The sequence below is a fragment of the Sporothrix schenckii genome (genome assembly GCF_000961545.1).
Source record: "Sporothrix schenckii 1099-18 chromosome Unknown Cont47, whole genome shotgun sequence".
NCBI classification, from domain to species: domain Eukaryota; kingdom Fungi; phylum Ascomycota; class Sordariomycetes; order Ophiostomatales; family Ophiostomataceae; genus Sporothrix; species Sporothrix schenckii.
Window position 1 is genome coordinate 5,187,215 of NW_015971148.1, and position 264,159 is coordinate 5,451,373.

Below are 264,159 nucleotides of genomic sequence, written 5' to 3' on the forward strand. Positions count from 1 at the left end.
TGTGGAAACGACACGTAGTAACAGAATGAAAACGACAAACAAGACGATAGCTTTGCAAAATAGGCAAGAATACGCAAAACACACTCCTCGTAATGATAGAGGAAAGAATGACACCACACCACAATAAGATCGGCAATATCGGATTAGCCTTTTACACAACGGTGCGCATTATCATCTGCAGCGCGCATTTTTACATGGGCTTTTTGACTTTGAATTTGTGCAACGTCTTGGCAGCTTCTGTGCCCGTTTTCAGTCATCGCCAAGCTCGTGAAACTAGTCGTGAAAAAGACAAAACGGGAGAGGGATACGAGAGGAGAGGGAAGTAAAGTATCCGTACCATGATCTCCCCCTCCACCCGGCACTCGGCTGCCCGGTATCCACAAAAACGCCGGCGCTCAATCACTGCGCACCAAACAGAAGAGATTCAGAGTCAGACCAAAAATCGGTCAAAAAAGACCGACACAAGACGTAGCCGTAATCTCGGAGAGGGGAAGCAGACACGCAACAATAAAACGAACAGAACAAGAACAAAACGGTTGTCTTGCATGCCCCCTCTTTGGAACCAATCTTTGGACAAGTACGACACATTCCCTACGGAGAAGGTTCTTTCTTTTGGTCCTTTCTCGCTGAACCGAACGCGATTGCTCGCGTCTATAAGCCAGACTTGTGCCATCCACAAGTCCGGCGCGTCTGGGTCAGGTTGTGGGTGTTTGCCATGTTAATTTGCACCCAGACCGCACGGAAGCACGACAATAACATGGGCATGCTCCATGCTGGATAAGACAGACACATAAATCACTTGATATGCTCTGTGCACCCTATGCCTTACTCGGATACGATTTACAATATACGTTATATGCAGTGCAGCCAGCTACCCCCGAATGATGCTCAATGTGTGGCAAATCAATGCCGATCCATCCAGCGGAGTCTCCCTTTTCGTATTTTCTCTCACCGAATATCGTCTTCCGTTTCTGGTTATTCGCCGCTTGCCTGCCGCTTTATGTGGTGAGCCAAAGTGCGACTGGTCTTGTCGTCTTCACGTCTTGTCGTGAAAAAGGTTCGCAATGGGTGTGTGGGCGATGTATCCAGCAACGTCGTACGGCACAGATACGGTCGTTACGAGCAATATGGACTTTGCACAGCCCAGTTGCAATTTACTATTCCACTCTAGCGGGCCGTTCATTTGAAAGGGAAAGACCGTTCTTCCGAATACAAAAATATGACGTCTATTTGTAAAAACACCAAAATGGAAGGCCCGGGAAGAGGAGCCTGCCTCCAAGGGCTTGGCCTCAATACGTCGACATACATCCGGTCGCAACTCTTGGCATGATGCATCGCCGGGAGCAGCAACAGTGTATATACACGAGGCAAAATAGGCTCTGTACTATATTCGATACTACAAAATATCGTGATTACGTCGCACGGCCTACTCTGTTATCTGTAAGGGCATAATGGAGTCTTACACCTTACGGTGAACCGTGAGGATATGCTTCAGGCAAAGACAAAAGATGCACGGTGATAGACAGTGGGAGGGCACGAAGGTAGGATGGTGGCTAGACTCTTCGGCCCTTTTGCAACGCGAGGACGGAGATGGAGATTAAGTCGGTACTCCGTACGACCAACAACGTATATTACATTGGGCTGATAAAGATGAGAATGGCAACTGTGTTGAAGGGTGGGTGCGACGCAGTGATTCAAGCACGCGACGTACTGGATCTGGCTTACGTTCTTCGATTTCTGTTCTCCGCTTCTCTGTTTTCCGTTTCCTGTCCGTTCACCCGTCTCCGCTGTCTTTGCCCTTGTCCAGAAAGTACTGTCATCTCTGGTTCATGGTTCGGAATGTGGATGCGGATTGCGTGCTGGAGAAGAAAGAAAAGAAAAAAAATAGGCGGAGAGGATGACCAAATGAAGACACTTAGCGGTCTGTACGAAATATTGATAATCGAGATGAGAGGGAAAGGTAACGAAGAGGATGGTCTAGAGTCTGGGCCCTGTAGAAGCTTTCAACGATGCGAAATAGGGCTCCAGTTTGCCATGTGTCCTTCCTTTGTTCGTCCCCGTTTTTAGTAAAAACAAAATCCCTTCGGAGATGAAATCAGGACTTTGTAGATACACTCCGTAGGCTTTGGAGAAAGTGGACATATGAAAGTGACCAAGGAGGTGGACAAAAGGAGAAGACAGGACGACTCCATGCAGTTGGGCGTCAAGTCACGAGATACCTGAATGCCTGCAACTTGAACAGTTCTCCTCTTGACACTTCTTGGCTCTCTGTGCCAAGGTGCAAGCAACGATGCTTCTCTGCAAGGAGCATGTGAACAGAAATGCAATGAACTGCACCGCAACAAAAGACAGAGGTTGCCGTCGCAAGATGTGATGTGAATGTGATGCACGACACTCTTCAAACGGAGTACATTGTAAGTACTCCATATTCCAGGAAAAAGGGGCGAGGGCGAGACGCCAGAGGGACATACGAAGGACATACGACGACCATGATGCAGAGTGGAGAGAGAGGGATACAAGGGCGAAGGAGCAACAAAAATAGAAGCAAGATGGGACGCGCATTACGTGTTTTATGGTGACCATTCCAAGCCATTGCCCCGTCATTCGTGCTGGCGTCATCGTGGCCTCCGTCTCGTCCGCCGTCCAAGCCTAACCGCCAACGTGGATAGAGTTAAAATTGGCGATGACGACGCCTTTGCCCTGAATCAGGGGAAAGGAGAAGACGAGCACGGCCACCACTGGAGGTGAGCAGTCTCTCCCTCCACCTCAATACATCGTACACTCACCTTTGCCATCTGGTCGACGCCCAGAGAATAAAGGAGCTAGCGGGCGTCTACTGGTATGTTCCTCGCCAGTCGATGGCACTGTTGGCTGCTCACCCTGTATCTGAGGCGTCGTCACATGTCTCTCGTTACGAGGCCGTTCGGTGGGCAAGCTGCTCCCGTGGAATGGCCTCCGACGGCGGTTGATTGCCAAACAGCATCCGCATCCGTCTGGTAAATCCGTATCTTCATTGTTCTCCCTGTAACTACAATTCTGGTACTGGACGATCGGTTCTGGACGCCCGGATTGACTGACGCGGCCTCTTCTCGTTGCCCTTGATCCTGAGAAGTGTACCATCTCCTCAAAGAAGAACAGGAGATGTGAGATGTGATCTGCATGGGGTCGTCGCCATGGGTCGTTTGGGCTTGAGCTGTTTGTGACTACTGTACGGAATCTATCGTTTCCTGTGACACTCTTGGACACTGGTTCAATTACTCTTTATGAACACACCCCAAACGGCGTATGGTGCTTGTCCTCGCTTTGCATTTCCCTACGAAGTGTTTTATATTTGCTTCATTTATCGATGACCATCTGCCTGAGAAGAGTTATGTCGTCATTTCTAATTTGTTTCGGTGCTGTCTGTACCGGTTTCCATTGCCAAAGGGTTGCCGTCTACTATACAGTAATGAAAGTGGGTGAGGCATGTACATGCGAATGCAAATGCCAATGCGGAACGGAAGAGGCTCTATTGTGCCTCCCGTCTTTTCCTTCCGTGCCCACTTGTCCCATCCCTTTTGGGCATATATTAATATATTAATTGCATGCGTAATTGCACATACTCAATAGAGAGAAGAAGAAGAAGAGAACAAAAAGCTCCGAACCGGGAAAGCGGAGATTTGGAGAGTAATTCCAGGCGAGAGATCAAGACAAACAGTTGGCCGATGCAGTGCACGTACGGTTGGTTGCCGCCGAACAAAAAAAGGTCCTTTGGTCCCGGGCGCGTGCGGTGCCGACAAAGCGTGACCTCGTGAGAAAGTTCGAAATTGCAAAGGGACTGGATGTTTGCACTCGATAAGCGAGGAGCAACGGTGCGTCTCGCCCGAAAGGAATGAGAAGGAGAGGAGGCGACAGAATGGTTGACTGGACTGACTCGCCGTGCACTCCATTCATCCTAATGAATGCAGAGTAGACGGGGGAAGGCGGACACAACGGACGACGGCTCCAACGGGCGTAAAATGCGAGTTACCAAAACGTCTCGACTGTGTTTGTGCTCTTCTGCCCCCTCCCTGAATGCCTGACAGGTCTGTTTGGCGCTGTTTGAGGAAGGTTCATTCGTCTGTGGTGGCACAGGTCTCGCTTCGTGCAATGCAGCCACCCTTTTCTCTCCCCTCTCTGGCCGCATTCTGTCTGAGTACCAACATCTTGTCAGATCTCGGGGGTCGCTGATCGTGTCCGGTTCCCAACTCCTTCCCGTCTCCCGCGCCCGTCTCATCCGTTGTCTCGATCGACTCGCTCGCGAGTCGTCGATTGCTGCCGCGTCCTGTTCCGGCCGTGTAAATGCTTCCCTTTGGTCGATCCCTTTTCGAGGCATGCCAACAGTCGGACAGACCATGTCGTGCGTCCGTGGCAGGTACATTTTGAGTGTGGCGTTTTTTCGCTTGTTTTTGTCTGTATGCTGTGCTACCTCCAGGTTTCTTTCTTTTGAAAAAGACAATATAAAGTCTCCGCGCACGTTGCACAGCAGGAACGAGGCGCAACGGAACAGAATAAATTGGCACAGGCCAGACGGGGACATGACAGGTGAGAAATTGAGTTGAAACGCTCCGTTCTGTCGACAAAAGCCGGCAAAATACGCAGACAGCCAACGACATGCTGCAGTTCGAGGCCACGGCAGAGGACGATACACGTAGTTGCATTCTCTGCTGTCAGCCGCCGACCGTCTGCCGCCGGCCGCTGGCCGCCGGCCGTGTTTTGTGTTGTGGTCGGTCCCTCGTCAAATAAGGCCGTAAGGTTCGGGACGGTTCGGGCAACTCTGTTTTCTTATTCTGTCTCTTTCCGGCCTCTCGTCTTTTCGTTATTGTCCTCGCTTTGTACCCGTCGTTTCCCGTCGTTTATGTTTCAGCCTGTCTTCGTCTCTCGAACCTGTTGTACAGAGACACTGCAGATGTGGCGGAGAAGAAGACGGAGAAAGAAAGAAGGTCTAAAGATACAGCGAAACAAAGAAATAAAGAGAGAGTTTGAAATAGGCAACGACGTACGAAACCGTGGCCAACAGCACCTGTTAACCGCAGGCTCAGTCTCACCGTTTTTCTTTTAATTTTCCTTGACTCTCAAGTTCCTTGACATCAAAGACAAAACACAGACGACCGGCACTCGGTAGATTCGACGCCGATGCAGCGAGAAGACGCGAGCTGCCAAGACTGCCCAGAGGCGAGATGAGAGGAGATTGGGCGGGATGAAGGATGAAGTGGGGAGGGTATCTCGAAGCCGTGAAAAGTGAAAAAGAAAGTGACAATCGTCCAAGGCACGTCACACGGGATACATGCAAGACAATACACAGAAATACCAGACAAATGCGCATGCGCTCATGCACGGCATTTTCTTTTGTCTTTGGCACGGTGGCGTCGATGTTGTCACGTTTTCCGTTGACTGTCATGCTGTACTATTGTAGCACTGTTGTGTGCTTCTCTCAATGACTTGCAGCGGATGAGGAGAGTCGCGTCCGAGCTCGGGCGGTTCGAACCGCTGGTGCAAGGCAGTTCATCGTTTGCTGACTGTAGCCCATGTGTCCTTCCTAACAATCGCACCGCCCGTACCACCGGGGGAAAGCCACCATGTCGCGGACGGTCGGCACGCCTGTCAGATAGCAGAGGAGTCGGTCCAAGCCTACGCCGAAGCCGCCGTGCGGAGGGCAGCCCCAACGGCGGAGGTCGACATACCAGTCGAGCCCGTTGCCTCCGCCAGACGAGGCGTCAGCCTCACCTACTTCGCCGTCACGGTGTCTTTCCTGCTCCGCTGGTACTGGCATCCCCCGGGCCCGCATGGTGGCCACGAGCTGGTCCAGCCGATGCTCACGCATGGACCCGCCGGCGATCTCGCAGAATTCAGGCACCAGCAAGTCAAAGCAGTCGACCGTATCGGCCGATGCGTCTGCGGATCCTTGTGCGTCCGTGGGCAGCATGTAAAATGCCTTACTGGCGCGCGGGTAGTGGGTGACAAACACAGGTGCAGCCTCGGGCCCGCCGACGACGCGCGCCAGGTACCGCTCGTGCTCCGTCATGAGGCCCATCTCCCAAGCCGGCGTAAATTCGAATGTGCCGGTCGGCGCGTCACTCAAGATGCGCAGGGCCTCGGCGTATGTGATGCGCGGCCACGGCGCGGCCGACAGCAGGCCCGACCAGCGCGTCTCGAGATCCACTGCGTCCTCGTCGTTGTCGTGGGCCTTGGACTTGGCCGACGAGGCAGCCGCCACCAGTTCCGTGTACGGCCGGCCGCCACGGTTCTCGGTGGCCACATGGCGCAACATGTCCTCCACCAGGTCCATGACGCCGTCCAGCCGGTCCACAAAGCTCATCTCGGCCTCCAGCATGTAGAACTCGCTCAGGTGCCGCGGCGTGTCGTTCGCTTCGGCGCGGAATGTCGGCGACAGCGTCCAGACATTGCCGAGCGACTGCGCCAGCGCCTCCAAGTGGAGCTGTGTCGACACGGTCAAGTACTTTGGCGAGCGGAAGAAGTGGCTCTCTTCATTGTCGGGCGAGGTCTCCGTTGTCGTCGACGACGACGACGACGACGGGCCCGCAGTCACGGTAAACACCTCGCCCGCCCCCTCGCAATCCGACGACGTGATCAGTGGCGGGTGCGTCTGCACAAACGCCCGCTCTGCAAAGAACCGGTTCAGCGACGCCACCACGTCCGACCGGAACCGCAGCAGCGTCGTGTTCAGGGGGATGCGCGGCCGCAGGTGCGGCAATGTCCGCAAAAACTCGGGGGTCTGGTACTTTTTCTGGATCGGAAACGTCTTGGCGTCCGAGGGCCCGGCCACCTGCAACGCCGTGACGTGCAGCTCATGGCTCTGGCCGGCACCGGGTGACGGTGTCCAGGCGCCTTCCAAGCGGACGGCAGAGCCATTGGTGATGGGCGCTTCACCCACGTTCGCCCCCGCTGATGCGGCCAGCAGCTCTGCCGGCACTACGGCCTGCATGGCTGCCAGAGACGACCCGTCGCCGAGCGTGACAAAGGTGTACTTCTTCATCGTGCGCACGGACCGGACGAAGCCATGGACAACGACGCCCGGGACGGCTTCGGCCGGCGCCCATTCGAGAAAGCCGGCGACTGATGTCGGGGTGTCGGAGGCGAGAGACGATTGTGCGGCCCGCAGACAACGCTGCAGTGAGAACGAGCAAGAGAATAAAAGCGGCTGCCGGGATCGTGCGGAAAGGCGTCTTGGCCGGGGCCGGGTAAAGGTTGTGGAGGAGGACGAGGACGATGAGGGTATTGAGGTTATCGTTCGTGCTGCGGCTGCAGACGAGCACGCCGTAGCTGCAAAGGACGCAGAAGATGCCCCTAGAGGGGCCGTCCGTAGTGTAGAGGAGATCCGGGTCCGCATTGTGCCAACTGGTCAGAACACGAAGCTCAAGAGCTGCCGCAGATGTGTGAATCATCAGTCTGACGTTTTGGCAGCTATGATGCATTGGTGGTACTTTCCATAGCGCAAGAGCTCCAAAATTATTCTGCCGTGTTTTTCCGCCTTGCGTTGGCACATCGGGCAGGAACGATAGGTTGGTGCTTGCAGCTATCCCCTGGCACCTGCCCAATGCGAACGCTAACAACACGCCAAACGCGCCTTCCTAGTTGTGACACGACACGGCACGTTCCGTGAGGCCTTCCCGTCGCGAGCTTGACCTGACAACGCGGGAAAGCACGTCGGTGACAGCCATCCCATCTGCTGACAATGCCAAATGCACAGTATCTTACATTCTCATCTTTTTTGACTCCTCCCCCAGCTTCCTCGGCTCCCTCTTTCCTTGAGAGGTCTCACGGCGGACCCGCCACACTGCCGCGCGGTATGTGATCGCCCGCGCCAAGTGGCCGGGTAGCAACGCCCATGGAGATCCCATCCGATCGTCTTGCCGTTCGTGATGTTTCTGGGGAACGGCATATGTTGTCTGCGCTTTACTTTTCAGCTCACTTGGTAGTCCAATCTACAGCGCTAGCCCCGCTTTTCTTGCTCATGGTTCCATTTCTCCGTTTGGCGAGCCGCGTTTGTTGCCTGTCAGCCTGCTTTGCTTGCCTTGTCATATTGGCCAATCGATCGGTAACTCTAGGATGCCTCCGACGTCTGTCGTGTCTTGGACGCTGGTATTCGCATCCTGATTGTTTAGAGGCTCATGGGCATTTTCAGCCGTCGATATCCCAGGGTAGAATGTATCTTGAAGGCGTATTTTGTACAATGTAATGCTACAAGCTCACCTTTGTGTCCTTCGCTTTTGCTCGTCACATGCCTCTAGGCCCCACCAAGTTACCGGATCGTGTCTGTTCCGAGCTTGAGAATGTCCCGGCAGACGACCCAATTGGCCAAGAATTGATCAAGTGGGCGGCCGTTCTATTCCCATTCTATCCCTTTCCCCTTTTCCTCACGCCCCTCCAATTCTGTTATCAAGGTATTTTCACTTTTGTTCGATACATTCCATTTCATGGCTTCTTTTTTTTTTTTCGTTTTTTTTTTTTTTTTTTCCTCTTCCAACATACGACTGTATCGAAGTGGTATGTCACATTCCAGGCAGTGCTGGTTTGCCCGCTCCATGCAACCTTTGATCTAGGCTACGACAGAAGAAAAGAAACGCGGAAGAAGAAAAGCATAGAAATGCTGAGAACGATGGCCTGGTCTGATTGATGAGCACGCATTTGATTGTGCGATCAGTTATCAGAAGATACTGCCCCAAGAATGCTGTGAGCATAGTGTGGCTTCTTTGTTTTTCAGTCGTATTCTGATACGTTATTATGCAGTCCCTAACACAACGTATTTTTAGACATACCTGGGAACCCTCTTGCAAACAAACGTGCTTTCACTTGTTTCTGATTTCTTTTTTACATTGTAGTTTCTCCTCCCTTTACGCTCATTCTCACCCCACACAATTCTCAGCTGGCCTGACCAAACGTGACCCCACTGATAAACGCCTCGCAAGTCGACTCGCACGAATCATGCCCGTTCGCAAGCTCATACCGTTTTTGGAACGGCAAAACTTCACAGCTTTATTTCTACTCTCGTCCCCTTCCTTTCAGATGCAACAGAACATCCAACGTCTATTGTTTGTCCCGTTGATCGCGTTCGTGTCGGCCCCGGGGCTGCAATCCGTCCCAACCGGTGAGAAATGGTCTGTCTCGCCCGGTACCGTCGGTGTCAATAAGGGCCTTATTTGCCTGTGCATGGGTTTGAACTTCTATTCCTGGAGTGACTTCCGTCCACTTAAAGATTGTCACTTCTATTGCTACAATTCAGCCGGAGTCGACAGTGTCTCTTTGACAGTGTCTATCAGTGGCCCCTTCCCCTCGGATTTTGTTCTGCTCTGACTCCCAAGAGGTGTAATCACTCACCTTTCCCTGGCTGTTTCGGCTCGGCATGTTTGTTGCCCAGACGCTCAGCTGCCTCTGCTCTGCGTCAGCTGCCTCCGAATGCGCTCGCGACATGTTAACTTACTCGCCCGGCCGTTCAGAAAAGTTGCGCCGGAGGTGAGGAAGGGAGAGACCCTTGGTTATCGTGTTTTGCTTTGATCTCGCTTTACCTAACTCTCTTCACCTCGCTCTCGCTTTGCAGCCCGCGCATTTGTAGCTTTCTGTTATGACCCTCTCCAACGACTGTTTTTTTTCCAACGTCTTGGTCTCTTACCACAACCATCGTTCTCGCTTCGTTCGAAACAGGCCCACATTATTCCGATTGTAGAGCCTCCTTTTTACCGTTTATCGCCTCCCCTTATTTGTCGTCGTCTTTTCCACCCCATCCCTTTACATACGAATCCTGGTCGGCGTTCGGCTGCTTTTATAAGCTTTGCGAAACGCTCGATCTTTTGTCTATGAAGTAGATTGCCAGTTCAGATTGCAATGGACGAGATCGCGCACTCTGCGGCTGCCGTGTCCACAGTTGTGGAACAGGTCAACAATCCCCATGTGCTGTACCTGCTCTAGCCAAAACGCTAGATTCATATAGCCAGAAATTCACAGCAGTAAATCGTACCGAGAATTTGCAACTCGAGCTAGCTACCCCATTTACTTCGACCCCTGCGGTAGATCCCTCTGTAAGTGAAGCAGCTCACCAACCTTGCCAGCTGAAAAGTGTGTGGTGGAAAGAGGAAAGAGATTAAAGCAAAAAAGGATGAGCTAGAATGAGGCACACTCCACTAGAAAGGTTGGGAAAATTTGTAAATGACGGCGCATTTTGTAACCATCTTTTCCTCGCGAAAGAAATGAACGGAAGCGCAGCTGGGAAAAAGAAACGAAAGAAGGGGAAATGTGGTAACCCGCGTTCCTTGCGATCGACAGAAATAGGGGAAGTGGTAAAGGAGGAGGGGGGGGGAGAACAGAAACAAACAAAAAGAAAAGCTCAAGAAAAATAAACGTAGGAATCCCGAACAAGAAGACAAAACGAACCGGCCGGTCACAACACGTTTACTGGTAACTTGCGAACCCGGGACATTGGGACGTCATGCGTCTGGCTCGATCAACATCAGCAATGCGACATAATATTCAAACCCATATGAGAAGAAAAAAACATCCAACAAGAAGCCACCAACAGGACCAGCTGCCAGTAGCCGCCCCAGGGGTTCGACTTCCGGCCGACTAGAGCGTTGTTTCTTGTTTTCCCAGCGTTGTCCGTTTTATGTCTTCCGATCTTATTTTCACACCTTCCATCTTCTCCTGCACATCCCTTTCGTCCCATGCACCCAATCCACCCATCCCCTCCCTCCCAGCTCGTCCTCGGCCTAGCGCCTCGCGGCCACAGCATTCCTCGAACGGCGGGTTCACCATCGCTTGTCCTGTTCCAGCGCAAGAGTTCAGGTGTGTGCCGTTCGTGCTGTTCACTAGCCCGTGTTTTTCAAGTGTCTGATCCTCTTGAGATCCGGCGCCTCGCTCTCTGCCCCTGCTTGTCAACTTCTAGTGTCCCTTGGTGACCCTTGTCTTGTCCCATCCAGCTGGAAATCGGCTACCAAGCATCGATCGTCCCCCTGCACCCCACAGCTTGAGAGGCTGTGGGTTCTGTGAAAATCTGCGGTCTGTGGTCTGTGGTCTGTAGTTTGTGGCTCTGTGTTTCTGTCGTGCTGTGGTTCTGTAGTTTCGGTTCGTGGGATGACAGCTGATATCTCATTTGAATCTCCCCCCCCGCTTGTCGTCCCTCGGTTCTTTCCCGTACGAATGTTCAGCGAGATACCCTAGTTTAGACGTTGTTCCTACTAAGAGAAGGAGGGCTCACTAACATTCTGGTCGCACAAGATGTCAACCACTCGCTTGTAGACCGCGAACCGTTTACAGACAACCCAGACAGAGACAGGCGGATAGAAAGACAAGGCTCACGTCGAGAAACAAATATGCAAGGGCAAAGACCTAAAAGAGCAGACGAAAAACCTCCGAGCTAACGGTCCTTTCCCGACGCTGAGGCCGTATGTCGTCTGCCACCGTTCATTTGTCGTTTAACGTTTGTCGTTCTTCGTCTGTTCCTGCTCGGTACGATGCTATTTCTATATGACAACGTCCTCGGCATGTCTGTTTTTCTCGTTACGGGTGATTACCTTGAAGTTCTCGTACGGAGGAGCCCTTGATATTCCGAGCCAGGTGGAAAGGCGGCCTCCCTTTCTAAGACTGCCCCCTCGCTTGACTACGCAATACAGACAAAATCGAGCTGGACGCCGGAGGCAACATGGACAGATAGACAGATCAGCCTGACCCGATAAGTTTGGAGACCTGGGAAGAACAGACACACACAGTGCGGAGCAGGAATGCACTGATAGACGGTGGCAGCGTTGTTGAGGCCAGAAGTGCATCTCTTTTCCCATTCAGGTCTTCTTGCCAGCTTCGGTCTCTTGCTTCTCGGCTTTTTCTTTTCCTTTGCCGTTTGTCTTACTGCCCTCACAACACTTTTTTTTATCCTTATTTTCGATTTTCTCATTCGGGCTACCTCTTGCTTTCTTTCTTTTTCCTGTCTTTTTTAAGCTCGCTCACCCCCCCCCCCCTCCTTGTCTCCCTTTCACGCTCTTGTCAGTTGTCAGTTTCTTTTTCATCCTTTCCATCAACCTTCTATTATGGCGCCGTTGTGCCTGTAGCAAAGATACACACCCCTCCTCCACACGCCGTCACACATTTGTCATTCTTTTTATTGTCTGCTTTCTCTTTTGTCTTGCATCTCTCTTGCTTCTATTGCCAGTTGACTGCCTTGTCTTTGCCTGGCTCTATCCGGCTTCGTCCGTTTCTTTGATATCATAGAGGAAAGGATCATCTCCAGGAACGCCTCGTCCGCTCTATAAAGAGTCACCAAGAGCCTCGTCCTTTCCTACACTCGCCACTTGCTCATACTCCCATACCATCTTCTTGACCTGTCACCTATCGCCCTCTCGTCTGCTCGCCTTCACAATATTTCCTCTAGTTTTACTCTTCCCTCTTGCATAGCAATGCCTAGCTCAACGTCCAAGTCCAAGCCGAAGGCTTCCGAGGTGGCCGCCGACACGCGCCGCAACTACATCCCGCTCATCAAGAACAGCTACGCCCACATCTACAAGACGAGTTCGATCCTCTTCCCACAGCCTCTCGTCGAACTCTCGCTGGAGGGCTTCGGCCGTCCCTTTGGGCGCGTGCCCATTTTCTATGTCCGCGACGGCGACCCGGCGTCGGTAGCCATCGACTGGGCCAGCCACATGTCCAGCGACGCCGGCGAGCCCGTGGTCGTGCCGTTCATCTGCTCCGCAAACGACAAGCGCCCCGGTGGTGACTGGGAGACGGGCGTGAACGGCAGCGAAGAGCGCCTGTGCCGCCGGAGCACGTTGTCGGCCACGCTGGCCACACCGGAGCCCGGTTCGGCCGGCAGCTACAGCCAGACCAACTACCCGATCCCCATCGAGGGCGGCATCCTGTCGGACGAGGTAGTCATCTTCCGTGCCCCGCACGACCGCTACGAGAAGCTCCCGCCCACCGAGTGGGGTGTACTGCCCGTCTGCTCGGTGCCACCGGTGCGGTGGCCCAAATTGACGCAGATGGGCACCAAGTACTCCTTTGCCGAAGAACGCGACATGGTCAAGCGCAAGCTGCGTGCCGCCCTGTACATCTGCGTGGCCCGCGGCTACACGTCCGTTGTCATTGGCGACTTCGGGCTCGGCAATGGCTACCGCAACCCGCCCCAGGAGATTGCCGAGCTGTGGCGCGAAGTCATTCTGTGGGACGCCGACCTCCGGGGCCGCCTCGAGGCGGTGGCCTTTGTCTTTGATGATACGCGACAGAGCACCCACCAGCTCATTCTCGACGACCTTTCCAAAAAGAGCCGGCACGGCAAGGCGTCGTCTTCCAAGGGATCGTCCTCATCGTCTTCCAATTCCTCGTCCTCCTCGCCCGCCGATTTCGACATCTTCCAGTACGTCTTCAGCAGCGACGAGATCGAACGTGCTGTGTCGCAGCCCGACCCACGGTATGACCTCGAGACGCTGATGAGCCCAATGTAATTGAACAGTGGCGGTAGCCATGTCTTCTCTTTTCTTTATTTTCTTCGTATTTTTTTTTTTTTTTTTTTTTTTTGGCAGGGACGGCAATTCGGCCGGGGATATAAATAAGCAATGTTCGGTGGCACGTTTTCCTTTTCTTTCACAGGGAGTACATTTCGGTTAGATTCAACGGTCTGGAATATAGGATTGTTTCGTTTTATAAACTTTGAATTCTTTTATTTTTATTTTACCCTTTTGACATTTGTTTAATTTCCCCTGATTCCCTCCTTCATGCCTGCCTTTGCTCGCTCCTTCCGCTTTTCATCAATGTCGGCACGGCGCGCTCCACTCGACATTACTTAGGATGATTGACTCTTTTCAGATGAAAAGTGCACACGAAACTGCCTCTTTGATAGCACGAAATATTTTGCCGAACTATTCTTACTTTTGAACACGAATCGCATACTAGACAGAGCATGATCGCTCCGGACTTGTGGGTTCTGTAAGCTGTCTGTCGAATAGGAAGCGCACCGTTTGTTTGTTGGAAGGGGCCAGATGCAGAAGGAACGAACAGGCAGTGACCAAACGCCGCAACACTAACAATGAGCATCCAATCGCATCCAGCAATTGCCTGCTTCTTTCTGTCCGCCACTCAATGTCTGGAATAAGAAAAGTAAGGAAAAGCAAAAAGGAAACAAAAGTGGACCGTCGCTGGGTGGGCACTACGGGTTAGTAGCCGCTGCAGGGCAATTCAAATACAACAACAGGCAAGGCAACAACAGTTTGTGAGGCTGTCAGAGGCCGAGCCCGTCCCAGCGTGCGCATTTGGCAAAGTGAAGCGTGCAGAACATTCCGATGGAAACGGAAAAGCGAAGACAGACTGAGAAAATGCATTCTGATATCACTGTAGCACTATATCAAATATAATGGACCAGCCGATGAATCCATGGTGAGCATCGACGTGAGCAAAACACAGACACACTGCTTTGTGCGGTGGACTGAAGAAAAAAAAAGGGAAGAGCCTGGTCTCCGCATCAAGGCCCAGCTGGGTCAAGGCCGGAAAGTCGGAACGCCACAACTGTACAAACGGAACACTGCAGGCTTCAGACCAAAGGGAAACAAAATAAGGAAGACCGGGTAGGAGCCGAGACGAGGCGAGTGCGAAGCGAGAGCGAGACGAGGCGAGAAGACAGGGACGACAGGCACCATCCTCTACCAGATTCGCGAGGCGAGACGGGCATATGCCAAAAGCGGGAAGAGAGGGCGAAAGGGAAATAGTAATACGTAGTTTGCAGGCTCGGGCAGTGTGGCTAGAAGAAGGGCGGCCTTCAGCTGGGTAGTCTGTGCTTGTCTCTCTTTCATATTCCGCCCTCATCGTTGGTCGAGGTTGTGCGGCTGCAGGTTCAGCCAAGCCTTCGTAGCACACCCTCTTGTTCCGTACGGAGTAATTGTTTTGGAGCAGCCTGACAACCATCCCACGCTTTTCCTGTAAGTACACACCCACACCAAGTGATCTGATGCCCATTGTGGTGCCATTATTCACCAAGCAGGGTGCAGCGCTCATCACATGCCGGAGAGAGTGCGTCGCAGAGTTGTAAAGGAATGAACGAGAAGGAAGGCAAAAGAAAAAGAAAGTGCGCGGATCCGATGCCAGAGAGAAAGCCTTCTTACTATACGACGTAGAGGGTGCGAGACATGATACATATATTCAAAAAGAGAAAAAGGATGTCACCGAAAATGCGTCGCCGTAGCCGCAAACCACGGAGAACCGCACGGCTCCTCAACAAGGAGAATAACCGTAAATATGCTTGCCGTGGATCTGGTACTGCTCCTCAACCGGGTGGGGGGATTTTCCGAACCTGCAATGGCAGTCTGCAATGGCAGTCTGCAATGGCAGTCTGCCGAGCCTGTGAACAGATCAGAAGTATAACTGGGAAGATGGGATCACATCGGGGGACGGACTGTTGCATCTGTTTGACGGCGTCCCCGTACAGCGTCCCCAGTGTGCCAACAGACGCCTGGTACTCCAAATGGGATGGTATGGAAATGGGAAACAGAGCTGAAAAGCCATTTGCGCAGCTGACTTCAAATTGTGACGTGTCATATCGACAAAGACTGGTTGGTAAAATCCAAAATATGAAAACCAGTTGGAGAGAACGAGATCCAGAGAATATGCTGATCTTTATTCCCGGAGTGTTGGGTCAGGCAATCCGAACCAAGATCTATACCGACAATTATTTTTTTTATAAAAAAAAAACAGCCACTGCCTTTCGTTGTTCGTTTGTCATCCGTCGAACCCGCTGTCTTTACACAGAAATGGCATCGTCCAAAGTGCAAAAATGGAGTGCATTCGTATGATTGTATGAGTGCTTTATTTACATTTCGCATCCCTTATTGCCCGTTTTTGACCTTCTCACACCACCCTTTCAGGAGAGTAAGTTCCAAATAGGACGCATGGGCTTGAGGTATACTTTGAAAACTGCGAGAATAGGATGAAAATAAGCAAGCAGGATAAACTAGCTTTTTGAAAAGGAGACTGAGCCTCTTTTGTAATAAAGGCATCTTTCGTCTACAGCAGCACAGGAGTATTGTTTGTTTCTGGATATTAATAGTCGCTGTGTATCTGTTTTCTCGTCACATCACATCGTTTTCGGTTGCTCTTCGCTCTTTTTTTTCCCCGGGCTGTTGACTGTCACATTTTCTCGTCAATACCCAAAAATTCAGCGGTCGCCATCGCCCTGTCCATCCCTCCCCTTCCCCGTTCCCTTCAACCTCATCATGGCGTCTCATTGGTGCCATTCCACGACAGCTTTCAGCTTACACCCTAAAGAGGTTTCAGCCGTATCCCACCACCTCTCGTTTTCTCTTTCCACATTTAAAATTCCCAAAACAATTCATGTGTCGTTTCTCTCATGCTTCCTTTTTCTGGTCCCCATGTAGCCCCAATGGTACCCTGACCCTTGGTCATCCCTGGCCGGTGCCGTTGTCTGGAGCATTATATCCGTACGATTAATATACACCCAGATAGGCGGGATTTTTTGGGGCACAAAACAATCTCGCAGTGTTACGACATCCTTGGCCTTTGGCTCCCTATTTGACACACATGTGGCTAAGATACCTCCTTAAATACAGAGGAACACAAGCATATTCGATAGTACGGCTTTATGCGTCATTTCGGTCGCTCTGACACTGTAGTGTGTGTTTCCCATGTCCCCCTACAGTGGGAGCCGTTTTGGCGCTCGCCGTTGAACGTTAGACAAGTTGTTGTATCGTTGTATCTGCAGACCTGGCACATGCGTCGTACTAGCATCTGTTATTTGCTAGGATTCCTTTACCGAACCAACAGTGCAGCATCGACCCGTCAGGGGTGCGTACGCTCGTGGTCTTAAAATGGGCTGGTACGATATCGAACTGGTTTGCGAGGGATGGTTCGTCCATCCCTATCAAAAGAAAATAAAAAAAGAGGCAAAAAGAAACAAGCATGAACGTACGGCCTCTCACCACCCAACAGACAAAAAAGGGCAGGCCAAGCGTCAGCTCATAATGACACACGGCCACGGTGGTCGGCGATGAGAAAAACGCCGCGAGCAAAGTCTTTGGGTGCGAGACACACCCAAAGGGAACCAGGATGCTGCGGCTGAGGTAGGCTGGATGCAGCGCTTGTTTATTTTAACTTTTTATTTTCATTTTTTTGATCTTTCTTTAATCCTTCTTTCTCCTTTCCCAATTTCGGTCTTGCCGAAAGTTGACCAACAGTCAACATGCAGGATCAGCAACGGGATCAGCATTACCGGGTAACGTCCACTTGCATTCCCCGGGAGCCAATGACGGCAGCAAGGGCTCTGCATCGAGCGTGTTCCATTACCCTCTGGACCTTCCATGAACTGATGGGGCTCGTGCAAGATATGGACTCATATATGCCTGGCCCTTGATTTAGTCCATCCGTTGGTCCCTTTTGCTGTCAGTCAATGGAGGTTAGCTCCTCGGTCGGCAAACCAACTGTCTCTTGCGTTGCATGTGAAATAGTTCGCATAGAGGCATACGTGGGCGTGGGGGACACCGTGGGGTCCGGATCATTCCATTTGTTTTTGTCTCTGAATTTTTATATGTCCACCCCTTCTGTTGAATTCTGCAAACCCGACTTTATTACTTTACCATCGCCTTGATTTGATTAGGTGGTGGTGGGTGTCGGGAGCCAATTCCATAAAAAAGACGAGTCAAGGGGAGAAAATAAAAACAATATTGTGCAGCTTTCTTTCCTTTTTTATGTTCTATCTTATTTCGGAGGTCGAAAGGCTGGGAGACCCGGGCATACCGCACATGAACGGAGCATCCGACTGGTCGGCTTCCCGCTTGTCTATCCTGTTTATGTCATCATGGTGCCAAAGCGCGCATCATGGAGCTATTTCTGTCTTGTTTGGGGGCCCAAAATGCCTTGCCTGGGCCTATTATCCCTTCCTTGTCTTCGTTTTGTTTGTCTGTCCTCCCTGCCATTCCCTCAGGCCTGAGATCTCAGCTGCATGTCAAGTCCCAGTGTACGTTTAGAGCTTAAGAGATTTCTAAGTAAACATCTAAGATTGTGGAGGAGGTGGACCCTGTTCGACATTGGACAGTATCATACGACTTACAATAGGTGCGTGTTGTGTAACCATCTTGCCGCTTTTCCGCTCTACCTTATCTGCTAATTGTTGATTTTTGACTTCCCTGACGTTTGTTCTGGAAAATCTCGTCCGTCATTTGAATATGTATCTTATTGTTTTATCGTAAAGTATGTTGCCGAGTCGAAAAAAGCAAATCAGGGGCAGATAAAATGACATCTGGAAATCAAATGGACAATAGAAAATGAGGACAAAAAAAAAAACAGACATGATACCCGCGACACAAACACAAAACGGCCTGTGTCTAACTCCTCTTCCACTGCACCACCTCTTTTGTATCGCCTCCTTTTGCGTCCCGGAACGATGAAAGAAAACAATGCTTCTCCTACCCAATGTGAATGAAAACTGCAGTTTTTTTGTTTTTGGACATCCCTGTCTACACCCCCACCCTCACCCCGTTTTGTCGAGTGTTCCCTCAAAAGTATGCCGGCCGAAGACCGCCAAACGAGGAGCCTAGCACACTCGAGGCTTCACTGGACTCGTCCTTTCGTTTCTGGCCACCAAGCTGGGACATTGTTAGTAATGCAGAGAAAAAAAGACGGACAGAAAAGACGACGACGAAGAGAACTAAGAACTGAGAACCGAGAACCGAGAACATTACGACGTTGTACATACCTCCATCTGCACGCCCTTGTGGATGTGCACGAGCCAGTCCACATAGCTCTGGGCCTCATTGTTGCGGTCCTCCACCAGCATCCGCGCAAACTCAAACTCGGCGCCGTCCAGGCCCTGCCGCGCCAGCTGGATCGTCAGGCCCTTGGACCCGCGCAGCGTCTTTAAAAACTCAATCATGTTGCGCACCTGCGCGTTGAGGTGCGTCTCCAGCACGGGCAGCGACGACATGTACGGGTCGAGCGACTGCAGCTTGTCCTTGTCCTCGCCAAACAGGTCCTGGATCAGGTTGGGCGAGGTCTGCTTCTCGAGCCAAATCAGGCACTGCTGTCCATTGTCGACCAGGTAGACGCCGCCCGGCTCGACCTTGGCAAACGTGGCGCGCATCGCCGGCGGCATGCGCAGGTGGCCCGTCTCCGGGTCGGGGAAGCCCTCCTCGGGCTGCAGGTTGTGCAGCGGTAGGATGCGCGGGTAGAGGTAGAGGCTGAGCTCGAGCGCGCCCATGGACCGGAGCATGCGCAGCTCGTGAACGCGGCGGTCGCCCGTCTCGCTGCCGCCCTTGAACGCGCGGCACTTGAGCAGGCTGAGCATGTACATGCAGAACTCCTTGAGGCGCTCCGGCATGATCAGCTGGCTCGGCGGTGCCGAGGCCGAGGCGTGGTGCTTGCGATAGCCGGCCAGAATGTCAATCGTCTTTTCGGTCAGCCAGTTCCGCGTGTCTTTGAGGTTGGCCGACGTGGTCGCGAGCTTGGTGGCTGCCTCCTTGGCCAGGATGCCGTACACGGCGTCCTGGTCGACAAACTTGAGGCTCTCGCGCGTGCTCTCGCTGACGCTCGCAATGATGTTGCTGCAGCGCACGCGCCGCTGGCCGTCGGCCGTCGTGTACAGAAGCGCCGACTGGAAGTGCGCGTCCAGCTTCGTATCCAGCTTGCCATCGTAGCTAAACGTCACGCCAATGGCCTTGTCCGCGTCAATGGAGCCCACCTCCAGGTCCGCGCCCAGCGTGTGCTGCACAAAGTTGCCGTGGTAGTTGGACACCTGCAGGCCGTTGGAGCAGCGCACCTTGATGAGCGCCTGAAAGCCCGTCTCGCGTGTCACGGCGTTCTTGACCTCCATCGACAGCTTGGCGTTGTCACGGCCCGCGATAAAGTTGGGGTAGTAGAACGCCTCGCCGCCCGTCGTTGATGACACGTGGCCGATCGTGGCCACGTCGAGGTAGCCACCGGCGGGCGCCGCCAGGAAGAAGTCGATGCCGATGCCGGCCGACGTCATGCGCTCCGCGGCCTTGCGCCAGCCCGGGTGCTCGGTGGTGTACAGCTTCTTGTCCATCTCGCCACCGGTGTGCTTGCCGTCGTCACGCATGAAGAGGCGACCAGGGCCCCAGGTCGACAGCGAGGACACGGCGCAGACCACCTTGCCGCCTGTGGCCTCGAGTGCCGAGATGGCTGCATTGAGCGTTGAAAGGAGCGCCGGCTCGGGGTTCTTGATGGTCGAGAACATTTGCGGCAGGCGCGTCAGGAGCGAGGTGATGACGGCCTTGGACTCGTAGGGGTCGACAAACAGGCCGTCGCTCAGGGGCACAAAGGGGTCCTCGATGTCGGGCATGATCATCATCTGTGCCTGTTCAAGACTGGACTACAATGGTGTTAATGCGTGAAACGCGGATGGATCTGGTACTTTTTTCGGCATGGTTGGGACTTACTGCCACGTTGTAAAAGTGCACCTCCTTGTCGTACGTGACGAAACCGACCCGCGCATTTTGCGGGATGCGGCGCTTGGGCTCGCCGTTGTCGTCCACCTCGTCCTCGCCGCCATACAGCGCGCCCAGAATGCCCTCGCAAAAGGCCTCGAGGAAGCCGCGGTTGTACGACTCCTGCGTGACGTCGATCAGGAACAGCCAGCGCAGACCGACAGGCTCCTTGGTCCAGTACTCCTTGGGCACCACAAACTCGACGGTGCCGCGCGATAGCTCGGGCCGCTGGTCGCGGTCGCCGCGCACGCCCTGGGGGGAGGTGGCGCAAAAGTACTCGGGCGGCGTGTCGTTGGGGTACGTGCACAAGTTGCAGACAAACTTGTTGCCGCCGGACCGAAAGACCATGAACGGGTTGATGTACGCGCGGCAGCGCCGACACCGTGGCGGGCCAGACTCGCCAAAGTCGAGCACGGGCACGGGCTGCTCGCCCGCCTGCAGGGGCGCCAGGGGCTGCACCAGCAGACCGAGCGGCAGTCCGGTGCTGTGGAGCGCCTCGGCGGTGGAGGGGATGTTGTTCATGGTGAGACGGGTGTACTTGGGCGAGGAGTTGCCCTGGTCGTAGGCGACAAAGGAGATGGCGGCAGGCGGCGGCACGTGGCGCTCAAAGGTCGGGTAGACGTTGGTCAAGAAGTGCTGCTGCAACGAGTCGCGCGACAGAGGAACGCTGGGGATATCGTCGGCGGACACCTTCTGGTGGCCGGATGCGGGCACCATGGCAGGCACCGATCCTGCCTCGGCCACAGCACCACGGGCCCCAAAGCTGGCCGGGTCGGTGGGGTTGGCGGGCGTAAAGGGGGCGTTGGCAGCGGCCGGAAACTGGTTCATCTGGGGTGTGATGGGCCCGTTATCAAAGCCAGGTGCACCGGGAACGCCTGGTGCGCCTGGTGCGCCTGGTGCGCCTGGCACAGGTCCTCCGGACATGGCAGCGGCCGAAAAGCCCATAGACGAGCCCACGGGTGCCTCGACATGGTGATACGCGTGCCGGTCCTTCTTCTTCTTCCGCGTGGTTTGGTGGCCGTCGGGACCCAGTGTCATGCCACCCATTTGCGCTGCAAGGCCACCGTCCTCGGCACCTGGCCCGGCTGCTGCTTGCCCAGCGACAGGTGGCGGCGCACCAAAGCCCTGCCCGGCCGGCGACGGTGTGCCCATATACGGAGCTTGACCGCCATAGGCAGGTTGTCCCAGACCGGCTGGTGGCACCCCATAGCTCGGCTGACCTTGCTGAGGCTGCCCATATGCCTGCTGGTACGGCTGCTGCTGCTGCTGCTGCTGCTGATACGGCTGGGGAGCAATTGGCGGGACAAAAGTCGGGGCTGCGGGCTGTGTCGTTCGGCGGGGGTCGTTGGGGTCGAGCTGCTCGCCCTGGCCGAGAGCGTGAAACATGGCGTAGTCGGCCATGGCAGCGGCAGAGACGGAGGCACTGTCGTGTGAGGCCGACGACGTCGAGAGGTCAGGACACAAAAACGACAGAGAGGGACACAGGAGAGATCGGGAGAGCGGGCGATCGGGAGCTATGAAAGCTCACAAAAAGAGGGTGGAAAGACAAAAGACAGAAGAGAAAACAAAAAGCTCAACAGACGGTCGACAGACTTGTTGGAGCCGGTCTGTCCATGCTACTGAAGGAATTGGATATCGCGAGACAGTCGTTGCCGAGGGTAAAGTACGAAGCAGCTCCTCTTCTCTTCGAACAGCCTGGCCAAGCGCGGTGGTGGTGGTGGCTAAAATGTGGTGGTGGAGCGGCGCGGTGGACACGTTGCTCGCAGAAGCCCCTTTAGGCCGTAGGACGTGATAGTGGTGTTTTTGAGTCTGTTAGGTGGATTGGGTCAACGGGTTAGCGGACTGCCAGTGGGGGAAAGAGCGACTGAACGGCGCAAGACAAGCCCCTGACTTCAGCGTGGGCGCGCCTGCCTTGCGAAGCAAAAAAAGAACAAAATGGCTCCTTCCAGCAGGGGCAAGTGGGGTCGTCCAGCGATCCAATTCAGGGACGAGAATGAAGGAAGGCGCGCCTGGGGCCTGGCCAGAGCTGCGCTGTTCTGGACACATGTCGTCCCGAGGAGTTAATCCGCTCCGGGCGTTTGGGGCGGGAAGGCGCGCTGGGACGTCACAGCTGCCATTTGCCTGCGCTGGTGAGGCTGCGGCAGAAAATGCGCTAACGCAGAGCGGCGACGCGATCTGCCCATGAAGCTTCACGTCCATCGTCCTCAGCGAACCACCATTCAACGTATCCCAAGCCACAACGCACGCATACATCGACACCACATCAACCGGCTTTATCCGTCGTAGTGCACCACAGAATGAGCTGGCGGTAACCCGCACCCCGCCATGTTCACGTTCTGCCCCCTGCAGGGGGCGCGGTCCGAGTCGACAGCCTCGCAGTCGCTGCTGGAGCTCGATGGCGGCGTCAAGGTGCTCGTCGACGTCGGCTGGGACGAGTCGTTTGACGCCGAGAAGCTGCGCGAGCTGGAGAAGCAGGTGCCGACCATTTCGCTGGTGCTGCTGACCCATGCCACCGTGTCGCACATCGCCGCCTTCGCCTACTGCTGCAAGAACTTCCCCCTGTTTGCGCGCATCCCTATTTTTGCCACGAGACCCGTCATCGACCTCGGCCGCACCCTGCTGCAAGACCTGTACGCATCGACGCCGCTCGCCGCGGCCATCATCCCCCGCACGTCTCTGGCCGAAGTCGCCTACTCCTACGAGCAGTCCACCGCCGCCGAGCACAGCCGGTTTTTGCTGCCGGCGCCGACGCCCGACGAGATCACGCGCTACTTTTCCCTCATCCGCGAGCTCAAGTACTCGCAGCCACACCAGCCGCAGGCCCCGCCCAACCTGCCGCCGCTCAACGGCCTGACCATTACCGCGTACAATGCCGGCCGCACGCTGGGCGGCACCCTGTGGCACATCCAGCTCGGCCTCGAGTCGATTGTCTACGGCGTGGACTGGGGCCAGTACAAGGAGAACGTGTTTGCGGGCGCGGCGTGGATTGGCGGTGCCCATGGCGGCGGGTCGGAGGTCATGGAGCAGCTGCGTAAGCCGACAGCGCTCGTGTCCAGCAGCCGCGCGCCGCAGGTGGACCGCCCGGGGCTGCGGGACGAGCACCTGCTCGAGACCATTCGCACCTGTGTCGTGCGCGGCGGCACCGTGCTGATCCCTGTGGACTCGACGGCGCGGATTCTGGAGCTCGCCTACTTCTTGGAGCATGCCTGGCGCCACGCGGCGGCGGGGGGCGGCGGGTCCGGCGACGAGAACCTGTCGCGGTCCAAACTGTACCTGGCCGGACGCACGTCCGGCAGCCTGGTGCGGCACGCGCGGACGCTCCTTGAATGGATGAACGACAGCATCGTGCAGGAGTTTGAAGCCGTGGCCGACGGCGCCAAGCAGGCGAATGGCCGCGGCAGCGGTGGTGCTGGAGACGATGGCAAGACCAAAGAGGCCGGTCCGTTTGATTTTCGACACATGCGGCTTCTCGAGCGACGATCGCAAGTGGACCGCGTTCTCAGCCAACCTCCCGCATCCGGCGGCGGCAAGGTCATTCTCGCCAGCGACGCCTCGCTTGAATGGGGCTTTTCCAAGGAGATTTTACGGAGAATCGCCGACGACCCACAAAACCTGGTTGTCCTGACAGACGTGCCAGGCCGCCTGGCCGACGACCGGCCGCCCTCCGTGGCGCGCACGCTCTGGGAGTGGTGGCGCGATGGCAGCAACCCCAACGCCGAGGACGCTGGCGACCGACTCGTCCACGGCGCGGGCCGCCCGCTCGAGTTTCGCGACACCCGCAAGGTGGCTCTCGAAGGTGCCGAGCTGGCGCTCTACCAGCAGTGGCTCGCCACGCAGCGCCAGCTGCAGGCCACGCAGCTCTCAACAGCCGGCAGCGGTGGCCTCGGCGTCAGTCTACTTGGTGAAGGCGGCGCGGGCCATTTGGGGGGTGGCATGGCGGCCTTGCTCGAGGACGGCGCCGACGACGTCTCGTCGGAATCGTCGTCGGACTCGGACGACGAGTCGGACGGCGACCGCCAGGGCAAGGTGCTCAACGTGTCGACGACGATTGGCCAGGCCAGCCGCAAAAAGGTGGTGTTGCGTGACGAGGACCTGGGCGTGACCATTCTCATTAAACGCAAGGGCCACTACGACTTTGATGTGCGCGGCAAGAAGGGCCGCGAGCGCATCTTCCCAGTGCCGGTGCGCCGCAAACGCAACGACGACTTTGGCGAGCTGATTCGGCCGGACGAGTACCTGCGCGAGGAGGAGCGCGAAGAAGAGGCGGCCCATGAGGCCACCGGCGGCAGAAACAGCGACGGAGCGACACTGCTCCCCGAGATGCTCGGCCGGAAACGAAAGTGGGACGACGTCGGTGTCTCTACAGGACGTGGCCAGGGCGACACCAAGCGGCCGAATCTGGACAACAGCAACCGCAACGGACACCACCGGGGCGATTCGACCGATGGGAAACGCCGCGGCCGTGGTGGCAACGGCAGTGACGACGAGGGTGGCGCCGCCGATCACGACGGCGGCCTCTACGACAGCGATGTGGACGGCGACGACGCCGACGACGCGGCCGAAGCGGCCACGACGGCCAACGTGCTGGGCCCGGCCAAGCTCATCTCCACCACGGAAACGGTTCCTGCGTGGTTGCGCATCGGCTACGTCGACTACTCGGGCCTGCACACGGCACGCAACCTCGAGATTCTGCTGCCGCTCGTCGAGCCGCGCAAGCTGATCCTGGTGGGCGGCAGCGAGGCCGAGACGGCTGCGGTCGCCGCGCACTACCGCAGCGTTGTCAGCACGAACCGCGGCGTCGCCGAGACGGACGTTGACGTGCTGCTGCCGCGCGTCGGCGGTCCGGCCGTCGATGCCAGCGTGGACACGCACGCATGGGTCGTCAAGCTGGCCGACGCACTGGTCAAGAAGCTCAAGTGGCAGAATCTACGGGGCCTGGGCATCGTGACAATGACGGGCCAGCTGCGACCTGGGCTGGCGGCGCTGCCGCCTGCTGCTGCCAATGCACCGGCCGCAAGCGAGGAGAGCACGGCCGATGCGGACCACAACCAGGACGCCGACGACGCGAGCAGCGCAGGCGCCAACAAGCGGCAAAAGACCGATGCCAGCGGAAGTGCTCTCGCGGTGGCCGCACCCTCATCTGCACCTTCGTCCGCCGCGCCGGGAGCCGCTCCCAACGCGCAGCTGCCGACGCTGGACGTGCTGCCGAGCAATGTTGCTCTGGCGGCAGCACGCGCCGGCACACAGCCCTTGCATGTGGGCGAGCTGCGGTTGGCAGACCTGCGGCGTACGATGCAGGCGTCCGGCCATACGGCCGAGTTCCGTGGCGAGGGCACGCTCGTGATTGACGGGTCCGTGGCTGTGAAGAAGACGACGACGGGCCGCGTCGAGGTCGAGAGCATTGGCCTGCCGTCTGACGGCGGCCCGGCGACCAAAGTGGGCGGGACGTTCTACGCGGTGAAGCGGATGATCTACGACGGGCTGGCCGTAGTAGCGGGCGGGTAATTGAAAGACTATGAAGGGCATTTGTACCCGGATGGGTTCTTTTTGCCGTGTAATACCAGATGATAATACCAGATAGTACCATGGTGTAGGATATGAATGCTATATCGAAACGTTTTATTTCTATATATCGACCACGATCCTGAACGGAGTTTTCCATTGCTAGTATGTGCTTTTTGTCGGCCTCTACTTTCTCATTTTTTTAACGTGTTCTCGAGAGGTGAAACAAACGCTAGGCGCGGTTTCTGTGTCGTGTTTCTCATGTGGCACGTACGCTCGAGCATAAAGTAAGTCTCACTTTAGACATTACGAGAGGCGGCAGGTGTCCCTGTACATGAGGCACACGAACTTTACCTGCCGATCGTGTCCGACGCTCAACTAAAGGTACCATTGGCGATGCCGTGCACGCCTTTTCGTGAGGCTGTCTGACTGGTGGCTTTAAGCTGCGTGTGAGCCGCGCTGCGGTTGCGTACATTCTTGCCTCATGCAGGTGCTTTTTGATTTTCGTTCTTCGTCCACAGAACCAGCACCTGTCTCCTTGTCCACCCCTGCTGGCATTTGGCCTTTACAGCCCACCCATGCTATTTGCATCTTCCCGACGATACGGGCTGGCAGATCATTAGCGATCATCAGCAAGCGTCGCATTGCATTTATTGTTTTTCTGGTTCATGTGTTATTTCTGGCTGTGCTTGCGTGAGAAACTTGCTGTGGTGGTGGCCGTGCCCGGGGATTTCATGATTGGCCTGTGCCCTGCGGGAGACAACACAGAGAAATTGGATGTTATGAATTCCAGTCCCCAGCAAACATGCCGAAAGCGACAACTGATCACGGACGGTTGCCTGAGACGCAGGGAGAGCAAGAGGAGCGAATTAGACGCCGATGCAGAAATAATAAAATAAAAACGTTGCAGGACGTGCGCAAGACAGGAGTACTGTGTACATGTACGGAGTATGCAGGGCAGCGAGAACAAGAATAGAAACGTTCTCATAGAATACGACAACGAGCGCGAAATCGGCCAAAACCACTGCACACACGCGTATTCTCGTCCGACTCTCGTTTGGGGTCTAGGGTTTTCACACTGGAGCCACCCATTTGATTGCTTGGCAGTTGTCACGGCTGGGCCGGATTGGCTGGGGGAGCGCTCGGCAGGGGCTGACCGGGAAACGGGGTGCCTTGACAGCGAAATGAGCTGTGGGGAGCATCGGGGAGGGCGCTTTACTGAAGAGGGCGATTGAGGTGACAGGCGGGACGTTCGGTGGTCGATACGACGCCGAGAGATGAAGAATGATGGGCGAAGGGGGCTTTTGGACGTTTGAGAGGACATGGGGGAGCACCTGCTAAAGGATCATGATTGAAATGAAGAGACGTGGCAGCGCAATGTGGCCAGCACAGCATGAGACAGAGACGATGTATCTTACATCGTACAAAGACACGCAAACAAGGAATATCGAATGAGAAAACAACGCAACACGATGGGACAAACAATACTGACTACTAAGCCCGACATACTTGCATGCTCGTTTCTTTGCCAGCTCGTATTGACTCGGATTGCCAACACGCCCCAGGAACACGCGAGAAACATGGCCAAGCGAACAAACGCGTCGCGGCTAGGATCCCACATTCGGCAACTGTGCAAAGGACGGGGCGTCGGGGACTTGTTGGACCACGCCAGCCCAGCCCCCTGTTGTATCTCAAATGTACGTAGGTTGTACCTGGCAGACAGTCGTGACAGTGAAAGCCGTGTGTCGCTCTGCCGACCGAGCTGGGCTCCTGGGAGAGCCACTGGAACCACTGGCTGAAGAGTAAGTGGAGAGTGATGACAGGGGACCAAAAAGACAGTGAAGATAGCTCCAGGGCGCCCCTAGCCCGATTGAGCTGGGATCCATGGAGCTGGTGGAGTGGGCGAGGTGACGGTGGCAATGAAGGGTGAGAGACGAAAAACAGAAGAAAAGGAACACAAAAATGCGATGCAAGGGATTGAGGGAAGAGGAGGTATAACAAGAATGGGACAGAAAGCGGAAGGTGCGAGTCGAGACAAACGATAAACACGAGATAAAAGCAAGGAGGAAGGAGTGACGGAGTTGGTATGGGATGCTGTTGAAAACGGCAACAGCGATCAACGCGACGGGAAGGAGACTGTTGGTTGTCGTGCACGGCAAGAAACTGCGATAAGGACACGCCGAGCAGGGAAGGAACACAGTGCACAGCAAGCTCTGGAGCCTGTAGCTTACGATGTATTTCGTAGTATGGAACAGAATTTGGCAACGTGCTGTCATACATCGTCCTCGTTTCGGGAGCTTCATTTCCTCCTGTCCCGCGACCGCAAAGTATCGCAGGGCGTAATTGCATCGTATGGTGCGATGGCATCAGCAAGTTTGCGGGAAGCACCAGCGCCCTGAAGTGTCTCACACTTTCCTCCGCACCACTGCGCACTGTGATTGGCGGTCTGCGCCTGCCTTTCCAAGCCAGGGAAGGAACCCACAGTGGTGGCCGCAGCCAAGCCCAGCCCAGCCCAGCCGCCGCCGACCACAGTAACTTAGTGTGGCTCTGCCCTGGGTCCTTTTTGGCTGGCGGGCCAGCATTGCGTTTGCCAACTTTTCCGACTCGCCCTTGGCTTCCCTGCCCTTCCATGCTCTCTCATTTCCCGCTTTGCTGCCGTCTGTTGCCTCACCTCCCCCCTAAAACGCAAACCTGTGATAGTTGCGAGCCTGAATATTGCCAACCCGCACACTCTGTGTACGACGACGCCGACAACGCCGACGACACGCGAACTCGCTCTCTCCTTTCCTCTCGCTCCTCAGCGTCTTTTGTATCTTCACCTGCATCTCCATCGCGGCCGACCATTGTCCATCGCCGCCTGTAAATCTCCGCATCCAACGCTTTACCATTGTCGTTTACACATCGCCAGAGTATCCATCCGCCGTTGAATTGCCGGCCATCGACAGAAGCCACGCTTCGCATCGAGCTGACGACGTGCCTGCTTGCCATCGACTTCGGCCAATCTCGTCTGGGTGGCTTTCCTCGGCACGCAGTGCGTGTCCGCCTTGACGATCAATCGACAACGTGCCCAGATAACTTGCCTTGCGCTTTGAGCCTCTCGCCGCGACACCATGACGACGAACCGCTGCCGTCCTTAGCTTCTTCCTTGTTCGTCTCGACCACCCTCGTTGCGAGTGTTTTTCTAGGGGGCCCGACCTTGATCCCCAGACCCTCCTCGGCCGTCAGCGCCATAACGAGTCGTCTCTACGATTTACAGAGAGCCGCCGACCACATCATATTTCCGACGTAGACAGGGCCTTTGAATCGGCAGAGGATAGCGTCCCGTCATCCGGCCTTCCTGTTTGCTGCGATGCCCTCCTTTTCCCGCGACGAAGAGAACCGCCCAGTCCTGACCCAATCGCTCGCTTCGGCGACGCCGACGACCGCGTCGAACGCGGCACGAGACGGCCCGGCCACGGTCTTTGGCAAGGCCGTCGACTCGCGCATCACCAACCACGCACTCGTGTCTGTTGACGGCAACGCTCCGGCTGTCAATGGCCGGCGCCCTATCCGCTACTCTCCTCCGCCACCGACCTCGCCGCCTCCCTCTCCGCCGTCTCGGCTGGCTTCCCGGCCGCAGCTAACCGATGCCCGCCCTTTGTTCTCCCGTCGTAAACGATCTTCCACGTTCTCTGACACCGACGACGACGACGACGATACCGACTCGGCCGCCTCGTCGGCCGACATGAACGGCCATGGCGGTAGTACGCGTCGCGGCGGCGGGAGCAGCAGCGTCGGTGCCGCCAGCTCCCAGACGACCACAGCACCGCCCGACGAAGACCTGCGTCTCGATGGCTACTATGAGAAGGACGACAAACTGAACGGTGGCAACGACGATGGCGAAATGGACAATGTCGACGGCCGCACGGCCTCTCTCACAAGCTCGAACGCACCCACAATACCCGAACGAGCGCCGCCGCCTCCTCCCCAGCAGACAACACCACCACTCTCCTCGCAGCAACTCGCCCCCTCTTCACCGTCTCCTCTTCCCTCTGCTCTCCCGACACAGAATATGAACCGGCCTGAAGCCCCCTCACAAGCACCGCCACCGCCCCCAAAGCCAGAGACGCTCTCACGGAAAACAAAGCCGCTTTCTAACGGGGGTCCTATCTCCGTCCCCAACCCGATGGCCGACCGCACACGCATCGGCAATCCCCACCCCCAGAGCCAGTCGCTGCCTCCTGCTCAGCACCAGAATCAGAACCAACCGCAGAGTGCTTGGACAAACGGAACAAGCACCGAGGAGAGCGAATTGACAGACACGAGTCCAGACGACACGTTGCCCCGGCACTCTGTTGCGTCGACTGGTGCTAGCTCCGTCCAGCCGTCCATTGCCGACGTCTACAGTGGCCGCCAGGCAGGCAGCCGGAGCAGTGACGTGCATGCCTCATCCTCGTCCAATGGTGGTCTGTCGACGGCCGCTGCAGCAGGGCCTGCATCTGCTTCGGCATCAGTACCGCCCACAACCGCCACGACCGCAGCCACGCCCGAATCGACCTCAGCCAGCCAGTTTTCTGCCCAGAGCCCAAACCCACAGCTTCTGCAGGCAGGACAGCCGTCTATTCTGCCGCACAGGTTCTCTTCGCCACCTGCCTATAACCCAGCGGCTGGCTCGTCGAGCTCTGTTGCTGGCACGCACCTCTCTCCGACCGCTGGCCTGAAGCACCGGCACACGCTCGAAGTCCCCAAAGCCACGCCAGCCAGGAACTCGCGCGAGGGCATTGACTCGTCTGGTGTCTATGCCTCAGGCCGCTTTTCGCCCACAGCGGCGGGCGGCGTAGGCAACGGCAGCATCAGCAGCATTGGCGGCCGGAGGGCGTCGTTGAGCCTGGTCCGTAGGAACACCCGGTCTCTGCACTCGGACCTGCCGCGCGACGAGGTGGTGCCCGACGAGGACGCCCTTAGGTGGGCCGAGGCCTACCGCCAGAAACGCGCCAGCAAGAAGCGGCGCATGGAGCAGGACGACGACCAGGTCCTTGTCGGCACCAAGGTGGACGAGACGCACCAGAACTGGGTGGCCGCCTACAACATGCTGACGGGCATCCGCGTGTCCGTTTCACGCACCAACGCCAAGCTCGACCGGCCTCTGACGGACGAAGACTTCCAAGCGAAGCAAAAGTCCACCTTTGACATCGCCGGCAATGAGCTGGTCCCCTCGGCCAAGTACGACTTCAAGTTCAAGGACTACGCACCGTGGGTGTTCCGCCACCTCCGCCAGCTCTTCCACCTCGACCCTGCCGATTATCTCATGTCTCTTGCCGGCAAGTACATTCTGTCGGAGCTCGGCTCGCCCGGCAAGAGCGGCAGCTTTTTTTATTTTTCGCGGGACTACCGCTACATTATCAAGACCATCCACCACTCGGAGCACAAGTTCTTGCGCAAGATCCTCAAGGACTACTACAAGCACGTTACCGAGAACCCCAACACGCTCCTGTCGCAGTTTTTCGGGTTGCACCGCGTCAAAATGCCATATGGACGCAAGATCCACTTTGTCGTCATGAACAACCTGTTTCCGCCGCATCGCGACATCCACCAGACGTTTGATCTCAAGGGCTCGACAATCGGCCGCGACTACCCCGAAGAGCTGCTGTCGGACAACCCGCGCGCCACGCTCAAAGACCTGAATTGGCTGCGGCGGCACCAGCACCTCGAGCTGGGCATCATCAAGAAGCGCTTGTTTTTGGAGCAGCTTCACAAGGATGTCAAGCTGCTCCAGCGTCTCCAGATCATGGACTACTCGCTGCTTGTCGGCACACACGACCTCCGGCGCGGCAACGACGAAAACCTTCGCGGCAAGATCCTGCAAGTGTTCGAGCCGCGCGGCGAAAAGCAAAACGCCGACGGACTCGGTACGCAGTCCGTGCTGATGCGCACCCCTAGCAAGCTCGAGCACCAGCGCAAGACGCGCGAGCTTCGCCAGATGCTCAAATCCGAGCGGCCGATTCCAATTGGCGAGAGCAGCAACAAAATGCCAGACGAGCTCGACGACAACAAGCAGTCCATCTTTTACAAGGACGACGGCGGCTTCCAGGCCACACACCTGGACAACACAGCTGCGGAAGAGGTCTACTACCTCGGAGTCATTGACTGTCTTACTCACGTAGGTTCTTTTCTCTTTCTTCTCTCTTCTTTCGTCTTTTGTTTCCTTCACCTGTTGTTTCTCTTAAACAATTTCACTGACACATCTCCCCTCAGTACGGCATTGTCAAGAAGATTGAGCACTTCTGGAAAGGCCTATCGAACGACGCAACGCAAATATCGGCTTTGCCACCCCAAGAATACGGTGACCGGTTCCTCAAGTTCATGTCGGGCATCACCATGTCGCCAGAAGATGCGGCCCGCGAGGCGCAAGACCGTGGCAAAGCGGCGGGAGCCGACGCAGCAGCGGCCTCGTCTTCTGCTGCACCAAATGCAGACACAAGCGGTCATGCGGGCGACGGTCCCGGATCCGGATTTGACGGCGTGGCCACGGCGAGCGGCCGCGATAAGGGTGTAGACGCCGCCGGCCACCATCTGCACGGTGGTTGGTCAGGCAACCTACGGCACCGCGGAGGCGCCTCCGGCAGTGGTAGCAACCATGGTAACAGCAACGGTAACAACAGTGGCGTCGACAGCAGCAACGTGACGACGGCCCACCGCGCAGCTGAGTTTGAGGCCCAAAAGGCCTCAGCAGCCAACGAGACCGAAACAACACAAACTACGGTCCCCATTGGCAACGGCACGCTTTTGCCTGGTCTCGTGGCCGGCTCCTCCAGCTCCAGCCAGTCGACACCGGCGCTGCCGTCTCTCCCGTCTCTCCCCTTGTTGCCACCCATGTCCTCGGTCCCGTCCATGCCGAACTCGCCGCCACCACCACCCCCGCATAACGACCGCCGCGAGTCCATGCAGCAGCCTGTCCTGCCCATCGTCGACGAAGCCAACGAGAACTCGTCGACGGGCGGCCGCAGCCACAGCAGCCGATTTAGCAGCCACACGGCCGCGAGCGACGATCGGCCGGCCACGCCTGCCAAAGACAAAGACCTGCCGGTGAGGCTCAGTGGCGGGAGTGCAAGTGCGGTTGGCAGCCATCGAGATCCGAGCCCGCCCACACCGCCGGCAACCGGCTACCTGAAACCCGAGAGCGCGGATAGTGGCTACGGCGTGTCGGGCACACGGTCACGGTCGGGGACAGTTGGCACGGTGGGTTCGGGCCGCAAACTGAAGATGCAGCTGAGCCGGGACAGCCTCGACAAGGAACTGCCGCCGCTGCCGAAACTGGACGGTGCAGCATGAGAGGGGACATGCGATCGAACTGATTTTGAAAGGAAAGGACGGTTGTCCCTGGAGAGGTGAATATTTTTTTTTGGAATACGCGGTTGGATAGTGGTGATGAAAGGAGACTTGGGTCGGACCACCCTTTTCTCTTTTTGTGCTGCTATTTTCTATTCTTCTCATTTCTGTTTGGGTCATTTCGATTTCCTTATTTTTTGTGCTTCTCTTACACTCCCTCTTTGTCATGCCGAAAGCCGAATACATCTCCCTCCATCATGATACCACTTTACATTTTTCTCTTTTCTCTTTCTCGTTTCTCCTTTCTCTTTTCCCTCGTTTTCTTCCTCATTGCCTCTCTTGCCCTAGTTTCATCTTTTCCTAGTGTCAATTTCTTATGTCTAGTCTTTCCTTCCCCTTGTCTCTTATAAAAGACCCAGCTGCATAAACACACGAGCCTCCTTTTCTATCATTGTTTTCTTTTTTGCGGTTTCTCTTTCTTCTGTTTCTTTCCTAATTGCGAGAGCGGCCCTTGTCACGTCCTCCGTTTTGGCTCCGTCTAGCTTAACCTCTTTCTTACATAAAAAGACCGTTTCTTTCGTCTTTATACTTGTCTTCTCCTAAAACCTATGCACGTCGTACAGGCGTGTTTGTGTTTCTTCCTCTATACTCCAATGATTGGTACTTTGTATGTGCTTGTCGTGAGCTGGCCATGTACCAATTTCTTGATTAGACTATGTTGAAGAGAACATCGACCTTGGGTTCCCTCATATAGGCGGGATAACAACAAGGCTGGAAGAAGAGGCCGTGTGTTTTTTCCACCGAGGTGCCGGGACCTGCAGATCACACTTACATTATTAGAGCTCGCAATATAAATATCATCACCAAGAATATCATACTTTTTTCACTAGAGTTGAATTGTTTTGTTCATGTGGCGTGTATACTGTGTACATCCTTATGCGTTTCATACCATGTCTTCCACCTCCGTCTCATGCACGTTCCGTGCCATTTCCCTCCATTTCCGCCTTTTAACTGAATACCCAAGGACAAATAATATACAAAGCTGCGCCCTTCTACCAAAGCCGGCTGTTAGACCAGCCCCACGCTCTTACTTCTTGTTGGCTGGCACCGAGTCGCCGGGGCCGTTGTTGATCTGCACCTCAAAGGCGCCCTGGGCCTTGAGGGCCGCCAGCCGCTGCTCCTTTTGGTGGTTGGCCAGGCGGTACTTTTTAAAATGCACGACCTGCCAGGTTAGCATCGACGGGAGCGAGATGATATACGACCAGGGACACGACAAAGACGACGAAAAACAAGGGGTGCATGGTGCCAAATGGTGCCAAATGGTTCCGAGGGTTGTTTTGCTTACCCACTCCGCGGCACAGTCGCGGTCCATCTGCTGACTCTCCTTGGCGCACGACTTTTGTGCAGCCGCAGCGCCGGCGGGATCGAGAGCGTCGTAGACGTTTATGCGGTCGAGGCAGCCAAAGTAGAGGTCACGCGAGTCCCAGCACTTTTTGCGCTCCGCACGGGAGGGGACGGCGGCACCGGAGCGGATGGCCTGGGCGCGGCGCTCTTCTTCGGTGGCCGGTGCTGAGGAGCCGCCCCAGAGCGAGGAGATGCCCATCGTGCAAGAGGGTTGGTGTGATGGCAGATGAGGTGAGAGATGAGAGAGGCGAGAGGAAGGGTGAGAAGTGAGTGGCAGGACGTTTCAGGGGAGTGCTCCTGAGAGTGTCCCAGGTTGATATGAGGGTCAATTACAAGGCGAATATCAGTGCCTGTTAAAGCGTCATACAAATGCTTGATTGTCGTCTTGCTATTCGGTTCCCGGGGTTGAAGTAAAGTGGCAAAGCGTGCAAAGTTGGACTGACGTTGAAGCCGAATGAGCTATTGCAATGGAGCCAGTGAGCTGATGTAATTGGGATGGCGTTGTAAAGGCTCCGAAGGCGCATCGAACGGCCGCTAAGGCGTTTTGTTAGGGCGCCCCTCCTGCCTATTCGGACATGCGTCAGCGAGGGGAAAGAGCGCCAGACTCTACATATTTTTACAGACTGAAGGATATTACGAGACGCCACAAAGAGAGTATGTGAGTGCCTTTACTATCGTGTATAATCCACCACTCGCGGCATAACTAGGATGGCGGACGCTTACGAGCTGCCGTCACCTGTCATATAAAGCTTCATGGCTATGAAAACTTTAGCGATTTAATCGTTCAGATGTAATGGCAGAAAAAGGCGGTGAAGGATAGCTTCTGCTGCCAACCGCACGTTTACAGGGGCGATCCGGCCACCTGGCGAGCTTGGTAACAGCGGTGCCAGGGGTTGCCAGACGCCTAATTTTACCAGTCTTTCAGAGGGCTGCCACCAACCCAAAGTTGCCCCAAACAAGGCAACATCATTTTCGATGTCCGTTGTTCCTGCCGTTCCCAGCCATTCCGACCAAGGACAACAGCCAGACGACGCATCGGGTTTCTCTGCTTTCTCCAACCTCATAATTTCTCTCGCATTTCTCGACGACCAGCAATCTACGATACAGCGGTGTTCTAGTGGATGACACTTTCTGATCCCTTTCTTTCCAGACTCCCCGTTTCTTTTGCGACGTCCTTGACTGCCCCCTTTTCTTCCTTCCGACGACTTTGGCGTGGATCGCGACATCCGGCGCGAACATCGAAAACCGGCACAACGACAAATAGCCGACTCCAGAAGCTGGACTCGAACTGTGGTAGACTTGTTGTGTCTCTCTAGAGTCTCCATCGACGGCAGCAGCACCCACTTCCACATCTGACGACACCTTCCCACTAGAAACAACCCGCGATACCGTCAAGCTTCGCACTTCTTCTACACCGACGCTGCGCATCCCGTGGAGCACAACACACCCTCCGGGCGCGGCCCTTTACACCGTCTTGGTGGCCAGCACTGTCTAGCACGTTTGGCCCAGACACCCCGCGCACGACGCCCTCACAGAGATTCGATGGCGCGTCGTCGCCGTCCGCGCCGCTCCGGCGCTCTCGGCGAGCTGCCGCCGCTCAAAATCCTCGCACAAATCGCCATCATCCAGGCCATACTGTACGCCAGCCTGACGGCCCTCATGTTTTTTACCGAGCGCGTCGCCGGCCGCGACTTTTCCTTTAACCTCGTCTTTGGCTGGAGCGCCATCCGCGGCGACACCACCGACGGCTGGCTCACGGCCTTTGTTTGGTGGCTGGCCGCCGGCCTCGTCGGCGCCGCCTCGATTGTCTACCTTGTCGGCCGCTCCAAGCTCGTGCTGGACTTTGCCGCGACGCTGCACGCCGTCCACCTCTGTGTGGTGACGCTGACGCACTCGTTCCCGGCGAACCTGGCGTGGTGGGCGACAATGGCGGTGTCGACAGGGACGGCGCTGGCGCTGGGGACGTGGGGGTGCCGGCATCGGGAGCTGCAGCCGATTTCCTTTGGCGGAGCGGCCGGCAACGGCGGCGGTGGCGGCGGCGGTAGCGGCAGCACAACGACAAACGGTGGTTCGAATGGGGGCGGGGTCGGCGCTTCTGCGGCCGAGGGCGACGAGGAGCAAGGGTTCTCTCGCGGTCGCGGCCGGGGAAGAGGCCGTGACGGTGCCGGCGAGTACGAGATGGTGCCTTTTGGGAAGACGGGCGAGAACAGCCGGCAAGATTAAACGACCAACACTGGGAATACATGGTATAGACGGGGCTTTTTCTGTTTCTTTTCATGATGCTTAGGCTTTTGGGGGACGGCGCTTTTTATCTTTTCATCTTTTTTTTTTCTTTTCTTTTCTTTCGTCATGTCACGGCGGGCCATGGATTTGCACCTTGTTTTCTTCCTATACGTTGTTTTAATGTCACTTGTTTCTTTGCTCCTTTCACGTCCCCTTAGCCTCTCACCAATGTTCTTTTTCGTACAGTATTACCACCAGTTACAATAGCGAGCTGGACAAGATATGAGGCGTTCATTCCAGTTTGTGTCATGAACTTGTTAGAACAGCTATCCAATAGACCGGTCTACTATGTACGTCAGCGTCTTTTTCGTCCACGTTACGTTGAAGTCACAGTCGGCGCGAGCCTCTGTACCAATAACAATTAACATTATATTATCTTTTCCATTCCAAGACTCTTCTTATCGTCGTCCAAGGTTATTCTAGGTAGGCTCATGGTTAACCACACCTACAGCCGGCTGAGACAGGTGACAAAGCTCCGGCCGTCATCAAAGCTGCTCTCACAACGTGCCCATGAACGACGTCGGTATGAAGCAGGAACCTCTGTGGCGCCGTCAACCTCAGAAATGGCACCCGCAGTAGGTGGGCCGGATCGGCACGAGCATCGAACGGTGGTGGTTGCGGCCTGAGAAGCTGACTCCGTAGCATGGGACGGCAACTCAGTCCCTGACGTCAGGGAGAGGGAGACGAGTTGGATGAGAGACGACGGCCAGTTCTCCTCTTCCTCCTCGTCGAAAATCACAGGTGCCTCCATGTGGCCGTATCCAGAATCAACCACCGAGTTGGGCGGTGCCGACACCCCGCAAGCACAGCAGGGAGGCGGCGAGGTAGCCACGCCTGGGCCGATTTCGTAGTAGCTGCTGGCATCGCCAATGTTGTCATTGTCAACGTTGGAGGCAGCACCGTCGCCCGTGGCGGCCACTGATCCTTCTTCGCCGTACATGTTCTTTGGTCGCACCCAAACGCGGCCGTACTGGGTGACTAGGCGAGGAGCCACTGCCGCCGCGGCAAATGCTTCTGCCTCGACGGCCAGCTCTGCTTCTGTGCCGGGCGGTCTCGGCCCCAGTGTCGCCGCTGCTCTCGCGCGAGCCCGCGCCTCCAGCTGCTGTTCTGCAGTGCGTACCACATCATCGCCATCAAGTGGCACTTCTTCGCCCGTGGCTACCCCGGGGCCGTACACGTCCACAGACACCGATTTCTGAGCAACCTTGGCCTCCTGTTCCTTGAGCGCTTTGAGGGCCTTGCGCTGAGCGGCCTTGTCTTTCTTCGTCCGCTTCCGCTCCATCCGCTTCTCGCTGCGGGCTTTGGTCATGGCCCACTCCAATATCGTCTCGCGCGGGCTAAGGAACCACTTCCACTGCTGCGGGATGTCGGTGCCGTCTCCCACAAGTTTGTTCGCCTTTGCGTTTTTCTTGGGCGCTGTGGTCGCAGCCGGCGGGGCAACGGGCACTACAGCGGCCGGTGCCGTCGTTCCGCCCACGTTGCCGCCAATGTTGGCCGTCAGGGAGATTTGGTGGGTTGCGGAGAGGTCTGGAGACAGCCGCTGTGTGATGCTTGTGGTCAGGCCACTGGCTAAGCCACCGGTGGCGCCAAGTGTTCCGGTGGTGCCGTCAAATGAACTCTCCCATAGCTGCTGACGCGCGGCCTGGTTTTGGCGCCACTGGAGGCTGCCGGCCCAGCGCTTTGGCCACGGAACGGAGACGCCAGCAATGGTGCGGCGGCCACGCGCTACAGCACGCTGGCGCTGCAGCCGCTCGTGGATGGCGATGTGCAGCTGGGTCACCTGGGGATCCATGTTGGTGCTGCTGGCGTTGTTTCCATCTTCATTCTGCGCCGAGCCAGTGCGATGGTCTTGAGGAGCTGTGCTCTCAACGGTGTCGTCTTCGTCGGCAGACAATTCGTCAGAACCGGCGTTCTGTAGGTCCTGTAAAGCGGAAAGAGCTTCGCGTTGTTCTGAGGAGAGGGGGCATCGAGCAATCGATTTAGGAGTAGGATCCGGTGCGGGTGCAAGGACGGCTGCATTGTACCCGCAGTCTATCGGCGCCGTCTAGGCACCGTCTAGAGACCGGTGTTGGCGGCGTTTTCCTCTTCGATTCGGAGTTCTCGCCAGGGCTGGCATGTTTGTTGAGGAGTTTTCGGTAGACGCTCTTGAAAGCCGATGCACCCACTCTGTGACGTTTTTGGCCCGGTCTGCGGGAGTTACCACTCGGGAGAGGGCGGAGGCAAATGCGGCGGTAGGCACCAATGGTGGTGATGGTTCATGAGAGGTCATTTTGCGTCAAAAGGGGGTGAGAAGGTAATTAGAGTTGAACGTCGTAGGGAGAAAAGAACGCGATGCAATGGCAGAGAAAAGTAGCGAACGGAAGATAATGAAGATAAAACCTAAATGATAATGGCACTCTGCAATGCAGGCCTAGGTCGGGAAAGTGCTCTCTGATTATTAGATTTAGTTTAAGAGTGTGATGTAGATTGATATAGTGCATAGATGAAGACGAAAGGGAGGCTAAGCATATTAAACTAACTGGCGATGATGGTGCCATTGTTTACATGACAGTAGTGAATAGAAACGGGAAGGCGCAACACAAGCGTCCGCACCTTCCTTGACGGACAGTCCACATTCTGTCACATGACGGTATTTCACTTTCGCATAAGAAAATGACAATGCCACACTTTCTTTTTCTTTTCAGACTTTGATTGATGTATCTAAAGTGTGCCCAAATTTCTCGGTACAAAAGAACAGATGAGAATCGAAGATATGCAAAAACGATTACAAGAACGATTAGAAGAAACATCAAAGGCCGGCCTGTACAGAAGGTGCCTTATAGAAATCATACAGCGTGGAAGCAACGGCTTTTCCAAGAGAGAAGCAAAAGAAATAGACCAAAAACCCTCATATCCTTTTACAGCTTCATGCCCGTGGCCTTGGCCACGCGCAAGCTCTGGCGCATGCTCAGGTCCAGCATAATCTCCTCGGAGCCACCGGGGATGGCGTAGGCGCGCACGTCGCGGTACAGGCGCTCGACCTTGCCGCCCTGGCCGCCGCGGGAGTAGGACAGACCACCGAAGATCTGGCTGGCCTCGCGGGCGCAGAACTCAAAGGTGATGGTGGACTGGGCCTTGAGGGAGGCAATGGCACCGCCAAGGCGCAGCATGGCCTCGGTCTCGTTCATGGTCTGGCACTGGTAGATCATGTTCTCGAGCCAGTTGTAGCTGGCCTCGATCTGGCGGGCCATGTGGGCCAGCTTCATGCGAATGACGGGGTGGTCGATGAGGCGCTTGCCAAAGGTGCGGCGCTTGTGCGCGTAGCGGACCGACTCCTCGTAGCAGACGCGCGAGAAGCGCAGGCACTGGATGATGATGCCGATGCGCTCGTGGTTGAAGTTGGTCATGATGACGCGGAAGCCCTGGTTCTCCTTGCCAATCAGGTTCTCGACGGGGACCTTGACGTCCTCGAACGTAATGTAGGTGGTGCCGCTGGACCAGACACCCTGGCAGTCCATCTTGCGCGTGGAGACGCCGCCGAACGAGCGCTCAATCAGCAGCAGCGAGACGCCGTTCATGCCCTCGCCGCCCGTGCGCACGGCCGTCGTGAAGTAGTCGGACCAGATGCCGTTGGTGATCCACTTCTTCTCGCCGTTGACAATGTAGTGCTTGCCGTCCTCGCTCAGCTTGGCCTCGCAGGTCAGGTTGGCGACGTCGGAGCCCGCATCGGGCTCGGTAATGGCCAGGCAGATGCGCTTGTCGCCGTTGAGAATGCCCGGCAGGATGCGGTCCTTGAGGCTCTTCTTGCCGAACTTGACCAGCGGCGGGCAGCCGATGCCGAAACCACCAATCACGTTCCAGACGAAACCACCCGAGCCCGAGCGTGACAGCTCGTCGGTCAGCAGCATCTCGTGGAAGAGATCCCACTTGTCGGTGGGCACACTCTGGACGCGGTTTTCGGTGTAGTCGTTCTGGTACGCGGTACCCAGCAGACCGGCGAGGTAGCCGCGGCGGCCCATCTCCTTGTAGATCTCAGGGGGCACCAGGCGGGCCTCATCCCACTCGGTGACATTGGGCTCGATGGCGGAGTCGACCCACTCGCGCACCTCGGCGCGGAGGGCAGCGTGGGTCTCGTTGAAGTAGGGGGAGCGGTACTGCAAAAAGTTAGCAAGCCATCCGTCAAACAGCAGGGAAAACATGGATGGGGTGGACTCACGCTCTGATACCAGCCAGGGTCGGCAAAGGGGATGATGCTGCCGAATGGCTCAAGCGGCTCGACTTCTTCGTGGGACGCGGCGGGCTTGCTAGCCTCGGCCTTCTTCGGGGCGGGCGCGGCAGGCTTGGGCTTGGGCGCCGGGGCGTCGGCCTTGGGCTTGGTGTCGAGCGAGCCAACCAGCAGCTGCGGCTGGTACTTCTTCAGGATGCCCTCGTTGTGGTACTTCCAAAACTGCTTGGACGCATCCTTGCCGGCGACGCGGGCGAGGATCTTCTTGCCACCTAGAAAATGGACGTTAGTAAGGGGCATTGCTGCGGACGTTGTGCGCATTTCAACGCAAGTCGAGCTCATAAACGAGAGAGCACATACCCGGGTGGTCATCCTGGAACTTGGTCAGATCGTAAACATCGCCGTCGACCGTGATGTACAGCGAGTCGGGCTTGTTGTGCGAGGCAACCTCGGCCTGTGTGAACGTCTTCGACATTGTGAAGGTCGGAGAGAAGATGACGATGTAGAAGAGGGAGGAAGGGTAAAGATGAAAATGGAGAACGAATGGGTATATGGACGGGAAGAAAAGGTCGAGGAAAGACAATGAAAGAGATGAAGGAAAAGAAGAAAGAAGGAAGACTTGAAATAAAAGGATCTGTTGGCTTAAAGGGAAAAGGGCACGATGGCAAAGTAATCGGGACGGCGTGGTCGGCAACTTTCTTGGGCCGCCCAAGTGCACCAAGGCCGATCACATGCGAATGAATGAGCTATTGAAGAAAGCCGCTGCAAGCTTGTGTTCTGTCTGGGCCTGTCGCGCTGACGGAAACACAGTGTTGAAGACAGTGCGCAGTGCGATCACTCCTCGACACGTTTGGAGAGTGTGGGGTGTAAGCGTAATTCGCACACCATCATTGGCTGTGGCCCGTGGGGTCCGGGGCATAGCAGCGCCTAAGCTCCATACAAAGCGGCTCCACGGTCCACTAGAGCGCCAAAACTGCACCGTGCGAGTGTGGGATTAGTGTACGTGCTCCAGGCCCAAAAGGGAAACCACGCCGCTGTCGAGGACACGCTGTGGCATTTTGCTGTTTGCAGCGAGATCTGCGCACACCGAGGTGGCAGGAGCAATGCACTGGAATGTGTGGGGTGCACGCAGTGATAGTTTTCTGTACAAGCAGGAACGGTCTTCAGAGGGCTACAAGCGGAAAGAGCGACTGGTAACATGAAAACTTTCACAGCAGAGAAGGCGCAAACGACTTTCGCAACAGGGAAAGGGAAGGAGGCCAAAAAGCCGGGGTACAAAGAGAATCATGGTGAATGTCGTACATTTGCCTGCAGCAAATAAAACATGTCATTGAGAACGGCAATCCAAAGACGGCGAATCAGACGCAATGTAAAGACATTTCCCTGGCGCATGGAATGAACACGGGCGCAGCCAGCTTGGGCAGTGCCAAGCGCATGTGATGCTCAGAATTTCAAGGTCGTATGCTTTCGCCGGTGGCTCCTTCCCACAAGGCGCTGATGTCATTTTGTCTCGAGAAGATCGCATTGGCGTCGTGTGATTGGGTGGGCCTGCCGAGGCACGCCACAGATAGTCTCGTGGCCTTTGGCGTGTCTGCCGTAGATTTTGGTGGCAGGTGTCAGGCTGTGCCAAACTGTGCTCCAAACCACACCAAACTACTGTTGTACACCAGTCCCCAAAAACGTTCTGTACCACATTCGATAGTACCAGGCCTGTCTCTATCCGTCAGCAGTAAATATTCCATGTGATTTTCCCTATCCATAATGTATCCCCGACGGTGGAGATCCGCCCTAGAACAACGCCAAATGCAAAGTCCCGTGTGGAACCAAAAATACCAAAAAATGAAGAGAAAGGAGACGGGCATAACGGAAAAAAGAAAATCAGCATAGGCCATGCAATGATGGATGACCCCTGACTATCACAAGGGACCCGGCCCGCCTCTGCTGCGCTTTGGTGTATGTCTTTCGTCGCTGCGTGGGCGACCTCATCTCGGCCTTCCCCACGCCCCTCCTCTCTGATGGACCAATACCCCAGGCTGTTCTTTGGGTTCTGAGGCTTCCAGGCCAAGCGTCCAGGCCCAGCTTCCATGTGCCGTTCTTTTGTCATCATCACCTTGCTCATCTTGCTCATCTTGCTCTACGTGTGCCTTTACGCACCGCCCCGAGGTTTTGCCTTGGCCTTGGCCTTGTCCTTCTTTTCCTCCTTGAGCCGCTTCTTCTTCTCCTCGTTTTTCTCGTCCAGCTTGCGCTTCTGCGCCTTGACCTCCGCCTCCGTCTTGGGCACCACCTTGAAGAACCCCTCGAGGCGCTGCTGCTGCGTGCCCTTGAGATTCTTCTCGAGACGCGCCGCGCCCGACCGCACACGGTCTTCCGAGAAGCCCTTTTCGTTGACCAAGAACTGCACGAGGCCGGGGATGTCCGGGCGGTCCCACTTGAAGTCGCACAGCGGGTCGTCGGCGGCGCGCACGTCGGGCTTGAAAAAGAGCTCGCGCGCGTCCTCGTAGGGCCAGTCCTCGGGGATGACGAATTTTTGCTTCTTGTCTGACTTCATGAACGCGACGACCTTCTCGAGCGAGCCGTGTTCGCGAATGAGCTTGAGGGCCGTGTGCGGGCCGACCTTGGGGATGGGGTCGAGGTAGTCGCAGCCCAGCAGAATGCACAGGTCGACAAACTGCGGGCGTTCCATGCCGAGCCCCTGCATGACCTTGTCGAGGTGAATCTCCTGGATCGGCTCTTTGCGCTGCTCGCTGAACGTCAGGTGGCGCAGCAGAATGGGCGTGTTGAAGCACAGCGTGTCCATGTCCTCGCTGGCGGCGGCGTACACCTTGCCAGCGCGGGCCAGCTCGGCGCATTGGGCCTCGGCCTCGGTGGGCGCCACGAGGAACGGCACGCCCATCAGCTTCAGCAGGCGCTGGCACTCTTCGTTGTGCTCGCGGGTGACGCGGACGGTGCGGCGCGAGAACTTCTCAATGTCTTCGGCCGTGCCCGTCTCCTTGGCTTCCTCCAGGCCCTCGGTGGCTTCTTGTTTGCGCATGTAACGGCGCGCGAGCTCGCCGGACTTGAGCTTGGGCGGCGCGCCGTCAAAAACGTAGAGTGGCTTGATGCCGTTGTCGACCATGCGCAGTGTGCGATAGAACATGCCCATGAGATGCGATGTGGTCTCGCCGGCCTCGCTCATCAGCATCTGGCCGTCGGAGCGCACGGCTATCAGGAAGGAGTAGATGCTCATAGATCTAGGGGGTGTGTGTTAGCGATTGTGTGTAGCGTGTACATGGAGGAGAGAGTCGCCTCGTTCGGTCGTCGTCTCGTCGGGTCGGAACGTACGCATCCTGTGACCGTGTTAGCTACTGCCGGGGCCTCTCGTTTCGAGTCCCATCGCCTCCCCTGCGCACTCACAATTGCTACTTTCCGGCCAAATTGGTTCTTGATCTCCCCCTCCTTGACGGCATCGGGCGCCTCCTCCTTGACAATCTGGAAGAGCTGTTTGATACCCATGGTGGCGGTCAGTACGTGATGAGGGGAGGAATCTTGTCGAGAAGACGAAAAGACACAAGCCGACGATGCGCACGGCCGTGTATTATTTCGTGGTCGTAGCTGTCGTGGGTCGTATCCCGTAAATATGCGCAAATGGTGGTCGGACGGCGAGCTGCGTTGCTTTGGAAGTGTGCGTTTGCATGCAGCTAAGATACTGCAAGTGACGAAGCGGGCAAGAGGCGTGCAGTGTGGCACATGCGCCTGCTTCTTCGACGCGTCCATTGCGCGTTATGGCGTGAAAAAGTGGGGCATCAATTAAGACGGACTCTTTTGCGCCTGCCTTTGCTGTGGCGATTTACAGGCTGTCCAGCGCTGTATTTTAGCGTTACAGTTAGTTACCTACTGAAGACCGGTGCCGATACTATGTGGAAAGCCACAGATTTTACCTGACGATATTATCATATGTCTCCTTAATCACAGCTTTTATTTTCTATCTATCTAAAAAGAATCAAAACTCATGCTGCTATCAGAGATGTTGTTCCAGTAGCAGTGTCATCGCTGTCTAAGTGACAATCGCTCCTTCCCCTCCACAAAATGCTGCGTCCTAAACACAAAAGTGTCAAACGCACTTTCCGCCGAATATGTTGTGTTCAAATGTACCTGCCAAAATCATCCAAAACTCCTAGCAAATGCGACGAGAGCCAAACATCACACGTTCCTTCCTGAGCGAGTGCTCCTTCCATGTCCCTTTCTAAGCCCCCTTTTTCTCACTTCTTTCGTTAAATCCCACTCGTAGGTCTCACTGCTTCACCTTTCACCTCAACACCTCTGCCACCTCAGTCTCAGCGACCTTCAAATACGACCGGCCTTCTCGTCCGACACTGGAGAGGCCGGTGGCGTGCGCAGGTAGCTCTGGCACAAAAACGCGGTCCCGAACAGAATGCCCAGCCCACCCAGGCCGAGGCCAAAGTACTGCGCGGCACGGTAGCCGACCAGCAGGTTGTCGGCGTCAAAGACGCCGGCCTCGACGGAGCCGGCGATGCCGAGGGCCAAGGAGATGGCGTAGTTGACAAATGTCACGACAAGGCTGGCGGCGATGCCCTGGTGCTCACGGCGGACGCTGTTGCTGACGAGGATGATGGCGGCCGGGTTGGACATGTCCATGCCAAAGGGCATGATGAGGATGCTGAAGAAGGGGTTGAACCAGTAGAGCTGGTCGGGCGCGGAGGTGGCAAACAGCAGGCTGCCGACGAAAAAGGCAAACATGCTGAGGAGCATGACCCAATGGGGCTTGACGCCGCGGCTGAACAGGACGCCGGTCAGCAGGCTGGCCAGCAGGCCGGTGACGGGCGCGGGCGCGAACGCGGCGCTGGTCATGAGCGGGGACCAGCCGCGCAGGGTCTCGAACATCTGGACGGCATAGTAGACCCAGACGGAGAAGCAGCCCCAGCCGGTGGCGGTGCAGCCCAGGACAAAGTTGGTGGTGCAGCGCATGGCGGCGAGCGGCACGAGCGGGCAGACGGCCTGGAAGGCCTCGACGTAGAGGAACGCGGCAACAAAGAAGAGGCCCAAGATGAGCAAAAAGTACGTGTAGGGCGTGGCCCAGCCGACAATGGGCGCCTGGTTGAACGCAAAGTTGACGAGCACCAGCCCGGCGACGCCCAGCAGAATGCCCATGCCGTCCATGCGCACCCAGAGGCTTTCCTGCGCGGTCACCTTCTTCTTGGAGAAAACGGCGTCGTCCGCGTCGTCGTTGTCGTCGTCGTCGTCGAGACGGGAGGTGTCCATGGTGTGCATGGTGTCCATCGTCGCCCGCTTTGGGTTCAGCTCCTGGACGTTGACCTCGTCGGCTGGCAGCACCAGCATGCTGACGGCGGCCAGGGCCACACACACGGCGGCCAGCGTCCAAAAGGCCCACGGCCACGAGGCGTAAATAGCAAACAGCGACGACATGACGGCGCCGGCCACGAAGCCCACGGGTGCCGAGGCGCCAAAGAGGCACATGACCAAGTTCTTGCGGGGGCCGGGCGGGTAGGCGCGGCCCAGCATGGCCTGTCCGTTGGGCACCAGCATGGCCGGGCCGATGCCTTGCATGGCGCGGCAGACGATGAAGAGGGTGGTGCCTCTGTGCGACGTGGCCGCGTCGCCGCCGGCGTGCTGGACGGCTGGCGTGAACCCCGCCAGCAGACTCCAGGCGGCAAACCAGACAAAACCAATGACAAACACGCGCCGGTGGCCAAACAGGTCGCCCACGCGGCCCGCCGGGAGCACAAATGTGCCAGACGTCAGGCCATAGGCAGCGGTGTACCAGGCAATGTTGCCCGGGCTGGCGTCGGGGAAGGAGCGGCTCATGGCTTGCGCAGGAACAAGGGCCTGGGCGATGCCGGCCAGCATCAGGACCTGCGACAGGCACACGACAAGCACAAACAGCGCCTCGTGCAGCAAGGAAAAGCCATGCGGGGCATTGGGCGAGGGCGTTTTGGGCGGGGGGCGGCGCAGGGAGGGCAGCCGCCGCAGGCTGCCCGCGAGACTGCCGCCACCAACTAGGCTGTTGCGCGTCACGGGCCGCGTGGTGTACCGGCGCGAGCCATCGTCGCGGATCAGCGACGCGCGGTAGTCGTGGTCGCCGGAATCGGAGCGGACATATGTGTAGCGGCCGATCTGCAGGACAGGCTCCGGCTCGTGTTCGGCTGCAGCTTCGGTTGCGGCTGCGACTTTAGCGTCTCGTTCGCGTTCGCGATATCGATCCTGGGCCCTGTCGTGCTTGCGGTCACGCCCCCGCTCGACCTCGGTGGTTTCGCCGGCCGTGCCGTCACCGTCGTCCGTCACGCCGCCCGGGGTGACCGGCGTATAGGAGGCGTCACGTGGGATCAGCTCACCGGCGTGCGCGCCGCCCTGGTAGGAGTGGGTGCGCTTGAGGCGGGAGGCAGCCTCGATGAGGTCGATGTATGAGGACATGGAGGGGCGGTGGCCGCCGGCGGGATTGCTCGAGGACGACGGCCTGACGACTGCGGCAGGAGGTGGGACAGGCGGAGCCACGGGAGGTGTCAGGGTTAGCCGCCGCGAGGGCCCGGCGCCTGGGGAGTTGGGAACCTTGGGCATGAGGGAGAAGCTGGCGTGGGAGGCACGCGAGGTGGATGGGCGCGGGATCGATGCCGAGGCGGCGGATGCAGCTGGTTGAGCAATAACGTTGTTGGCTGATGATGTCGACGCATCAGCCGCTTGTTGCTGTTGTTCTTGCTGGTGTAGTTGTTGTTGTTGCTGCTGCTGTGACTGCTGCTGGAGAGCCCGTGGCGGCTGCTGCGGATCGTTTGAGAGCGGGTGCATCGCAAGCGGGCCGGGCAGCTCGACCAGGCGGATGGTGGAATTGTTGAGCATGACGGGCTGAGCAGGCGCGGGGGTTCGTGCGAGTGCGGGTGCAGGCCCGGACCCGGGCGGCATTGTGGCCGCCGTATCGGGGTTGACTGTATAAAACTCAGACAGGGGCACGGAAGGCATGCTGGCGGTCGTCCCGCTCATGTGAAGATGCGACGCTGCATTGTTGTTGTGGAACGAGACGGGCGGGGCCGGAGAGCCGGTGCTGCTGCGGGCGGCGCGGTAGGTGTGGTAGGGGTTGCGTGGGCTGAGTTTGGTGTTGGGATGGGAATTGGGGTGCGGCAGGGACTGGGAGTGCGAATGGGTGGGTGTGGTGCTGTTGTTTCGATGGACGGACGGCGGATAGGCGTGGTTTATCTGTGAAGCACTGGCGGCCGAGCCTGGCCTGGGCACCGCCGGGGATGGAGGGTAGACGGTGCTCTGCGGAGCAGCGTCGGTCGAGGGCGGACGGTACGGCTGGTAGGTGGTGGTCTGTTGCTGATAGGACACGGCCCGCCGCCGGCCCGACGCGGTTGTACGGTGGGAGGCGGCCGAGGCGGCGCGGTTGGCGGCGGAACCGGAGATTGTGTTGGGACTGGAAGCGAAGCCAGAACCGGAACCAGACCTAGACCCTGAACCAGAGCCCTCGCTACTCTGAGAACCCTGGCCGGAGGTGTTTATGTCCTGCTGGTGAAATTGCTGGCGGAACGACTCGGTGGCAGCAATCATGGCGTCGGCGGCACGCTGCATGGCCTCGGTGGCAGACTGGAAATCGACGGTGGGTTCGGAGGCGACGGGCAGTGGCGTGGACCGCCGTCTCTCGCGGAAGGACATCTTGTTTCAACGTGTGTCTGAGGGATGTTTTGTTTTGGTTCGTTTTGTTCCGTCTCAACAATCACTGGTCAAGGTTCAGGGCAAGTGTGCCGAGCCATATCAGAGATACTGTGACAAGAAGGCGAGAGAATGCGGAAGATGGAAAAGAGAGGACAGAGAGAAAAGGGAAGATGCTCGGTTGCCGAACCCAGGAAGGCGGATCTTTTATGATGTGCCGCCTGTGGACTGGGACGTGCAAATACGGACAGCACAGCTGCAGGACGAAGGCAGCAGAGAACAACAAGACGGATCCCTGCCACCTGCTCCTCCGAGGCGTTGGCCGGGCGGTCGTGCTGAGGTTGGGTGTGCTGCACAAGTCTTGTCCGTGACACAAGCAACAGCCAGTCTGGTTGGATGGAGGCTGGCGTCGGAGATGGACAGGAGAGGATGCGAGGAGAGTAGAGAAGCCACCTTACAAGAGTGGAGATGCAAACGACTGTGGGTTGTCTGTTTATGTGTTCGCGACGTGAGCGAGCCACGAGCCTGTGGCGTTGGAGGTTTGGTGGCCGGATTCTGTGTACAACGGGCACGGTGGGCGGGCACGACAGGATGCAGAAACGAGGGCGTGAGAGGAGGCGAAGATGGTGATGTTGCGAGGGGTGTATGTGTGTGTGTGTGTGTGTGTGTGTGTGTGCGATGAGGTCTATGGTCTTTCTTTGTTCATAGGGTGTTCCCTATCTGGCGTCGCACTCGGGGCGAAACGAACGACTGCGGCCGTTGAAGCAGTTGGGCGATGCAGGCGAGAGTTGATGCGAGTTGATGAGCGATGTGAGAGTCGGCGAAAGGATGATATGAGAAAGGTCATACAAACGTTCACAAGATCGATATTGCACGGGCAGAGATTGGAGAAAGGAAGGCCGGCGTCTCTCGAAAAATAGGCAAGGCTGAGGAGCGACGTCCCTGTCCCGGCCTCTGATCGTCACGTTTCCTCCTTGTTCTTTGATTTTCTTTCTTGCTTTGCGTTGACAGTCGACCAACCATCCAGACGAGAGGATCTACGAGGGACCAAACGGCCCAGCTACAAGTGTCCATTGGCCGACGGACCGGCCTCGGGGTGTCTTTTAAGCGGGGGCTGTACGGGGCATGGACAAGAAAGGGAGAACCTGGAGAGTGTCAGTGCAAGTGAAGTGGTGCTGGCCAGGCCTCTTGATGGATTTGCAGATGTGGTGGTGGTTGGTATTCCATGGTAAGACATAGGGCTCCGTGCATCGTGGCGGTTCCTACACTCCTACTGTCGTCTGTCAGTAAAAAGGCTGCAGCGCAGGGTGTGGCTCTGCCTGGAGTGAGACAAAAATGTGACGACCCACGGGTCCGAAAACAGTGTCTTGCGTGTCCTGGCCGACTGAGACTCGGGGACTTGGATGCACGCCCTAGCCCCGTTCTGGATGCTACCAACCACCGCCAGATATTTCGGGCGCACTCGCGGAGAGAAAGAAAACGAGTGAGAAGCAGGTAATACCTTGGAATTTTCTTCGTTCTTCTTTCTTGCTACTTGTCTACTTGTCTACTTCCCGTTCCACAATCTCTCCACGGCTGGCCAATTTATGGCCACAAGTCGACCTTGGGGTCTTCTATCCTCGGCTCTTCGTCCGTCAACCGCGTTATGTGTATTGTCCGTACTGTACGACAGACGTCCGTGCTCCGTACAGTCTCACTTGGTGTTCTGCTTCCGCTCGGGACAGTGCATGCGGCTGAGAGCCAATAATAGTGACGGGCACGAGTATGACCACCGAATAAGGAAAGACAAAACAGGCGACGTCGTCGAGGATGGCGAGGATGGTGACGACATAGAGGGTATACAAGTGAGTAGCGTACATTGTATGTCACAGACGCGTGGCTGGCGATGCTCCCATTGATCCTCACTCCTCCACCAACGATCGACTCAAGGGTTGGCGTTGCGGCTGAGTGGCCGTCGATCTGCTCGTTTCCCGAGGCGCGGATCACCCGTTCTGGGGTTGCGCGGGACATCCTTTGTGTAGAAGAGTGATAAAAAAGGAAACCTTACCAAACGAAAGGAAAACCAGAGTGCCTCGGCGGCAAAAGCAGCGATGTCCTTGGGTCGATTTGTGCACGTAATCGTTGCTTGGATGCATTGTGCGCTTTGGCCTCCTGGAAGAACTGCGCCGCAGGCCATCGTTGTGTGAAGCTTAAAAGACAAAAACGTACGGCGCAGTGTACAGACGTTGGCCGTCCGTCTTGCATTTGCATTCCTGCGGGTGTTGTGCAAGACTTGGAATTGACCATGACGAGAAGAGGAAAGGATCGTCGCCGACAACTGTTACTAACCGCAAGGCGACAGCACAGCATCTGCGGCATCTACCGTGCATCGACAGTGCATTGACAGTGCATTGAAAGTGCATTGAAAGTGCATCGATGCGAGACGGCACATCTCCCCCAAACGAACCAAAGAAGTCCTAAACCTGGTTGACAAAAACTATAAAAAAGACTGCCTCACTGTATCACGCCCAGTGCTCCTCTCGCGGCCTGCATCCGTAGTTGCGCTCGTTTATTTTTGTTTTCTTGTGTAGACCAATGCCGTGCTCACAGCGGTCCACGATGCGAGGAGGAGATAAAAAAAGAAAACAAAAAAAAAGCTGACAAAGTGACAAAGAAAGAAGAAAAAAAAACAGAACCTTCCCCCCCCCAAAACACGCCTCGTTTTTGGTAGACAGGGAAACCACTGGACCGGCGTGGCAGAGCAATTTCGAATTTGGCCGAGAAATGGATCGACAGGTGGGATTGGCTTTGGGACGTTCCCTCGCCGTCATATACAGCCTTTCCTATTTCTGATTTCCGTTTCCATGTCTCAGACGCTTTCTATTGTGTACCGACCCCTCGGTATTTTTAGCAACGACCACTCTTTGTCATCTTGATGGCGAGGCGAAAGATGCAAGGTGACCATTAAAACGAGTTATTCTTGCATCCCTTCCGTCATGATAATTTTTTGTGGATGTCGTGATTGTTTACTTTCTATGTCTGTGAACGAGAACGCAGCAAAGTACACTGAGAGAGTCCAGCAATTAATTCGCACATGTGAACGAGACAGAAAATGAAAACGGAACAAACATGCATAAATAGGCGCATCTAGTGGGCATGGTGTGTGTGGTTGGTCATTTTCTTCGTACGACGTCGGCAGAAGGAAGACCACAGGACACAACACACAACACAAACACACGTCAGGCCAGGGGCAGATGTTTCTCGTCCTTCTTGGTAATACCGTTCCTGTCCTTCGATTGGTGTCTCGGACATCCCCAATATTGAGACACGAGCTCACGAGCTCACAAGCTCACGAGCTAGGGGAGGTTAGAAAGTACGATGAAGAAAAGCAACGCAACGCGCGAGGACGGACTGCACGACTGCTGCCAATAACGGACAAGTCATGCGCGCTACCCAAAATGCATTGACCGCCTTGACGAAAACACCTACTACTCTCTCGGCTTCTAGACTGCTCTCCATCGGGAATTGTGCAATTGGTAGCATCAAGTGTGGGAGACACAATGCGGAAGCATCCAGCAGCAACATAAATGGTCTTCATCTTCACGACACCGCTGCATCTGAAACTAAATATAAACAAAGTCACGTTCAGTACGGACTCAACCACAAGCACAGCAGGGTCCTTGATCCTTCCCGCCTATGACTTGTTTATTTTCTGTCGTTTTGAAAGGGCCAACCACAGCAACCACAGCAACGCCTCGTATATGCAGCTCCGACCCCTTCGGTACTTCCATTCGTATAAACCCAAGAAAAGTTAAACGAAAGGCCGTGGAACAAAGAGGTGACCAAATATTGATTGACTGCAGCAGACATGCACATGGATGGCTGCTCAAGTTGCGGCTGGATACTTGGGTGTTGGGGGGGATATGAAAGCAATAGTATTGTTGTATATCTTGGTATATGTTTCTTTCTTTGCTTGGAGCTGGCCCTCGGTCTTGCTCACTGCGTGTATTTCTTTCTTGTGCCGACACGAGGAGTCAGCCCCAATCCCCAGAAGCATCAAAAAGCTTCCTTTTCCTTCTTAGCTCCCTGTCAAATGCAATCGCAGGCAATACACAGAAACGTACAGACCAATGTCTCCTCTAACCAAAAAGGACCAAATATCAAAATAAATATATAAAATTACCAAAAACGCCCTGCTGTATTTCATAACCCCCTGTGACTCCCTCCTCCAGCCAGGGTACTTGATGCAGCAAATTCAAAATGACAAATAGACAAAAGACAGAAACCAATGAAAACAAATGCATCGTACAAAATACTGGCATGATATGCCAGATCAACGGCTCTCGGTAGATGTCTTGGGGAACTCGCCGGGAACGTGCAGGTGCGACAGTGTCGTCCCGCTGCTGGTCGTTCGATCGGCCAGCGACGGCCGTGCACCTGCGTTCATCGACTTGGTCGGATCAGCACTGCCGTTGCCAACAGCGGTGAATTCGGCCGATGGCTGCCCCTGCTGTGAGTTGGACCGGTAGACCTGCTGCTCGCGGGCGACGCCGGTGGAATAGCCGTGGTCACCAGTAGCGCCGAGAGCGGCACCACCAAGAACACCACCTGCCACACCGCCCGGCACGGCACTGCTGCTGTCAAAGGCCTTGCCGCTGCCCGTTCCCGTGGCGGTGCCCGTGGCGGTGCGGTCGGCCGAGGTCACAGCGTTGTTGGTGTTGTCTTTGCTGTTGTCGCTCTTCTCGTTGATATTGACAAACATGGGAATCACGGGCGCCACTGTGGCGGGGGCCTGCTGTGCTTGGGACGCCAGGGCGGCCTGGGATGTGCCCGCTGCCGGCTGTGTCGACTGTGCCGGCTGTGCCGGCTGTGCTGGCCGTTCTGTTGGAACAGATCGCTGCTGCTGCTGCTGCTGCTGCTGCTGCTTCTGCTGCTGCACCAACAACAGCTGGTGGCGCTGCTGCTCTTGCTGCTCACGCAGGCGCTGCTGGTCCAGGCGGAGCTGCTCCTGCTGGTCCCGCAGTTCTTGCCATTCGCGCTCGGTCTGCTCCTTTTGCGCCAAAAACTCTCGCTGCTCTTGCTGCTGGCGCTGTTGCTGCGGGGCATCGTAGGCAGACTCGGCACCGTAGGCGGCACCAACACCCGCCAAAGCCCCCGCACCGGCTGTGACACCATACGCACCGTAATTGCTATTGTAGTTGTTGTCATAGTTGTCCGGCGCCATGTCGTGCTGTTGACTGCCCGGGACCTGGCCTGCCGCAGCGATCACGCCGTAGTCGGAGCCCGGCGCGAGGGAGACGGCAGGGACACCCGCCGTCGCCGCCGTATCAGAGGGGCCCAGGTGGCCATAGGTGGAGTCGGCAGCGGTGGCGGAGCCGCGCTGCGAGCCCGAACCACCGGCGCTGGTGGGTGAGACTGGAATACCGGCGGCTTGCACCTCCAGGCCCCGCTGCGCATTTACCTGGAGGTCCGACGGAAAGCGACCGCCCTGGGATGGGCGGCGGGAGGGGCCGGAGGACGCCGCTGACTGGGACCGATACTGGGAGGAGACACCCGTAGCCGGGGTCTGTATCTCGTTCGCAGTGCCACCAATGATGCCAGGATCGGTCTGGTCCACCACGGACGCCTGCGCAGGGGGTGCGCCAATGCCAGCAGCACTGTTACCCGGTTGATCGGCAGGGCCGGCGGTTTGGCCGGCCGTGGCATCCTCGGCCGCTTTAGCACCGGCTGCGGCTCCCGCCATGGCCGCCGGCGAGTTCACTGCAAAGGGCTCATCGTCGTCCTCGTTGACGACACCGTCGCTGCTGTAGGTGTGCTGGGACGCGCGGCTGATGCTGCGGGTGTGTTGCATCTGGTGGCCACGGGCAAAGTTCTCCCGCTCCTGTGGGGTCTTTTCGGTCAATACGTACAGGTCGTCGAACCAGGCCATCATGGTGTCGAAGCTCTCGGCGCGGAAGACCCAGGTGTGGCCGCGGTGCAGCCCCCCGGTCTGGCGGCCCTTCAAAACAAACTTGCTCGACGAGGCGCCCTCGTTGGAGTGCGAGCCCAGCTTTTGCTCCGGGAGGTACAGGGACATGACAGGTGCCTGCATCTTGTCGGCAGACTTGAACTCGTGCAGGTGGGTGGGCGAGAGCACGTACCACCCCGCGGTGTAGCTCTTGAGGTACTTGCTTTTGCGCTCCAGCAGACCGGCGCGGATCTCCTGGCAGGCAAAGTGGTTCTGGCCGGGGTAGGTAAGGAACTGGAAGGAGCGGATGGGAATGTCCGGGCCGATGAACTGGTCGCTGCCGCGGATGAATGTCAACCACTCCTGGTCCTTGGGCATGGCAATGGGCCCCTCGCGCAGCTCCTCGGTGGTGTTCCAAGTGGCGTCGGCCTCGCGGCGCAGGATGCCCACATAGGCGTTGTAGGACTTTTGAATCTCGCCCACGACAATGGACTCGAGCTCGCGGCCCGACTTTTCCAGATTGAGGAAGGCTTGGTGCAGGTAGTTCTCTTCCTGGATCTGGCGCTCCAACTGGCGATCGGCCAGAAGGCGCAACAGGTACGGGTCCTGGCGGCCGGTCGTCACGGACGAGTCGAGCTCGGCCTGGCCCAGGTTGTCCTGGAGGTTCTTGACGGCCTTCTTGGTGGCGTCCATCTCTTTGTCGACGTTGTTGCGAAAGTCACCCGAGATGTTCTTGATCTCCTTGATCTTCTGGCTCAGGTCAGTGCGCAGGCCCGTGAGCGCGAGGATGACGTCCTCCTCAACGTCGCGCGCCTTGACGGCCTCGGCAACCGCCTGTTTGTGGAAGTTGCGCAGCGTCTGCGAGGCATCGTCGAGGCCACCGGTCGTCATGAAACCGGGTGGGAGAATCGTGCCATTGAGCGTGGTAGCCAGTCTCTGCACGGACTTGGCGCGCTGTTCGTAGTGGTTCTGGATCTCGCGGTGGTAGGAGATGAGGTCCTTGAGAATCTTGCGCCAGGCTTGGAAGCGGCCGGCGAGCACCTCGGTCGGGTTGCCCTTGGTTGGGACAGGGCAGTAAAAGGCGCTGTTGGACTCGTCGCCGTCGCTGCGGCTCTGGAGGGCCAGGCTGCGCACGCTGCCAGCCTTCATGCTGCGACGGCTGCTGCTGCGGTGCAAGCTCGACGCGCGACGCAGAGACGACTTCTTCTTGAGCGTGTTGGACCGGGTGGGCAGCTGCGTGCTGGTGCCGCTGACGCCGCTACCGCCGCCGTCGCTAAACGCGCCGCCGTCTCCGTCCAAGATGGAGCTGCCGCGCTGGCTCGCATCCCAGTTCTCGTTGAAGCGGCCGTTCACCGCGGCCATGGTGCTGTGGTTGTGGTTGGCGTTGGCACCGCCAATGTCGCTGGCGCCTTCGATGGCGTTGCTGGCGCTGTAGAAATGCTGTTGCTGTTGTTGGGCGGGCGAGTCGCGGCCGCCGGTTGCGAGGGTCGAGGAGGGAATGTGGTGGGTTTGCGATGCGGGCGTCGCCTGGGGAGCGGCGGCCTGCGCGTTGGCCAAGGTGTTCTGGTAGGTCTGGTTGTCGTCGGGGGACAGCGCGTGTTGGGTGGAGGGCATAAAGTTCTGGCTGTCGGTGTAGGGCGAGCGGGCGGGCATGTGGGACGGCGCGGCGTACGAGTGTGGTTGCGCCTGTGCAGCTTGCAAGTACGGCTGGTTAAAGTAGCCGCTGGCGTTCGGACCCGCGCCCAAGGAGTTTGCGGTTGCTGTCGACGGGCCAGGCGCACTGCCCACGATGGGACCCGCGCCTGCGCCAGAGCCACCTGGGTGGGCCATTGCTGTGCAGGAACGGTACGCGGCGAGCAATTGCGACGTAATTGCTCCACAGGCAGCAAAGTAAAAGTCGAGAAAGCGACGAAAAAAACGACAAAACGACAAAGCGAAACGGAAACGAAATGACGACCAAAACAATAAACAGTAAACAGCAGCAATTGACGAGCAACGGCGCGCCGGTTCCCAAATATAGATTGCTTCAACGAGACTGGAGAACGGAGCTTTTGGGTGTGGTTCGTTTACCGGGAAAGCGAAACTGACTTCTGCCTGGGCCGCCCTGCGTTCGAAGGAGTGTTTATTCGGTTTTGCAGGGGTCGTGCGGAGCGAGAGACGCCTCGAATTCTCCGCAATACTCGTCAGCTTGCAATGGCTGATTTTGCTGTGTCTTCGGGGACGAATCGATTTGTCGAGCAATGGCAATGTACAGCTTGAGAGGCGGTCAAAGGGTAGCAGGCAAAGTGCACTTGGGACCAGGAAGAGAAACAATAGAAAATGGGCGAACAAAAGTCGCTCAGACGGGACGGATGCCAACAGCGCGGGAAACAGCCGAGACACAAAAGGAAGAACGAAAACACCGACCAGGGTGTGCGAGGGTGGATGACGGCAGAGACGGTCGACGGTGGGTGTTCACGAAAAATGAGAGAAAGGGACGGCGAGACGCTGCGTCAGATAGAATGTCGTGTTGTGGAGTGGAGGAGGGAAGACGAAGAAGGCAAAAAGGGGGAATCGTCGACAAAGGATAGGGAGAATGGAATACAAGTACAAAAAGGACGGAATTGGCCTGCAAGGGGAGGAACGACGGAAGTTTGAGAAGAAATCGGGAAAGGGCGTAAACCAGAACGATACGAAGACACCAAGAGGGGCTATGATGTAAATTGAAGGCAAGAGCTCTTGGAGCAAGTTGTGTGGGTGGTGGCTTGTATGTCGTATGTGAGTGGTGCAGAGGAGATAGGGTACCTAGGTACATATCCCGAGTAGTGTGTGCGCCGTGTCTGCGTAGGCGCGGACAAGACAAGTTCTCGGGCAAGAGCGATGGGCAGATGTGGGGTTCTTTAGGTCTAACAGCCCAACAACACTTGCTCGCAGAGAAGGCGCAAACCGTCGAGAAAGCTGGAGATGGCAATGGTTGCTGGCGATCGCAGTTGCTTCTTTTGCTTGTGCAAGCTGTGCTGGGCGATCTTCGGATGGGGAAAGAACGACAAGCAGACCAGCTCCACTTACCCACCAAAGCTCGGTGCAGTCCAGCAAGTGCCCAGCAAACCGATGTTTGGCATGCCGACGAGCGTATTGGTTTCTCTTGAGTCCTCTCAATCGATCGGCTGGGATGTTGTCCCTCGTCCGGGGAGCTTAGCGCAAAAGGCAGACGAATATCTCGTCGGCGTTACCTTTTATTCCCTTCTTGATAGTTGGTTCTGATTAAGCGGACTTGCGGGGGGTTCCTTCTTGTACGACTTTGGGGGCATTAGGGCCCATAGGCATAGGCCCAAAGTCTACTGACTGGGCCTGTGGGTGCCACTGAGGGGTCAGAGGGTCCAGCTCTGCATCCACTAAGACCTAATCCGGTCGCTGCGCCATTGAGAGAGAGGCCATCACTGACGTCTTTTTGCTTTTCTTTTGCTTTTTGCACACTCCGAGAGCATCCGTGAGGTACTTACGACCAGGCCTGGGAGCTCGCTTTTGACGATCGCATGCAGGAACAGGTGAAAAGCACGAAAAACAACAAGAATCAAGTGACTTGGCGCTTTTCGTTGACCCGGATCCGCCATCATCCGGCGACTTGATGTTGATAGTCGTTTTCCTCTTGTGGCTGCTCACGACATTGCTGCAGACACGCTATTGGCGCGCGATGGCAACAGGGCGGGTCGCCGGCCTGCGAAAGCCCACAATAAAAAGGACGGAAGACCAAGGAAACAGACGAGACAGAGAACCACTGAACACACGACGACAAACCAGGAAAAACACACAGCCACTGTCAATGACGTTATTTTGCGACTTGTTTTCGGTTCTCGTCGCTTTCTCTCTTCTCACCACAAATGTCCCCATAGAGCAGAGTGAAAAAGGCCCAAGCTTACTTACATTCTTCTTACAAAGAGAAGAGGCAGAAAAGCCAAGTTACCGTACGGATCCTAATGCTCGCGATCGGGGTAATTTGACCAGAGAATGGTCCACAGCTGCATCTTTAGAAATGGGAAACAAGGGGACGATGCCCGTGGAATACGACTGGCATCAGGTCTGGCCGTTTTGGGGAGTTTGTGGCAACCGGCAGGACATCGACACAAGAGCCATGGAGCGGCCGCTCTGCGTGTGTCAATGTGATACCTACCGATTCGAACAATGAGCATATTGTCTAGAACATCGCATCCTTGTGGCCCCGTCTTGTTTCGGGTGCGACCCGAGAACCCTTTCTGTCCTTCCAAAGGCTATGACCTCATTTTCAATATGGAGAACGTGCAAAAACGACGATCGTATCAGGCACAGCCCAACCAGCCTAGCTGAAGAACAAGTTACGACCAGACGACGTAGCACGTAGTACACACTAGAGGCAGTGCCCTATCCAATAGGCGTCGTGGCGTATAAAACGAACCAGGAACTACGACGTACTGCAACGCGAGATGGTTCCATGTTCCGTCTTGCTCGGCTCGGCCACTCCCTGCGAGGCCAGTGTTGCCAGTCAATCCAGCGAATGCTCATCCTTCTTGTCGGGTTGTTCTTGGCAGGCTGTCGTCGCCGACCTGCGTAATCATTGTTTGGCGGCTTTGACGGGGGGCGAAAATTGGAAAGGCCGCGACAACCATAACCATAACCGGGTTTGGTATTGCCGTCATAATTTGCCTTGTATTAGAAAGAAAAGGAAAAGAAAAGAAATGTCCTACGGCGGCGGGTGGCCTTGCAGCCTTCATTAAACCGAGACAGCAAAGAAGCACCTGCGTTGACGACTGCCTGTTTTTACTGGCGATGTGACCGCGACTTCACAATATGCATTCCGTCAATTGTAGCATCAATCGGTTTGGTCATCCAAGACTGCTGCAATTCGTGTGATTTTCTGTTGATTGTTGTTTGATGAAGCCCTACTCCCACCTGCCCGGATACAAATGCTGCCCAAACCAAACCACGAGCACGTCAACACAATCAGACCAAACCAGGCTGTGCCTTTTCCGTCCCGTCTAATACCAGTCATGACAAAACAAAACATAAAAAAGGTCCCTCGCCTCAAAGGACACACAAGAAATGGCATGTAAAACAGCTGCCTCTTCGTTTTCTCCTTAAACGCCGTCACAACAAGATAATCGGGCAAGGGATAATCCGTCGTACAAAAATGCTCCGCTCAAAATACAAAAGAAGGGGCCAATAGAAACCAACAGTACCGACAAAAAGGGACAGCACACAAGTGGTAGCACGATGCTATAAACCCTCCACAGAAAGGATATTCCCATCCCATTCAACCGTGTCCACAACCGGTGGGTTGGACAATGCAATCATAATGTCATAGGGCAGCCGCCTGTGCCAAAGCACAAAATGGTTGCGCAGAACAAAGAAAATGATAAACTATAAAAATGAGGTAAAGGAAAGAAGAAAAGAAGAGGGCAAGGCAACGTGCCCTGTTCTCTACCAGACAGCTGAGTAGCACTAGAGATCAATAGCCATGCTGGTCGAGAACGGCGAGCTCGTGTCGACATTGCTGTCCGCGGCCGCTTTGGCCGTCTTGGCTGCCTTCGCTTTCGTCGCCTTGGTGCCGTCTTGTTCGGCCTTTTCACGATCGCGCTGCTCCTTCTCGACCTTGGTCATGCGAGGACGGCGGTATGTGGTGCCGCCGCGCGAGCCTGGTCCGCCGCCACGCCCCGTCGTAGACCGGCCAGCCGCAGAACGACCAACGGCAGACCGGGCACCGCCGCGTCCTCCGCGGCTGCCGCGGCCGCGCTTTGCGGGTGTTGTGGCTCTGTGCAACGTTAGTATGCTTTGTATAGTAAAGAGACTGTAAAAAAATAAAGAAGAAACACATACCCTTCCTCAGGCTTCTCTTCCTCGGGAACAAGAGGGCCAGAGTACACGAAAAAGCCATCACGACTGGCGGCTGCCTGCTCTTCCCACAGCATCTCAGAGTCGTCAACAAAGTCGTCGTCGCGGTCGTATTCATCCTCCTTGAAGGTCCGCTTCTTGCGAGCAGGTTTCGCGGGCGCATCTTCGATGCCACTGGCATTAGCCGTGGCGTTGCCATTGTCAGCGCCAGCACCGTTTTCCTCGTTGCTGCCTTCGTCGCCCGACTGCATGTCGTCCGTCATCTCGTCGCCTGATTCGCGGCCGGAACCGTTTCTCTCGAGGGCGGCTGAAGCGGCGGCAATCCGCAGCTTGCGATCCCGGTGGGCAGCTAGACGCGGGTGCAGCGCATCCCAGCCGAACTGATTTTCGGCCAGGCGCATAAAGTTGATGTACGTGTTGCTCTCGCCCTGGACTAGCGGGATGTGCAGCACAATTGACGGAACAACGTTTTCTTCACCAGGCATCGCCTTTCCAAAGTCGAGAATCGACCGCTCCGGCTCGCTGCCGGCAAGCAGAGGCGAGGCGTCCGGAACAGCGAGAGCACCTACAGCGTCACCCTTTGCAGCGGTGAGCTTGGGAGACGAGGCGGCACTCTTCTTTCCGCCCCGCTCTTGCTGGAGGATGGAAGCAAACTTCTTGATATGCGGGGCATTGTTGGCAGGCGCCGCGGACTCCGTGCCGGACATCACAACATCCTCTGAGTTCGCCACCGTCTTAGGGTCCGATGCCTTAGATATGGTTGACGTTTCCGGTGAGCTTGGTGCGGAAGCCTCTGTGGCAGCAGCCGACTTGGTGCTAGCTTTGCCGGCAGCCTTGGCAGCACTCTTTGCTGTGGCCTTGGCTGTCTTAATGGCGGCCTTGGCAGCTGCAGCAGCTTTCTTCTCTGCCGCCTTTTCGGCCGCCTTTTCAGCCTTTTCAGCGGCTTTCTCGGCCTTTTCGGCGGCCTTCTCAGCGGCCTTGGTCGTCATAGGCTTCCCAGACGCCGTCTTGGCCGCTGTAGGAACAGGAGGTGGCGGAGGTGGCTTGCTGGACTTGCTCAGTCCTTGTGCGTCTTTCTTCGCGGCCGACTTGGCATCCGCAGAAAGTGCTGCATCCGAAGGCGGTCTCGAAGCATCTGCCAACGACGATATCGTCGCCATAGGGGGTGCTGCCTCTGACGATGCAGATTTGGACTTCGGTGCGGCCTGAGGAGAAGGCTTTGTAGAAGATGAAGGCGTTGGCACGGCGAACGTGCGCATCGGAGGTGCCGGGGATGGCGATGGAGGAAGAGAAGGGACGTTTTCTCTGTACCGGGAAACTGGTGGGTTATTCGAGGACGTCGTAGCAGCAGCGACCGACATGGAAGGCGGTGAGTGTTGGCTGGCTAAAGCAAACTGTCCGACAGGTGAGCGATGTGTCGAGGGTGCCGGGTCGACGAGACTGGCAATTGATGGCGATGCGCTAGCACGGTTTGTTGTGACATGTGACGGGGCACGCGGAGAGCCCAGTGGCCCAGTGCCGTAGGGATCGCGCGACATCATTGTCTCACGAACTGGGTCGTACGTCGAAGAACGCACAGGGTCATAGCTTTGTCCGATAGATCGGACAGGCGTTGTAGATGTAGTCGCTGGCTGGGATGGGCGCGGTGGCGAGTCGTCGGCATTTAAAATGCTCATCATTGAGCTCGGAGGATGCTCCCGCTTCGGCATTTTGTCGATCATAGTCAATGGCGGTTGGCGCGGTTGCTGGTGTAGAATAGCAGATGGGCCAAGAGAGCGTGGTGCCGGGCGAGAGTCAATGTCCATGCGCATGGACGTCAGCTCGTGCTTAGGCTCGAAGTGCATGTTGGCTGACGAAGACCGCGAAAGGCCCGTCGAGCCGACAGTTTCGTTTGCATCGGAGCCAGTTGCGCGCTTCTTGCGAGCCATAGGTGGTGCGCTCGGGTCCCGAGGTTTGCGAGGCCGCTTTAGCTTGTCGACACCGGATCCAGAAGCAGTCGCTGTTGCCATTGCGGGATTTGTTCCGTCTGCTGCCTTTTTTGCGACGGTGGTGCCTGGCTTCCGGCCGGGCTTTTTCCGAGGCACGCCATCTTTGGTAAGGCGAACGCCTTCTAATGAAAAGTCTTGAGCCTGGCCGCCAGGCTGCTGTGGGCTTTGTTGAGGGACCATTTTGAAGCTGGCTGCAATGGGGGCGTTGAAGGAGGTGCGTCGTTGATTCGGTCTTGGGGGCGAGCCGGGCTCGGACGGGGAGCCGGAGGGCAAGGAGGATAGGTCGGGTGAAGAGCTATATTGGGCTGTGGACATGTTCAAATCGCGGATGGGGGTGGCCATAACCGTGCAGCATCTGCCGCCTCGCAGAGAGCGCTCTGCGCAATCGGAGACGCGACACGAACAGCTACTTTGGAGCTGTGTGCGGCTGCCTGGGCGTCGCCAACGTATGTGGGCAGAAACCAGGAGCGTTGGTGTCTTCCTGGCCAAATACAAGCATCAACGAGAAAATGCTACAAATTGGCGGTCGGCAGCGGCCTGCTTGCTCCGCTGGGGCGCGACGACGAGACAAGTGCGCAGATGGCGTTTGGAGTTTGGCGTTGGTCGAGATTTGGCGATCTTAGTTGTGGACCAATCAGGATTGACTATTGCGCTAGACAGGTTCGCGGTTTGGCTTCGTTTCAATCGCTATTTGGCAGCTTTCTCGACCCTTTCGTTGTCCAAAAAACAGTTGAAAAACGCTGTTCTTTAACGATTGCGAAAAGGAAAGGGTCAAAAACACAAATCGTCGCACAATAAGAATAAAAGAAGACGCGTGATACTATCGCTCAGTCAATGAATAGGGTATGTAGTGATAATCGTAATTGAAATTGGCGACAAAAAAAATCCCAGTGCAAAAACCGGTGGTGGTTGCGGGTAGACACTGGTGTGTCTATTTCGGGAAATGTGGTGGTGCAAATCGACTTGCGAATAGCTTCAAAAGAGCGGGCAAATGTCGCTTTGTTGGTGTGGTGTGGGAAAATGGCCAAAAGCAACTTCAACGTAGTAGCGTGGCGGGTGGAAATGGCGTGGAGCAGGTGACGGAATCCGACGTAGACGAATTGCGGCAAACGAATGGTGACGTTTTGGTGATGGTTGCGATACAGAAAAGGGTGCGAATCGATGAGAAAAAGAAGCCAAAAGAAGAGCGAAAGAAGGCAAAAATCGATCTTTTGGGCAGATTTTGGGTGTGTCGATGGAAAGGAAAGTTGGTGATAGTTGTGTGGAAGAGAGAGAAAGAGAGAGTAGGAGCGAGGGAAAAGAAATGTGGTGAGAGGGGGCCGAAAAAGTCAAGAGGCAAGGGGACAAGGGAAATTAAAAGAGAAAGCGCGAATGCGAAAGGGGGCACGAGTCGGGAATGGCAAGGAAGGGACGTGGGGATGAGCTTCGTTTTGTGAGAAACGAAGGCATGAGCGTCGAGAAGAAAGGGAAGGAAGGAGCGGAGCACGGAATCCAAAAAGAGAGACAAGGAGAGCCACAAGACGGACGAGAAAAGAGGGCACGACAGAGTAGAAAAAGAGGCAAAGGCAATGAAAGGAGAGGCGGGAATGGCGGTTCAGCTAAGAAGATGGGCGGAGGCAAAGAAAGACGATGAGAAAGACAAACAAGCAGCGGAAGGAGCGAAAGAGCGACCACGGCTAGGACGACGGTAAGAGACTGATGAAAAGGCAAGAGCATCAGAAACGGGGATGGAAAGAACGAGGGACAAGAAAATCGGGGCACATCCCAGACTGCATCGACCAACAGGTGACGAAAAAGACGAGCAAAGGGAAACAAGACCATCATGCGAACAAACGGACCAGGGCCAGGCGAGAGGGAAACACGCATGCCGCATCCGCGGTCTAGACATTAAGACAGGGTGACGAGGGGGTACCAGTGATCAGAAGTGATCAGAAGCGCATCGTCTCACGGGACATGCGTCAGTTCACTCTACGGGGCAAGACATGCATATTGTCAGGCAGCGGGCAGTTTCCCAAAGGCACGTTTTTAGATTTCCGCATACGCAGGGGCGCTGCAGAGGCAAGACCATCAGCATCAAAAAGTAACGAGCCTGGGCACAAAGGAAAAAAGACAGTCGTGCACGAACAGGGGTGGAGAAACATGGAGGTCGTAAAAGGATCCATAGCAAAGCACAATAAAGCTCTGTTTCGTCCGGCAATAGGGTGATTAAAGTGCGTTGGTAGGTGGGTGCAGTTCAGTTGTAGGATAGTTCGTTGTTGGGTAACGTGTAATGAATGTTGTATCTTGCAGTTATTGTCGACGGAGTATATTTTGTGTGTCAGTCCTCAAAGCCGCCAAGGCCACTCGAAAAGGAAAGAACGATGCGACAGGGGCGTGTCATTCGACAGGGGGGGTGCGCAATACCTAAGGTTGATGCCAGGCCGACACTAAAATGGGAACAAAAAACGACAGCCGAGCAGGCAAGGCAGGATACCCAAGTACCTCAAGGCGGGAAATACGGAGGAATCTACGCGGAACGGGGCAGGCACGACGTGTTCTGCAGAAATGAGGACTGTGCAGTGGGCAAAAACAGGTGCTCTGGGGGAATGTGAGGGGTGTGGCTGCAGGGCATTGTAGGTATTAATATGTGGTGCATATATTTCTGTTTTCGTCAATTTTCCTATTTATTTTGTGTTTATCTTTATTCCACGGCCGGTTCCAGGAGACCAGCCGACGTGGGGAAGGCGCGAAAGAAACGTCGTGTCCAGCCCAGGCAATGGTGGTTGTTACCGAGGTACTTGCGCTACCGTGACGCAGTAGCAGAGGTACATTGCGCGGCGAGTACCAAAACCTATCCCTTACCCGCCGTGTGGGCCCGTGCCAACCGCGTCTGTGCAAGCGTGCGGCAGGTTTGGACAGGGGTGCGTCTGGATTGGCTTCTCCAATTGTTCTTTCCTTCCGCGCCAAATTGCGGTACGTTTGATGCGAGGCAATCAGGAAGCCACGATCAAGCCAATATTTGTCGTCGCTGCTTCTGTGCCTTCCAATCCGGACCTTATTTGGGGCAGCGATTTCCTTTTCGGTTCGGATGGCCGATTACGAGCGATCTACCCCGTAGACAACGATCGTTCTCTATATTCCACGTGACCTGGCTTCAAGGTGGCATCTGTTGAGAGTGTTCCGAAAAATGGCGCATCCATCACGGTACCAAAAGCAAAAGGACATGCCCTAGCGAGCTAGTGTGCGACCATCAAGAGACTGATACAGAACTTGAAAGCTGAAAACACATAGTCACGGAGTAGGCAAAATGGGACACCGGGAGCAGCCCCTTATCAAAACGAAACACAGAACGTCACGGCACTCTGTGATTGGCTGCTCGGCTCCCCCAACTTGGGACGATTGGAGAATCTCTGGCCAAGGCTGCTGATGTGGATCGGCGCTAATGCACAAGCTGACGCAGTTGGATCACGTGTTTCTGATTTGAGCCACAACCTTAAACGGGTGGCGGTGCAAATTTTGGCGTCAAGGACCCCACTTTATGACGGCAGCCTTCTCTTCTGTGACTTTCTGAAGGCCATCGCAGGAGTGACGAAGAACGCACTCTGCACATACTGCGACAACAACTCTGCGCCCGTATCGCAGCACATAGTCACCATGGACGGCTCGTTGCGCGTTCTCGACATTCAGGAAAAGGAGGTCGGCGCCGCTAAGCCCCCCTCGTTCCCGACACCACGATCAACGGGCTTCCCAGAGCCGAAGAAACGGGCGCGTTTTACCTCTGCGTTCAAGCAGCAGCGGCAGTCCGCCGAGGCTGCTGTCGCAGCCGGGATTTCTGCAGATCCTCCAAAGGCCACATTCGGTCCGGCTCCTCCCTCGTTGTCCCCCTCTCCCTCGTCCTCTTCCCGTCCTCCTGCACCGAAACAGTCGAAAGATGTTAAAGATGTTGGCACCTTTGACGAAAAGGCCGGCATCGACCGCGAGAACCGTGAGATGCTGGCCAGTATGGCGCCCGACGAGATTGCCGAAGCTCGGAATGAGCTGCTGTCGAACCTCGACCCGGCGTTGCTGCAGATATTGCTGCGGCGTGCCAACCTCGACGACGGCAGCAATGCCGGCTTGCCAGGCGAAGTTCCGTCTCAACCAGAGCAGGCAGCAGCACCACCACCACCACCACCAGAGATCCGAGTAGAAGAGAGCAGTACGTCTACGGCTGTAGAACCCAAGGAGCCTACCAAACCCAAGAAGAAGGTGCTATTTGCCTCGGTCGAGGATGCCGAGGAAAAGGATGACACGCCCGCAGCCCGCAAGACAGGCGACGAGGCGCTTTTCACAAACGACGAGAATGTGCCAGCGGCCAGTGACCTAGCACCGATTTCGTCGGCTGAAAATGCCCATGACCACGACCACGACCACGACCACGATCACGATCACGATCACAGCGGCCCCGGCGCCATCCACTTCCCTCACGCGCCGGCCATGCCGGACCTCGATCCCAACGACCCAGACTTCCTCGAGACCCTCCACGCCAAGTATTTTCCGAACCTTCCTGCCGACCCCGCCCGTCTCGCCTGGATGGCGCCCCTCCCCACCGCCGACAGCCCTGCCGACCGCGAGTCGCCCTACTACCCAGGCCAAGAGTCGGTCGCCGTGTCGCAGCTGCGCTTTGATTTCCGCGGCCGCCTGATCCCGCCCAAACTCTCGCGCAAGATCCCCGTCTCCAAAGGCCTGCACCATCACGGCGTGGCCCCCGAAGCGGCCGGCTACACGATTGGCGAGCTGGCGCGGCTGGCGCGGAGTGCGGTGCCGTCGCAGCGGTGCGTGGCGTTCCAGCTTCTGGGGCGGCTGCTGTACCGGCTGGGCAAGGGGGAGTTTGGCGGGGGCGGCGGAGAGAGCGGCCGCGAGGGCACGGGCTCGGCGGTGGACGAGATGACGAGCGATCCGCGGGTGCAGCTGGCGCAGGGCATCTGGCGGAGCTTGTCCGAGGGCCGGGTGTTGGAGACGCTGCGGGAAGCCGCAAGCGTGGAGGAAGGGCAGGGCCACCGAGGCAGCCGGGCGTATGCGATCGAAGCGATCTGGCTGTACGAAAAGGGTGGCTGGAAGGAGCGGTGGCAAGGTCGGTAGAGCAGGATGTGACCTTGTAAAATGTATAATGACCACACGTATGATTGATAAAAGAATGATAGATGCAATGAATTGAAACAGTCATATATATACTACAGATATATTCTGGAGTTTATTACGCTGTAGGGCTTTATCCTTTAATATGAATGGTTTTATTCTTTCATTGCCATGCTACGATAGAAAATAAGCAAAATAATAGGATTGTTGAAGAGTTGTACGGCAAAACAAATGGAAAGCTGGGGACCAAAACGGGAGACAGAAAACACCGTGCTTTTCAACAAGAGAAAAGGAAATAGAGGAAAACAAGAAAAGGAAATGGACGACACTATACGCCATCCGTTTTACTCTAGAACAGCCCCAGCAAATCACCATTGCCGCCGCCTCCACTCGACTGCTGCTGCTGTTGCTGCTGTTGAAGCTGCGCACCGGGCGGTGGAGGTGCTGTGGCACGGCCAGCACCGTTCAGGTCCAGACTGCCGAAGCCGCCCAGGATGTCGTTCATGCCAGGCGGCGGTGCCGGCGAAGAGGCGCTGGCGGACGGTGCATCAAAGAGGCCCATCATGTCGGCGATGCCACCGGGGCCGGCGGATGGCGGTGGCGGCGAGGCCGACGGCGATGCAACAGAAGGACTGCCGGTGCGGTCGGGCGTGCTGGCGCCGCCAGCCTCGGCGGACGCCGGTGCGGCGCCGTCAAAGTCAATGTCCAGCAGGTTCTCGACGTTGCTCTGGGGCGGTGCGTGGCCACCGTTGGCGGCGGCGGCGGCGGCAGCGACGGAGGCGGCAATGGGGTTCTCGGCGGCGTCCTGGCGCTGCTCCTGGATGGCGGCACGCTGGATCTCGTCGGCACCGAAGCGGCCCTTGCCAACAAACGACTCGGGCGGCTTGTGGTAGACGGACGCCAGCGTGGACAGCTCGGCGAGCAGCGATTCCAGCAGGGCCGGGGGCAGGGACGTCATGGTGGTGGCGATGGCGGGCTTCTGCGACAGGACAATGGACTTGGCGACGTCCAGGTCGCCCGACAGCAGGCGCCAGTAGACGTAGGCGCGGTCGCGAATGTCCGGGTTGTCGTTCTCGGCGGTGGCCATCTGCAGGACGCGCTGGACGAGCGACTGGTTGGCGCTGGGCTTCTTGAGGAACAGCTTGACGACGGCGGTCAGGATCTGCAGCTGGGTCTGGGTGAACTCCTCCATGAAGCCATCGACAAACCCGGTGAGGATGTCGTCGGCGTTGCTAATTTTCTCGGCGTACTCGCCGACAATCCATATTAAGGAGCCGCGGGCGTTGGGCTCGTCGAGCTCGTCAATGTGCTCGACAATGGAGCGGATGACGCCCTCGTAGCCCGGGTACTTGCGCAAAATGTCCTTGATGACAATGACAACCTCCTGGACGACGTAGTTGACGTTGGTGGCCATGAGATCGACAAGAGCGGTGACGCACTTTTCGCTGGCGTTTTCAATCTTGATGGCGACCTGGCCAATGGCCTTGATGGCGCGGCGCACAAAGTCCATGTCGACCTCGAGCGCGTACTCCTTGAGCTCGGCCAGCAGCTGCTCAAAGTTCTTGTCGTTGGCGATGCGCACCATGATCTCGAGCTTCTGCAGCTTGACGTACGGCGGGTCGTTGTACTTGCAGAAGAAGACGCGCATCTCCTTGCTCAGGATGTCGGGCTTGGCCTGCAGCAGCAGGTCAATGTTGCGCAGGGCGACGTACTGCACCTCGGGGGCGCTGGCGACCAGCGTGACGAGGGGCGGCGCCATCTTCTTGAGGTACTGGCGCACGAGCTCCGCGTTGATGGTCTTCATGTGGATGAAGACGACCTTGACGGCCGCCAGCACGACGCTCGGGTTGACGTGCTGGAACTGCGGCGCGACGCGCTCGCAGATGTGCTCCGACTCCTTGACGTCCTTGGGCGGGTAGTTGGCCAGGGTGCTGAGGATGGTGACGCGGCCCCACTCGGTGCACTCGTTGAGGGCCATAAGCAGCTTCTTGAGGGTGGTCGGGGTGACGACGAGGGCGTGGGTCTCGGGGGCGGTTTCGGTGATTTCGGACAGGGCCTGGACCGAGTTGGCGACGACCATGGGGTTGGGATCGCCGATGAGCTCCTGCAGGATCTCGAGGAAGCCGTTGTCGATGCACATGGACGGGTTGAGGTCGAAGAGCTTGGCGACGCAGATGGCGGCGGTCTTGCGCACGTACGGCGACTCGTCACGCAGGGTCTTGCGCAGAGGCTCCTCCATGTAGTCCACCATTTTGTCGACGCGGATGCAGCCCATGGTGCGAATGGCGAGCGCGCGGATCAGCGGGTTGGGGTCTTCGGAGTCCTGCACAAAAGTGTTGACGGCGAGAATGCACAGGTCGGGATGTGATTTTGCGTAGTTCCTACAAGGTTAGAACGGGGAGGCGGAGGGAGAGGGAGCAGGGCGCGACGTACATCAGGTACAGGTACACCAGCTTCTTCTGGTCCAAGTCGCTCGTTGCAATGTTCTTGAGCACATCGGGGAACAGCGCCGACACGTCCTTGCCGAGCGTCATGGCCATGATGGTCTTCTGGATGGCCTCCTTGCGCTCAAAGGCGTACTGCGAGACCAGGCCGGCGCGCAGCTCAAAGGTCTCGCCCTTGCGGGGGACGGCAAACGCCCCGCGTATACGGTTGACGGCCTGCATTGTGTGGTGGGAGATGTGCGGAGTCGAGACAGGGAAAGGAGAACAAGACGAGAGGCACGTCGGGAGATTCGACGGCCGGTGGCGGAGAGACTGAAATCAACGAGCAACGAGGTGGGCGGTCGAGGAGGACGGCGAAAAGGGGGTGAGGCGGGACGTCGACCGCCGCGGGTACGTGTCAATGTGCGCTCCCACAATCAATGTCGTCGAGGTGTGGGACGAGTGTCGTGGTGGCCGTGGAAGAATGATGCTGCCTGCGAGACAGGGGTGGGTTGTGGATGTGGTGGTGGTGATTTGGGTATGGTGACTTTGTGTGGACAGACAGGACACGGTGAGGTTCCAGAGGTTGACCAGACTGGTGGGCGACAAACTGGTGTCCAGGCCAGGGCCGTTGGCGGGCAGGGTCTACGCTGATTGGGCCTTATTGGGGGCCTCGCCCCTCACTGTCGTACATCGTCCACCAAATGGTCCCCTGAGCGGAGGCCCCTGGAGCTCCCCAAGTTTCTTCGGCGGGGTGCATTACACGTGACTGGCTTCGATGAGCTTTTGCCCCTTCACCGTTCTTCGACTCAACAACATACAACGCACCGCTCCAAGGAGACAATTGGCGCCCAGCAACATCCTCTCTCAATGGTATGGTTGCACCTCTCCTTGGATCTATACAGAGCACAGAAGGCTAACCCGCGCAGGCCAGCTTCCCCAACCTGCGGCGTCTCTTTATCGAGGCTCGCAACGACGACGAAGAGCGCGAAGTCTCCCGCAGAGCAGTACGTGGACATGTGGGCAGCGGTGGTTTTGCGCGTGTACGCAGAAAGACGACTGACGCTCGTAGTTTTACAATGCGGTCCTTTTCATGGGCTCGGTGGCCGTCTTCAGCTTGTTCGCGCAGCGGATGAACGCTGCCAAATGAGAGGCGACGGTACGCCCAGGCACTCCAAGGCACTCTTTGCTTTTCCTGTCGTGATGCGTGAACACTTGGCTGTATTACTTGCTCGATCTTGGGGCCAGAAGGCCTGCCGCAAATGAGCACGGCCACGAAACAGCCGATGGAAAACAAAGATGGAAGAAGTACATAACGCCACATACCATGCCGCCCATCATCCGTCACTGGTCATTTTTGTCGCTTTTGAACGAGACATTCTCCGCCTTGGACACAGAGCCTCAATGAGCCTGGCCATCACCTTCACTCCGAGTCGCTCTCGCTTTCGGATCCCAGGAACGTCAGGTCGCCGAACCGACTCCTCCTGGCCGTCGTCTTGGGGGCATCGTCGTCGTCGTCGTCGTCGTTGTCGTCACCGTCATCTCCGCCGTCATCCTTGTCGCCGCTCTTCTTAGAAGCGCTGCCCTTGTTGTCGGCTTTTGTCTCAGCATCGTCATCGTCGTCACCCTGCTCGTCACCGCCGCCCCCGGCCTCGTCGTCCTCGTCTTCGGAGCTCGTTTCCTTGAGCGACTTCCTAGGCGCCCGGCTGCGCGAGGGCCGTCCGCTGCTCGAGTGCAGACCCCAGCTGCGGTCCATCTCCTGCACGGCCTCCAGGTCTGCCTCGAGCTCGCGCCGCTCCTTGATCTCGCGTGCACGCGACTCGGAGAACCGGCCGTCCATGCCAATGTCGCGCAGCATGCCCTTAAGGTGGCGGATCTTGGCTTTGGTGTCGTCACCGTACTTGCGCAGCTCAAACGCCCAGATCTTGCGCAGGCCGCACTTGACGAGCTGGCCCTGGAGCTTCTTGACCTCGGCGTCGTCGGGGGAGACGCCCGCCGCCGCCGCCGCCGCGGTCGCTCCCTTTTTGCGCTTTGCCGGGGGGTCGTCGAGCACCGAAGACAACGAGCTGTCGGAACCGTTGTCGCCGTCGTCATCGGCCTTTCGCTTCTTTGGTTTCGGTGCCGCCTTCGACTTGGATTTGCCCTCGCCCTTCTTCACCCTCTGCCTTGGCGGGCTGTCATCAATCACATCCGACATTTCGCTCTCGTTGTCGTTGTCGTCCTCGCCATCGTCCTTGCCGTCGGCACCGCCACTCGCGTCCCTGTCGACGTCTTCGCTCACGAGCTCGCTCAGCGGAGACGATGCACCGGATTCGGCCAGCGCTGCAACCGCCTTACTCTTAGGCTTAGGCTTGGGTTTCGGCTTAGGGTTAGGCTTGGCCGACTTTTTGTGTTTGCTGCCGCCGACTTTGGCTTTCTTGCGCCGGCTGGCGCTCTCCCCTTCAAACTCATCGTCCTCGTCCTCGTCCACGCTGGCGCTGTCGCTGTCGCTGTCGCTGTCGCTGTCGCCACCGTCGTCGTCTGATGACTGTGCATCGCTAAAGTCGTCGCTCGCGTCGTCCTCGTCAAAGTCGTCTTCATCCTCGTCCTCGTCCTCGTCGTCGCTGACAACCTTCCTCTTCTTGCTGGCGGCCTTTTTGGGTGGGGGCCGCTTTGCTTCTTTCTTGACGGGTTGGGCTTTGGGTTTCCGTTCGGGTTCGGCAGCGGGCTTCTCCTCGGCAGCGGATGCCGGGCCTACAGTATCATCCTCGGCGTCGAGCAGCTTGTTCTGTACATTGTATATACACGTTAGCAATCCAGCGACCATTCTTTGGAACTTGTCATGTGCCATTCCCACAAAACCACAAAACCACAAAACGAGGTGGACGCTACGCACTGCTGCTGTCTGGATTATGTCCTTGCTCTTGGCCTTCCACTCGTCCGACTTGAAAAAGCCGTCGGCGAGGCCCAGCTCCGCCTCGACCTGCTTCCGCACAAAATTGACCGTCAGGTTGCTGCGGTCGCTGCGGAAGACGGCGTCGGCGGCGGCCACCAGCGCCTTTTCGAGCTCATCGGCGGATGCCATGATGGCGTGTGGGTGGGTGGCGAAACGGTTGAGAATTGGCCGTAGTCAGCTGACAACCAAAGGTCGTGTAAGCCAATTCAATGCGTCCAGAACACGTAACAACGTCACCATGCGTCGGGGGGAGAATAACTTCGTCACAAAAATACAACTTCAAAATGCAGCGTCGCAAACCACAAACCACCCTCGACAAGGTGGAGACGAGAAAAGGCGGAGAAGGGCGGGAGACAATTGGAATTGGGACCGGAAAGTCGCGTCGGCGCGCGACAAAGGAAGGCGCGCCCTGGCAAAACAGACCTGGGATGAAATGGGAAAGAGCGGGGCCATCGTCAGACATTCGAGGAAAGTGGCATTGACGAAGCCGGACACGTGACTTTACTCGAAGTCAAATTTCAAAAAACAAGACTTTCAAAGAACAGCAGCTTCACAGCAGCTTCGACAGTTTGTCATACCATGGATCTTCCATTTTAGGATGCATGTGATGAAGCTGATTGTCGGTCACTTGGCCGTGTCTCGACAGCTGGGGCCATCAGGCTGGCCGGGTCTGTGGCTATAAACATATGCAGTAGAGTCGCAGTCCCGGGATCTCGCATCAATATAGAACCTAGAAACCGTGTAAGTGCGTCGCAGCAGTGCCAGAGTCTACAGGGAACTTTCCGAGTATGTTGTTTGCGTGTTGGCTTTGTCTCTGCCTGTTAGTTTGCAAGTGTTCGTGGTATGTCATTATTGAAGAACGTAGCAGTTATTGACTTGAATGATTCAACAACACAAAAATAACAAATAATCATAAATACAAACATAAAACATAGAAACATAAAACTAAAATTAACAAGATTATCTCATTGCCTCACATGTCCTCTCTCCGCAGCATATCAAAGTGTCCAATCACTCGGGTGCAGTTCCGTTATCACAGAATTCGCTAGTTAGCAATGAATGGTCGTCTGATACAACGAGTCAACGGGAGGATGCGTGCGACGACAGCCAACCATACTCCAGTGACTCCAGTCCGCGTATTAGCTCCCTCCCTGTTTCTTCTTCTGTTATTTACTGTGCTCTCTGGTATCTTGGCGCGTTTGCAACGGCTCACTGTATGCTTCAGTGCGACTCCGGTGACTCACTAATAAAACCAGTCAGACAGAGAAGAGGCCAAGCACCAAGGCATTCTCTGTACGGAGTACGACAAAACACGCCATAGTCCGTCTTGTATCATACAAAGCTTGCGGAGTGCCCTTTGCGGAGGTTCTCAAGGCTTAGACGACAGATGGGGCGAGGCGGTGTTTGTACAAAGTGGGAGGGGGCGGTGTTAACTGCAGGGCCAGTGGGGAGAGTAGTCTTTAGCGGCCAATGACAATGGCCTGTGCCATTTTATGCTGAAAACGGAAGACAACAAAGGGATGCACACAAGTACAACAACACAAAGGCCTAACAAAAACGATGCGACTTCTTTGAGGGAACGAGCTCATTTTGACGCTATCAATCTTCACAATGCATCTCTTCTATGGTCTACGGCGTACGGAGTGCCTTGTCTCATTCCTGAGTATCTTTATGTTTTCCCTTCATGAACCCCAGTGACTCAACATGGGAATCCGCAGTGACCAAGCATGGTAGGCCTCCACACTAGACGTCACGATAGCAAGCACGCATTGGCCTTGGTCTCCGATCTGACCCAACCATGAGAGTGGCACAAGAAGAAGAGGGCTCTTTTGAACTGAATGCTCTCTCCTGTTATTGGCAGACTTAGTGGAGCGAGGCAGAAAGGCTGGTGGCATGAAAGGAGCGACTGGAAGTTGTGTATGCATCGAGGAAGGGAGATGGAGGAAGTGATGTGGGATGGATGAACTGGAGCGTGGCTGCCCAGCCAAACTTTTTTGAAATAAATAAATTCAACAGGCCCTTACTATCATCAACTTGTATTTACGTCTCGCTTGTTTATTTATGGTATACCAGCTCGAGCGTTGTCTTTGTCTGATCCCTTTGTCCTGTTGTCTTTGCGAGCCACCTGGTCGAAAACAGCTTTTTGATACCCCCCTTGCCTTATTTTGGTTCCCCGGGGAGCCGTTCGAGGCGTTCATTATTTTTTTTGCTTGATATTTTAATATTTGGCCCAGTTGAGCTTTTTGTTTGATCGTTCATCAGCATATATACTCTCGGCCCAGTTCTTCCCGTCGTCTTGCGATTCCATTCCCGCCGGCACTGTTTACACCCTCAGCTATCATGCATCTCAGACGCCAGGCAATCACTCTTCGGCGAGAGCCAACGCCCCCCAAGCCCCCCGAGGGCTTCTTCCGACTGCCGTGGGAGTTGCGGCAGCATATTTATGAGCTCAGCCTGATCGAGCTACCACGGTGGGAGAAGATTCACAAGGCCGACTGCAGCCTGATTGCCTCAGATGTACGTCTACATAAACGTGCTTTCCACCCGCCTCTGTTCAGCATGTAAGGCTAACCGTAGCAGCTGTACTCGTGCGAGCGGCCACCCTTTGTCGACAAGGACCTCATCTACTCACCACTCGACGACTGCAACTGCGCTAAGCGACATAGTCTCAATGTCCTTCTCGCCAACCGGCAGGTCCACCGCGAGGCGGCCCCTGTCCTGTGGTCGCGCAACGTGTTTTGTTTCCACCGGGGTGGGCATTTCGTCAACGACGTGGGCGAGAATCTGCGGCCAGCGCACCGCCTGATGCTGCGGCATGTGTCGATCTTGATGTACACAAACGACTCGCTGCCCAACGAGAACGAGAAGTGTTTCACCCAGACATACACCAGCGATTTGTGGAATACCATCCTGCAGTGCAACAGCCTGCGCACGCTCGAGGTCAGCCACGTCCTGTGCGGTAAACAACAGGCGGACCACTTCAAGCGTCTGCGAAAACAGCTGCCCCTGCTCGAATCGTTCCATCTGACCACACTCATGGGCTACAAGGTGTGGCCGCGGCGCGACCAGAGCGAGCCCGTCCGCCGCCGGCCGTCGCCAAGGGAGGCGGCGACCGGCAACAACAACGGCAACAACAACTCGACAACTACCGCCGATCATGCCTTTACCCCTTTCCACGACGTCACACCCGCACCGCCACCGCCACCACCAGCCGAGCACTACTTGGTGCTGAACCCAAACGTGGCCGGCTACGACTACAGCTACATTCGTGACGTGTCGCGGACGTTGTGGTTCAAGGCGGGTCTGGACGTCGACGTCGACGCCCTCTGTGACGCCCTCGCCACAGGGCCCGGCGCCTACACCGACCTCCTACGGAACTTCCGCACCAACTTCCTCGTACACTTGCGCTTCGCGCTGGCCCGGCTGCCCGAGGCCTGGGCGCGTGACCACCCGCCAGGCCGGCCGTACCAGCCGCTGCCCCGCCGCGCCGTCGACCAGCGCGTGGCGCCCAACTCCAACTCGGACAACCCCCGCCTGCCCGCCTGGGACCCCATGCACGGTGCCTCCGTATACAACCCCAAGGCCATCCGGCTCGTGTCGGCGCGCATCCCCGCGCACATGCGCGACGCGCCCGTCCACCAGGCCGTCACGCTCCGTGACGGTCGGTCCTTGTCCGTGCAGATTATGGGTTTGCCCATCAGCAACGCCCTCCGGATCCAGCGGTTCCGGGAGCGCCAGCGCATCGCGCACCGGGCGCACGCCGCCGGGACGCTGACGGCCCGCGAGGCGGCCGCCGAAAAACTGGACCAGGAGCGCCGCCAGGAACGCCGCGCCACCAAGGCAGCCACGCTCCTGCACAATAGGTTGCGCGAACTGAAAACGGAGATGGACGACCGCTGCAGGCGCAACATGGACCGCGAAGCGGCGCGCAAGACCGATGCGCGCGTGGCACGGGCGGACGCGCAGGCACGTGCAGCAGAGCAGCGGGAGGAGGTGCTCGCGCAGCGGCAGGCGGCACGGAAACGCGTCAGCTCGAGCTTGAGCCACATGGACGGCAACGGCGACGACGACGACAGCGACGACAACGACGAATCCAGTGGCAACGAGAGCGGCAACGAGAGCGGCACCGAGGAGCACAACCGCGCATTGCCTTGGCCGCGGCAGAAGCAGGCCGAGGCGCGAGGGGTCAAGAAGGGCCCCAAGAACGAAAAGCAGGGCCAGCGAGTCGGCTCGAAGGCGTCGCGAGACCCGGCACGCGCCGAGATTGCGTACTGGATGCGGAGCGGGGAGCTCAGCGACTGAAGTGGTCGCGGTGTTCCGTACCTCTGCTACATGAATAATGTCAAGAGGCCATGTAGTCTTCATTTGTTTGTTTTTGTTTTTATTTCTATTATGTATTATTAATATTTATTATGTATGATTCGTCTTTCTTAGGTCTACTTTCTCCTACTCTGCCGGTCGTCAGTTCTGTTTGAGCCAGCCAACGCAGGTCCACAGATCCGCAACACGGCACACGGTCGCGTCCCGGGATTTCAAAGTAAATCTTTCAAAGTTTCGTGTCATACTCTTCTTTCGTTTCTTTGTACCAGCGAGTACGTCGTACTGTAGTATTCGGCATACTTACTTTGTAGCACTCGGTAATTGACCTTGAGGTCGTGCCTGCCCTCGTTAAGGCAGGAGCCAAAAATGGTCCACACAAGCCAAGAGATACCCGCTGTTAGCGGCAGTTGAGTGCCTTCCCCTGCCTTCTGTTTTTCTTCCACTCGTCCCTTTATTGTGGTAGCATTGCTCCACCCACTGCGCTGTTTCTCAGGCCTTTTGCTTTCTTTTTGTTTCGACTGACCAGTCCGCTCCAGACCCAACAAATCAGCAGCGGCGGTCAGAAAGGAATTCTGACCTCAAGACCCTAAAAAGACCCCTGCACTTTCTGCGCTGTTTTGCTTCTGCGCAGCGCACCGCGTACCTGCCTTCCCGGGCTGCCGCCGCCCGCCCTGTCGCTCTTTTCCTCGAACAGTCCGCCTCCCTGTCGGAAAGCGTGTATTACCTGTCGTGGCAGGAGGTCACTGACAGCACCACAGCACCTTCCCCGAAGCAATATTCTCCAGAGGCATTTAGCGATAGACAGCTCCACGACCGCGAAGCTCATCCAATCCCAGCACGCTACGCCAGTCGTTGTTTCCATTTCCTGAGCCTCACAGCAGGCGCCCACAGTGTGCCAACCTCTCGGTCTTTCCTTCCACTAAACTGCCCGCGCCCTCCTTCCTCTTCTTCGCACCTTCGGGCTTGGAGAGAAGCTTCCTTCTTTTCGTCCATCTCCTTCGATTCTCCCATCCTCTCTTTTTATCTCTTTCATCCATCTCTCTCCTTTTCCGCCATCGTCGCCCTTCATTCATGCCACCAACGATACGAGGCGCATGTTCTATCCTTCCACGGTCCCTATTCCGAGGTAAGAAACAAAGCTTTGTGTCAGCTGCTCCCACTACCCCATTTGGCCAGGCCCTCCCGACCTGTTGGACGTTGGTCTGCCTGTTAATAGGACCTATTTTGGTTTCTGTTGGCGGCCAGACTGCACACTGCACAGCGCAACGCAGCACTCAACACGCCAGTCCATGCCCGCTATTTCTGTTAGAACGCTGCCTGCTGCAGATCTGTGCCGCAGCCCGCCGATTCCCTGCTAGCCGAGCTTGTTTGCTTCCACAGCTCACCATTCTCCCCAGTCGGCATCCCCTCAGCGCTGCTTCTCAACTTCTTTGTTGAGGGCCAAACAAAAACCCAGTTCTTACCTCGCTGTAAACAGTGTTGGCTAACCTAGACTTGCAGCCTCATCTTGACATTACTGCCCAGCTCGAAATACGGGTGAGTAAGAGAACAAGAAGCGGCGTATCTGATCACGTGATCACCTTTTCCACGTAGAAAGTTCTCCTCTCGACGACAACCGACGCCGACAAACTTCACTTCACCATCCCAGCTACGTCTGTGGCCGCTCACCTTCAAATCCGGCACCTGCACCGGAACATCCCACCCTGACCTCTCGTCCGGACTGCAGCAGCCTCCACACCCATCTTCCCGTCTCCGACACGGCTCGCACGGTCCAACCTCCACCTACCGGGATTCCCGGGCGACCGTTCGTCCACCATGCCTGCCATCATGGACGATCCGGAGGCGCCCACCATCTATCGCGTCTCCGGTGTCGCCCCGTATCCTGACCCTGCGAACCCCGTGCTGCCGCCCAACGTCGCCCCGCGCCAGGTCACCTTGCGCGATCGCCAGACGGTCGCCACCATCATCCCCTTTGCGTCGCGCACGCACGTGCCCCCGTCTTTGCTGCTGTACCTGAGCGACCAGTTCCGCAAGGAAATCGAAGGCGGCGACACCTATCCAATGATCGACCCGATGCCTTTCGAGAAATTTGCCAACTACTGGTTCCAGAACTTTGGCGCCATCATGCTGCTCGGCCGCATCGAGCACGCCGAGGAGGTCGTCGAGGGCCGTGACTGGAGCAAGGAGTGCCTCGGCAGCTTCTACATCAAGCCCAACTACCCGGGCCGCTCCAGCCACATCTGCAATGCCGGTTTCCTGGTGACAGACGCCTCGCGCAACCGCGGTGTCGGTCGCCTCATGGGCGAGACGTACCTGGACTGGGCGCCCAAGCTGGGCTACACCTACTCCGTCTTCAACCTTGTCTACGAAACCAACGTGGCGTCGTGCAAGATTTGGGACGCCCTGGGATTCAAGCGCATTGGCCGTGTTAAGGGCTGCGGCAATCTCAAGAGCTATCCGGGCCGTCTGGTCGATGCCATCATCTACGGTCGCGATCTGGTACAGGGCGGCGAGAACGACGATCTCGTGAGTGATGACCGCTTCGACAAGATCAAATACTACCTCAAGTACGGCGAATATCCCAACGGGGCTGACCGCGCCGAAAAAAGCAGACTCCGTAGTGCCGCCACCACCTACAAGCTGCTTGACGGGGACGTCCTCATGCTCAAGGACAAGGAGGTGGTCTCGAATCCGGAACGCCAGTTCGCCATCTCCCGCGAGATCCACATGCAGCAGCACGCTGGCATCAACAAGACCACGGCCACCATTGCCGAGCGCTACCACTGGACGCGCATCAAGGACACCGTGTCGGACGTCATCCGCAATTGCGCCCACTGCAAAGACTCGTCCAAATCCCAAGGCGCTGGAGCTCTTCCGGCCACCGACGGGGCGTCTCTTTCCATCGCTAGCACCGGCATGAACAACATGAACAGCATGAACAGCATGAACATGAACAGCATGAACAACATCGGAATCAACAACTCTTCGTCGTCTTCTTCTACACCGTTGCCGACAACCAACGCCCCGCCAATACACTCGCCCTCTTCACTTGTCGACGTCATGTCGTCGACATCCACGCCCATGGAGCAAGATGGCAAGCCCTCCGACGACCACTCGCACAACAGCCCGTCCTCCCCGCAACCTCCACCGCCTCCCCCACCACATCCTGCCTTCACCGTCACCCCGGACAGCTACAAAGGTATCCGGGGTCCTGTGTCTGCCATGTCCATTGGCCAGATTCTGCGCGCGCCCACCGAATCTCCAATACCGCCCCATGCGGCCCTGCCTGGCCACAACCCAATGCTGCAGGACCAGCCGCGCGGCGGCCTCCACCCGGTACAGCACCCTTCCCACCACGCCCTCGACTCTATGATACCACTTCCCAACCCGCACCCTTCCGCCTTCCAGCCCATCGACCCTAAAATCATCAGCCAACCATCACCACCAGGTCAACCCCACCAACTCGGCCAGCACCACACCCAGTATGCGCATCACAGCCACGGCCAGTCTGTACATCCGGGTATGAGTGGTGTCGGCGGTACCGGCGGTGGAGCCGGGGCCACGGGCCACCATTCCCGCCACCAGCTGAGCCAGCAGTCCGGCCATGCGGCGCTGGGTAGCCAGCACCAGAGCCCGCACCATCACGCAGGCATCGTTCACAACGATCCATTTGCTTCGTTCCATGACACGGACGGCCAGAGCGCACACCATCAACTCAGCCACCAGCACCATCACACGACTGACGCCTTTACGTCGTTGCTAAATGCGCCCGATGACGATGACATCGTTGGTAGCGACAGCTCCGGTATCGGGCCCGGCGGTGCTGGTGGTCCGGGCGTTGGTGGTGGCAGTGGTGGCCCTGGTAGTGGTGGTATCGCTATACACCACCAGGCGCATGGCGGCCAGGTCACCGACCACAACGCTCACACGCATGCCCACTCTCACGCCAACCCGCTTAGCCATGTACAGCAGTCGCAACAGCAGCAGCCGCAACAGCAACAGCAACAGCAACAGCAACAGCAACAACTACAGCAACAGCAACAGCCGCAGCAGCCACAACAGCAGCAGCAGCAGCACCATGGCCATCTGGCTGGTGGCGGCGGCGGCGTGCACGATGCGCGTGGCATTGTAGGTGTCGGTGTTGACGACGACGAGGCCGAGCGCGAACGCGAGGCCGCCGTCTACCGCGACCTGGACATGCTGATTGAGCCACAAGACGAGGATGACGACGATGCGAACCTCGACCTCAACAGCAGCATGGGTGCCCACGCCCAGGGTCACCTGGGAAGCCTGCGCAGTCACAGCAACAGTATCAGTGGTGTTCTTGGTGGTGTTGAAGGCCATGGCAACCCAAGTCATAGTGGCAACATCACTGGTGGTGGGAACACGGGGAACACTGGGAACAACAACGGAAACGGTGGCAGCGCCCACCACTTGCACGATGACATGAGCAGCATAATGAATCACGACATGAACGACGACAGCAGCATGCATCACAGTATGAACCTGGGAGGCGGCCCACATCACGAGTCCATTGTCCACGACGACATTGTCGACAACATTGCTGGTGTCGTGGACGATGTCAACATTAGCGACAGCGGCCACCCGCAGCACCAACAGCAACATCTCTCGCAGCAGCAGCAGCAACATCCCCAACAGCAGCAGCAGCAGCAGCAGCAGCAACAACAACAGCATCACTCCATGAGTCACCGGAACAGCTCCGCCAGCCACAGCAATGCCATCCTCTTGACGGACATTACCAACAATGATGACAGCAGCAGCCATGTCAGCGCTAGCGCCAACAACATGGACAATGGTGGCAGCAGCACCAACAATGGCCTGCGGCCCGCCATGGACTTGGAGCCTGACCCGGAACCCAGCCCTGACGGCACCGGCGACGCCAGCATCAACCGCTTCATCTCCAAGATGGACATTGGCCGCCTGCTTTCGTCGGCCGAAGAGGCTGCCCGGGGCGGCGACGGCGACGGCAACCTTGACGACGCCCCTGGTGGTGCCCTTGCTGGTGGACCGAGTGGAAATGCTGGCGACAGCGGTGGTGTCGACCCCAGCAGTGGTGGACCCAAACTGCCCGACGGTGACCGGCTCGAGGACGTTCAGTTCAGCGGTCTACAGGGATAGTTGACAAGGGGAAAAATAAAATAAAATAAAGCGTCTCATTGAGACAATCAAAAATGAACAAGACAAGCGAGCGGATGGCATTTGCAGCGACATGTGAGGTATGGAATTTTTTTTTTCTCTCGGAATCTATCTTCGTCTCTTTCTCTTCTTGTAAAAGGCTGGCACCTCTGCTCCTTTCATGGATACCAGATTGTTACGCTTTTATTTTTCTAGACTTTCCTTGTGTCATACCTCCTTGTTTTCTTGCTTCAACGAATAATGTGTTCATGTCCCTGATTGGATAGCTATATGTTTTTGACACATGAGCATTTCCTTTTCCGTGGATCTGCGATTCTTAGCACATATTTACGTTTTGTCCTTTCTCTATGCTGTTAGGATACAATTGCACATTTTTACGTTTTGGATGAGCTTCATAAAATACTCTATTTTGAACATTTTTGAACATTTGATACTTTTTTGTTTCGATCTAACCTCCCCTCCCCCAAAAACAGTAGGTATCACATCTACAATACATTGCCTCCCGTCCATTTTTGTCTTTTGCCGAAGAGATTTTTTTGGGGTTCCCCTTGCATAATAAAAAAAAGAGTGACCGTATGAACACCACCTCCATATTTTTTATTCTATCAATGACGGGTACAGCCGTAGATTTTGCGCATCCTCCTCTTACACATAGTCTCCAGCCCTCTCTATAGCCGCCACGTTCTGCCAACTCTTTTTCTTTCCCCCCTTTTTCCTCTGTCACGAAGCCGCCCCTATTATATTTACCGCATCGGCATGCCCCGGCCACGGCCCCGGAGCGCCCGCTGCGCCGCGCCCGGCGGCAGCGCCCGGCCGGGTGCCTGTGGCTGGGCGCTCTCCTCGTTGCGGATGGTCTCGTCGACGCTCAGGATCAGGCAGCTCGCCTCGGTGGCGGCCTGCAGGGCGTTGATCTTGACGAGGGCGGGCTCCCAGACGAAGCGCTCCATCATGTCGGCGACGCCCTCGTGGACGAAATCGACGCCGGCCCAGGTGTGGCCGCGGTGGCGGTGCTCGACGCGCAGGGTGTTGAGGATGTCGGTGGCGTCGAAGCCGGCATTGTCGCAGAGCTGGCGGGGGATGACCTCCATGGCCTTGGCGAAGCTCTTGATGATGGCCTGCTGCTTGTGGGGCACGTTCTTGTCGGCGAACTGGTGCAGGTAGGCCGAGACCTCCATCTCGCAGGCGCCGCCGCCGCCGACGATGCTGCGGTTGCGAATGGCGCGCTTGACAATCATGATGGCGTCGTGCAGGGAGCGCTCGACCTCGGCAATGAACTGCTCGGCGCCGCCGCGCAGGACCAGGGTGCAGGTGCGGGCCTCGGGGCAGTCGGCAAACAGGTTGAAGCGCTCGCCGCCAATCTGGCGCTCGTCAAAGACGCCGCAGGTGCCGAGGTGCTCGGGCAGGATGTCGGAGCAGGTGGACTGCACGGTGGCGCCGGTGGCCTGCACGACGCGCTCCATGTCATCGGCGGCGACGCGGCCGGCGCAAAAGACGTCGCGGTCGGCAAAGTACTGGGTGGCGAGGTCGCCAATGGGCAGCTTGGAGAGGACGACCTTGGCGCCGGTCTTGTAGACGGCCTCGAGCTTGCGGTAGATGATTTGCCACTCGGCATCGACTATGGCCTGGTACTCGGAAACCTGCTCGACACGGACCTCAGCGTTGTCCTTTTCGGCCTTAAGCTCGAGCTCGACGTTCAGGCAGACAATCTTGGGCTTGACAAAGGACTTGGGCTGCTGCTCGAAGCCGGCATAGCTGAAGGTCTTCTTGAAGGCGACACCGTCCACATAGAGCGAGTCGGTCAGCGAGCCGCCGGGAATCTTCTTGATGCCTATTAACTTTTCGTCGAGATCGTCCTGGTCGAGGGACAGCACGGCGTCAACGACCACTGGAGGGGGGGTTAGTACCGGGGTATGAAACTATGGCAAAAAAAAAAGAAAAAGAAAGAGAGAGAGAGGGAGACAGGAGGAAGAGGCTGTGGCAGACGCACTCTTGGTGAAAAACTCAGTGTTGCGCTTAATCAGCTTGCTTGTCATGGCGGTCGCGGCCAGCTTGCTCAGGGTCTCGCGGCGGTTGGCCTCGTCCGTGTTGACGGCAATCTCCTTGATCTTGTTGACGGCCATGGTGCAGGCCCTCCGCAGGCCCTTGATGATGACCTGCGAGCTGACGCCCTGCTCGACGTGCTCCTTGACCTCCTTGAGGATCTCGCCGGCCAGCACGACCACGGACGTCGTGCCGTCGCCGACCTCGGCGTCTTGTGACCGGGCAATGTCCACCAGAATGCGCGCGGCCGGGTGGACAATGTCGAGCAGCTTCATGACGGTGGCGCCGTCGTTAGTAATGGTCTGGCGGCCGTTGGCGTCGACCATGAGCAGATCGCCGCCATAGGGGCCGAGGGTGGACTTGATGGTGGCCTGGACGGCGAGACAGGCGTTGATGTTGGACACGATCTGGCCCTTGCCCTGGGAGGTATCGGTGCCTACAAAAAGGGAGGGGGGAGGAAGTCAGTCAGCGATGGGCCAAGGCAAGACAAAAGACGCCGCGCAAGGGCCTCCAGGGGCTAGCTCACCCTCTTTGAGGACAATGATCGTGGGTGTTTGCCCTCCGAACGACATCGTTGCAGAGGCAAAAGACACAACGGGAAACGAAGGAAAGACGGCTGTTGAGACGAAAGAGAGTGACGAAAGAGAGTGCGGCTAGTAAAAAGAACAGACGGAGAAGCAGAAAAGGCAAACGGCGGTCGCAATGCCTTGCAGAATGGCCGGACTGCTTCGAAAGCTCAACAAGGCAAGCTGCGGCGTCAGGACTCCGTATGCCGTCGTCTCGTCCGAATTCCGAATTCGACCTGCTGTTTCGCGTCTTCGCGTGGATGCTGCTGGTTCGGCGGCGAGCGTCGTGATACTATCGTGCAGTGCAATTTGTAAAGGATGTTGTTCGCGGGGCGTTGGACGGCTGTTGGTACTTGTTGCTTGTCTGTCTCTGTCTGTCTCTCTAGCCCCAAAGCTTCCGAAGATTTCGAGAAGCTCCCATTCGAAAAATCCCAAAAATTGCCATCCCACCTAAAATTCCACCCACAATGCTGCCGCCTAGGCGGTCTAGGCAGGGTCGAACCAGTTACAGCACCCACAGGCACGCTTGCGCTGGCCGCTGCTTGGCCCCCTATTTCGCGCCCCTCTCTACTACGATTAGCAACCACTGGCGCCGCCTTCGAAGCCCCGCACAGTTCGTGATTGTAGATTACCAGCTTATAGTCACGTGTGTATGGGGCTCGCAGTTGAAGGCTGAGTAATCGGTTTAAGCCAACGAACCCCTGAATTCATGAGATGTTCACAATGGCGATGCAATGGCGATGCAACATATTATTGATTTGTATCTTTTGCATAAGAACGATTCCCCTGCATCTTTCTCAACTCTCTTTGCATTCGTCTCAACGCAGTGGCTGCATCCGGGATATTCATGTATACCCGAGCATCTGCTCAGACACTGCCACGATATTCATGTGTACCCGAGCATCACGCGGGAGACGCTCCTGTCCATCGGGCACTCTTCCCATCGGGCGGCATACAGGGATACCGGGTCGATGACAAGGTCGCGCAACTTGAGGCTGTCGATGGTGCTGTAGATGCAGAAACTGCCGCGGAGATTCCTTGACAACCCAGGTAGCTGCTCAAACCGGACGGCCAGCGGCGTCACCTTGCCTTTGCGCGCCTCTGCCACCTTTTTCCAGGCGTCCCGGGCTCTCCGTGTCTACATGTCCCTCATATTGACGTGGCCCAAAAACGTCACAGTTGGGCTAGGATGCGCTTCGTATCGAAAGATGCTCGCATGCGCTGTGCACGTCTGCCAGATCTCCAGGGTCTCCAGATTGGGCATCTCGTAGGCCGCCCTGCCGGCGAGGACGACAAGGTCCTGCGAATTGCGCAGGCAGGTGGCTTCTCGGGCGTCTCGTTCGTCCACGGTCTCTGGGACCAATGGCGGTACCGGCAGATAGTCCACCTCTTCTTCATCACCGTCATCCCCCGGTGTCTCATGGCCTGCGGCGTGAGCATAGAACAGCGAATGATGCATTTGATCGAACTGGGGATGATTGGGGTGAATTGTCATATAGGGGCTCATATTAATGACAGAATCCAATGACCTCGGACGCTGGTTTCGACGGCGCTCTTGCTAGGCGCGCGTGTGTTTGGGTCACAGGAGGGGCGTTGTCAAGGCCAGTGTCTTGAGACGAGGCCAGCACCGTTGGCCTGGGCCTGCGCTTGGGCTGCTCGGACCGCCTGGTTCAGTCGGATCTGATTCAGTCGGATCTGATCCAGGCCCGTCGTTATCGTCTTTGGGGAGACGGGTTTTTAAAAAATGCCAAGCATCGGCCACGAACGCGGCCGACACATGCTCCAAGTGGCGGCTGGCCCTGAAGAAGAATTGGCTCATGGCTTTGACTGCTGGATCGTCGGGGGTATACGCCAGCGCGAACTTGTATCCCGTCGCAGTGTGTGAAAAGTCGATATTGACTGACTCCGGCACAGGAGCGCCGGGGGGTGTATGGCTCAGAAAGACAGACAACGTGTTGAGCGTCTTCAGTTGAAGGCCCTTTAACTCATGGAGGATGTGGAGGACGTCGTTTCCGAATGTCTGCCATTGCTCTCGTTTTGTGCCCCCCGTGCCAACAAAGCCCAGATCGCAAAAGTGCGGCTCCAGCCGAACGCAGACGACGTTGCTGAGTTCCTCCCGGAGCAAGGAGCTTATACACGCCGGACTGATCTGCCGGAGCGGTTGACGACGCGTGATGAGGGTTTTCACATTGGAAATCTTTGGCAGCTTTGGGCGCCCGCCCAGCTCGTCGAAATCAAACCCCAGTGGACTGGTCCTGCCCACAACCCGGTTGGATAAGGGGGGAAGCGTAATCGCGGCCTCGCGTGCATGGTAATTAAGAATAGGCAGCTTGTGGTGTCGATGAAGCGCGTGCGCCCAGTATTGCGGGTCCAAATCTTCTTTTGTTTGGAATGGATAGCTCGGGTCACACCGGTAAATGTTGAACTGATGCTGGTTGTCGCTTGGAGATGCTGCACTCAGCTCCAAGGTAAGGCCCAGCTCTGTGTCCTTGTTGTTGTCGGTGTCGCTTTCAAGGCCAACGGCACTAGTTTCAAAGGTGGCCAAGACCCGGAGCAAGTCGTACACTCCTCGTGTAAAAATGCGGTCATTTTGCTCCATTGTCTCCAATGTTTCGTGTTGTTCACATGTTTCACAGGTGTATGTGGGGAGCAGCACAGTGAGACGGAGGTGTTTAATGTAGCCGAAGCGCAAGCCGTTGGATCCGCGAGCCACGTTGGCAAACTCAGGAATGTCCTGGTCCGAGATGTACATGACTTTGTACAAGATCCGCTCCATGCAGTGTTGGAACTGTCGCGAGACGACAGAAAGAGCAGCGAGGGGATAGAGAGAGCATTGCGTCCCGCGTGGAAGGTCGGGATGCTGGGTTCTCTTGGCCCGGTCCCAATCGGCGACCAACTCGCAGATCATCATCACCAACTCAGGCGGCAACGTGTCTAGAGATGCCATTATGGCGTCGAGGAAGGGAATCACGTTCGGGGTGGCAGAGAGACGTGTAGAGTAGGAGAATACTGATGTTGACGTAGTGAATCGATGTCAATAGTCGAACGGCACCAATACGTGTTATCCAATATTTGTTTGAGAAGGCATGGTAAGGGGAAAAACTAGATATGAGGAGGGCGACGAGCGAGAGAAATAAAAGGGGGTGAACAATTTGTGGCTAAGATCAAAACACGGAAGGCACGATACACTTGCACAACTCAACTTGTTGCTATGCACGATTTAGGAAAGAATAAGAAGGAGCTGAGAATGAAAGTAAACAGAGCAAACAGAAGGAGCGTTTATATCAACAATTACGTAGCCTAGGGAGAGCCATATACAGTTTACGATTAATGTGTGAGAGTAAAGGAAAGACAAAATCAATGTCATAGAGAAATACAGGAAGAAAAGAAAAAGAAAAAAAGAAAAAAAAAGGAATGGCATGACTTAGGACGTCCAAAAAATCGATCCAGGCAGGGATCGAACCTGCAATCTCTTGGTTCGTAGCCAAGCGCCTTGCCATTTGGCCACTGGACCTTACTGGTTTGTACTTTACAATGTTTCAACATGTTCAGTATATAAAACACCATTATGTTTCATGGTCTGTGCACCTTTTCGGCTAAGTTATGCCTTTGAATGTCTAGCTGGGCTTCGCATTTTTTCCAACACTGTTTTCTGTTGTGTGATCGAGCCTTCTCTTGTGGACTAGATCTGTAAAGGAAAACTGCGACCTGGCAACACCCCGGTAAATGGGCAAGAACGAGTATACGTGAGGTCATTCTTTTGGTCTTCTCGTCTTTCTTTCCCATGCAAATTTAATAGAGAGCAGGTCGTCACAGCGCCCAAACAAAGAAGAAAATATGGCAAGTCGAAACGGTCACTGTAACTAACTTGGGCAGAACCACCAGAAAGGTAAAGGACCTGTGGCTGGGCAATCGCGTGCGCACTGCTACCTGCCTTCTTCTGGAATCCATTCTCTCCCGTTTGCAGTCTTGGAAAGCACAGGTGCCGAATTCCTGTTTCTCTCATTACTGCAGAATTGTCAACACAGCCGTCTGGTATGTTGCATTACCGTCAGAATTCGAATTTTTCCGGCTCCACAACTCGCCAACGCTTCCACCTGTATAAGCTCCAATAGGACCAACAATTTTCATCAGCAGCTCAGGCGGCTTCCGCTGGACCAATCCGGACCATCGAAAGCCCGTATAGCTCAGTGGTAGAGCGCAGCACTCGTAATGCTGAGGTCCTTGGTTCGATCCCAGGTGCGGGCAAATTGCCTAATTTATTTTTTCATTTCACGACAAAAATGCTCGACAAATTGTTTCTGTGTTTTACGTATCGTCACAACTCAGGTTGAATTATATTTTATTTTTTAGTGCTCCTGGGTCTTATGTTTTTCATCTATTATGCTTCATGCTGTGTACTCATGCTGTGCAGAACTCATTATTCCGAGACAGGTCGCCTTTTCCCTATAAAACAAAACGCCAAAACAACAAATACAATAAATCATCCAAAATGTGGGCAAACCGTTATCCATATGCAGTCCTGCCTTTCCGTCCATCTCATGTACACATTCTTTATGATTGTACCTGCATGTACACCTCACACCTGGGCTCTACAGCCCACCCATGACCTCCATCACGACATCGCTCAGCATCCGCAGACCGTAAAACGTCGCCACATTGCTGTACACCCGCAGCCGCCGCACCACCTCGTCGCGCCGCACCGTCGGCCCCCACTCGCCCGAACACGTGCAGTGGTCCATAAAGTCGTTGACGCGCAGCGCGCCGCACCGCCCGCACTTGAGGTCCTGCACGGACCACGCCAGCGCCTCGGCCTCGACAGCGGCCACGAGCCGTTCTTCGAGCGCGATGCGGTCGTACTCGGCCTGGCAGAACGTGCAGGTCCAGGGTTGGGGGGCCCCGCCGCCCTGCGGATCGGGCAGCAGATCCTCGTCCCGGCAGAGGTCCAGATCGCGCGCTGTGGTGCAGTTGTCGCAGCTGACCTGGGCCAGCTTGAGGCTCTCCGACGGGTTCTGGAAGGCGGCGTCGCGGCTGAACTCGCGCACGTCAAACAGCGCCAGCAGCTCTTTGCGCAGCAGGCGGGCCTCCATGGTAATGTTCTTGTCCAGCGACAGGACCTGCATGAGCGACTTGACGAGCTCGAGGATGGGGTCGCGCGATGCAACGGCCGCGACGACTTTCTTTGACGACGACGACGACCGAGTGTCCCTGTGGGCAGGCATCACGAGCGACCCGGGCAGCACTGGGTAGTCGTAGTCCGAGGCCAGCTCGGGGTGCAGCATCTCCCGGTTGCGTGTGGAAATCAAAGCGGCAATCTCCTTTTTGAGAGGCCGCTCAAATGACGCGCCCAGCAGCGCCTTGCCGACACTGCCATCCGCCACGTCGCCGCTGCCACCGTGCAAGACGGCGGGCGGAAGCTGGGTGAGCCGCGGTTGGCTGCCGTGCTGCCCGTTGGCCGCGGGCCGCTTGAGCGCGTGCATCAGCTGAACAAACTCGACGACCCAGTCCGAGAAGACGGACTGCAGGCGCACCGGCAAAAACGTCTTCATCTGCCAGTGCATAATCGTCTCGAGCGGCTGCTCGGCCTCGACCTGCGTGCCGTCCGGCAGCGTCACGAGCTCGCCGAGGCTGCCGCCGCCAATGGTCTGGCAGGCTTTGCCGCCGTAGTTGTACTCGTCGTACCACACGAGGTAGTCCCAGTACTCCTTGATGTCCATCTCGATAAAGCTAAACAGCGGCCGGCTCTTGATGCTCTTGATAATGTACTGGCTGTATGCATAGGCATTGGTGACCTCGGCCTTGGTCGTCTGCAGCAGCAGCCGGTTGGCGCTGGCAAAAATCACCTGCGAGCCGACGCGGCGGAAGTCGGCCATGAGCTGCTGGAAGGCCTTGCGCGACATCATCTGCACGTAGTAGTGCAGCGCGCGGTCGTACAGGAACGAGTCGGGGTTCTCGACCCAGCGCACGAGGTTGTTCACCACCAGGTCCGCCATGGCGTTGCCCCGGCAGGCCTCGGCCCACCAGCCCTTGACCATCTCACGCAGGACGAGGATGCTGGCATTGGAAAAGGCATTCTCTGCATAGAGCGTCGACGCGCCACCGTCGGCATCGTCACCAAACGCCCCGCCTGCGTCGGCGGCCGGGTTGAAGGACACGGCGGCGTCGGCACCCTCGAGCTCGTTGATGAGCGACGACGTCAGGATCGTGTTGATGGCCAGATTGCGCACGTCAATGTCGATGCAGACAGACGCAAACGTGCCGGGGTTGTTAATCTTGGGCAGCGACACCGTCTCGAGCGGACCGGCTACGTCGTCCTTTTCGTAGCCTGCGTGGTCGGGCCGCGGGCTGCCGGACCACCAGAGCACGACATTGTTGTTTTGCAGCCGGCGCGCATAGGCCACATCAATGAGGAAGCGCGGGTCGTCGCGCTCCAGGTTGCACACGGGGACGTCGCCGTAGCGGGCAAGGCCGACCAGATGGAGCACCCATGCGCCGAGGGCCAGGTAGTGGTTGACGAGGCGGCGGGCGACCACCGGCTGCCAGCCCAGAGGCGGCAGCGAGCTGTCGAGCGGGTCGTACTTGAGCGGCAGCACGGGGAACTCGCCCAGCACGGGGATGTCGTGGACGAGCATGTTGCGCTGGGACGACTGGACGACGAGAATCTGCGGGCGGCCAATCTCCTCCTTGCGCATTTTCTTGACCACGTCACCAATCTCCAAAAAGGCTTTGCGGCGCGTCGTAACCTGCGTGACCTTGACAGTGAGCGCATCCTGGTACGGGAAGCACTCGCGCCACGTGGCGGCTGCCGCGGCCGCCTGTCGAGCGGCCTCCTTCTCGGCCTCCGAAGACAGGGCCGCCAGCGCTGCAGGAGTGGCGCCCGCCTGGGCCTCGGCCTCGGCGTCGCGGCGGCGGGCCAGCATGTCGCCGTACAGCTTGCCGACGTTGGGCATGTCCTGGACGCTGTCGCGGTTCTTGTGCAGGACGACGACATGGGCCTGGCTGTTGGTGGTCGAAAAGAGACCAAAGATTTGGCGCTCGCCAGAGCTAATGTGCGACAGGTGGATGTAGGCCATGGCCGAGGGGTCGAGGTACGGCCGCAGCGTCTTGGGCGGACGGATCAGGCCCGTCAGGTCGAAGCCTTGGTCCAGGCCTCTGCCGAGCACGCCCTGTTGCGACTGGTCGATGGTGCAGCGGTTGCCGAGCTGCAGGAGGGCGCGGACATTGAGGGGTAGCTGGCGCTCGTAGACGCCCTCGACGCTGGGGTGGTTGAAGAGCAGCGCAAACTTTTCGGCTTCGGCAAAGTAGACGTCTTCGGGCACCGTGAGCTTGAAGAGGTAGACGGACGAGTGGCCGTTGGGCAGGGTGTGGCTGACCTGCTCGACCTCGCAGCCGGGGATTTCAATGTCGGGCAGGTCCTTGCTCTTGAGGTTGAGGAAGACCTGGCGGTCCACTTTGATCTTGAGGTGGTGGATGCGTGCGTCAATGAGCACGTAGGCTGCCACGATGCCGGGGCTGTCGGTGGTCTTGAGCTGCAGCAGCTGCCAGGTGTTGCGGAACGTGATCTCGGCGCGCTGCTGGAACGACTGCTGGATGCTGTTGGCCTTTTGCTGCATAACGCCGCCGCCGCCGCCGCCGCCACCGCCACCAGCACGGTCGCCAAACAAGTGCCGCCGGCGGACCCGAGCCTGCTTCTGGATGGCCCACTTCTTCTTCTGGTACTCGAGGAAGGCAATGTAGTCTTCACTGGCAGACGGTGCCACCTTGGGGAGCGTGGAAAATGGGTCGAGCGACGCGGCGTCGTCGGTCTCCGGGGGCGACTTGCGCTTTTGGGCGGCCGTCGGCGACGATGCCGGGTTCTTGGCTGCTGCGGTCTCCTCTTCCTCAATGGTCAGCATCTCGGCCACTGCACCGGCCGTGGTGGTCGGCTTGATCAGTTTCTGGCTCGCCGAGAGCGACCCAAAGTCCTCCATGTCCGCGGCGGCGCCTCCTCCGGCGCTACCCGTGAGACGCGAGTTGCTGCTTAAGTTGGTAATGTCCTCGAGCGGGCCGGTTTGTTTGCCAAACAGGTCGGTGAGCTTCTTCTGCTTCATCTTGTCGTCCTTGATGTTGATACGGCGCTGCAGCCAGTCCGGGTGTGCGACGCGCGGGACGGGGTTGCGGATCTTTTGCAGGGCGGCGGGGATGGTGATGAGCTTCTGGATGACCGAACCCAGACGCTCCAGGTAGTAGTCCCAGTCGAGCAGGGCGCGGGGGTCCGTGTCCTGGGGCTCTTCCTTCAGCCACTTTTTGAGGTACATGCGCTTGGTGGGCTCGTCGGCCGAGAAGATGGCGACGGGGACGGCGCGTTCCGTGACGGGGGCGTTGCGGGGGCGGGCGCAGATGATAAACTTGCAGTTGAGGCCCTTGTCCTTGACCATGCCCTCGCCCAAGAAATCGGCGAGACGGCGGGCCGTGGTGATGGACGTGGACTTTTGGCTGCCGTACTCCTCGAGCGTCTTGCTCATGCTGCGATTCTCGGAAATCAGCTCCATGAGCTCCTCGTCGGCGAGTGTGGCGCCCTTGCTGTGCAGCACATCGAGCCAGCGGTTGGCGATCTTGGCGACGGAGGCGTAGCACTCGGCCAGCGTGGAGCCGTCGAGGAAGAACTTGAAAATTTGCTGCTGGAAGATCTTGATGAGCTTGAGCTCACCACGGCGCTTGACCTCGAAGCCCTTGAGCTCGGCCAAGCTGCCGTCGTCGTTGAAGACGGCGTAGCGCTTCTTCAGGTTCTTGTCCTCTTCCTTGGACGTGGGCAGGACCATGGCTTTGTAGGGGCCGTCGACCTCGAAGAAGATGGAGTTGTCGCTGTGGGTCTCGTACCGGAACGTTTTGCTGTCGACGAGGGTTTGGTACTGGTGGTTGGTGAAGCGGGCGTGGACGAGGTGGTTGAGCATGACGCAGGGGTACGAGATGGTCATCTTCTTGCCGTTTTTCAGCTTGAAGGCAAAGTTTTCCGGGAAGGTGGCCGGCAACATGCACCAGATACCGTCGGTGTCCAGCTCCAGAGGCCGGCCCAGCCGCTCGACCAGCTCACGCGCCATCTGAATAATGTGGGCGCCCGTCAGACAGGTCACGCCAGCCATCTCCATGGAGTACCAGCGCGAGCCCTTGCGCATGACGTAGCCATAGAAGGAGTTGAGAATCACCTTGTGGGCCAGCTGCAACGAGTCGAACAGCACAATCATCTTCTTGGCACTGTCGATTTCCGCGGCGGCAGCGCCGGCCGACTTGAGCGACTCGGTCTTGCCCTTCCACACCTTGGCACGGCCCTTGTAGTCGTAGCGGCGGTCACGGAAGTCGCGCACGGTGTTGATGTAGAAGGGATTCTCGCGCTGGCAGATGATGGCCTCGCGGGTGATGGTCTTGGAGTCGTGGATCTTGTGGTAGACTTTCTGTGAGTACAGCTGCAGGCGCTTGCGGACCAAGCTGGCCTGCTCGTCGGCCGACAGCTCCTGGAAGGAGCGGGTCTTTTGGGTGGCGTAGGCGCCCTTGCCGGGGAAACGCTCGTTCTCGAGGGCGTGGCGGATCATGTTGTACTCGTCGCGCTTCGCGGGGATGTACTCGCCACGCCAGGACCAGGGCATGCGGCGATCGCACGTCTTGCCGGGCCGGTTGAAGTCGCAGGTAGCACAGTCCTCCTCCTTGATCATGGAGTCGGGCTGCAGACGGTTGGTGGTCATGATGTTGGGGTACATGGAGGCAACATCCAGGTGGTAGATGAGGGGCCGCTCGCTGCGGTGGGGCGTGTCGCGGAGGTTCTGCAGCTGGGCGACGATCTGCGCCTTAACCTCGTCGTAGTTGGTGACGTCGCCCATGGACTTCTTCTCTTCGACCGTGATGCTAAACTCGAGGGCGGCATCCAGATCGCGAATCAGCTCGTCGCAGGCGGTCGGGTCGACGGCAAAGTTGACGGGGATGTCGGCGCGGAAGACACCGGCCTCGATGCTCTCGACGTGGCCGCCCACGTAGGTCTCGGCGTCCAGCAGATGGCCCTCCCAAAACGATTCCTTGGGCGATACGTGCTTGTTGGGCAGCACAATCTCCTTCTGGTAGGCCTGGACCATGAGCAGCATCTCACAGAGCGTACCGGTGCCTTTCCGCAGGACCTCGTCGGGGCTGAGTGGCAGAATGGTGCAGAGCGAGAAGATGAAGGGGTGGACGTATTTCATGTACAGATAGTAGGTGGCGACGGCGTCGGACACAGAGTACTCGGCCAGCGTCTGGGGCCGTTCCTGGGCATAGGGCAGCATCAGCTCGGGGTCGAGCTCGTCTGGGTCGTAGCCCAGCTTGGCAACGGTGACGGCCTTGAGGCCACGACTGCCCTGCGGCAGGTACGAGTCGCGGTTGACCCAGTGGAAGCAGTCCATGTGGACGGAGTAGTCGCACTTGTACTGCTCCTCGCTGTCGCGGCGCCAGCCGATCTCGTGGTACATGTCGATGCCGTTGGCGCTGGCGCGGGCCTCGACAAACGGCCAATCGAAAAAGTCACCGTTGTACGTGGCGATGACGGTCGGACGGGCCTCCTTGACGTGCAGGAAGAAGCGTTCCAACAAGGCCTTCTCGTCGGGCTCATTGAAAATCATAAACGGACCGGGGTACTCGGGCCGCGGCGTGTACTCGAAATCGGCAATGTCCTCGGAGACGATGTCGCGGTTGGTAATCAAAAACCCCTGGCCATCAATCATGTAGGAGATCATCATGACCTGGTCGATGGTGGCGTCCGGGAACTTGAGGGGAGACTTTGTGGTCTCGATATCAAAGGCCATGACGACCGGGTCGGCCATGGCGAGACGATCCGCATTGCAGGCGACGGTGGTGACGCCGTGCCTGACGTCGACCGTGTACCACTTGCCGACACGGATGTCCATGTCGATGAGGACGCGGACGTGGTAGGGCACGTCGTACTCGCGGATGTCGACGATGTAGTCGCTGGCCTCGGCGACGGACGTGTTGGTGCGGCGGGCCTGGTCGTCGGCGTGGGCGTTGCGCGAGTCGTCATCGTACAGGTCGTGGCCGTAATCGTAGCTGTCGCCGTCACCACCGCCACTGTCACCGCCGCCGCCGCCCAACATGGACGTCGACCCGGCCACTTCGGCGTACGTGTCCATGGCGTTCATGCCCTTCTTGTTGGCCTCGGCAATGGGCATAATGTCACGGCGCACGGCCATGAGGTTCTGGACGTTGTCGAACCGAAGCTCCAAGAACGTGCGGCGGTAGCCCAGCAGGTGGTTGGGCATCTGCAGGTCCTCCTTGTCGACGCGGCGCACGCGCTTGACCAGTCCACCGCCGCCGGGCACGCGCTTGCACCACTCCTCCACTTCGGTCTCGTGGCCCTTGCGGACGGCCACCAAGAAGTACGGCTCGTACTCGATGGTGGCCTTGAAGGTGGTCGCGTCGGCGTCGGGCCCTGCGGCCGCGTTGCCGTCTGGGTGCAGGTCGATAAAGTAGAGGTCCACGGCAGCGCGGCCGCCGCCGCCCTCGACGCGGTCGTCCTCGATGGACGTGGGCTCGATGTTGACGAGCCAGCCCTCGCGTTTGCGGCCGCCCTCGTAGCGCGGGAAGCCCATCTTCTCGTCGATGGCGTGGGCGAGGCGGGTGCGTTCCCATTTCTCGTCGGCCGAGGTGCCTTCGTTGCGGCCGCTGCCGGCGGCAAAGGTGCGTTGTGGGCGGGTGCCGCTGCCGCCATGGTAGGCCTTCTTGGCGCCGCCTTTGCGGAAGCCTTTTTGTGGCTGCCGCCGTAATGTTGTGTTGGGCATTGTGTGTGTGAGAGGGAGAGAGAGAAAGAGGGGGAGAAGGGACAAAGGAGAGCGACGGGACGAGGATCGAAGAGGTCCTCGTTCAATCTACTCTGTTGACATCAAGAAGGGGGTTGCCAGAGTGGGAGGGAAGGAAGAGGAAACAGAAGCGGTCGTGGATCTGTGCAGGCCGAGCTTCTGTGTGCTCGCCGTGTCGGCTCGTTCGTGGTCGTGATCGTTGCCGTTCGTGGATGTCCGCAGGGGGTATCGTGATATCTTGAGGTATGGAGAAGATACAAAGAGATCCAGAAGCGGAAAAACAGAGGGACACAACAGACACGCCAAATCCAACGAAATACAGAGCAGTACAAAGGGCAAGAGGCATTGGTCGCTGTTACTTGTTACGGTGCGTAATTACTTGGCGGCGCCTTCCCTATTCTGCTGTTGCGCGTAAAGAGCCTGTTGCCGCAAGGGCAAGGAAGGAGCGACGAGACGACGCGTTCGAGGTCCCCCTCCTGCACCAAAAGACGCGTTTTGATCGTGGCGTGGCCAAAAAACAGCGGGAGTTTAATGGCTTAATTAGTGCACCTCGCGTGCGCCCAAGTGCGCTGAAAGACAGCGCTTGACACGCCCTGGAACCAACACGCGTCGGCCACGGCCCGTTAAAGTGGTCGTTCGGCGCACGGACCAGCAGCCAATAGAGTCGCTGTTTGTTTCCCCTGAGCTCCCCTCACTTCCAAATGCTTCTGACGTCGTAAAGGCGAAAAAAGTGGGGCCGTTTTGGCTGGACAGTTTTTTTCCAACTACACCGAAATCATCGAAATCACACGATCCACGATTCGAGACGATCATGACGATGTCACGAGCCGGGCGAGATACACACATACCACACGAGCACACACGAAGACAGCACACGAACCTGGACTGAAAAAAACAACCAATTGGTCTCTCGCCAAACCAGTCTCTCCTCTATCAACCTCAACCTCTCTACCCACTCCGTCCTCCTTCGTCCACATGGCCGGCGACGCTTCTTCAGCGCCGTCACCGCCACCGCCGACAACGGCACCGACGGCCACGTGGGGCGCGCAGCACTTTGACAAGCCGCCAACGAGCGAGGAGCTGCGGCCGTCTTCACAAACACAGGCAGAGTCGGCACAGTCGGCACCACAACCGTCAACGGCACCGGCACCACCCGTCAAGCAGACGGCCTCCGTGTCCGACGCCGTCAAGACCATCAAGGCCAGCGACTTCCTGACTGTCTACCAGATCCCGTGCGCGCGCGAGGGCTTCCTGACGGGCATTGGCGGCGGCGCCGTGGTGGGGGGGCTGCGGTTCGTGCTGGGCGCGAGCATCCCCAAGGCGGCCAACTGGGCGGTGGGGGCGTTTGCGGTGGGGGGTATTGTGGCGTTTGAGGTGTGCCAGGGGGCGCGGCGGGCCGAGGCAGCCAAAATGAAGCGGGTGGTGGAAGTGTACGACCGGAAACAGGCGGAGCTGCGGCGGCGGGAAGCGGACAAGGCACGCGCAGCGGCGGCGGCCGCACGGGCGGAGACATTACGGTTGGAGGAAGAGGCCAAGGCGAAGCGATGGTACAAGTTTTGGTAGATTGTGTCACGATGTCGACGAAATTGAACAAAAAGAAAAAAAGGTCTAGCTCAAAGAAGAGTGCGTAACAGAGGTGCCATTGTACAAGGCATGCGTGAATGATTATGTATTCGCATATTCGTTTCATGTGAGCATATTGAAACAGTAGTACTGGAAAAGACAGTAGATACAAAGGAGTACTCTGTAATGGAGTAGTCGTGCAGAAGCGGAATGGAAAGACAGAGAAGAAAATGAACGACGGGTCCTGGGTATCAGTATCGACACAAACAGTATAGAAGTATGTACGTGTAGAGGAGCCGCAGCATGGACAAAGAGGTAGGAGCAGAAACAAAACCCAACACCTAATCATAAGACGTGTCTCGTAAACCAAACAGCACGCAGCAGTAAAAATAGACAGGAACCAGACGTAAACCAAGTATATACATGTGCTACTCATGCGAGCTGGAGAGGCCGCCAGAGTTCACGACGACATGATCGACGTCGGACTCGGCACGGCATCCGGCTCCTTGAACCGGATGGTGACCGGGCCGGTCTCGAGGAAGCGCACGCGACGGACCGAGGGGGAGGCGGCGGGGGAGGAGGACGGGGGCGGCGAGAGAGCCGCCGTCGTCACGGCCGTCGTGTGCGCTCGGGGCGTGTGCGGAGAGGCCACGGCCGATACCGAGGCCATGTCGTCGAGGGACGGAAGGGACGACTGTGAGGAAGACCCCGACCCGGCATCATCAAGTTGTGCCTGGGTGCCGGTCTGGCTGGCCTGGCTGGCCTGTGAGGCCCGATTGGCCCTCGTCCGCTGCCAGCTGCGGCGCGCCCGCGCCTCGCGCTCTTCCCGCTTGCGGTAGGCAGCAAGCTGCTGGCGGCGTTTGAGGGCGCGGGCGTGGGCCATGGCGGGCGTCGGCTTGAACCCGATTCCGTTGACGCCGGTGCCGTCGTCGTCGGCGTCGTTGGGGTCGTACACAGTAATCTCGTCGTCCTGCCAGGTGAGAGAGGCGCGCAAGGGGTCGGTGATGACGCGGTTGGTGTCACCGGCAGGCGGTTTGGCATCCTCGCTGCCGCCATCCCGCCTCATGCGTTTGTGGAGCGGCTGTTTGTCGACAGCGGCTTCCGCTCTGGCGTCGGTCCCAAGCCTGGCCTCGACCTGGCTCGTTGTGCCCCCAGCAATGGCCAGGCTGCTGAACCGGTTGGCCACGTGCGTGCGCGGACTGCTACCGCCACCGTCGTGCGGGTCGAGGGCGGCACGCCCGGCCACAAACGGCGCAAAGGCAAGACCGGCGGTCTGGACGAGCGGGAGGTGGTATGGCGACACGCCGTCGGCTTCCGGGCCAACGACGCTGCCGTCTCCCACAGACGGTGGTCGTGGCGTGATAAAGGAGAATCGGGATGTCGCGGAGGAGGCAGCGAGAGGGGGGGAGGAGGAGGCAGCGCTGGCCGGTGGAGATCGCGGAGCAGCGGTGTGGAGGGCGATAGTAGTGGTTCGAGGAAGGAGAGGTCGTGGCGGTGGGGGTGATGGTACGTCCTGGCGAGCGTGCGCGTCGTCGTCGTCGTCGTCGTCGTCGTCATCGTCGTGACGTTTCCTCTTGGCCGTCGTGGATGCGGGCACTGGCGGCACCGCTGGAGACGAAGTCATGGCTATCGAAGTGTTGGTGGGTGATGGTGCTGGTGACGGAAGAGGAAGCACGACTGATGCTGCGTCTGCTGCCGGGGGGAATAATGGTGCTCTCGCGGCCGCCGTTACCGGAACAGGCGGCGGAGAGCGTCGCGGGTTGGGCATGGGCAGCCGGACGGTTCGTGGGCGCGATACTGTGCAGCGCAGGAGAAGTTTGACTATGGCTTCGCGTCCGTCGAGAAGAGGATCTCGCAAAGAGACGTGGTCTGGGAAGCGGCCAGCGTGAATGCGGCTCGGTGAATTGTTGAGGTTCACAGGACGTGACAGGAATGGCCTGGCCAGGCCCCCTTGTAATTACAGTGTAACTAGGGCAGCAATACGCTGCTGTGGGGTCGTTCTAGGCCGCGTGCGGCAGCCGTGCAGGGCAACGATGAAAGGACTATGGGGACGACTGACAAAGGAGTATGCAGATGTGAAAGTAGTCAAACAAAGGATGAAGAATTCAGTTTCACTCCTTTGGATGCACCCCACGATGCACGTCGTAAAAGCGCTCGTGTGCAGAGTCGGAGGTCGTGCGTTTCCGTGCGTTTCCCCCTCTTCCGATGTGCGCAACCCTCCCACGCCGTCTCGATGTCGGGCTGCCCTCACATGTTCACACGCCCGCTTTGGTTGGTCCACAGGCGTCTGCCGGGAGTGAGCGCGCTCCACTGGTCTCGCTGCGCTGGCCCGCCCCCATCCACTAAGCGGCGCGAACGATAGTCGTGCGCACATGGCCTAACACTCTGTAATTACTACTTCTTACGGAGTACACTCGTGCCAATGTCGACCCTCGGGACGAGGGCTAGAGGGGCAGCAGGGTTCCAGGACCCTGCCGTCGCCTAACAGCGTATTATGGCCTCTCCAGAACACGTCGTCTTTGGGCGGGGACGACGAGGAGCCCGACTGCATCGCCCCCGGGCGAGATGCGCTGGATACACGCCCAATCAGCACGACGTACGTAAACCGAGTCCCAGCATGGACACGTGGAAACTCATTGTACATGCAATGAGCCGGCTGGCTTTTCGTCGTCGCTGCTCCAAAGTCGTGCCGAGAGCGGTGGTGCCCAATTCGTGTCTACCCCGCAGTAAGGCAACCATGATCCCGGCTCGCTGGATTTACAGCACCATCGGCCAGTTGCGCAATCCGGTAACCAAAACAGTGTCATATGATGTTCAACCCCAACGCCACCAATAGACGCGAGTCCGACGTACATATTCCGTGCGCCATGCGCTGCAACGGCTCCCCAAGACGGAAAAGAAAAAAAAAAGAAAAAAGAAAAAAGAAAAAAACGTGAATTTTGCTCGGTAACACTGTTGGTTGGCATGGGTTTAGGCAAATTCCCTTGTAACCAGGTCTCTTTGTGTCTGTTCTGTGTCGCCAGGATATCCAAAATAAACCATATACAAAGATTGACTAAATACGCAGACGCTTTTTAATATTATGTACAACGCTTTACCCAAAATTAAAATATACGAACCACTGGCCGCTTCCAGGAGTACGTTTTCGTCGTTGTTGACTGTGACTGTAGATTGTCGACAATGTCTTACCGCCCTCTGCACGGACACGACCCCCGCTCAGTGCTCAGTTCAGCAGGCTGTCAATGCTGCCCACACTGCTCGGCCCTTTACGCCGCTGGACTTGGCCGGTGAACCGCCCCGTGTGGCTGTAGCTGTCTTCCGTGCCCGTGGCCGATGCGCTCACACTGGCGCCTGCCGTGCTGCCAGCGGCACTGGCACCGGCGACACTGCCGCCCGCCACACTGCTGGCGCCCGTCGCACTGGCCCCGCTGGCACTGCCGCCTGTCGTGCTCGGTGGCGCGGGTGGTGCACCAAACAGCGACGACTGGAAATCGCCAAACCATGCCCACCACTCGGCCTGGTCCTCCTCGTCCGAGCCCGTGAGCTCCATCATGTCCATGTTGTCGTTGGTCATCATCGGCTCTTCGTCAACCGTAGACGGCCGGCTTCGGTCCGGAAGGTCGCCGTGCATGTTGAGGCCGTCGACGTCTAGGTCCATCTCGACGGTCGGGTATACGATGGGCCCGGCCGATTCGGACCCGCTGTCTGGCTCCGTGTTCATGGCCTCGGGCACGTTTCCAATCAGGTTGCTGATGGACAGCACAGTGTTCGCTGTCGGGGGAGAGCGGTTGACAGCAGATGGGCCCGACGGGGCGGTTGGTGCGCCGTGACCGTGACCATGACCGTGACCTTCACCCTGGCCTTGGCCTTGGCCTTGGCTTCGCAGGGCCGCCGCCGCCGCCCTCTCCTTCTCCCGCTCCTCCTTTCTTTTCTTCTTCCGCCCAGCCAGATCCAGCACCTTGAACGACCGCAAACGCACTGCGAACGCGTCAAAGATAATATTGCGCACCGTGTACCCAAGAGGATGCGGCACCGTCCGCACTTTCTGGAAGCGGCCAGCCACGGCGTCAATGACGTCGGCAAATGCGGGCAGCGTGATACCCTCTGGCACTCCGAACGGTTTGGTGTTGCCACGGAAGTAGGCTGTCAGTTTGGCAAGCGTGAGATCCGCGTGCACCAGCTGCGTAATCACGGTGACGGGGAACTGGTGGTACAGGCTGACGGGCAACGTCAAGTACACGTCAAAAAACTCCTTGGCAGCAATGTAGCACTGGATGGGCATGTCGCCCTCGATGGGCGCGGAGCCGTCGTCCGATTCGCGGCTGGGTGTGCTGTGTGCTTTAAAGGGCGTGGTATTGGCCGACAAGCTCAACTCGTAGATGTAGATCTTGGTTGTACAGTACCCGAGATGGATTTTGACTGGCAGCCGTGTTAGTTGCGGGACAAAAAGATCAAACAGCGATATTGAAACGTTGAAACTTACAGTCCTGCTGCATGTCGTAGGATAAGCTGTTCCAGATTTTGTTCAGCTCGCCGACAAAATTCTCAATATGCGTGCGCACAGGGACCAGGAAGCGGCCGCCGCAGAGATCCGCGTCCCGCTGCACCTGGAGGACTCGGCTGATAAGATTGTAGAAGCGGACAGTGATGGCGAGTTGGAAGTCGGCGGTCACCACAGCTGTGATAGCATCAGACTTTTGGGACTTTTCGTAAAAGGCCGTCTCAAAAACCCGGCAGGTGTCTTCCAGCTGCAGCGTGTAGTGCAGCGGCGTAAACATAAGGATCCCGTCGGACATGGCATGCGACAAGATAAAGCCACCTGCCAAGGCACGGCGCTCTTCCAAGGTGTGTCCCTCGTCCGGGGCGACAATGCTAGGGCCATGCATCGTCTTGGAGACGTAGCGGTCGAGCGGCGAGCGCGCATTCGTTTTGGAGAACATGAGCTTGTTGAGACCGAGGTCGGCAATCAGGGCCATGGTGATGTGGATCAAGTTGGTGAACTGCGGCAAGACAAAGTTCTGTGAGATAAACCAGTTCACAAAGATGAGGAGGCCCTGCAGCATATGCAGTGACTTGCGGTTGTTCAGAAAAACTTTGTCGGTAATGTAGTAGATGATGGCACGGGCCAGGCAGTTTTGGCGCTCAAAGTCGTGGTAGCACGTCACACAGACAATGCTCAACCAGACCAGTGGTTTCTCGGATTGCAGATCGGAAACCTTGGTGTCGGGCGGCGTTGGTTCCATGTAAGGATTGAACTTGCTAAAGGCGTCCCGGTAGAAACGTAGGAGCTCTTCGGCTTCGCGCTCGTCCATGTTGAATACGGAGTCGATGAGGACCTGGTGCGCGTTCGGTGCGGGGGCAGCCGGTGCAGCCGGTTCTTGCGGGTGTCCACCGGCGCCCACCGAGGACGTTGGACTGCCTACAAACGACGTAGCGCCTGTGCTACCGCCAAGGCTCCCGGGCGGCATAACCGTGGCCGATGAGCTGCTGCCGGCATAGGAGTTCTTATTGTTCGGATCGACGGACGGTGGCGATGCGACAGGTGGCGGGGGAGGTAGGGAGAAGGAGGGTGGTGGCGGTGGTGGTGGTGGTGGCACCAAGGGCAGTGCGGCTATTGGTATTGATGTTGTGGATTCGGCCTTAATGCCGGTCGGGGGTTTGGTGCCATTGGCGTATTGTTGTTGTTGCTGCTGCTGCTGCTGTTGCTGCTGTTGTTGGTGGTGTTGTTGGTGGTGGTGTTGGTGCATGAGGAGTGACGACGGCGGGCCGGGTATGACGGAGGCTGAATGCATCGTCGATTGCGGTATGCCTGATGGCATTCGTTTCAGCGGCGGCTGGCTGTTACCACCGCTCCCTCTGTAGCTTGCGCTGCTGCTTGCACCACTTGGCGTGGGCAGTTTGGAGAGCGAGGGAATCCGGCTCGCAGGGAACGACGAAGTCTGACCTGCACTCGAATGGCCTGCCGGGGTGGCTGCCGGCCTTGACGGCGAACCGGTCGCACCGTGGGCACCAAAGTTGCTATGGGTGGTTCGTGACGGCGTCGCCTTTTGTTGGGGTGAGGCGGTCTGTGGCATCACGGAGAACGTGGAACGACTCGTTCCAGGTCTGGGGCGGTTAGTACTTGCTGCGGCAAACAAGACTCGCGCTCCAGGGAGAGTATATCTTGGGGGTACGTACTTTATGGCTCCAACACGCCGCTTCTTCCGCGGGCGCGTGGGTAGGAGACAATCTCGGTTGAGGCGCTCACATCGCTGGCACCGGGGAACGGCCGGCGTGCCTTCCAGGCCACCGGTGGCCGAGGAACTGGCACGGGAGGAGCCAGCAAGGTCGTTGCTGGTGCTGTTGATAAAGTCGAGGCCGTCGACAAAGCCGTCGACTCCATCTGTCTCATCGGAAAAGACACATTTGGCTTTCGCGGCAGAGCAGCTGAGGCATGCGCGATGGCCGCCAGGCGGCACGAACTTGACGGTGTCCATTCTATGTGTGCGTAGTGGTGCTGTAACGGAGATGGTACGAGGTAATATGACTTGGTGAGGGTGAGGGCGCGACGGGAGCGCACGCGGGCGCGGTGGGACGAGGCCCGGGGGGGCCGAAGAGTGAGATGCGCTCCCTAGATAAAGGGGCGGGAGCTGACGCAATTCGTTGGGAGAGTATATCTATGCCTGAATACAAAGCCGACCGACGGCGGCCGGCAACCTCTGGACATTAGACGTCATCTGGTACACGTTGTGTATCGGCGGTTGTTGCGATGGCGGCGGTGGCGAAAGTGTTAGGGCTGGTGCGCTGCCGCCCAAGGCCGGAGAGAGGACGGCAACTTCGGTAGCGATGATGAAATGGCCCCCAACGGATAAGCGATGGAATCGTGGAGAGCAGCAAGGAGGGGGCGGGATGTGACGACGTAGCGAGGTTCAAAGGCTGCCCGCGACAGTGCCGGGATGTTGGAAGCAAGCAGTGAGGACCGAAAGCAGTAAACCAAGCGGTGCTCAAAAGAAGGGAGGAGGGTTGGCGAAGAGAGAAGAAAATGAGGACACAAAAGTACGTCACAAAAGAAGAGAGGTGGGAGTGCGGCACCGGCGACGGAGTGCGACGAAGAAGAGAAGGGACGAGAAAGAAAGACAGCGAGGAAAAAAGAAAACTGGTCGGGGTAGGTCAGGACGCAATGGGGCGTGCGCGGCGCAAGCGCACGAGCAGCAAAGGCGGACCACAACAAGAGGAACCACCGGACACAGACCAAGTCACGGACCAGGAAACACACGTTTGGCCGAAACACCAAGACACCAAGACACCAAGCAAACCAGGAGGGATGGAGGGTCAGGGCCGGGGCTTTGCTGAATGCGGGAGACGGGTGGTAATGATACAAAAAAAAAATATGCAAGCTAATATGCAGGTGCGGTGTTATTGACGTCTGTATCGGGCGGATTCCCGAAAAGGAAACAAAGGGTTTGTGGTGTGTGGGCGACAGCGGCGTCGGTGAGGTGCGCAAGTGTGGGAAAATGTGGAGGGGCGTGGATTTGGGGAGGATTGCGCGGCACAGAGCGAGAGTGAAAAGAGTACATGTAATTCGTACTTTGTCGAGTACCTTGCGTGGCGTTGGCGCGACCAAGGCAGGTTGCTGGAGACAAGGGGAGGACGGGGTGGAGAAATGAAGCAGCGCAAGGACCAGCAGGGAAATAGGAGCGACAGAGAGACAGAGGGAGGCAAGTTTGACAAAAATAAAGACAGACGAGGCACAAAGGCAGTAAGTGCGTAACGTGACGGGCTCGAAAAAAATCTGAAAGAAAAGGCTTAGAGAGACCAAAAGGCGTAGCGGGCAGGACAGGCCAGGCTCGAAGCTCGAAGCTCGAATAATGAGACAAACAAGGACAAAAAACGGACCAAGGGACCTGGGCGGATCTGGTCGGCAAGGTTATGAGAGGTGGACGAAGAACATGAGAGAAGAAAAGGAGGAAGAAGGCGAGGCGACAAGATGTGAAGCGATATCGATAAAATGGGCAAACGACGACTGTGCGAGGCAGCAAAAAGCAGAGGCCCTCCTCCGTACTCCGGTATTCCGTAGAAAGAGTAGGCAGGAAAGAAAGCACAGGGCGGAAAAAGAGGCACCACTTTCGTCAGAAAAAAAGCCAACGTCACAGAATGCGGTTAGGAACCAACGCGATGCGTGCAGATGACTGGCTGAGATCTCTAGCTTCCCTGGGCTTGGACGGCTAACGGGGTGGTGCCAGTTGATGGATTGGGGGCGAGGGAGCGGAGAATGCTGCTCGGCAGACCTGGCGTTGGCGAATTGGACGAAATGGACGAGTTGGCTTGTGCTTTTATTAGGCTGGGCTGCATCTGACGCTGTCCTCTGGAAATCTCCGCCGTCGTAATCTGTGCGGCGGAGGATCGAGGGTCTGGGCCCAGGCTGGTAGGAGACCAGAAAGGAAACAAGAGGCGCGAACCGATAGGGATGCGCTGTGGGGAGGACGAGGGCGTGGGGAGGCGAGTGTCGAGATGCGACGTAAAGAGCCGGAGGAGCAGGAGAGGTGAAAAGGAAATTAGGAGAAAGAAAGAAAAAAGTCGAGATGAATTTGGAAAAGGGGTTTCGATATACCGTATGGAGCACGGGCAGGTGTCGAGACGGGGAAAGAGCGACGATGGGTGACTGTGAGCAACAGCGTGATATTCCTAAAGCGGCGATGGATTGCCGCCTGCGGGAAGGAGCGAACTACGAGAGAACAAAAGGGAGTGGCCAGCAGCTACGCAGTGACGTCGCAAACTCCCCAAGTATGAGGGGCGAATGGCAGAAAAGGCAGCCGCGCCCGTTTTTTTTCCGATGGCGAGTGGATGTCAACGGCGATGCAAGTCTACAAGGAGGCAGGCGCGAGGGCGCGACGAGTGGCGCTTGAAGAAGGAACGAGACAAGACAACAACGGCCAGCCAGGAATGGAGACGAGAATGGACAAGGTCTGTGATCGCGCGACACCTCTTAACGCGCAATCCATCCAGGCGCAAAGGTACTACTCCTTACTGCAGGGCATTATGACTTTTACACACGCACAGTTGGTTAGATGTGATTGGCCTCACAGCGACCACTCACCTTCGGACCTGTCTCCATCTCGTGTCCTCATATGTTCCTTCCGGTTTTCCATCGTACGAGGACCACGTTCTTGCCCCAGTTGTATCTTCCCATCTCAAGCTGGCAACTTCCCCTTTTGGTAGTTTGCCTTTCGTTTAGGTGCCTGGCTGCAACTTGTGAGCTGGTCCAGTTCTTTCTTTCGTTTTTTCGTTTTTTCGTTCTTTCGTTCTTTCGTTCTTTTTTCCTTTCTTTTTTCTCTTTTTTTCTTTTTTTTCTTGTTTTGGTCTATGGAATTTTTGCCCGTTTGCCACTTCCAGTTGACAGCCTCGACGTGTTTGAACAGCCCCTCTTTCTCTAATTTTTGCCAGTCACTTGTCTCTTCTTTGCTGTTTCGTCCCTATTCGCCTCACCGGAGCCCGCTTGGCACTCTGGCCAGGCCCAGGTCGGAGTCCATAATAGTGCCCCCAAGGCCTTACGGCCTCTTTCTTTCTTTGATTGGCAAACCCGGCCTGCTCTTTCCTTGAGGCGATGTAGCCCAGTCGATCGATTTGGCTCCTTCCCCATCGTTTGGGTTTTGGCGCCGTGTTGGCCCCGGCCTCTTGCCTTTTCTCCCTTGGAAGGCAGTCTGTTGGAGGAAAGTTTGTCGTCTAATCGGGCAAGTCCAGTGTCCGGTTGTCCCCTTAGTAAATCCGGCCTGCTGTGAGGAAGCTACGACGTGGCAGGCCCACCTTTCAAGCTTAGGCGTCGTCATTCCAAATATCTCAAACCGAGCTCCAAGGCAACGCCCAGCAAGATATTGGACGACAAAGAAAAAAGAGGGACGCAAAACACACAATCCGAAACAGATGCCGAAAAGGCCAAAAAGAGAGTCCAAGATATGCCATGCCCACCTTCTACGCAATCCCGAGGCTGTCGATCGTCGACGGCAACATGCTCTTGGCCTGGCCTGTGCTCTCGTTAAAAACAAAAATTATGTGCCCCCGAACCGGTACGCATCCTACTCTAGCGAACAGGAAAAGATGTGTCACACGGTCTTGGGCGGTTGGCAACTGGCGCCTTTTGTCGCCTAAACTTGGCACATCTTGGGGGCCAAACAGGTCCAACTGGTGAGCTAAGCCAATAGAGAAACAAAGAAAGGCGTATGGCGAGCAAAAGTCGTTACGGTGTACAATGTCGAGATAGTGTTGTATACAATTCTTGCAGCTTGTCCACCAGCCATGCGACCGCCACGATAACCAAAGAGGCACACAGTCCACACGTGGTGGTTTCCCTCCCTCTTTAATTTATTTTGTTCCTTTTCCACTGCTCGCGCGGGCTTTTGTTGTCCCTGTCGTGTTATTCCTGTTGTGGAATGTGATACAGTGCGTCTCCTCCAGAGCTCTCGCATGTTTATGCCCGATGCAAAGAAGCCGCACATAGCAAATCAGTGGCTTCGGTTTTCTGCCACAGCATGGGCTCGAGGCTCCGTCGCAAAAAGTGAATTCTGTCGTGCATACGTGGTACAAATTCGAAAGCTACTCGTTTATCCGATTACTCGGACTGTTGACTGCTCATTTTGTTGATGACGACTCGTATTTGTTTTCCTTTCCCCCTCCCCCTTGCATCGTAACTTTCCAGCGTCGTCACACACCTCTTTCCTCCAATCCTGCACATCCCCTCCTGGTTCTGTTCCCATTCCGCGCCTTGGAGTGCTTTCATGGCGTGCTTCAGAATCTGCAGCTACAGCTGCATCCTACCTTGACGGGAGGGAATTGTCGGCCGTGTTTTTTTTTTGTTTTTTTGTTATTTTTTCTTCTTTCTGCGTCTGCCGTTCTTGTCTTTCAATATGCTTGCCGGCATACCAGGGTGGTCTTCCGGCAAAATGGGGGGGACCCTTGCTCGTCCTTTACTGTCCAATAGAAAATGGCACGAGAGCGCATCCCTAACAAACCCAGGACCCAAGAAAATGGAATTGCAAAGTACTTGTTTCTCATGTATGCCGAATGAATGACTACTCCGTACGGCGTACTGCATTGAGAGAAAAAAGATAAAAAAGCGACCAGCACCTCGAGGACCAGTTGTCAGAAGTGACAGAATGTCTTGCCCCAACCAAAGCGGAAAAGAAAAGAGTCAAAAGGATGTGCGACAATGTCGCTAGTCCTTTCCGGTATCTCACCGCTTCGCCTTTCATTGGATACATGCAAGGCCTTGCATGCACGACCTGCAGGACTGCAGGGCCGTTCTTGTTGTTGTTTCGCCTTTTTCACTCTTGCCCTTTGTCGACTTTTCTTCGCCAGTACTTCGTATGCACCTACCTTGCATAAGTGCAAACGCGATCTGCAGGCTATGAACATGGGGTCTGGTTCACACCGAGGCGATAATGTGGGAGGAGGGGGCTGGGGGGGGGAGAAACGGGAAAAGAATTCAAAAAGGAAACAAAACTAAACATAAATCGAGCAACAAAAGCAAAAATATGCATGTCGACGGTGTCTCACCAGTTGCATTCTGGTCTGACGAGGCATTTGCAGCGGTCCATGTCATGTCGGGCCCGTTTCTTTCCGTTGTACATTGTCCGTTGTCCGTGCTGACGGGCAAACGAGTCCTCCGCTCCGAACAGCCCTCGCTTTTTCGTTTTCGCCAGGCTCTTCGTCTGGGCCTTTCTCGGCCTTTATCGCTTTGCAGATTGTCCAAAATGCCTCTTCGCTGATGCATCGGCGATTCGACTCGTCCCAGACCGACCCATGCCTAGTTTACGTCGTTCCATCAAAGAACCAGTTACAGCCAACCCGAGAGCCCACAGCCCACGTTGGCCCTCCACTGCCCCGTACCATCCCGTCCGGGACTGCCCTCCCATCGTACACTACTACTCAGGTATTGACCCTCTCGGGTAGCTTCCCCGTTGTGTCCTCTCTCTACCCCCACTCCGCCTTCGGTTTTTATATCATACGTTTTGTGCGCAGGTTTTAGACCGTCTGGATGGCCGACTCGCCCTGGGGATACAAGCAACATCGGGTGGCACTGAATCGAGAAGAGGTAGATACAAGGGAGACAGAAGAAAACGAAAAAATCAAAGGACAAAAGAAAACCAGCCGAATAGGAGCTCAGCTGCCCTTGTCAAGCTCGTTTTTCATGTCGTCTCATTTTCCGGTCCGTTTACGGGTCCGCCGAGAGTCCGGTGCATCCCTCTACCCGTCCTTTTGTGTCCCTTGTTTGTCCCTGCCTTGTCCCTTGCGTCATCCCAAACGACTGGAAGACTGCGGTCTACCCTTATTTGCTCATGTCTTGTAAACTGTCGGGAAAACTTGAGGGATACCAGGATATCGTGACATTTTTTGTCTCCGGCTAGTAAGACTTCGGTATCACCCAAAGAAAATGCAAGGTCGATGTTTGTCTTGTTCTCCCCCTGCTCCATCCCACGAGGCCTATGTTGTTATTCCTGAGAGAGGATCATTTCTTTTGAAGGGGAAAGGGTGTTTTGGTCATAGTCTGGATTTTTGGTGAAAATAAAAAAATAACAGTTATAATAAATAGCATATAAAAAATGACGGAAAACCCATGGTTTGATTTTATTTTTATAGATTCATATGCTTTGGCAACAGGTAAATAAACCATGAGATTCGATAATGTTTAAACTCTGCCAGATGTCTTACGCTGTAATCATAGCCAAAAATGAGATATTTTACGACACCAATTTTTTTTAAAAAAAATATATGGCATAGCTTAGAGTGTTTAACATCGATACTTTCGTTACAACGAGGCTGTGCCGTGAAGCTCTGCATCTATCGTCCTGGAGGGGACCAATTGCTTGTCTCATCACGGCCTTTTTCCCTACAGGTATTACTCATATCGAGACAGAGCCCCTATCTATGTAGTGACATGATACAGTGCGTCACGCCGCTGGAGGAACAACAGCGCGAGCAGAGCCAGGCAGACGGTTGGGCTCATTGCCCATTGACACATCGTCAGAGGCGTGGCAGCATGGAGACGGGACAGATTCTACGCCCAGATAAGGACACGATATGGCGCGGGTTGGGGGTACTGCTGCTGGTACTGGCTGATAACCAGCTTTGTTGTTGCTGTCGTTGGTCGTTGCTTGTTGGCAGCATTCGTCCCGGCGTAGCGTCGTCGAACTAGCAGTCATGTTTTTGTCGTGGTGACCTGACCCAAAGGCCACAGGGGAAACAACGTTAGGCCGCGCTGTATCGCTGCCACTGTCGCGTGATCGAGGATGTCAAATCGTGCTGGTGGTGATCGTGACCGTGGTCCAGGCTGACAGGGGCCGTCTTGTAAACCCCACAGCTGGATGCGCCCATCGACTGTGTTTCTCACTTCCTGTCTTCTGGAGACGTGTGAAGGAGAAAGACAGAGAGCGACACAATGGACATGGATTCGGCCACGGCGAGGCCGTATCGGGGATGGTATAGGACAAAAAAAAAACGATGCACAGGAATGACGAGGTGTAAATAGGCACGATTGACCACAAACGGGACGAGCCGTGAGGGTGCGCGGGAGACAAATGATTGTGAGTGCACGCACGTCGTCGAGCAACTGCAAACATGCGTGTGGTAGTGGCATTTGGATTGAGTCACCGTACAACGTAAGGTAGCTGTGAATATGATGTGGGCGTTATGGTTTCAATTCCCATGTAAAATGTCAGTAGGAACCCATATTGTAGGCAATCCAGCAACGAGCATCAGAAATCACGACTGTCCACTGGGCGGGCAGGGCTAAAAAAGAATTTAAGAAGTAGTATTTGAGGTTGATTTTGTCTTTTGTGCGGTGTTTTCGTCTTCTCCCACATAATGGTGGCGGAGAAAAAGAGGACCCAAAACAGTAAATAAAAAAGATTCGAATGGCGACATTTCGAAACAAAAGTAAAGAATATAAAAGAATACGGAAGAACGACGGAGAGATACGAAAGGAGAGAGAAACAGGCAAAATAGGAAATAGGTCAATTGAGAAATAAAGACGCCCGCCAGAAAAACAAGTATATCAACACATCGACCCATCGGCAGCCCACAAAAAGAAGCCATAACAATAGTTTGACTTTGTATCAATAAGGAGTGTGTATATAACGCAGCAGGAAATAAAATCAAATCGCGATAAGGGAATGGACGAGGCTGCCGAAATGTAATGCCTCGGAAAGTGATGTAGTAGGGGACGTGGTTTTCAAAGAAGTCGAAAGCCGAATCCAGTCATCATAGAACCCGTGGGGGTCGGGTGGCCGGTAGTCGAAAGTGTGGTGGATAGAGAGAAACGAAGAGAACCCAAACGCCGAGTATGCCGATGGTAGGACAGAGAAGTAAAGAACAAACAAAAGTTCGTGCGTCGTCGTGACTCAGGCAAGTGGCTGGCTCAAGCGTTGGTGACCTGCGTTGCTATGTTAGCTGTGTTCCTTGTGAAGCATATTAAATAGTAAATCGTCACGGCATCATCGCAAGGGTTACGGGTTACACGTACTCGGAGAATCCTTCTGGAGTAGTCTTCGTTGTCGGCGATGCTGCCGTCGCTCATGCGGCGCTGAGACATGACGGGGTCTAGCCGGGAATCCGAGATACTGTGGCTGCCCGTCGTGCTCTCTGCCTTGCCGCTGCCGCCGCTGAAGAAGGCGTTGACAGCAGCGTTGCGGCGGTACTCCTCCTCGATCGCGCGGTTGCGGCGGCGACGGATAATGAAGATGCCGGCGCCCACGGCAGCAGCCACAGCAACAACGCCAACAACGACACCGGCAGCAATGCCGGCCGTGTTGGTGCTCGACTTCTTCGATCCGCTGTTATCGGATTCGCTCGTCTGCGTCACAAAGACGGTCTGGCCGCCGACCATGGTCGTCGAAGCAGTTGTGGCGGTCGAAGACGACGACGAGGACGACGAGGAAGAGTCGTTTGCGTAGGGAACACCGTACAGCTCGAGACCGGTGTTGTAGACAGTCCAGTAGCCAGTGCCGCCACAGGCGTCTTGGCCGAATCCTGTGCACGGCGCGTTGCAGTACTTGTCGTCGACGAGCGTGGAGTTGGGCGGGTAGCTGTCACCACAGTAGCACTTGCTGCCCTCGGTGGAGGCGGCGACGGCCTTGCCCATGGCCTGGCAGACGGTCCCGCCACATGCGCCTCGCGAGTTGAAAGGCTGGGATGAGTTGAAAACGAGGTCACCGGATGACGAGAAGCAACCCTGGACGACCGGCTGCATGTAGATGGGGGACGACGACGGCTGCTCGACACCCATCTTGGTTGCCGTGGCGGCAACAGCCGAAGCCGCGAAGCCGGCGACAGAGATGCCGATTAATGCAATGGACTTCATGTTGGTACAGTTTGGTAGTGTTTTTTTTTTTGCGTGAATTGGAGTGATTGTAGGTGATCGTTGTCGAAAGTGTCGAAATAGCGATGCGCCTCTTCAAACGTAGAAGAGAGTCCCTGTCACGATTCCGATGGTGAATACGAACGGATGGGAGGGAGCGCCGATGCGTTGGTCCTGCCACGATCGACTTTCGAGATCTATGGGGAAAGGGATTGTGTTCTTGTTGCTGTCTCTTTCTGATGTCGGAGTCAGCCTTTCAATTGTCGGAGATGCTTCGTCGTGGCCGTTTCCTGTCGATGCTATCCTTCACAGGAGTGTCGACATTGAAGAGCCCAGTCGATTTGCTGTTATCCGCCTCGAGATATTCTCAGTTGTTTCGTTTCGATGATCGTCGACGAACGTGCCGCGGATTAGCAGACGCGTTGTGTTTTGTGTCGGGAGAAATCCAAGAATCAGGGACGAGCGCGGGATCGTAGGCTGGTTCGATGAAAAGACGAAACAAGACCGAAAGAGAAAAGCAGAAACCGAACGAGAAGAAAGAAAAAGAGCGTATTGAAAAAAGGAGAGACGAAATGGAGGTTAAACGAGTGGCTTGTCCGAAAACAAATGGCGATGGTGTTGGTGGGTGAGTGAAGGTTTTCGAAGGGGACGATGGGAAGAATGAGAGAAAAGGGGAAGGGAGGGAAAAGACGAGAGAGAGTGAGAGGGAAAGGAGAATGGGGGAAGGAGAGGGAGGAGAAAGAATGGTTGGGTGGGGAGCAGGGGTGTGCGGGCGTGGAAGGAAAGAGCGAGAAAACAGGAGATTGCGAAGAAAATTGGGTGAGAAAGATTTTGCTGGTAGGGGTGCGGAGGGCTGGGCAGGCACCACACAGCCAGGCCAGGGGGGGAAAGAGCCAGGCAGGACCTGGCCAGGCACGCTGGTTTCTGCTCTGGTTGGAAGCGCAAGGAACCGTCTGGGAAGGGAAAGAGTCTGGCTCTCTGGGTTGTGGATAAAGTGTGGATGACTACTGGGGAAGGTGCGACTCTGGGCTGTTACGGTGTGGGTCGCCCGTTCACAGGCTTCATTCCTGACTGGCAGTGCGATAAAGAGGCGCGTTGAGGGAACAAAAAACAGAGACAAAGACAGTGCCTACACGGAGTACTGAGATACATTTGCGAGGCATCTTACAGGGGAGTGTTTGCGCCATGGGCGATGGGATAGTGAGGAGAAAAGCGAAAAGCGAGGCACAAAAGGGAAATTGCAACTGTGGGTACCGCTAGCAAAGCACTTTCTAGCGATACGACTGTCGTTGAGTGGGCAGGAGCGACTGGGTGACGGGGGACGCGGTACCTGGCGCTGCATTGCACTACTCGGGCGTAACGCAGGTACGCACCCAGCAGCACGCGCTGTCCCTGCACAAAAGCGATGTTTTATGCAAATTGTGAGCTATTGAAAAGGAATTAATGTGTACAGCCACCAGGCACAGGGTTGCAACAGGGGGCATCCCGTTCAACGTGAACGGGGAGTTGGGGAAGCATTCGAAGGGTATGGGCCAATGAGAGCACGGAAAAGTGGAGAAGAATCGCCGATCCACTGCTATCATTGGCTGGTACCTGAAAAGCACTAGCAAGGAAATGGGAAAGAACGGGACATCCCCCCTTTTTCTTGTGGTGGAGGGTGGATGTTGGCGGGAGAGCGCGTTGAATCAAAACAACCCAAAAGGTGTGCTCCTCGGTAATTTCACAACACAGCACAGCAGCATAGCACGAAACAGAGACACAGGCGGTGACAGCGAGCCAGGGTGCCTGGCTAAGCCCGGTTTCGTGGTATCAGGCGCGGGAGATGGAAGACACTGTCGATCATTTGCACGGTGCGAATGAAAACGCAGGGAGGCAAACGTCGTGTGCTGTCGGTGGCACTGCGCCAAAAGATCTATCTCTCGGCTTCATACCTGCAAACCTACAATGCTGCAGTGCTCACAAGCACAGCCGGCTGTGCCTGAAGCCTGTGCCACGGACGATACGGCAGGCCAAAGCGACGACCACGGAATTCGCTTTATCAGAGACAATCAGCCGAGATGAAAGAAATGACCTGGCGGTTGGATGAAGTTGAAGATGAACGGCGACACAGGATGAAGACAGAACCCTGACGGACGTTGGCAACAAAGAGGCACAAACAGCGTTGACAACGGTGAGTCAGCGGATGATGAGAGTGACAAGCACACCTTGAGGCACCCAAATGTCCCAAATGGACCGCGATGCCCCCTGAAGAGGCAAAGAAATTAATCGAGGCAAACCGCGCGGCTTTCGCTCTTTTCGCTTTGGAATCCCATTTACTCCCTACCTCCTCCGCGGAAACGAAACGCGCACCGTACACGGTATTATTCGTACTGAGTAACGACACGGCCAAGAAGTGGATCGTCCGGGTCCCTGCGCACAGAGATCAGCAGCGAGGTTGGCACCCAAAAAGAGAAAACGGGAAACACCAGCGGCGATCCGAGATGAATAGTGGGCAGGCCCTGTTTTTAGGCAAAGCCGTTTTCTCGCTGGTGAGTCCTTGTGTCCCCTTGTCATTCGTTGGTTGCTGGTGTCCCGTTGACTTTGTCTTCCCGTCAATGAAGAAAGTCACGAGGACGGTCTTTGTCGTGCCTTTCGAGAATCAGGCTCGACAACCGTAATGGTTTCCAGCATACGATGCTCGGCATCTAGGGAGAGGAGCAGAAGAACGCATGGGCAGATGAAGGGAGACAACAGATCATCTCGCTGAGGGGAAAAGTGAGTACGGAGGATGGCCATGCTCGACGAAGAGGAAAAACTTGCAGACAGTGCCAACTCCGCATCCGAGGCACCGTCCTGCCGGCGTCGTTCGCCGGCCGCACATTTCATGAAAGTTGCAGGGAACTGCAGCACAGCCTCTGGCGTCCCAAACGATTAAATGTGTGCTGAGCCCAGGCCGCGGTCAAGCTTAAACCCCCCCTTCCCTTCTCACAGCCAAGTCGAGCTCGCGTTCACTTTTGGGTTTCGTCCCCAGGTCCCCCTGCAGCTTCTCCTTGTCCCCTGGCCGAAAACGAAACACAACTTTCCAAGAAACAAAGTGAAGGCACATGCAAGCACAGCATCCTTGGATGAGGTCATACAAGGGAACAAAGTGGCTAAGAACGACTCGAAACGAAGCCATGCAAAGTATCGACAGTCGATGCGTTGTTTTTGTCTTTGTCCCCCTCTTATCTCCTGGTTACTTGACTTGCTTTGGATGCCTCTTTCGGCAATTTAGCCTCTCACTTGTCTCGATGCTCCCTTTCACAAGTATTCTGGCCGCTTTGAGTCGCCTGCCCTGTCCCTTCTTTCTTGTGCCGCTTGCATTGTTCGTTTTTTATGTTCTGTTTGTCCTCTCTATGTGCCAACGGGCTGCCAAGGTGTGGAACAGGTTTGGTTCGGATTGCTCAAATGCAAACAAAAAGCGATCATCAGTACATCGATTCGTGCATTTTGTTTCGTGGCACAAAGGTACAAACAAAGACGGGACGGCCAGCGGGCTATGACCTGCTGGCCGATCTGGAGTTGAGAGTGATGCGAGGGAGACGCGTTGTTTTCGGCCCCCTCCTCTGCCCTCCCGTTCCGTTTCCCCTCAGGCATGAAATGTGCCACTTTACGCAGTCTGAGCGTGTCCTCGTGCTCCCTGGCAGTGCTACAATGCGACGTACATATGTACAGCAAAGTTTGGGCGATGAAAAATGGGTGCGATGCCCGATCGACACTGCATCGCCTTCCCAGTTCTCTCGATACGACAGCAAGCATGAAGAAGAATACCTGCTTCTGGACGCGACGGTAATATCCAAGCTGCAGCACGCCATACTAGTATGAGTATCGGTGCGACATACACATATATACTTGTACTTGTCCATATTCACGTCCACATCCACGCTCACAACTACCACCATATCGGCGTTCCATCCAACGGCGTCATTTGCCCAAGATGTGTTTTTGTTGCCCGAAATAGGACGTCTTGAATAAGACCCGCGATCCTTCCGGTGGTCTTTGCTGAGAATACGAGAAAAGCAACCTTGGTCGTTTGCACGGAAGACGGAGTAATTACGGAGTGAAATCTGTGGGAAGCGTGCCTGCCATCCCACCGTAGCCTTTGGCAGTTCCAGACGCTTCGGAACCAAAAAGCCCTGCAAAAGAGTCTAGGCGCGAGAGAATGAGGTCCCACACTTCTTTACCGCAGCCCGTTTCGATGTCACTGGGACGACTCGTCTTGGCGAAAGGCACGTGAGACGGAATGTTTGGAATGAATGTCGTACAAAAAGTACGTTCGTACATGAATGGCATACTGTCTGCGCAGTACAACATACAGTGTTGAGTGACTTTGACGGACTTTCGACTATTGAACGGCCGGCGGGAGGGACCCGGAATTGGGCCATGCATGCATCGACCATTCCGGACTTTTAAGTCGACCGGATGGAATCATTGAGGTGAAGACTCTGCCCCGACCTGGTATACAAGTCAAAGTCTGCCTTGCATGTCCAGGGCCGTTTATTTTGGGACTGGACCAAGTCGAGCCAGTGTGCAAGTCTTGGGAGGAATAAAACACAGCGAGTACAAATAGTGACTTGTACCAGACGACATTGAAAAAGTACTAGAAAACCGGGCCGCATCCATGTTGGGGCAGAGCTGAAGTGGAAAGGGTACGAACTGGGTCAAGATGCTTGTCATATGAGAGACACGGCGAGACATTTAGAAAGGAGAGAGAGGCGAAAGACGAAAGACAAAACGGAAAACAACCAGACTGAGAAACAAAAAGGCTCCACGAGGTGACGAGGTCACGCATCGGCCACGCAGGGTGCATTAGTCTCCCCGTCTTTTTTATGGCCGGTAGGCACCACTTGTTTCTTTTCATTGGCCTTCCTTTCTGTCCTTTTTTTTTTCTTTTTTTGGCGGCCCAGATTCTTGGCCCAGGCACGGCCGTGAGCTCTAGAACACCAGAGATTTTACTTTTGGCTTGCTTGGCGGTCACGCATCTCGTATTTGGGGCACAAGGGAAAAGTGTTTGTCGGGTGTCCTCGATCTGGCTTGACTCTATGTTGTACGACGTGTCAAGACGCGGTACGGCATAGTCTCTGACACGGCCTTGTCATCTCGACGACGAGCGGCCTGATGAATGCCACGAACCAGAAAGGCTTGATGGCCTGCAGACATCGGATGACCAGAATAAGCAGGGAGAAAAGCAAGGCTGTTCAGACACCAGTATCGAGAAAGATGCCTACCGCCTCGCCACGTTCATTAAACATATGGAGGCCGAAGGGCAAGACACGCATATGCAAGGCCAACTCCACCTTGCATCTGAATATGCAGGAACCGACCTGGACAAGTACTGTGCAGACGTGCAGGACGTTGGGCCAAGCTTATGCTCAGGCACCGAGCCCACCAAAAACGCAAACAAAAATAGAGAGTAAAAAAAAAAAAAAAAGAAACAACGCGAACACCGAAGCAAACATACGCGCGACTGTCTCCATCCCATCCGATTTGCCGCAATTACTCCGTATTACGCTACGTATTGTGTCGCGTTGGGCTTACCCGCATTCTGCTGACGTTGATGCCTTAGGTACAACCGCATGTGCCCGTTCTGGGGCTGGAGAGGAGAGCGTCTAGACTCTCATCGACTCCAAGGTAATTACGGCACTGTCAACAATGGGGCACTAACTGGCACGAAGCTCCGTACACTGGGGCGTGGAAAAAAGTACAAGAAAAAAAGGCTGCACATGCCTCAGCGGGCCTCGTGACCCAATCGCGACATCAACAGTCCGCTCAATACGTTGATACGCTCTCTTTGCACTCTAGGGGCACTCCACGTGGTTACACGCCATCACTTTGTCTGTCGTGTCTGGCGCTGGGGACGAATGTACCGACGCGCTGTCGCCCCGTCTCCATGGAGAGAAACGAAGACGGGGAGGCCATTTGGTCAAAAGTGGTTGTTTATTTCGCACAAACGGTCATCCCAACAACGGGAAGGCCGTTCTGCAAAAACAAAGCGCGTCGCCCCGGGCGAGAAAGACGTAGTGAGGCTGCGAGGAGGGCGATCGGACGGCGTTGGATGACCAAACGCCGCCCGTCTCCCCTCACGGCGCAACCTCGTCCTTCATTATTTGATCTTGCCCCGGGCTGGGATTGATGTACCGCTCGGAATACAGAGCCTGGAACAAGGATGGACAAGTTTAAAGCCTTGTGCTCCACCATGCCGTGCGGAGAGGGGACGGGAGGGGGAGAAGGAAGGGGACAGATCCAAAGAGGCGGACACATTGGCAAAACCATCACGGGTGTTGGAAAGACGACACGAGCCGGTGGAGCCCGGCCTCGTCTCTCACTCAACCCCTTTGAAGAAGGAAACAAACTCGCTATTTTTGTGTCTGTCGCGGAGAGCTGGTTCGGTATATCTCAGTATCAATACTCTGTGTGGGAAAACAATGAAAGACGACAAGGGGAGAAGCAAAAAAAGCAACAAGACAACGTAGGAAACGACATGATGAAAACAGAAAACAAAACTAGGAACGACAAGAAGGATGGCCGGCATCAGTCCTTGTAGATAGGCAAGGGGGCCGGAGTGTCGGCTCGCATCAAGCGGTCGTCGGCGTCGTCGAGCGTGGCCGGAGGCTGGTCGCAGCCGGACGGCAGACGCGGAAGGCGTCCCCGGGGCGTTCGGATGGGATAGCCGTAGCGATCGAAAGAGGCCTGTTTGTTGCCGTCGTCGCCGGTGCCGTCCCGGACCGTGGTTGTCATTGGCGAGGGCCCTTTGTCGAGCACATACAAGCCTTGCGCCCCGTCACAGTCCGTCTCGCTCGGCCCCAACGCTGCTGCTGCCGCTGCTGCTTGCTGCGCCTTTGCGGCGTTATGCCCCTGCATCGCCTTCCACATGTTCCACGTGTGAAGGTGCCGGACGAAGGTGTCTCTGCCGTGCACGAGGAGATTGCGACAGGTCACTGCGTAGTTGTGCAGGCGTCGGTTGGCCGGCGTGCGGCGGCGTGCATCCGCCCGGCGGGTGTGGTGGACAAACGACTTTCTCCCGCGCATGATGTAGACCGGGTTGTGCGTGCGGACCAAGGGCGGTGGCCGTGGCATCCGCTGGATGTCGTCGCCAAACATCTTGAGGGGGCCTTGGTGCCGGCGTAGGCGCTTTTGATCCTCGTTCCGCAGCACATCGGCAAAGTAAAAGCAGGCGTGGAACTCTTGCCGCACGGCATGCGCGTGACGGCGGAGCGCTTCCAACCGGTCCACGTCGGCCTTGATGCGCCGGCTGTCGATACGGAAGAGTCGGTCCATGTCCGCGAGACCCACGTTGTCTGAGTAGTCTGGGACCTTTCGCACCGATGCTTTAATGCGCTCGCTTTCGTCCTGTTGTTGCTTCATTCGTTGCAGATCCGATTCCAGCTTCGAAACTTCGGCCGCTGTTTCGTTCAGAACCTGGTTTGCACTTGCCAATCTCTTCAAGGCCTCGAGGGAGTCCTCCAGGGTGTCCGTATGGTTTTCCGTCCGCTTGTTCGTATTCAGCTTCTTCCCGATCGCGTTGTCCGCTTCCTTTCCATCATCCCCAAAGGCCGTCGTATAACCTCTCTTCGTGCCTCGGGTATCCTCCTATAGAACGTCATTGACATGGTCAAGGTCCCTGTCACGTTTTTGCGCCGCACCGCCGAGCAGAAACGCGTAGGCATGTTCGTAGCTCACCGGCCGCGGCCGCGGCCGCCTGCCGCCCGTTGGAGGGCAGACCTAGGCGCCCTCGAAAAAGACGTTGCGAACACCACCGTCGCGGCGGCCTTCCATCGACTCGAGCGCCCGGTCAATCTCCATAATGTCGAGCATCTCTTCCTCGACGTTGCGGTCCTGCACCGTCTCTTCATCGTCGAGCGCGTTGGCCGCGTCCTCGAGGCCGCCCGCAAACGTCAGGTCGGGCTTGACGTTGCGCGGCGGCGGGCGCATCATGCTCTGTGTCAGCGTGACCTCGTTCTCGTCAAACAAGGACCGCTGTGTCCGCTGCGGCGTCAGCGCCAGGGCAGTATCGGCATCGTCGGCAGCGTCGGCAGCGTCGGCAGCGTCGTCGCCGCCGCCGTTGTTGTTGTTGCCTGCTGGGCCAGAGCGTGAAGGTGACTCAAAGAGCGAGCGTGTCAGCGGCGCACGGCGTGGTGTCGCGCCGGCACCAGAGGCCGAAGGGCCCAGCTTGCCGCGCTGGCTGTTGCTGCCGCCACGCAGGAGACTCTGCTGCTGCCGAAGCTGGTTCGCGTCCAGATCAAACTTGACCGTGCCGGGCTTGCGCGTGCGCGGCTCGACGAGAATGGCGCTTGTCACGGTGTCGCCCACATTCCGCCGGCGGGCCGACGCTGCCAGCAGACGTGTTGTCAAGCCACCAGCATAGGCGTCTTCGCCGCTCTCGCGGGTCGCGACCAGGCGGGTCTCACCCTGGACGAGCACCTCAATCGACTGGCCACCATTTGTATTTGTCGCTGCCTCGTTGTCTTCGTCATCGTCATGCTCGTCTTCATCGCCACCGTGGACCCCAGAGGCTCTGCGCTGCGTCGGCAGCGTTGGCAGCGAAGGCCATGACACAGCCACGGCGCCACAGCACCGCTCGCCCTGCAGACTGGCGCCGAGGTCGTGGACGCGGGCCATGCGGGTCGGCCGAGCACCGCTGAAGAGGTTGACGCCGCCGCCCGACGACCGCCGCAGCTGCGCGTCCCAGAACCGGGATACATCTGGGATGACGGCCACTGTGTAGTCCGCGCCGCCCAGCCACAGCACAGCCGTCTCCGTTCCCGCAGCCGTGCCACGGAGCGAGCGCTGCTGCACAACCTCCACGCCGCCGGGGATGGCCACAAGCCGCTCGACACCGCCAGCAAACGAGGCGGCGAGGGCATCGCGGCGGGTGTACGGTGTCATGGGCACAAAGTCGCCCTCGGTCGACTTCCGGGCGCTGGTCGCAGGATTCCGCAGCGGCGTCGTGCCCTCAATCTGACCGGAGATGGTAAAGTTGGCCAGAGCAGCGCCGCGGATGCCCGATGTCGCGGACCCTGCGCCGAACACGCCCCCACGTCCGCTGCTGGAGCTTGCACGGTCAATGTCCCAGACACCCCACTGGCCATCGGCCAGCAGGGCGAGAATGGCATGGCCGTGTGCGATCCACGAAGCGGCCACAACTGGCTTGCGCGCGGTGTGCGTGAGCCCGCCACGGGCAAAGGGCGGGTACAGGGACAGCAGCCACGAGCCTTGCGGCGGGTAGGCACCCTCGGCCATGTCGTCCGACGGGATCGCAGGGATGGTGAAGTCGTAGATGCGCACGGCGCGCTGCGGGTCGACAGCAAGAAGCTGCGTCGGGTGCGTCGGGTTAAAGGCCACGCTCGTGAGAGGGCTGGGCAGGTACTCGGTCTGAAAAGGCTCGATCGGCCGCTCTGAAGCCGCACGCTTGGCGCCCACCGTGACATCCCATAGCCGCAGCGTACCGGATGCTTCACGTGCATAGACTGCCACAATCACGCGCGCCGGCGGCGTGGTGGCTGCGGATGCGGAACGGGACACAGCGCCAGACGACGGTGCAGGCGCCGGTGCCGTCTTTTGCTTGGCCAGAGTGATCGCCACGCCCTCGCCACGCCGGTTCTGGCCGCCTAGAGGAATGAGCACGTCGCCAAACGCGCCGCGGCCCAAGTTGCCGGCAACCAGGTTCGTCCGCAGCTGCGGCCGGTTCTTGCTCTCGTTGGAGGGTGGTGTCAGAGGCAGCGTGACGACAAACACGTCGGCTGTCGCACGGCACGTAATGGCAAACACCATCTTCTCCTGGAGAATGCTGGGCTCGGCCTCGTTGGCTGCACAGGGTGCAATGGGCAGAACAGCCACGCTGAGGACGGCCTGGTTCAGGGCCAGATCCAGTGTCTGCACGATCTCGGCAAACCCGCCTGCGTTTGTGTCGGCGGGCGCGTCCTCAAACACGGGCTTGTCGACAAAGTTCGCCACAGACGTCGCGGACGAGGCTTTCGCGGCGTCTTCGTCGTCGTCGTCGGAGTCGATAATCATCACTGAGTCGGCGTTGGTTGCCGCAGCCGGCTTTGGGTCAGGCTTCCGCACATCCTTGAGACGCCGGCCGCCACGCCAGACAATCGAAACGCCATTTTCGTGGCCGCAGATGACAATGTTGACACCCTGGGGCGAGAGGACGGGGTAGGTCTTGACGCAGTACACGCGCCTGTCGAGGTCATATCTGTGTTGGGGGCGAGCAACGAGGTTAGCAACAACTGCCTCGACGCAAGGGGTAAAAAAGGGACTTTGGTTAGAACGAACAGGCACTGAACATTGTGAGGCGTCTGCCGCACACGCTGTCCGAAGACCGCCATTTTCGGGAGGTCAGGCGCAGCGGGAATGCAACGGTGTTTGGGAGTGGTAAGAGTCAAATAAATGTTGGGAGGCCGTCGTGGAAGCAGCTCTGGGCGCCGCAAGTCGAGAATATATACACAAAAGCAATATAATTATCGTGGTTTCTCGAACAAATCTGGTACGTCGTCCAGGGGACTAGTAATAGTCGTGTTGGGGCGCTGTCGATCGAGTCCCGACAGACAAATGCACGAGGCCCAGCTTTTGGTGAAGCTTCAAGCTCAAGGTTTGTTTGGGTCAAATGCAAGCAAGGGAACGCGCCGTTAACACGCTAAAATGTTACATAATCATTCACTCCACGTGATACATCACGTGTAAGTCTTGACGAAGACAATGTCTCGCGCTGAGTCGTGACGACCCAAAGCGGCAGCCAAAGCCTACTTCAGTTCATTGCCCATGTGCAGATCGGATTGGATGAAAATGACGGGCGCGTGTGCGGGAGGAGAGGTGCTTGAAAATGACCTGTTCGTTGTTCTTTTCGGTTACATATTATACCTCTTGATACCATTGATGAAATTTTATGACTTTTTGCTTCATCTCAAAATGAAGATACCCAACTTTGCACTCTTCTTAAATATCTATGATCTTATCTATGTATTTATTATTTTTTTTTAAAAAAAATCACAAATGAAGCTCTCATGCCAAGTGCTATACTAGACGGATAGCATGTCGTGAGCGATTTGTTGAGCTACGCCATAAATAGGCACGCAGAAGGCCTATGGCTACAGTTCCCTGCATGTCATCGAAATAGGAAAGCAAGGCCCGGGCCTAGTCTTCAATACAACATATGATGGGGAAAGAATGATGGAGGGGACGACGCTGGGGGCGAAGGGAAGGCACAGCGGAAACCAAAGCCGGAAAGAGTGAACGCGAGCAAATCACCGGCGGGAGAAGGCGCGATGGAACAGGGCCGAACGAGAATTTATCGTGACATCCAAGCGGCAGACGAGAGGATATACAGTGAAAGGACGGGAGGAACAAAGTGTCGTACCAATGCGGTGGAAAAATGCCCACGTAAAATCGCGCCCTTAGCTTTTCATCGCGAGAGGGTGTGGAACGACGGGGCGTTGTGTGGCCAAGAGATGCCGATGCCTCGCCGTCAGAGAAGCTGCCACAAATCACTGCTGCCAAGCTAAATTGACAGGAGACTGCTATTCACCCATCGCACCTTCCGTGCACAATTTTGATAGCTGTGGAATGGTCGAGACCGGGCAGGAACGGTACAGAGGTCTTGCCGCTTGGGCGCTTCTGTGCTGTGTGGTAGAAAAACGTATTACGTCGTTGGTGGGGCGCGTGCGCTTTCCGCGTGCAGCGTTCTTTTTGTCGCTGGTCGATTCTGCTCCTTGTGGTTGGCCCTTTGCCCCGCCTCGCAGTATCTGCCCACACAAAGCCACTCCTCCCTTCGCTCCTGCCTTTGTCGGGTTCGTTACTTCGTACGTGTGCCCTTCCTTCTCAGCGGTCAAAATAAAGCCAAAATTAGGAGAACCCGTAAACACCTCATAATCAGAACAAAATATCGTGAATTCTATGCCGCCCTGACATGCAGCTGATGCCCACGCTTATGATCTGCAGCACCCCCAGCCCGCTGCGGCCCTTCTATGCATAGCACCGGGAGTGCGCCGCCTGCACGCAGCGAGCAAGCAAAGAGGCAAAGTCGTGTCTTACACGCCACGAAGCCCCGCCAAAAAACGGGAACCAAAAGCATCCAAATCGCCCCAAATCGACCCAATCCGCCCAGAACTGCCCAATAGCAAGCCTGGCTTGGCTGGTGCCGCTCTTGGAGCTTTGCGAGTGGACTTACGGAGCACGTTTCCTGCGCTTGTTTAGCCCTTTGCTGGCCGGCCGGTTTTTGCTGGGGGTGGTCACAATAATCCGTGCCAATTATAAAGAGCCTAAGCAGCCCACTAACTGGCTTTTGGCTTGGGCCCAGGACATCGTGATGCCTCCCAAGCATCCTCGAAGCGACAACGATAGCAGCCAGTTCGCCGACACTGCCTTTTCTTCATCCCCCGTGCAGCCTCCGCGAACCCGACAGCGCACCGGTTCCGCCACGGTCGCCGCCGACGAAGACGTTGAAGTTACGGGGCCCACGCAGCCAACACAACAGCCGATCGAGTCAACAACCGCCGCAGCCTCTGCCATGGACCCTTCCAAGAAGCCCGACGACGGCAGCAAGGCCAACCTGATCCTCGTATCCAACCGCCTGCCCCTCACGGTGAAGCGCCAGGGCGATGGCAAGTACGACTTCTCTATGAGCTCGGGCGGTCTTGTCACCGGCATCATGGGCATGGCCAAGCAGGTCAACTTTACCTGGTACGGCTGGCCGGGCCTCGAGGTGCCGGAGCAGGAGCGCAAGCCCATGATCGACTCGCTCGCCAAGGACTTTTCTGCCGTGCCCGTCTTCCTGTCAAAGGACGACATCGACCGCCACTACAACGGCTTCTCCAACTCCATCCTGTGGCCGCTGCTGCACTACCACCCGTCGGACGTGACGTTTGACGAGCTGTCGTGGCAGGCCTACAACCGCGTCAACCGCGAGTTTGCCAAGACCATGGCCGAGAACGTGCAGGACGGCGACATTGTGTGGGTCCACGACTACCACCACTTTGTCCTGCCGCAGATGCTGCGCGAGGAGCTGGGCCCCGAGCGCAAGAACGTCCGCATCGGCTTCTTCCTGCACACGCCCTTCCCCTCGTCCGAGATGTTCCGCATCCTGCCCGTGCCCGTGCGCGAGGGCATCCTCAAGAGCCTGCTGTCCTGCGACCTGGTCGGCTTCCATACGTACGACTACGCGCGCCACTTTTTGAGCAGCTGCTCGCGCATCCTGGGCGTCAACACGCTGCCCAACGGCGCCGAGCTGAACGGCCGCTTTGTCACCGTCGGCGCCTTCCCCATTGGCATCGACGTCACCAAGTTTGAAGATGCCTTCCAAAACCCCAAAGTGCTCGACCGCATTCAGCAGCTCGAGAAGAAGTTTGCCGGCGTCAGCGTCGTCGTCGGTGTCGACCGCCTCGACTACATCAAGGGCATGCCGCAGAAGCTGCACTCGTTTGAGCTTTTTTTGACCGAGCACCCCGAGTGGGTCGGCAAGATTGTGCTCGTCCAGGTGGCCGTGCCCTCGCGGCAGGACGTCGACGAGTACCGCGACCTCTGGAAGGAGACCAACGAGCTGGTCGGCCGCATCAACGGCAAATTTGGCACCGTTGAGTACATGCCCATCCACTGGCTGTACCACAGCGTGAGCTTCGAGGAGATGACGGCGCTGTACGCGGTGTCGGACGTGTGCCTGGTGACGTCGACGCGCGACGGCATGAACCTCGTGTCCTACGAGTACGTGGCGGCGCAAAACGACCGGCACGGCGTGCTGATTCTGTCCGAGTTTGCCGGCGCCGCGCAGAGCCTCAACGGGTCGCTCATCATCAACCCGTGGAACACCGAGGACGTGGCCAAGGCCATCTACACGGCGGTGACGATGCCGGCCGAGCAGCGGGACGGCAACTTCCAGAAGCTGCGGCGGTACGTCTACCAGTACACGAGCCAGTGGTGGGGCCAAAGCTTTGTGTCGGAGCTGCGGGCCGTCAAGTCGGGAGACCAATAAGGGCGTAATGGAGCGATTCGAGAAAGAAACAAACGAGGAAAAAGGCGTGAGGGTGACGACGCAGAATATGGGACAACTTTATTAGGCTGGACGAATCGGGTTCTCTCTTTGGTATTTTGATTTTGATTTCTTTTTATTTGTTTCTTGTTTTTGTTCTTGTTAGTTTGGTTGCTTGTTTTGCGAGGACGGAATCTCTCATCATACACAACACACAAGCGAACGACGGAAACAACAAAGACAAGCTACGGGCGTTTGCATGTGGATATTGCTGCTTTTGCTTCATTTTTTCATACTTTCATTGCAAGTGTATTACATTTTTATAGTTTCATCTTGCCGTCCAAGGCGACCAATCCTCGAAATATACGAACCGCATTTATCTAGTTCCTGACACGCGCTACGATGGTTTCATTTTTTGTTAAGAAATTTCATTGGTATACATACTCTATCTACTGTGGTATAAGTAGAAACGATACAAAGGCATCACGGCTCATTTTCCTTTTTTTTTGAGTTTTTATATTATTTGCGAAACTGAGGTATCAAAGAAGGGCAGATAAAAACAAAAGAGACAAAATAGGGTCCGACTAAATCGAAAACGAAGCGAACCGAAAGACATGGCAGAAAAGATCAAACAAGGCAGGCCTGTAGCAACAACCTTCAAACACAACGGAAAGAATCAACGACATAGACAAGAAACTGACGAGACCGTAAAACGCATTCCGGAACGCCCAAAAACCCCACCCAAGAGCATGCTTCGACCCTACCGGGCCTAGTATGGCGAGTCCACAACGTCGTCCTTGCCCAGCTTGTAGCGCCCACTGTTGACGCCCGAGATGCGGCTGCCGCCGCTCCGCCGACCGCCGCTGCCGCCGGCGCCGGCGAGAGCCGCGCCGGCGATGCTTTCGCGCGTGGGCCGCTTGAGCGACTTGTTGTCGACCATGTTGACTTCGTGAGGCAGGGCCATGATGATGTTCTTGTCGGTGCCGTACTGGAAGTCGTCGGCCTTGACGTCGTCACGGTAGCGCTTGATCATGTAGGGGGCCTTGCTGCCGCGCAGGACCTTCTTGAGGCTCCACTCAATGACATAGGGGCCTGTGGCGGTGATGATGCTGGTCTCTTCGGCGCCCTCGCCCGTGTTGAATTTGGCAGGCGTAAAGGTGACGCCTTTGCCGGTCTCGTGGGCGAACTGGGCGACGTGCTCCGGTGTCAGGGCCAGACGGCGCGGCTGTGGCTTGCTGTCGGCGGCAAACGACTTCTCAAAGCCAAGGCGGCCCTCGTTCTTGCCGCTCGACTGCAGCGCGTCAATGAGCAGCAGGTAGGTGCGGCAGGTACCCAGGATCCAGCGGCCGTCGGCCGAGACATCCAAACCCAGAATGGGCTCGCCAAGGGCGGGAATATGGGTCTTGGCGTTGATGCCGAGCCGATCAAACAAGCGGATGTCGCCCTTGTTGGAGGCAACGGCAATGTGACCCTTGCCCGTGGTGGCAAGCGCCGAGAAGTCGTTCTTGGAGACGTACTGCTTGAGCTCCGAGTCCACCAGCTTGGAGCCGGCGAGACGCGGGTCGACGCGGTACAGGGCGTTGTGCGACACACCGAGGAACGTGGGCTCGTGGGTCATCTGGGCAAACTTGTTCTCGGGCGCGAACGTCACAACCGGAATGTCTTCATGGACGTTCCACTCGTCGACAACCTTGCCGTACTCGAGATCCATGCGGTACAGCTTGTTGGGGTCGGTGTCATTTTGCAGGATCATGTTACGATCCTCGTTGTGCAGCATGACCTTCTTGGGACTGAACAGCTTGCCGCCGGGCGTCTCGATCTTGGAGATGTTGGTGGAGAACTCGAGCTGGTTCTGGGGCGTGTGCTTGAAGACACCAATCTGCGAGCCGCGCACGACGAAGGAGCGGTCGTGCTTGTAGCCAACGGCGAGCGACTTGTTGGTGGACTTGTCGCGGGGATGAAGGTCCACGTCGTCGGCCTCCTCGTCAGTGTCGTAGTGCTCGCTCCTTGGCCAATTGGCGTCCTCATCCTCGTCCTCTTCCGTATGAGACGCCTCTTCTTCTTCCTCGTCCTCCTCGTCTTCGGGAACGTCCGTCATGGCCAGGTCCGCAAAGGCGTCGGCGACATAATCGCGCTCCTTGTCCTTGATCTTGGACCACTTGACCTCGTTGAGCTGCTCCCACAAGGCACGCAGCAAGCCCTCCTGGAACCGCTCGAGTGTCGCCTGGTCCTTGAAGCGCAGCAGCCACGAGTAGGCGGTGCCGTCGGCGGTGAACTGGTTGAAGATGAAGCTGAGGAACTCAAAGTTGAAGACCGGGTTGATGTCGGCCACCACGGGCACGCCCAGCCAATCGCGGTCCTTGCTCGCGACCTGCAGCCAGTACTGCCAGTTGCCGGTCTCGCTGACAATGGCCGTGACCGACGCGTCCTGCAGCACAAACGAGCCCGAGGGGAAGTCGAAAAAGTGCAGCTCGGCGAGCTCGGCGGCCAAGATCTCCTTGGCCTCGGGCGCGTCGCCGACCTTGGTCTTGAGCGCCGCGGCGGCCGTGCCAGCCGACGTCTCCGCCGGATCGGCTGGTGGTGCCGCGGGGGTTGCTGCTGGCACGGCCGTCTTGGATTTGGAAGGCGCCTTGGTCGGCGTGTCGATCACGGTGGTGCCGACACCGGCACCTGCGAGCATTGAGTCGGTCGAGGCAATGGAGCGGGCCAGCGAGGGGCTGTGCAGCGGGCTCGCGGGCGGGATCAGCTTGCCGGCAAACTCGAACTGCAGCAGGTCTTCGTCGGTGGCGGTGGTGTAGGGCTTGCGGTACTTGCGCTCGTACTGGCACTGCTTGGCGGCGAGCTCAAACTGGTGGACCAGGCCGGCGTGGGTGGTGCTGCGGTCGCACACAAACTCGTAGACGTCGCCGGCGTCGCCCGTCAGGTCGCGCCAGCACAGGACGTGCTCCGCGCTGTCCTCGTCGCGCTTCTCGACGCGGAATTCGAGAGCCTCGTCGAGCAAAAAGGTCTTTTCGTCGCGCTCGGCGGCGAGCGGGTCTGTCTCGGCGTCTTCACCCTCTTCGTCGGCGAGCAGCTCGGCCTCGCCTTCCTCGTAGACGCGCTGGACGACGAGCTGGTACTGGAAGTCCTGGGCGGTGCGGCGGATGCGGGCGGCGGCGTCTTTAAAGAGCAGTTCGGAGTAGCCCTTGGGGGAGAGGGGGCGGACGAGGTAGAGCTGGCCCTGGGGCAGTTCGATCATGGACTCTTGGCTGCCCGAGCCGAAGAGGAGTTTGGCAGCTATAGCGAGACGATGGTCAGTAACGTGTTGGGGAGTGAGGAGGTGCAAGAAGTGCAAAAAATAAAAAGAAACAGAAGACGTACCATTCCGTAGCACAAACATGCTTTGGGAAGGGGCCCGCGGTGCAGTGCGGGCACGGAAACAGGGAGGAAGGGAGGTCGTGGAAGCGTGAGATGCGTTTCGAGAGCAGGGTTGCGATATGCCAGAAGCCTACAGTGAGTGCGCGAAAACGAGAGTGCAAGAGAGAACGCACCCAAAAAAAGAGATGGATGAAGAATGGAGATGAGAAATGAAATGTGGTTTGCGTCAAGGGTAAGTAAAGGCTGGCCGTTTGGCAGGAGCGCCCGTCAAAGAGGAAAGGGCGAAGGGCGGGACAATGACGACGGATGGGCCTATCTTGTCTTGGATTGGAGGGGACACACACGCGCAGCCTTGATTGCAAGAGGCAGACAGAGGGTGGGAGAGACAGAAGTAGAGAACAAGTAGAGACCAAAAGCAGAGAAAAAGGACAGCAAAGCCTGTTTGCACGATGCCCCCGTTCGACCAATTTTTAATTATTGTTTATTTTACTTTACAATCACAATAATTTTTGGTCGCTCCTTCCCTTATTTACTTTTGCTTGTGGGGACGAAGTGGGTGGTGGTTCTTTCCCGAACAGAGAGCAGTGTCGTGGACGGCACCGTCCCTCTTATTTATTTTAAATTGGCAGGTGCTCCCACCTAACGGCTTCCAGTTTTGCCCCTCATTTGCAGGCCTTTTGCTCATGCGTCATAGCAACAGGGCCGGCCGTAGGCAAACAACGCGGTTGCTAGGCTAAGCTGAACGCTGCAGCCAATCAGAGTGTGCGAGGCGGCCTTTTTGTTACTGAAGGTGGGACACCGGTTTGGCCAGGAGAGGTTATATGACTAATCCCGGCGCAGAGCGAGTTCAGAGTTTGCTAGTTTGATTACGTCAGGATTGCCAGTGGCGAAAGGCGGAGGCCGCTCCAATACAGTATCCATACAGTGCATCTACTGTAGATGGCTTTACTCACTTGACGCCAAAAGTCAACAAGGTTTGGCCTCACCAGTTCGCAAGTTTACTTGGCGATACGGTCCAACGACGCGTCGGCAGATGTTGTTTCTGGGAGAGGGCTCGAGAGGAAACCAGGCTCGCCAGGGTAAAGTGTATGCAGAATGAGCTGGGGCGGGTCTACCGAACGACGAGCTGGCAGGTGTGATTGCTGAGGATCTGTGGGGGCCAGGAGAGTCTCGTCAACGGTTTGTCATTGGGGCTGTTTCGTTTCGCTGCAGGTGTCCAGACATGTCTGACCGTGAACGGTGCAGTATGGGTCTGGGCAGTATCACCAGATAAAAAGACCAGGGCGGTGAGCGCCTGCTGCCTGGCGACGCTGTGCAGTGGTTCCAGCGTGTGCCATCTCTGTACATTGAATGTGCGGAAACCAAATGTGTGCTGTGTAAACAGCACAAAATCTCTATACGCCAATCCCTTGCATCGTTTGTCATGGCTTCCAGTGACGGCAAGATTCCGCTGAGCGCATTGGTCGGTGTTGGCCTTGGACAGCCTTCCAAGTGAGTTGTCCTGTGATGGCTTGTGCTTTTCTTCGCCGTCGTTTTTCTAGTCTAACGGTTAGGTGGCTCATCTTTGACGCCCCGGCTCTGTCGGCGACGGCCCGCACGATACTGGTCGTCGCCGGCGCCGCACTTCTGGCGATTGGCGCCAGCTCGGATTTGTTCGTGAAAGCCGCGCTGGTGACGCGGCGGGTGAATTGGCGGCAGGTCGGTAACCGCATCGTGCACCTGTCCGAGAGCAGCCGGTGGTTCTTTACGGTCGTGAACATCACGCGAGACGTGTACAAACGATGGTAGGAGTGGGAAAGGGGGGGATTGAAGCTGTTTGTCGGAGCAGCGTTTGCCGGAGTAATCTGTTTGATGTGGTCGTGTTGCTTGGAATTTTGTGATTGTCAATGGAGCGAGAAAAGGGCCGTCATGGGAAAGGAAGATGTTTCCTATGCCGGATGTCCGTTGTTGGCGATCTTCTCTTTTTTCCTGTTTTGTTTTTCGTATTTCCCATGAAACAGTCGAGAAAGGTTGCGCAAGTGGTTCACGAACGCCTGGAGATTGATGAAAAACAGCCTAGCGTACGTACTCTATGGCGAAAGACGGGCTCGGCGGACTATGCGACCTCGTTTCAGAAGTCGGAGCGGAAGCACAGAAATATAGATAAAACGAGAGAGCTACCTGACGGCGTGTTTTAAGTGGCGCGATCCCGATCTACTGCGCCGTCGAGTTGACGCACGCCTGGGGAACGGAGGAAAGGCGAGAGAGGGAGCAAGGCAGATAAGGAAAGGGTAGTGCAGTGCAACGAGGCAAAATCAAGGAACACTATAGCATCGCCGCGCTGTATCGTTGATGCTTTTCCTGTTTTTCTATTCATGGCAGCCGGAAGAAGATCCCGTCCCGTTTTGGGAAGGAAGGCAATGCAGAGAGCGAGAGGCGACAGGCGAGGAGTACGCCAGCGTGAGATTCTGCAAAGGTGTGTGTAGGGAGAGAGAGCGGAAGAAGAGGGGATGCTGTTCCTGTATTCCTGTATTTTTGCATCCCTATATTTTTCTGTCTTCTTTATTGTGTCAAGGTCTCTTCCCTTTCAATTGGCTTTTAAACTTTATCTTTTCTCCTTTTTCTTTTTTCCTCTTCTCACTATCCCACCTTGCCTCTTACACCATTTTTCCTTTTTCGATTTTTGTTCGGGAGCGAGGCTGAGCCAGCGTCTATTTTCAGCTCCTGGTGCTTTTGCTGTTTAGACTTCTTTTGGCACGGGTCTTATTTTTCTACTGTTCCCTTGGCCCCTCTGCATTGCCTTATCTGGCAATCGTCCTGCATCATTACGCCTTGTCATCCTGTGTGGCTTTTCCACCACCAGGTCGCGTATTCGTCGCGACCCCCAAGACGTGCTTTACGGCTGACGGGCGTCGTTATCTTATTCGTTCTCGAATGTGTCGGTTTCTTTATCATTTTTATTGAATTCACTTTCACGTCATTTTTCCTTTGCTTTTAACTGAATTTATTTCATTCTCATTCATCGTATAGCATCTTGACTCTTCCCGAAAGGTGCCTATCTTTTCTTCTTAGTGACCCTTAATGTTTTTATCCTTTTAATATTCCTGCCGCCATTTTGACGTTCTCATCAAGCTGGGTCTCTCACTTTTCTTTTTTTTTTTTTTTTTTTTTTTTTTTTTCTTCATTTCATGATACGCTTCATCCAGCAAGCCTTTGGCATATCAGCCGCAACAACTTAATTTCTTATACACCTTCTACATACGCCTACTTATGTTTACTTATTTTAAATTACGACATTCGGCCTTCACGCTCGAGAGGCTTCACAGAGCAATCACTACGTCACAGCGGCCTCCTCAAAATGAGGCTCTCCATACCCATCGTCTTTGCTTCCGTGGCATCAGCAGCTTCATCATCATTGTCATCGTCAACGGCACCAACGACAAAAACATCCACCACCGCCACCTCCCTCCCCGACCTCATCGCCCAGATCCCGCCATGCGCCCTCTCCTGCTTGGCCCGCGCCTCCACTAACCTCGGCTGTGCCGCCACCGACCTCACATGCGTCTGCCGTAGCGCCTCGGGCTCCGGCTCCGGCGCCTCGGCCCTGGCGGCCCAGCTCGGCGCCTGCATTCTCTTGGGGCCGGACAACAGCTGCAACAGTTCCGACCTGAACGCCGTCAAGTCGCTGGCACCGGGCATCTGTGCACAGGCGACGACGGCTGAGTCGACGGTACTGTCGGTGGTGTCGACAGAGATTGCCGGGCTGTTGACCGACGCCACCGCGACGGGCTCGCCAACACAGACGAGCAGCGGTGCCGCAAAAGCCACCGATGGCAGCAAAAACACACCAGCGGCCGGGGCCGCGCCGCCCGCCGGTACACGGGCAACCATGGCCCTGCTCGGGATCGGTGGCGTAGCCGTTTTGGCCGTCTACGCTTTGTAGGGCGTTATTTATGCTCCATTAATTGTATACATTTTTTCTTTGTACATAGCCGAAAAAAACAAGTCTATGATTCTTCCCGTTTGCCTTTTTTCCCCTTGATTTTGACGTCTTCCTTTTCGGATGCAACTACGCCTTCACGGCAATGTGGTACACCCGGCGGCCCTTGGTGTCGCGGCCCTTGTCCTCGACCGTCTGGCCGTCCGCGGCCTTGACCACGCGCTCCTCGCCCACCGGCAAGATGACGTCGAGGCCGTTGGACAACCACAGCGGGGCCCACGAGCTGGGGACGTCGTCGCCCTGGGCCGTGGAAGCCACCTTGGGGGCGGCCGAGGCGGCGACCTCGATGGCGCCGGCCGAGGGCGTGTATGTCACGGACATCTCGTAGATGGGCGAGCGGCCCTCGGCCGAGATGCCGTCGTCTTCCAGCCAGGTGGTTGTGAAGGTAGAATCTTTGGCACCACCGGCGCCGCCCGAGACAGTGCCTGGCGCCGGGTACACTTCGACAGCGCGCCAGTCGTCCAGCGCGATGCTAGGGAACTCGGTCTGCTCGGCCTCGGCGTGGCGGCCGTCCTTGCGGCTCGTCGTGGGCAGGTTGCGGCCGACGGGGACGGCGCTGCCGCAGCGGGCCAGCACGGGGATGGACGCGTGCCAGGCGCTGCTGATGGTGTGCCACTGGCCGGCGGGCAGCCACTCGTGGGGGGCGTTGACGTTTAGGAAACCGGCGGCCGTCGCATCGCCCATGGGCAGGTAGACGCGCGCCTCGGACGAGCCAGGCACATAGATGCCGTCGCCGCCGACAAGGAGGGCATCGCCGAACCAGAACTGGGTGTCGCCCGCCAGGAGCGGCGCGGTCCAGACTTCGGGGTCGGTCTCGTAGCCCCAGCCGGTCCAGCGCATCAAGGGCAGGGCCGTCAGGTGAGACTGGAGGGCGCCCGAGTAGGTGTAGGGCACGAGCTCGTAGCGGCGCTTGATGGCGGCGCGCACGAGGGGCGTGGCCGTGGGGTGCATCCAGGGCTCGATGACGCCGCCCACGAGGTTGTCGTCCTCCGAGGTCTTGTAGCAGTTGATGGCAAAGCGCGGCTGGTGCACGCCGATCTGGACCCAGCGCACCAGGTGCTCGGGCGTGGGCTGCGGGCCCTCGAAGCCGCCAATGTCGTGGCCGTAGCACTGCAGCAGCGACACACCAGCATTCAGAGACATGGCGTTGGCGCCGCGCATGCCGTCCCAGCTGGTCACGTTGTCCCCGCTCCACGACGAGCAGGCATACCGCATGGTGCCGGCGGTGGCCGAGCGGGTCAGCACCAGCGGGCGCTCGTCGGGCACGGCGGCCACGCAGGCGTCGTACGAGCTCTTGCCCATGAGCTCCGTGTGCATGGCGCGGCCCCACAGACCAATCTTGCGGCTCGTGAGGGACGCGGGTATGGGCACCGTCTCCAGCGCACACTCCCAGTCGTCGCTGAAAATGTTGTACTCGTTGTTGTCGTTCCACATGGCGTCGATGCCCACGCCCTTGAGCGCCATGGCGCCGTCGTACCACCAATGGAAGCCCGCGTTGCTCGTAAAGTCGATGTGGCTGCCCTCTCCGCTCTCGCCGCCGCCGGCGCTCCAGAGGCGGGCAACGCCGGTCTGCAGATCGTCGTCGCCGTCCTTGTCCTTGTGGGGGGCGCTGGGGTCCTTGAAAAAGGCATTGGCCGCCTTCAGGCCAGGGTACGCCGGGTGGTTCGCCAGCACGTACGGCTTGATGTTGGCCAGCAGGCGCACACCGCGCTTGTGGCAAGCGGCCGTGAAGGCGCGCGGGTCGGGGAACCGGTGGTAGTTCCACGTGAAGACGTTGCGCGTCTTGGGCGGCTGCTCGGCAATGGTGTACCCGGAGCTCATCTGGAAGGCCGACACGGGGATGTCGTGGGCGGCGCACTTGTCGAGAAAGTCGACAATGACGTCGGCGGCGCGCGGCTCGTCCTCCATGGTGTACTTCATGCCGCCGCTGACGTAGCCCATCATGTAGCGCGGCGTCAGCAGCGGGTAGCCGACGACGTCGGCGTACAGGCGCACGACCTCGGCGACGCTGTGGCCCACCAGCAGGTACTGCTCGAGCCCGCCGTAGGCCTGGCGGTAGACCTTGAAGTGGCCCCACATGCCGTCAATCTCGGAGCCGACGTTCCAGGTGCCGCGGCTGTGCGACGTCGAGAACAGGCCGACGCACTGGCCGCTGGGCTGCGCGGGCGTCGGGCGGCTGACGTGCAGCAGCAAGGGGATGTGCTTGTAGAGCGGGTCGGTGCGCAGGGCGTCGTAGCCAAAGGTATCGCTGGCCGTGATCTGGAAGCCGCGGCCGGCCAGGTTCATGGGGCCGGCCTTTTCGCCGAGACCGACGTAGAGGTCGTCCTTCTTGTAGGAGGAGTAGTGGGCCACGCCGGGGCCGTCGACGACATACGAGCGGTAGGCCATGTCCCGGTACAGCGGCCTGGCGACGCCCTCACGGGTCAGAGAGACAATGGGCGCACCGGACCAGTCAACGGTGGCCGTGACATCGGCGGAGACGACGGAGAAGGTCTTGCTGGCAGCGTCAAGCGAGGTCTTGGGTGCCCCAACAGAGGAGCTTGCCTCAACGCGCTTGGCACTGGGAAACGGCGGAAGCGGGTGGCTTGGGGAGGCAAAGGTCGTGCGGAAGACGCCCGGGCGGACGGCCTCAAAGGTAAAATCGAAGTGGTTGCCGTTGACGGCCTCGGTCGAGCGCAGAGCAACCGACGGAGCGGTGGCCGAGGCCGGCTCCTGCAGAGCATACTGCTGGGGAGTGTTTTCAAACTGATGCAGCATTGTGACGACTTGGGGAGGGGGAAGGATGAGAAAAAGGGGGTACGGGAGAGAAGACGAAGAAAGTACGAATGGAACGAGCGAGGGCCGGCAATGGCAGCGGAAGGAACTCCAGAAAGCACGATTATAAGGGAAGGAGGGATCGTGGTGAAGCTACAATGACTACAGAAAAAGACGTGACGAGACTCGACAAGAGGCCCTGGAAAAGGCACGATTACAGTGTGTAAGCCAGGGTAGCTCTTGTGGACCGATGACGGGCGCGATGTGTCGTTGGGACGGGGCGAGATGTAGCGAAGCCGAGGCCGCAGTGAGACGGGCGGACGAGGGGACGAGGCCGGCCAAAATGTTAGGACATTGGAAGAAAATACTCTAAATGGGGGAATATTGACTACGTTGAGAAGGGCGTTGTTAGAGTACAAGGAGTGTACAAGCATGCTGGTCATTTGTTGAAGCTTGTAGATGAGCTCGTGGCGACGGTGGCTAACAAGCGGAGAAAGTACGTGGAGAGGACCAGCCGTGCTCTCTAGGCAGGAGACATTTGAAGCACAAGGTCCGTAAGCGGAGAAGGCAGTAAGGATGACACGACGATTGCACGAATTGTGGCTGGAAAAGACGCGGTCTAGTGATGCCATTGTTGACCATCCCGCGGGATGGTGTGCTTAGTTTGTGTAGTGTGTAGTTTTGTTGGTGCTTTTTCTACATGCGTTTTTTTTTTTTTAATAATGCTTGGAAAATGTTGCTCCATTGGACTGAAGCATCAGCGCCAGAGGCACATGAGGACGAGGGACAGATTGGGGACATGACAGGCGGAAGCTGCTTTCCTGAGTAGACGAGAACGATGAGCAAAAGTAAATCCAAGTTAAATGCATCTTTCTTTCTGCTTCCTCCTGTACAAAACGGTGGCCATCAGCAACGGCCTCTCCAACCCGTGCATGCTTCGCTGCGTCTTGTTGGAGAAGACACGCAAACCAGCTACCTTCATCGGCACCTCTAGTTGGCCATTGGCTTTGTTGTGTGTCATGGATATTGAAAATAGACGCAGTTCAAGAGTTGAGCGTCAGACAGCGTTGGCTTCTGGTCCAAGTAGTTCGTTGGAGTTGCCCAAAGAGGAAAGAGGTCTACGCCAGACGGAGGTCGTTCAGGCCCGACGGCGACCTGTGGTTGGCTGGGCCTCCCCACGTGAAGCGATGGGTTTTGAGGGGAAATGCAGCGTGCGGGGAGCTGACAGCTGGACAGTGGGTGATCCCGCGTCTTTTCTACACAGTATTCAGTCTCTCCCGTTGTCTGGTACTTGGGCGGTCAAAATCGACAGCTCGATGTGGTCACAAGGCCACGATTGGGTTTCTGACTGTGCCCTGGCGCAGTGCTCTTTCTGAGGCTCAGAGATGTATCTGTTAGGGCTGATACCGCCGTTTTATGTGCCCAGTAATTAACGATTTCACGCCTTTGGGCTCGGCGTTCTGTTACTTGGCTTTCTTTAACTGCGGGCCCTTTGTGTTGATAATAGATGTGTCAGCTCGCATTCATTTTACATCTTCGTACAACGCCTGATGATGGTTCCGCCTATGAACGTCCGTGCTCTTACACTTTTTAGTATTCCATATTGATGAGGGAGCTTATTCGTCTTGTTTTGGGTGCACTCGGTAATTACTCGAGTTCAGTGGTTTTGGGCCGGCTTTAGTGGGTGTTGGGTGTGCTAGCGCGTGGTACAGTCCGAAATACAACGTCGGAATGCTCTGTAAGTCGGCAGTCGCCCCGCGGCAGATGAGTGTTTTTCCAGGACCAGGCTTACAAGGCGTAGCCCCTGGGGTTTAGGTGCGTTAGCGCCTGCTGGAAAGCGACGGACACGCCTAGCGGAGATTTCCGAGGCCCTGGGAACCCACTAACTCACATCGTCGTAACTCTTGGCAAACCACTTCTGCGCTCACGACGGTCACCGCGTCACGATCCTCGCTGGAATCAGGTCAAAATATCAAAACACGCGCTTTATCCACTTTGTACCATGCCTCATGTTCCTTGACCGAGGGCCATGGCACCTCAGATGGCCCAGATGGCCCAGATAACCCAGATATCCACGCAATCGGCAGCCTCACATTGGTGGCCTTTTAAAAACCCGCGATTATTAGCATCGTCCGCATTGTCGCTTCCTGGAGCCTTTCTTTGTTCTAGTTCGTGTCCCTGTCACATTGATCTTGTAACAGTCTCCTTTTTAGCATTTCTCGTGTCATGATATCTCGGTCGTCTCGGTGTGCGAATCGCGACTTCCTTTGTTGACAATTCAGGCTGCCAGGCCAGGCGTAGCTTCCTCGACAGACTTCATCGTTTGTTGTGATTCCTCTTTCCTCTTTTGGTGAATGTCGCATGCCCGTTTGACAGATGTTCTGCCTCGCAGCCCCTATTTAGTTTTCGGAAATTTTCACCCTTTTCAAACTGTCGTCGTTCGTCACCACGACTGGGCCAACCTCGCATCCGAAGCGCAGCCGACAAAACAACGACGACTGCCGGTGAGCCTTGTCCGCGCTTTTCTTTTCGGGACTACGCTCCCCCTCACGACTTCTCAACCTCCCCCGTCTCGCGCCACACTTGTACTCATCGTGACCGTTCCAAGATCCCACCGGTTGTTGATCCCAATTCGATTACAAGCCTACGACCTGCACCGGAGAGTTCCGTCTTGTCATCTTCTTCCATTTGTTGGCTTTTGCCTTTCACGGTCGTTTACTCGAACGGGCAATGTATGAGCATCCTTCTGTTTTAGTTCCCTGCCTGATTCGGACGGTCACTTCCTATGTCACGATTTCTCGGTCCAGAACACCGAGACACACCGACGTGCATAAACAAGACGACGACGATGTTCCTAGCTATTCCTGTGGTCCATGCCCTGTCCTCGCCAAACTCGTTTTTTCTGCTCTTTTCCCCGACTTCACCCCGGCTCCGCAGCCGACATCCCCATGGCAAGTCCGTCTCCTCCACAGTTTGTGCCCTCGTTCTCCCCATGGTCCCCAAACGACGGCCTTTCGCGCTTGTCTATTCTGTATTTCTCTCTCATTCCCCCACAGTCCCCCTTGCCAGCATAGTCTCGTTTTGCTGGCGTTGTACGGAGTGTTTGTTCGATTATTTCTACTTGGCAGTGAATTGGCTGTTCAAAGCTGGAAGTTTACATACCCCCAACCAGATCACTTGCGTCGTCCGGATCCGGGTCCTCCTCACGCTGCTTAATCATTTTGCCGGCTAGGCCGTGGTTGTGGTGTGGCGCACGTTCCAGAGTTGCAACGGTGGCGGCCGACTGAATCACTGCAACCAACCTCAACCAACTTAACCAACTTCAACTACGAACCTTTCCAGTACACTCTGACGGCACCTGACCAAGTTAGAGTACGACATATCATAGAGGTGCTTGTAACTGTCCCGGTCAACGGCACTCTCCTTTTTGTTATCTCCCTCTTTGGCCATTCTTCTCCCCATCGTTTGACAACACCCTCTTTGTCAAAATGTGGCGCCTGTCAAAAAGCATTTGAATTGCAACGTTAAAGTCTTGTTTTTTTGCCTTGCATGTATTCATGGATGTCTGTTGTGCTTTGATCTAAGTTGGTCTACTCCGCACCCCAGTTGCCATGTTAATGCCGAGGCAGACTCCATGTTAAGATACCCCAGCTGGATGTCGTGGTACCCAGTGAGTGGAGAGTGGGAAGCCTAGTGCCCCAGCCTCTCTAGTCCCGCATCTTTATCTTTCTCACTCATCTTTCTCCACGCCATACGAATCGTACAGCAAGCGATCTCTTCCCCAGACGCCACCCAATCTCACATAGCCAAGCCGCAGCCCACCCCATCTCGGACTGCATTGTCCCACGGAGAACGGAAGATCTTTTGGAGAATGTTGTATTTCCTTACTGTCGATGGATGGCCTGCGACCTAGCCTTGATGCCACAAGAGAGAGTCGATGAGGTTGTTTCGTACTTTTCGGTTATCATTTTGTCTATCATTGGGGCCGAACGTGCCATTCGTAGCGCATACGACCCTATGCCTACAAATTAAAGACTATTCCATTGAATCTTGTCTGAACTTTTATTTTTGTGTTTCCCTCGTGTTGATCTTTCTACTGTCTTCCCTTTCCCCCGTCATCTCGTCTTGTCTGTTTCCATCACCCGCTTCCGTCAACAGACATCCCTTAAACCATCCAAAAGCACCAACACCCATCCATACGTACCAACGCACACTACCACCACCTCCTGCCATGGCCGACGCTCAGCAGAAGCCCGGCATCGAGGCCGTGGAGAACACCACACAGCCAGCGACCAGTACGACGGCGCCCACCAACCAGCTCGGCATCGAGCCCGCCCCGCCCCTCGACTCGCAGGGCCCGCGCAGACGCGATGCTGCCGGCGAGCTGCTCCGCAAGATTGGTGGGGCTAGCGGCGGTGAGCGCGTGGTTGTGTCGCCTGCCGACAACAAGCGCATCCTGCGCAAGATTGACTTGGTCATCTTGCCCATCATCCTGGTCGTTTATTTTCTGCAGGCCCTCGACAAGGCCACGCTGTCGTACGCCTCCGTCTTTGGTCTGATTACGGACACGAACCTTGTGGGCACGCAGTACTCGTGGCTCGGCTCGATCGTGTACTTGGCGCAGCTGGTGGCCCAGCCGGCCGTGGCTTGGCTGCTGGTCACGGTGCCCGTGGGCAAGCTCATCTCGACAGCTGTGCTGCTGTGGGGCGCCACGCTGGCCGCGATGACGGCGGCGCACAACTTCCAGGGCCTGATTGCGTCGCGGTTCTTTCTGGGCCTGTTCGAGGCCTGCGTGGCACCTTGCTTTATTGCCGTGACGCAAATGTGGTGGCGCCGGCGCGAGCAGACGGTGCGCATCAGCTACTGGTACGCCATGAACGGCATCACCAACATGTTTGGCTCGCTCATCACCTACGGCCTGGGCCACATCCACTCGCAGGTGCTGCACTCGTACCAGATCATCTTTTTGTTCTTTGGTGTCATCACGGTGGCCTTTTCGCTGGTCATGTACATCTTTATGCCGGACTCGCCCGTCGAGGCCAAGTTTTTAAACGACGCCGACAAGGTCATGGCCGTCGAGCGCCTCCGGCTGAACCAGATGGGTGTGCTATCGCGCGAGTGGCGCTGGGACCATGTGCGCGAGGCGCTGGTGGACATTAAGACGTGGTGCTGGACCGCCCTGATTTTTTCCATTAGCATTCCCTCGGGCGGCATCTCCACGTTTGGCCCGCTCATTGTCAAGTCGTTTGGCTTTGACTCGTTTGACACCATCCTGTTCAACATCCCCTTTGGCTTTGTCCAGCTCGTCGCGACGGTCGGCGGTGCGGTTCTGGCCACCTACATCCGCAAAAAGGGCCCCGTCCTCATCCTGCTGTGCCTCCCGCCCATTGCCGGCTGTGCCGTCCTCATGGCCGTGCCGCACGACCCGGAGCACCGTGCCGCTCTGCTCGTGGGCTACTATCTCATCTCCGTCTACCCGGGCATCACGCCCATTATCTATTCGTGGTCCGCCCAAAACACCGCCGGCGACACTAAGCGCAAGTGCACGACGGCCATCTTCACGATTGGCCAGTGCGTCGGCAATGTCGTGGGCCCGCAGCTGTACCAGACGACCGAGGCGCCGCTCTACAAGCGCGGCCTGCGCAGCAACCTGGCGCTGTACGTGGTGCTGATTGTGCTCACGCTGGTGACGATGGGCTACCTGCGGATCATGAACACCTTGCACGCGGCGCGGCGCTTGGCAGAGGGCAAGAGCGCGGTGATTCTGGACGTGTCGCTGTTCTCGGCGGAAGACGCTGACCGGATGATGCAGGAGATGGTCACGCAGGGCGAGACGGGCGAGACCGGTGCGCCGACGGGCGACCGGGCGTTTGAGGACCTGACGGACATCCAGAACAATGAATTTGTGTATGTATATTAGGCGACACCGGGATGGTTGGGTATGGGGGAAGGGGACAGACAGGAGCAGGTAGCGTATAGCATACAGATATCACAATTCGATACGGAAGAGAACAAATAATGAATTTTGACAAAAGAAAATATGTTAAAGAGTGATAAGTTGGCAAGAAAGACAAGAAAGACAAGAAAGACAAGAAAGACAAGTAAGACAAGAAAGGCAAGAAATGGCAGGACATGACGCAAAATACGCCGTACACCGTACACATGCAAACAAAGAATGCATCGTTACACGTCCCCTGCATCTTCTTCATCCAAGAAGCCCAGGCCACTGTCGTACCGCCGCCGCTTCTTGGTCGACCGGGGCGCTGCTTCCGTAGATGGAAGCGTAGACAAGGTGCCTTGCGACTCCGACGCACCTGTCGACGCCTCGGTCGACACACCACTTGTGCTCCGGCGACCAAACAGCCGCCGTCCCAGGGACATTCTCTTTTCCTTCTTGTTGGCGTTTGCGGCACTACTGCTGCTGTGGTCCTCGGGTGCATCCAGCAGCGCCTGCAGGGTGGCCACGGCCGCCTTCGCCGCGGCGGCGCGCTGCGTCTCGGCCGCCAGTCGCTCGGCCAGCGCCGCATTTTCTTCCCTCAGCTGCCGCGCCGACTCGTGGCCGCGCTGCTGGGCGGCCCGCAGAGCGGCGTCGCGCTCGCCAATCTCGCCGCGGAGCTCGTGGACGCGGGCGTCGCGGAGGGCCAGGGCCTGGCCGTGGGTGGCGGCGGCGCGGCGGGCCTTGGCCACGTGTGCTTGGGCGGCGGCGATGTCCTTCTTGGCGTCCGCCGCCTCAGCGGTCGCCCGCTGCACATCCTGCTCCAACCGGCTCACCAGCGCCTCGAGCTCCGCCACGTCGCGTGCGTAGCTGGCCACTGCGCCCTTGAAGCGGTCGACGGCGACGTTGAGGTCGGCAATGGTCGCCTCGTGGGCGGCAATGGTCGCATCCTTTGCCACGAGGTCGGCGGCCATGCCGTCCATGGCCTGCACGCGCGCGCCCAGCTGCTGCCGCAGGCTCCCCTCGAGGGCATGGTACTCGTCAATCTGGGCATCGGCGGCCTGGACCTGCTGAGCGAGCGCGCGCAGACGGCTCAGCAGCAAATCGAGGACGGCGGCGGCGGGCGCGGTGAGAGGCAGTTCAATCTCGCCGGGGGTGAGGTACTCGAGCTCGAGGCGGGCGACAATGTCGGAAGCGTCACGGGCGGCGCCAGAGTCCGACTCTTCTTCCTGTGGAGACAGCTCCTCCAGCGCCTTGGACAGGACCTCGAGAGCGGCCGTCTTGTCGGCGAGGGCGCGCACGAGGTCGGTGACCTGGCCGCGAAGGTGCTGTGTCTCGGGATCTGGCAGTGCCGCCTGGACATCCATGTCGACCATGTGAGAGGCCGGTGGTGGCTGGGGTGGCGAAGACACGGGAGACGCGAGGATGCGGCGGGTTGAAAAGAGGTGCATACGCGGCGTGATGGGCGTTGTCGGCGTCGTGGGCGCAGTGGGCATCCCCACTTCGGCATCGTCTGCCCATACAATGGGGCTCGTTGCCGGTGGCGTGGGAAACGACTGCGCAAACGACATGGCCTGCTGGCTGTCGTCCTTGTTGGCGGCGGCGTTCGGCTGCTGGCGGCGTGACCGGCTCGGCGTGCTGCACTGCAGCTCGGCCATGGTGTCGTCGCCAAAGAGGTCGGCACCGTCGACGTCGATAATGTGGGGGGTGTTGGGGTGGTCCACATCGGCCATGGCCTCGGTCATGTCGTCGTCGGCGTCGTCGTCAAAGCCATAGCCGTTGTCGACGTAGCTGTTGCGATCGGCGTAGTCGATGCTGAGGGTTGACGCAAACGGGTCGCGGGCGGCCATGGTCCAGTTGTGCGTGCGGTCGTAGCTGTCCATGGCCTGGGGCTGGGGCTGCTGCTCACTGGCCAACTGGCGGCGGAGCATGCTGACCTCCCGCTGCAGGGCCATGACGCGGTCGTTGTCCTGGAACACGGTGTCGTCGCCAGCGTTGCCCTCCAGCCGCTCAATCAGCTCGTCCTTCTCTGCCACCGCCTTGCGCAGCCGCTCGAGCTCGCGCTCGGCCTCGGCGGCCCTCTTCTTCTTTGCCTCAGCCTTTTCGGCGTACACTTTGTTCATCTCCTCGCTCAGGCCGTTCCGCCGCAGACGACGCTGGACGCGGCCGTCGAGGACCTGCCGCAGAGGCAGGAACGTGACATCCCCGCTGACGGGAAGGCCTGTCTGTAGAGAGGTGCGACGGATGAAGGGTGTCAAGCCAGTGGAACAGCTGCAGCCGGACGGCGATGACACAGGAGTGTCTGGGCTGTCCGATGCTGCCAGCCTCGGCCCTGGGTTAGAGAAACGGACGCGTTTGGACTTTGCAGTGCCATCGCGTTTCCTCGACTGCGGGATGCGACGACGAGACGGCGTCTTCGTCTGCCTGGAGGACGGCGTGGAAGGGCCAGAATCAACCGATGACGGAGAGGCCGTGGACATGGACGGCGTCAGTGGAGGTGTCGGCATGTCAGCTGGGGCACCATGATACGCGGCCGACAGCGAGGAGGTGCTGCGACGCGTCCGGCGGAGGGCAATGGGAAGGTCAGCCATGACGAAGGAGAGGAGGAAGACACGGCGATAGTGGGTTGGTGAGAAGGTGGTCACCAAGAGAAAAGGGGATAATTAGGCTGCAATTGAAGGAAGGAAGAGAAAAGAGGAAAGAGGAAGGAGCGAGGAGCGAGGAAGTGCGAGGAAGGAGCAAAGAAGAAAGACGCGTTTATGTAGTGACACAAACAACGAGAGAGAGAGAGAATATGACAACAAATGAGTAGACAAAGAAGAGAGACAGAATAAAGAGACAAGAGCAAAGGACGAGATCTGGAGACAATAACAAAGTAAACAAACCCGTCAAACGAGAGGGTCTCGAAACGGGCCCCGGAGCCGCGAAGAGGTCCACCTCCAGACGCGCCTTTGCACGACCTTGTTTCTCTGTCCCGCAGACGAGAGGCTCTCGCTTGTCGCCTTGCGAGTCCTTGCGAGTCCGCGGCCGTGTAAGTGGATCGCGTGTTTGGGTTTGCCAAGTGGTTTCTCTCTCGCCACTGTCTGCGGTGTTCGCTCGTGTTAGTTGAAGTGCTGTTTACTTTTGCCCAATCGAGGTTAGCGCGTTCTACACCAGCACTGACTTTAGAGAGTTACAGCGGGGCGCGGTGCGTTCAGGCCTGTCGAGCCCTATGCACAGGCGCCCATATGTGCCGCCACTGTCGTCATCTTTTCTGGCATTCTCAACCAGTCGTTGTCCACCATGCAGGGTTTGATGGGAAGCGGTGCCAAAACAGTGTTGATTGTGGTTTTGTGTCTATCTGTTGTCAAATGTGCATCCACCGGATTTTGGGTATTCATCTACATACGCGTCCATTTCCTGCTGCGATCATCACTGCCGTTGCTAACAAACGTCCTCTTGACGTCAGTTGTGCTCCCACTGCGCCCACTGCTCCTCGTGGTCGCCGCTACCGCTTACTGCGACGACTCAAAGTAGTTGATGCCCACCACCGCGCCCAGCCCCAGCTTCGTCTCCAGGTCGCCCACGACGAACCGCATCCGCCCCGAGCGCGTCAGGGCCGGGCCCTTTGCGGCCCAGCCCATCTTGGCACGGATGGCGGCGTCGTCCAGGCCCTCGGGCTGCTTGTAGAGCAAAAAGATGTAGCGGTGGGCGGCGCTCGGCGACGGCGGGCCGGGCTTGATGTAGTGGAGGGTGGGCGGCGTGGACGATGTGAGGGGGCGCCAGGCGGCGTCGCCGGTGGTGTTGTCGATGGTCAGATCAGCCTGGACGCCGTGCAGAATGGGGCCCAAGAAGGGAAACGACGGGAACGGCGCGTCCGGGTCGAGGGAGATGGCCAGGTACTTTGTGTCGGGCGCCGAGGTGGCCGCAGCGGCGGCCGCCAGCGCGAGCGCTGGCTCCGGCGTGGCCTGCACAGGCGTCACGTGCGTGCCGGCATTGGTCGCGTCGACCACCACGGGCGCGGCGCCGTCGGCCTGGCTACCAAAGGTCAGCCGCAGAGTGGCGGACGAGCCTGTGGAATTGTCCTTGCCCTTCTTTTCAAAGGCGGCGAACGCCGTCTTGACGGCTTGCGAGAAACGGTCGGCCATTGTGGGTGTAGATGCGGGTGGCGCTGTGATAACGATGAAAAATGGAAAGGAACGAAATGTACGGCAAACGACAAAATCCCTAATAGAAGAATGTGAAACTGGACGAGAGCCAATGCCATATATATCGTCGTTATATTACGGTAATTCCACGGAGCCACTTTTGTCGCTTCTTTCCTTTTGCGGCAAAGAGCTGCATGGAGCAAAACTCCGGGCGGAGACCTGACCATCCACGTCCCTAGGGCCCCGCAGCATTAGCTGACCGCTTCGGCACCGGCCTCTACAAAAAAGTCCGGTCGTCAAAACACAGTCAGCTTACTGGGTATGAATGCACCATCACCACCACAACCACGACTGCAACACCTCACTCTTACATGCGGCTGCACCAGCATCACCGGACCACGTCCACAAGTACACACGGTCCATCACATCCGCCCATACTACGCGTACATTGTCGGGGGGGCGTCGTCGGGGTACGACGTAATGGGCGGCTTGGCTGAGAGGTTGTCAAAGACCCAGGTGGCCGTTGTGCACGACGGTTCAGCCATGGCCCATGCCGCCGTGCGAGCGAGAAGGGCTGTGTAAGCTCGCATTGTGGTTGTGAGCAATGGCGATGTGAACTCAGCTCGTAGATGTGTGTTCGCGACCGGCGTAAAGCCAGTCGTGGAAATTAGTGCAAATCAAGTAGGACACTCGGACACACAGACAAGTGGTGTCCTTGTCGTAGTTGTACGCAGATCGTTTCAAGAGCCAACGCACAGTCCAGCCAAATCCGCAGAGTGAGAGAAAGAATAGTGGTTTGTATTGTCTGGTACGCTCGTTGCGCAACACACCCTGGAATCTATTCTAGTCGTTTGCAAGAGAGCTTTCCTGTCAAGAAAAGCCGTGTCTCGAGCACTCTCAAGCATTTTTAGTAGTTTTCTTTTTGTTTTTGGTTTCGTTTTCCTCCTCTTTTTCGTCTTTTCGTCGTCTCGTCGTCCCCTGTTTTGGTGGAAGCGGCACACGCAGGACATCGCTTCAACACGCAACACTTGCTTGTCGGTCCCTCGACATCACCGCCAACAAAGTCGCATACCACCGTCCATCTTTCCTCACCACTTCGACCGCGTTCCGCCCCAGCTCCAACAATCACCGTCCCGTTTCGTCTTCGTCTCCCGACTGCTTTGCCCTGTCGAACAAGGACAAGAATGCAATGCGCAACAAACAGGACAAAGTAGCATAAAAACAGTCAGAAATGCCGAGTCCTTTTTTCTCCCAACGCCGAGAACATTTGGTCTGTCTCCTCAACATCACCTCCAAACAGGCGGGAAACCAAATGTCCTATATCGTCCGTCCCAATAAAACCATCCTCCTCCCAACCGACAAAATCCTTCGTCCGACCATACCCTCGTATCCACAGGCACTCCTTTCCGTGAAAACGCCCAAATCGCATGCCTGGTATCTCCTGAGTAAAACAGACAAGAGAATGAAAAGGAGCAGATAAGAGTAGAAAGAAAAAAGTGAGAGAGGCGACAAAACAAAACGACGGTTAACACAGCAATAGATGGCTCTTACAAACATCATCATGACAAAAGGAAGACAACAGTGGAAAAAAAGAGTAGACAAATGAATGTTGCTGCCGTTACGTGCGCTGAATGCACCCGTTTGTTCGCCGTCGGGATAAAAAGAAACAGAAAAAGAACTGACGTCTCGAAAGAAGTCTGCAGCGACAGAGAAAGTCGAGGAGAAAGATGAACAATGCCGAGATAGTCGTAAAATGGGAGAGAATATATACAGTCGAAAGAAAGTCGTGTCGGAGTTAAAAAATAGGGGAAAAAATGGACACGAAGTTCGGAGCACATTACTGCTGGGCAGACGGTGTGCTGTTGCCCTGGACCTGACCCTGACCCTGACCGCCACGGCCACGAGCGCCACCGTTCTGGTGCTGGTTGTTCCTGTTGCCGCCGCCGCCCTGGTAACCGTTGTTACGGCCACGGCCGCCGCCGCGGAACCCGGAAGACTGGCCCCGGTTGTTGTTGTTGTAGTTGCCACGTCCACCACCACCATTGGCGTTGCCGCCATCACGCGACTGCCAACCACCATGTGCTTGCGGCAGGGACGGTTGAACCTGGCCCCTATGCTGCTGCTGCTGCTGCTGCTGCTGCTGTCCCGGGTATTGTTGCTGCTGCGGTTGCTGCGGCACCACTGGGAAGGGGTTGTGTTGCTGGAAGAGAGGTCCGGCCGGGGCGGACTGGTTCCCATTGCTTTGCTGCTGCTGCTGCTGCTGCTGCTGCTGCTGAGGAGGTGGCGCATGGTGTGGCGCCGGCTTGGCCAGCGTGGCAATGGGCCGCGGGATGCTCTCGGGGCTGTCGTAGACGTACAGGCTCTTGTCGATGGTCGCGGGGATCGCTTGTATTTCCGTGCCGAGGTCGCGCTCAATGTTGTACAGGTTCAGCCGGTCTTCCCAGTTGATCAGGTTGATGGCAAGACCCAGGTGGCCGTACCGGCCCGAACGACCGATGCGATGCAAGTAGGTCTCGGCGTTCTTGGGGAAGTCAAAGTTGATGACGACGTTGACGGCCTGGATGTCGATGCCGCGCGTCAGCAGATCCGAGCACACCAGGTTGCGGCACACGCCGTTGCGGAAGTCGTGGAACACGCGGTTGCGCGCCTGCTGGGCCATCTTGGCGTGCGAGTAGAAGCACGAGTAGCCGAGCTCCGTAATCTTCTTGGCGAGCAGCTCGACGCGGTTGGTCGAGTTGCAAAAGATGATGGACTGGTTGATCTGCAGCTTGGAGAAGAGTGTGTTGAGGCAGTGCACCTTTTGGCGTTCCTCCACGAACGCATAGTACTGCGTGATGCCGCGCAGCGTCAGCTCGTCCATTAGGTTGATTTCGTAGGGCGAGCTCATGTTCTTGTCGGAAAAGTCCTTGACGGACAGCGGGAACGTGGCGGAGAAGAGCATGACCTGGCGGTCCTTGGGATGGAACTGCAGCAGCTGTTCGATGACGGGGGTGAACTCGGCCGACAGCAGCTTGTCGGCCTCGTCCATGATGAACATGGGGCACTCGCTCAGATCGGCGACCCCCTTGCTAGCGAGATCCAGAATGCGACCGGGCGTGCCAACCACGATATGGACGGCCTCCTGCAGACGCACAATGTCGTCTCTCAGGCCAGTACCACCCGTTGTGACCATAACATTGAGGTTGAGGTGCTTGCCGAGCGTTTTGCACACCTGCGAGGTCTGCATGGCGAGCTCGCGCGTGGGCACGAGGATAAGGCATTGGATTTTGGAGATTTTCGGGTTGATCTTTTCGAGCGCGGGGATGACAAAGGCCGCCGTCTTGCCGGTGCCGTTCTTTGCACGTGCGAGGATGTCGCGGCCGGTCAGGGCGACAGGGATGCTCTCTTCCTGGATAGGGGATGGCTTTTCGAAGCCCGCCTCGAAAATGCCCATGAGCAGGTTGCGTTTGAGGTTGAACTCCTCGAACTCGAGGCCCTTTGTATTTGTAACATCCTGGTGGTGAAAAAAGAAGAGTGTTAGCTGTGGTCTTGCAGTCAGCAGCCGGGACTGTTGCGGAATAGACACTCACTTCAGTTTGCTGTCTATTGTCCCGCTGCGGCAGTTTTAGAGACTTCTTCCAATCGTCTTGCGTCGCGCCATCGCTGCGGGAAGGACAAGGACGTTAGCATGGGCGACTTTGGGATCAGGGAGGGGCATGGAAAAGCAGAGAAAAGCAAGGCTGTCCATGCCTGCTGGTGTACGCACGTTAACGTGGCCGACTTTAACTTTTCAACGAGCCCGTCGGCCATTGTAGCTCTCTGGTGTACAGGTGAAAGTGGAGGTAAGGGTTGCGTGGGAGAGAAGATCTCGTGAAGAATCGCTCAAGACAGAGGGAGGGAGCCTTTGTCGAGCGTTCGTCTGCAGTGTGTGTGGTGTTAAAGAGATTGTCGTCGATGCAAGTCAAGAGTCGTCTTGCCTGCAGGATCGTTTGTTGCGACTGGGCGTCGTGGTGCTCGTCAAGGCGAGATGATTATCGTAGATATCGGCTGGACTGAGGTGTCGGCCCAGTAATAGACGTCGAGGCCCCGTGAGTTGGTCTGTTTATTTGTAACTTTGTAGATTTTCTGGCTGATTCTTTCAGCTCTTTGGTAATAAGGGAGGCCGCTGTCGAGGCAGGCAGTCGCTGTTCGTCTGGTAGGCCAAGACTAAAGTCAAGAGACCTGTCGATCACGTCGATGAGAGTCGATTTAGATAGAGGTCAGAGGCAACGTAGGGTTCGCTGCGAGTCGGCAAAGGTGAGAGGTTGCAAGGAACGGGAGGGGTATCGCGAGGCTTTTTGAGGATACAGTGGCAAGCGTCCGAGGCGGAATGTCAAGAGTAGGGGAGGCGAGTAAGCTAAGAGAGCACAGATGTAGGACAAAAAATAAACGTAGCTTAGTTGAGATAGATTTCAGTCCAAAGGCGAAATCACAATGGTGGTTTTTGAGGCTGTGGTTGTGATGAGTAGAGGGCGGAAGTTGTGAGGTTGTGTTTTTTTTCTGTTTGCTAAACGGAAGGCTCTCCATGGCGGGAAAAATAGGTCTGACAGGTCAAAAGACGATCTTTCGGGGTGCTCGAGAAGCGGTGGGCGGGCAGGACGTTGCACGTGAATTGTGGGGATGCTGGCCTTGGTGGAAGGTGCGAAGAAGCAAGCCGGACCAGGCTAGTCGCACTTGCCCTCCAGCGCCCAAGGCTCCCACACTGCATTTCCGGCAGGTGGTGGCAAGGGCAATGACGGGTGGACGAGGGGGCCCACACGTGCGCACTATGGGAATGGCAACTCCGCACTTCTCATACGATTAAGACATGAACAAACATCGACGTTGGCTTTTGGAGCCTTTGTTTGCATCTCAAACTCGAATCGCTCGACATACTACAACATGGGCGCCTGTCCCTACTGCTGCAATGCCCGGACTGCGTTGACGCGGGCCCCGCGGCGGACGACTGTGGCGCCACTCGCAAGGTTATCGAGACCGTTATCACGACCCGTCTCCCGACGGCCCAGTGTTCGGCCAGACGCTCGTCCCATACAACGGACAACGTCCACGCGCGCCTATGCCACGGCCATCCATGACGACGGGTTTTTGCACAGCGACGATGGTCATGCGCACGGCCGACACCGGCCTCGGGAACACGGGTCCGACAGTCGCGGGGAGATGGCCCACCATACGTGGCCCGCGTCGCCCAACCCGACACCGTACGAGATTTTTGGCCAGCACAAGACGGCCGCGTACCAAAAGAAGCGCTTCTATGCCCTCGCCAAGCAGTACCATCCGGACATGCACCACGGCACGCCGGCCCACGTAAAGGGGCTGTCGCCGGCGGTGCGGCTCGAGCGGTACCGGCTGATTGTGGCGGCCAACGACATTCTGAGCCACGCGGGGCGGCGGCGGATGTACGACCTGTACGGCCAGGGGTGGGCGTCCCCGAGGGACCGAGACAAAATGAAGGCAGGCGGCGAGTACGACCACACGTGGCGGCAGCGCAAGGGCAGCGCGGCGTACAATGCGACGTGGGAGGACTGGGAGCGGTGGCGACAGGAGAACGGGGCGGGGCCGTCGGGGGATGCGGCGGGGGCCAAGCAGACGGAGCAGTTCATGTCCAACGGCGGGTTTGCCGTGGTTGTGCTCGTTCTCGTGTTTCTGGGCGGCTTTGGCCAGATGACGCGAGCGAGCAGCCACGGGGCCAGCATTCTGGCGAGGCGGGACGAGCACGACGCGGCGATCTCGTCGACGCTCCAAAGCCAGCAAGCCGCGATTGCGCCGCTGAGCCGCGCCGGGCGGGTGGACAGCTTCCTAGAGCGACGAGAGGGCTGGGGCACGTACGAGACAGCGGGGCTGCTGGCACAGTCGGATGCCCGACGCCGCGGCAGTTGAGGTGGTTGAGGCGGCTGCACATCGTAGACCACAGCACAGCACATACGTAAACGAGCATGTATGCTCAACCCACTGTACATTATCATTCATACAACGGCGTTCGGTTTTGAAGTCATTCTTGTCGACATTATGTAGTACAAACGAATGTTGGTTACGCTTTCAGAATTCATGTATCCTTTCTAATCTCTGATGTGTCATTAACCCATGTCCCATTCCATGTCTAGGTTGTCATTACCGTTCTCGTTCTCGCTTCTTGTTCACGTTCACGTTCTTTCCACTTTCACCTGCCTAATTATAACAGGCTCTCGCCCAGGGCGCACCGCACCAGCGAACACCCCGCACGCACCGTCTCGTGCGCACCCATATCCTGCTCCGGCGCCAGACTCGGGTTCACCTCGACGAGGTCCATGGCAATCAGCTGGCCCGTCTCGTGGACGCTCTCGCAGATGAAGTCACCTTCGCGCAGCGTCAGGCCGCCGCGCACGGGCGTGCCCGTCGAGGGCGCCCACATGGGATCGAGCGCGTCGACGTCAAAGGACAGGTGGATGGGCGTGTCGGAGCCAATGTGGGCGAGGGCCATCTCCATGACGCGGCCGATGCCGTGCTTGTCAATGTCGAACATGCTAAAGGCCTTGATGCCGTGCTCGCGCAGGATCCGCTTCTCGCCGGCGTCGACGTCGCGGAGGCCAATGTACACGAGCTTCGTGACATTGAGGCGGTGCTCCGGGCGCAGCCAGCCAAAGTAATCCTTGTTTGTGTCCGAGGCGATGCCGGTCAAGAACGCCACGGGCATGCCGTGGATGTTGCCGCTGCCGCTGGTCTCGGGGGTGTTGATGTCGGCGTGTGCGTCCACCCAGATGACGGCCATCTCGCCGCGCGGGCCCAGACGCTCGCGCGTCGCCTTGGCGGTGCCGGCAATGGTGCCGATGGCGATGCTGTGGTCGCCGCCCAGCGTCAGGGTCAGGCGGCCTTCGCGTGACTGGGCGTAGACCTGCTCGGCGATGCGCTCGGTGACGGCAGAGACGGCGCGCGGGTTTTTCATGCCGCGGTAGTCGGCGTCATTGGCAGGCACCAAGTCGGTGTAGAGGTGGACCTTGTCGTCGCCGTGCAGGGTGTAGCCGAGCTCGTCGCGCAGCTGGGTGAGCAGGCCAGACTCGATGAGGGCCGAAGGGGCAGCGTCGACGCCGGGTTTGCACTGGAACGGTCAGAGGGAGGGTCAAAAATGCACAAAATGTAAAAAACGTAATAATGAAATTAAAAAAAGGGAGAGCGAAGAACATACCTGTCCACCAGAAAAGCCGACAGCCACGACGCCCAGGTCGGACTGGTGGTCAAGGAACTTTGACGTCACCATGGAGGTTGTCATCTTTCCGTTGGTTGCCATTTTTGAGCGGCGAGAGGGAGAGCAAAGGTAGGTTGGGAAAAGAAGAAAATCAGATTTGTGAAAGGGGGCGAAGACGGGCGAAGACGAGCGACGACGTTGTTTGTTTTCTCTCAATCCGAGATTCTCAGTAAGTGTTCTCTGTTGTTGTCCCAATCCGGCAGCTGCGTGACGTAGGGCAGGGGCGATCGGACAGAATGTGAGGGGTGACAGAGCTTCGAGGCAACAAAGGTAGGAGCAGCTCGGGGAAAGAAGAGCATTGGAGGGCAATCTAGCTAAAGATTGTAAATTGATAGCAAACGTAGATTCTAACAAAAAGAAAGACACATGGGTTGCCCATTTATATACACATTGTCCTGTTTCCATTTCCCCTTTGCCCTGTTGTCGTGGTCTCTGCCTCGGGGGGCTGTCCTGCTGACCCTTTTTTCTTTTTCTTTTACTTTATCTCACCCTTCAGCTCCATTGATAAGATTGGAAATGCCAAAGAAGAATGGAAGAAAAGGAACGGAAGACGAGCCAAAGGAACAAAATGTCTCGTAAGAAAGGGCTGGACGGCCCCGCCAATTAGGTAAAGAGACTGGAAAAAGAGGCGGCAAAGGGGCGTCGACCAGAGGTTGAGCTTGGATCAGACGAAGCGAGCTATACCCCTAAGTGCAGGTGTGCCGACGCAGACAAGAAGGGGCGCATTTTGGCTCACCCAATGTGCCCCAAAGCACCACAAAACAGCCGACGCGGCCGACAAGGCTAGACCCCTAAGTGAAGGTATGCCGACAAATGAGCTGCGAGGCTATACCCCTAAGTGAAGGTGCAAGCAGCAGGGCCCACGGACATAACGATGTGCATGATTTTCTCTGACTGCTCTGCATGCTTTGTCTGCAACGTGCATTTTGCGTAACTTTTCTTTTTGTGCTTTCTGATGTAACTTTGTAGGCTGGTTCTGACGGACGGCGTTCTCTGAGGCCGCTTACCGTCGGGTAGGGAGGGGTCAGGCGGTGTTCCATGCTTTCGAGGGGGGTCACGTGCATTATATTTTAGCTTGCTGTGAAGCCTACGCCTCTCTCTGCCGCCGCTAATGCTCTCTCCGCAAAGTCCCGTGGCCTGGCTTTACGTAAATCGACAAAAACCAAGGCAGGATAAGCCTCGATGTGCACGAAACAAAGGCAAACGGCAGACCGTCTCTTATCATAAGGTCGAGTGATAACACGATAAGAGGATATGAGAAGAGCCGCTTGTGGCTGTGTCTCTTTTATCATTTTTCTTCATGTTGACAACAGAATAGTTGACATCTGTTATCGGGCACGAGGGACAACTCGAAGCTGTTATCTGGATGGAGGACAGTGGGTGCTGCACTCACTACGTCCGTCGTGAGGCTGTTCCATGTGGCATGGAGGTACAGGTGATTGGCCGTGGAGTTTGGCAGCGACATCATATAATGCTTTGGTCTTTTCTTTCCTCCGCACTCCGTATTTGCTCAAATGGGTCGTGTAAAAGGAGAGTACCAAGGACGTGACGTGAAAGGACATGACTACGAACAGACGGCTCAAATCGCAGCAGCTATCGAGTTGTTAAGACTCTAAGAGTAAGAAAAGGCAAGAAAAGTCAGAGAGCAAAAGAGAAAGTAAACAAATTCCTAACAACGCTTCGCTTCGATCAAGGGACTTGCCGGTTATGAGCCCTGCGCGCTTCCGCTGCACCTCGTCACTTTCATTTTTCTTTCTTCTGTTTTCTTTTTCTTTTCTGTTTGTGGTTAGCAGTGGCAGAGCGAGGGTCCAACTTGGTGCAACAGCCATCGCTATGCACGTTTGAGCAAACAGCAAACACGGCAGAAGCTCAAGTTAAAGCCACGTCCACTGCAGGCTCACCTCAACCTTCCACAGTCTGTATGTCTCTTGACGTGTTGAGGTCTGAGTAAGAAAACGAGCATACGCAGACACGACAGGCACAGTCGCACAGCAGGTAGCTGGTACGAACAAACGAAAGGCAGTACGACATATACACAGAGACACAATTTCGGGGACGCCGTCCCGGCCAAGCGATGAGGAATCCGCGCAATAAGAGAAGGGAAGGTCACAACTCGGTTGCATAATGCAGTTAAGCAGGGACTTTTGCAGAGACGCGACATGCAGGACCGGGACAGCACAACGACCTGTGACTCGGTGGCTCGGTGGCCAGCAAATGAGATACAACTTGCATGCACCGCATCACAGTTGATCATGACTCGCCGGGCGTTTTCTGCTCGTTTTGTGCATTACTATGATGACGAGCACAGCAAGACTCTGTAGGACAATAACCGGAAACAAAAGAACAAAAGAACTAGTAAAGTAGGGGGAATAAAAAACCATAAATAAAAATAAAACATGGCAAAGAAGAGAGAACAAGAAAGATCGGCTGCAAATACGAGGACGGCGACAGGGCATAACGTGGACATCAGCGGTAAAAGTCTTGGCTGACGATATGGACAGAGTTCGATGGGTCAAATGGGGTCCAACCAATTGAGCGATTGTGGTTTCGGGGGCAATGCTGAGGCTGTGGGGTCGGCGGACTGCGCGAATGAAAGGAAACAGAAACAATGGCCCTGTATTATACGACAATAGTGCGCTGGGATGTCGGAGTACGGAGTACTTCCGTCGCAGTCGTATTTTATGTCATTGGGTTTTCGTTGGCCTGCGTGATAGCCTATCAGCTTTGCATGTTTGTCTGCCGCATTGCGAGACGCGAAGATCGAGGTTGGAATACGAGAAACGAGAGATTGGTGTGCAGAATACAGAGTACAGGTACAACACTGGCGAGCACGGGAACCGGTGATGTGAAACTACAACATTCAACATATGACAGCTCGGGACGATGGAGGTGTGTCGATGGAGCACGCCGTAGGCACGCAAACGAGGCAAGAGGCAGCCAGTGTTGGGCAGCAAGTGCTACGGTGCAAGTCTTTCCTGCACGCGTGGATCGTAGTTGCTGTCTGTGGCTTTACATGTTGCACGACAGGCAGGCAACTTCGCAGGAAGGAGCGACTACGTGTCTGCCGAGGACAACCCGACGACCAACGACCAAACAACCGGTACACAAAAAGGGACGAATGACTAAAATAGAAACAAATCGCCAGCAAAAGTCCAAAAGTCGCCAAAGTCAGTTGCTGGGACGGTGTTTGCCTTGGGTTGGTTGTGGGGCAAAACGATCGACATGATGCTAGGGCGATCGGCAGGCTCACTAAGGGACGGCATACGGAGTACTCTCGTCCATTGACAAAGAAACAATAGTGGACGAGTCGGAGTCGGATTAGGTCAGACATCCCGGCGGCAGAGGTGAAGAGGGACAACACGAGAACGAAAACAGGAAACAAGTTGTCAAGGTGTCAGCAGGAACAAAAACGAACAAAATACCGTGTCCGTCCGCGTGATGGGGCAGGACGCGGACTGGCAGCTGTCCAAAAATAGGGCAGCGTAACGAGGCATCGGGACGTTAGTTTTGCGAGCTGAGTTTGAGGGAGAGGCCAAGGGAGGAGGGAGGCAAAGAAGGGAAAAGGGAGAAAAAAAACAAAGGTAAGACACGAAGCTGTCAAAAGCCGAGATCCACGATCCACGACTACGATAATTAGTTTCGTGGTATTGGTATTCCGCACCTTGGCTGCCACCCTTTTCTTTTCTTTTTCTTTTTCTTCTCTTCTTTTCTATTCATAGCCCCTGTCTTCATGTCTTGGACAATAAAGAAATATGAGACATCCACAACATCATGGTGAGAACCAAAACCGGGTTTCAAGCCTTTCGGTACCTTTTCTTACCCGCGCTTTAACCCGTTTCGTTTTTCGTATTTTTGATTCCGATATCTTTTACCCTTACCCGTCCTTTTTTCACGTTGCGGCCGTATAAGCTCATTCTCCACAAGGCGTACCCGCCCCTTCACTACGTCACGTCTGCCACGCCACCCACAGACGGCTGCCCTTTACGTTCCCTGGCTCTTTATATCCGCATTGTTCTCGACTTGATTCACATATTTATACCGCGTGTCTCTCCCTTCCTTTTGTCCAAAACAACAACGACAGCAGCATCAACAAGAACAAAGAAAGTACTGCAACCGTTTACCCTCCGGCGCGACTCTACCAACTCATTCTTCTGTTCCCGTCAGTCATCATCTCCGCCATTCCCAACCCTCTTCTCTTCCACAAAATGGTCCGCTCAAGTCCCCGTGCCCTCGTCGGCCTCTTGGCTGCCTCGGCTGCCGCCACCGCCTCGGCCGCGCCCACCGTGGCCGCTCGTGGCGACGCCCCGGCTTGCGTGCCCCCGCCGGCGGGCACCAAGTACGGATGGTCCATTGGCGAGTTTGTCTTCAACAAGTCCATCACCTTCAGCACGCCCGCCCACCAGATCGACGGCGGTGTCGTGCAGTTCAACCTGAGCAACCCGTCGCTGGCGTACCCGGCCGTCTGCGCGGCTTACTCGTCGCAGCTGTCCGAGTTCTTTTATGGCAACATTGTCTACAACTGTACCACCGAGAACCCGGACACGGCCACGGCGTTTACGTTCAACGCGCCCACGGGGCAGCTCAATGTCAACCAGTCGTGGATGTGCATCGACCCGGACAACGGCCCGTACCCGACGACGTTTGCGTACAAGGCCAGCGTGGACCTGACGCCGGCGTGCACGAGCTCGAGCTACAAGAACCCGGACTGGCACATGGGCGAAATCTACAGCAGCAACACGACGGCGTGCGTGCAAAAGGACGTGACGTTGTTGCCGCAACCGCAGGCCGAGGCGTAAAACAACACGTACGGACGCCGATGCGTTTGTTGTCTGTTTCATTTACTTCTGTTGGGATGGTCTTTCCTTTTCTTGCTCTGTTTCTTTCTTTTTCTCCGCGCCCTCCCGGTAGACGACGCGTTTGAGACCACGGCACACGAATATGGCATAGTTTGGGATTCTGGTCTCTGGTTTTGGTTTCCTTTTGGTCCTTTCATGTGTACCATAGTAACTAGATTTCATTCTTATCAAAAGAACACGCGTGATGGACGTGACAATTCTTGTATACAAAACAAATAAATGCAAGTGGATATCAATACGACAAGTGCGTCGCTATGCTTCTTCTCTCCCCAACCCCCTCCCTCTCCACCCCGACTCTCCTCGCGGCCGTGTCTCGGCAAACTCGTCCGACGCCGCCGTCATGGACCGCCGGCCGCTCCCGCTGTCAAAGACCACCGCATCCTCGTCGTCTTTCAGGTTCAGCCCGCTCTGGCTCTCGTTGTCGTTGATGGTCGGCAGGTCGTGCAGCGGGTAGGCACCTTTGCGGACGCTGCTGCGCGCGCGGCTCGTGTTGCTGCTGCCGCCGCCGCCGCCGCTGATGCCGCCGCTGATGCCACCGCCGCTGCCGCTCATCTTGGTCGCCGGCCGCCCCGTCAGGGCGCGGATCAGGGGCCGCAGGGTGGCGATGCTGGCGCAGAGGATGCCGCAGTTGAGCTCGATGGTGGTCCACCAGGAGGTCGGGGCGTTGTCCCAGGTGCCGTCGGTAGAGTTGAGGGCGGCGTGCAGGGTGAAGAGGCGGACCATGGAGATGATGCAGGTGAAGAAGCCGAGGCAGAAGAGCGACATGACCAGCACCTTTTGGCGCAGGGGCAGGCGCAGCTGGCGCACCGCGGGGATGGGCACGAGGAAGAGCACAAAGTCGGTGACAATGTTCATGATGGACGTGAGGTACCAGACGACGAGGCTCTCGATGCAGGTGGCGGCCATGGACGGCACAAAGAGGGACACGGGGATGCAGGCAAAGGCGACGAGGAACTCCTGCGTGACGCCCCAGGCGAGCAAAAAGAGGATGAGCCAGAAGCAGACGGCGCGCGTGTGGCCGTAGAGCGCGTCGCGGAAGATGCGGCGGTACTGCAGGAGGAAGGCGACCTTGGTGCAGATCTGCGACAGGTTGTACAGCACCTCGCCGGCGAAGAGCGCCTTGAGCTGCACCATGGTCGTCGCCGTGTCGGTGACGAGCCAGGCGTGCCGGCCAAGCCCGTGCTGTGCCTGCACGATGGTGGACACCGTCACGCCCAGCGCCAGCACGGCCGCCACCACCATGGTGTAGTCGTCGAGTCCCGGGGCGCGCACAATGGCGTGGCGCGTGTACATGCGCAGCATCACGACAAGGGACGAGGCGATGCTGAAGGCGACGGCCGTGCCGATGAGGATGGGCACGCGTGTCTCGGCGTCGAGGGCCGGGTTCTCTCCGGGGATGTGAGACATGGTCGACAGGATGTTGGTCGGGGCTCAGGCGGCGTGGATGTGGCGTCGTCCTGTCGTGGGTCCGTAGTGCTACTGTGTTGCCTTTTCAACAAACAGTGGACGGTTGGATCGTGTTGCGATGGGCGTCATCAGTTGCTACGAGGCAGCCAAGGGATGGTGATGGTGAGAGTTGGTCGATGATAGATGGCAGACGTGGATATCAGTCTCCACTCGGCGGCCAGCGTCCCATCCGGGATCTGAAGTATCTTTATATCTGTATGCGGGCGATCTGCAACGGCCACTGGAGAGAGCCACTGGTCGAGGACGAACGGTTGTGTCGTGTGTGTTGTGTGACTGGCGTCTGGTGTTGTCCGGGATAGCAAGGACCTCTGTGCGCGAGGGTGAACGAGGAGAGTTGGATATAAGTAAAAAGGAAGGAAAGAAAAAGACAGAACCGAAAAAGAAGGGGGAAGCAGCAAGGATGAAAAACGGTAGTTTACATGAAGACTCGGACGAAACAAACTACAAAGTCAAGAAACTGAAATCAAAAAATCAAAAGGTAAGGAAGCACATAGTCAAACCCTACAAACGGACGACGACATACGTGCCAAGGAAACACACAGACGTCGTCGCGTTTTGGCCCTTCACCGGGCATGCGCCTTTTCCAGTTGGTTTTTCCTAAAGGCGCCTTGTGCTTGACCTACAACGGTAGCCTTGTCGTCCTTTGTCGTCTTTTGTCGTTCATCGCCAACTGAACAAGTCGTGTGGCTGCGTCGTATATCGTACTCTAGCATTCTCCGTACCGGTCTGGGTCTGGTGCTTCCGGGACAAGGGTCGACACGACGACGGCAGGCATAACGAGGCATCTGGGGATGGTGGGCCAAGAGTCCCCTGTTCTCGCGCTTCCCCCAGATCCCAGTTCCCCTCTCCTCCCCTGTTGTCTCCAGTCCACAAGCCACGAGCACGTCCACCAACCACCATCTCGTCTCGCTTGGACGAACTCGTTTCCATCTCTTCCCTCACGGCGTAACGTCCAGGACGAGGATAGGCTTGTCGGTTGGAGCCCAGGCTGGGGACCCTGGGTCGATGTTGCCATTTGTGTACGAAGTCCGCCGCAGAGACGGGAAAACAAGTGCTCTCTGTCAGGAGTGCGCGGTTATACATTCTCTCTTGCGAATATCAAACGGATGGCCGTCGGCCGTGACGGGACGGGAAGAGATGCAGGAAGGCGGCGAGGGAAGAGGAGAGGGCAGGCCTGTAGGAGCGTGTCTGTCATCCTCTTCGTCAGTCGCCAGTCGTCAATTGACTGCTTTCGGCACATCTTGCCTCACTGCATCATCGACATACAACATACATTACACAATGTCAATTCCATGTCTGTGTGTCCACCATCTCTCAGGGCTTTCGGAAATCATTACTTTGCGGGGAAGGCGTTGCGTCGGGCTGGACAGGCTGGTCGATACTACGCAGTAGGGGCAGGCAGGGTATTTCGTACATGAAGAGTGTTCGTCCGCCCGCTCGGGCCTCCTGGCAGACGCGGGACTCCACCTCCACTGTTTCGTCACAATGTCACATCTTTCCTGCCGGTGCAAAGGTAACAGTTTGTGTACGAATTATGGAGTCCACGTACAAAGTAAAGACAAGTGTGCAGGGTATAGCTGCAGAGAGCCGAGTTGGGAATACTAAATCGTGGCTGAACTTTGTTCGTCCAAGGCCGTCGTTGGCACAGAGCCATTTCGCGTTAATCGTGACAAGGCATGCCTGTGCGGGCGAACTGGTCGAGTGGAGAGCGTCACATCGTCTTCGAGTATAGCGTCAGCCTTTCTGTCTGCATCGTTTCTTTGGCAATAAAGTTCTGACGGAGAAGGCAGAGAACGACGACAGAAAAGCGAGAGAAGAGAAGAGAGAGGACGGAGGGCCGCGCCAAGGCTGCGAACGGACAGCGGCAGCAGACAGTGCAGACGGTTCAGAATGCAGACAATACGGGCAGAGTACGACTGGACGTGGACCAGAGGGGCCAGCCGCAGGAGTTCCCAATGCGAGACAAGAGGAGGCGATGAGGACATTTCGTTCTGCCACGTCAAATGTGTACGCAGTACAACTTTTCTGCCGTGCTCATCTTTCGCCATCCGTGCTGATCCGTCAGAAACCTGACTCGAGGAATGCACATCCGGGCCTTTGCCGTTGTTTTCGTCGCTTGCGTGTAGCTATTCGAACAGAGGACAGAGACATTGTCGGTTTCAGATCGAGACGTTGTGTGAGAGGCCCCATGTTTGGATTGACTTTGTTGAACAAAAGCCAACTGGAGGAAAATCATCAAGAATCGGCTCGACAAGCCTTGGAGACGCACGAGCGCTGACTGCACTGCTCTGACTGCCCTCAGGACACATTATTGCTCAACTCCCGACGTGTTGTTCATCGTGGAGCAAATCTCGCGTCCCCTTTCCTTAACTGTCATATTTCAGTTTCAGTTCGTCAGTCTCCACAATCCCCACAACCCCATTCTCCAGATCGTAATCCGATGCTCGGAAACAAAAGCAACACAAAGGCAGTGGAAAGCAACGAGAAAAGAAGAAGCCATCTCTGCAACCCATGCACCAATGCCACAAACCACGTGTTTCAAAATGGACTCGTCGTACGCTGTACTACGTAGAGAATCTGAGGACTTGTGATGACCCAATCGGAGAAATAGTTGAATGGAAGCACAGAGACGGAAACGTCGAAAGAGCTCTCGACAAGGTTGCACCTATGTCCCTCTCCCCCCAAAACAGACGGAGACCGGAGACAGAGGCTTCCAGGTCCCTTAATATCGTCTCGCGGACGGGGATGCAAAAGAAAGACGGGGCTGCATCTAAGCAGACTCCGCAACTGCCGTCAATCGTCAAGGTAGCAGTTGTGTTCAGTGCCCTCGCTTTGAGTTTCTTTCTGGCCCGTCCTGTCAACCTAGCGTTGCACCCGTTGCCGTGCCTTGAATTGTGGTCCTTTTTTTTTTTGTCTCCATTCTCACAGTGACGGCTTCGTCCCGGTTGGATGGGAAGAGAAGCAGAGTTGTATTTCTTATTTCTTTTCTTGTCTTTTATTTGTAAAGTCTTTAGTTCTCTCTTTCAATTTCCCACGGCAAGAAAGCCACCGTCAAACTGTTCCCTTCAGCTCGAGTCGGCGGCATTCTTCCGGCCTTTTGCAGCACTCTCTTCGTCAAAAATGTCAGCCACATCTCTCCTCGTCTACTCTTTCCACGTCGCCATGTTGTCAACAGACTGTGGACGACCGGGGAGGCCAGCTTAGGGGGTGCGTCCTGCCCGTTGCCTGCCCATCCAACTGATCCACTCCCGGTGAAGAAACGCCAAGCCTTTGCACATCTTTCGGTCTGTGCTCTTTTGCCTCCTCTTTCTATGTCTTGGCAGGCCAGAGAGAAGACAAAACGGCAAATTGCAAGTTGGACATGACGAACTCCACGGGCCTTTCCATATTGATCGTAGCGCAAGGTGGTAAACCTGGGGAAATCTGTTGATTCATTAATTGACTGTATTCCGTACCAGGAATATGTTTTCCGAGGCGACTACCACTTTGCGTTACCACTGTAAGACAAGTACGTCCAATTGTAGACGCATCTCCATATCACTGAAATGATTGCCAGACAAAGGTTATGATACAATTCGTAAATTGGCAAAAAATGGACAAGTCTAGAAGAAAATAAAGTAGGAATCAAGCTTTCAGTAAGTTGCCTAGTGCCCAGCCAAGACAGCTCGGCCTTGGCTCCATGTCGAGTGTCGTATCGCCGCCTGAAAATGCCAATTCAAATGCACCAAGCATGGCCTGATCATGATCTGTCTGTCGAGTGATCATATGCTTCGAAATGGTGTCCCGCATCGCTATGCTCCTGCCTGCCGGCTGCCCAAAAGTCATTCATGATGAAATCGTCGCCGTCGCCACATCACTCCCCCCCAAAACCATTCTTGATGAAGTCCTCACCCAGGGCCGCATCACCAGCCTTGCCACATGGCCTGCCGCCACGCCTGCTCCCGCGCATCGTGGTCCACCGTCGTATTCTGCTCTGCCGCTGTCGCTGCCTCGCTGCCAGCCCGCCAGCTCTGGGAGTTGGCATCCGCATCGCCGGTCGGGCTGGAAATGGCCGCTGCAACAGCAGACTGTCCCGGAGCTCGACGGACCCGCGCCATCCGTGGTGCACGCCGTGGTGGAGACGGCGACGCCGCCGGCGACATGGCCAACATATTGTTGTTGCTGCTGCTGCTGTTGTTGTAGATGGGCATGTGCTGGCCCATGCCCCGTCGGGCCGTCTCCAGCGGGCCCAGCAGGTCGACATTGAACCCGTCCTCGTCCACATCCTCATCATCCGCATCGGCCTCGTGGACGAGCAAGTCGTCTTCGCCCGAATTGTCGTCGTCGTGCCAGCCAGTCACGCTACTCTCTTCCTCCTCTTCCTCTTTCTCCTCCTCCTCCTCCTCCTCCTCCTCCTCCTCCTCCTCGCTGTCGTTAATCTCGTTGATGCTGGCGTTGGTGGGTTCGGCGCTCGTGGTGCTAGTAGTAGTAATAGTAGCCTGGGGCTGATCAGCTCTGCGGTCTGTGGCTGTAAAAGACGTCGACCCTGAATCCGTTCTCTTATCTGCCTCTTCTGCCTCTTCTTCCCTGCCTGCCGAGCCTTGCCCGACGTTGTCCTGCATATCGTGTCCCCGTCCCTTCTGAACCGATGTCTGCCCCGATTTGACCTTACCTTGGTAGTCGCTATCCAGGGGTACACCACCGGCGTGTTCTTCGAACAACATGCTGTCGTCGGCATCGTTGCTATTATCGTCACCATGCCCTGCTTGCACGTACGACGCGTAGTCGACTGGATCGGCCTGCTGATCAAAGCCGGTACTGTAATGCCCGTACCCTGCAAAGTAGTCGTACTGGCCCCAGTTGGGAACGGCCGGGCCGTGAGACCAGGATGGCTGTTCCGCGGACGGATAATAATCAAACGACGCCGTGGTGTAGCTGTCCTCGAGGCCTTTTGTTGCTGTTGCCTGTGCTTCTTCTTCTTCTGATTCATCCTTCACATTTGTTGTATTTGCCTTCGTTGTCTTTTCTGTCTCTGCTTGGCTTTCAAAGATGCTGCCCTCGCGTTCACCTTTGGCCGGGCTGCCGGCTGCTTTGTCACCTTGACTTTGCTCCCCACTGCCCACGCTGTAGTTTGTGCCGTTCTTGGTCGCGGAACTACCCGTGTCCGCACTGGGGACCCATTCTGACGCAGATGGATTGTACGTGAACGAGAGTCCTCCCTCGCCCGCTTGGATGGTATCGCCGCTGCCGCTGCCGCTGCCTTTTGTGTCGTCGGAGCTGTACCACCAGTAGTTGCCAGTCGTGGCACCGGTCGTCCCGGCCGCCCCGGTCGACCAGCCATGCACTTCATAGTCTTCATTGACCCCACTGCCTGCTACGCCGTACTTGCTCCCGTCGTCCTCAGCGTCATCCTCGTCGTCGTCCTCATCACTGTGGGGCTCCACATCGCCCTCCTCCCAGCTGCACCAGCCGTGCCACCCGTCTGCCGCATTGGCGTCGTCATCGCCGCTGGTACCGAACTCATGGGCGCGCCACCGACGGCACAACTCGCCCAGTGCTGCGTCCTTTTGCGCCTTGCGCTCGTGCGCTTCTTGGGTTGCGGCGGCCATCGACCGCGATTGGCTCATGGCGCCGTCAATCTCTTTGTTGGTCTGGGCCAGTTTGTGCTGCAGACCCGCGAGGGCGCGCTGGCTCTTCTCGAGCCGCTCCACAATCTTAGCCGGGTCGTCCGTGACAGGCAAAAGCACTGGCGGCGTCGGTATCGCCACGGCCGCGCCTGCCACATAGGCGTTGTGCCACTGCTGCGCGACTGCCAACTGGGCCTCAAGTTGTGCCTTCTTACGGACGACGAGGCCCATCTGGTCTTCGATGGCGTGCACGGTCTGCCAGAGCGCGGCGATGACGTCTGCAACCTTTTTTGTGGCGCGTCCCTGCTTCCGAATGGTTCTGTCTTCCGCTCGAATGTCTTTGCGAGCCTGCTGGATCTGCTTCTCGAGCACATGATCCTTGGCCGGCGGTTCCTTGGGCCACCGCGGTTTGTTGGGCGGCGACGGCGGATACGACCGGCCGCTGTAGTGTGAGTTCGCGTAGGCACTCGTGCCGCCGCCCCCCATGGGGCCGCCGTGCCCCGGCCTCGTCCCCGCGTCCTGGTTGCTAAAGAACCCTCGCGTGCTGTCTGTATCGCCACCATCCACGGCAGCCGCCCAGGGCATCGCGCTTTTGCGCGCCGGCGGCGGGCCCCTCGGGTTCATCATTGGAGGCGCCCCAGAGTCGTTCTTATGATACGAATGCAGGCCTTCGCCCCCCTCATTGTGGTCGTGCCGACGCTGCTGCTGCTGCTGCTGTTTTCTCCGCAGCATCTCGGCTGCCGTCGCGGCCGCAGCCGTCGCCGCGGCCGTGGCGTACGCGCGCCCAGACGACTGCGGCATGCCGGCCGCCTTGCCGGGTCCCCGACCCGAGCCCATGCCGGCCGCGCCTCGTTTGTACATGAGCTGGCGGTCGTACTCGGCACGCCGCGCCTCGTCTTTGAGCACGCTGTATGCTTCTTGGAGAGCCTGAAAGTCGGCCGTCGCGTTGGGATTGGCGCGGTTCTTGTCCGGGTGCTTGAGCCGTGCAAGACGGCGGTAGCTGGCGGCGATCGAGGTGGTGTCGGCCGTCATCGCAATCTCCAGCACGGCATAGTGGTCCCGGCCGCCAGCGGCGGTCCCGCCGGTGCTAGGAGCCATCCTTGGAGGGAGGGGGGTTGCCTGTTTACCTGGCGTCGAGCGACTCTTGTATGTCGTTGCTGATCCTTCGACAAGCAAGGAGGGCTCTGGAGATCTTGTTCGGCTTCAGCCGGGTTAATTCTCTCGCAGTGAAATTGTAGCTGTCTTGGGTAGTCACCTACCAGAGCTCCGGATGTTATGAGGTTCAATCAAGCGAAACTGTCGATGACGGATGCGCTATCTGTACGGAACGAAGGCAACGGTAGAAAGCAGAATCCTCGTGGTACAGGGTCTGCCGCTATTTGTCAGATTAGAAGACGTTCGCCGGTTCGAAAAAGTGATGCCAATGTGAGACTCAATGCAAGCGAAATGTCAACGTCAACACGATCGTGGCCCGTCGCGTCAATCTTGTCTTCGGCAGGACACCGATGCCGGGGACGGTCTCTTTCTTGGCTTTCCTTTTGTTTCGTTAGTTTGTCTGACTTACCCGTGCGTGTTGAGATCCGTTTGATCTCCCGTTTATCTTTTCATTCATCCAACGCGCAGTATTGATGGGCTGGTGATTGCTGGATGTTGTGTGTGCGCTGTGCTTCTCTACAGTAGTAATGCACAGTAACTGACGTTTTATGGCCAGGCTGTCGCGCGACGCTCTTGCCCTTTTACTGTCGGGGCCGTTCTTGCCAGTTTGTTTTGATGCTCGCGATATGTTTACGGATTTGCCTCTCATCTTCCCAATACAGAAGGAGCGACGCACTCACTTTCCCGTCACAGCCCATTCATAACGATGTTGCCCCTCACCACGTCACGCCTATTGTATGGAGAGCACGAGAAAAGTGGCCTGTGTCACTTGGCAGGTACCAAACAGTCGCAAAGTGACAGCCGCAAATCGAGTGGGGTACGCATTGCACAATCAACGACTGGCAGGATCACGGGGTTTACTGAGAAGTGAAGCAAAAGCAGCGACAAACAACGCGCGCCGGAAACAAAATATCATCACAACAGCTGACACGGCAAGTGACGAGGTCGCGCATTGACAAGAACAAGAAGAGAAAGACAGCAAGAGAAGATCACATCCGAAGTCACCCATCGCGATATCGTATTGTGTATTTCAATCGGCATAAGCTGTTACCTTGTCATTCTCACGTCTGAGTTTTCCGCTGGTCCTCGTATTATTTGCAACAAGGCGAGGGATGTCTGCTTCATACTTTTTTTTGTTGAGGCTTCCCAAATCACATTCTTCTACACCAGACCATATCATCAGCAATGGTATTCAAAAGCAAGTCTTGCCCTACAACTCAACAGTCTCGTCAGAACATGCCCTTGTTACAACATGCCAATCCAACTCATAACTGTTTCGTGATTGCATCACTGCCACCCATTCTCTCCACAGATTGTTTTCCGGGGACGATGGTGATTTTAATACTCGCAGTTTTCTGACACCACAATTTCGCTTTACGATCTCTCCCTCGACTTATGATTCACAACACTCAGCATTTCTATTATTGAACATTTGAAAAAGAATGAGGCTCAAAACCACCTGAGCCACCCTCCATCGAGCCAGTCAATTAAGCGGCGCCCCTTTCTGCCCTAAATATGGAGAAGGGTGTGCGGCTGGCAGACCCCTGTCCTGGCTATTCCAAATGTGGGCCAATTATTGGCGTGGCTGCAGCCGGAAGAGTATTGGGGGGCCGTGCATGTTTGCCCTCGTATCCTGCAAGCCACAAGCCCTCTCGCACCGTGTACATCGCGAAAACGGACAAGCGCAGGCAATAGTTTTATGTCCAAAACGAGAACTATTGCATTTTTCTTGTGTCCCTTTTTGTCCTGTAATATCCGATAGTTCTGTGAGGCTGACCTGCGGAGGCGTCTCTGCAGCGTTCCGTCTGCAAGCTTCAGGCCGACCGAGAGGAAGTGCGTCGTTTGTACGAGGTGTTTCTGAGGCGTCATACGAATGCAGTCTAACAGAACAACATACATCGCACTTTGCGTCTTTGTCGTGGGCCAACTCTATTCGCAGGTGATATCTCTTCCACGCTCTGTTTTGGGCACATTGGGCACACCCCATTCCAACTCACACCCTGCCAATCTTTCCAGTGAAATGCCCCCCAAGGAGTGAAGAGGTCACTTCGGAAGCCTTATTCGGTCACATTTTTGATCACTTTGCTGGAGAGCACAGAGCCAAGGGGGTGGGGGATATGCAATTATGCACGGGAGCTGACAAGGGGACACCGTGAATTCGGCAGGTCAGCCGCTGGACGCAAGCTGGAAAACAGCGCATCACGGCGGCTGCATTATTGGGCAGCAACCCGAACAACACTCACAACTGTGACCCGGTCGTCCAAATTGGTACAATAGCTGCATCTTTCGTGGCGTATCCTTTCTACGACGAAGACCCATGCCTCGTAGACCAGGAAAATGCCCTCTACTGGCTGACTATTTCAGTAAGAGCTTAGTTTCCTTGATGTCTCTCCACCAACGACGGCTTGACAATTGCAAAAGGACGCTGTTGAAGTTATCTAGGTGCTTTAGTGCATTTCAATGACCATATGATACACCTTGCACAAAAGACGGTACAGCATTACATGGCCTGCGTGTACTATACACACTGCACTCATCCTTAACGGAAAATATGATGTTCAGCCATATGTTGTATTGCCTTGTGGATTGTGCTTTCCCTGCAGCATTTACAAGCCACTGAGATGTTCGTCAGCTCAAATCAATATTGTCTCATGGCTGCGCACGTTGTTGACAGATTCTGTAAGGAGGACGCAATGCGACAAGTAAATTAAAGGTACACTTCCGACCGTTATAACTGTATTTCACAGCATGTGACTGGAGAATATTCATATCTTCCTTGCGCCCGTTTACTCGTGGTCATTCCAGTCGCTTTGGAATGCGCCAGTCAATTTACAGGGTCGACTGTTCTGGTGTATCATACAGATGCATTCCACAGGCTAGAACAGCTGCCTCCGTCATTCCTATTTTCGTCCCTACGTCTGGACCATACAAATATTACGGGGCAGTGAATCAACTGACTTTCTATGTTGTACGACGTACATGCATGGTTTTCAGTGGTGCCAAGCAGCGAACCGTTGAGGCGCTGTGAAATGCACTGAGGGGATTCATTACCTCCTGAAACGTGCCGGGTGGGCGTCTATCTCGCAGACGCTGTCCCAATTTAGCGCCTTGTTAGGCCTAAGAGACCTAAAAGTACCTAGCGGCAGGCTTAGAAGGTTAGAAAGATAGTGGATGACAGCAGGCCAATCACAATGCCCAGTTTGACAGGAACCCCCACTGTTGGCAACTTTCTCGGGTCAAGAACAGTCTACGGGCCGCCACTTTTTCTCCTGACCAGCAAATGGTCGCCGAATGAGGAAACTTTCACTGGCAAACGGGGTCCCAACGGCCAGGGCCCAGGGCAAAAGCAACGAAAAGACAACGAAGGATTTTAAGCGTATAAGATGGTGTCAAATATTGGACCGTTACCTATTCTGGAGGACGTTTGCAGCACAGAGAACAACAAAACAATAAATCGTACACCTACGCCGTTCAGAACACGTTGGGCCTTTTTCTGCCCTTGTATTCATAGCAGAAGTGAAACGATTCCTCTCTGGCATGATGACCTGTCCCCAATCCGTTCTCGTCGTTCTCGTCGTTATCGTCGTTATCGTCGTTTCTCGCTGCTTGTCGTCTTCCAGGTTAGGGATCCGAGCAAGGTCGTCGCTTCCCCCGCTGCATAAAAATGTGACTGCCGTTTGCCGCCTTGCCCCTGCGGCATTCCCGTCATAGAGCATTGGACCGTGCTCTTGCCCAAGACACACCGTTACTGGACCGAGTGGCTCTTTCCCGATTATTATTTCCCGTCTCAGCCTTCCCTGCAGGCCGCCCCCCCTTTCTCTTTTTTTGTTATCCTTGCCCTCAACATCCTCTACCCCCAACCTCCCACAGTCCAACGAACATGCAATACAGAATACTCCGTGCAAGGGTACTTGTCCACCCTCATGGTAGCTCCAGCGACGTCGACCAACCGCCCTGACCGGGTTATTGCTAACCGACAGGTTCCAGATCCTTGACGCCTCTTTAGCGGATGGACCTGAAAATGTCAGCTCTCGTTGTCGATTCTGTGGGCCAAAGTATATCGACTCCAAGACAAAGAAAAGGCACGTCCAATGGCCCGCCCAACGAGGATTGGCTCTTTTCGCCTCGAGGCTTATAGAAGTTGCTTTCTCGGCCCATTTTTGACCATTTGTTGTCTTATCGGCCACGTTCATCTTCGTCTGATTTTCGAACTGCCTGATGGGCGGCGAGATATGCTTATTCCTCACGCGAAACTAACATTCCCCATCGAACACATGATTTTGCAAGGTGGTGTCCGAAACGGCTCCGGAAGAAACTTCCTCTGTCCCAGTATCAGTATGTCTTTTCCTGGTGCAATTCCGTATCCTGCCTTCTCCAACAGCACAACGTTAGGCATGCAGAGTACGACAAACACAGTATGCATCCCTGGTGGAGCTACTCAATATATGGCGTGGCCGTACCAAGATGTTACCCCTTTGGGAAGACGAAAATTCAAAGTACCAGAGGTGACATATCGCCCTATTTTTAACACCACTGTCTACATCTTCGTCGTCTCCTTCGTACCCCAAGGGGCCGAGACGCCCGCCTGAGGAGACCGCTTTTTCCTCGGCGTACCATACGACGCCCCTGAACGGTGTCAATACTCTTGGGATGCCAGTCTGAAAACAAAAAAGCCGTCATCTTGTCTCTTTGTGGCTTGTTTTCCCGGCTATTTCTACCGTTGGCACCAAGCTGTAAAGGGACGCCAGGAGAAAGAAACAGTCGCGAAAATTGGCTTGTTATGCATTCAACAGCTCGTGGCACCAACGGTACTGGACACTACTACTTTCAGTCCATCCTCCTTCGTTTGTGGCGTCTTTGTTTTGATTCACTACCAATTCAGGGGTGAGACCGACCCGGGTCTGTTGTACAGTTGACATGTATCTTACGCCACTTCAGCCGTACCTTGGCGTGGCATTTACATCTCACGCACTGTTTCCATGTCTTGTTTCCCAAATGCCACCCTTTCCGGAAACACGACGATGTATTATTGACGCAGAGCAATTTTGTGTTGAAAGAGCGGCGCGTACACGCAAAGAACTGGGTGTCTCCGCAAAAGGAAATATGGGCAACTGGCGCCTTATATGGCGTGTGAAGCTATTGGAAGGTTTATGTACTGTATGAGCTTGGCTTGTCAATGAATGCATTGAATCTTTGATAAGCCTCCAGCCTGTCCTGGAGGTTCTGTTTTCTATTTCCCCATTTGTTTTTCCTGTTTTCTTTTTCTCCTGTTTCTTTCGTCTCTTTTTCTTTCTCCTTTTCTCTTTCGTCATTTCTTTTTTCCTCTTTCCACTTACCTTCTCTTTTCTTTCTTTTCTTTCTCTTTCGAGTCCCGCAACCACTCGCCAGCTCTCCTTCTCAAAGCATCCACTCGTTTTGCTGTTGAAGGGATCTGCTATCTGTCTCTTCGATATCTACATCGACGAGCCAGATATCATGAGGGCTTGACTCGACAAGACTTTTCTTCCTCCTTGGATTTACTTTCGAACCGAATCGATCATCCCGGCCGGCACTGAATACAGCTTACACGACCAAACAACACCGGCATCATGCGGTTCTCCACCAGTGTGGCCGTTGCCGTCCTCGCGGCCGGCTCCCAAGTCGCCGCCGTCCCTGCCAACTGTGTGAGTCTCTCCCCAGTAAACTTTATACCACGATTACATGCTCACAATCACAGGGTGACACCGCGTGCGTCGACGCTATGTTAAACGACTACCTTCAGGTGGATCCCGTGACTTGGTGCGACATGTTCTTGAGTCCGCCAGTCAAGCAGTCCGTGAATGTGCCAGCCCCTTGGGCCGCAAGCTGCCCCAACGATGTGGCCAGAATGACTATCAACTGCAACTGCATCTTGGACGATGAAGAACCCTGCAGCAGCGAGTCGTCGTCGTCTGTGGTGAGCAGCAGCTACAGCAGTGCCAGCAGTGTCAGCAGTTCCAGCAGCATCGTCAGCTCGATCCCCAGCAGTTCGGCATCGTCGAGCTACAGCTCGTCTGCCTCGCCCAGCCCGAGCTCGTCTCTGCCATCGAGCACACCCTCGTCATCGTCTTCGCCTTCATCCTCACCCTCCTATTCGCCCTCGTCGAGTGTTTCGCCCGCCTCTTCGTCTGCCTCGGAGTCCAGCAGCAGTGAGTCTTGCAGCAGCGAAATCTCGTCCTCTGAGTTTTCGAGCTCTAGCTCGATCCCGAGCTCGTCGGCCAGCTCTTCGGCCAGCTCTTCGGCCAGCTCTTCGCCGAGTGTCTCGCCCAGCAGCTCACCAAGCATCTCGCCAAGTAGCAGCCCGTCGGTATCCCCGTCGTCTCCGTCGGTTTCTCCTAGCCTAAGCTCGCCTCCTCCCTCGAGCACACCTTCGTCGTCGGTCTCCGAATCCAGTAGCAGCGAGGAACCCTGCAGCAGTGAAATCTCGTCGTCCGAGATTTCCAGCTCGAGCTCGATCCCTAGTTCTTCGCCGAGTCATTCACCGAGCGGTTCATCGAGCAGCTTGCCAAGCAGCAGCCCATCGGTGTCGCCCAGCGTCAGCCCGTCGGTGTCGCCAAGCAGTAGTCCATCGGTCTCGCCTAGCAGCAGTCCATCGGTGTCGTCCAGCGTTAGCTCGTCGCCATCCTCGTCGCCTTCCCCCAGCCCCAGCTCATCTCTTCCCTCGAGCACGCCTTCGTCCTCGGTCTCCCCAAGCGGGTCGTCCGTGTCGTCTGTTTCGTCAGTCTCTGGGTCGAGCAGCAGCGAAGAGCCCTGTAGCAGCGAGATCTCGTCGTCCGAATTTTCCAGCTCCAGCCCGAGCTTCAGCCCGAGCTCGAGCCTAAGCAGCGCACCGTCGGGTTCGTCCAGTGTCAGCCCGTCTGTGTCGTCCAGCGTCAGCCCGTCTGTGTCGTCCAGCGTCAGCCCGTCTGTGTCGTCATCGCCTTCTCCCAGCCCTAGCTCGTCGCTACCTTCGAGTACTCCGGCCTCATCTTCGTCCCCGTCTTCGGTGCCGCCTAGCAGCAGCTCCTCTGCTTCGTCGAGCATTCTATCGAGCACGCCGTCGAGCACGCCGTCATCCTCGCCCTCGTCAAGTGCTTCGTCGATTTCGTCGATCTCTGGGTCAAGCAGCAGTGAAGAGCCCTGTAGCAGTGAAAGCTCATCGTCCGAAATTTCCAGCTCCAGCCCTAGTTCCAGCCCCAGTTCCTCTCCCAGCAGCTCTCCCAGCAGCTCCCCCAGCAGCTCCCCCAGCAGCTCGCCCAGCAGCTCGCCCAGCTCTTCGCCTAGCTCGTCGGTCAGCTCTTCGCCAAGTGTCTCGCCCAGCAGCTCGCCCAGCTCTTCGCCCAGCTCGTCGGTCAGCTCTTCGCCGAGTGTCTCGCCCAGCAGCTCACCAAGCAGCTCACCAAGCGGTTCGTCCGTCTCATCTAGCGCCAGCTCATCTGCATCCTCGTCGGCATCGCCCAGCCCAAGCTCGTCTTTGCCTTCAAGCACCCCGTCGTCATCGGCTTCGTCCTCGCCGTCATCGTCGCCTTCGGTGCCGCCCAGCAGTAGTCCGTCCGTGTCTGTCAGCAGCGTGAGCAGTTCTGAAGGGCCCTGCAGCAGCGAAATCTCGTCTTCCGAGATTTCTTCATCTGCCAGCTCGTCTGCCTCGTCTGTTTCATCGTTGCCCAGCTCGAGCTCGGTTCCAACTTCATCAGTTCCTTCTTCGTCGGCGTCGTCACCATCAGTCTCGCCGTCAGTTAGTTCGTCTTCGTTCAACCCGGGGTCATCCTCGGTCTCGTCATCCTCGGTCTCGTCATCCTCGGTACCGTCATCCTCGGTCCCATCATCTTCGGTACCGTCATCCTCGGTCCCATCATCCTCGGTCCCATCATCTTCGGTCCCATCATCTTCGGTCCCATCTTCTTCGATTTCAACTTCTGCAAGCTCTTCATCGGAGGAGCCTTGCAGCAGTGAAAGCTCGTCGTCGATAAGCTCGTCGGCTGGTTCGTCTGTTTCGTCATCTATCAGCCCGGTGAGCTCCTCTGCGAGCTCCATCAGCAGCTCGGTGAGCCCCAGTTTCGTGTCGTCCACATCGGTCAGCCAGAGCTCCTTCGTCAGTTCCGTCAGCTCGTCTGCTCCGCCTAGTTCAACGCCGTCTGTTTCTTCCTCCTCCGTGCCCTCGTCTTCCTCAAGCAACCCGTCGAGCAGCATCTCTAGCAGCCTGTCGAGCAGCATCTCGAGCAGCCCGTCGAGCAGTTCAGTTTCTGTCTCTGTCTCGTCATTCTCTGCAAGCTCATCGTCCGAGCCGCCTTGTAGCAGCGAAGTGTCGTCTTCTGTCAGCTCTTCGGTTTCGCCGAGCTCTACACCGTCTCTCTCATCGTCTGTGAGCTCATCCAGCGTTTCTTCAGCTGGCTCTTCCAGCGTTTCTTCAGCTGGCTCTTCCAGCAGTTCGTCTGTGCCGCCTAGCTCTACGCTATCTTCTGTGAGCACGTCAGCCAGCTCGTCTGTCCTACCAAGCTCGACACCCTCAAGCATCTCTTCATCCGTTAGCTCCCCCGTCGCATCGTCGTCTGTGAGCCCGAGCTCTTCCTCTGCGACGTCGTCTAGCAGTGAAATTTCGTCGTCGGTGAGTCCCTCGGGCAGCTCCTCTGTACCACCGAGCTCGTCGCCGTCGGTGAGCCCCTCGGGTAGCTCCTCTGTACCACCGAGCTCGTCGCCGTCGGTGAGTCCCTCGGGTAGCTCCTCTGTACCACCGAGCTCGTCGCCGTCGGTGAGCCCCTCGGGTAGCTCCTCTGTACCACCGAGCTCGTCGCCGTCGGTGAATCCCTCTGGCAGCTCGTCTATCCCTCCGAGCTCTTCTCCTTCTGTTAGCACTTCGGGCAGCTCCTCTGTGCCACCGAGCTCTACTCCATCGGTGAGCTCCTCGATCAGCTCCTCTGTGCACTCGATACCTAGTAGCTCGACTAGTCCCTCATCTGGTCCTATCAGCCAGTCTACTCCTTCGTCGACGAGTCCCTCGTCTGTCCCTACCGGCCCGTCGAGCATTGCTTCAGGTCCCATCAAGTCGACCGCTGGCGGTAGTAGCACGACTCTGTCGACCGTCACCACGTCAAGCTCGATACCCAGCTCGTCCGAGTTTGTCTCTACCTACTTGTCCACATCCACCGTCTACACGACGACCTGCTACGTGGTCACCTCGTGCCCGCACAACGGTGGACACTGCGAGCTCGGCCACACCACGACTCAAACTATTTCCTACACCACGACCGTCTGCCCCGTTACGACGACCGTTCCTGTAGGCGGTGGTGGCAGTCACGGTGGCGGCGGCGGTGGCGGCGGTGGTGGTGGTGGTGGCGGTGGTGGCGGCTCGGGCGGCGGTGGTTCCGGTGGCAGCGGTGGCTCTGGTGGTTCCGGCAGCAGTGGCTCTGGCGGTGGTGGATCCGGCGGCGGTGGCTCCGGGTGGTGGTGGCTCCGGTGGTGGCGGTGGCTCCGGCGGCGGTGGATCCGGCGGTGGTGGATTTGGTGGTGGTGGTGGTGGTTCCGGCGGCGGTGGCTCTGGCGGTGGTGGTGGATCCGGTGGTGGTGGTGGATCTGGCGGTGGCGGTTCCGGCGGTGGTGGTTCCAACAATGGAGGCGCCGGCAAGGGCAGCACGGCGACAACGACGGGCCCTGCCGCCGTTGTCACAGCATCGGCCGGCCGCATGGTGTCGACGGCGATGTTTGCACTTATCCCGGCTCTAGTGGCCACCGTTCTTCTATTGTAAGGCTTTGGGACCTTCGTTGTCCTTCACCTGGTTTCCTTGGGGTATACCTTTGAAACCTGTTTCCTGTGTTCTAAATTTTTCTTACATTTTTCTCCTTCTGTATCCTGGATTTCTTTTACACTTTTTTTTTCTCAATTTCTACTTGAACCCTTTTGAAATATTTCATCTCAAACCAGACCTCGGGGATGTTTTTGGTTGCGACAACCAGCACCTAATATTATTTTACTTTGTTCTATTCCTTCCAGGATAAAATAAGTCGGACATAAAATAAAATTGGTTGACCAAAAAGCAGACAATGGGAGTATGAAATCAAAAGCGGATAGTGATGTCCCAGCGAAACCATCGCAACTATTTGAGCCCCATCGTTGTGCCGACACATTGGCGAAATGTTCCCGTCAAAACCTATTTCGGCTCGTTAGGATATAGGACAATGCCTCACCGCGAACCATTGCAGAAACAATGCGGTGTGTCCTCGTCGAACTGAAGCGGTGTCCCGTCACTTTGGATATCGCCACACCATCGCCATGCCGAAAACCAAATGCACAATCCCTGTCCAGACAGTACAGGGGTTGTTGCAGTATGGAAAGCCCTCCCGTTCCCCCGAAAAAGCATGTGGGCCCATGCTACTTCTGTACAGGCGACCTAGACTCAGCTTCCATCTTTTCGCGATGTTCGTGACCCTTTATAGCTACTTCAATGTCAAACTATGTCGTTGATTTTTTTCTTTAATTTTTTTCTTTAAAAAATTTTTACTCGTCTCATTTTGTGCTCCTTTCGTTGGGGCTCGTTGATGTGACCTAGAATCGTCATTTTCGGAGCATCGAGCATTCTTTATGCGCCCACTGGCTGGGTACCATTGCAGAGTTGCATCTGAAGAAAGCGAACAAACGACAAAGATGTGTAGCACTGTACCAACAAACGGGTACCAAACAACTATTATCAGCCTCACGGCTTGGTACCCTCACGTAAAACCCCGTTCCCCTTTTTGATAGAGCCAGCAGCTGCCGCCAGCTTTCTTTCGCCATTCGTTTTTCCACGTTCATAACCCTTGGCGACTCCCTATGAATTCTTGATTCTGCCCTGCCCGGCCAGGTCCGTGTCGAAAATATTTCACCGGTTGTGTTGTTTGCTTTTATGGGTCATTCCTTGGGCAAGCAGGCATTTGCGTCATGTATGACACCTTTGAGGACGGCAAACTTTTCTTTTTATTCAGTGTCTTTTCCATGCATTGTATCCCGGTCACGGTCTCGGTCACGGCGGCCATTGTGTACTTTACGGAGTGCCGAGTGTCGTTTTTGCTGGGCTCCCGCTCTCGCCTACCTGGGTTTATGTCGCGGCACAGCCTCTCATTCGTGCGCATACCAGTGGGGAAAAGGGGGCAATACAACAAATAGCAGCAACAATTTGTCATGGTACGGTGTACTGATGTCTAGCTGACGTTGGCGTCGTCGAACAATCCGCGGTGGAAAAGGGAAGCGATAAGCGTAACAACATATGCATCAGTCCCGATGGGCAACTGTGATGAACGTCGCCGATTGAATGCAACCAAAAGGTATGACGCCCTATTTTGTCGGAGAGATGAACCGCCCGGTACCGTAGAGAACCACACCGACATTCAAAAGACTCCCTTTTTTTGAAAAATTTCACTCTTCAACACGACTTGCGGCCCACCGAGCCTTTATTGGGACGGCAGAGAGAGCCCCCAGAATTTCTCGCTAGAGAACCACATGATCAACTGTTTTCGTTACTTTTTGGTCATCCCTTGAACAAGAATAAGACGAACGAGGCCTGATAGCCGTCTTAGTGAGTTTGTTGTTCCAAAATACATGTGTCGTAGCGGACATTCGTATTTGTAAAAGTTGATGGAGGATGCATTCTTGTGCAGCAGAAGAAATTTCACATTTCACATAATGTGTGAAAGCGAGAGCGATGGACATTGAAATGTGTAGTGAATGGAGTCATCACAAATACGTATCTGTGACAAAAAGACGCCTTTACTATGCAGGGATTTCCCTTCTGTCGGGAAACAATACACAAGGGCGAAGTAGAAGAAAAGGGAGAAAAAGAAGTCAGAAGGGACAGACACAGGGAGGAGTTTGTTGTGCATCGCCGATCCTGTACTGGCACTGTCCTAGCGTTGTCATCCATTTATTTTAGCTGCATATGCAGATGCAAGTTGAAACTCACCAGTGTTGTATGTGCCGTGCCTGTTTTCGGTTTAGGACAATGTCCCATTTCGGTTTTGGTTTCCCCCTTCTCGGTTTTTCTTTTTGTTTCTTTGAGTGTTATTGTTGTTGTGAGTTTTGTCGGCTTGTGATTGTGCTGTGGAATTTTCTGTTGGTCCTCGTAAACCGTCCAGTCTTTGTCTTTCATCGGAGACATGTCGATTGCTTCCCCGTGTTGCTTTTTATCCTTTGGTTGTTTGGTCTCGCGGGCCTTCGCACAGTCGTGTCCGACGCATCTATCCTTGAATAAAGTTCTGAAATGTCAAGGTCAACCGGTAAGAAAAGACGTTGGACGTTACAAAGGCTTATGGATGGAGTGCTCAACGCTTTGATGTTATGTGTTGGAGACCTTGTCGTTTTCGTGCGTCTTTAGCAACGGCTGGTAAGGGTTGTCCGACTTGCCCGTGACGTGGACGTAGACTAGACTAACATGAGCTGCCCACACTGGCACTGGTTTATCTCGAGGTGGCCGAGTCTTTAGCAACGGCTGGTAAGGGTTGTCCGACTTGCCCGTGACGTGGACGTAGACTAGACTAACATGAGCTGCCCACACTGGCACTGGTTTATCTCGAGGTGGCCGAACCAGCGGAGTCACGGAGGTATGACGTTTGCCCACTCCGAAAACGTACTTGGCTGTTGATGTGCTGTTGCCGCATATGGTGGCGTTTTGTCTCTTGGCCCTGGCTGGAGACGAAAGGACCAGAAAAGGCAGATGCCCCGAAGGCCCATCAGAGGTGTCGGAATTATCAGTTGCGGAGGAGGTAGCAATACGAGACAGAAGGGGACAAATTGGAACAAACTAGCCGCTGTATGTCATCAGAATGTTGTCATGAGCAGGGAAAAAAGACGCACAATAAGAACGGCTCGCACAGTCTCCATGAAATGCTAAAACCGCCCGTGCCGCCATCCCATGGACGAGGGACGGGGAAAGGGCAGGGGTTGGGTGCATCCGCCGGCGGCACGCCCCTTAGTTTGGTAGGGCCGCCCGCCAACCGAAAGCAACGCTGGGAGGTGCCTCTCTTGCCCCTCTTTGAGCACAGGCCAGGCCAAGGATACATTCAGCACCATTCGAGACTTATGATTTCTCGTCGTTGGCCAATCGCCGTGACCGGACACCATTTCTGGCGGGGCGGTCTGGATGCGAGGCTTTCCATCGGGGGAGTCGGTAAGGCAAGACCTGTGAGATTGTGAAGAACAAGCTTGAATATTGCTCCGTGTCTGTGGGCGGGGCCGACCACTGGTTTGTGACCATTTTGTCGCTGTTGGTGATCAGCAAGTGTAAATTGTAGTGTTACCAAATGTCGACAGGTGCAAGGAACGACATACTCCGTGAAGAAATGTTGTGGCATTTAGGAGTACGGAGTAGATGGATGTGCGGTAATGGTTAATTGCTGCAGGCAGCAGATGGGCATGCTGCATGATGGGAAGGGTTGGTACTCAGAAAAGCACCCGCAGCTGCAGATGATCTTGTACAGGTAGCGCGTTCGTCCGAACATTGCTCTTGCATGCACGTACATCGTACTGGCACGGAACGCCTTGAGACGAAGGATGTTCGGAGCAATACGTCGTGCGTCCTGGGCCGGACCATCGACGCCAGTCGCCGACCTGCTAATACGCCGTAGAAGGTGGTCTGAACGGTGAACGCAGGGGCCCGGTTAACTGCAACCGCAAGAAAAGGACAGAGTACGATGCACGCAGCCGCCCCTTTCGCCGAATGGTCAACTTGAAATGCGTCCCCCACATGCCAGTCTTGCCGTGAGTAAGGAAGAGAGATCGACAAGAGACAAGATGAGGCAAGCGCAGGCCGCATGATGTAGGTCATAGAGCCAATATGGCAAGGGAACAAAGAGAAGCAATGGCAGAGGTATTGCCCGAGTCTCGGAAACAACAGAAAAACACAGCATTAACAACGAAAGATACTGCGCCTTTTGGGTGCTCTGAACTTACAGAGGAAGTCAAAGGAAGCAGCCAGACCACCGACTTGCGAAGGCTTCGGCACAGACGCGGCTTTCACTTCCATTTTGATTATCTGGTCAAAACGTCCCGTGCAGTCTGCCTGAACTTTCTTGTCGTTCTAGTCTTGCTGTTGTGGTTGTTGTTGTTGTTGTCGTCCCTTTTGGTAAGTTGGTTGCATGCATTGTGTCGGGTTTCGCCAGCCGAAATTGGTACGTGCACACCGCCAACCGGCTACAAGTGTCAGAGGTGCAGAATGCGCAGAAATGTGCAGAAATGCGCAGTGTCCGGCGGTGTCTGGTGGCTGGCGCCAATTATTACCGCTTCGAGTAGTGGTATTGGACATTCTGTGCAAACCAGTCTCCAGGACTGGTGTTGTCATTTCTGCTCCCAATGGATTTGCCTAACTTGGACGAGCGTGAAAAAACGATGCGTGACGGATCCCGCGCGAGGCGCCGCTTGTTGTCCTTGCGGCTGGGACCAACAACCAGTGAAGGCCGGCAAGGAGACTGACGACTAGTGTGTGGACAGAAACAGCAAAGGATTGCCGGTGCTAGGCTAGAGGCGAGGCCTTGCCAGAGGCATTTAACGGCGTGCGTTGGGCGATCTTTTCTTCTGGAACCGGCCGTTGGCTATCATCATTGCCAGCAGTTGTCCAGCCATAAGCATTGTGGGATTGTGGGATAGTATCCTGGTTCTCTCCTCGGTGATGTTCGTGCTTGCTGTACATCGTACTGCGGCTGAGAGGAAACCCCTGGCTAGATTGCAAGGGCCAAGAAGCCTGGCGAGCCAGGAACAGGACCCAAAGCCAGCTGCATTCTTGCTTGGCCAAGTCCTGTTCAAGGTTCGTTGTTGTTAGGGGAAATGCAACATCGGCCATCGAGATCATCTTCGATTTGATTCCCACACTGTCGTCATTGCTACCGTGTATCGAAGCAGTTCCTCCATTTTGTGTACGTCAAACGGAGTTTCTGGTCCTGTTTTTTTGGTAGACCATCCCTGTTTTAGTATTTTGTCGGGCAACCTTTGCACGTAGCTGTTTTGCTCTCTTTCTTTCTCTCTCTGTCTTTCTTTTCTTTTCTTTTTTTTTTTTTTTTTTTGATACCACCCGCCGAGGTATGTGTAGTGCCCCCGGTTCAATCCTGGTCCTCGCCAAGACGATGTTGCACCATAGCTAGAAACAGAACGTTGCTTTTCACACCCCTGAAGACGCCGGCCGAAAGCAGCAAAAGCAGCCCCCAAAACGACAACGCCAAGTCGAATGTGATTTGACACATGCTCAGGTTTTGCTCTTGCTCGCAGTTTGTAAGGTTCTTTCATCGCCCTTATGTACCCCGTAATGCGCTGCTGGGGCCTTCAGCTTCAAGTGAACTCTGTTCGTAGACTGCTTTGGTGTCTTGCTTGTTGTTACATGCCACTCGCGCTTGGACTGGTCTGCAGGATTGTGCTTCGCCTTGTGCTGCTCGGGTGGAGGTTTAGCTTTCGCGGGAGGTTTGGGTTGTGTTGCATTTTGCATCTGCATCTGAAAACGCGGTTTGCAATTTTCGGCCGTGTCGGGGTTTGTTGTGTCGTTGGCTCGATACGATATACCTGCCCAAACCACTCTGGAGGAGTGCCTAGTGCCTAGTGCCTAGTGCCTGATCGTACTTGCCCTAGCGAGCTTGCGAATCCCGAAACGCATATCAATTCGTGCTTCGCGACTGCCATATCCAATGCCCTGTCTATCGCAATCCGCTTTTTTCCATACCGACCTCTACCGCTAGCGCCTGCCGCCCACTATTATTGCTGCACATCTGGCACTAACATGTATTGGGAGAGTTCGGCGTTGCATTCATGCCCGTGACGTCGTATTCAAGGCTAGAGAATTATCGCCCTGTTCCTTGTCGTCAATTTGTGTTATTTTGGGGGTTTCTTGTCTTCGTAACCTTTGTCTGGTGGACAAGGAGACAAAGAAACGCAAAGGTGACATTGGGATCGACACTGGGGCCCTCTTTCCTCCCGCGATTGTCAACCACCTTTATCGTGCCTTCCTAATGACAGAGCACGAACGACAATACCCCGTATGGAGAAAGAGCACTGCATAGGTGTGCGTCGTGTATTTGCGGTCTTTGCACCTTCCTCGTTCAAAAAATGTTTTGTGGCTGCCATTATGGAAGAATGCCCTCGATGCCACGGATGTCTGCTACTCGCTCTTTCCCTCCCCTTTCCTCTCTGCCTCTCATCCCTTCCGTACTTCGTACCGCTCCTCCCCTTTCATGTCGTGTGCAAACAAAGACAGGCCTCCACCCCCTGCATCCAACTCGACCCAACGTCGTGATCTTCCTTGTACGAATTTATCTTCCACCAAGCCGTACAATAGAATATGCACCACCCCCCATCCGCCCTGGACACATCCATTTCAAGTCTTTTCCAGCTTGCCCAACGGGAAGCCTCACCTCGGGTTACCTTATTGGCTCTACTTCGTACCCGTCACCCTCGCTGACAATTCCGGCCTATTTCGTACACGCCCCTTGCAACCCTTGGTCGAGGCCCGTTCCAACCCATTTTCCCATGGAGGCCTGATTGAGGACCTCCGTCGAATGCTGTGCACAGATGCCCACCCCCTTTCTCGCCGAACTTGAGCCACTTGGGCTAGTTGAGCCACTTGTCCCGCGCGCTTGTCGCTTGAGCCAACTGGTCGGTCCAAAAGAGCGGACCGCAGAGGGAAAACCACAAGGGGAAAAAAGAGGGGACCACCTTGAGGCGAGAGCCAACAGGCGTAATGAACCACCCCCATGTTGCAGAGGTCTTGCAGATGCACACAGGATGGCTGATAGGAAGCTGAAAAGTAAAGAAACGACGCAAAAATGACACAACCAAGAAGGCTGACAATCAACTACTACATTTGGGTCTATGCCGACCAGAGCTCGCAAATCGCAGTCGATATACGAAAGCCAGCACGAAAGGGGGCCCCGTCCGCAGAGGCCCGCCTCGGATTCTAAACAAATCACGGCCCTTCACCTCTCTGTCCTCTTTGTTGTGTGCTGCTGGTCTGCTGATCCTTCTCTACCCAAGACGCTCATCCCTTTTCTTTTTCCTCGTCGCCCTCTTGTCCTCAGACATACAGGAGCACCCCACTCATCACACAACTGCAGTCACACGAACACGACATTCGTCAGTTTCTGCTCGGAAAGGAAATAGGACCCTGAAGCTCTTTCTCCAACCTCGTTGTTATTTTTTTTTTTTTTTTTTTTGCCTCATTTTGTTTGGGACGGACTTGTACGGGCTTTTTGTCCGATGCTAAGCCGATACTTTTTTCCCCTTCTTATCCTTTCGGTTTCAATGTATTTTATTTATTACCTACCCGACGACCACAGCGACAAGATTCACACCGTGACGAACAAGCCTTGGACTAGCCGTCCCCAGCCCTGCCTATCTATGTAAATGCCTAAATTCTTGCTCGCTGCCCATCACTGTCCAACGCATTTTGGGCTCGATTCTTGTGCCGATTCTCCTGTCACTAATGCTATGTTCCCTCTCACTTTTCTCTTTGCGCAAATAGCTCATTTTTCTATCCCGTTGTTTTTATTGATTCTTTCTCAATTATACATTTATAAGCATATTCGTATCCTCAAGTTCCTTTTAGCAACCCCAGTCCATCTTCTTACACGGTTCCCGTATCCTGGGCTGTGTTTCCCTTGCTACAAAGCCTCGTCCCTGCCGTCAAATGTTTCGGGCGTCTCCAACGGCTGCCCCATTCCAGTCGTTCTTGCACTTGCTTGTCTCTCTTAGGTTCCTTACGCCCAGCTAGGCCAGATATTGTTTTTCTGTCTGTCCTACCATATCCCTGATCACTTCTGGCACATACCTGGCCTATCGACTTATATGTATCTGGGTTCCCATGCTTTTCCCATTTGCGTTAACTTTCCTCGAGAACTACTCTTGCAATATCCGTGCGGCTCTTTGGGTGCTAGAGTAGCACAACGCACAAGCTGTGAGCATTCGAAAAGTGCGACTTGAAAGCAAATCGGTGCCTGGATATATTACGACCTCGGTCTGTATCTCTCTCTTAGGATATGGACACACCATCGACTTGCTACGTACAGGGCTCGACGACTTCTACACCCACCAACACCTCGACATGAAGCAAGAGAGCCGCAACTCCCAGATGCGCGGAATCAAGACTTCAGGAAGCCATGCCCATGGCAAGAAACGGCGCGGCGCGGCACCGGGCCACCATGAGGCTGACCATGCGGATATGCCTTACCCATCCTCCCATGCAGACGGGTGGCAGCAGGAGTTTTACAACCAGCCGAGTTCGGCTCCCGCTACTACTCGAACGACAATATCGGCCCTGTTGAACCACGAAGACGGTGCGGAGGCGGATACCGACTACTACGCGGCTTCCACGGATAGAAGTACCACCTCGTCCACGATGACGCCCAACAGCACACTTTCTCACATACCACCGGCACCCATGGACAATTCCTTTGCGTCGGTTGTAATGTCACACCAACGGTCTACGACTTCTTTGAACGGCGCGTATACGTACCATGCACACGAGTCGCACATTGCCCATGCTACATACGCTAGTGACGAGGACTATGAGAGAGGCAAAGCCAACTTGGAGTATACATACGGCTATGTCGACAACGGTGGAAACCCGCATGACGGCAGTGCTAGATATGACGACAGTTCTAGCAAAATCAAGACGAGCAAGTCGAGGCAGGCGCGCGAAACGAAACCTAAGAAGAATGCTTCCTCAACGTCCAGGAGCCAGAAAGGAAGCAGCCGTCAAAAATATACGCCAACTTCAGCCACAGCCTCTTCTCCAGCATTTTCGGCGCCGCACACTCCAAATACGCCAAACACGCCAAGTATGCACACGCCGCACCTGACATCTATTGGCAGCGGCAGTATAGGTAGCAGTGGCTTCGATGAAGACGACGACGAGACCGATATTTATGGGCGGCGACTCGGAGGAAGTATTGCCAGTCGAGACACCTCAGCGGCGCCTCTCGGCCGTCCACGCGCCGAGGCCAACCAACCTCCAATTATCCAGCGCGAACGCAATCGAATGGCGGCGACAAAGTGCCGCGCAAAATCCAAGGCGGCCATCTCGAAACTCGAAGAGGACGAGCGTGCGGTCACCGAGGAGCGGAACAATCTCTTTGCGCAAAAAGAGGTCCTTGTCGACGAAGTTCTGAATCTACGAATGGAGCTGATCCGACACGGACATTGCGTGGGCGACAACAACATCCAGAACTATCTTCAGAACGCCGCCCGCATGATTGGAAACAGCGGCGGTAGGCACATGATCTGGGGCCCCGATGGAAGTGGCAGCCCTAGCGGCGAGGGCTCTGCAACGAGAAATGGGAGCAGACGAGACCGGTGAGCGCTGCTATCTTCTTTTGCCTGGGCCAGCGCCTCCAAACATACCCGGACACTCAAGGATACGGGCATGAGGTCCATGCGTTCCACACCTTCACCCTTTGCGTCTTGTCGTTTTTTCCCTAGCTAGCCTGCTTCTGCAATGTTTCGATTTCTGTGCAATGTTGTCCGTTTCATCTCGAGACTCACCAAGTCTGCTTATGCCTGGAGAAATGAACAACGGGTATATTTTTCGTTTCTTTTCCTTTCTGTTTTAAGTCCGCTTGTTATGTACCGGAACTTTGTTGGCGCACCCAGGGGTATTTTTCTTGGCCGGACATCCTTTGTCTGTTCTTACTTGTTATCCAGTCGGTTTTGTCACCGTCATTGTTTTTACGACACGTGCCTGCATATCTGTCGTCAACTCGACCGACATCAAAAGCCTTATGTTTGACGTTGTGGTGTACGATGTTTATAAGTTCACGCGTTTTGTTTTTGTTTTGTATGTATCAATTTTTGGCAGACGTCCCTCTTTACGCTATTTTATACCAGAACACAATCCACTCACGATTTACGACCGAAGCATGCCGCTGTCATTTAGTACTTCCTGCACTTTCAGATTGGATGCCTGTTTACATTGGGCACATTGGATAAGGTTGCTGTGGAATGCACATATAGGGCTCGAGGTCATATTTCAAAAAGTACCTTGGAAGTAGGAACAGCGGTTGTGGCGGGCGATTAGAAGGAAAGCAAGAACTGGCCCGGGGATTTTATAGTGTCCGTGGCCGTCCTGATTGTTAAGCCGGCATACTCTCCGTGAATACACATTGCCAGGGAGAATCTGAAGAATGAAATCTCGCCGGCATTCCGGTTTGTTTTGATTACACAAGCCGAGCCACCAATTTTTGCTGCCAAGCAAGAGTTCGGTCCTCTCCGTTGGTTCCGAACCGTCGAGACAGCGGCCCAGCGTGGGCACCTGGATTTTTTTTATTGTGACCGCTTCTCCTTGTAAGTCGTACGGAGGCCCGTTTCCTATATATTCCGGAATATTTTGTTAAAAATTGTGGAGTGTCCCGAGCTTTGCGCCATCTGCAGCAGTGGGGCTGGGCGGAGACGGGGAATGATAGCGGCAGAGTGGATCAAATTCGCGACTTGCTGGCAGGGCCGAAAGCCTACTTCCCTGCTTTTCACAGGACTTCAGCAAGCGTCTGTCCTCATAGTACGACATACGGAGCAGGCTCATATGGACTACGCTTCCTGGCTTCGCTTAATGTCCCCTTACTCTATTAGAATATCCACTCGAAAGTAGAATATAAAGTCAAGCGTTGGCAAAGCAAGGCAATCGAGTCCCAAATTAAACAAGGCAAGAAAAGCATATGATAATGTACAACATTTGCCACATTACCGTACGTACGACATAATTGGAAATAGGAGGCAGGAAACGAAAAACAGGAAGCGGGCTCTAATGCGACATTTCAAATAAATTGAAGACGTACGGCTTGTGAGGCGTGTTACAAACTAAGTACAACGCTGGGCACAAAGTCCCTGCGCAAAAACAGAACAATTCTGAAACGCGCACAGAACAAGGCTGATACACGGGCTTCCTACATTGGTCCCCATATTTTGGCCAACCAAGGGGGGACGGGAATATCGCAGAATGGAGGCCAGTTGTGCAGACAGCAAACAGGGTTGCATCACATGCCTCGTCGTATTTTTCTGAGATACAAACGGATGGCTGCATTGTGGATGGGCCAAAAAGCGCAGTGTGGACTTTTCAAGATCGCTGGGTCCTGCCATTGGCGAAAATTTGGACCATTAACAGAGAACCCGGTTCATATCTCGACGTGGGTTTTGCGGGGATCGTTGCATTGGTGTGACAGTGAAAGGGGAGGCGACAAAAATGAGAGAATACGTAGTAGGGACAGGAAACGGGTGAAGTCTGGATTGCGACGCCGCTAGCGCCAGGGGAAATGTTGTTGGTGATGCTCCTCCGGTCGTTCCTTCCCGTTGTGCATGTCGATTCGACGGCGATATCCCGCTGTTTGGCCTCCTTCCTTGTGTGTTGCCAAGCATTTCATTTTTGTGGGGAAATCGTCCGACTTTTGACGTTCAAACGGACGTGCAAACAACTGAAAACAGACACAAAACAGGCACGCGTAAGTAGTGCTGTGGCCCTTTGTCAACTGCACCGACTACAGCGTTTTGAAAATTCATGTAATCACAAACGGGGGGAATTGCCAGTCAGATTTGTATGTAAAAACAAAAGGCAATCCTCCGTACGGGGGTGTTAAGTAAGGAAGGAGCGGACAGAGCGGCCGAATGGAAAGAGAGACCGACTCGACTGCTGCGCAGAAAGGCAACAGCAAACGACATCGCAGACTTCGCTCGTTCCTTCCTTCTTCGACTTTAAGGCAAACATCGTTACTCCTTCCCAGTCCAGAGAATAGGAATCCACACCGTATTTTCCTGTTGCATTTTGCCTCCTTTTTTCTAACTTTCTGGCTTTTTTGTGTTTCTCGTCGCTCCCACGCTTTTCGCTGATTACTCTCCTCCCGCCACCCCTTGTCTGGGAGCGTCCAGTTCCATGTTTGACAACTCATCACTGGGAGAAGTGAACAAGCAGGGGTAGAAGCACACAAAATCGCATACCGTTTTGGTCAATACTGCATGTCCTCGCAAAACTCCTCACTTTCACTCTGCCAGTTTGAATCTCGTCTTTTAACTCTACTCGCAAACCGCTCTCTTTTATATATCCTTTGCTAAATTCCTCGCTTGGCCGACGTTTCATCATATCCCCGGCAACCTCATCGCGTCCGTTTATTTCTGCAGGCATCTCTTCTTCCCCATTCCATTCTTTATTCCATCTACAACGTCGCCTTTTCCTTCACCTTTTCTATTCCATCTTCGACGATCGCCGTGCTGCCTTCCTCACTGCAAGGCCATGGTCAGCATCACGAGGCACTCGTGACTACTTTGCCGATTCCTACGAGAGTTGACTGAACCCACCAACTCTTTAGTAAGTACTTCTCTCGCAGCCGCAAGTTCCATTGCCATGCCATTACTAACTTGGCCAGGCCATGTCTCCCAAGCAGATGTCCTTTTTGACAGAGGGTGCCGAGTCCCTCTCATGGTCGGCGCACGAGATACGGCACTACGAGGGAAAGCCGTTTGAGGCGGACGTCCCGACAACAATGTCTTTTTACGGCATCACTTCGAGTGAACAGGAGCGACAGGAGGCGTACAAAACAGCTCTGGGATCGTCCCGCTCTGCCGATGACATCAAAACGCGGCCTCGCACAACAGGTCAACGGCTGCGACGGCCAAGATCTGCATCACCGTCTCGCCGGTTCGACATATCGCCTGCCCCACACGCATATATCAGCGACAGCCGCCACACTCTCAAGTCGGACAGTGCAAGCCTTTCCCAGCCTGCAGGACAGGCAACACACACCACTTCACCACCGGCCAAAAAGAAGCAGCGGCCAAATGCACTGAGCTTTCTCGACCCGGATTCGCCCGCCGTCACCAAAGAAAGTATCACCCGTGTTGTGGCAGAGGCCGCTGCTTGGCGGCCGCGGCGTGGCGCCACACCGGAGTCGGCTGTAGAGAGCACCGAGGCACCACCACCAGTCGTAACGACGACAAGCAGTGACGACGACAAGACACTACTTCTCGATGATGGCGGGAGCGACTCCGACATCAGCTCTGCCGATACCGAAACGAGTGAGGGCGGGGAAAGCGGAGACGAACGGACACCCAAACCAGACCCTGCATCGGGACTGGAATTGCGCATGCCAGGCATCTCGTCAGTGGCCATGGCTCTGAACGGTAAGCTCGACTATCCCGGGCTGCCTTTGAACCCGCATCCGCAGCAACAATATCGCCAACAAACCGTGTACCCTCGCACCCATTCCCGAGGTCAGCCTCAGACAAAAGCTCATCTCTCAGCACAACAACAAAAATCTCGGGCTTACCGCTACGGAACACCAGAGATGCCCAGGGGCAATGCCAACCTGCCACACCTACCTCCAAAAGAACTGAATCCTCGACCACCTACCACCGGCCACGTGAAGCATCTGCCACGCGCGGAAAAGCTGCCTCTCACGGGCTACGAACTGTTGGCCTCGCAGCTGTCGTCTCATTCGTCCCATATTATGAAGTTTCGCCGGGGTAGTGTGGGGGCGGCATCCACGCAGAGTTCACAAAGTGCATGGAGTTCTGGTAGTGGCCCGGGAAGCAGCCACGGAAGCACAGGCAGCGGTGGTGGCGGCGGTGGTGGTGATGGTGGTGGGAGTACTGGTGTGCAAACGCCGCACTTCTCGATCAAACCGCTGTACCGCAAGTTTGAGGCTCTGAACCACCGCATCTTGTTACACCTCCAGGACGAGCTTAGCGAGCTTGAGGAGCAGCTCCACCGCCTGGATACAGCGGACACACAAACCCGCCGGCTGCAAAACAGCATCCTTCCTGCTTCGCGCCGGGCTGAAGTGCTCACTGGGGGTGAATTGCAGTGGCACAAGACGGACGTGCTGGGCAAAATCGGTTACAAACTTGGGCAATACAGTAAGTCCACGATAGTGTCTACACGATGACTGCGTACACAACTAACCAACAGACCACGTCTTGTCGTCCTTTACCGAGACGCAGCACTTGCCTTCGCCCACACTATCCGATATTAGCGACTACCGCTCCTACCTCGACACGCAACAGCCCATTGCCGAGATCGAGACGCGGTTCCTAGATGCGAGTGAAGATCTCGTCACTCTGGCTCCGCGGCGTCACAAGCGGACCCGGTTGTCAGACGATGCATCGTCCGGTCTGAGCTCGCCGTCATCCTCATCCTCCTCCGGCTCTGATGCGCGCCTCTCGTCTTCACCTTCGTACCTGCAATCGCTCAACGAAGAGCCAATGCCTGTGCAATCCATGGACTCCATGAATTCCATGAGCATAAACCGCTCGAGCCTTCTCTTCCCTAGTGCACGCAACAGCCGCCCAGCATCTCCAACACTGTCATCCACGTCTGCGTCCTCCAAGTCGTCTGCGCTGTCATGCAACTCGTCTCGTGCCACGACAGCCATCTTTGAAAAGGAGGAACTGGTAGCAAGAGACAAGATGACGGCCGCCCGTACTTTTTCATTAGAGTCGCAGTGTTCTGTGGAAGCAGAAGAGAGCACAGCCTCTAAACGGCCAGAAGGAAAAGAAGAAGACGAAAAGCCCGTCGACTGGTCCCGCGCCACGCTGGCCTCCGACGGCGTCCTACATCTCGTCATCCCCATGGCCGTGGCCGTGCTTGTGCCGATCCCGGCCTTTGCACTGATACCGGGCGTTGCCGGTCGAATGGCTGTCGTGCTCCTTGTGGCGATTACCGTCTTTGGGGCCTATGCGCAGGCGGGCACATTCTGCGTCGCGGACGACCAACACGCCTCGTCCACAAGTGGCCGGCCAAGCCAAAGCAGCCGCGACCTGCTCTGCTGTGCGGCCGTCTACGGTGCAGTTATGGTTGTCGTGGCAAGCGTTTGCGCGTGAGATGAATAGTTTTCCTATTTGCTATTTATTTTTGTGCTATGTATACGACCAGGGAAATCGTCGTTTTGGGCGACACGTTACAGTTCTGGCTTTTGGTGGCATCGAGGCCCTACCATTTCTTACTCATACATCTGTACAATTATGTCACCTATACCCGCAGTCGTTGAGAGTCTGCTATTTGATATTTCAATAGTGTAAATTGTAAATGCGTTTGGATTCAATGCGAACTCCCCATACGGTGATGCTTTATGAATTATTGGCCCCTTTAACCAAACTTGCTGAAGCTCTCCATAGCACCCCTTTCATGTCTTTTATCGTACAGTTGGGTGAACAAACTTCAAGAAGCAAAAACAAAAGGAATAAACAAAAGCAAAACGGGATAAAAGGAGAAAAGAAAGCTCACTGCAGCAATTGCCTCCATCCTACCCACTCTCTAGTCTCCCACTGAATCAAGTCGCTGAGCTGGAAAGAAAAGAAACTAGACAATAAGAAAATCTGACAAAAGAAATAACGCCTGGTGTCCGTTGCCTCCCCTTCGCATTCCCTTTTTTCTTCCGCAGGTAAATAAATATTAGTGTAGGTATCTCAACCCACGTAGACGCCTTGCCATGTGCATGATTTTCTAGAACCCCATCTCATATAACCCTCCTGCCCTCTCGCGAATAGTTGCTTGAATCGATGTCGATTAAACAAAGAAAAAATAAAATAAAAGGACAATTAAATACTCTCGGGGTAACAAGGCACAGCGGCCCCATATCGCCGGCCGGCGCGCAATGCTACCGTGGGGAGGTCCTTACCGCTGCGCCACCCGCAGCTTCTTTGTTGCCTTTTTCGTTTTCGGCGTCTTGGGCGGCCGGCCCTTGGCGGCCTTGGCAATGTAGAGGGCGTCAAAGTCCTTCAGCAGGCCCAGCAGCCGGTCCACGGCGGCGGCGCCGCCCATCTCCTCGACGCGGCCGCTCTGCCGGCGCGCCTCGACCAGCCGGGCCACCACGCGCACGTACTTGGGCGCGCTCCACTCCATGTCCTCGTTGGTGATGTGCGGGTTCTGCATCTGCGCGGCGACGACCTGCAGCCAGCGCTCGATGCCGGACCACTGCAGGACGTGGCCGCCGAGGGCCAGGGTGGCCTCGCGGCGCAGCCGGAAGACAAAGTGGACGGTGCCCGAGTTGAAAAAGACCGTCTGCCCCGGTTCCAGCACCATGTAGCACCAGTGCCCGCCGCGGAAGCCGTGCGGGTTGGCCATCCAGGCGGCGCGCTCTTCGGGCGTCGGGTGCGACAGCCAGCCGAAGCCAAAGAGGCCCTCTTGGACGGTGATCCAGGTGCCCAGGCCGTGGCTGTCGGTGTGCGGCGACGTATTGTGCCCGCCCTGGCTCAGCAAGACCCACTCGAGCACGTCGCGCCACTCGTTCCACTGCTCGCGGGCGGCCGTGTCGCGCTCGGCCCGGCTGGGGTTGAGGACCTCGTCGCGCAGGCGCGGGAGCAGCTGGCAGTTTTCGTTGGTCAGGAACCGCGGCAGCACCGCCGCCGGCAGCGGGCTGCGCAGGTCCAGAATGTTCCACGGATCGTCGGCGTCGCAGGACGCAGACGAGCCGCCCGGACCCAGAAACCGATCCCGCACCTGGATCAAGTCCCTCGACTCAAACGAGTCGTCCATGCAGTGGCGCGACGGCACCTGCACCGACACGCGGCGATCCAGATTCTCCATCCGCCGGAACAGCTCGGCAATGGGGCGCAGCTTGGGCCGCCACTGGAACATCTGCTCCATCGTGGTGACGACGGGCTCGTGCGGCGAGCCATTGTCCAGCATCGTCCACGCCTCCTGGCCGGTCAAGGTGTGCACGTCCAGGGGGCCCTTGGAGGCGTCCGTGTTGGGCGGCCGAGCAATGTTCAGCAGGCTGTGGATGACACGGTTGGTGACGTCGCCGTGGGTAGAGTCGACGCCTTCCTTGGCGGCGAAGCGCTCCTGGATCTCATCAAGCATGAGGCGGCGGTACTGGTCGTCCCTGGCGGCGTTGATCGCCGGCCGAATACCGTCAGGGTCGACAGTGTATGGCGGATGAGAGGGAGGAGGAGACGGAAGGGGAGAAGGAGGAGCAGACTGCGCTGGCTGGGTAGGCGGAGCCGTTTGTGGCAATGACGGTGACGGGACGAGTGGTGCGGCGGCATGACTTGATGACTTGCGTTTCTTCTTAGGTGGCGCTGACGGCGGAAATGACGGCGGCAATGACGGCGGCAGCACAGATGTTGGTGGGCCATGGTGGCTGTTAGCACGGCCGCGGCTTGTGCTGCTGAGGCCATGCTGCATCAACGCCTTAAGGCGCTCGTATTTATCCTTGTGGTCATGGCACAGACGGGGCACATAGCTGACGTACGAGTCGACCATCTGCGGCTTGAGATTGTCGCTTGTCTGGTCGAGAATCATGTGGAGAATGCTTGGTACCTCCATAGGGCAGCAGCGCGACGCTTGGCCGTTTGTAGTGGGTGCCTTGCTGCTGGTGGGAGCCGAGCTAGGAACCGAGACGGGAACCGAGACGGGAACCGAGGCCGGGGTGAGGGGCGGAGGAACGGGCGTGGCATGAGGCGTGGTTGGTGCGGGCACGGCTGACATTGATGACACTGACGGTGTTGACAATGGCAGTCGGCTAGTGGCATTCGATGACAGCTGAGCCTTCATTGACGGCTTCCTACGCCGTTTGCCATTTGTCACCGCTGTTGCCGAAGCCGCCTCCGACGTGCTGGGCGTGGCCGGTGTGGCCGTTGCTGGCTGTGGTGATTGCTGGGCCGGCTGGGGGCCAAGATCGCTGAGCACGAACCGCCATTCCGTCAAATAGGCATTTTGGTCGCCGTTTGGTCTTGACGGAGGTAAGACGTGTTGTTGTCCGTGGCATTGCTGTCGTTTCTGGTGATGCGGTTGTTCGTGGTGTTGCTGCTGTTTCTTTTGTTTCTGCTGTTTCTGCTGTTGCTGTTGCTGTTGCTGTTGCTGTTGTTGCATTGGCGGTGGCGGTGGCGCCGGTGCAGACGGAATCATGCTCAAGACTTCCCGCAGGCCGGGACCAAAGAACCGGCTCTTCTTGGGCTTCCATGGCTTTGTCGCTGTCTCTTCTTGTGGTTGCGGCGGTGCATGCACTTGTGGTGGTTCGTTGGCAGCCGTCGGTCCTGTTGTCCTGCCGGCCACAAACTGATAGGCAAGAGGTGCGCACGCAGGTAGAGCCATGCCGCCAGGCAGCTCCCATTGTGGCGTCGCCGGGTCGTAAGCAATACCGCGAACACCCCACGGCGAAACCGGGTCGTAGAGACAGGAGGAGGGTGTAGTCGGAAGTTGAGGAAGTGGTGAGTGAGAGGCATATGAGGCGGTGCCGGTTGTTTGTGTCGTGTGCATCGGCGGCGTCGTCGCGGCGGCTGCCGTCAGCAGTGTGAAGATATCATCGTGTGGGAACGCTTCCTGCCGCGGGCGCTTCTTGGCCAGGGTCTGATGGAAAGCGCGCAGGGACAGCTCCAGCCGCGGATCGTGTGGCCGGATGCCGGTGCCATTGGCCTTTGATGCTGTCTTTGAGACAGTCTTGGAAGTCTTGGACGCAGTCTTGGATGCAGTCTTCGAGACCTTCGAGGGCTTCTTGGACGAGGACGAGGAGGCCGCCGTCGCCCTCGCAGTGGACATGCTGTGCCACGGCTGGTGGCGCCGGGCGGTTGTTGTGGCCGCCATGGCGACTGAGGCTGCCCTCTGCCTTGATCTGTCCGCCGTGTGGGAGTCGTCTCTGCCCGCAAAGTGGAGCAATGGAGAGTCGCGAGCCTGCCGAGGTCGGCTGTGGAGGTCGATGGACAAGGGTAGCCGTGGCAGCTGCGTAGCTGTGGTAGCTGCTGTCTCCGTATGTAGCTACGAGAAGCTAACGTAGGAGCTATGGCAGCAGAGTAAGGTTGTTTGTGGCTGCCATGGGCATGTCGACAAGGGAATTGAGGAAAAATTGAAGGAAAAACCCAAAGAAAACTGAAAAGAAGTTCAGCGAAAAGTGGCCTGCGTTTGGCGACTGGCCGTTGGCGACGGCAAGAAACGGGAGGGCTCCAAACGGCCAGAGAAGACAAAGGGAAACAAGAGGATGTCAACGATCAACCGGGTCGCCGCACGAGAGCCGAGGTGATCCAATCGATTGTCGACAATCGAATTGATATCCGCAGGTCAATGCCAGAAAGGCGGGGAGGGAAGACGCCAGGGGCAACGCACTCCGGCTGCGCTGTGACCTTCGCGTCGGCCGTCACGGCATGGGCGGGCAGTGTGGAACACGACGGCGAGAATTGGAGGCGAGAGCCGTGCATGCGGTGACAGCGTGTGGTGTATGCCGTGTGGACGGATTGTTGTCGTTGCGTTGTTCGATGTGGTTGGGTGTTCTGTAGGCGCACAGCAGACGTCTGGTCCTGCCGCAGGGGCAAAGCGGCTGAAGGCACATGATTTGAGAAGAATTGTGGGGCCTTGTCAGAGGGGAAGCGCTGGGTCCATTTTTCACCGCCACGATTGGCGAGGCTGCGCTTCCAAGGTGGCTGGGATTAAGGCACGTGTTACCATTTCAAGATGAAGCCAAAGTACGGAGTAACAGTAAAGAACAGTAGCATTCTGGCTTTTTAAATGTGACAATTTGTCTAGAAATATTCAACAGTTTTATGATTCTTTGAAAAATATTTAACATAACTGAAAGATTAATTAATAACGCTAGAGTCAGTAAAAATTATAAACAAAACATGTAATCATGCACATCCCATCAAACGCTCGGCACAAAAGAAAAGAATAAACAAGCACATTCACACCAAGAAAAGAAGATGTGAGTTGACGGTAGTCTTTGCTCAGAAGTCCTGTGGACAGCCATCGAGTCCTCCTTCAGCGGCCCGCGACCGCGCAGGCATTGTTCGGGTTTGAGAAGTGAGGCAATCCTGCAAAATGGAGGCAGCACTGCGACAGCGCCTGCGTAAACCCTCTCCAGCTTGAAGCCCAATGAACTCCTTGGCATCATCGCGGAGTATTCGATAAATAGTAAAGTTGGAATACCGAACTTTATATTTTTTGTAAATCCTACCATTTCAATAAAGTCTAACTCGTCACCAAAAAGCATCAAAACGAAGCGACCAAAGAACAAACTTGGTCAAGCGAAAGATTTTAGACACAAACTACGAACTGTCGCTACCACGATCATTGCAGATCCACCTAATTTTTCATATTTCGCTTTTAGAACCACCACCAGCTCGACAAGGCTACTATATTTGGCTCTATGGGATCCCAGGCTCTCGGCTCTTTATGTCACATACAGCTGCCACACAGCTGTCCTTGTGCCTTGCATATACGGCAGCACACCGCAGATCTTGCAACTATAATGGTTTCCGTCGCCGGCATAGGAACTATGTCGGCGTCGTTGTTGCAGCACATGCTGTAAGGCGACTCTCCCACGGTTTGCCTGTTTATCTACGAGCCCTCACAACTCAATTATGCCGAAACTGATGCAGCAAAAATACGTAAGGCCACATGGACCATAGAGGACTGTTGCTCCAGATAGTTCATTCGCTCCAGATAGGTCATTCTCGCCGACTATATCGGGCCGTCGGCGAGAATTTAGAAAGCCACATCATGACGGAGGACCTTTGCATCCTATGAGAGCGGCTGTCTAGGAACGCAAGATCAGGAACAACGTGCTGTTGTAGAGCACAAAATTATTTTAAGGCCAATTTCACGCATCGCGAATGCCAGAGTCGGACCGTGATAACTCTTCACCCCAGAGCCAAGTAGAGATGGGGTTGCCCCAAACCGAAACGCCACGTTTTCTTAGCTTCTCCTCATTTCCCCAACTGAACGCCATCTTACTGTCAGTTCTGTCGTTTTTCTGTGGTGGTCTGTCTCGTCCTGCATCTCTTGATACACGCCCCCTCCCTGCCCACCCCCCCAGCCGTATCCGTTATTCTGGTTGCTTGACGACCCCCTTCGGCGGCTTGGCTGCAAGTAGACACTTCTCCATCTGCACATATATAATCTCGCAATACACTTCATCAACGTTTCGTCCTGGCGGTCCACATATTCCATTTCCGTTGTTCTCCATTGGGCGGGTCAACTTTCTATACGCACACACCTTGGGACAACCGGTGGGGTATGTCTAAACTATGTGCCTGCATGCGCATAGTGAGCTCGAGGAGGAAAATACGGTAATAAGAAAATAAGAGCGGACATGAAAATGAATATATTACCTAGCAAAGGGCCGAATGGAAGCCAAAATGGAATAAGCCCCATTCACCGTTACTGATGCGCCCCGTTTTCTCGCCGGCGTGGTAAGGTATGCGACCGTTTGCCACCGTTGGGAAAAGAGACTGGGCCGTATGGAGACGATGACTATATCCAGAGACTGGAGAAATTATCATCGTAGAGACTTCCCACGTATTGTACATGGAAAGTGCAGGTTACTTATGTTTTTCATATATAGGCGTCTATAGTGTGTAAGCTCAATACTGTGACGTTGATTATAAATTTTATAAAGAGACACGATAAGTAGAGACAGACAACGCCGGTAGCGGACAAGCAGCAAGACATCGGCTTCTGTTACACTCATTGATAGGTGGGTGCTGGGAAGACCACAGTGTTCTCGTTACTGGCATTTGAAAACGACGAGGTGGCGCCAGTGTGTTCCAACGTTCCCAATCCACAGCCTGCGTTCAGATGTGAACAACTGGTTCACGCTGCAATTGTTATCGCACCTTGAAATCTTCTGTGGGTATAGGCACGGCGTCTTACACGGCGCTTAGTAGATGCCCTTCACGAACCTCTCCAAGAGCTAATTGCGTTTTGACAGCCGGAAGTTGAGGTGTTTTCAAATTCGGCCAATATCATCACCTACGCGCTTACAAGATCTTGTTCTCGTGCAGACACACGACCGACCGTCTTAGGCATAGCTGACACGGGCGCACGTCGGACGAACTGACTAGGTGTGTGTCATGTACGAATTATGTGCTTTTACTTCTTTCGCTTGGCACCTCCCCCGCCGGATTTCTCATCTCCACGGGGTTATGATTTGGGGTTCTCTGTGTTCTACATATCTCACCACGAGTCGCAAACCCCACAAACAAATAATTTAAAAAACCAAGTAAAGTCATCCCTTTGAGCGAGATGGGACGACCGTACGAGGCAGTGTTGCTTGCGGCATATTCCTATATTGGCTCTAGCTTTGTGTTTTCTGTAACAGTGGCTCGTATGTACCTGTCCACACCGGAGAAAGCTTCATCCAGCTAAGACGGGGCTTTGTTCCCTTTCCTTTCTTTTTCTTTGTCGAGCTGTGGCACCGCGGCCGTTTCTCGGTCGCAAGCTCCCTTTTTGGTGTGGGATAGGGAGGGGGGATGCGGCCAATAACAAAACAAAAAACCAGTCTGCTCAGTACAAAAATGGACTCAATAAGCTTGTAGTGGTATTTATTGAAACACCTCAAAACAGCGGCCGCATTACGCAAATAGGTGTCGTGTTAGTAGCGTGTCGACAGTTGCGCGAAATGTCCTGGGCAACGGAGCAAAACCGTCATGTGCCTGTAATACTTCGTACGCCGTTAGACGCTTTGGAGTTTTACACACAACCCATGCCAAGTGCGCCCAACAGGCCACTGGGACGTGACGGTCTTGGCAATCCGCACTGGACTTGGATGTTGGTTTTTGAGCTCTGGCTACTGCAAGAGAGTCGGTCCGCTGCAAGCTGCACGACGGAGTCTCTCATACCGAAATGTATTTCTCAAAATGGCGGCACAAAACATCCAATATGGACAGGGTGGAATATAGGGTGGCCTTCCTGGTGCCCGGTGCGGGAGAGTACACGGTCAAATCCTCGTGACGGCGAACCACGGCTCCGGGATTTGGCACTGTTCAAGTCGACCATTCTACTGAATGTTATCTTGTAGTGAGTAAGGTGGATCAAAGAACTGGGAGGTCACCTATGTGAGGCCACCCAAGTGGGCGAGATTTGAAAAGAACAAAGCCCCACGATCTTTTCATTGAGCGTGACGGTACGAAAATTTTCTTCATGTCTATGAAAGTGGGAATGTTGTTCGGCTTGCAGCGGCATGGCAAGGGCTGTTCTGTACTTCGTCCACGACGCGTGAGAACACAATTTGCCAATCATAATCAGAACAAAGTTGTTATACGGAAAGGTGGGCCAGCTTCCGTCTCACAATCAAAAGGCTCAAGAGTACTGTCTGTAGAAACCTACATGGAACCGGGGCGTTTATACGAAAACGGAAAGAAAACAGACAATTGACTGCGGCTCCATACAATGTAGTCTGTTTTGGAGACGGGCCTTTTTAAAGTGGGCGCGTGTGGGCGTCTGAGGGTGATTTTGGGTGATGGTGGACTGTAGCCAAGAACTGGCTGTACGTTGACATACGGTTGTTTCGTCCACAAGGTCACCTGGATGTGTCCACAGACGAAAGAAAAGAACGTTCGGCAGGCCCGTTCGTTGCTAGTGCCTGGGCTGCCGAGGACCACTCTCTGGAAGAGTGCGAAAAGGGAAAAGGGAAAGGGGACGAAAGGGACAAAAAGCATACTCCGTAAAGGCAATCGGACGAGGCGCTCGATCTGGTCTAGCCTTGTCTGGAGCGAGACATGGGGGAGTTGGAGTTCAAAGCCTTTCCCAAATGGTTTGACTTGGCATGACGAACAATGAAAACATACTGTGTACGGAGTAAAGAGAGGGACATCGAGCCAAGCGATGCGAATAGGGGAGTGCTGCGAATGGGAGCAACACACAAGGTAGCTTCGAAGCCGTCAGATGTCACATGAACCAAATCACTAAAGCAGCAACAAACACAAGAAAGAGAAAAGTGACGAGAAATGAGAAACCCAAACGACAAAGAAAGGCGGTCAAACACGTCACGAGGCACTCGGACAAGGCGTCAAAGGCTCAAAGGTGCAAAGGTCGTCGGTGACAGAACAAAGTGAAGCCACTCGAACGCCTGTCACAAGCCTGCAGGACTCTCAGGAGACAAGTGTACGAAATATCGCAGTGCTCGCCAAGACCGCACCAACACGCCCCTGTCCCCAGAATAATAATACTTTCTTACTCCCCTCCCCTGTCGGTGTGTGCGTCCGGGCCGATTGTCGATGGAGCTTTCCCCCCTTTGAACACTAACCAGTGCTACATTGTGGAGAACGTTTTGAGTCCCAAGACACACCCTGGCATCAAAACACAACCAGTTTGTCCTACTTTGGCATTTTGCGTACTTCGTTGTGTCCACAAGCCGTTTCTTTCTATCTTCTCCTCAACGACTGACTGCGTGTCGTCGTGGCAGAACGGTAAATACTCGATGCTGTCGACAACTGCTGTGCAATGCACTGTCGACGGTCCCTCGAATGTGGACCGTTTTCGTTTTCTTTTTCTTTACGTTCCTTTCCGGTCTCGTCCGTTTTCTTCACTTCTTCAACAGCATCATTGCACTCTGTGCTGTAGATCGAGAGCGCTGATCAGCGGTCGTTCTTGGGAAATTAAAGCGTCTTTTTTCTTGCTGTCCTCTTTCTGGAACAGAAGCTCGTCCCGTTGACGCGTCGGTGCCCCGTTTTTTCTTTTGTTTTTCTTCGCTTTTCGTTTCGATGCAACGGACGATCTGTACTTTCCCATTGTGACGGCCCACGAGCACGCAAGACATGTTTGATGTCTGTTGGAAGCGAATCGGTTGGCAAGGCTTGTTCCTCGTGGAGTCTCGTGCAGCAATGAAGAAAAGTTGAGACAGAAACCAGAAAAAGAAAAAGAATGACTGATTTCGAGAAACGTCGCACGCTTGGTCAGTGAGTCGTGGCCAATGGCAGGCATTGGCCGTCAACGGCCATGCTGATTGGCTGAATGAACCCGACCCGGCAGTCACATTGAGAAGGATTCAGCTTGCACACACCGTCCGTTCTTCGTCGCGACTAAAACAAGCATAAATGCATCGCCTGGGACGCAGCGATCTAGAGTCATAGTTTTAGGCATACTGCGCTGGAAGCAAGCCAGGCCCAGGTAAAATAGGCGCCCGTAGAAATGCCGTAGGGGCCTGAGCCATTCGTGTACAGGGGACGATCAGCGACAAAAACAGGCTTAGCAGGCCCGAATAACCACTGTAAACGCAACGTACCAGGATCGGCGAAGCCTGAACTGCCGGAACCAGCGCCGGATGGCACCCTTGTACGCTGTAGGCTGCGAGTTTAAAGAGTTTAAAAGTAGGGAAACCGAATTGTGCACTAAGTAAAAAGCCGTAACTAAAGGGGCTTTCAAGGCCTGGACCGTCCAACGTACAGTAGGGGCGAACGGTGTTAAAATATCTTTATTTTATTTTTATCCCCCCCCCCCCAAAAAAACTAACTAAAAAAATAACTCGAAAGCATTATGGAAAACGGACCGACAAAGTGGGAAGTCAGGCCAAAACGGCCGGACTGGAGTTGACAACCACTTTCTGACTGACTTTTCCGTTTTTTACTTGACGTGTTGTTTTACTCCTTCCAATCTCCGCCAAGCCTCGGTAAGAAACTGTCAAGAAAAAAAGAAAAGAAAAAGAAAAGAAGACAAAAACGAAAGACAGCCATGTTACGTGACACGCTGGACGATTACCGTGACGTCGGAGGCTTGCCATATTTTCTTTTTCTTTTTTCGGTTGTCTGGCCTTTTGCATCGTACCAATAGAATACCGAGTTGACATATGGAAATGAAATTCGATCAAAAGGGCACCAAAGGAACAACTAGAAGACCAAAAAAAAAAACCGACTTTCGCTAGCGCCAATGGAATACCGCCGAGTGAAGCCCATTTGGGTGCATCCCCGATGGGGCCATCTGCCCAAAGAAAGGCGCCAGGAAGCTTGCAAGCCAGTGAGCGTTGGCCAGGAAGTCCACCAGACAAGTGAACGTGACCTAACAGGCGCTCGGCGCCTCTATTTGTGCTAGAATCGAATCTAGTGCCAGCCAAGTGAAGGACCAAGAGATGTGGCTGCCACGCCCCCCGCCGCCAACCCACACGGCCCCAAGCCCCCATTCCATCCCCAGACGCCTCAAGACATAACACGAGGCCGGAAACGAGGCCTCGGACCTAAACTCACACTTGGCAACAACTGCGGATATGAGAGGACTCGACAAGGGGACGATTTGGTCCGCGAAAAATAGCTCCGCTTGAAGGCTGTTTTTCTTCCACGCCCTCTCGTTGTCGGCCTCGACTGTGGCGGCGTCTCCCCCAGCCTTCAGCTCTAGTCCCAAGACGTGCATCTTGTCGGGCCGTTGCTGCTTCCTCGACATGCATCCTATGCAGGCTGGCCACGCTACTCTGCATTTTGGACAGACCCCGTGGGACATGCCACATGTTGGACGGGGAACAAGGCAAGGGAGGATACGACTCGTTTGTTGGTGTGGAGAGACTTCATATACTGGGGAAAGGGAGAAGGGGGCGAATGGGGGATGGGGATGGCAAAGTTGGCCGTGTTTCGCAACTTTTGCGGCCCTTTTGACGTAGTTCTTGGCATGCATTCAAGGCAGTACGGCGTATGGATTCAAACTGGATGGTCAAAAGACACGATTGTCCACTTCCGACGATATCCAGGACGTCGCTGTGGCGTCACGGCACGTTCCAAAGTGACAGGTTTGACAGGTAAAGAGGTGTCGGGTGGCGGCTGTCTGTGCCCGTCTCCTTGCTGTGTATCGTGTCTCTCGTTTGATGCCATGTGCGTCGATTGTACGAATTTGTAAAGGATCGGCCAACCATGCGGAGGTCCCTGGTAATCATAGACTTTAAGCTTCTTCACGTCGGATCGTCCATCTTTCTCGATACCAGGAGACCAGCAAACAGTCACCTCCCGCACTGCAAAACCCTGCCGACAAGGGTGTGCATCCCCATCTCGAAAGCTAACAAGTTCTGTCGAACCACCGGCCGAGATAGTACCGCCAGACCTCGAACACCAGCTGCACGACCAGCACTAGGCGCGGCAGTACTCCGTAGCGAGGCAAGAAAAGGTCACCAAGTTGGCCAGCGGACGTCAGCGTGCATCTTCAGAAGCGTCCAGACCGCTGCAGCTGTGAGCACCTTGTGTTTGTTGGTCCCCAATGGATCACAGACTGCAGCATATCAAAAAGTACAACAAGACACACGGAACGGTACTGTCCTGGCTATTTTTCAGCACCAATCCAGCCTGCGCCTCCGAACGCCTTCCAGCAACGTGCACCAAGTCCAGGTCAACTCGACCTTTGTCGACTTCGCAGCGGACTCGACCTCGCGTCTTTCTGGTCGTCGTTTTCATTCTTCGTCTTTCATTCCTTCCCTTAGCGGCGTACAATTCAATGTGCCTCGTGACCTTTTTTGATAGCGCTGGTCTTAGCTGAGTAACGCGGGCGACTCTCCCATTAACGCCACTAACGCGTTCTGCGGCACTGTAAGAGAGACGGCGTACTCCGTTTACTAGCAAAAATGCCTGCCAAAGGCGTCCGAAGCAGGCTTAGCGCCGCAAAGAGCCGCTGAGGATAGCGTCCTTATTGGCTTGCTTCTTGCCTCTTTACTCGCTGATGCTCAGCAGAGCCGTCCTCTGGCAAAACTTGCCACATCCATCGTCGGACTCGTGCCTCTTTCACAAACGACGGCACATGACTTCAGGCCCCGGTAGTCTCACCTTGTCAGTTTGCCGTTGTCGGTGGCCTTCGCTGCCATCATCGTCCTACCGGGGGGGCTCGCCTCCTCCGAGAGGGACAAGGGGAAGCGTGTACTCCGTAGCATCGTGACTCGTCTCCAACATCACGAGACCACGCACATTTGTCAGGGCAGGCCTCCAGGGAGTAATACCACATACTGATGATGCCTAGACGGCGGGAGGATGCTGCAAAACGACGCCCCAACGACAACAACGACAGGAGAGAGAGAGAGAGAGAAGAAAAAGAAGAAAAAAAGAGGCCGAGAGAGACGCCATAACGACTTCTTCGGCGGTAAGCCAAGAGCGCTCCTTCCGTTAGAAACAGCCTGCCGCATTTTGGCATTTTGCATCGTACGTCCCTTTTCTCCATCAATGCCACCTCGTGTCAAATTAACTTGCTGGAAACATTGGCTAAAGCTGATGTTCCCCGTAGCCGTGAACCAGCCGCGGGCCATGTACAACAAAGCGGACGCTGTGCGGGAAGTCTATTTGATGCCATACATGGTACTTTGTAGCAGCAATTCCTTGGTCGTCCAGGACTCGACATCTTGGAGAAACAGGGAGGGCGTTGGGGTGTGCAAAAGGAGGGTGTGCGACATTGTGGAGAGCCACTGTGTGGCGGTGGGGTGCAGAAACAAAGGAACAATGCGACATACAACCATACAAAAGACATGGCTAGCCCCTCTGGGTTGGCCCCAAGAACGGGCCCCAGATGCATCCATGGTCGTTCTTCGGCGGTGGCTCCAATAATTTTAATGCAAAGGAAAAATACAAAATTGGCAGGGGGAGCGAAAAGGTGCGTGGATGCTTTGGCCACCAATTGGATCGACCTCCATCGAAAAATTTGGAGTAGCTTCCGTTTCTTACGACGTGCTTTGTTTCTCAGGCAGTGTGCCGTTTTCATGTGGATGTTCATGCATTCAGGATAAGGATAGAGAGGCATGCTTGTCACGACCACTGATCTCAGATCGCTATTCACTGTTCACTGTGACAAGTCAACAAGGCTTATGAACCTCAGTCGGCCAGCATACTTTGGCAATGCAGAAGCCTGAGTCAATACCAGCCCGGCGGGAACAATACGCTCCCAAGAACGGGCCGCCAACGTACGCATTCGCCAGGCTTGATTCTTTTCGTTTTCTTTCGTCTGTCTGCTTTCGTTCGCCCCTTCTGGTCCTTCTGGCCCTTCTGGGGTCGCCACGCCACCCCCGTTCGAGACTCCATGCCCCAGTTCTCGGCGAGAGGCAAAGCCTTTCGAGTCTTTGGGGTCGTCTGCTTCTGTTTGGTGGTTTGCTCGTTTGGTCGTTGGTCGTTTGTATCTTGTGGGGTCCTCCTGCTCGTTTTGGCTTTTTCTCTTTCTCCATCGTTGGCGTCGACTGGCGCCGGCGGTACTGTGGCCTTCCTCCGTCTTGTGGCGCCGTTTCTCCACGACCTGGCCTCCTGGGCCTCTGCTAGGCTCGGCCTCTCCACATTGGCTTTGTAGTCCCTTTCCCCTTCTTTCCTTCCTTCCATTTCGTATTGTCCCCAAAAAGGAGAAACGGCCGGAAAGAGAAGGCGCGGCCGGCACGATTGTACATTCAAGGAAGGCACGCGCTCGCGCCTGACAAAGTACACGTCCTACTTCGTACACCTCTCACACGTAATGTACACTGACACATCACCTCCTGGTCGTGGAACCCTTCCGTTTCCCTCTCTTCTTTCTTCTCACTTTCCTCTCGACTTCCTCCCCGTTTTGCCTCCTCCCCCCCCGTCTCTCTTCCCCTTCTTTTCTCCTCTCTTCTCGCTCGCTCCCCATACACCCCAGTCACCACGCTGCAACGAACCGGGGACAGACGAAAAAGAAAAGAAAAGCTAACGTTCCACCGGACCCTCTCTCACACCCCTTCTTTTTCTTTTCTTTTCTTTCTCGTTGTTTTCTCTCTCGTGTCTCCCCCATCCTTTCTCCACCCCCAGTCGATCTCGACATATAAGGTCTTCGTCCTCCCCCAGCTTTGGATCGTCACATTTCCTTTCCTTTTCTCTCTCCCCTCTCTTCAAGCACATCTTCACCCCCCCTGCTCTCCTTTCTTCTCTTCTCCCTCCCATCCTCCCAAACAGCATTTTCACAATGGCTGAAGTCGAGAAGGAGACCGGCCAGGTGGCCCAGCCTGAGGCCCAGCACCACAACTTCGTCGGCCTCGCCACGGCCCGCGATCTCGAGCAAATCGAGGCCCCCGTCACCTGGAAGGCCTACGCCATCTGCGCGTTTGCCTCCTTTGGCGGTATCTTCTTCGGCTACGACTCTGGCTACATCAATGGCACCACCGGCATCCAGGAGTTCATCAACATCATGGAGGGCCCGGGCGCCAAGGCCCTCACCTCCAGCCACCAGTCTCTGATTGTCTCTATCCTGTCCTGCGGTACCTTCTTCGGTGCCATCATCTCCGGCGACCTGGCTGATTGGTACGGCCGCAAATGGGTTGTCGTCGCAGGCTGCTTGATCTACCTCATTGGTGTCATTATCCAGATGATCCCCGGCCCCGGCATCCACGATCCCCGTGGCGTGTTCGTCGGTGGCCGTCTGATTGCTGGTATCGGTGTCGGCTTCGTCTCGGCCATTGTCATTCTGTACATGTCCGAGATCTCGCCCCGCAAGATCCGCGGTGCCCTTGTGTCTGGCTACCAGTTCTGCATTACCATTGGTCTGCTGCTGGCCTCGGTCGTCTGCTACGCCGTCCAGGACCGCACCAACACGGGCGCCTACCGCATCCCCATTGCCATCCAGTTTGCCTGGGCCCTGATCCTGGCCGGTGGTCTGATCATGCTGCCCGACTCGCCCCGCTACTTTGTCAAGAAGGGCCGTCTCGACGACGCCGCCAAGTCGCTATCGCGCCTCCGCGGCCAGCCCCAGGACTCCGACTACATCCAGATGGAGCTCTCGGAGATTGTCGCCAACGAGGAGTACGAGCGCGCTCTGATCCCCTCGACCACCTGGTTCGGCTCGTGGGCCAACTGCTTCAAGGGCTCGCTGTGGGCCGGCAAGTCCAACCTGCGCCGCACCATCCTCGGCACCTCGCTCCAGATGATGCAGCAGTGGACGGGCATCAACTTCATCTTCTACTACTCGACGCCCTTCCTCAAGTCCACGGGCGCCATCTCCAACACCTTCTTGATCTCGCTCATCTTCAACCTGATCAACGTCGTGTCCACGCCGCTGTCCTTCTTCACCATTGAGCGCTTCGGCCGCCGCCCCATCCTCGTGTACGGTGCTCTGTCCATGCTGATTTGCGAGTTCATCGTCGGCATCATCGGTGTCACCGTCGGCTTCAACAAGACGCACCCCGCCCCGACGGCCGCCGACCCGACCAACACCCTGGCCAACAACGTCGCCGCTGTCAACGCCCAGATTGCCTTTATCTGCATCTACATCTTCTCCTTTGCCTCCACCTGGGGCCCGGCTGCCTGGGTCGTCATTGGCGAGATCTTCCCACTGCCCGTGCGCTCGCGCGGTGTCGCGCTGTCGACCGCCTCGAACTGGCTGTGGAACACAATCATCTCTGTCATCACCCCCTACATGGTCGGCGAGGACAAGGGCAACCTCAAGTCGTCCGTCTTCTTCATCTGGGGCGGCCTCTGCACGGCTGCGTTTGTGTACGCCTACTTCCTGGTGTCCGAGACCAAGGGCCTGACCCTCGAGCAGGTCGACAAGATGATGGAGGAGACCACCCCCCGCACGTCGGGCAAGTGGAAGCCGACCACCACCTTTGCCGCCGACCTGGCCGACAACAATCTCGTTGGTGTCAAGAACGACAACATTGCCTAAGTTTGTGTGTATGCCTCCTGCAGAACAACTCACTGCAAGCGTTGTCGCGTCTTTTCTTCATTCTCATGTCGTGTGCTTATACCACCTTGTCACGTACCCGTGCAGGTCGGCGGAGTAGACAAGAGCGTACCCTCTTTTTTTGCTTGGCTTGATCCTGCATGTATTTTCCAAAATTTAATTTACTTGCCGTTTCGACGTTAGGAAGGGGTGGCTTATCCACCTCTTTCTTGCTTCGAGCGGCAATATATACCACTTATACCACTTTGTTACCAATGTCTGATTGCCTCTTATGTCGTGATTGCTGTTATTTTATGACTTGAAATAAAGTGTTTGACACTGGAAGATGAGCAATGACAAGGATGCGATGTCTTTGTCACTCGTTTCGTAGGCGCACAAAGCTGATTTATTTGTCTCCCTTATGACTACCGCTTACTACGCAGCCCCAAAATGGGACACTGAGATATTATTCAAGCTGAGAGACATCCCATTCTGCCATTCTGATGACTATTGACGGGGGTAAACAAAACGTACTCCAAGACAACACGTTGTGTTAGTCGCACGTGATGTACAAAAAGAGGAAAGTGGACAGCGAGAGTTTTGATCTTGACCGAAAACGGGCAAGTCTCCTCTGGGGACTCTACCATATCTCCTCTCAACAACTCTCGGGTACGGTGCCTTCGTGACGATGACAAGTGCAACTGAACCGTTCACTAGCAGTATACCTTTGACGATATCTTTGTCTACAAGGAGACTGGCGATGTTTTCCTTTTTTTTGTTTTTTTTTTTTTTTTTTTCTTTTAAAAAAAACCCTCACTAAAATTTTCAGCAGCTGCTTCACACTCACACACGCTGGCATGCTCATATGTTCCTCACTTCATAGCACGAACTAAACTTTATTAATGGTACGACGTGCTTCCGACTAAAGAGCCTACGTCTCGCAGACGGCTGGCCCGGCCGTAACGGAGTTGACTCGTGTGCCATCTTCAGGGCTTGGGTGCTGACAAGGAGGGTAAAGACGGGTTGTACAAGGGGCTCTTGGATACACGCAGACCTATTCTTATTCTCCCTCTTAGGTATTGTCACACTACTCAGACTACCAACGCAACATCGATATTGCCGTATCAATCAGACGAGCTGATTGAACGCCGTAAAGTGTCATGTCGTCGTGGATGTTCAAAGTACCCACTTTTCCATCGCCAGCAAACACCAGCTACACCAGCTCACCAGCTCACTAATTCACTAACTAGTAAAGGAACTCCACTAAAGCTGAAGCTGCTGGCGAGCGGAGCCAATCAATGGCCGGGGTGTGTGCCTTGTTTGTTGCTCCCAGGGCCTAACGGAGGCAGCCCTTTGGGCGTTTTCCGGGGGCAATGCAATTTCCAGTATTCTGTAATTCGCAACTGTTTTGAGAATCGCATTTTGTCGTCTCGCAACTCCCATCGTCCATCTCGACGTCTATCGCGACGACTTGCATTTCCCTCTCAAGGTAGACTGACGAGCGATTGATTTGCCGGCAAGCGCCGATACTGCGACATTGTCCTGGCAACTGGACCAGACGCGCTCCCTGCCGCGGGCACCTCCCTTGTCCCCTTTGTTGTCGTCATCGCCGCCAGCATCGTCATCACGCAGACACAGCGATACGTTCTCGGACTGTTGTTCTCAGTCGACACTCTTCGTCTCTTACACACACACACAGATACATCAGCGCCTGCGACCTGCTACCCATTGATCCTGCGTTCCGCCCCGGGAGAGCTGGCTTTGTTTTCGCGCCAGTTTTGAGGCGCAGTCCGCAGACATTGGGACAGAAAAACACAATAAAAAAGGCGGCGCCCAATCGCTGCTCTCCTCTTCGGTAAGCACCACTGCCCGACAATACACGCACCCTCTGTGGCTTTGCACCAGAACCACGCTGGTTGTGCCTCCTTGGCACGTTGCAAGGGCTCAGCGAAGAAAGGCCAGGCACTGTTCCACAACAGTCGCAGATAACAACAGAAGGGAGAGGCTTTGTTTTTAACTGGGCCTCTCGATGCTCTGGTTGGAGACTGCTGCCTTTCGTCTTTGCTCCCCATTTGGCATCCTCCCTTTGCCCGTCTACATTGAGACCGACCACTTGCCTGCATCGTCTTCGTTTATCTAACCTCGAACTCTGCTCCCGTCTAGTTATTCTGTCCATTCGACTTCCGCGCTTTCCTCGTTCTTCTCATTCTTCTCATATCTCTCCAGACATACCGTCGACCATGAAGCCTAGAACAGCAACCACCGAGATCGGCCGCCGCCGCAGGCTCATTGCCGCGTCGACGGTCCTCTTCTTTGCCGCCGCGGCCTCGGCCGCCGATGCTACCACGCCGACCACCACGGGCGGCGACGGCACTGCCACCGGCACCGCCACAACCTCGGCCGGCACCATCAACGTCACCGGCACCACCGTGCCCCAGCTCGTCACCGAATCCGAGCCCTGCGCCCTCTTGTGCTACAACGCCGCCTGCCTCGACTCCGGCTGCTCGCCCGGCGACTTTGCCTGCGTCTGCGGCAACCCCCACTCGCTCGTCGTCAAGATGGGCCTCTGCGTCGGCAAAGACTGCGACGACGCGCGCCAGTTCGACTCGGGCCAGTGGATGGCCGACCTCTGCAGCGCGTTCGCCAAGCAGGACCAGCCCAGCAGCGTGCGCGCGGCCGACCTGGTGAGCGCGTCGTCGGTCATTGTGGCCGAGATCTCGTCCGCGGCGGCCACGGCGACCAACAACCCGGTGCCCTCGACGGGGACCATTTCCAACGGCGACAACGGCGAGACGGCTGCGGCGGGAGCTTCGGGCACGGCGTCGGCGTCGGCGGGGCGGCCGCGCCTGCTGCACATTGGCGCCGGCGGGCTGTTGGGGCTGACGTCGGTTGCGGTTGGTCTGGTGGGCGGTGCGGCCGTCCTTGCGGCGGCGGTACTTTAAATCCCGTGCGATGTCCATCGTCTCCACGGACGTTTTGTCCTTGTCTCTGCGTTGTCGTACGCTTGCTATACTCTGTACATACTATTTACATACCCATGACACTTGCATAGTCTCTTTGTAATCTTTTGTTTGGTTTTCGCTTTCCGACCTGCCACAGTCTTTGCATTCGTATTCGGCGGTATGTGTCGACGTGTTGTCTTTGCCGATACATCAAGCAGTGCACATCCTCTTCCCTACAATGGCTTCTGACCCAAGCACCATGCCACTATTTTAGCACCAACATTCACCAGCAAAGCACAGACGATTCAGGGTCGATTCGTGAGTTAGACCGTTCCTCTCATGATTCATTTTCCCATTATCGCAGTCAAGATCCACTCAAACTTGAAACACGACTGCAGATGTTTGCTCTTTGACACAACGAAGACACCCGCCGTTCTCAACTCAATTGATATAAAAATTGCTTGGCATGATTGGTGGAAGCACATGCAATCACCGACATCACACACTTGGCCCATCACCACCGCCGAGCATTTCGACACTCGTAGTCGCCGTTACAACACATGGCAGGCATATATCCCGATGCCTGCCGGTCCCTTTCCTGACGTGGGTCTTTCTCAGGGTGTAGGACCTGGAACCGGATGAGAGCCGTTGCCATGGGGGGCCGTTGCGGTGCCACTGCCGGAGATGGGTGCTGGTTTGGCCGGCGTGGGAATCACAGTCTTGCTCGTGCAGTTGAGCGTCGGCATAAAATTGACCAGCTCCTGGCCGTTGCAGCCCCAGCAGCGGCAGAACTGGAAGTGTTAGTGACCGTGTACAGGTCAAGCGCCTTCGGTTTCGATCGTCAGATTCGACGTTCACTCACAATATCAATCGCTTTGGTCGGATCCGGATCGGCACAGCCTAGCACTCTGGCTGTGTCCGATGTGTTCAAAAAGCAGCCGCTATTGTCCATAATCAGGTAGCAGCCTGTGTCTTCACTCGACAAATCGCAAGGTCCAGCACCAGTACCGGCGTGGTAGCGATTGGGTTGGCTGAGCGCACGATCACGGTCATGGGCGTCGTCGTGGCTGTGGCCATTGACGGACAACGGTGGCGCGGCGGCTGCAATGGCCGCCCAAGCTGCAACAATTGAAGAAACGACAAAACCTTTCATGGTCAATCAGAGGTACCAAAAAGGGATCAAAAACTCGTCAGAATCCGGCTAGACAACACTCGTGAAGATGGTGATGATGTCAAATTGAGAAACTGCCTGTCTCAACCAAACTGGGCAGAATGCTTGATTTTGCTCTGAGCTTGACCGGTAGTTACGAACGATTGCCAAATTGCCCTAGTTATCTTTCATTTATACCGGAAACATATCAAGACGGCAAATTCCATATTCTTCTGCTTAATATGCTCGTGTGTCGCCTGTTCTATCGTTCCGAGCGGACAAAGTCTCCTCATAGCCGAGAAGAGAGCCACGGCTGGCAAGCAAAGTGTACGCCCCTCACTCGTCCTGCTTGGTCTGCCACTCTTATCCATACCGCACCGCGGCTGCGCCCTCGTTGAACCAGTCTTCGGCCACGCGCGCCTCGTGGGGCCGCGCATAGTTGATCACCGTGCTCTTGGCCGCCGTGTAGGCCAGGTATGCCTCGCGGCCATTTTCGCTGCCGACACCGCTGCCGCCGCCCGGGACCGACGTGGCGCCCCAGGGACTGCTGGGGTCGTTGCGGTGGTGCGTGTTGACCCAGACGATGCCGGCGGCCACGCGCTCGGACACGCGGAACGCGCGCGACAGATCCTGGGTCCAGATGGCGGCACCCAGGCTAAACGCGGCGTCGTTGGCGAGCCGCACGGCCTCGTCTTCGCTGCCGTTGGCAAACGGAACGACCACGACGACGGGGCCGAACGCTTCTTCCCGCCAAAGGCGGGTGCCGAGAATCTTGGGCGTGGGTTCTTTGTTGTCTCCGTTTTCTCCGGTTTCGCCGTTCGCTGCGTCGGTCGCCAATGGTGCGCTCACGAGGACGGTCGGCGGGTAAAAGTAGCCCTTGGACAGGTCGAACCCGTCCAGCGCACTGGTGGCCGGCAGTGTGCCTCCGCCCTCTGCCGCCGCCGCGCGCCCGCTCGATATGGCCTCGTCGACGAGCGTGCGCACGTGCTCCAGCTGCTGGGCCGACACCAGCGGGCCCATGCTGCTCTGCGGGTTGGCGGGGTCGCCGATGTGGGCCGCAATGAAGGCGGCCTTGCGTGCGAGGCCGCCCACTACGTCGTCGAAGACGCTCTGCTCCACGAGGATGCGCGTCGCCGCGACGCACGTCTGCCCGCTGGCCACAAACGCACCAAACGCGACGCCGTTGATGGCGGCCGGTAGGTCGGCATCGGCAAAGACAAGGACGGGGGCTTTCCCGCCGAGCTCGGCATTGAAGCGCGCCAGGTTGTGGCCAGCAATAGCGCCGAGGGCGCGTCCGGCCGCGGTGCCACCCGTGATGTCGACGGACCGCACGAGCGGGTGGGCGGCCAGGGCGGCGGCCGCAACGGGGCCGGGACCGGGCAGGACGGAGAAGACGCCCGCCGGCAGGCCAGCCTTGTGCAGCAGCTGGGCCAGTGCGAGGGACGTCAGCGGCGTGCGCTCCGACGGCTTGAGCACGACGCTGTTGCCGGCCGCCAGCGCGGGCGCCAGCTTCTTGACAGCAATCAGCAGCGGGTGGTTAAACGGCGTGACGAGCGTGACGACGCCCAGCGGCACGCGGTCGGCCCAGTTGTGCAGCTGGCCGGCCGTGGGGAAAACGGGCCGCTCGTCGGTGCGCAGCAGGGCCGCATAGTAGCGGAACCAGCGGACAAGCGAGGGCACCTGGGCCTGCATTTCGCGGACGGCACGGCCAGTCTGGCGGACTTCGAGCGCAATCAGTTCGGGGAGGGCGGCCGTCAGCAGATGAGCGGCTTCGTCGAGGACATCGGCGCGGACGTGGCGGGGCGCACGAGACCAGGTGCCGGCCACAAAGGCGGCATGGGCGGCCTGGACGGCAGCGTCGACATCTGCCTCGGAGGCGCTGTGGCATCTGGTGGGTGTGAGAGCGAGCAGTGGGAATGCAGACGACAAGAGGGACATACGATGCAAAGACTTCTCCTGTGGCTGGGCATTCAATGGGTATTCTGATTTGACGTGTCAGCAGGCAAAGCGCATCTGGAGGAAAGACACGATGGAGGTACTCACGGCTCGCCTGTTCCTCTGCACTCGGCGCCGTTCACCCAAAGGAGGTACGTTTCGGGAGCCGACATGGCTCAGATCAGCGAGAGACGAACAAACACTTGGAATGTCAATGTGAACACAGTCACGCGGTGCAATGCATACGTTGTCCTCGGCGGACGAGATGCTGGTGGTCGTTGATACCAAAGATAAGAGCTGTCTGTTAGTGGGGCACTCTGTTGGTGTCCACTTGTATCGGTCTGGAACCAGATTCCCGCCATTGGCCGCCGCAGCAGCTAGGTGTAAGAGAATCGCTCTTAACGACGACGCACTTGATGCATCCTCGTACGCCTTGTTGGCTGTGGGACACGGCCTCTATGTACGAAATCAGAACGTTTTCTGTAAATGGCTCATTGTCTTGTTGAAAGAACGCCTCCGCCTTGTCACGCGCTTGATAGATGGACTTGTTTCGGATAGTGTAGCTATCGTTAAAACTGTCCACTTCTCTGGTCATTTGGCTTCGTGTGGTGACGGCCAATAACTTGTGATGTGTTTTCAACGACAACACGCGGTTGTTGATGCGGTCGTTTCGGGTAGTTTGGTCTGCGTATTCGCAAGACGCGCCGCCCTGACGGCATCGTTCCTTTTTGTGGTTGTCGTCATTTCGTGTGGTACAGGGGGTTAGAAGGATTCTCGGGATAAAGAGAATCGAGAGGAGGAGGGCGGAATAAAAAAAGAAGTAAAAAGAGGAAGGTAGAAAGATTCAGGGGTAGTTACAAGACAGTGAATAAGAAGGAAGGAACGGTCAACTGAATGGTAAATGCCATGTCCTCCTTCCTTACACGAATCAAACGTGCCTTCCTGAACTGGTATTGGAATAGCGATAAGATCAGAGGCCGTTGCCAAGGTGCGTGGATGGACTGTTCTAGGCCCCTTGTTAGGCGCTACAGTGGGACGAGCTTAAATATAGAAGGCCATCAGAGCAATTACTCTCTGTACGTCGTACTGAGTCTTGTTCAAAATGACGATATTACGTCTAAGTTGAGCAACGCTACAGAGTCGTGGAAACATTGAAATGTACAATACAAAAAGAGACAAAATAGGAATAAAGAGAAAGGGAGTTATGAAGAAATAGAGAAAAATAAAAGAATAAAAAGAGACAAAAAAAAAACACTAATTCATTTTCGACACCGCCTCAACGCCACCCATCAAAGAGGCTTTTGTCCGTAAATGGCGACCCTATCAAGTTGTCACGTTAGCCGTCTACTTTGGCAAAGCGACGTTTACGGGCGGGGGGAGGACTTACACTGGCAGATATGCGTGGATGCGGCGGTCGTGCAGGTCCTGGCGCACCTTGGCCAAGAAGACCTCGACGGCCTCGACGGACCAGCCGAGCGCCTTGGTGAAGATGGCCATGGTGATGCCGTGCGCGACCTCGAGCAGGTTCGTCATCTCCATGGCGCCCAGGAGCTTGTTTTCGCGGCCGCGCGGCCACGGGTTGATGGGCAGGGCGTGCCGCCGCTCGGTAATGTCCTGGAACCCGGCGTCGGCCATCCAGGCATGCAAGTTGAGCGCGGCCAGCGGATCCCGGCCGACGCGCCGCACGCCCGCCATCATGTGGTCGTTCCACGCCTTGAGGGTGGTGCCCTCGAGGGAGCCGTCGACGGACTGGAAGAGCATGGGGCCCTCAAAGAGCTCAAAGTAGCCGCCGGGCTGCAGGTTGTCGTACGCGCTCTGGATGACGGCCGGCGTGTTCTTGAGGAACGGCACAATGTACCGCCCGTGGATGTAGTCAAACCGGTTCGCGCCGCCAAACGTCCACTCGTCCTCCATGTCGTCGATTTCGAACCGGCAGTTGGCCGGGACGTACTCGGGCTGGATGGGACTGAGGTCGGTGCCGAGGACGTCGGCCGCGGGGTGCCGCTCGGCAAAGTCAATGGCCCAAATGCCCGTGCCCGTGCCCAGGTCGAGCACTCTGTGGGCCGGGCGCGACGGCCCAGTGGCTGCCCCGGTGGCTGCCTCAGTGCGTGCGTCGGTGGATGCGTCGGTGGATGCATCGGTGGATGCCTCGTCCGTGGCCGACTGCGCGGCATCCACTGGTGCACCCGCAGCACCGTCGTTTTCCGCCGTTTCAGGTCCACCGAGATCCCGGTTCGGCGGCGCCAGCCCCAGTTGCCCGCCCAGCACGTGCTTCGCAATCGCGTGCTGCAGGTCCAGCCGGTTCTGCTCCTGCTCGTCGTTGGGCAGATAGTACTTGCCCTCCTTGTAGCTGTGGAACGTGCGGCCAAACTCCTCGACAAAGCGGTACACGCTGGACGTGGCCGACCGGGTCGACGACTGCGTGTCCATGTCGCCGAGGGACGAGTCGTTGTCCGTGTCGCGGCCGCGTGCGTCGTCGTCGGTGTCGACGGACAGATTGACAGAGTAGCCGCTCATGGCGTTGACAGAGTGCGCAGAGTGGACGGAGGCGGCATCGGAGGTGGGGACCGGTGCGGTGGACGGCGCTGCCGGGGTTGCCGGCGCATCCGGGGTCCCGTCGTGGGGGCTATCGGACGCCATGGGGGGCGATTGTGCGAGACGGCGGACGCAGAGACGCGGGAGTAAGCTCGACCACGGGCGATGCGATCGTCCATGCAATGGGATATGCAGACGATATGAGACGAGACGAGTGGATGCGCTGCGCGACGTGGGGCGCTGCACATGGAAAAACGAACAAGGGGACCGGACGTGTGAATAGAAACGACAAAAAGACGAAAAAACGGCGATCGTCAACTGGAAGAGGATGGCGCGAAGGATGACGGGCGGAGCACGCGGACAGGAGAAAGCACAGACGACTCCCTGCAGCCTTTTCAATGCAACGCTCGCTGAAGAAATGCAGGTCAGCCGAATAGGCCTAACCTGGCCAGAAACGGGCAAAAGCCATGCGTGAGCCAGTGGCCGGCCACAAAAGGGTCCAAGTGCGCTCTCTGTGCGGGCTCTTCCTGCTTTGGGTTTAGCTGCGCCGGCGCTGATACAAAAGGTGCAAAAGACGCAAAAGACGCTACTGCAGAAAGGGTGAGACGGTACGGTGATCCGAAACGGGCACGATCTAGCGTCGGGGGTGGCCGTCAACGTTGCCGGTGGACCTGTGCTGTCTACATTGGTATGTGGCATGGGTATTGTATGGTCGGGTTCGTATTATGCATAATCTACAGGGACAACTCGTTCTGTCCACCCTCACTGACGTCATGCCGTGTGGCGTTGGCTGTCCTCCACCCACCTGGCCACCGCCGCCCGCACTGCTGCTTCGGCGTTCTGCGGGTCGGTCCGGCCTTCGGGCCCCAGCCGCAGCAGCTTGCCCACCAGATACTGCAGCTTGCCGTGCGGGTACTTCTTCTGGGCCGCCGGGGATGCAAACTGCTTGAGCGTCTTTGCCTCGTCGGCAATGGCCTCTTGCGCGAGCGCGGCGTACTCGTCTGCGGAGATCTCGTCGAACCAGAGACGCTCGGCCGCAATGGCGTCGGTCACCGACGGCCCTCCGTCCGTGTCTGTGACGTCCCCCCGGAACACGGCAAAAAGCAGCTCCTTGGCCACGCCGGCCGTGATGCGGCCCTGGTAGCGGTAGGCCAGGATGTCGGCCAGACACGCCACGGGGATGCGGCAGCGGCCTTCGGGGGTCATGTCGAGCGAGGTGGTGGTGGTTGCGGTGGCGGTGGTGCTGGCGGCAGCGTCGTCGCCGATGTTGACGCTGGCGTGGCGGTCCGACGTCAGCCGCCCCAGCTGGTGCAGCACCCAGTTGGCCACAAACGCGCGGACCTCCACCCCAGGGGCGGCCCCTGTCGCCGCCGCCAGCCGCTGCTCCACCGCCTCCACCACGTCGTAATAGTACTGCGCCCGCCCGCCACCGTCCAGCGCCATCAGCGCCGCCACGTCCGTCGGTGACAGCCCAAAGTTGTCGATCAAGTCGTCCATTTCTGCGTCCGGTGACGCGCCCAGCGTCAGCTGCAGAAACCGGACCAGGGCCTCGTCAATCACCACGGGGCCCAAGTCGGGGTCCGGCATGTAGCGGTAGTCCACCTCGCCCTCTTTGCCGCGCAGCCGGTGCGTCTTGCCCTCGTCGCCGGCAAACGCCGGCGGGGTCCAGCCGCGTGTTTCGCTGACAATGGCGTCGCGGGGGGACACGTGGCCCGCGGCTTCGGCCGCCATGATGGCTGCGATTTGGCGGTTGCGCTCGGCAATGATGGCGTCCTCGACCGCGCGGAAGCTGTTGAGGTTCTTGATCTCGGTGCGGACCCCGAGACGTTCTGTGTCTGCCTTGTCCTCGCCGCGCTCGCTGTCGCCGCCGGCGACCCTTCGGACCGACACATTCACATCCGCCCGCAGCCCGCCCGCCTCCAGCCCCGACGTGCACGCATCCACCGCCACCAGCAGCTGCTGCACCTTGCGCACAAACGCCGCTGCCGTCGCCGGGTGGTGCAGCTGCGGCGCCGTGATAATCTCCACCAGCGGCATGCCCACCCGGTTGTAGTCGAGCCAGTGCACGCCGCCGGGCTGCGCCACCGTCTTGGCCGTGTCCTGCTCCATCTGCACCTGCACAATCGCCACCCGCACGTGGTCGCCGTCCTCGGCCGCGATCCCGTCGCGGTCCCCGTACAGGTCGACGTGCCCGTCGCGCGCCAGCGGCTCGTAGTACTGCGTCAGCTGGTACCCGGCCGGCTGGTCCCAGTGGAAGTAGTGCTTGCGGTCGAACCGGCTGACCGGCTGGATGGTGCACCCGAGCGCGAGCGCCGCGCGGATCGCCGGGATCAGCGTCGCCGGCTGGAAGATGGGCTGGGCGCCCGGCAGCGCCACGTCAAAGAAGGCCACGTGCGCCGGCGCGTTCGGCTCGCTCTCCGACAGCGGGCTCGTGGCCTGCGCGCTCGAAAACAGCTTGTGCGCCGTGTTCAGCTGCGCGTGGATCTCGATGCCCACCGTCAGCTCCCAGCCGGGCACCGTCTGGCCGCGGTGGGCCAACCCGCTGCCGGCGGCAGATCCCTTTTGCTGCGCAGCCTTGGCCTTGCGCGCCTTGGTTTCGTCTTTGATCTGTTTTCGGAGTGAGACAGGGAGGGCTCTTGTCGGCGGCGTTGTTGTGGTTGGCGAGGTCGTCGACGTCGACGAGAATCGATCGTGTCGAAAGGCAAGCAATGGACGACATTGTGGGCAGCCACCGGCCCAGAGAAGTGTGCGCCGGGCACTCCGACCCCGAAAGAGGCACCGCCCTAGTGGTCGTGCCGGCAGTCCAGCCATTGAGCCGTGTGTGGTGGTGGACGGGTGTGTGTGGTTGACTCTGGCAACGCCCCAAAAAGTTCTGTGGGGAAGCTCAGAGAGCTACATCCCGTCTTTGAGGATTCGTGGTGGACCCACTTTGCTTACATAATATCACCAACGTCGGTCTTGCCAACGTCAACCTTCATCATGCCCGTTTTCTATTTCTGGGTTTGACATACATGTCCCGATCAGGTGTTCATAGTGGAGCGGAATATTGGCTTGGACGACTGACTCGCGTAGTGCAGGACGTGCCTTGGCAGGCCTGCCATATCCATCCCGCGCCAAAGTCGTTGCATTTTGCCGTCTCCGATTTTCCCGCCAGTTCGTGTACATTATACCAGAATGGCTATTAAAATTAGAGCATATATGGAGACGGTCACCAGAATTGTATTACGGACTTCCGGGGCGTGTTGGGCATACAACGTTTATTTGAAAGAGGGAAGCACCAGACCGACCCCATCGACTTTGCTTAACCGACCAAACTGACTCGTCATGACGTCTCGCGGAAGAAGCACATGGAGAAGCTTCGTCCGATTACTCCATTGAATCTCCCCGTGTAGACTCGGCTATGCAGGGGAATGCATTCCTCCCTGATATGGGGTCTGCCCTCGCCACCACCGAGTTTAGCCAATGCAGGACCATGATGCAAGTGAGAGGCGCCGTCAATTTTGGTGATGCTGGCGTCGGTCTCGATCCTACCAAAAATTAAAAATAAAATGTAGAAGACAAAAAAAATCAATGGATTTGTCAAGTAGCAAATCAGCCATAAACCAGGCACCAGATTGGACGGCGTCTACCTCCTCGCTCTTTACACTCTAGCCCATTGTCCTGTCCCGGCCATTGGTCTGTATATGCTGTAAACGACGGTTTTGTCCCCCGGTTTCGGACAATTTGGGCATTCCCTGTGCATTCAAGTTTTGTTGTTTGTATCCTCGCTTGCAACAAACGATCAATATCCTTTAAAAGGTGGTCGAGGCTGCTCGGAGAGACCCCGCAAGTTGCACTCCTCAGTTAATTCCTTGACGGACAAAGTGGCAAAGCTACGTAAGAGGCAATATATGTACCCCGTCTCCGCTGACGACAAGCGGAATGATCAATCTATATGTCCAGAATGCAAATAGAACAAAACCTGTACAAAGGAGTGCTCATTTGCGGATTGACAAACCGTCTTTGGATGCCCCACGTCCAGTCTCGACTTCTATTTAAGGCGGGCAGCTGTCCAGATCTCGAGACTCGAACGCAACGCAAACAGCACCTCACAAAACCACATAAAACCACACGAACAACACAGCATCACACATCCGCTACAATGCAGCTTTCCCTGTTCTTCTCCGTCGTCGCCGGCGCTGTTGCCGTCTCGGCCGCGTGCGCCCCCGACCCGGCGCATCCTTTCCCGGCGTGTGCGGTAGGTCTTCGCGCTAGTATTCCAGTATTTCCCATTGGCACTGCCCGTGACACACTGGTGGTCATAACGCCACGACGCACGGCTGACACAGCGCTCTCCAACAGGCCGACTGCATGGCCACGGCCATTGCCGCCATCGGTTGCACCAGCGCGACCGACTACGAGTGCCAGTGCAAGAACTTTGACAAGCTGCACAGCTCGGCCGGCGACTGCATTACCAAGGCCTGCGGTGCAACGGCGGCTGATGTGGCCACCGCCGCCGAGGCCCTGTGCAAGTCGTGCGGTCCGCCGCCTGCTGCTGCGTCTCCGTAGGGCAGAAGTGGTTGGAAGGACAGTGAAAAAAAAAGGGTTGTCGCTGTTCGTGGACACTCAGCTTGATGTAACTCCATAGGAAACACTCGAAATACATAAACTATCGCCTCAAACTAATTCGTACACCTTTGTGCCGGCTACTGTTCCTCGTGTCTCGCTCGCTGTTTTCTGCCTCCGTTTCCCATTCCCAGTTCCTTTTCCTCTGCTTTAACCCACATCCCATATCGTACACTCTCTTACACTCGATCCATCCTTGGTTTATCGTCCCACGTACAACCCCTAAGCTACATAATAATTATTATAATGATACCATGAGGAATAATAAGACGAAAGAAGAAAAGCAAAACAAAGAAAAAAAAAAGTGGTTCTTAAAAATTAAAGGAGATAGGAAGAAAGCCGCCGTTGTATGTCAACTGTCCTTGGTCGAGACTGAGCCACTTGTTATCCTTGAATTACCGTCCAGTCGATGGAAGGACTGTCTCACCAGTGCTCATGCACTTGTGCGTTCGTGGGCGTGAAATGAACAGTCCGCACTGGCAGCACTGCTGCATACCACAGTTGCAGATACCAACGCTGCCACCACCACCGCATTCTCCTCCACCTCCGCCTTCTCCTCCAGACGTGGACTCGTAGTCGGCGACTTGCGTCTCCACAACACGGTGCCGGTGCCGCGACCGGATCGGGTCAGTCTCAGAAGTTGTGTACCACTCGTCCGACGACGACGATAAAAGGCGGCCCTTGGTGTTGGGCGTGTCGTCCGAGTAGTTTCTTTCGATCGAGTGGATGTGGTCCTGTAGAAACTGCTCGAGGCTGTTCTCTGGTCCGGATGATGCCACACACGTGTCTGTATACGGGCCTGTGTACGTTTCGGTATACGAATCTGTTGTCATGGACACCCCTGTGGTGGCTGAGGTGGCCATGGTGGCCGTGATGGCGGTAGCACGGTCGCCACCCACGTTGGCTGCGGCCAGTGTACAAACATGCTTGGGTGTGCGTGGAACAAACGGCATGCGCATCCGTGTTCGGATCCTGGCATGGGCCTCGGAACCCAGGGGGGACGTGCTGTACGACGATCCGCCGCCGTCGTATTCACGGTCGGAACCCACAGGTGTGACCGATACCGCGATGGGGATGGCACCAGTGGATGCACTACTCACAGGCTTGCGGCGGAGCGCCGCGGACTGTGACGGTAGTTGATGGGGCTGGTCATCATGGCGAACTCGATGACCGTCAACATGGCCACCATCTCCGTTATCATCGTCTGGATGCGGCTGGAGATGGGTTGTCTTTAGCGCCAATGGCTTGGGCTTGTTGGGGCGATGATTCGTAAACGAAGTGCTATGTCGAGTGGCCAGGCGAGGCAAAGGTGCTGGACCGGTAGGGTGGTCGACAAAGACGTTTGCATTTTCCTGGTTCTTGACCGGAGTCACAGGTTGAGCTGCCGCAAAGAACAGGTTGGGTGAGTACAGCTGTGGGGCCCTATCGTAGATGATGGATCGTGTTAGTGTACGATGGTTCCAAAGAAATGGTAAAGAAAGTCATTCAACAAGGACAAAACAAAATAAAAAAAGAAAGTAAACAACCGTGTAGATTTACCTGCATATAGGGCTGAGGTGAAAGGCCCTGGGTACCTCTGGGCTGCCGGGGAGGCCATGGCTAGACATGACTGGTATGGACTGCGAGCGCTGAAGCTGGTGGTGGCGCTGTTGGGTCCGCGGCTGCAGCTGGTAGAACGCCTGGTACTGTTGTTGCGTCGGCTGTTCCGGTGGCTGTTGTTGGACCGGCACACTCGAGTATGACTGGTACTGTGGCGGCGATGGCTGGTAGAAGCTGCCGCTGCTGCACGACGGATGGCGGCGGGTGGGACTCTAGCCACTCCCGGCAGGCGTCATTGGCGTCAGCGGCGTGATGGGCGACATGTGTGGCATGGACGGCATGTGTTGCAGCTGTGACATTTGCGACATGGGTGTCAGCGGTGTCCCATGCGGCATTGGCATGTTTGGCAAATTCGGCTGAAACGCGTAGAGTGCAGCTTGCTGCTGTTGCCGTTGTGGCATCTGCTGTGGCATCTGTTGATAGAGCGGTTGGTTCGGAGTCTGGTGTGCAGCAAGAGGCGGACATCCGCCACAAACACTACCACTGCCACCACCACCATCCCCTCCTCCACCTCCCTCCAAGGACACTAGCTGGTACGCCGAGATGGGCTGAGTGGTCCATCGAACAAGAGACGGATGACGCTGATGGAGATGGCGTTGCGAGGGCTGTTGCTGTTGTTGTTGCTGCTGTTGAGCTTGCATGTTGATACCATACTGCGAAGCATGGTTGAGGTCATTCACCCCGAAGCTCTGACTGTGGTCCATACTGGGAACGAAAACGTGCAACGTGCAGTAAGAAAAAAAAGAGATCGATTTACATATAAAGCACAAAGATGCAAAGACTCGTAAATAAAAACCCCGAGCGCGTTGCTATCACAGCTCTCTCGTAGAATGAAAGCTGAGAGATCAGAAAGAAGACGAAACTCACGTCAGGAAACGAAAGATGCAAAGAACAGGATATTGAATAAACGCCAGAAACACGCGAGATCGAAATCGCGCGCAAATAAGAACAGAGGACGGCCGGCTGTCCAAAGAGGTAGAAGAGAAGTCAGGGGTAAAAGGGGACAGGGGGAGAGCCTCACGATGGCCACACGCCGCAAAGGGCAAGACAAGCTACACCTAACCAGTGAACGAAAATTCTTCGGAACACCCTGCGACGCGGAATATTTTCGAAGGGGGAAGGCACTCTGTTTGGGCACGTTTATATCTCTTCTGTTAGCGGGGATGGTGTGTGGCCGATGAAATTGTATCTGTCAAAAGTGGAAGGAACGATGGACCTCTCTTGCACAGATGGGTGGCTTCGGGACGAAGGCACGTTTTGTGGTCAAAAGAGGAAAGAGCACCTGAGACGGCGCTGTGTGGTATTGTACTCACTTATGCTATGAAAAGAGACAGACGAAACGCCAAAAGGAAAAGAAACAGAAACAGAAAACGCCAAAATGCAACTCATGGTTTTCGTCCCAGCCGAGCCTCTATCGACCAGCCCAATCGACCACCCCTATCTCTACTTCTCTTCCCGTAGATCGGCCACGGCAAAGTCGATGCCTGGCACAACAAAGACGTGGCCCGGCGGGTTCTTCGCCTCCGTGTAAATCTCGTGCGGGCGCAAATCGTGCTCGTGGAAGGCGCCTGCTTTGCGGCAGCCGCCGATGTACGGCAAGCCCGGCGGGTTTGTGAGCCGGAAGATGCCCCAGCTGGGTTCGTGCGCGGGCGCGCAGACAATGGCGATGCTCTCGTCCATCATGATCTGGTAGCCGGCGTGGGTGTGCATGTCGAGTGAGCTCATGAAGCAGGTCTGCGTGGGGTGGGTGTGGATCCAGCCGATCTGGATGAGGTCGTGCTCGGAGCAGTACTCGAGGGTGGCGACCTCGCCGGTGGTCTCGCAGGAGTCGCGGGTGCCAATCTGCTGGGGGATGAGCAGACACGTAATGAACAGGGCGTTGTTGGCCGTTTTGCCGCACAGGATGCCGCAGGTCTCGATGCCCTTGTCGGTGTTGGGCTGGGCCACGCGCAGAAAGTCGCGGCGCAGCGTGTCGGGCAAGAAGACGCTGCGGATGGGCGCGCCGCTCTCGAGGTACGCGGCGGGCTTGAACGTGTACTGGGACTTCTTGCCCGGCTGGGCGGCTGCCTCCACAGAGTCAGGCTCCACGGTCTTGGGCGGCAGCCGTGGCGGCGGTGGCGGCGTCGACGCCGTCGAAGGAGGCTCGCTCGACTGGTGAAGCGAGACGAGGTCGTCATTGTAGCGGGACGACAAAGGCTCGCCGCGGGACGGGACTGGTGGTGGACGTGCTGCGGGCGCGAGGGACGCGGCTGCAGGCTGTTTTGGGGGCCGTGGTGGCCCGCTGGCCGACGCTGCGGCGGCGTCTCGTCTCTGGTCAAACCGCATTGAGTCGTACGACATGGGCGTCGACTTGTGTATGGACGGGTAGCTGTAGGACACAGGGACGACGGGGTCCTGTGGCTGTTGGTAGCTATGGCCAGCGTCGGCGGTATTGCTGTCGTCGTAGCTCGGCGGCGGTCGAGACATCTCGTCGAGCTGCCACCGGGCCCGCTCCATGGCCCGACTGATGTCCTCGGCGTCTCGCCGAGTGTCCTTCCCAGGCGTAGTTGATGCACGTGTCCTTGCACCACGGCTGCCACCTTCTTGGCCCCGCTTATTTGCCAGAGCAATCGCCAGCTCGACATGGTCCGCCGCATCCAGCAGCTCTGCCTGCGCGTACGGATTCCACGACAGCGCAGGGTCCAGCTCCGCAAATGTCGTCGTCTTCTTCCTCTCCTTTCCGACCTTGCTGTCTCTGCGGTCGAGCCGCCGCTCGTATTCGTCTTGCGGGTGCTGGTCCACCCACCGCTGTCGCGCCACGTCCAGCTGCTCCTTGGTCGACTCCAGCAGCGCCATCACTGTCTTGAGCCGCCGCGTCACCGTCCGCACCATGCGCCGGCCCTCGGGCGTGTTTGCCTCGGGGTGCGTCGGTACCTTGTCCACGCAGATGATGGTGAAGCGCATCAGTAGCACAAAGGCCTTGGCGTAGTTGTGCTCGGCCAGGTACGTCCGGCCTTCGCGGTACATGGCGTCGAGCGAGCCGATGTGGAACTTGAGCGGGATCTGTGGGCGCCACTCGAACATTTCGGCAGATCGGGCGAGGTCTTTGGAGGACAGGGGAGCGTAGGCGGAGGTCGAGGTCGAGGTCGACGAGGAGGAGGTCGACCGTCCCGGGCCAAACCCGGACCCAGACCCAGACGAGTAATGAGATCGCGGCATGGTCCTCGGTTAGCTGTGACAGGAATATGCGCTCTGAGGTGTAGATCGATCAATGTAGGTGTTGGTCGTGGTATCTGGCAACAATCACAGACCCAGACGCCTTCGTCGAAACTTAGGAGCGACACTCGAAAACAGGCTGCATCTTCGGATTGTTGTAGCTGCTGCGTGTGTCGGCCTGCGAGACAATGACGTGAGTGTACCGTAGACAGAAGTGTCTTGGCCGTGTTTGGGAACAGGCTGCCGCATTGGAACTGGCTGGAATTGGCTGGAACAGGTGGATCAGCCCGCATTTGCCCCTCGAAGGGTTCCCCCAGTCCAGTCACGTGGAGGCCGTTGGATTGGTTGCAGTACCTGAATGGACCAACATCGAGGCCTAAACGGGTCGGTCTACGGGTCGTAATGCGCTAAAAGGGTATCAGTATTCACCACATGTCCGACATTGCTGAGTAGTAGGGTTCTGGATGCAGCAGTGGTATGATATTTGTATCTTTTTTTTTCTGAAAAAATTAATGTGGTTATTTTAAATATTTTCTGATTTATTCCATATGTTAAATTTTATTGCGAGAATGACACCTCGAATTTGTGGACTTCTGTTATTTCGGGCTCGACATTGGTTTTATTAGGCGTCAGTAAACTGCTTCGTTTGGCCGTTGCCTGCTTGAGATATGTTTACGCCTTAATAAATAATTCTTATACACGCCTTCTAATACTTTACACTGATGTCAATGAGAACAGTTCGAGCTTAATTAAAAGTAGGAGAGTAAGCGAACAGTATTGCTACATGTCAATATGAGCCACTGTATCTGGTGACGACGGCCCGATGATGGTATATTCCGAGGAAGCGGTCAATAATGATAAACGAATATGTGAACTAAGCACACTTCTGTTTGGGGACCATCTAATGGTGAGCCAAATTCTGGACCTGATCATGGACGCGGCACATGGTCGCTATCCCCGCCCACGCCGGGAGATCGTCTTGTTTGACAATACAACACTGCTGCCTTTTGTTCAGAGCGGGAGCGCGCGCCGGTTCACAACATGGGTCTGCCGTAGGGATTGGAGTTTATGCTATCGAACCGAGATGCTGTTGACGGTCCTGCTGTTTGGATCATGCAGTTCTGGTTGATACTGATATTTATTTGGTTTGATTGTTTCTTTTTTGTGCACCACCACTCTGGGTGTCGACTTGGCGTTATAATGCCCCCCTTTTCTTCATCCACACCACCACTGCGACAATCTACTGTGCTGGTTGTGCGCTTGTCTGTGTGGCCATGATCTTGTCCTTGATCTCATCCATCTTGGTGTTGGACTCTTTGATCTCGTCCTCCAGCCGGCCGCTTTCACTCCAGTTAACAAATGCATCATATATATATATATATATAAGGGGGTTTCCACGTACATCTCCTTGTCAATAAAGTCCAGACGGCCCTTGACTGTGCTGTCTGCCTCAAACTTTTCCTGCTTCAACAGGACGGGGCCGACGAGTTTGTAAATGGTCTCGCCGTCCTTGAGGTCCTCGAATTGCTGCGGAGGGGGGATGTTAGATGTATATCTCAGCATACAAGAGGGGACACATGCGCCTACCTTCTTGACACCCTCGTTCTCTGTCTTCTGCGCATTCAGCCGTTGCTGCGCTACGATCAATGTCTGTTGCTCTGAGGAGGTTGTCAGCCATACACATGCATCAACTGCAAAAATTCTACTCATCTCCGTATCATCTCATCTTACCCTGCTGCAGCTTCGTATACTGGTCCGTCAGCTCCTGGAGCTTCCCCTGTGCGTCGCTTGCCGGTGCAGCCATGGCGTCGGTAGAAATGTATATGTGAAAAGATCAAAAGGAGAGACAATGAAGAAAAGAACAAAAGTATGACAATTTGAAATGCGCAATTTGGAATCTGAGAGGCGCACAAGCAACAGCGCAAAAACTAGCACCAGCTGCTGCGCGTCATCCAAAACAGCAATGCAAGATGATATATCAAAATAAGATGATCCGTAGTGATGTTGGACTGCGTAAGTTTGTGGTCGTCGACTTGCTTCGTTTTGTGCTGTCGTCTCAACTCGAAGCTTGCTTGGCTGGTGCTGCAACGCTCTTCCTCCCCTCGTTTTCTGCCGCCTTCCAGAACCACCACCAAAAAGCTCCACAAAATTGGTCTAGCCTTGTTGTGCCTCCTTTTACCCAATGACGCTGAAGCCACCCCCTGTCTACCGATCTCTCGCTGAATCTTTAGCGCTGTCGGGGCACTCGGGGCACCTATGCGCAATTCACGCTGGCCTTTTGGTGGCGGATCCGCTTCCTTCAGTTGGGACTTGGGTGCCTGCCTTCTCGTGGCGTCACCCGGTTACCCCGCCAAACACAAGCGCACGCAGAACTGGCAGGAACGACCACTGCCACTCAGAACAGGGAAAACTCACATCGTCACTGTCTCCTCTGCTGCCTTTGGTCTTTTCGTCCCAATTTCCCATTTCTCTCGCAAACTCGACGCTCGACGAACGACTGCAACTTGCCTCTTTTCTTTTCGTCGTCTCGCGACAGTTGCATCCCCTCTTCGGCGGGCACACATTTTGACCTCGGCGGCATTCTTTTGTCGGTGGTCCGCCTCCCAATTGACCACGACCGGCCTCCGACCAGCCTCCACCTCCTTGTCCTCCTGTCCTCCTTTTCCTCCTCTTCCGCCTCTCTCCGTTCTTCATTGCTCTCGACGCCGATCACAGCCTGACTCCAGACGACCATTTCGACATCCCGCCCTCCTCCTACAATCAAACACCCCCCATCTCCTTCCACAATGTCGAATACAGACTTCCTCGGCCGCGCCATTGAGCAGGTCCGCAAGGCCATCGAGGCCGACAACGCCGCCCAGTACGAAAAGGCCTACCAACTCTACTATGCCTCCCTCGAAATGTTCATGCTCGCCCTCAAGTGGGAAAAGAACCCCAAGTCCAAAGAGATGATCCGCCAAAAGACCGCCGAGTACATGGAGCGCGCCGAGAAGCTCAAGGCCCACCTGTCCGACGCCGAAGCAAAACGCAAAAAGCCAGGATTGGTCGGCGCCAACGGCTCGTCGACGGGAGGCACGGGCAAGGGCAAGCAGGGCGACGGCAGCGGTGCCGAGGACGGGCTCGACGAGGACAGCAAGAAGCTGCGCAGCGCGCTGGCGGGCGCCATCATGGGCGACCGGCCGAATGTCAAGTGGGACGACGTGGCCGGGCTGGAGGGTGCCAAGGAGGCCTTGAAGGAGGCCGTGCTGCTGCCCATCAAGTTCCCGCACCTGTTCCAGGGCAAGCGCCAACCCTGGAAGGGCATCCTGCTGTACGGCCCGCCCGGTACTGGCAAGAGCTACCTGGCCAAGGCGGTGGCCACCGAGGCCAAGAGCACCTTTTTCAGTGTCAGCAGTTCGGATCTGGTCAGCAAGTGGATGGGCGAGAGCGAGCGGCTGGTCAAGCAGCTCTTCAACATGGCGCGCGAGAACAAGCCGTCCATCATCTTTATCGACGAGCTCGACGCCCTGGCCGGCCCCCGCGGCGAGGGCGAGTCCGAGGCGTCGCGGCGCATCAAGACGGAAATGCTCGTGCAGATGGACGGTGTCGGCAAGGACAGTACCGGCGTCCTCGTGCTGGGCGCCACCAACATCCCCTGGCAGCTCGACACGGCCATCCGGCGCCGCTTTCAGCGCCGCGTCCACATCAGCCTGCCCGACGTCGCCGCCCGCACTACCATGTTCAAGATTTCCATTGGCGAAACCCCGACCACCCTGCAGAACAACGATTATCGCGAGCTGGCCAAGCTGGCCGAGGGCTACTCCGGCTCCGACATCAGCATCGCCGTCCAGGACGCCCTGATGCAGCCCGTGCGCAAGATCCAGCAGGCCACGCACTTCCACGCCGTCACCGACAAGGACGGCAACAAAAAGCTGACACCCTGCTCGCCCGGTGCACCCGACGCACAAGAAATGACGTGGGACGATGTCGACTCCGACCAGCTGTTGGAGCCGTTGGTGGACTTTAAGGACTTTGTCAAGGCCATCAAGGGCAGCAGACCGACCGTGTCCAAGGAGGACCTGAAGCGGAACGAGGAATGGACACGCGAGTTTGGTAGTGAAGGCGCGTAGGTCGGAGAGGGACGCTCATATATGGTGTGGTGATTCAGCAGAAGCACGGCGTTTACGGAGTTTTGCCATTTCAGTCCATTACTTTCCCATACTTTTTCGTGTTTTCGTGTATGTTCATGTCTCATTTACGACGAGCGCCATTTTACACAGTTACTTGTATTTTGTATCTTATTGTACATGTCTTACGTCTTGAAATTTATGTCCTTGAAATGACACTGCTGAGGCTGCGCAGTCGCATGTAACAGATCATATTGTACGAACATTTCGAAGTGCTCCTATTATTTTGTCCTGTGAAGAAAGAAAAGAAGAAACTCCAAGCCAAGGAATCCCACCAAGAAAAACTCCAAAAAAAGATACAAGGAAAACAAGAAAGCAAAAAGATATAACAGACAGAGAAGATGGCAGAAGATGAAACAAATGACAGACACATGAGTAAAACTCAAGAGATATGCCGCAAAACAAATCGATGCCCAAAATGAAGAAAAGGAGAAATCCAAGACAAGACTCAGTGTCCCAAACAGCTGTAACAAAAGGCAAAAGACTCAAACAAGGATCAGAATACAAGAAGATGCGACGACACAGGATACGGATCCTATGCAGTTGACTTCTTCTTCTTCTTCTTCGGCTCGTCGAGGTCCATGGCACTTGCGTCGAGCGACTTGCGCTTCTCCTTCTTCTCCTTTTTCTCCTTCTTGTCCTTCTTTTCCTTCTTTTCCTTCTTGTCTTTCTTGTCCTTCTTGTCCTTCTTGCTGGCCTTCTTCTCGGCCTCGGCTTCCTCGTCGTCGTCCGACACATCGTCCATGTCAATGTCTACATCGGCCGACGCGCCGCTGCCGCCGGCGTCCGCCAGCACCTTGGCCATGGCCTCCTCCATCGCGTCCACATTGGTCATGGGCTTCTTGCCTGACGCAAAGAACTCGAGGCGGTCCTCGAGCTGCTGGCGCATCACCTCGCCGAACCGCGACGTCGGCTGCTCGCTGAAGCTATCCACGCGGGCTGCAATGCTGCACTTGTTGGCGAGGTAGCGCGAGATGCGGCCCTTGTGGCGCGGGCCCGAGCGGCCGATAAAGGAGCTCTGGTAGATCAGGCCGTACTTGGGCGTGTTGCCCTTGGTCTTGAGGGCGCGGAACAGCGCCTTCTCGGCACCCAGGATCTGCAGCGTCGAGGCCGGGTACTTGGCCAAGCTGGTCAGCGAGCCGGCGTGCGAGATGAGGCGGGCCGCGACGGGCGTGCCCAGGATCACCTGCAGGTTGGGCGCCACGATGCCCATCTTCGCCTCGAGCGACGAGGCCAGCACCTGGCGGTAGGCGGCCAGCTTGGACACGGCCGTGGCAAACGACTTGACCATCTCGAGGTCCTCGGCGTTGATGTCCTGGCCCATGGACACCTTGGCGGCGTCCAGAATGGCCTGGGCGCGGCCGCCGTCCTCGCTGAGCACAGCCGCCACGTCGTGCAGCCTGTCGTCGGTCAGGGTGTTCTTGTTGCCAATGACCCGCACGAGGTTGGCGTAGGTGACGTTGTCCGACACGATCTTGATGAGCTCGGGGAAGTGCCAGCCGTACCACTCGCGCACGCGCATGCAGCCGCTGTTGATGGTCTTGTCGAGGGCGTCGAGCGTGGCGATCTGCTGGATGATGTGATTGTCGTTCTTGTGGATGTTGAACTTGACGCCGGAGCGCGAGAAGGCGTGGCCCATGCCCAGGTGGGCGCGGCTCATGTCGCCGTCGTGCAGGCCCTTGAGCAGCTTTTCGGCGTACTGGCGGATGCCGCGCAGCAGTGCCGCCACGACCTCGGACGTCTCAATCGTCTCGCACTCGACGCCGGGGAAGCGGCTGCTGATGTCGCTGGCCAGGTTCTTGTCCGGCACGCCCAGCACGACCTTGCTCTTCTTGCCGCTCGTCTTGGGCAGGCTCAGCTCGAGGACGGATGCCAGGTACTCGGAGACGATGCCCTCGGACAGCTCGTTGAGGTTCTCGAGACCCTCGGCGTGGTTTCTAGACAAAGGTCAGCGGATAGTCAACGGCATGCGGGGCCGGCGACCAGATACACACCTCCACGGCGAAAAGTTCACCAGCTTGACCATCTTGCCAAACTTGGACAGGTCCGACATGGAGTCCTGCACCTCTTTGAGGCGCACGCCCACACTGTCGGCCTGGTGCACCACCTCGAAGATGCCATAGCCGACCGCCGAGTCGTAGAGGATGTAGTTGACGCTCGCCATTGTTCAGGCCGTGCGACGGAAAACGGGCGTCGCTTTTGGTGGTTAGGGAGGGGGACTTGTCGATTGGGGTCAAACAACAAGAAAGTCGAGTGTGAACAGTGCAAAAAAGGAAGCTTTTTTTTCTTTGGTGGTCGGGGCCGCTCCTTCTGCCAGTCCAACAACTTTTTTTTCCTTAGCGTCAATCCAGAGAATATAAGTGGGCCTTATAATCTTTTGCTTTACACGTGATCATTCCCGTGATGTTATCTAAGCGGATAATACTAGCCCCGATACCCGTGTAAGCCAGCCAGAAATCAGGGAATAGGAATAGCAGGCGATGCTCCTTTTGCTGTCAGTGGAGCTGTCCAGTGAGGCTTGGGTGAGAGTGGGATGTCGGAGCTCTTGGCTCTTGACATGAGGGGACGACATGCCCGCTGGGCGGTGTATTGCGTCGCAAGGTGGCTGCATGCCTCCTGAGCAAAGCTGAGAGCTGAATATTAAGACACAGCTTGAATTCAATCCCATTGTTATTGATATCATCCCTCGTTGAAAGTTCAGTGTGTCGCTGGCCTCAATACAGCTGATTCCCGCCCGATTTGTTGCATCATTGACCTCCTTCTCATTGAGCTCCTACCGCTTTGTGCTTCCACACGGCCGATCTACCAGACAGCCCGCAGTTAACTACCACGTCCTACAGCATCAATCCACATCAATCTGCATAAGTCTGTAGCACCGCCATGGCCACGCCTCGCGGCTACCGTTCGGTGGTCTACTTTGCCAACTGGTCCGTGTACGTCCGTGCCTACAGGCCCCAAGACCTGCCCGCCGAGCACATCACCCACATCCTCTATGCCTTTGCCAATATCCGGCCCGAGTCCGGCGAGGTCATCCTGACCGACACATGGGCCGACACCGGCATTCATTGGGAGGGAGACACCTGGGACCAGCCAGGCAACAACATGTTTGGATGCATGAAGCAGATCAACATCCTCAAAAAGCGCAACCGCAACCTCAAGGTGCTGCTGTCCATTGGCGGCTACACCAACTCGGCCAACTTTGTCAAGCCGGCCTCGCGCCCTGAGCTCCGCGCGGTGTTTGCCGAGACCGCCGTCAAGCACGTCAAGGAGCTCGGCTTTGACGGCATCGACCTGGACTGGGAGTACCCGCAGAACGCAGAAGAGGCCGCCAACTACGTGCAGCTGCTGTATGAGTGTCGCAAGGCGCTGGATGCCTACGGCGACTCTCTGGGCCCCAACCGGTACCACTTTGAGCTGACGGTGGCCTGCCCCGCGGGACCGCAAAACTATGAGATTCTCGACGTGCCGGCCATGGACCGCTACCTCGACTTCTGGAACCTCATGAGCTACGACTACGCGGGCTCCTGGAGCAGCGTCTCGGGCCACCAGGCCAACGTCTACCCGCACCAGACCAACCCCGCCATCACGCCCGCGAGCACCGCCGTCGCCCTGCACTACTACCAGTCGCGCGGTGTGGCCACGAACAAGATTGTGATGGGCCTGCCGCTGTATGGTCGCGCGTTTACCAACACCGACGGTCTCGGCCGGCCGTTTGAGGGCACGGGTCCCGGGTCGTTTGAGGCCGGCGTCTGGGACTTCAAGGCCCTGCCGCCACCGGACGCACAAGAGCACTACGACCCAGAGATTATTGCGTCGTCGTGCTACGATCCCAAGTCACGCACGTTCATCACCTACGACACCCAGCCGTCCACGCTGGCCAAGGCCACCTTCATTAAGGACCGAGGACTGGGCGGTGCCATGTGGTGGGAGGCCAGCGGCGACCGCGAGGGTCCCGCCAGCTTGGTGCGGATCATGTCGAACGCTCTGGGCGGTCCGGCGAATCTCCAGCAGCAGCCCAACTGCATCACGTACCCAGAGTCGCCATACGACAACCTGCGGAATGGAAACCTATAGTGATGAACCCGACAAGAATGTGAGCACGGGACACGATGTGCTGGATACATGAATGGGAAGCAACGTAGTCGTGGACGGCAAGCATCCTGTACAGCAACATAGAATGACATAGTACACCATGAATGCATTGGATAACAATAAAACAGGAATAACCGTTGCACAACACAGATATAGAGAATCGAGCACACACAAAGGCATCACTTGCAAACGTGCAACATCAAGACAACGGCGATCAAAACGAACTTGCATTGTAGATCAACCCAACGCCGTTGGAGAAGGCGGTTCCATGGTTAACCTTTCCATGCACCGCACGTAACAAAAATATACAAAAAAGATTTTGTGTTAAGCGTTTCACAATTCCTCAAGGTATCATTCCATGAGTGCGCTACTCAAGTTTTATTGCTTTCCGTTTCCCGTTTATTTATTGTTTGGTTCATGCTCCCATGCTTCCACGCAAGACGGCACGCTTAGTTGTTCTCGCCGAAGACGTAGGTCAGGTGGCAGCGGCCGCAGTATTGGCGGTCCTGCATGGCAGCCATGAAGACACCGGCACCGCACTGGTACATGTTAGTAGGTGGTTGATTTGCAAGAAACGCAGTCGTCATGGCCAACTTACAGTCTCGTTGGGGCACTCGCGGCGGAGGCGCTCAATCTTGCCATCGCCATCGACCTTGTAGTACTTGAGCACAGCCAACTTGGTCTTCTTGCGCTTGTGCTTGATCTTCTTGGGGGTGGTGTACACCTTCTTCTTGCGCTTCTTGCCACCACCACGCAGGCGCAGGACCAGGTGCAGGGTGCTCTCCTTCTGGATGTTGTAGTCCGACAGGGTGCGGCCGTCCTCGAGCTGCTTGCCAGCAAAGATCAGGCGCTGCTGGTCAGGCGGGATGCCCTCCTTGTCCTGGATCTTCGACTTGACATTGTCGATGGTGTCGGAGCTTTCCACCTCAAGGGTGATGGTTTTGCCCGTGAGGGTCTTGACGAAAATCTGCATCTTGCCTGCTTTACGGGGTTAGTGGACGGCGATGGGGCGAGGGACACGGAAATGAGAAAGATGAGCTCCCGCGGACTCTCGCATCGTTAGATCATCGATGTCGTCTTCTCCGAGTTTGTCTGAAGTCGGGAATACCGCGCGCTCCGACGGAAAACGTCAAAAATCCAAAGCCCAAAAACGCCGTGGTATCGTCAAGTCGTAAATGCGCCGAAAAACACGGAAAACTCGAATCAAACAAAGATGATCATGATGGAAAGCCTCACAGAAAGCATCTTGAGCGGCTTACCTAGCAATAGGAATTGCGTCCTAGGCAAACTTCAGATTCTTTTGGAGGGGGTTGACGAGAGAAAGAAGAACAAGATCAGAGAAGTTTTTCGGCATCCCATATTGCTAGAAAAGGATTTGGGCTGGGGCGAAAAAGAGTGGGTCCCGTTGATGTGAAAGCACGAAAATTATTTCGCTCCTGTTTCCATGCATTTGTGGCAAGGGCTGGTGCCACTGTATTATTAATACGGCCCTGGTGGAATTGGGGCGAAATTAGCACTCATTTGGTGTGGCAAGACAGTGAAAGTTTTACTTTGCCCGTGTCCGCACTGTCCTGTCACAAATAGCACTCTCACGTGCCATCTAGGGCTGTTCATTAGCGCGGGCTTGGCCCTCTATGAAAATTTTGGTGGGGTGAGAAGCCAGAGACAGGACCTGGAAAAGCGAAACGCCGCCAGCGTGCACCACTTTATGTGCTGTGCGCATTTATTGTGGAGAACCAGCGAGAAACGCAAAATTACTTTTCTCGTGGGCTATTTGACGTTTGTCTGCGTTCCCTCTCTCCTCTCTTTTCTTTGCACAACCACCACCACCCAACAAACCCTTTTTGAGATCCCATACCGACCTCAAATCGCCAAGATGGTTAAGAAGAGAAAGAACAAGTACGTCGACGAAATCGATTCGATCTGCGAATAATCCTTTCCTGCGTTCCTGCGGTCCTGCGATATTGCGACCGAACATTTGGCTAACTTGGTTTTTTTTTCCTCTTCTCCAGCGGCCGCAACAAGAAGGGCCGCGGCCACGTCAAGCCCATCCGCTGCTCCAACTGCTCGCGGTGCACGCCCAAGGACAAGGCCATCAAGCGGTTCACCATCCGCAACATGGTCGAGTCTGCTGCTATTCGTATGTTTATGGTCCTCGCATCTCGCTCGTTTTCGTCGAGGATATCTTTCGGTTTTGGACTTTGGACTCGGGCTAACAAAACAGGTGATATCTCGGACGCCTCGGTCTTCGCCGACTACACCGTCCCCAAGATGTACCTTAAGCTGCAGTACTGTGTCTCTTGCGCCATTCACGGCAAGATTGTTCGGTACGTTTGTCTCCGGGAGAGACAACCGCGTTTAGGTCGTGGCTGTCGACACAGATTGTTGTCGGCAACCCGGCCTGGCGTGAGCGGCTGAAAGAAGAACCTTGGACGGCTCGCGTGTCTCTCCCAGACGGCGGATCTCTTTTTGTTTCCCCTATTCTGGGAAATAATTCGAGGTCACGTCGTAATGTTGCTCTTACATACCAAAACCATATAGCCCCAGTATGGCCGTGTGCGTATAGGGCGCCCACCCAGAACCCAGATTTGCTAACATTGTAAACAGTGTCCGCTCCCGTGTCGGCCGTCGCAACCGCGCTCCCCCGCCGCGTGTCCGGTACAACAAGGACGGCAAGAAGGTCGTCCCCACCCAGGCCAAGACCCCCACTGCTTAAATCGTCCTCAACTAAAATTTCAACGACTGTTGCTCTTTCTCTCTCTTTGATGTAAATGAAAAGGGCGAAAGGAAAGCTGGCGTTTATTTTTAACGGTTTTTGATTTAGGCAAACAAAAAAGGGATCATGGCAAAACTGGGTGCGGATGTTGGTTGCTTGTGACGTTGACCAGGATGTTTCGGCAAAGGAGGTGTTGTTTTACATTTTAACTAGAATGAGGCACGCCCTCTTGCCGGACTCTGCTTCTGGGATAGTTTGCCTGTGAAAGGGTATATTGTTCGGGGGCCGGCTTGCAAAATCCAACTTTGACGAACTTTGATGACAAGGCAATTTGAAAAACGTAAATATTTCTAGTGCAGATGTGTTTATTTGAATGACCTTTTCGATGACCGGTATCGTTGTCTAAATTATATTTTATTTATTCTTTGACCCAGGATATCAGCTTCGTAGCACTGCCCAGCATATCGAACATCGTAGTTTGTGGACATCGCCATCTCGACGTCGGATATAAATCAGATCACGTGATTGCACATCCAACATAGGTTTCAACTCCCACCGGCTAGTCTTTACGTCTCTGGTCCAGCAGCTTCTTAATTCGGTATCGTGCGGCATGCATCTTGGCACACCCCGTTTCATCGATCGATGGCCCTTATCAGTGCCCGGAGCTACGGCGGTCTATCGACCAAGCAAGTCTATCATCTGACGGCCATGTATACGAGCACCGATTGGTGGCCGGCGAGCCGTACGAGGTAGCAAGGGGTGGTAGACTGGACGGGTCGTCTTGATGGAAAAAAGTAAGCTCGATAGATACGTTCGACGTACGACTGCGCCTTGTGACATATGACTGTCTGTCTGAGTTGGCATTGGAGCTCGAGAGTTCGCTATTATTCTACGTTAAGTAAAATTTGTGAAAGGAATTGGTTCAAAAATTCAGAAAAGCAAAATATGCTCAGCTAAAATAGACACAAAATTCTAGCAAATATCCAAGACATCTTATTAACGTCAATAAATTGCAGCAGGAAGAATTGCATCATCTGCCACGGTTTAGCTGTTTGCGGGGAAATAAGACCGCCACCCTCCCTGTCCGTTTGCCCTGAGGTCATCATCAAAGCGACATACTCGCATTGTACTGATGTCTCGGTGTGCTTGTTTAGCGCATTCTTACAGGGAATGCAGCGCTCGTATGTTACCGTTTGTTACCCCATCTGGGGTAAGATCGGGCGGCGCGGCTTTAATTGAGCCGCTGAAAGCCGAAGTGATACCCCTCTGTAAGCCGCACCTGAACCAACCACGACTGTTCATTCCTTGTTGTTGGCCCATTTCCCTCTCCAACACGACTGCGGAACAGTCTGCGCGTTGTTGGTGGTAGAATCCCGCGCCGGGCGGATGCGTCTAAGTGGTCGAACCACGACAGTACGGCAAGGCTAAACACGGGAGGAATTTGAAGGGAGACAAAGCTATGGTTTCTTTATGCTGGCGTCCGTCGGTACGAACGGAGAGCTGTGCTTTATCTGCTCCGTCTTGTAGCTCGTTTTCCGGGCATGTGCCTTCCCATTACGTAGACTTGAGTGAAAGGGAGGGAAGAACGGTTCGGACACGAGGGAAGCAGGGAAGGCGTGAGCGAGACGGGAATTTAAGATGTAGTTTTCTGTCGCTCGTTCGGGCCTCCTTTCCCTCTTGCTCTCCTCTCCCCATCTTTTTGGTTTACTTGTTTCGTCATTGTGAAGTTTCCAATTTGGAACGAAGGAACATCTCCAACTCGCCTACGGGAGCAAACACCACTCTCTGCATCTCCTAATGGATTTCAACTTTAGCCATCTCGTCGCCTGGGGCGGGATGCTGCTCGCAGCAGCTGCAGCCTATGTAACTTTTTCCCCAGATTCTTCCTGTCAACCTCTGTCATATTCTTCACATCCTTCTTTTTAGCTGACCAACCCTTCCTCTAGATCGCCGGCTTCATCATCTACCGTCTGTACTTCCACCCGCTCGCCAAGTACCCGGGCCCTTTCCTGGCCAAGATCACCGATGCGTACATGCTCTACTTTGCCTGGAAGGGCGACCGGCACCTCCAGTTCTGGCGGCTGCACGAGACGTACGGCCCGATTGTGCGCTGGGGCCCCAACAGCGTGTCGTTCAACAGCAACACGGCTCTCAAGGAGATTTACGGGTTCAAGGCCAACGTGGGCAAGTCGTCGTTTTACGACGCGTTTGTGCACCCGGCCCACAACACGCACAACGCGCGCGACAAGGCACAGCATGCGCGCAAGCGGCGGGTGCTGTCGCACGCCTTTTCGGACAGTGCCGTCAAGGAGGCCGAAAAGTACATTCTGGCCAACGTGCGTTCCTTTTGCAATGTCCTGGGGGGCAACGGAGGCCAAGGCAATGCTGTGGCCACCACCGGCGACAAATGGTCGGGCCCCGTCGCCATGAGCGACCAGTGCAACTACCTGGCCATGGACATTCTGGGCGACCTGTGCTTTGGCAAGGCCTTCCACATGCTCGAGGCGCCCGACAACCGGTACGCCGTCGACCTGGTCGGCGTGGCCGCGCGGCGCCACCTCATCTGCGGCACCATGCGTGCCGTCGAGCAGACGGGCATCGAGAAGGTGCTGTTCCGCGAGATCGCCGCTGGCCGCGCGCGCTACATGCAGTACAGCCGCGGGCAGCTGGCCGAGCGCATGGCGTTGGGCGACGACACGGACCGCCGCGATTTCTTTTACTATCTGCTCAAGGCGCGCGACCCGGAAACCGGCGAGGGGTTCAGCAAGCCCGAGCTGTGGGGCGAGTCCAACCTGCTCATCATTGCCGGCTCCGACACGACGTCGACGGGCATGGCCGCCACGTTCTTTTATCTGGTGCGCCACCCCGCGGCCCTGGCAAAGGCAACGCGCGAGGTCCGCTCGACGTTTTCGGATGTCGAGGAGATCCAGCACGGCGCCGCGCTGACGGGCTGCACGTACCTGCGCGCCTGCATCGACGAGGCCATGCGGTTGTCCCCGGCCGTGGGCGGCCTGCTGCCGCGCGAGGTGCTGGCGGGCGGCATGCAGATCGACGGGCACACCATCCCGGCGGGCATGGTGGTCGGCACGCCGCACTACACGATCCACCATAACGCAGCGTACTACCCGCAGCCGTGGGCGTACACGCCGGAGCGGTGGATCGCGGGCAGCACGTTGCCGAGCGGGGCGGTTGTCAGCGAGGATGATGTGCGCTGCGCGCAGTCAGCCTTCTGCCCGTTCAGCATCGGCCCGCGCGGTTGCATCGGCAAGGGCCTGGCATACACGGAGATGATGACGACACTCGCGCGGACGCTGTTTTTGTATGATGTGCGGCGGGCCCAGGGTGTGGTGGACCCGGGCGAAGGCCGTGTAGGTGCCGAATGGGGCCGCGACCGGCCGGGTGAGCTGCAGATGATGGACACATTTACGAGTGTCAAGAAGGGCGTGATGGTGGACTTTAAGCCGCGGGCGTAGGGAGGGTACACAGGAGGCTGGCACGTAGACGCATGTGGTGAAATGATCCGCGTGACGTCTGGAGTTCATAGTCATTGGAATATAACGGAAAAGAGACTGCATTTGAACAAACATTTGAGATACAGTATAGCCAATGCAATGCAAGTTTGATTAACGACTACGTGTATTATTTTGCAGCTAAGAGAACTTGGATGGCATGAAATGCAGGCGTCACATGGAGGATGTGTATGTGGTGTGGTGACGGACTCCTGATAAAAAAGGAAACAACGAACGCGCACGAGAGCGAGGCCAAAAACGGGTCGGCCCGTTACACCCGTCCATCGTCGACCATCTGCGCCTTGGTATCGGGCGTGTGGCCACCAAAAGCGGCGTCACCGTCGAAAATGACGGCAATCTCCTCGAGGGTGCGGCCCTTGGTCTCGGGGAAGAAGAACCAGACAACGACAATCTCAATAGCGATGATGACAATGTAGACAATGTAGTACTTCCAGGTAATGGCTTCCATGGCGACGGGGTTGGCGTAGCCGTTGAAAATGAGGCAGCACGTGCCGGCAATCTGCATAATGTTGGTGCCCTTGGCGCGCAGGTGCGTGGGCAGGACCTCGGTGACGTAGACCCAGGGCACGCCGTTGAGGCCGGCGTTGTAGGCGGCGTTGTACAGGAAGATCATGGCGACGACGCCGGTGCCGAGGCTGCCGTTGACAAAGTTCTGCTGTTGGTTGATGGCAGACAGGATGGTCCAGATGATGTAGGTGACGAGCATGCCGACGGTGGAGAAGAGGAACAGACGGCGGCGGCCGAGGAGGTCGATGAAGGAGGCCAGGATGACGCTGATGACAAAGTTGAAGACGTTGAGGCCGCCGTTGATGCGCAACTGCTGCGGCGCCGACGTCAAGCCGATGGAATTGAGGATGAGATGCAGGTAATAGGACGTCAAGCCGTTTCCTGAGAGCTGCATCATGCACGGCACGAAGATGATGATGAAGAGACGGTGGCGGTTGCCCTTGCCGTTGAGGAACTCGCGGTAGTTGGTGGAGCTCGAGACCTTGGCCGTCTCGATGTGGGCAATGATCTCCTTCATCTCAAAGTCCACGAGCGGCGAGGCCTCGTCGCCGCCCGCGTGGTACTTGACGAGCACCTTGCGGGCCTCCTCGTGGCGGTCCTTTTGCACCAAGTACCGCGGCGACTCGGGCATGAGGTAGACGAGAAACACCTGCAGCAGCGGGAAGAAGCCCTGCAGCAGCGAGGGGATGCGCCAGGCCCACGACTGGCCGGGGCCCATAAAGTAGGTGCCGTACGTGACCCAGGCGGCCAGCAGCGAGCCCAGGTACCACAGGTTGTTGTAGTAGCCCGTCAGGACGGCGCGGTGCGTCGGGTACGCCAGCTCGGCAATGAACATGGGCGACGCCTCGACGGCAATGAGGCCGCCAAAGCCGATAATCATGCGGGACGCCAGGAACATGCCGTAGTTCTGCGCCGCGCACTGCAGGGCGGCGCCCAGGACGAGCAGCAGCGAGCCGATGAAGATGGGGAACCGACGGCCGGTGTGGTCGCAGAGCCAGGGGGCAATGGGGAACGCGAGGATCTGGCCAAAGACGACGCCGTTGGACAGGGAGCCGAGACGCGAGCCGGTAGGCGTGCCGAAGAAGTTCTGCCACTGGTCCATGGACTGCAGGCCGTTGAGCATGGAGCCGTCGTAGCCGTTGGTGGTGGACGAGAAGTAGGGGATGATGATGAGCAGGTTGAGAATGAGCAGGTGACGCTGCTTGTACCAGGGCGGTGCGTCCTGGGGCAGGACCTGGCGGATGTCCCACTCGGCCTGGTTCTCCGGGAGGCGGGAGGTCGGCGAGACATCATGCGGACTGTCGAGGTCGGCGTGCGCGGCCGAGACCGTCGGCTTTTCGCCATGATGAGAGATGGAAGGGAGTGGGGGGTGGATAGAAACCAAACGGATGAGTATAGAATGCGGATGGAATATCAGAACACTGAAAGCAGGGCAAGACAAATATAATGACAAAATGAAGGAGACGATCGACAGTACAGTCTGTGGCTGTATCTGCTATCACTGCTCTGGGTGCGAGGACCGGTGGCGATGGAAACAAGATCAACAACAAGAACTCATGATCAACACGACAGCCACATGGTCAATATATATATCTCTGTCAATGGCACGTTGTGTCGAGAGTGCGGGGCAGGGTAAAGTGAAGAGTGAAAATTAAGTAAAATCAGTTGACAAGGATCGCGGTCCGCTAAAGCCATCTGTCGGGGATGGTTGTTGTCTGTTGTCTCTGGTGCATTGGTCGACTGATCGTCCGAGGTGGTGACCGCGATGTCGCACCCCAGACTGGAAAACGCGAAAATATGGAAAACGGAAGACGGAACACGGGAGACGCAGAGTCAGAAAGGCTGCAGACTGGGGATGTGGAGAAGAGGAAAATGCTGAATGGCAGGGGCGCATAGACAATGTCTGGCAGTGAACCGAAACTCCGCGTGGTATTTGGGAGAACCGGCAGGCTGGGGTGAATTTTGCGTAAGGCTGTCTTATTTCGTTGTACTTTTTGTCACTTGTTCTCTTTTTCTTTTTACGTTTTGTGGTTCCCCACCCTCGGCTGTTGACCCCAGGGGGCAGAAGCGAGGAGAGCGTGAGGGGAGAAGGAGGGTGAGGTGAGACGAGAAAACCTGGAGAACAATGACGAAAAAAAAAGAAAAAAAATGGAGAATGGGGCGGGAGAAAGTGGAGGACGGGGGGGGGGGGAATAAGAAACGAGACCGAGTAAAGAAGAAAAAAATACGAAAATGACACGAGAGATGGGAGAGTATGGAGAGTGGAAGAGTGGAAGAGTCACATAATTGCTCCGGAAATACAAGAAGGGTAACAAGGCCACAGTCGGTGAAGCACCAAAATGCAGGCGGAAAGGCTGATGCGACTACAACACGCACTGGCAGTGAACACCCGACTTGACATTCACCCGGCAAAAAGGCCGTCTTCGGCCCTATCCAGTCACACTCTGCAGGCAAGCAAACAAGAGGGGAAACATGGCCGGGGGACAAACGGCGGAGAATAGGAGGATCGGCAGGCCGAGTGACCAGACCCCAGGTTTCGATTGCTGGAGAGGAGGAGGGAGCCAGGGAATAAGACCGAGTGGCTTGTGAGCGACTTGAGGAACTACGAATAAAGAAATAAAAGTCTTAAAAAAACCGAACAAAATTAAGGAATCAACACTAGGACCTAAATAAGCAAAACATCCCAGCCAGATGGCTCCAAAAAGAGCAGCGGTACTTACCAAAGAATCCTTCATAATACGGCAGAATCCACCCAGAAGTTGAACGACAAGTTTTGGTCCCTTTCCTCTGTGCGAACCACATGTTTGAAAGATAGATTGGTGTTTGTGGAGAAGTTGGGACTTGAAAAGACTAACACGCAGAGTGGAGATCGCCGAAGGCCACCAGCCAATCACAGCCACGAGTCGAGCACAATTCAACGGTCTGCTGGTACGTCCGATACTCCGCGCCTTCCTTTTCGGGTCGTCTCCTGGTTCTCATCCTCCAAGGACCCTCTTTCCATTTCCGCTGGCCACGCGCTGTGTCGCTCCTGCCCCAGCACCCCCATACTTTTCCGCACCTTCCCCAGTTTCGTTTCTCGCCTCCAGCCTTTCTCCGTATCTGCCGTCGCGCCTTCCTTCGCTTCCAGCTTCCCCTATCTCTGCCTTCCTCCTATCTTCCGCGGCATCGCGAGGTTGTCATCTTCTAAGATTTCGATTGCGCTTTGGCCAAGACAGCCGTTCACGGCGTACGGGCTGACCCACGCCTCAACCGTATCGTCGACAGCCTTCCATACTCGCGGAGTTTCGGATCTCGATTCGTCTCGTATACTCTGACCTCATGTCGTCCTCGTACACGAGTCCCGGTGCGGTGGAGGTCCACGGACATGGACATGGCCTCGCTCACTCTTTCAGCCACAATCTTGGACACGGCCAACAGCAGCAGCAGCAGCAGCAACAGCAGCATGCACACGCACATGCCCACGCCCACAATACGACGAGTCCCGTCGCGTACTACAGTGGCCACACATCCCAAGGATATGCGCCGGTCGTTGCCGACCCCGTTCTGACGTCCCCCTATTCCGTCGCTGCGACCACGCCCTCGGCCACAGCCACGACCACGTCCACGAGCCCACCTTCTCTGCTTCTTCCTCCTCCACCACCGCCGTCTGTCCCGGTCATGCGACCCCCACAGCACATGTCCTCGTCGCCCAGCCCGTCGGCGTCGTCTGCCGATCCTTCTCTTCCTCTTCCCCCACCCTCTTCTGCGGCATCAACCACAGCAACGAAGCGCCGCCTTCCGCGCGCCGCCGCGACGTACCCGCGCAAGCGCGCCACGCAGGCGTGCCTGACGTGCCGGTTCCGGCGCACCAAATGCGACAATGCCCGGCCGGCGTGCGCAGCCTGTGTGCGGCTGGGCGCGGACTGCTCGTACCGCGAGGCCGACCACTCGACGTTTGACCCGGCGAGTTTGACCATTTTGAATCGGCTCGACGATTTGGAGCGCTTGTTTCGGGAGAGGAGCGCAGGGACGGCGCCAGCTGTCCCGGGGCCACCCATGGTACAGACGATCCCCCCCAACGCCGTCAACGGTCATGGTCACGGCCACGGCCACGGTCACGGCCGAAGCTTGGACGCCACCAGCCCCGCGTCCCAAATCTCCCAGGCCCAGAGCGACCTGAGCTATGCCGTCGACGTGTGGTCGCGCGACAAGCGGCCGCAAGTCAGCATCGACGCCGTGCTGCAGTGGGCGCCGCTCAAGGACGAGGGGTTCACGACACGCATGTTTCCCTCGCCGCGGCGGGACGATGCGACGTCGCCGGAGGCGAACGGTGCCTTGAGCAACGGCAACGGCAGCAACTGGCGCGGTGCCATTGACCTCGACCTGCCGGCCGCCGATGCGGTGCTGCGCAGCTTCTTTGACAATGTGCACGTCTTCAACCCGATCCTCGAGGAGGAAGACGTCCAGGACTACGTCAAGATGGTCCGGTTCCAGGGCATCGGCTGGGACGCGGTGTCGTGTTTGACGCTGCTCATCTACGCACTGGGCACGGCGTGCACGACGTTTGGGCGCGACTACGCCGGCGAGGTGGGGCTGCCGTCGGCGTTCCGGCAATCGCCCGAGTTCCACGAGGCCGAGGCGTACTTTGTGGCGGCGCAGAAACGCATGGGCATGCTGCTGTGCCGCAGCGGCGTGATTGATGCGCAGTGCTTCTTTCTGGCGGGCGTCTATCTGATGACGACGCTGCGGCCCGTTGAGGCGTGGAAGATGTTTGTGCAGGCGCTGGCTTGCTGCCAGGGGTTCCTGGTGCCGGACACGGAGGAGGGCCCCGCGACGTCGCCGGCCACCGAGGCAGCGGCAGGTGCTGGTGCTGCTGCTGCTTCAGTTGTCGCTGGAACAGAAGACGGCTCCAACCCCAAACGGCGCATCTACTGGGCGTGCTACAAGTCGGAGCTGGAGCTGCGCCTCGAGCTCAACCCGTACCAAAAGGACGTGTGGGACCTGACGTATCCGACCTTTTTCCCCTCGCCGCCCGACGCCCTCAAGGCCCGCGACGAGACGGCGTGGTACTTTTACCTGGCGGAGATCGCCCTGACGCGGCTCAAGAACCGCATCCTGAGCCACCTCTACCAGTCCGACACACACGCCACGCGGGAGAGCAACATTGAATACATTCTAGACTTTGAAGAGCAGATCCAGGCGTGGCTCGGGTCGCTGCCGCCGCCGCTGGAGCTGACAGCCTTGTACGGCGGCGGCGACGGCGATGGAGATGGCGATGGCGACGGGGGCGGAGCAGCTGCCGCCGAGGACCGGCGCCGCGACCAAAACGAGGCGTTCCGGTATGTCTTGAACGGCCACCTGCTCGACTGCAAGGAAATCATGTACTGGCCGTTTGTCGTCGATGCCGTGCACGGGCGGTCGACAACAGCAACGGCAGCGAGCAAGAGCCGGTCATACACAGCGGCCGGGCGGCACCACTTCGCGTCGTTTGTCCGCAAAGGGCTGCGGGTCTGCGTCGACCGCATCCGGCAGAGCCACCAGGGGTTCCGGCACCGGCACCACGGCACGTGGCTGATGCTGCGGTCGAGCACGCGGAGTGCACTGGTGCTGCTGGCGGTGGCGCGGTGTCCATCACTTGCGTCGCAAGGGCCACACGGGCTCCAAGGGTTGGACCAAACATTACCCGCAGTACCTTCACTGCCCACACGGCCGATATTGCCCGCCGGCTGGGACGACAGGGTGGCGGATGTGGCCGACATGCTGCAGCTGTGGCAGGACGAGTCGTCGGACGTGCGGGCGATGTTGACGGCGGTGGAGGCGCTGTTGAGAACATCGCCGATGCGGACGGCGTAGGGGGATGAGGAATTTAGACAACGGCAAGGCGAGCCGGGGTACAAGTCTCATTACGCTTTGCATAGCTGGTCTGATTGCAGCTTGCTGTATATTATTGATTATTTGATTGTACATATTTTATATTCGCACAGACGACACGACACACGCGACATTAAGTACCGTCACATTGGACACAATGCTGGGAACTTGCGGAGTACTGCAAGCATGGCCAAGACAGGGGGTGTTCCGATGCATCGAACAAAGCTTGTCAGCTCCGAGCGGACTCAAAGTTGCGATTGACTATACGCGGTGTCGATTCTGTCCGTGTCTGTCTCACTCAGACTGCCTCGTGGCTGTCAGATCATATGCCGATCCCAAGACGCGGAGTCGAATATAATAAAACGGCCATGCCCCGCGGATTGTCGGATAGAGTGGGCCGTCACCCGCTGCGGAATTGCGGACCTCAGACTGCCCACTTACAGCAGTTGTCCCCTCGCAAAGGACCGAATCTGCAGCTCGGCATGCACTAGACGAGCCGGGGTTTTGCCGATACTCCGCACTGCGCGAAAGAAGTGCATCTGAACGACAGAGAAGAGGGAGCAAGCAATGTCGACGTTGCTGTTACAGGACAACAGTCGTTGGGTTCTCCTTTTATTTATTATGGATTTCCGAACCGTCCAGTCGTCTTTGCGCTGTTTTCCGTCTTCGTCCCGACATTCCGGCCGATCAACAGACAGTCCGGACCACAAACCGTCCCACATTTACGGAGAACTTATGCCAGCTCTGGCCTCTGTTTGCTCCACAGGAGATCCAGCTATCCGTCTCTTGTCCACGCCCTAGCGGACCGGCGGACCAACGTGGATGTCCGTGTTAAGCAGGTTCAGCAGGAGAAGGGTGGCAAGCATTAATGGATAGACGGCTGCTGTCTATGTGCTCGTCAACTGTGCATATTTCCATATTTCCACAGTACCATATTCCCACAGTACCATATTCCCACACTCCATACTCCCGTTCCACGACGTAAAGACTGGGCAGCTATAAAAGAGACAGCGTGCGTCGGTAAAACATCGGAAGAATCACGGGACGACGTGCGCCGACTGACAACGCGCCAAGCTGCTCACGACGTGCGTTGACGTTCTTCTTGGCCGTATCGATTATAAGACGGCCAGCTCGTTGTCGTTTCGTTTTCTGCCAACAGCAACCGCACAGCAAAACCACCACCTCCTCCTCCACCGAGCACACAACCACATCACAACCCCACGCCTCCCACCACCATGAAACCCTCGCAGCTCGACGTCGAGGCGGTCCTCGAGCAGCTGTCGCTCGACGAAAAGGTGGCGCTGCTGGCGGGCATTGACGGCTGGCACACCAAGGCGATCCCGCGGCTGGGCGTGCCGTCGGTGCGCATGTCGGACGGCCCGAACGGCGTGCGCGGCACGCGCTTCTTCAACGGCGTGCCGGCGGCCTGCCTGCCGTGCGAGACGGCGCTGGGCGCGACCTTTGACCAGGCGCTCGTCCGGGAGCTGGGCGCGCTGCTGGCCGACGAGTGCCGGGCAAAGGGTGCGCACGTGCTGCTGGGCCCGACCATCAACATCCAGCGCGGGCCGCTGGGCGGCCGCGGCTTCGAGTCGTTCAGCGAGGACCCCGTGCTGTCGGGCACGCTGGCGGCGCGGTACTGCGAGGGCGTGGAGGCTGGCGGGGACGTGCTGGCGACGCCCAAGCACCTCGTGTGCAACGACCAGGAGCACGCGCGCGTAGCCGTCAACGCCATTGTCACGGAGCGCGCGCTGCGCGAGATCTACCTGCTGCCGTTCCAGCTCGCCCTGGGCCAGGCGCGCCCGGGCGCGCTCATGACGTCGTACAACAAGCTCAACGGCACGCACGCGAGCGAGAACCCGCGCCTGCTGCAGGACATTGTGCGGCGCGAGTGGGGGTACGACGGCCTGATTGTGAGCGACTGGTTCGGCACGTACAGCGTCAGCGAGGCCGTCAACGCCGGGCTGGACCTGGAGATGCCGGGCATGTCCGGCTTCCGCGGCCCCGCGCTGATCCACGCCGTCACGTCCAACAAGGTCAAGGAGACCACGATTGACGAGCGCGTGCGCCGCGTGCTGCAGATGGCCAGCAAGGCGCTGGCGTCGAGCATCCCCGAGATGCTGGCGCCCGAGCAGACGCGCGACACACCCGCGACGCGCGCGCTGCTGCGGCGGGCGGCCGCCGAGTCGGTCGTCCTGCTCAAGAACGAGGACGGCGTGCTGCCGCTGAACCCCGCCAAGCGCACCCTCGTCCTCGGGCCCAACGCCAACACGGCCACCTACTGCGGCGGCGGCTCGGCGGCGCTGCCAGCCTACTACACCACGACGCCGCTGCAGGGCATCCGCAGCAAGGCGGCGTCGCCCGACCTCGTGGCGTTCACGCAGGGCGCCTACGGCCACAAGGAGCTGCCGCTGCTGGGCGAGCACCTGACGACCGGCGACGGCCGCGTGGGCTACACGTTCCGCGTGTACACGGAGTCGCGCGAGCAGAACCCGCAACGCCAGGCCGTCGACGAGCTGCACATGACCAGCAGCTCGGCCTTCTTGATGGACTACATGCACCCGCAGGTCAAAGGCGACACCTACTACGTGACCATGGACGGCACCTTTACGCCCGTCGAGACGGGCCTCTACGACTTTGGCCTGACCGTCGCCGGCACCGGCCTGCTGTACATCGACGGCCAGCTCGTCGTCGACAACAAGACGAACCAGCGCCAGGGCACGTCCTTCTTTGGCATCGGCACGCCCGAAGAGCGCGGGTCCATCGAGCTGACGGCCGGCCGCGCCTATGCGGTGCACGTCGACTACGGCACGGCGCCCACGTCGTCGCTCAAGGTCAAGAACGTCGTGTCGTTCGGCCCCGGCGGCCTGCGGCTCGGCGGCGCCAAGCGCATCGACCCGGCCAAGGGCATCGCGGAGGCCGTCGCGCTGGCCGCGGACACGCACCAATTCGACCAGGTCGTCGTCTGCGTCGGCCTCAACAGCGACTGGGAGTCCGAGGGCTTCGACCGTCCCCACATGGACCTGCCCGCCGGCTCCGACGAGCTCGTGCAGCGCGTGCTGGCCGCGCGCCCGGATGCCGTCGTCGTCGTCCAGAGCGGCACGCCCGTCACCATGAACGCGTGGGCGTCGTCTGCCAAGGGCCTGCTGCAGGCCTGGTACGGTGGCAACGAGGCCGGCAACGGCATCGCCGACGTGCTGTTTGGCAACGTCAACCCGGCGGCCAAGCTGCCGCTGAGCTTCCCCGCGACGCTGCAGCAGAACCCCAGCTACCTCAACTACCGCTCCGAGGGCGGCCGCGTCCTCTACGGCGAGGACGTCTATGTCGGCTACCGCTACTACGACGCCACCGGCGTGCAGCCGCTCTTCCGCTTCGGCCACGGCCTGTCGTACACTAGCTTCACCAGCAGCGACTTGACCGCCGCCGTGTCCGCGTCGGACGCTGCCATCCAAGCGTCCTCCATCCGCCTGTCGCTGTCCGTCACCAACACGGGCGACCGCGCCGGCGCCGAGGTCCTGCAAGTCTTTGTCGCGCCGCCCGCGACCACCAGCATCCGCCGCCCCCCGCGCGAGCTCAAGGCATTCCACAAGGTGCCGTCCCTCGCCCCCGGGGAGACGCGTGCCGTCACGCTCGACCCCGTGTCGCTCGCGCTGGCAACCAGCTTCTGGGACGAGAACCGCGACGCCTGGCTCAGCGAGGCCGGCGAGTACACCCTGCACGTCGTCGGCACCGGCAGCGACAACACTGTGTCGACAACCTTCTCCGTGGCCAAGTCGCGCTGGTGGACCGGTCTGCTCGGTAAGATCGATGCTGCGCCGAACGGCACCAGCGGCGTCAATGGGCATGCGTAGACATGCTGTTTATTTGGAGTGTGCTTTTGTTGTTTTCGATTATAGAATGAATAGAATGTGTTGACTTTCACGTGAATGGCAATGGGGAGGTGACGTGCGCTGCCTCGGCCGTGACATTGAACTTGATCAGTCGGCAACGGTACAAATATACCCGGTACACTGTGACGACGCGACACGGCTGGGCGGCGTACGTCCCGCGATGACCGACTTTGTCCCGTTGTTAATATCGACGCCGCAGCAATGTGACGTACTCCGCAGACGGGCACATATTTTACCGCTTCTCCCGCAAAGCGGGACAAAACTGACAAAAATGCGATCTGGCGTCGTGACTTTGGCAATTTCCCGCTTCCATCAAGCGGCGTCGTAACAGTGGCTGCTACCCGTGCACGGTGTAGAACATACATTGTAGTCATCATTGGATGTAGTCAGCGAAAGAATCGTGGTGGTCGATTACCGGTCGTCGTTTTGTCCCTGGCATCTTGTCAGCTCACTCATCATCATTACCGCGTCACAACCCCATCCTCTCAACACGATGCGCCTTGTCCATCTCGTGTCTGCCGCCCTGGCTGCCGCCGGGCCTGTCAGTGCCGCCTGGCCAAACGGCCCCCTCGTCACCTCTGGCCGCTGGATCCACGATGCTGCCGGCAACAACGTCACCTATGCCGGCGCCAACTGGCCCGGCGCCGCCGACACGATGCTGCCCGAGGGTCTGCAGTTCCAGAGCATCGACGCCATTGTCGACAAGATCAAGGGCATCGGCATGAACGCGGTGCGCCTGACGTACGCCATCCAGATGATTGACGAGATCTACGACAACGGCGGCCAAGACGTGACCATCGCGACGGCCCTCACCAAGGCACTGGGTGCGACCAACGGCCCCAAAGTCTTGGCCCAGATCCTGGCGAAGAACCCGTCGTTCACGGCCAGCACCACCCGCCTGCAAGTGTTCGACGCCGTCGCCGCCGCCCTGCACAAGGCCCACATCTACGTCCACCTCGACAACCACATCTCGCGCGCCGAATGGTGCTGCTCGACGACCGACGGCAACGCCTGGTGGGGCGACACCGACTTTGACGTGGCCAAGTGGGTGCGCGGCCTGTCGTACATGGCGACGCACGCGGGGGGCGGCCACTGGCCCAACCTCGTGTCCATGTCGCTGCGCAACGAGCCGCGGTCGCCCGACGGCAAGGGCAGCGCGTCGGCCGCCGCGAAGAAGACGTACAACTGGCAGGGGTGGTACCGGTACGTGCGGCAGGGCGCCGACGCCATCCACGCCGCCAACCCGGACGTCTTGATTTTCCTGTCGGGCCTGGGCTACGACACCGACCTATCGGCCGTCACAAGGGGATCGGCCCTGTCGCCGGGGTCTGCCAAGTTCTCGCTCGGCGACTTCACCGGGTACGGCAACAAGATCGTCCTCGAGCTGCACAACTACCAGAACAGCGCCACCTCGTGCAGCAGCCTCGAGAGCGGTCTGGCCAGCAGCGGCTTCAGCGCGATGACGTCGACGTCCAGCAGCAGCGGCCTCCAAATCCCCGTGCTCATGACCGAGTTCGGCTTCCAGATGGACGCGTCCACGTACAAGGGCGTCTACGCCACCTGCCTGGCCAGCTACCTGCCCCGGATCCACGCCGGCTGGACCATCTGGGTGCTGTCGGGCAGCTACTACATCCGCTCGGGCAAGCAAGACTTTGACGAGACCTGGGGCCTGCTGAACCACGACTGGAGCGCCTGGCGCAACCCGACCTACGTCAAGGAGCAGCTGGAGCCGATGATCAAGGCGAGCCTGGCATAGGGCGCGTAGTAGGAGATGGCGTGGACTTGGCACAGCTGGCAGTTGGAGTCGCCACTGAAGCGCGCAAATGAGTGCCTTACAGAAGTACTAGACGGGAACTGTAGATGTAGTTAGCACGGTAGCGGACATGTACACAGTCAATTGACGAAAAACCCACATGTTGGATTGAACTACAGGTGATAATCGGGACGCCGGCGAGTGATGCATTGTTGCATATTGTCATGTGTATTGAAGCCATTCCAAATGTCAGGGGCTGTTGCGATGCAGCCATTGGCGCTTTGGTGGGCGAGGCTGTCGGTCGCACCTGCCAGAGACGTGCACCTGCAAGGACCCACTTTAATCGACGCGCGTTTGTACTTTTCGGCCAGCAAAGGAAAGCGCAACTCTGAACGTCAACATCTCTGTCGTCGTCAATTTTCAGGACCATCACAGCCATCGCGACGGCAACACTCCCCCTCGCATCGCCATACGACCCCTCGCCGCTCCCAACAGTGCGACGATGGTGGTGTGCAAGTTTTGGCTGCAAGGCAATTGCCGCTTTGGCAGTGCGTCTCCTCTGCCCCGTCCTTCTTGATTGATGCAGTCGTTGAATCATCGCGATCCTCGACCAACTCCAACTCTCGGGTTCCTTTTGCCGTTTGTCTCCTGCTAACTCGTCCCAGACAACTGCCGCTACGAGCACCCGCCGCAGAACCAGAACCGATTCGGCGCCTTTGGCCAGCCCAGCACCGGCGGCTCGTCGCCCTTTGGCCAGCCCAGCACCACCGCCACCTCCACCACCACGACGCCTGTCACCACCTCGACACCCTCCACAGCCAACGCCTTCAATGTCTCGTCGGCCAACATCGTCAAGGACCTGACCGAGGACCGCCCCTCGTGGGTCTTCTCCGCCTACGGGCCCGGCCGCAACGCCCCCGCCCAGCTCTTTGGCGGGCCGCAGACCGAGCAGTCGTTTGAGGAGCTGCGGCTGCACTACTACAAGGCACAGGCCGCCGGCAACCCGCAGGCAGCCATCAACGACATGGACACGCTGTACCGGCAGATCGAGCAGCAGATGCAGACGGCCGTCAAGAACCCGGACGCCGCCGCGCAGTACGTGCTGCAGGCCGCGCAGCAGCACCCGAACCGGCTGGACCAGTGCACCCAAAACACCCAGACGCCCTCGCCGGGTGTCTTTGACGAGGGTAAGCAGAGGGGCGCCCAGCCACAGCCGACTCCGTTCGGCGGCGGCGGCACGTTTGGCGCGCCATCCCAGCCCGCCGCGAACCCCTTTGGACAAGCCACGAGAACGGCCACAACGACGACACCCGCGAACCCATTTGGCGCACCACCATCGACGTCCGCCACGACAACGTCGCCCTTTGGCGCCAAGCCCACGTTTGGTCAGCCTGCAGGTGGCTCGGGCTTTGGACAGCCGTCGCAAATGGGCGGCAGTAACGCATTCGGCCAACCGTCGACTCTGGGCGGCACCGCCTCGGCCTTTAGCAAGCCAACGGCCCCTGCGTTTGGTCAGCCGGGCGGCGGCGCCTTTGGCCAGCCGTCGCAGCTGGGCAGCACAACGTCACCCTTTGCAAAACCGGCGGCGCCCGCCTTTGGTCAGCCTGGCGGTGGTGCTTTTGGTGCACCGTCGGCCGGCACGCCAGCCGCATCCGGCGGTGGCTTCTCCAAGTTTGCGTCCTCGACCCCGGCGGGCGGCGGCAGTGCCTTTGGACAGCCGTCGCAGATGGGCGGCACAGCCTCGGCGTTTGGTAAACCGTCGGCGCTCGGTGGTGGTGGGGGTCCGTCGCCGTTTGGAGCCGCCCCCTCGAGCGGAGCATCGCCGAGTCCCTTTGGCGCCGCTCCCTCGACAACGACGGCACAGCCTTCCAATCCATTTGGCGCCGCGTCGGGTGGTGCAGCGGCCTCGCCCAGTCCGTTTGGTCAACCGGCCGCAGCAGGCTCCACGGCTACGACTACGACTACGCCAGCCAACCCGTTCAGCCAACCTGCGGCGGCAGCGTCATCTGCGCCTGCCAATCCATTTGGCCAGCCGTCCACAGCCTCGACCACTCCAGCAGCCAACCCGTTCGCAGCGGCTACTAAAGCACCTGCGCCTGCAGCGGCCTCGCCGTTTGGCCAGCCGTCGAGTGGATCGGGCGGGTTCCAACAAGCCGGTCAAACACCATCACCATTCGGCCAGCCCCAACCTGCTGCTGCCGCCGCCGCCGCCGCTGCCGTCACCACCGCAAACCCCGCCACCAATGCCTACGGCCCGCATGCCTCCAAACAGCACCCGCCCATTGACGCCTACGCCCAGCGCGACCCGTCCAACCCGTCGCGGCTGGTCGCCTTCCAGGGCCGCCGCGTCGTCTACGAATCGCAAAAGGACTCGGCCGACAACGTCATCGAAGTCCCCATGGTGCAGCGGCCCTCGGACGGCAAGCCTGCCAAGGTCTGGTTCCCGCAGGGCGCGCCGCCCTTCAACGAGGACACGGAGTGCAAGCCAAGGAGCATGTACACGGATGCCGGCAGTCCCGTGCCGGCGCAGTACCAGATGTTCCTCAATACAGGGAGGTTTGCGGTGGGCATGATGCCGGAAGTGCCACCACTGCGTGAGTGGTGCGTGTGGAATTTCTAAGTGCGCGTGCAGGCCGTTGGGCGAGCACGGTCGACCGAACACGACGGCGAGAAGAGAAAAGGGCAATTTGTATATGTACACCAGCGATATTTGTATCAATCTGGATGGCGTTTTGGGGCGTTGGGATAGGAATATATACTTGGGGGCAGCATGACAGCCGCGTCTGTGGAACCATTTCAGACCGAGGACGCAATTGGTCGGATCAGCCGACAGCAGCTAGAAAATTTCAGTGTTTACACGGAGAGTGAAGCTCGCAATGGCAACGTTGGGAAATTGCTCCTGTCGCATATCGGTTCAGGCACCATTTCGTAAATGGCTTTCCGCCCCAACAACCCATGCCAGCGACAGTGACACCCTTACCTCCAAGATTCACAAAGGCACGTTGCCCTCGTTTTATATGCGGCTAGCTGGGGTGTTGTCGCCGACTTTACGTTGTATGCAGCTTGTAGAGGGGCGAGGAGACCGGTCAAATATGAGGTCATAGTGAGACATGAGAATTGGTAGAAGGCTCAAATTACAGTGGATGCCCGCTGTAGCTCTGCTTCGCTGGGTCCTCCTCAGCCCTGCCCGCTTGACTCACGGCCGGCAGCCGTGCCTGCCAAATAAGGGACGCGGGGCTAAACTCAATCGCAGCTTCCTATTAGCGCCAAACCTCCCATACATGGAAGGTGCCGACTTTCCACCAAAACCGACATCACCATTAGTTGCTTGAGCTTCACTTCCGCGCGAGCACGACTTCGTCTCTGTCGATACGCCCCCAACGTCCCTCTCCCATCCGTCCCCACCTCGCAAGACTACTCCGCACCCGCCAATGGACTCGGCGCTGCCCCCATTTGCGCCGTTTCCCGACTCGGCGGCCAGGCGGCAGCAAATCGGCCCCGACGACTGGGCGCTGTATCTGACCTCATGGCGCGCTCTTACGGTCGCCTACCTGGCGCTGTCCGACGCCAAGTTTGCCGCTGCTCTCACCAAGGACGAGCAGACCGGCGTGTCCTCGTTTCTCGTCTCCTTTGCACGCGCCCTCGCCGAGTCGGGGCCTGCCGCTCTCGCCCCGTTCTCGCCCCCGCCCTCACCTGCACAAGAAGAGACTGCCACCTCTCTGAAAAAGACTGTCTTCCTCCTCACCGCACGCGCTCTCCGCCTGCCGAAACCACCACCAGCGGCCCTCCTTGCGTGGGAGCACCTGGCCGATCTCAGCCGCGTCTACGGCCGCCGACGGACGGGGCACGTCTTGGCGACGCTGCCACCAGCGTCGGTCGGCGTCGCAGAAGCCTCCCTATCCGCCCTCAAGAAGGCTCTGATCAGAAACATGGAGGACGGCCCCTCTGGTAAAGGTGACACCCGCGCCGTCGAGACCCGCCTGTTGCGTGTCAACTACCTCGTGAGCGTCTGGCCCGCCGCCGGTGCGCTGCTTCTGACGGGCAGCGACTATCTGGATGCACTCTGCGCCTGTTTTGTCATTATGAACCCGCCATTGCGGCGCGCCATTGTCACGAACCTCTACGTCTGCCTGATTGGCTTGACGGAGCCGCCCACGCCGCGGTACTCGCTGCTGTCGGACCTGTTGTACGCCGTGCGGGGCGCCGCCGAGGAGCACAAAAAGGGCCCCTTGCGGCCGTCGGACTCTCTGGTCGCTGAGCTGGTCAGCGTGACGCCGCTGCTCCAGCAGATACGGCAGCGTGCAGAAGCGCCGTCGTCGTCGGGAGCCACGGGTGCGGGAACCTCCACGAACCGGATCCTCCCCATCTTGGAGGACTTGGTAAAGTTCCGCAAACCTGGCAGCGGACTGTCTCTGCCGCCTGGTCGGTTAAAACGCAAGATCGACAAGGGGAAGGCGGCGGCGCAGACATCGGCACCGACAGCAGCTGCGACAGACACCGCCGCCACCCAGCAACTCCACCCTCACAAACTCAGCCAGATCGCCGTTGTCCAGGACCTCTTCCCCGACTTGGGCTCCGCCTTTGTTGCCAAACTGCTCGACGCCTACGACGACGACACCGAGCAGGTTGTCGCCCACCTCTTGGAGGGCACGCTGCCGGCACACCTCGACAGCGCAGACCGCTCCGAAAACCTGCGCGACGCAGCCACTACCATCGACAACCAACACGCCGCAACAGCCATGGCGCCCCGTGCCACGCCGCCGCTGCCACCCGGCCGCCGCAACATCTTTGACGGTGACGAGCTCGATGAGCTGTCCCTGCAGACATCCAAGCTGCATTTCGGCAAGTCCGCCGCCAGCACCACGGCCGACGATCTCCTGGCCGACGGCTCGTCCGCCAAAGCCCCCAACAAGGCCGCCATCTGGTCCGCCCTGGCCGCGTTCGACTCGGACGACGACGAGCGCGACGACACGTACGATGCGGCCGACGTGGGGGGCACGGTCGACGCCAGCGCGCCCGGCGGCACGACCGGTGCCGACGGCGACGACCTGCACGCCGCCAACGACCAGACCCTGTACGCCGCCTACATGGCCACCCCCAACGCCGCCGTCTTCCAGCGCGACGCCGCCACCCGCCGCAGCGCTGCCCGCGCCCGCCTGCGCGACGAAACGGGCATGACCGACGAGGCCATCGAAGGGTGGGCCGTGATGCTGGCGCGGAACCCGCAGCAGCGGCGGCGCCTGGAGCTGCAGTCGAGTGCGTTTGGTGGCGAGCAGACCCAGCTGGCGCGGACGTCGTGGCGGGCGAGCGACCACGACGACGACAACGACGACGGAGAGGCACCAACGCGGGGTGGCTACCGTGGTGGCTACCGTGGTGGCTACCGGGGGGGTGGGCGAGGACGAGGAAGCGGCAACGGTCGCGGCCGCGGCAATGTGGCCGGCCCGACGGGCGACAAGGATACGCAGCAAGCCCGCAACCGCAAGGAGGCCAACAAGGGCAGCCGTGCGAATCACAACCGGCGCGACCAGCGGGCAAAGAAGATGGCCCGCGGCGGGTTCCCGGGGTAAGCCAAGCACCATAGATGCTAGAATTTCCCCCCCAAAAAGAGCATAGACAGGCGCAAAGCGAATGCAAAAAAAAAAAATAAGGTATATTTGAAATGCCACGAGAAGAAAACGAAAGCAAGGCCACCGCCCGCCCGTGTATACGATGTAGACCATGTAAAAGAGGTATTGTATGCAAAAGCACATGCGATATATATAGAAAGACAAAAAAAAAACACAATCGACGGATGACACAACCGCACCAGCAGCGACCGGTCAGGCCACCGCCGTCGGCTTGACACAGACTGGACAACCGTCTCGGACGTGGTCCCTGAGCAACCGGGCATGCATGATCTTGGTCGCCGTAATGTTGTGCCGGCTGATCAGCTCGTCGTCCACGCCGAACCCGAGCTCCTCGACCTCGTCCGTCGACTTGCCCAACAGATGCGTCAGGTGGAACACGTGGCCACACGCAAAGCCCACCAGCGTGTCCCTGTCCCACTCGGTAAAGGCTTCGAGGCAGCGCGCACAGTGGCCAGGCGTCCAGGCCGGCTGCTCTTTTTCGTCGCCGTCGGCAGCATCGATGGAAGCCGTCGCCACCGGGGGCACGGCCGAAGACACGGCCGGGGCGACCTTGCTGGGCGCCACCACCTCGAACCGGATGCCCTTGCGCTGTCCATTCCGCAACGTGGCCTGGGCCGTCGCCACCTCGCTGCGCAGCACCCGCGCCACGCCCGAACTGATGCTGTGCTGGATCTCGTGCTCTTTCATAATGTGCTGCAGCCCGTCCCGCAGCCCCTCCACCGCCAGGCCCTCGGGGATCCGCCGCACCAGCGTGATCGGGTCGATGGCCGTGCCCACCTCTTCCAGCAGGCCCCGGATGAACCGCGGCTTGTCCATGCTGTAGTTGAGCAGGTCCTCCCACAGGTCTGGGTCGTCCTGCTCTTTGGCAAACGCTATCGCCTGGCTGACGTCGCCGAGCCGGTCGATGATGAGGTACAGCGCGCGCTTCATCTGGCCCGTCTTGGAGTACAGGTACACCAGCTCGTCGATGTAGTTGTGGCGCTCGCACGCCGCCGCCGCCTTCTCAAACGAATACGACGTCGACGCCTTCAAGAACTCCATCAGCAGCGCGCGGTCCCCAAACTGCGCAAACAGCTGCACGGCCAGGTCCGCAAACCCGTCCAGCTGCGCCTTGCTCTCGAGCGCCAGCCGGTCGTGCGACTCGCGCTGGTGCTCCCGCAGACCCTCGCCCTGCCACAGCCCGCGGAAGTACAGAAAAATGTACAGGTTCAGGTCCTGCGCCTGCAGCTGCGCCACCACCGACGCCGGCTGCACCAGCCCGTGCTGTGCCTCGTCCACGAGCAGCGCCATCGCCTCGGCCGTCGCCTCTTCGAGCTCGGCGCGCGTCATCTTGTCGGCGCGGCCGGCGGGCACGCGCAGCGCAATGAAGCTGGGGATGTCGTCAATCACCGCGTCGGCCAGGTGGTTGTCGCGGATCAGTCGGAACGCCGAGTCGGCGTCCTGCAGCCGGATGTACGCCTTCAGCGCCTCGCGGTACCGCCCGTTGGCATCGTGCAGCCGGGCCAGTGACTCCATCACGATGCGCCAGTCGCGCCCGCGCTCGCCGTCCTCGACGCTGTCCTCGCGCACGTCGCGGTAGTTGAGCTGGTTCTCGAGCGCCGTCACAATCGTGTTGATGTCAAACAGCTCCGTCGGCCACCGCTCCAGCAGCTCGCGGAACCGCGGCTTGTCTTGTTTCAAGTAGTGGCCCAGCACAATCTCGTAGATGGTCCGCGGGATCGGCGGGTGCAGCGGCTCCGTCGGAATGTAGTTGGTGATGGCGTCGAACTGGTCTGCGCCCGCAAACGTCCACACCCACTTCTCCCACCGGTCCGAGCTGCGCAGCACTCTGCCCGCGACCTGCCCCGCCCGCTCCCAGTCGCCCGTGTCGACAATCTCCTTGATCCACAGCTCGCCGATACGCCGCTTCTCGCGCTCCGCCGGCGCATTGGCCTCTCGGCTGAGGGCATCGAGCACCGCGTCGGGGTAAAAGTCGTCCGAAGCCTGCATCGGCTGCGTCGACTGGTCGGGCGTCATTGTGCCGGCGTCAGACGGTCGGTCGGCATACGAAGGCACCGCATCCGGGTTCTCGTTGATCAGTTCCCACGCCTGCTGGAACTCCTGGTGCTCCAGAAGCCAAGCAAGGTGGTCGGACAGGTCACGTCTCGTCGCGAGAATGCAGTCGTACGGACTGTGCATAAAGATCTTGATACCGGTTGTCGCCAGCGACGGATGCACATTCTGCCCGCCGAAGCCGCCCAGGCGGGACTGCGCCCGCAATGTGCTAGCCAAGCTAGCCGCCTTGGAGCTCCCCGTCGTCGTGCCTTCGTTGCTATCCTTGCTCTTGACGCTCTGGCCCGAGCTGAAGAGCATCCTACTAGGGTTGAGTGCAGCGTTCCACATATCCGCGCCGAGTCCGGCAATCGCCTCGAGCGCGCCCTTGGACGAAACTGCTGCTGCTGCCGCCGTCTGTGCGGGCAATACGCTCAAGTGGTAGTCGCCCGCCGACAACCGCTCGTATCGGCTCACACTCAGCACGTCCTTGTCCACCTCCGTCTGCGAGGTCAAGTCGATGAGCCGCAGTTCTGGCGGGTTGTTATTCTGTCGTCGCCGGATGCCGCCCGTGGGCTCGCTGCTGCTCGACGCTGTCGATTTGTTCGCCTTGTGCCCGCGTGTGTACGTTGACTTAGATTTACCTGCCGCCTGGCCCCCTTCTTCGTCCTCGTCCTCCTCGGGATCGGCAGGCGTGTAGGCAAGTACAAGTAATAAGTTTTGCGTGTAAAGAGAGATACCGGATATAATGCAGTCCATTCGGAGGCTGTGCTGTTAGTCGACAATTCACATTGACACATATCCCAGCACGCTTTTGGGAGGAAGGGAGGGGAAGATACACACATCTTGACGATCTCGGCGTGGCCGACGGATCGCTCGCCGGCGTGCTTGCCGGTTTTGACTCGACCTGCGTGGACATGCACCATCCAGATTGTGCTGCCCCAGCCGACAAGAAGCCGCTCAATAACCTTACTATCGCGGGCTTGCTGCTGCCTCAGCACCTCAGCTGCGGGCGACGAGATGCCCGGCTCGGCGGACGCGCCGATCTCTTGTCCGGCCACGTCGTCGTCGGCATCGATCATTGTCTCATCAATCCAGTGCGCGCGGCCCTTCCACACGCTTGCCATCGTGTCCCACTCCTCCGTCTGTGGCCGGTCCACGTGCCCAATGCGCTTCCACGCACCCTCGGCATCGGCACTGTCTAGATGCAGTCGCGTACGCATAATCTTGATGCCGTGCTCGTTCAGCCACGCCACGTATCGCCCAGACACCGACCACTGGATGTTGTTGACTGTTCCCTCGCCCGAGTGCAGCACCGTGTCGCGGCCCGCGTTGTTGCTGAGGCCCATGCTGCCGAGCCAGCCCGACGCCGTCGCCGCCGCCGTGCCCACCGTCGTCGATGTGCTGCGCCCGGACTGCCCGCAGACCGTCAAGATCAGGTTGCCCGCAAGACCACCCGAGAGATACGTCCGGTCCTGCCGGTACTCGGGGGAGAGGGCCACGGCCTGCACGGGGCGCCCGAAGTTGCGCAGCTGCACATCCTTGACGTCGATGAGTGACTGGATGCAAACGTTGCCGTCCGTCGACGCGGTAGCAATGTGGATGTTGTTGGAAGGGATGTTGAGGATCGGTGGCGGCTCGCGCGCCTTGCGTGGCGATGCGTTGGGCGAAGGCGACGCGTGCGACGAGCCAGGCCGTGAAGCACCGGCACCGGCGCCACCCTCAGCCACGATGCGGTTGATCTGCTCAATCTTGAGGCTCGGAAGCGGCGGCGTAAAGGGCGAGATGGAGATGGCGATGACGGATGCCGAGTGGGCATGGTAGACGCGCAAAGGCTGAAAGGTCGGCAGTTGGAAGACGTGCTGTGGGTGTTAGTGACAAGATCGTGCGACGCACAGGAGCAGGAAGAGTGTATGGTAGCTTACAATATTGCCATTGTGTGTTCCGACGATCTGCAGTCCTGTTAGCAAAAGAGATCCAAGCCTACCAAGCATCGCCAGCACAAGTGCCACTCACCATCTTGTCGCCGGCGACGAGAAACGCGCTTGTCGCATCGCCGTTGCGATATAGGCCGCCGAGGTTGGTCGTCAGACGGGCATACTTGAGCCGCGGCTCTTCGTCCTCGTCATCGCTGTCCTCTTCATCGTCCTCATCTTCATCCTCATCATTCTCGTCATCCTCTTCAGCGTCGGCATCCTCCTCCTCATCCTCCTCAGCGGCCGCCCCCTTGCCCTTATCGTTTCGGCTGGTCCTCGCTTCGTCGCCAGTCGCGTCGCTGCCGCTGCCGGCCAAGCTGCCACCCTCAGACGTCGTGTCGTCGTCACCACTCCTCCGATCCTTCAATGCACCGCCTCTTGCGTTGTCGTCTCGCTCTGTGTGCGCTGCAGGCATGGTGGCAGACGTTACAGGCAAGTGCTCACTGTGTACATGGTGCTGCGAATGCCGTTCCGAGAGGTAAAGGGCCCGTACTGTACAGCATCCAAGGTAGTGGTCGTCGTTCGCGTGCTGTGAGGTGTGTAAATGGGACGTTGAGGTCAG

The 264,159-nt window shown here is 56.7% G+C and overlaps 86 protein-coding genes and 2 non-coding genes across 88 annotated transcripts; 34 read left to right on the forward strand and 54 right to left on the reverse strand.

Annotated features, from left to right (window-relative positions):
* Window positions 1-3,934: 3,934 nt before the first annotated feature.
* Window positions 3,935-4,399, reverse strand: SPSK_04628 (uncharacterized protein; the record flags this gene model as incomplete). Its single annotated transcript, XM_016731428.1, has 1 exon — window positions 3,935-4,399. One exon carries the CDS (start codon window positions 4,397-4,399, stop codon window positions 3,935-3,937), a length of 465 nt encoding a protein of 154 aa, XP_016586168.1.
* A 1,158-nt stretch (window positions 4,400-5,557) lies between these two features.
* Window positions 5,558-7,424, reverse strand: SPSK_04122 (asparaginyl-tRNA synthetase; the record flags this gene model as incomplete). The annotated part of the gene is made up of 2 exons (XM_016730933.1): window positions 5,558-7,147; window positions 7,248-7,424. The coding sequence occupies 2 exons, from the start codon at window positions 7,422-7,424 to the stop codon at window positions 5,558-5,560; spliced, it is 1,767 nt and encodes a 588-aa protein (XP_016586169.1).
* Window positions 7,425-12,419: 4,995 nt separating this feature from the next.
* SPSK_04424 (uncharacterized protein) lies at window positions 12,420-13,460 on the forward strand (the record flags this gene model as incomplete). Its single annotated transcript, XM_016731231.1, has 1 exon — window positions 12,420-13,460. The coding sequence occupies one exon, from the start codon at window positions 12,420-12,422 to the stop codon at window positions 13,458-13,460; it is 1,041 nt and encodes a 346-aa protein (XP_016586170.1).
* Window positions 13,461-18,512: 5,052 nt separating this feature from the next.
* SPSK_03921 (protein transport protein SEC24) lies at window positions 18,513-21,860 on the reverse strand (the record flags this gene model as incomplete). The annotated part of the gene is made up of 3 exons (XM_016730736.1): window positions 18,513-18,602; window positions 18,713-20,344; window positions 20,412-21,860. 3 exons carry the CDS (start codon window positions 21,858-21,860, stop codon window positions 18,513-18,515), a joined length of 3,171 nt encoding a protein of 1,056 aa, XP_016586171.1.
* A 924-nt stretch (window positions 21,861-22,784) lies between these two features.
* SPSK_03935 (cleavage and polyadenylation specificity factor subunit 2) lies at window positions 22,785-25,964 on the forward strand (the record flags this gene model as incomplete). Its single annotated transcript, XM_016730750.1, has 1 exon — window positions 22,785-25,964. The coding sequence occupies one exon, from the start codon at window positions 22,785-22,787 to the stop codon at window positions 25,962-25,964; it is 3,180 nt and encodes a 1,059-aa protein (XP_016586172.1).
* Window positions 25,965-29,310: 3,346 nt separating this feature from the next.
* On the forward strand, window positions 29,311-33,272 carry SPSK_03886 (1-phosphatidylinositol-4-phosphate 5-kinase; the record flags this gene model as incomplete). The annotated part of the gene is made up of 2 exons (XM_016730701.1): window positions 29,311-32,100; window positions 32,196-33,272. 2 exons carry the CDS (start codon window positions 29,311-29,313, stop codon window positions 33,270-33,272), a joined length of 3,867 nt encoding a protein of 1,288 aa, XP_016586173.1.
* Window positions 33,273-34,356: 1,084 nt separating this feature from the next.
* SPSK_04610 (uncharacterized protein) lies at window positions 34,357-34,872 on the reverse strand (the record flags this gene model as incomplete). Its single annotated transcript, XM_016731411.1, has 2 exons — window positions 34,357-34,491; window positions 34,615-34,872. The coding sequence occupies 2 exons, from the start codon at window positions 34,870-34,872 to the stop codon at window positions 34,357-34,359; spliced, it is 393 nt and encodes a 130-aa protein (XP_016586174.1).
* A 1,343-nt stretch (window positions 34,873-36,215) lies between these two features.
* On the forward strand, window positions 36,216-36,896 carry SPSK_04552 (protein sys1; the record flags this gene model as incomplete). The annotated part of the gene is made up of 1 exon (XM_016731355.1): window positions 36,216-36,896. One exon carries the CDS (start codon window positions 36,216-36,218, stop codon window positions 36,894-36,896), a length of 681 nt encoding a protein of 226 aa, XP_016586175.1.
* Window positions 36,897-37,401: 505 nt separating this feature from the next.
* Window positions 37,402-39,225, reverse strand: SPSK_04138 (uncharacterized protein; the record flags this gene model as incomplete). Its single annotated transcript, XM_016730949.1, has 2 exons — window positions 37,402-38,987; window positions 39,009-39,225. 2 exons carry the CDS (start codon window positions 39,223-39,225, stop codon window positions 37,402-37,404), a joined length of 1,803 nt encoding a protein of 600 aa, XP_016586176.1.
* A 628-nt stretch (window positions 39,226-39,853) lies between these two features.
* Window positions 39,854-41,635, reverse strand: SPSK_04152 (uncharacterized protein; the record flags this gene model as incomplete). Its single annotated transcript, XM_016730963.1, has 3 exons — window positions 39,854-41,089; window positions 41,152-41,462; window positions 41,521-41,635. 3 exons carry the CDS (start codon window positions 41,633-41,635, stop codon window positions 39,854-39,856), a joined length of 1,662 nt encoding a protein of 553 aa, XP_016586177.1.
* A 1,671-nt stretch (window positions 41,636-43,306) lies between these two features.
* SPSK_04302 (flap endonuclease-1) lies at window positions 43,307-44,652 on the reverse strand (the record flags this gene model as incomplete). The annotated part of the gene is made up of 2 exons (XM_016731112.1): window positions 43,307-44,390; window positions 44,429-44,652. 2 exons carry the CDS (start codon window positions 44,650-44,652, stop codon window positions 43,307-43,309), a joined length of 1,308 nt encoding a protein of 435 aa, XP_016586178.1.
* An 831-nt stretch (window positions 44,653-45,483) lies between these two features.
* Window positions 45,484-48,819, reverse strand: SPSK_03923 (uncharacterized protein; the record flags this gene model as incomplete). Its single annotated transcript, XM_016730738.1, has 1 exon — window positions 45,484-48,819. The coding sequence occupies one exon, from the start codon at window positions 48,817-48,819 to the stop codon at window positions 45,484-45,486; it is 3,336 nt and encodes a 1,111-aa protein (XP_016586179.1).
* A 4,309-nt stretch (window positions 48,820-53,128) lies between these two features.
* On the reverse strand, window positions 53,129-56,572 carry SPSK_03914 (PH domain containing protein; the record flags this gene model as incomplete). The annotated part of the gene is made up of 1 exon (XM_016730729.1): window positions 53,129-56,572. One exon carries the CDS (start codon window positions 56,570-56,572, stop codon window positions 53,129-53,131), a length of 3,444 nt encoding a protein of 1,147 aa, XP_016586180.1.
* Window positions 56,573-57,317: 745 nt separating this feature from the next.
* SPSK_04594 (uncharacterized protein) lies at window positions 57,318-57,870 on the forward strand (the record flags this gene model as incomplete). Its single annotated transcript, XM_016731395.1, has 2 exons — window positions 57,318-57,439; window positions 57,570-57,870. 2 exons carry the CDS (start codon window positions 57,318-57,320, stop codon window positions 57,868-57,870), a joined length of 423 nt encoding a protein of 140 aa, XP_016586181.1.
* A 2,326-nt stretch (window positions 57,871-60,196) lies between these two features.
* On the reverse strand, window positions 60,197-62,916 carry SPSK_03978 (histone promoter control protein; the record flags this gene model as incomplete). The annotated part of the gene is made up of 2 exons (XM_016730793.1): window positions 60,197-60,506; window positions 60,572-62,916. The coding sequence occupies 2 exons, from the start codon at window positions 62,914-62,916 to the stop codon at window positions 60,197-60,199; spliced, it is 2,655 nt and encodes an 884-aa protein (XP_016586182.1).
* Window positions 62,917-66,207: 3,291 nt separating this feature from the next.
* SPSK_04261 (transcription factor) lies at window positions 66,208-67,674 on the forward strand (the record flags this gene model as incomplete). Its single annotated transcript, XM_016731072.1, has 1 exon — window positions 66,208-67,674. One exon carries the CDS (start codon window positions 66,208-66,210, stop codon window positions 67,672-67,674), a length of 1,467 nt encoding a protein of 488 aa, XP_016586183.1.
* A 346-nt stretch (window positions 67,675-68,020) lies between these two features.
* Window positions 68,021-70,337, reverse strand: SPSK_04030 (uncharacterized protein; the record flags this gene model as incomplete). Its single annotated transcript, XM_016730843.1, has 2 exons — window positions 68,021-70,052; window positions 70,105-70,337. 2 exons carry the CDS (start codon window positions 70,335-70,337, stop codon window positions 68,021-68,023), a joined length of 2,265 nt encoding a protein of 754 aa, XP_016586184.1.
* A 96-nt stretch (window positions 70,338-70,433) lies between these two features.
* SPSK_04553 (uncharacterized protein) lies at window positions 70,434-71,113 on the reverse strand (the record flags this gene model as incomplete). Its single annotated transcript, XM_016731356.1, has 2 exons — window positions 70,434-70,739; window positions 70,916-71,113. The coding sequence occupies 2 exons, from the start codon at window positions 71,111-71,113 to the stop codon at window positions 70,434-70,436; spliced, it is 504 nt and encodes a 167-aa protein (XP_016586185.1).
* Window positions 71,114-71,517: 404 nt separating this feature from the next.
* On the reverse strand, window positions 71,518-73,158 carry SPSK_04203 (uncharacterized protein; the record flags this gene model as incomplete). The annotated part of the gene is made up of 1 exon (XM_016731014.1): window positions 71,518-73,158. The coding sequence occupies one exon, from the start codon at window positions 73,156-73,158 to the stop codon at window positions 71,518-71,520; it is 1,641 nt and encodes a 546-aa protein (XP_016586186.1).
* A 109-nt stretch (window positions 73,159-73,267) lies between these two features.
* SPSK_04734 (uncharacterized protein) lies at window positions 73,268-73,528 on the forward strand (the record flags this gene model as incomplete). The annotated part of the gene is made up of 1 exon (XM_016731529.1): window positions 73,268-73,528. The coding sequence occupies one exon, from the start codon at window positions 73,268-73,270 to the stop codon at window positions 73,526-73,528; it is 261 nt and encodes an 86-aa protein (XP_016586187.1).
* A 1,841-nt stretch (window positions 73,529-75,369) lies between these two features.
* SPSK_04093 (uncharacterized protein) lies at window positions 75,370-77,331 on the forward strand (the record flags this gene model as incomplete). Its single annotated transcript, XM_016730904.1, has 2 exons — window positions 75,370-75,546; window positions 75,610-77,331. 2 exons carry the CDS (start codon window positions 75,370-75,372, stop codon window positions 77,329-77,331), a joined length of 1,899 nt encoding a protein of 632 aa, XP_016586188.1.
* Window positions 77,332-79,164: 1,833 nt separating this feature from the next.
* On the forward strand, window positions 79,165-82,488 carry SPSK_03925 (histone acetyltransferase; the record flags this gene model as incomplete). Its single annotated transcript, XM_016730740.1, has 1 exon — window positions 79,165-82,488. The coding sequence occupies one exon, from the start codon at window positions 79,165-79,167 to the stop codon at window positions 82,486-82,488; it is 3,324 nt and encodes a 1,107-aa protein (XP_016586189.1).
* Window positions 82,489-83,249: 761 nt separating this feature from the next.
* Window positions 83,250-85,118, reverse strand: SPSK_04120 (T-complex protein 1 subunit eta; the record flags this gene model as incomplete). Its single annotated transcript, XM_016730931.1, has 3 exons — window positions 83,250-84,391; window positions 84,494-84,982; window positions 85,073-85,118. 3 exons carry the CDS (start codon window positions 85,116-85,118, stop codon window positions 83,250-83,252), a joined length of 1,677 nt encoding a protein of 558 aa, XP_016586190.1.
* An 880-nt stretch (window positions 85,119-85,998) lies between these two features.
* Window positions 85,999-86,619, reverse strand: SPSK_04568 (uncharacterized protein; the record flags this gene model as incomplete). The annotated part of the gene is made up of 2 exons (XM_016731371.1): window positions 85,999-86,250; window positions 86,272-86,619. 2 exons carry the CDS (start codon window positions 86,617-86,619, stop codon window positions 85,999-86,001), a joined length of 600 nt encoding a protein of 199 aa, XP_016586191.1.
* A 72-nt stretch (window positions 86,620-86,691) lies between these two features.
* Window positions 86,692-88,059, reverse strand: SPSK_04299 (uncharacterized protein; the record flags this gene model as incomplete). Its single annotated transcript, XM_016731109.1, has 1 exon — window positions 86,692-88,059. The coding sequence occupies one exon, from the start codon at window positions 88,057-88,059 to the stop codon at window positions 86,692-86,694; it is 1,368 nt and encodes a 455-aa protein (XP_016586192.1).
* A 495-nt stretch (window positions 88,060-88,554) lies between these two features.
* Window positions 88,555-88,626, reverse strand: SPSK_11278. The gene has a single exon. It is a non-coding gene; the product is annotated as a tRNA-Arg (tRNA).
* Window positions 88,627-89,288: 662 nt separating this feature from the next.
* SPSK_11277 lies at window positions 89,289-89,360 on the forward strand. The gene has a single exon. It is a non-coding gene; the product is annotated as a tRNA-Thr (tRNA).
* Window positions 89,361-89,704: 344 nt separating this feature from the next.
* Window positions 89,705-96,907, reverse strand: SPSK_03840 (DNA polymerase epsilon subunit 1; the record flags this gene model as incomplete). Its single annotated transcript, XM_016730655.1, has 1 exon — window positions 89,705-96,907. One exon carries the CDS (start codon window positions 96,905-96,907, stop codon window positions 89,705-89,707), a length of 7,203 nt encoding a protein of 2,400 aa, XP_016586193.1.
* A 993-nt stretch (window positions 96,908-97,900) lies between these two features.
* Window positions 97,901-98,488, forward strand: SPSK_04581 (uncharacterized protein; the record flags this gene model as incomplete). The annotated part of the gene is made up of 1 exon (XM_016731383.1): window positions 97,901-98,488. One exon carries the CDS (start codon window positions 97,901-97,903, stop codon window positions 98,486-98,488), a length of 588 nt encoding a protein of 195 aa, XP_016586194.1.
* A 460-nt stretch (window positions 98,489-98,948) lies between these two features.
* On the reverse strand, window positions 98,949-100,256 carry SPSK_04314 (uncharacterized protein; the record flags this gene model as incomplete). Its single annotated transcript, XM_016731122.1, has 1 exon — window positions 98,949-100,256. One exon carries the CDS (start codon window positions 100,254-100,256, stop codon window positions 98,949-98,951), a length of 1,308 nt encoding a protein of 435 aa, XP_016586195.1.
* A 1,455-nt stretch (window positions 100,257-101,711) lies between these two features.
* Window positions 101,712-104,964, reverse strand: SPSK_03932 (uncharacterized protein; the record flags this gene model as incomplete). The annotated part of the gene is made up of 3 exons (XM_016730747.1): window positions 101,712-102,907; window positions 102,972-104,593; window positions 104,666-104,964. The coding sequence occupies 3 exons, from the start codon at window positions 104,962-104,964 to the stop codon at window positions 101,712-101,714; spliced, it is 3,117 nt and encodes a 1,038-aa protein (XP_016586196.1).
* A 2,157-nt stretch (window positions 104,965-107,121) lies between these two features.
* Window positions 107,122-107,373, forward strand: SPSK_04740 (uncharacterized protein; the record flags this gene model as incomplete). Its single annotated transcript, XM_016731535.1, has 1 exon — window positions 107,122-107,373. One exon carries the CDS (start codon window positions 107,122-107,124, stop codon window positions 107,371-107,373), a length of 252 nt encoding a protein of 83 aa, XP_016586197.1.
* Window positions 107,374-111,411: 4,038 nt separating this feature from the next.
* SPSK_04739 (uncharacterized protein) lies at window positions 111,412-111,663 on the reverse strand (the record flags this gene model as incomplete). Its single annotated transcript, XM_016731534.1, has 1 exon — window positions 111,412-111,663. One exon carries the CDS (start codon window positions 111,661-111,663, stop codon window positions 111,412-111,414), a length of 252 nt encoding a protein of 83 aa, XP_016586198.1.
* A 1,214-nt stretch (window positions 111,664-112,877) lies between these two features.
* Window positions 112,878-113,819, reverse strand: SPSK_04473 (cell wall integrity and stress response component; the record flags this gene model as incomplete). Its single annotated transcript, XM_016731279.1, has 1 exon — window positions 112,878-113,819. The coding sequence occupies one exon, from the start codon at window positions 113,817-113,819 to the stop codon at window positions 112,878-112,880; it is 942 nt and encodes a 313-aa protein (XP_016586199.1).
* Window positions 113,820-116,053: 2,234 nt separating this feature from the next.
* Window positions 116,054-116,473, forward strand: SPSK_04643 (uncharacterized protein; the record flags this gene model as incomplete). Its single annotated transcript, XM_016731443.1, has 1 exon — window positions 116,054-116,473. One exon carries the CDS (start codon window positions 116,054-116,056, stop codon window positions 116,471-116,473), a length of 420 nt encoding a protein of 139 aa, XP_016586200.1.
* A 3,892-nt stretch (window positions 116,474-120,365) lies between these two features.
* Window positions 120,366-121,501, reverse strand: SPSK_04388 (uncharacterized protein; the record flags this gene model as incomplete). The annotated part of the gene is made up of 2 exons (XM_016731196.1): window positions 120,366-121,424; window positions 121,478-121,501. The coding sequence occupies 2 exons, from the start codon at window positions 121,499-121,501 to the stop codon at window positions 120,366-120,368; spliced, it is 1,083 nt and encodes a 360-aa protein (XP_016586201.1).
* Window positions 121,502-121,556: 55 nt separating this feature from the next.
* SPSK_03996 (uncharacterized protein) lies at window positions 121,557-124,165 on the reverse strand (the record flags this gene model as incomplete). The annotated part of the gene is made up of 2 exons (XM_016730811.1): window positions 121,557-124,032; window positions 124,113-124,165. 2 exons carry the CDS (start codon window positions 124,163-124,165, stop codon window positions 121,557-121,559), a joined length of 2,529 nt encoding a protein of 842 aa, XP_016586202.1.
* A 1,976-nt stretch (window positions 124,166-126,141) lies between these two features.
* Window positions 126,142-127,800, forward strand: SPSK_04197 (alpha,alpha-trehalose-phosphate synthase (UDP-forming); the record flags this gene model as incomplete). The annotated part of the gene is made up of 1 exon (XM_016731008.1): window positions 126,142-127,800. One exon carries the CDS (start codon window positions 126,142-126,144, stop codon window positions 127,798-127,800), a length of 1,659 nt encoding a protein of 552 aa, XP_016586203.1.
* Window positions 127,801-128,566: 766 nt separating this feature from the next.
* SPSK_03995 (vid27 family protein) lies at window positions 128,567-131,176 on the reverse strand (the record flags this gene model as incomplete). Its single annotated transcript, XM_016730810.1, has 2 exons — window positions 128,567-131,073; window positions 131,158-131,176. 2 exons carry the CDS (start codon window positions 131,174-131,176, stop codon window positions 128,567-128,569), a joined length of 2,526 nt encoding a protein of 841 aa, XP_016586204.1.
* Window positions 131,177-132,577: 1,401 nt separating this feature from the next.
* Window positions 132,578-132,942, forward strand: SPSK_04673 (uncharacterized protein; the record flags this gene model as incomplete). Its single annotated transcript, XM_016731473.1, has 2 exons — window positions 132,578-132,645; window positions 132,696-132,942. 2 exons carry the CDS (start codon window positions 132,578-132,580, stop codon window positions 132,940-132,942), a joined length of 315 nt encoding a protein of 104 aa, XP_016586205.1.
* Window positions 132,943-134,491: 1,549 nt separating this feature from the next.
* On the forward strand, window positions 134,492-135,076 carry SPSK_04583 (uncharacterized protein; the record flags this gene model as incomplete). Its single annotated transcript, XM_016731385.1, has 1 exon — window positions 134,492-135,076. One exon carries the CDS (start codon window positions 134,492-134,494, stop codon window positions 135,074-135,076), a length of 585 nt encoding a protein of 194 aa, XP_016586206.1.
* A 126-nt stretch (window positions 135,077-135,202) lies between these two features.
* SPSK_03983 (alpha-glucosidase) lies at window positions 135,203-137,890 on the reverse strand (the record flags this gene model as incomplete). The annotated part of the gene is made up of 1 exon (XM_016730798.1): window positions 135,203-137,890. One exon carries the CDS (start codon window positions 137,888-137,890, stop codon window positions 135,203-135,205), a length of 2,688 nt encoding a protein of 895 aa, XP_016586207.1.
* A 2,917-nt stretch (window positions 137,891-140,807) lies between these two features.
* Window positions 140,808-141,107, reverse strand: SPSK_04713 (uncharacterized protein; the record flags this gene model as incomplete). Its single annotated transcript, XM_016731510.1, has 2 exons — window positions 140,808-141,004; window positions 141,050-141,107. 2 exons carry the CDS (start codon window positions 141,105-141,107, stop codon window positions 140,808-140,810), a joined length of 255 nt encoding a protein of 84 aa, XP_016586208.1.
* A 1,011-nt stretch (window positions 141,108-142,118) lies between these two features.
* SPSK_04188 (allantoate permease) lies at window positions 142,119-143,807 on the forward strand (the record flags this gene model as incomplete). Its single annotated transcript, XM_016730999.1, has 1 exon — window positions 142,119-143,807. One exon carries the CDS (start codon window positions 142,119-142,121, stop codon window positions 143,805-143,807), a length of 1,689 nt encoding a protein of 562 aa, XP_016586209.1.
* Window positions 143,808-144,070: 263 nt separating this feature from the next.
* SPSK_04025 (uncharacterized protein) lies at window positions 144,071-146,413 on the reverse strand (the record flags this gene model as incomplete). The annotated part of the gene is made up of 1 exon (XM_016730838.1): window positions 144,071-146,413. The coding sequence occupies one exon, from the start codon at window positions 146,411-146,413 to the stop codon at window positions 144,071-144,073; it is 2,343 nt and encodes a 780-aa protein (XP_016586210.1).
* A 903-nt stretch (window positions 146,414-147,316) lies between these two features.
* On the reverse strand, window positions 147,317-147,949 carry SPSK_04566 (uncharacterized protein; the record flags this gene model as incomplete). Its single annotated transcript, XM_016731369.1, has 1 exon — window positions 147,317-147,949. The coding sequence occupies one exon, from the start codon at window positions 147,947-147,949 to the stop codon at window positions 147,317-147,319; it is 633 nt and encodes a 210-aa protein (XP_016586211.1).
* A 1,837-nt stretch (window positions 147,950-149,786) lies between these two features.
* Window positions 149,787-151,738, reverse strand: SPSK_04095 (ATP-dependent RNA helicase DDX6/DHH1; the record flags this gene model as incomplete). Its single annotated transcript, XM_016730906.1, has 3 exons — window positions 149,787-151,442; window positions 151,519-151,591; window positions 151,695-151,738. 3 exons carry the CDS (start codon window positions 151,736-151,738, stop codon window positions 149,787-149,789), a joined length of 1,773 nt encoding a protein of 590 aa, XP_016586212.1.
* A 1,110-nt stretch (window positions 151,739-152,848) lies between these two features.
* Window positions 152,849-153,844, forward strand: SPSK_04442 (hsp40 co-chaperone; the record flags this gene model as incomplete). Its single annotated transcript, XM_016731249.1, has 1 exon — window positions 152,849-153,844. The coding sequence occupies one exon, from the start codon at window positions 152,849-152,851 to the stop codon at window positions 153,842-153,844; it is 996 nt and encodes a 331-aa protein (XP_016586213.1).
* Window positions 153,845-154,136: 292 nt separating this feature from the next.
* SPSK_04404 (arginase) lies at window positions 154,137-155,228 on the reverse strand (the record flags this gene model as incomplete). The annotated part of the gene is made up of 2 exons (XM_016731211.1): window positions 154,137-155,039; window positions 155,127-155,228. The coding sequence occupies 2 exons, from the start codon at window positions 155,226-155,228 to the stop codon at window positions 154,137-154,139; spliced, it is 1,005 nt and encodes a 334-aa protein (XP_016586214.1).
* A 4,163-nt stretch (window positions 155,229-159,391) lies between these two features.
* SPSK_04578 (uncharacterized protein) lies at window positions 159,392-159,982 on the forward strand (the record flags this gene model as incomplete). Its single annotated transcript, XM_016731380.1, has 1 exon — window positions 159,392-159,982. The coding sequence occupies one exon, from the start codon at window positions 159,392-159,394 to the stop codon at window positions 159,980-159,982; it is 591 nt and encodes a 196-aa protein (XP_016586215.1).
* Window positions 159,983-160,294: 312 nt separating this feature from the next.
* SPSK_04380 (plasma membrane protein Pth11) lies at window positions 160,295-161,449 on the reverse strand (the record flags this gene model as incomplete). Its single annotated transcript, XM_016731188.1, has 1 exon — window positions 160,295-161,449. The coding sequence occupies one exon, from the start codon at window positions 161,447-161,449 to the stop codon at window positions 160,295-160,297; it is 1,155 nt and encodes a 384-aa protein (XP_016586216.1).
* Window positions 161,450-162,072: 623 nt separating this feature from the next.
* SPSK_04606 (uncharacterized protein) lies at window positions 162,073-162,592 on the reverse strand (the record flags this gene model as incomplete). The annotated part of the gene is made up of 2 exons (XM_016731407.1): window positions 162,073-162,179; window positions 162,232-162,592. 2 exons carry the CDS (start codon window positions 162,590-162,592, stop codon window positions 162,073-162,075), a joined length of 468 nt encoding a protein of 155 aa, XP_016586217.1.
* Window positions 162,593-163,185: 593 nt separating this feature from the next.
* On the forward strand, window positions 163,186-163,488 carry SPSK_04711 (uncharacterized protein; the record flags this gene model as incomplete). The annotated part of the gene is made up of 2 exons (XM_016731508.1): window positions 163,186-163,242; window positions 163,300-163,488. The coding sequence occupies 2 exons, from the start codon at window positions 163,186-163,188 to the stop codon at window positions 163,486-163,488; spliced, it is 246 nt and encodes an 81-aa protein (XP_016586218.1).
* A 1,923-nt stretch (window positions 163,489-165,411) lies between these two features.
* On the reverse strand, window positions 165,412-168,213 carry SPSK_03965 (uncharacterized protein; the record flags this gene model as incomplete). The annotated part of the gene is made up of 1 exon (XM_016730780.1): window positions 165,412-168,213. One exon carries the CDS (start codon window positions 168,211-168,213, stop codon window positions 165,412-165,414), a length of 2,802 nt encoding a protein of 933 aa, XP_016586219.1.
* Window positions 168,214-174,378: 6,165 nt separating this feature from the next.
* SPSK_03908 (uncharacterized protein) lies at window positions 174,379-177,949 on the reverse strand (the record flags this gene model as incomplete). The annotated part of the gene is made up of 3 exons (XM_016730723.1): window positions 174,379-174,746; window positions 174,771-177,393; window positions 177,455-177,949. 3 exons carry the CDS (start codon window positions 177,947-177,949, stop codon window positions 174,379-174,381), a joined length of 3,486 nt encoding a protein of 1,161 aa, XP_016586220.1.
* A 4,792-nt stretch (window positions 177,950-182,741) lies between these two features.
* Window positions 182,742-183,068, reverse strand: SPSK_04699 (uncharacterized protein; the record flags this gene model as incomplete). Its single annotated transcript, XM_016731497.1, has 1 exon — window positions 182,742-183,068. The coding sequence occupies one exon, from the start codon at window positions 183,066-183,068 to the stop codon at window positions 182,742-182,744; it is 327 nt and encodes a 108-aa protein (XP_016586221.1).
* A 399-nt stretch (window positions 183,069-183,467) lies between these two features.
* On the reverse strand, window positions 183,468-183,710 carry SPSK_04745 (uncharacterized protein; the record flags this gene model as incomplete). Its single annotated transcript, XM_016731540.1, has 1 exon — window positions 183,468-183,710. The coding sequence occupies one exon, from the start codon at window positions 183,708-183,710 to the stop codon at window positions 183,468-183,470; it is 243 nt and encodes an 80-aa protein (XP_016586222.1).
* Window positions 183,711-186,308: 2,598 nt separating this feature from the next.
* SPSK_04336 (uncharacterized protein) lies at window positions 186,309-187,562 on the forward strand (the record flags this gene model as incomplete). Its single annotated transcript, XM_016731144.1, has 1 exon — window positions 186,309-187,562. The coding sequence occupies one exon, from the start codon at window positions 186,309-186,311 to the stop codon at window positions 187,560-187,562; it is 1,254 nt and encodes a 417-aa protein (XP_016586223.1).
* Window positions 187,563-190,614: 3,052 nt separating this feature from the next.
* On the forward strand, window positions 190,615-193,063 carry SPSK_04018 (uncharacterized protein; the record flags this gene model as incomplete). Its single annotated transcript, XM_016730832.1, has 2 exons — window positions 190,615-192,100; window positions 192,153-193,063. 2 exons carry the CDS (start codon window positions 190,615-190,617, stop codon window positions 193,061-193,063), a joined length of 2,397 nt encoding a protein of 798 aa, XP_016586224.1.
* Window positions 193,064-193,856: 793 nt separating this feature from the next.
* Window positions 193,857-196,766, reverse strand: SPSK_03954 (uncharacterized protein; the record flags this gene model as incomplete). The annotated part of the gene is made up of 1 exon (XM_016730769.1): window positions 193,857-196,766. The coding sequence occupies one exon, from the start codon at window positions 196,764-196,766 to the stop codon at window positions 193,857-193,859; it is 2,910 nt and encodes a 969-aa protein (XP_016586225.1).
* A 401-nt stretch (window positions 196,767-197,167) lies between these two features.
* Window positions 197,168-197,374, reverse strand: SPSK_10994 (small subunit ribosomal protein S28e; the record flags this gene model as incomplete). Its single annotated transcript, XM_016737215.1, has 1 exon — window positions 197,168-197,374. The coding sequence occupies one exon, from the start codon at window positions 197,372-197,374 to the stop codon at window positions 197,168-197,170; it is 207 nt and encodes a 68-aa protein (XP_016586226.1).
* Window positions 197,375-203,945: 6,571 nt separating this feature from the next.
* On the reverse strand, window positions 203,946-204,293 carry SPSK_04682 (uncharacterized protein; the record flags this gene model as incomplete). The annotated part of the gene is made up of 1 exon (XM_016731482.1): window positions 203,946-204,293. One exon carries the CDS (start codon window positions 204,291-204,293, stop codon window positions 203,946-203,948), a length of 348 nt encoding a protein of 115 aa, XP_016586227.1.
* A 2,462-nt stretch (window positions 204,294-206,755) lies between these two features.
* Window positions 206,756-207,211, reverse strand: SPSK_04633 (uncharacterized protein; the record flags this gene model as incomplete). Its single annotated transcript, XM_016731433.1, has 1 exon — window positions 206,756-207,211. One exon carries the CDS (start codon window positions 207,209-207,211, stop codon window positions 206,756-206,758), a length of 456 nt encoding a protein of 151 aa, XP_016586228.1.
* A 595-nt stretch (window positions 207,212-207,806) lies between these two features.
* SPSK_04184 (uncharacterized protein) lies at window positions 207,807-209,501 on the forward strand (the record flags this gene model as incomplete). The annotated part of the gene is made up of 1 exon (XM_016730995.1): window positions 207,807-209,501. One exon carries the CDS (start codon window positions 207,807-207,809, stop codon window positions 209,499-209,501), a length of 1,695 nt encoding a protein of 564 aa, XP_016586229.1.
* A 1,455-nt stretch (window positions 209,502-210,956) lies between these two features.
* SPSK_04728 (uncharacterized protein) lies at window positions 210,957-211,227 on the reverse strand (the record flags this gene model as incomplete). The annotated part of the gene is made up of 2 exons (XM_016731525.1): window positions 210,957-211,151; window positions 211,192-211,227. 2 exons carry the CDS (start codon window positions 211,225-211,227, stop codon window positions 210,957-210,959), a joined length of 231 nt encoding a protein of 76 aa, XP_016586230.1.
* Window positions 211,228-211,738: 511 nt separating this feature from the next.
* On the forward strand, window positions 211,739-212,440 carry SPSK_04547 (uncharacterized protein; the record flags this gene model as incomplete). The annotated part of the gene is made up of 1 exon (XM_016731350.1): window positions 211,739-212,440. One exon carries the CDS (start codon window positions 211,739-211,741, stop codon window positions 212,438-212,440), a length of 702 nt encoding a protein of 233 aa, XP_016586231.1.
* A 614-nt stretch (window positions 212,441-213,054) lies between these two features.
* Window positions 213,055-213,593, reverse strand: SPSK_04601 (uncharacterized protein; the record flags this gene model as incomplete). The annotated part of the gene is made up of 2 exons (XM_016731402.1): window positions 213,055-213,231; window positions 213,303-213,593. 2 exons carry the CDS (start codon window positions 213,591-213,593, stop codon window positions 213,055-213,057), a joined length of 468 nt encoding a protein of 155 aa, XP_016586232.1.
* Window positions 213,594-213,953: 360 nt separating this feature from the next.
* Window positions 213,954-215,698, reverse strand: SPSK_04165 (uncharacterized protein; the record flags this gene model as incomplete). The annotated part of the gene is made up of 3 exons (XM_016730976.1): window positions 213,954-215,478; window positions 215,531-215,572; window positions 215,634-215,698. The coding sequence occupies 3 exons, from the start codon at window positions 215,696-215,698 to the stop codon at window positions 213,954-213,956; spliced, it is 1,632 nt and encodes a 543-aa protein (XP_016586233.1).
* A 1,210-nt stretch (window positions 215,699-216,908) lies between these two features.
* On the reverse strand, window positions 216,909-218,165 carry SPSK_04335 (methyltransferase type 12; the record flags this gene model as incomplete). Its single annotated transcript, XM_016731143.1, has 1 exon — window positions 216,909-218,165. The coding sequence occupies one exon, from the start codon at window positions 218,163-218,165 to the stop codon at window positions 216,909-216,911; it is 1,257 nt and encodes a 418-aa protein (XP_016586234.1).
* Window positions 218,166-218,831: 666 nt separating this feature from the next.
* Window positions 218,832-220,871, reverse strand: SPSK_04076 (aspartyl-tRNA(Asn)/glutamyl-tRNA (Gln) amidotransferase subunit B; the record flags this gene model as incomplete). Its single annotated transcript, XM_016730887.1, has 1 exon — window positions 218,832-220,871. One exon carries the CDS (start codon window positions 220,869-220,871, stop codon window positions 218,832-218,834), a length of 2,040 nt encoding a protein of 679 aa, XP_016586235.1.
* Window positions 220,872-222,201: 1,330 nt separating this feature from the next.
* On the forward strand, window positions 222,202-222,608 carry SPSK_04654 (uncharacterized protein; the record flags this gene model as incomplete). The annotated part of the gene is made up of 2 exons (XM_016731454.1): window positions 222,202-222,297; window positions 222,402-222,608. 2 exons carry the CDS (start codon window positions 222,202-222,204, stop codon window positions 222,606-222,608), a joined length of 303 nt encoding a protein of 100 aa, XP_016586236.1.
* A 452-nt stretch (window positions 222,609-223,060) lies between these two features.
* Window positions 223,061-224,262, reverse strand: SPSK_04356 (uncharacterized protein; the record flags this gene model as incomplete). Its single annotated transcript, XM_016731164.1, has 2 exons — window positions 223,061-224,087; window positions 224,240-224,262. 2 exons carry the CDS (start codon window positions 224,260-224,262, stop codon window positions 223,061-223,063), a joined length of 1,050 nt encoding a protein of 349 aa, XP_016586237.1.
* Window positions 224,263-224,264: 2 nt separating this feature from the next.
* On the reverse strand, window positions 224,265-224,968 carry SPSK_04546 (uncharacterized protein; the record flags this gene model as incomplete). Its single annotated transcript, XM_016731349.1, has 2 exons — window positions 224,265-224,704; window positions 224,743-224,968. 2 exons carry the CDS (start codon window positions 224,966-224,968, stop codon window positions 224,265-224,267), a joined length of 666 nt encoding a protein of 221 aa, XP_016586238.1.
* Window positions 224,969-225,707: 739 nt separating this feature from the next.
* Window positions 225,708-227,462, reverse strand: SPSK_04158 (STAM-binding protein; the record flags this gene model as incomplete). The annotated part of the gene is made up of 1 exon (XM_016730969.1): window positions 225,708-227,462. One exon carries the CDS (start codon window positions 227,460-227,462, stop codon window positions 225,708-225,710), a length of 1,755 nt encoding a protein of 584 aa, XP_016586239.1.
* Window positions 227,463-228,699: 1,237 nt separating this feature from the next.
* Window positions 228,700-229,263, reverse strand: SPSK_04592 (tubulin-binding prefolding complex subunit YKE2; the record flags this gene model as incomplete). Its single annotated transcript, XM_016731393.1, has 4 exons — window positions 228,700-228,799; window positions 228,862-228,986; window positions 229,047-229,117; window positions 229,191-229,263. 4 exons carry the CDS (start codon window positions 229,261-229,263, stop codon window positions 228,700-228,702), a joined length of 369 nt encoding a protein of 122 aa, XP_016586240.1.
* A 982-nt stretch (window positions 229,264-230,245) lies between these two features.
* On the forward strand, window positions 230,246-231,568 carry SPSK_04312 (vacuolar protein-sorting-associated protein 4; the record flags this gene model as incomplete). Its single annotated transcript, XM_016731120.1, has 1 exon — window positions 230,246-231,568. The coding sequence occupies one exon, from the start codon at window positions 230,246-230,248 to the stop codon at window positions 231,566-231,568; it is 1,323 nt and encodes a 440-aa protein (XP_016586241.1).
* Window positions 231,569-232,160: 592 nt separating this feature from the next.
* On the reverse strand, window positions 232,161-233,789 carry SPSK_04208 (nucleolar protein 56; the record flags this gene model as incomplete). The annotated part of the gene is made up of 2 exons (XM_016731019.1): window positions 232,161-233,562; window positions 233,620-233,789. The coding sequence occupies 2 exons, from the start codon at window positions 233,787-233,789 to the stop codon at window positions 232,161-232,163; spliced, it is 1,572 nt and encodes a 523-aa protein (XP_016586242.1).
* Window positions 233,790-234,505: 716 nt separating this feature from the next.
* On the forward strand, window positions 234,506-235,699 carry SPSK_04361 (chitinase; the record flags this gene model as incomplete). Its single annotated transcript, XM_016731169.1, has 1 exon — window positions 234,506-235,699. The coding sequence occupies one exon, from the start codon at window positions 234,506-234,508 to the stop codon at window positions 235,697-235,699; it is 1,194 nt and encodes a 397-aa protein (XP_016586243.1).
* A 467-nt stretch (window positions 235,700-236,166) lies between these two features.
* On the reverse strand, window positions 236,167-236,690 carry SPSK_04603 (small subunit ribosomal protein S27Ae; the record flags this gene model as incomplete). The annotated part of the gene is made up of 2 exons (XM_016731404.1): window positions 236,167-236,256; window positions 236,316-236,690. 2 exons carry the CDS (start codon window positions 236,688-236,690, stop codon window positions 236,167-236,169), a joined length of 465 nt encoding a protein of 154 aa, XP_016586244.1.
* A 903-nt stretch (window positions 236,691-237,593) lies between these two features.
* SPSK_04501 (small subunit ribosomal protein S26e) lies at window positions 237,594-238,433 on the forward strand (the record flags this gene model as incomplete). Its single annotated transcript, XM_016731305.1, has 3 exons — window positions 237,594-237,616; window positions 237,730-238,044; window positions 238,325-238,433. The coding sequence occupies 3 exons, from the start codon at window positions 237,594-237,596 to the stop codon at window positions 238,431-238,433; spliced, it is 447 nt and encodes a 148-aa protein (XP_016586245.1).
* Window positions 238,434-240,230: 1,797 nt separating this feature from the next.
* SPSK_04193 (uncharacterized protein) lies at window positions 240,231-241,906 on the forward strand (the record flags this gene model as incomplete). Its single annotated transcript, XM_016731004.1, has 2 exons — window positions 240,231-240,296; window positions 240,380-241,906. 2 exons carry the CDS (start codon window positions 240,231-240,233, stop codon window positions 241,904-241,906), a joined length of 1,593 nt encoding a protein of 530 aa, XP_016586246.1.
* A 307-nt stretch (window positions 241,907-242,213) lies between these two features.
* On the reverse strand, window positions 242,214-243,814 carry SPSK_04220 (uncharacterized protein; the record flags this gene model as incomplete). Its single annotated transcript, XM_016731031.1, has 2 exons — window positions 242,214-243,768; window positions 243,798-243,814. The coding sequence occupies 2 exons, from the start codon at window positions 243,812-243,814 to the stop codon at window positions 242,214-242,216; spliced, it is 1,572 nt and encodes a 523-aa protein (XP_016586247.1).
* A 1,974-nt stretch (window positions 243,815-245,788) lies between these two features.
* On the forward strand, window positions 245,789-248,302 carry SPSK_04006 (uncharacterized protein; the record flags this gene model as incomplete). The annotated part of the gene is made up of 1 exon (XM_016730820.1): window positions 245,789-248,302. The coding sequence occupies one exon, from the start codon at window positions 245,789-245,791 to the stop codon at window positions 248,300-248,302; it is 2,514 nt and encodes an 837-aa protein (XP_016586248.1).
* Window positions 248,303-249,555: 1,253 nt separating this feature from the next.
* On the forward strand, window positions 249,556-252,168 carry SPSK_03994 (beta-glucosidase; the record flags this gene model as incomplete). The annotated part of the gene is made up of 1 exon (XM_016730809.1): window positions 249,556-252,168. The coding sequence occupies one exon, from the start codon at window positions 249,556-249,558 to the stop codon at window positions 252,166-252,168; it is 2,613 nt and encodes an 870-aa protein (XP_016586249.1).
* A 532-nt stretch (window positions 252,169-252,700) lies between these two features.
* On the forward strand, window positions 252,701-253,963 carry SPSK_04330 (cellulase family protein; the record flags this gene model as incomplete). Its single annotated transcript, XM_016731138.1, has 1 exon — window positions 252,701-253,963. The coding sequence occupies one exon, from the start codon at window positions 252,701-252,703 to the stop codon at window positions 253,961-253,963; it is 1,263 nt and encodes a 420-aa protein (XP_016586250.1).
* A 499-nt stretch (window positions 253,964-254,462) lies between these two features.
* Window positions 254,463-256,580, forward strand: SPSK_04060 (CCCH zinc finger domain-containing protein; the record flags this gene model as incomplete). The annotated part of the gene is made up of 2 exons (XM_016730873.1): window positions 254,463-254,508; window positions 254,626-256,580. 2 exons carry the CDS (start codon window positions 254,463-254,465, stop codon window positions 256,578-256,580), a joined length of 2,001 nt encoding a protein of 666 aa, XP_016586251.1.
* Window positions 256,581-257,391: 811 nt separating this feature from the next.
* Window positions 257,392-259,530, forward strand: SPSK_04056 (CUE domain containing protein; the record flags this gene model as incomplete). Its single annotated transcript, XM_016730869.1, has 1 exon — window positions 257,392-259,530. The coding sequence occupies one exon, from the start codon at window positions 257,392-257,394 to the stop codon at window positions 259,528-259,530; it is 2,139 nt and encodes a 712-aa protein (XP_016586252.1).
* A 252-nt stretch (window positions 259,531-259,782) lies between these two features.
* SPSK_03877 (vacuolar assembly protein) lies at window positions 259,783-264,012 on the reverse strand (the record flags this gene model as incomplete). The annotated part of the gene is made up of 4 exons (XM_016730692.1): window positions 259,783-262,387; window positions 262,465-263,483; window positions 263,547-263,573; window positions 263,638-264,012. The coding sequence occupies 4 exons, from the start codon at window positions 264,010-264,012 to the stop codon at window positions 259,783-259,785; spliced, it is 4,026 nt and encodes a 1,341-aa protein (XP_016586253.1).
* Window positions 264,013-264,159: the final 147 nt, after the last annotated feature.